The sequence below is a fragment of the Musca autumnalis genome, unplaced genomic scaffold (assembly GCF_047663935.1).
Source record: "Musca autumnalis isolate F117 unplaced genomic scaffold, ASM4766393v1 scaffold_4, whole genome shotgun sequence".
NCBI classification, from domain to species: Eukaryota; Metazoa; Arthropoda; class Insecta; order Diptera; family Muscidae; genus Musca; species Musca autumnalis.
This window is the reverse complement of record NW_027411977.1, coordinates 39847924-40136281: the sequence shown is the minus strand read 5'-3', so window position 1 is coordinate 40136281 and position 288358 is coordinate 39847924. Positions and strand designations below refer to the sequence as shown.

Below are 288358 nucleotides of genomic sequence, written 5' to 3'. Positions count from 1 at the left end.
AAAATATAAAATATAAAATATAAAATATAAAATATAAAATATAAAATATAAAATATAAAATATAAAATATAAAATATAAAATATAAAATATAAAATATAAAATATAAAATATAAAATATAAAATATAAAATATAAAATATAAAATATAAAATATAAAATATAAAATATAAAATATAAAATATAAAATATAAAATATAAAATATAAAATATAAAATATAAAATATAAAATATAAAATATAAAATATAAAATATAAAATATAAAATATAAAATATAAAATATAAAATATAAAATATAAAATATAAAATATAAAATATAAAATATAAAATATAAAATATAAAATATAAAATATAAAATATAAAATATAAAATATAAAATATAAAATATAAAATATAAAATATAAAATATAAAATATAAAATATAAAATATAAAATATAAAATATAAAATATAAAATATAAAATATAAAATATAAAATATAAAATATAAAATATAAAATATAAAATATAAAATATAAAATATAAAATATAAAATATAAAATATAAAATATAAAATATAAAATATAAAATATAAAATATAAAATATAAAATATAAAATATAAAATATAAAATATAAAATATAAAATATAAAATATAAAATATAAAATATAAAATATAAAATATAAAATATAAAATATAAAATATAAAATATAAAATATAAAATATAAAATATAAAATATAAAATATAAAATATAAAATATAAAATATAAAATATAAAATATAAAATATAAAATATAAAATATAAAATATAAAATATAAAATATAAAATATAAAATATAAAATATAAAATATAAAATATAAAATATAAAATATAAAATATAAAATATAAAATATAAAATATAAAATATAAAATATAAAATATAAAATATAAAATATAAAATATAAAATATAAAATATAAAATATAAAATATAAAATATAAAATATAAAATATAAAATATAAAATATAAAATATAAAATATAAAATATAAAATATAAAATATAAAATATAAAATATAAAATATAAAATATAAAATATAAAATATAAAATATAAAATATAAAATATAAAATATAAAATATAAAATATAAAATATAAAATATAAAATATAAAATATAAAATATAAAATATAAAATATAAAATATAAAATATAAAATATAAAATATAAAATATAAAATATAAAATATAAAATATAAAATATAAAATATAAAATATAAAATATAAAATATAAAATATAAAATATAAAATATAAAATATAAAATATAAAATATAAAATATAAAATATAAAATATAAAATATAAAATATAAAATATAAAATATAAAATATAAAATATAAAATATAAAATATAAAATATAAAATATAAAATATAAAATATAAAATATAAAATATAAAATATAAAATATAAAATATAAAATATAAAATATAAAATATAAAATATAAAATATAAAATATAAAATATAAAATATAAAATATAAAATATAAAATATAAAATATAAAATATAAAATATAAAATATAAAATATAAAATATAAAATATAAAATATAAAATATAAAATATAAAATATAAAATATAAAATATAAAATATAAAATATAAAATATAAAATATAAAATATAAAATATAAAATATATAATATATAATATAAAATATAAAATATATAATATATAAAATATATAAAATATATATTCCCGCGGCTCTGGGAGCAAACGCTTCTTCACAATTATCGACGTGCATGTGTTTGTGAAAACCCAAACTATCGTGTTAGCGAAAGGCTAAGCAATCTATATTTGCTGTTAAGCCATATTTTAACAGCTTCCTCATGCTTCGCATTAGATAAAAGAAAGAAACACAAGGCATGGCAACGAAAGGCAATCTAAGCAAAAGAACCAACAAATAGAACTAAATCACTCTGTTATCTTGACAACAAATACTGACTTTTAAATCATTTGGCAATTTATCACATCACTCTGGAGCAGCTAAACAAAGCTCTGCCATAGGACCTCAAATAGGAAGAAAAAGCATCCTAGATAGACACAAAAGTGCAGGCGGCAAAATCACACACACACAGATTCTCACAAGACTGCATTTTTCTTTTTAATTTTTTTTATTTTCACACCATAACCCTACTTGTATCCTCTATTAAAGCGTTAGCTTCACAAGGACTAAGGATATGTTGCATTTTCAATGTGATAACTTCTCTCTTTGTGTGTGTGTGCGATTGTTTTATTTTCTTATATTTTTTGTTGTTGTAGCTGGTGCCAAAAGTACGCCCTAGTTAGTGTTACTTACTATCGTCAACAATACTAGCAATGGCAAAAAGATCCAACAACACCATGACCAGAGAAATGAGAAAAAAATCTATGGGGTAGTGTGAAATGTTGAAAAAGACCAACAAGAAAATAAACGGGACACGCTAAATGGCAGCTGTCATTTAAAATGCTTGTTAAAACTTCATTAATGTTAGGGACGACATATACACAAACTCAGGCACTCCTACTATGCCAACACATGTGATACTGATTGAATAGAAGAAGATGATTGAATAGAGGTCGAAGCAAAAGGAACTAGTTTGGAAACAAAAATTATAAAATTTCTATGAATAAATATTATGTACCCAGATTAAGACTCCGGTAAAAAAATGGACAAAGACTTCAAAATCTCTTTATTAATATACAAATCATCCGACATACTCTACAGACTTTTGAAAACGGAAACTAAAGGTTTGAGATAGTCATCGCTCTGGTTTAACGCGAAACCTCCACAACAGCAGTATTTTAATATAAAAATAAAAATATTTGGAAAATATTTATATAATAAAAACATCGATATAATGGTTTGTTAAATCAATGTAACGAAACATGCCGTAGGGTGTCATCCTGCCTTTGATAAATAAAAAATAAAAAAGACAGCACTAACATTGGATTGTGGCATGTTTTATTTTAGATTTTTTCTAGCAATTTGTTAGCGCCAACTGCATACCAGCAGCTTGAGGGTGTTAAAGAATCCCTAAAGCTGTGGAGTTCACATTTCCTTTCATTTGTTGTTGTTTTTTTTTTCATTTTCTCTATTCAGTTCTACAGTTTCCCATTCATTGACTGGCTAGAAGACACTTTAACACATTTAGAAATTTTTGTAAAAAAGTTCAAAAAAGTCATGTGCTGTTACTGTTACATACCATGTGTCGAGTTGTTTTCTTTTTTTTCATTTTGTTTTTTTGTTCAGAGCGTTAACTAAAATGCCACTCCCTGTTGTTTTTAGACAATATATAAATCATCTGCCAACATATTTTCTTCAGAAGAAAATTAAAAAAAATATTGAACTTGAAAAGATCTACAATTTGTGCAAAGAACAGTTAGTGGAACTTTAATTTATGATGTAAAATGGATAGATACTAAATGAACGGAAATATTACCAGTAGATTCTTATAAATCTTCCATTATTGTTGTTGTAGTAGCTACTAAATATATACCGATCCAAAAACCTAACATAATAAATTTTATGGCGATCGGATAACGTTAACCCATGCCTCCCAAGCGAAATTTCATGAAAATTTTCTAAAGGCTGCAATTATGGTCCAATCGACGAATAACTTTACCAGTTCGTTGTTGTTTGTTCCAAACAAACATTTTTTGGCCGGTGTAACATATACGTTTAAGTCTTTAAGTAGAAAACATAGGTTCGGCCAGCCGAAAATTTTATAACCTCCACCATAAAATATTTTGAATTAAAATGGAATAATAAGTTCCCTGTTAGGTGAAAAAATTGTTCGACCACGGATACCCCAAGTGCCTAAATTTGGTCAAAAAATTTATCTAAAAATGTTTTCAATCTGCCGGTACCTTAATATGGGGGATATAACAAAACATGGACCTATGTTGACGATTTTTGGTGGAGAAGTTTCGTGACCGCTGAGAACCTCAAGTGTCAAATTACAGCAAGTTCGGTTCTAAATTTCAGCTAAAATCGTCAAAATACCGAAAATCGGGATTCCGTTATATGGGGGCTATAACAAAACATGGACCTATGTTAACGATTTTTGGTGGATAAGTTTCGTGACCACTGAGAACCTTAAATGTCGAATTACAGCTAGTTCGGTCAAAAAATTTAGCTTAAATCTCCAAAATATCTTAAATGGGGTGGTACCATTATATCGGGGCTATACCAAAACGTGGATTAACCTTGATGATTTTTGTAGAAAAGTTTTCTGGTCGTTGGGAACATCAAATGTCCAATCTCAGCTAATTCGGTCAGAAAATGTAGCTAAAAGCCTTAAAATACCTAAAATCGGGAGGTTCCGTTATGTGGGGGCTATACCAAAACGTGGACCTATCTTGACAAGTTTTAGTGGAGAAATTTCCTGGCCATTGGAAACCTCAAAAGTCAATTTTCATCTAGTTCGGTCAAAAAATTTAGCTAAAATCCTCAAAGTACCTGAAATCGGGTGTTACCGTTATATGGGGGCTATACCAAAACGTGGACCTATATAGCCCATCTTCGAACTTGAGCTGCCTATGCAAAAAATACACTCGGGTGCAAAATTTTAGCATTCTATCTCAATTATTGAAGGTCGGGGGTTCGATTCCCCGGCCAGGCAAAATCAAACATTTTTCAACGGTGGCAAAATACACCTCAGTAATGTTGGCGACATTTTCTGAGTATTTCAGCCTTGAAAAACTTCTCCATAAGTGGTGTCTTAAGACACGCCGTTCGGACTCGGCGATAAACAGTAGGTCCCATATCATTGAGCTAAATATGAATCGGGGTGCACTCATTGATATGAGAGAAGTCTCCCTTGTCCCGTATGGGATGTTGTGGAATAATGTTTTGTTTTTATCTCAATTATTGCGGACGCTAGCGTGATTACACCAGACGGCTAAATATACTCGACTTCTGGTTCATCCTGCCCATTTTCAGGCTTCGGGAACTAATAAGGTGGCTAACGGCAGGTTGAGGACCTTGCTCAGATACTCGACTGCAACATCACCCATCGTAAATTGTGAGGAACCACTATCTTGGCTATATGAGATCGCAAACGACCTAAAACACTTCTATTCGCCCGGCCGCTATCGGGAGGTTGGACGAATTGTCGACTAAAAGACCCTCACACCTGACAGATGTCCGATGTCTCGGAAATTTCTCTCTGCTACTCGAACATCAAAGGGATTGGGCAGTTCTCTTAAGCTTAAGTTGGTGAATTATTTGAATCCTTGCCAATAGATTTTCCCATGGTTAAGGAAAATACGGAGTTCAGAATTTATGAAACCGGGAGGTCTATTGATGCAGATTAGGATAGCGCGATGATCCGACCCAAGCGAAATGACGGGTTGCCAAGACACGTCAGGCGAACTATGGCAGTCCCCTCTAATCCTGGAGGATGTGTCCTCACTCACGGTGTAAAATGTGGAGCTCTATATTTGCTCAGCCAGCGCTATGCCTCTATGATCATTTCCTAGGATTGAATACCATAATTTATGACGCGCAATAAAATCTCCTAGGACCATCTTTCCACTGTGTCCTGATGTCAAGCGAACAACACGGCATGGCATCTTTTGCATTGGTTCAAACGAAGTCGTGAAAGATCCGATCTTTTTATTAGCATTTGAACCAATGCAAAGGAAGTCGCGAATGATCCGATGTTTTCATAAGCATTTGAACTCATGCAAAGGAAGTCATGAAAGATCCGATCTTTTCATCAGCATTTGAACCCATTCCATCGATCCAATGAGAAGAATTTTGTTTTTTTATTTATACACATTTTTCTAAATATATAAGATTAATTATTTACAATAGGCTTGATGTTGTCGGAGACTCTAAATCACAACCAACGTTGTTAAAACTCTCGTCATAATGACAATGTCATTGCAAAGGGTTGGTGAAAATGAAATACCAAAGCTTTGGTGGAAATGGCATGGCAAAAATTAATAGCATCTTTTGGGGTCCACGCTCATATAAAATTCATCTATGAAGATGCTAAAAAGATGGCATGCCAGATCACTTGCACCCATGATTGAATGTTAACTTTGGCCCTTCTCTCGAATCGTTTTTATTTTTCTTGCAACAGTTGCAAGTTTTCAGTGTCAAGTCCATACTTCTTGAGAAACTGACCCGAAAACTGTAACAAAATCCTACGGCCAGCAAATGTAGTGGCTGGTGTGAGCGACAACTCCCGAACAAAATAATGTGTAGGTACACACTTTGCATATCGTAAAATTTCTTATTCGAAGATGGTGGGAGGGAGTGGAGCTATACTCCCTCTGGTACCACCCCCAGAAAAGTTCGAAAATATTCGCTAAAATGGTAAGCGCCATATCTCATAAACGGAGCAACCGATTTGGTAAATATTTTGGATCTCGAAATATTTTGTCTAAACTTAGTTTATGTTCAACCACCCACACAAATTATCAAAATTGTTGTTTAAGTGCCGTCAAGAGTGTGCGAGAATCCTTTGGAAATTTTACCGAAGGTACTCCTAGTAGCCCTGTTTATAGCGATATGATGCGATGTTTTTCGTGGGCAAGTCCATGTTTCCTGATATAATGGTTCTATGGAGAGGAATGACTCCTAAAATAAGACACACTTCCATTCCATTAGGAACTTATACTAATCCATTATCTTTGTTGGCAAGTTCATATGCCCAAAATTCTGAAGACCCCCTAAATACATACGGTTTTTGGGAAAAAGGTGCTTCAATTCATACATGCTGAGGGTATACCTCTGTCGGTAAAGCGAACTGATACTTTTTACCTGTTTGAAATAAATTTCTCTTCAACTTATGATAACTATGGCTATTTGCATTGGTCTTAACTATCGATCATTTGATGTAAAATTTAAATTTTCAAATGTAAAATTTTAAATTTTATTTTATATATGTATGTATATTTATATACATACATACATGCTTATAATGTAATGTATATACTGGCGAAATTTTCAATTATAATTGCTCGATGATGCACATTCTAGATATCGAATTACATTTTTAATTTTGTAAAATAAAATGCGCGAGCTACGCAATTGAAATTTATATCATCAGATAAAATACATAAATTTACAGCGAAATAATGAAATATATTTTGCAGACAAATGTATAAATAAAGTTTGAAGAGGATGTGGAATGTATTTGGAACTATAAATATGAAAGCAATGCACTGTGGTTCCGCCCGTGAACAAAAATCGAAAAATTTATGGCGACAAATTTGATTCCGATTGAAATAAATATTCTCTAAGCACATCAATTTTTTATTATCCAATATTATTTTCGCCAATTTACAGCTGTAATATGCAAAGTCAAGTCGAAGAAGTTGAGATTTGTATGTGGTACCTTAAAACCGATAAAAGATCCGCAAAGCATTCGTAGCTTATGAATAAAATTATAAAAACATTGAAGAGGTAAATGTTCAATTTCCAAAAGGAAACTTATATTGACATGTATGACCATATTCTTACGAAAAAACAAATTAATAATTCGTTTTCTAACTTCCTTAAAAATTATTTATTATGGTTTTTATTGTTGACCTTTGATATCTAAGTTTTTCTTTTTATCTTTGTTCGGCTTCAGGTCCTTGTAATAAAACAAACATTTATTTTGTTTTATAATTGCATTTATTTCCGATATTTCGATTGTCTTCGACAATCATCATCAGGGAGATTTTTATTGTTACAAATCAATCGACGACCACTTCAACCTTCTTTCTTAACAACTGACTTCTAACTGAGAAAATAAATGTTTGTTTTATTACAAGGACCTGAAGCCGAACAAAGATAAAAAGAAAAACTTCCTTAAAAATAAAATCTTTGTAAATGACTTTTTGTCCTATTTTTTTATTACCATAAATGTATGTTTGTTGAGTTTTACTAATGTAGGCCCCGTAAGGGCAAGTCCATATTTTTGTAAAATACAGGCAAAAGTCTCTAGTTTACGATAAAAAAAAAATCCAGCTGCCCCCATCTGCCAACCTGCAAGTTATTCCCCTTATACCATGCTTGTAAAATCTATAAAATTTCGAAAATCGGGAGGTACGTTTTGTATGGGAGCTATACCTAAACCTATATTGAACATTTTTTGCAAGGGGTATATTGTGCCCTCAGAACTCAAAATTTCAGCCAAATCGGTTGGAAAATTTGGCTTAAATCGTCAAAATATAAAAAAACGGGCGGTATCTTTAGATGGGGGATACACCAAAAGGTGGACCTACATCCAATAAATTTGTTTTCTCTCTTTTGGGCTCGTTATAAAACAATGTTTACGAGTGGGACCACTGTGCAATGATGTGTTCGTATTTGTACACTACCACAAATACACACATTTTGTTTGCACTATTTTTAACTCGTGACGCAAGCTAGCTAAGACCACGACATAGTTGAAAGACTAATTCGGCCCATTTCTTCAGGTACACCTACACAAATGTTCAACCCTTTTGCCCCTAATGATTGTCTCATGGTATAAGGGTTGCTTCTCCATGCTCCTCAAAAGAACGCCTACACTCTTTCATGTAATTTAAAACCTCATAAAAACCCAACAAAGGGCATTCTCCTAACTTAACTGATAATAAAAATCTCCTCTTATCATTTTATAACTTAATTTTAAATAAAACAGCAATTTTAAATTTGAATTGCAAAATATGTTTTCTATAATTTATGTGTTGTTCTCTACTTATTCTTCTTTTTCATACTTGGCTGTTGTCTACGTGTTTTATTTGTCGCTTCTACTTCGTCGTTTGCTATCTCTGTTTTTGACTTAATTAGTATTCTTCTTCTTATCATTATTATGCAACGGGCAATTGCAGCTATACCAACGACTTTCTTTCGTTCTATTTTTATTGGTATCTTTTGGTTTTTATATTCTTATTTTTGTGCCAATGGCGTCGTGGTCTTAATTTCCACTCCCATTCTTCTGGGTAACCAACTCGCTTTCTTTCTAAATTTTCCTGCTGCTTTTGCTGTCGCTGCTGCAGGGAATAAACTATTTAAAATTAATTGCTTTCGGTGAGTTGTTGGGCGGTGTCAGACTTAACGTAACGGCCATAAAGTAATGGTTAAGACAGAATTGGCAAAACAAAAAAAAAAAAACATAAAAGTGTTGCAAACAAAACTTTTAAATTGGCTGTAGGACTTAAGAACGTGCACTAGAAAATATGTATAATTAATTATTTATTAATTAAATTAAAAACTTAAAAACAGAAATAAAGTACAAAAAACAAAAAGTTGTTGTTTTTGGAATAAATTAGCAGTTTTTCTTAGATAATATTTTTTTATTAAAAAGCCAAAATAACCTAACCCATTTCCTCCCGAGATAAATTTTTTACTTATTTTTTTTAAAAAACTTAATACTTTTTTTAAGGTGATTAGGACCCACTCAAAAAAGTTTCCGAATTTTCGTTTTCCAGGAAAATGGTGTTCGAAATTTCGAATATGTATAGAACTAAAAAAAAGTAATCAATTTTAACTACATCCCACTTTAAACTTGTTGTTTTTAAATTTAAAAACAGCAAATATGAGATTAAGCTTGACTTACCTATAAATAGTGAGTAAAAAACACATCTCAAAAAAAATTCCAAAGTGAATCTAAAAATAGACACACAAAGCACCGTGGACGATTAGTTGTTGTTATTTTTCGACAACTATCAAAATAGTTATGTGCATTCTCTGCAATGTGGAGACACATGACAGTGGGAGTAATTAATTTGGTTTACATGTGCGGCTACGAGAGTTTTTAGGTGCTTCGGTTGAATTCGCATTTAAACGAATTCATCAGTCACACTTATTTTTGGGCTCGAGTCGTCATAAAATTGGGGAAGGGTTCATTGTTTCAATACAAAGAACTAAGAGAACTGATGAGTCCAAGTAGCGTTGGACGAAACTAGTCTTCTCTGCCATCCCTATGAAATTATGCTTGACTTACCTACAAATAGTAAGTATAACACACATCTCAACAAAACTGCCAAAGTGAATCTAAAAAAAAGATTTATTTGCCGTTTTATTGATTTATTTCATAATTTTTGTATGAAAAAATGGTTGAAAATTGGTTTGGAGCATTGCCGCCCAAGACGAGCGAGCTCTCAAATTGTGGGTACAATTGCACTGACAGAACCGGTGGATGATTTTTATATTGAGAGTGAAATGAAGAAAAATATTGTTGACATGTACGTTTTAAATGAAAAAATATAACTTCATAATTTTAAGAGCCTTTTTCTTCATTTGTTAAGGTGAAATAGAAGAATATGTACATATATTTTATAATAATATACATATATTAATGTTTGCACTCTTCCAGACGTAGGGGATAGAAGATACCAAGGAACGGTCCTGACCGGTTTTAACATGGCAAAGCCCAGGTCCCTCTTTCATCTCAAGTGGACACTGATCTCCCCGTGGTGTCACCTGGGGAACTGCCTTTAACATCCGTTAAAGGTAGTGAGCTAACATGTGCCGCGCGTTCACCCATAAGAACGTTAAAAACTTGGGTTTGGGCGTCGGGTTAGTAACCCTCCCCTAGAAAAAACAGCCTACTATGAAAAAACGAAAGAAAAAAAAACAAACCCCTCAAAAGTTGACGAACCCCGCAAACGTTTTAAGGACCATGATCTGCGAATCTGCACCTGGAATGTTCGCACTCTTTATAGAGAAGGTGCAGTCTTCGCATGGGCAGACGTACTTGAAAAGTACAAGGCCGATATTACTGCCATACAGGAAATACGATGGATTGGGAAAGGCGTCACAACAACACCTAAAGGTGACGCACTGTATTATAGCTGCCATGGTAAAGCATGAGTTTGGTTGCGGATTCGTAGTTAGTCGGAGACTAAAACATCTCGTATCCAGCTTCATCCCAGTGAATGAAAGACTTGCTGCAATTCGAATAAAAGCTAAATTCTTCAACATCAGCTTTATTTGCGCTCATTCTCCCACTGAAGAAAAGGACGAACAGACCAAAGATATATTTTACGAGCGCTTAGAAGAAACATATGACCGTTGCCCTGCCCATGACATTAAAATCATTCTAGGCGATTGTAATGCCAAAATTGGAAAGGAGAATATCTTTGGCCCAACAGTCGGGAAATTCAGTCTCCACAGTGAAACATCTGACAATGGTATGAGGCTGATAGACTTTGCAGCTGCAAAAAACATGGTAGTTAGCAGTACCAGATTTAATCATCTCGATATTCATAAGGGCGCCTGATTGTCTCCAGATCAAAGAACAAGTAATCAAATTGATCATGTTGTGATAGATGGAAGACATTCATCCAGCGTGTTGGATGTACGATCGTTCCGAGGCGCAAACATTGATTCGGACCACTATCTTGTTGCAGCAAATGTAAGTAACCGTCTAAACGTTGCAAATAAAGCACGAACAGACACAACGCGGAAGTTGGACACCGATAGGCTGCAAACACAACAGATAGCCACAGCATATTCCACTCAACTAGCCCAATTGCTTAATGCGAGCACTCCTTGTCCCGATAACATAACAACACAATGGCTAAATATTGCCCACTCCATGCAAACAGCCGCAAAATCCATACTTGGATTCCAGAGACCTCCACAAAGGAATTCATGGTATGACCAGGAGTGTCGTGCTGCTACCGAAGAGAAAAATGCGGCATATAGAGCTACTTTACAATCAGTAGCAACGCGTAGCGCGCGAGAGAGGTATCGGGAAAAAAGAGAGAGGAGAAACGTCTTTCCGCAGGAAAAAGAGAGAGATGGAATAGAGGGAGTGTGAACAAATAGAGATGTACAGGAGACAGAACGAAGTCCGAAAATTCTACCAACGAGTGAAGCATCAAACTGATGGCTTTGGTACAGGCATATCCTCCTGTAGAGACCAACAAGGTAATTTGGTAACTGATACAGATAGTGTGCTCAGGATATGGAATGAACATTTTTCCAAACTGTTGGTATCCGATAGCAGTGATGACGGCGAAGATACCATAGATCCAATCCCAGAAGATGGTATTGAATGTATACCGTCCAGTCAAGATGAGGTAAGGACAGCAATAAACCGGCTAAAGAATAATAAGACGGCAGGAGCAGATGGCCTACCAGCCGAGCTGTTCAAAACCGGAGGCGACACGCTGATAAGGTGTATGCATCAGCTAGTTGGCACCATCTAACAGGAAGAACGCGTACCCGACGATTGGAACGTGAGCATCCTATGTCCAGTCCACAAGAAGGGTGATAAGACTATGTGCTCCAATTACAGGGGCATAAGTCTGTTCCCTATTGCATATAAGATAGTATCTGGCATATTGTGCGAGAGACTAAAGCCTATGGTCAATGAAATTATTGGACCCTATCAGTGCGGCTTTAGACCTGGCAAATCCACCATTGACCAGATATTTACCTTGAGACAAATCCTGGAAAAGACCCAAGAAATGCAGATCGACACCTTCCATCTTTTCGTCGGTTATAAAGCAGTATTCGACAGCCCTATACGTTTAAAGGTATTCCAAGCCATGTCTGATTTTGGTATTCCTGCAAAGTTCATTCGGCTTTGTAGAATGACATTAACTGAGACGAGATCCTTAGTTAAAATAGGAAAGAACCTCTCCGAAGAGGCCATATGTTACTGGCTTATACCGACGACATTGACATCATGGGTCGATCGGTAAAGGAAGTAACTGACACCTTTGCAAAAGTCGAAAGAGAATCTGCTAAAGTTGGTCTGGCAGTAAACGGCGAAAAAACCAAGTTGATGGTATCGACGCGTAATATGTCCACAAACCCCGCACCATCTGTGAATGTTGGTACCTACAATTTTGAGGTCTACCTCGGCACCGCCATAAACACAACAAATAACATCAGTTGTGAAATACGAAGAAGAATAGTGTTGGCTAACAGATGCTACTTCGGGCTGAGTAAGCAACTTAGGAATAAAGCCACCTCTCGTCAAACAAAAGTAACACTTTACAAAACACTGATACTACCCGAGCTAATGTATGGTTCCGAAGCATGGGTACTTGCTCAAGCAGATAAGGCAGTGCTTGGTGTGTTCGAGAGAAAAATTCTTAGAAAGATCTACGGGCCAATCTGTGTTGACGGCGAATATCGGCGTCGTATGAACAACGAGCTGTATCAACTATACAATGACATCAATGTAGTTGAACAAATCGAGATACAACGATTGCGATGGCTAGGCCATGTTATAAAAGGCGTATACATACGCATGGAGGTTCTCGCAGATCTGGAAGGCCAAAGCTTCGTTGGAGCGAGGGCAGTTCGGAAACTTCGTAGCCTAGCACAAAAAGCGCGGTATAAACAGAAAAAAGTTAAGTGTTTTGGTAACTTCCATCTCTGTTATGAACACATGTTAAATTTTGTTTCGATCTGGCAACTCCTTCATATAGAAACAGGTGTTCAAAAAAGACGCATCCGCAATTTTTTTACAATGGAAAAATTAGAAATGCGTGCTGTCATTAAATATTTACATAAAAAAGGTTTATCGGGACAAGAAATTCATAATGATATGGTGAATGTGTTAGGTAAAAGTGCTCCTTCATATGCAACAGTAAAAAATTGGGTTGCTGAATTTAAACGTGGTCGTACAAGCATTGAAGATGAACCACGTAGTGGACGTCCAAAAACAGCAACAACAACAGAAATTGTAGCCAAAGTGCATGATATGGTATTAAATGATCGACGAATAAAAGTGCGTGAAAGATCGAGTCCATTTAATTTTGCATGAAGAACTACAGATGGAAAAGCTTTCTGCAAGATGGGTGCAGCATTTGTTAACAGTCGTTCAAAAACGTATAAGAATGAACATTTCTCAAGCTTGTTTGGATCGTTTTAAGCGAAATAAAATGGATTTTAAGCGTCGTTTCATAACTGTTGATGAGACATGGATCCACCACTATACTCCAGAGACAAAAGAACAATCCAAACAATGGACTGAAGCTGGAGGAAGTGCCCCAAAGAAGGCAAAAACAATTCAATAGGCTGGTAAGGTTATGGCAAAGGTTTTTTGGGACTTCAAAGGTATTTTATTGATTGACTATCTGCAAAAGGGTAAAACAATAAATTCAGAGTACTATTGCAACCTTTTGGATCAATTAAATGTACAAATTCGAGAAAAACGTCCTTACAACACAAAAAAAATAATTTTTCATCAAGACAACGCCCAGCGCACAAGAGTGTTTTAACAATGGCTAAAATCAACGAATTAAAGTACGAGTTGCTTGACCACCCACCTTATTCTCCTGATTTAGCTCCCAGTGACTTTTACTTGTTCCCAAATCTTAAAAAATTCCTTGCTGGCAAGCGTTTTACCTCAAATGAAGATGCAATTACAGTTGTAAACCACTATTTTGAAGACCTTGAGGAAAACTATTTTAATCAAGGGATAGAATTGCTAGAAAAGCGTTGGACTAAGTGTATTGAAGTTTCAGGAGATTATATTAAAAAACAAAAATATTTTTGAAAAACTAACTATTCTCTTTCATTGATAGGCTAAGAAGTTTCCGAACCGCCCTCTTAGAAGGATGTCGAAAAGATCACACGAAAGGCTGTATCCTTGCCTGAAACCTCTTTTGGTACAAAACTCTTCGGAGAGGTTCTTTCCTATTTTAACTAAAGATCTTGTGTCAGAGTCATTTTACAAAGCCGAATGAGCTTTGCGGGGATACCAAATTCAGACTTAGTATAATATAACGTTTGCTTAATTGTTTTCTTATATGATTAGGAGTATACCCTACACCACACTGTGGTAAGAAGTATTATGTCTTTGTGCATTTGTATGTAACATGCATAAGGAAACGAGAAAGACCCATAGTTGTTTACGGGGATATACATAGAATCACTTTCTGAGTCGATTTATGCATGTCCGTTCGTCCGTCTGTCCATGTATTTTTGTGATCAGAGTCCAGGTCGCATGTATTATCCGATTCAGCTGAAAATTGTTTAAATTTGAATGTAGCTCCCATATATATTTTCGTCAGATTTCACATATTTGCTGCACCACATATATGCTGAAATATATGTCCGATTTCGATTAAATTTGGAATATCTGACTGAATTCTGTCTAGAAAAACATATGCCAAATTATAATGAAATCGGTCCAGATTTAGATATAGCTCACACATATAATTTCGGCCGATTTCTCGTATTTGCTGAACCAAACACGCTATATATATCCGATTTCGATAAAATTTGGAATGTGTTACTCAATTCGACAAAGAAATAATATTTTGTCCAAACTTAGTTTAAGTTCAAAGATGGGTTATATCGGTCCACTCCTTCCGGTACCTCCCCCACAAAAGTTCGAAAATGTTCGGAAAATTTGTGCGCACGATAACTCTTGAAGGGAGTAACCAATTTGGTCCATACTTTGCACATCGTGACATTTCTACCAAACATAAATGAGGATCCAACATGGACTCAATCGGTCGGAAAAGTTCAGTTTAGGACCTGCTCTCGAATCATTTTGATTTTTGTTGGAACAACTTGTATTCACGGACCCCCAACGGCGATACAAGTTTCAACAGGGGCAAAACCATACTTCCTGACAAAATAGCTTGCAAGTTTCAAAAACCCCCTATGACGCCGTGTGTAGTGGTTGGAGCGCATGATAACTCTCGAACGGATCTACCGAATTCGATCCAAAATTTGGCCTTCATAATATTTTGTCCAAACTTAGTTTAAGTTCGAAGATAAGCCATATCGGTTCACTCCTTCAGGTACCTCTCCAAAAAGTTTCAAAAATGTTCGGAATGTGCGCACGATAAATCTTGAAGGCAAGGACCGATTTGGTCCATACTTTACGCATCCTAATATATCTACCAGATATAGATCAGGTTTGAATATGGACTATATTTGTCCATTTCTTCGGGTACCTGTCACACAAAATTTCGGATAAGTTCACTTTAAGACCTCCTCTTGAATAACTTTGATTTCTGTTGAAGCAACTTGTAATCGCTGTCTCAATTACGATGGTAAAAGTTTTTTCGGTGGGAAATCCATATATCTTGGGAAAAGAGCCCGAAACTTGTAAAAAACTCCCTATGGCACCATATGTAGTAGCTGGAGAGTACAATAACTCTGGAACTGATAAACCTTAGTTTAAGTTCTAAAATGGCCCATATCGGTCCTCTCCTTAGGATACCTCCCCCACAAACGTTCAACATTTGTGTCCAAGTGCAGTTTAGGATCTGTTCGGAGATCCTTTGGAAATGTATACCGATGATGTTCTTTGTGGTCCTGTTTACAGCCAAATTTCGTGGACAAGTCCATGCTTCAAGGCACACTGTCCAACAGGTGTACGATAACCCACTGAAATGACTAGAGGGCGCGATATCTATCGAAAAGATATGACTCTCATAATATGATCCACTTCCGTAATGCACTATGTCGGTCCATTCCCTCCTCCGCAAAACATTTGAACTTTAATCCTAATCCACATTTTTGTCGGCAAGTTCAAATGTCCAAAAAGTGCAAAAAATTTGAAAAGACCCTAAATACATTCGTTCTGTCCGTAGATGAAAGTTCAAATTCACATAGGCTGAGGGTATATCTCTGTCGGCAAAGCCGACTGATAATATTTTACTTGTTTGTTGCATATTTTTATACCCTACACCACTACGTGGGAAGGGCATTATTTTTCTATTAAAACGATACTTTTCTGGCACAAAGAGCATAATGTGGTCACCAAAGAGGGTTTTTCGAATTGTTGATGTGTCAAAATTATTATTTATGTCGTTTTTTATTTTTAAAGATGTTGTAACAGGATCTTTTTTACTCATCGAATAACTCGTCTTATTATTACAGGTGTAATATTTGGGTTTCTACCACGAGTTCCGTTTTTGGAGTAATTTGTAATTTTTCTATACGAAACCTTAAAAGAAAGAAACCTTAAAATTATCGGTAGATTTAACATTTAATGAATATACATAAATTCATCTAAAATTTTTACTTATAGGAAGGAATTACAAAAAACTATTATTATTTTATTTTCACTAAAACGAAAAACGGTCCTTATTATTTTTCGGATCATATTCAGGAGTCGGAATAGCAAAAAGCTAATGTGGAGAAAAGTCAACGTTTTTTCTTATGCGAATATCTCCGCTTCTGGTAGGAGTATTCCAAAAAGAAAGTCCGTCAATGGAAGAAGAAAATATCTCCTTTATATTGGTGCAAAGTATGTTGGCGTAAATGGGCAAACAACCGAGATATCGCAAAACTCAGTAACATATCCAATTTTTCCATTTTTTGTAATCACGCTACAGGTTGGAATTTTGATCGGATAGTCACGACATTTTGGGGGTTGATGGGGGCTCCACAGAGGAAGAAGCCTATTGATTTTGCTGATAGATAAAATGTGGGGATCGGAATGGGGAAAAACTTTGTGAATATATCGGCTTCTACATAGTATGGGTATTCCAACGGCAAAGCCTGTCAATGGAACAAGAAAATATTACCTTTACATTGCACGATGGGGCCAATGGCAGGTTTTTGAGGCAAAAGTAATTTTTTCAAGTTAGTGTCTGAAATCAAATAATAACGGAATTATATGCTTAACACTTTCAAACCTCCAAAACCAAAAAATGACAATCTGGCAACGGCCAAGCTGCCAAAGATGTCATAATTTTCATTCCGTTTATTTCTGACATTCAGTCGAAATTAAACAATTTAAGTATTTTGGCGCCGAAACCTGATCTGTTGATACTATATATTTTTTAAAAATGGAAAATACGGGTAATGCTATGTAAATTATGATTATTATTAAAAATGTAAATGTAATATTAGATGTGTTCAATAATTTGTTGTGTCAGTAAGTGATGTTTTTTGATGTAGTCTGTGGTATCGTCCATGTGTTCTTTGGAGTAGAACTTTCGGTATCGAAGTGTATTCTTGTAAAAATATGTATCTGGTAAAAGGTGACAATGCCGGCTAACAGATTTTGAAAAGAAATTTTGCATATACTTGCGAATAAAAAAATTATCAATTTCCAGATTTCGAAAAACTTAAAAATTTCGATATTTTTAACCTTTGGTTGCAATATCAGCGAAAAACTAAACACGTTATAGACTGGATTTCTGCGAAATTTAATCGAGGTGTCAAAGACAACTTCGTGACGGGAGTTAAAAAACAAGTTTATAACATTTGTGCACGCCTTAACCAAAAATGGATACAACATTGGAGGTCAAACAAGTAAGAAAAGCGTTAAGTTCGGTCGGGCCGAACTTTTTATACCCTCCACCACAAATTTCAGCCACTTCGTTGGATTAATGTGCCCACAACCTTCAAAATACCGAAATTCGGAAGGTACCGTTCTATGGGGGCTATATGATGGCGTGGACCTATACCTACACATTTCTGGGGGAAAGTTTTATACGTCTAAATAAGACTAAATACCAAATTTCAGCCATCTCGGTGTGATAATGAGGCTAAAACGTTCAAAATATCGAAAATCGGGAGATATTGTATTATGGGGGCTATATCAACACGTGGACCTATATAAACATTTTATGGTAGAAATGTTTCTTAGCCTCTGGAAACACAAAATACAAAGTTACAACCGATTCTTTGGTCAAATGGGTCTGATACATTCAAAATATATTAAAATGACGCGTACTTTATATTGGGCCTTATATGGGGGCTATACCAAAACGTGGACCTATATAACCCAACTTTGGTAGGAATGTTTTCTGGCCTCTGAAGACACAAAATACTAAATTACAACCACTTCTGTGGTCAAATGGGTCTAATACATTTAAAATATATTAAAATGACGCGGGCCTTATATGGGGGCTATACCAAAACGTGGACCTATATAATCCAACTTTGGTAGGAATATTTGATGGCCTCTGGAGACACAAAGTACCAAATTACAACCAATTCGGTGGTAAAATGGGCCAAATATCTTAAAAATTCCTTAAAACGACGACGCGTCACGCGTCATTTTGTATGGGGGCTATACGAAAGCGTGGACCTACATAGCCCGCTTTCAATACCAAAAGTCCTACGTAAATATAACATATCGACGCCTCCAAACAATAGTATGCTAAGTCGACTTAGCATGTTTTGAAGTTCTTTACATTTTTATATTTAACGTCCTTTAACATAAATTCTGTAAAATTTTGGTAATGATCGGTCAATCCGAACAGAAGTTATAAACAAATATTTACTTAGCATAGTACTGAAGGTCAAAGAAATTTCCAAACTTTTAAAGCTTGTTCTGCAAAACTCGCTTTTCAGAATTAGCAAACTATTATTTGGAGGTGCCGAACGTCCTTTAACTTAAATTCTGTCAAATTTTGGTAATGATCGGTCAATCCGAACAGAAGTTATAAACAAATATTGACTTAGCATAGTACTGAAGTTAAAAAAAAAAATTCCACACTTTGAGAGATTCTCCTGCAAAACTCACTTTTTAGACTTAGCATACTATTATTTGGAGGTGTCGATATTTTCCCAACATTTCATCAACCTACGTCAATCCGTTCGGACGCTAGAGTGATTTCCACTGACGGACAGACGGACGAACATGGCTATATCGATGTAGAATTGCACGCTGATCAAGAATATAGTTTGTGGGGTCTACAATGATTATTTCGAGTAGTTACAAAGGTAGTGACAAACTTAATATACCCCCATCCTATGGTGGAGGGTATAAAAATCGTGTATTACAATTTGAAAGCTTATGGTTAGCTAGCCACACAGTATTTACGCTGGAACAAGGTAATGATACAAAGAAGAGAGGGTGCCCTAATGTGGATTATAGTGAAGGAAGAAAACTTGCTTCGGAAGTCTCCTATGAACACGGCAATAATACCAAGCTCTTGATTCATGCCGCCTCCGTTTCAGCCAATTTGTCAAAGAAAAAATATTTAAACTATGTTCGGTGTCAACCAACTAAAATGAGAAAACAATTAACTTCGACAGAGAAAATTTATGAACGATATATCCAAATCTGAACCGATTTCAATATAATGTCTGAATAATGTTTTCTAGACCAAATTCCGTCAGACAATTTAAATTTCATCACAATTGGACATATATAGCATATATTGCGGCACGAAATACCTAAAATCGGGTGAAAATATATATGGGAGCTATATCCAAATCTGAACCGATTTCGATATTATTTGGCATACTTTTTTCTAGACCTAATTCCGTCACACATTTGCAGAATTTGCGTGTTTGTTGCACCAAATATCTCAAATCGGGGGAAAATATACATATATGGGAGCTATATCCAAATCTGAACCGATTTCAATATAATTTGGCAAACATATTTCTAAACCGAATCCTGCCACATGTTTCAAATTTCATCGAAATTGGACAGAAATTGCGTGTTTGTGGCACCAAATACCTCAAATCGGGTAAAATATATATGGGAGCTATATCCAAATCTGAACCGATTTCAAAATAACTTGGCAAACTTATTTCCAGTCCGAATTCCGCGACATATTCCAAATATCATCATAATTGGACAGAATTTTCGTGTTTGGTCCATCAATTACTCGAAATCGGGCGAACATATATATGAGAGCTATATCTACATATATATGAACCGATATCAACCAAATTTGGCAGATTAGTTTCTAGGCCGATTATAAACATCTGCACGAAATTTTGAAGGTCTAGCTTGCCCCAGTGATTTATTGCCTCAAAAACCTGTCATCGGCCCCATCGCATTGTAGTTCCGCCCGTGGACAAAAATCGAAAAATTGATGGCGACAAATCTGATTGCGATTGAAATAAATATTCTCTAAACATATCAAATTTTTAACATCCAGCATTATTTATGTAAATTTACATCGGTTATACGCCAAGTTAAGTCGAAGAAACTGTGATTTGTATGTGAGGCCTTAAAAACGAAAAATACATCCGCAAAGCATTCGTAGGTTATGAGTAAGATTATAAAAAATTGGAGAGGTAAATGTGTAATTTTCAAAATGAAACTTATAGGTGATGTCATTGACAATGTTTTTATGAAAAAAAAATCATAATTCGTTTTCTAACTTCATTAAAAATAAATTCTTTATAAATGACTTTTTCTGCTATTTTTAATATAATTACTGTTAATTTATGTTGAGTTTAACTAATGTTGTGAGCATTTGTGAGTCTCGAAATTTTTTTTAAAATGCAGGGGAAAGTGTCTGTTTTACGATTAAAGAAAGTCCAGCTGCCCCCATCTGCCACCCGCTAAGTTACTCCTCTTATACCTCCCCTGTAAACTCGTCAAAATTCGGAAAATCGGGAGGTACGTTTATATGGGAGCTATACCTAAACTTGGACCTATACTGAACATTTTTTGCAAGGAGATATGTTGCTCACTCAGAAATCAAAATGCAAAATTACAGCCAAATCGGTTGGAAAATGTGGGTAAAATCGTCAAAATTTCGAAAACCGGGAGGTACGTTTATATGGGGGCTATACCTAAACGTAGACCGATATTGACCATTTTTTGCACGGAGGTATTTGGTACACTCAGAACTAAAAATGTCAAATTACAGCCAAATCAGTTGGAAAATTTCGCTAAAATTGTCAAAATACCGAAAATCTGAGGGTACATTTATATGGTGGCTATACCTAAACGTAGACCTATATTGAATATTTTTTCCAGGGAGTTAGTTTATTCACTCAGAACTCAAAATACAAAATGACATGCAAATCGGTTGGTAAATTTGGACAAAATCGTCAAAATACCAAAAATGGGGCGGTACCTTTCTATGGAAGCTGTACCCAAATATGGACCTACATCCACTAAAAATGGTTTTCTATCTTTTTGGCTTGTTATAAACCTACGTTTAAAATTTGGAGGCGGTAGCTCGACTAGAACTATTTTTGGCACTTTTTCCATACAAGTTGGACCACTGTGCAATGTGGAGACACATGACAGTGGGAGTAGTTCATTTGGTTTACATATGCGGCTACGAGAGTTTTTGGGTGCTTCGGTTGAATTCGCATTTAAACGAATTCATCAGTCATAAAATTGGGGAAGGGTTCTTTGTTTCAATACAAAGAACTAAGAGAACTGATGAGTTCAAGTGGAGTTGGACGAAACTAGTCTTCTCTGCCATCCCTATGAGATTAAGCTAGACTTACCTACAAATAGTAAGTATAACACACATCTCAACAAAACTGCCAAAGTGAATCTAAAAAAAAAAGATTTATTTGCCGTTTTATTGATTTATTTCATAATTTTTGTATGAAAAAATGGTTGAAAATTGGTTTTGAGCATTGCCGACCAAGAAGAGCGAACCCCTAAAATTGCTTATGTGTGGGTAAAATTGCACTGACAGAACCGGTGGATGATTTTTATATTGAGAGTGAAATGAAGAAAAATATTGTTGACATGTACGTTTTAAATGAAAAAATATAACTTCATAATTTTAAGAGTATTTTTCTTCATTTGTTAAGGTGAAATAGAAGAATATGTACATATATTAATGTTTGCACTCTTCCAGACGTAGGGGACGGAAGATACCAAGGAACGGTCCTGACCGGTTTTAACATGGCAAAGCCCAGGATTTATCTTGGTCCCTCTTTCATCTCAAGTGGACACTGACCACCCCGTGGTGTCACCTGGGGAACTGCCTTTAACACCCGTTAAAGGTAGTGAGCTAACATGTGCCGCGCGTTCGCCCATAAGAACGTTAAAAACTTGGGTTTAGGCGTCGGGTTAGTAACCCTCCCCTAGAAAAAAACATCCTACTATGAAAAAACGAAAGAAAATAAAAATAAACCACTCTAAAGTTGACGAACCCCGCAAACGTTTTAAGGACCATGATCTGCGAATCTGCACCTGGAATGTTCGCACTCTTTATAGAGAAGGTGCAGTCTTCGCATGGGCAGACGTACTTGAAAAGTACAAGGCCGATATTACTGCCATACAGGAAATACGATGGATTGGGAAAGGCGTCACAACAACACCTAAAGGTGACGCACTGTATTATAGCTGCCATGGTAAAGCATGAGTTTGGTTGCGGATTCGTAGTTAGTCGGAGACTAAAACATCTCGTATCCAGCTTCATCCCAGTGAATGAAAGACTTGCTGCAATTCGAATAAAAGCTAAATTCTTCAACATCAGCTTTATTTGCGCTCATTCTCCCACTGAAGAAAAGGACGAACAGACCAAAGATATATTTTACGAGCGCTTAGAAGAAACATATGACCGTTGCCCTGCCCATGACATTAAAATCATTCTAGGCGATTGTAATGCCAAAATTGGAAAGGAGAATATCTTTGGCCCAACAGTCGGGAAATTCAGTCTCCACAGTGAAACATCTGACAATGGTATGAGGCTGATAGACTTTGCAGCTGCAAAAAACATGGTAGTTAGCAGTACCAGATTTAATCATCTCGATATTCATAAGGGCGCCTGATTGTCTCCAGATCAAAGAACAAGTAATCAAATTGATCATGTTGTGATAGATGGAAGACATTCATCGAGCGTGTTGGATTTACGATCGTTCCGAGGCGCAAACATTGATTCGGACTACTACCTTTTTGCAGCAAAGGTAAGTAACCGTCTAAACGTTGCAAATAAAGCACGAACAGACACAACGCGGAAGTTGGACATCGATAGGCTGCAAACACAACAGATAGCCACAGCATATTCCACTCAACTAGCCCAATTGCTTAATGCGAGCACTCCTTGTCCCGATAACATAACAACACAATGGCTAAATATTGCCCACTCCATGCAAACAGCCGCAAAATCCATACTTGGATTCCAGAGACCTCCACAAAGGAATTCATGGTATGACCAGGAGTGTCGTGCTGCTACCGAAGAGAAAAATGCGGCATATAGAGCTACTTTACAATCAGTAGCAACGCGTAGCGCACGAGAGAGATATCGGGAGAAAAGGAGAGAAGAAAAACGCCTTTTCCGCAAGTAAAAGAGAGAAATGGAAAAACGGGAGTGTGAAAAAATCGAGATGTACAGGAGCCAGAATGAAGTCGAAAATTCTACCAACGAGTGAAACATCAAAAAGATGGCTTTGGTACAGGCACATCCTCCTGTAGAGACCAGCAAAGTAATCTGGTAACAGATACAGATAGCGTGCTCAGGATATGGAAGGAACATTTCTCCAATAGTAGCGAAGACGATGATACCACAGATCCAATCAAAGAAGATGGTATAGAATGTATACCGCCCGGCCAAGATGAGGTAAAAGCAGCAATCAACCGGCTGAAGAATAATAAAGCAACAGGAGCCGATGGCTTACCAGCCGAGCTGTTTAAAACCGGAGGCGACGCGCTGATAAGGTGTATGCATCAGCTAGTTAGCACCATCTGGCAGGAAGAACGCGTACCCGACGCTTGGAACATGAGCATCCTGTGTCCCGTCCACAAGAAAGGAGATAAGACTGTATGCTCCAACTAAAGGGGCATAAGTCTTCTCCCTATTGCGTATAAGATAGTGTCAGGGATATTGTGAGAACGACTAAAGCCAATGGTCAACGAAATAATTGGATCATACCAATGTGGCTTTAGACCTGGCAAGTCCACCATTGACCAGATATTTCCCCGTGGCAAATCCTGGAGAAGACCTAAGAGATGAAGATCGACACATATCACTTTTTTGTCGATTATAAAGCAGCATTCGACAGTCCCCTCCGATCAAAGGTATTCCATGCAATGTCTGAATTTTTTATCCCCGCAAAGCTCACCCGGCTTTGTAAGATGACTTTAACTGATACTAGGTCCTCAGTTAAAATTGAAAAGAACCTCTCCGAACAGTTCAGTACCAAAAGAGGTTTCAGACAAGGAGACAGCCTTTCGTGTGACCTATTCATCATTTTGCTGGAGAAGGTAATACGAGATGCAAATGTCAAAAGAAATGGCACAAAATTTACACCAATAGCCACATGTAACTTGCTTATGCTGATGACATAGACATCATGGGACGATCAGTAAAGGAAGTAACTGATACCTTTAGGAAGGTCGAAGCAGAATCTGCGAAAGTGGGTCTGGCGGTGAACGGCGAAAAGACCAAATTGATGGTGTCGACGCGCAAAGCGTCCATAAGTAGAGTTGTGTACTTCCGGAACGAACTAGTTCCAAGGAACTATTCCGGACAAAGAACTATTGGAACTATATCCGGCTCTTTCATTTATATAGTTCCTTTCATTTATATAGTTCATTTTCTTCCTTTAATTCTGCACTCACTTCGATCTTTCTCGCTCGGTTCATTCATCATTCAGTAGTGGGATTCTCTAACGCTTTTTTTAGTTACCAGCAAAAATAGTTAGAAATGAAATGCTTATAATTTCGGTAAATAACGAAATTTGTCGGTAAGCTAGCAACCAAAATAAAGTTGTCGCTAAGCCCTACCGATGGCAACAGTGTTGCCAACTTTTATTCATACTTTTCATTCATAATTTTGGGTTTTAATTTTACCGATTTTTGTCGGTAACCAAAAAGGGCGTTAGAGAATCCCACTACAGATGCGGTCACATTGAAAAATAAATGTAAATTACATTCTCGTTAAATCGCTACTATTTATTTATTTGCATGTCAATTCATCCTCCATAAGATGAAAACAAAGAGAAAGATTCGTTAAACTACTTCACTCTCGGAACTATTTGGAACGAAGGAACTAAGAAGGACGACGGAAGAGAAAGATCCATTGAACTATATCGATCTCGGAACTATTTGGAACGAAGGAAACAGAAAAAACGATGAAAGAGGAAGATTCATTCAACTATATCGCTCTCGGAACTATTGGGAACTATGGAACTATATTGAGGAACTAGTTCCTTTTGGGAAAAGAAACTAGAAAGATCGAACCGTTCCAGGAACTAGATTGCCCAACTCTAAGCACAAGACTGAAGTAAAAAATCAAAACAGTTGCTCTCTTTTTTTTGTGCTCTTTGTTTGCGTTCGGGTCGTGTGTGTGAATTTGCCGAAAAACTTCGTAACCAGCGGTCAATGGATGTTCGGGACTGGTTTTGAGTCTTCTTTGGGCCTACAAAACTTTCCCTCGAAATGTGTCAGCTCTGGTCCACGTTTTGGATTGCCCCCCATAACACGGTTCCAACCGATTTTCGGGGGTTTTCAGGGATTTAGCTGCATTATCCTAGAGAGATGGGTGCCACCGTGGTGCAATGGTATGCACACCCGCGTTGCACACATAGGGTCGTGGCTTCGATTCCCCGGCCAGGCAACATCAAAACACTTTTCAACGGTGGCAAAATACCCCTCAGTAATGTTGGCGACATTTCCTGAGTATTTCAGCCATGTAAAACTTCTCTACAAAAGTGGTGTCTTAGACAAGCCGTTCGGACTCGTCCCACAAAACTTCATTCTAGATAGAAGACGCCAAAGACAAAAATAATCTCCATCAAATTTCAATATAAGTCGCCGAATAAATGAAATATGTGTTTGCAATATATATCAAGACAATATATACATACATTAAATTTGCCATCAAAACACCCAAATATTTTTTGAATAAATATGTTTTGTTCTTTTTTCGAGTTGATGCATGAAAGTAGCTTACTTATTTACTTAGCTGGCCCATTACAGAACATTTGTTCAATAGACCGAACTAAGAAAAGATCTCCAATTCTCTCTGTTTTTCGCTTCGCTTTCTGGAATACCGCGCCTTTTCATTTCTAAATCCACTTGTATGCTCCATCGAAGCTTAGGCCTGCCGATTCTGCGTCTTTAACTACCTCAAAATTATAGCCAACTTCCACAGTTGGACCGAGCTCTATGGACGCTTTGCGCGTCGACACCATCAATTTGGTCTTTTCGCCGTTTACCGCCAGACCCACTTTCGCAGATTCTGCTTCGACCTTCCTAAAGGTATCGGTTACTTCTTTAACTGATCGTCCCATGATGTCTATATCATCAGCATAAGCAAATAACATGTGGCTATTGGTGTAGGTTGTGCCACTTCTTTTGACGTTTGCCTCTCGTATAACCTTTTCTAGCAGTATGTTGAAAAGGTCACACGAAAGGCTGTCCCCTTGTCTGAAACCTCTTTTGGTACTGATTTGTTCGGAGAGGTTCTTTCCAATTTTAACTGAGGACCTAGTTTCAAATAAAATCATCTTACAAAGCCGGATGAGCTTTGCGGGGATGTCAAACTCAGACATTGCATGGAATACATTTGATCGAAGGGGACTGTCGAATGCTGCCTTATAATCGACAAAAAGTTAATATGTGTCGATCTGCATCTCTTGGGTCTTCTCCAGGATTTGCGGCAGGGTAAATATCTGGTCAATGGTGGACTTGTCAGGTCTAAAGCCACATTGGTATGGCCCAATTATTTCATAGACCATTGGCTTTACTCGTTCGCACAATATCCCTGATACTATCTTATAGGCAATAGGGAGAAGACTTATGCCCCTATAGTTGGAGCATACGGTCTTATCTCCTTTCATGTGGACGGGACACAGGATGCTCAATTTCCAATCATCGGGTACACGTTCTTCCTGCCAGATGGTGCTAACTAGCTGATGCATACACCTTATCAGCGCGTCGCCTCCGGTTTTAAACAGCTCGGCTGGTAAGCCATCGGCTCCTGCTGCTTTATTATTCTTCAGCCGGTTGATTGCTGTTTTTACCTCACCTTGGCCGGGTGGTATACAGTCTATACCATCTTCTGGGATTGGATCTGTGGTCTTCGCTACTATTGGATACCAACAGATTGGAAAAATGTTCCTTCCATATCCTGAGTACGCTATCTGTATCTGTTACCAGATTACCTTGCTGGTCTCTACAGGAGGATGTGCCTGTACCAAAGCCATCTTTTTGATGTTTCACTCTTTGGTAGAATTTTCGGACTTCATTCTGGATCCTGTACATCTCGATTTTTTCACACTCCCGCTTTTCCATTTCTCTCTTTTTCTTGCGGAAAAGACGTTTCTCTTCTCTCCTTTTCTCCCGATATCTCTCTCGTGCGCTACGCGTTGCTACTGATTGTAAAGTAGCTCTATATGCCGCATTTTTCTCTTCGGTAGCAGCACGACACTCCTGGTCATACCATGAATTCCTTTGTGGAGGTCTCTGGAATCCAAGTATGGATTTTGCGGCTGTTTGCATGGAGTGGGCAATATTTTGCCATTGTGTTGTTATGTTATCGGGACAAGGAGTGCTCGCATTAAGCAATTGGGCTAGTTGAGTGGAATATGTTGTGGCTATCTGTTGCGTTTGCAGCCTATTGATGTCCAACTTCCGCGTTGTGTCTGTTCGTGCTTTATTTGCAACGTTTACGTACGTACCTTTGCTGCAACAATGTAGTGATCCGAATCAATGTTTGCGCCTCGGAACGATCGTACATCCAACACGCTACATGAATGTCTTCCATCTATGACAACATGATCTGGAGACAGCCAGTTGCCCTTATGAATATCGAGATGATTAAATCTGGTACTGCTAACTACCATGTTTTTTGCAGCTGCAAAGTCTATCAGCCTCTTACCATTGTCCGATGTTTCACTGTGGAGACTGAATTTCCCGACTGTTGGGCCAAAGATATTCTCCTTTCCAATTTTGGCATTAAAATCGCCTAGAACGATTTTAATTTCATGGGTAGGGCAACGGTCATATGTTTCTTCGAAGCGCTCGTAAAATATATCTTTGGTCTGTTCGTCCTTTTCTTCAGTGGGAGCATGAGCGCAAATAAAGCTGATGTTGAAGAATTTAGCTTTTATTCGAATTGAAGCAAGTCTTTCATTCACTGGGGTCAAGCTGGATACCAGATGTTTTAGTCTCCGACTAACTACGAATCCGCAACCAAACTCATGCTTTACGTCATGGCAGCTATGATACAGTGCCTCACCTTTAGGTGTTGTTGTGACGCCTTTCCCAATCCATCGTATTTCCTTGTACTTTTCAAGTACGTTTGCAAATGCGAAGACTGCACCTTCTCTATAAAGAGTGCAAACATTCCAGGTGCAGATTCGCAAATCATGGTCCTTAAAACGTTTGCGGGGTTCGTCAACTTTAGAGGGGTTTGTTTTTCTTTTCTTTCGTTTTTTCATAGTAGACTGTTTTTTCTAGGGGAGGGTTACTAACCCGACGCCCAAACCCAAGTTTTTAACGTTCTTATGGGTGAACGCGCGGCACATGTTAGCTCACTACCTTTAACGGGTGTTAAAGGCAGTTCCCCAGGTGACACCACGGGAAGGTCAGTGTCCACTTGAGATGAAAGAGGGACAAAGATAAATCCTGGGCTTTGCGATGTTAAAACCGGTCAGGACCGTTCCTTGGTATCTTCCATCCCCTACGTCACCCATTGGCTGTGAGGTTATCTAGTTAAATTGTACGAATTAGCTGATATATACTTCATTTCAACATGTCTTTCTTTAGCTGCTTTAAACAGTTCTCCTAGCACTCCATCAATTGCTGTTGCCTTATTATGGAATTTTATACTAAAATATATAGTAGCAACATGCACTTGATAACTAACACTTACATTTAATCATTTTGTATTGTCGACACTTTAGTTTAATCAAATTTTGACATGTATTTGACAATGATGTCTCTCAAAGTAATTATAAATTTATTGTATTAAAATTGCATTAAAGACATTAATGCATAATACTGAACGTACATAACTAAAGAAGATTGAACGAAAGAAACCATAAATACCATAAGAGGAATACTTAACTAATTATGTTAATCAAATTCAAGAGTGTGACAATGTCACAACACTCTCAGTAATTTATGAGAGTATGCAATGACACAGTGAAGAGCGTTGTTAAAGGAATTTCGAACACATATTTTTACTGACTAGCCATAAAATAAATAAAACTGAGTCAATATTCCATAAAGTTTTCATATCTTTTAAGATGTAACTATTTTAGGTAGCACATTATAGAGTTACTTCCTGCGAATATCCACCGTGAACAGGGAGAGATTTCAATCATATATGAGAAATTCTTCCGTTCCCACATTTTTTATGTGGTCGCAGATAATGCTACATCAAAATTTTCAAATATTGTTAAATCTCTCAGCGTAATCTCTATAAGTGGCGTCCTAAATAATAAATTAATTCATTGATATTACCTCTTATCAATAGTAAAATGTTTGTGAGAAATATTTTTAGTTACCACTCTTCCATTACTTTTACTCGCTCATTTCGATGATTTTGTAGTTTAACCTAAATATGAAACACACGCACACACACACACAAATGGCAAAAAATCACGTTCCAAATAATAATTGCCATTAACTAAACGCTAATTGACACTTTGACATTAATGTGTATGAATATAAGTTTCTTTATAACTCTGACAGATACATGTACACTATTCAAATAGACAATTACTTACCATGTTTGAATCCAAATTAACAACAACAATGTCATTAACTAATTATAAATAACTAAATTATAGTTTATGGAAATTGTTGTTGATATATGAATATTTTTGTTAATTACATTTATAAGGCATTTATGTGATTTGATTTACCGCAATGTGTTTTGCTAGGGCATTAAAGGGATGTGATGAGTAAATGTACTCCTTCTTCTTGTCTCATTTACATGTCTTTGTTTGTGTGTGTGAGTTCGTGTTTACTTTATGCAAATTTAAATTGAAATTTAATGTCACCCATTTATTTTGTTGTTATTATGAAATTTATTACAACAACCTCTTCTGGCAAATACTGTCTTTACATGAATTTGGCTCAGCCTTCTCTTGAACTTTGTTTGTGACAGAAAAATACGCTTTATATCTTTGCCACAACCAAAAACACATTTACTTACCCTCAAATAAATAGAGCCTAATTTTTCGTCTTAGCCAAGTATTGTTAGAAATTAGACAGTGGGATAATGTGTGTTAGTTGAAATGGAATATTTTCAGGTTTAAAATGTATTTCTTGTTGCAAGGCGTTGGATGGTTTTTGTAATGAAAAGATAATATTGTTATTGGCCACCTATGCGTATGGCGGTTGTAGAAAAACATATACGCCCTCATGTCTCTTAACTTCAATAATCCCTAAGATTAAATTGAGAATAAGGAGGCGATACAGTCAATGTATTGCCCCAATTTTAACTTCAATATCTCAATAACGGCAAAACCTACGAAATTATCATAAATGTCAACCATATAGAGAATTTTCACAGCTACAACATTTTCGTTAGTCCCATTTCGATAGGACTTGCGGTTTCCAACCAAAATCGTGAAAATCTAAAAACCCTAAAAATGTCAACTTGAATCGCAATTCATTTAAAAAGCGCTCCGCTTCCCTTCCATTTGAAGTTGCTTCAAGAGCACCGTGACAAAATATTGCAAAGGCCAAATTTTGGACCGAGTCGGCTGATCCGTTAGAGAGATATCGTACGCATGGTGCCATAGGGGTTTTTACAGCTTTCGGGCTATTTTCTCAGGAAGTATTGACTTGCCCCTGCTCCACTGCGAATGGTCCATGCTCATTTTGGCGATTTACTCCGCGAAACCACTTAAAATGCACTTAAAGTTGCAGTTTTGTTTCATATTTTTTTTCTAAGAAATATATTTTCGATTCATTGAAAAAAATGGAGTGGTAGGGATAAATGGTAAGTCAGTATGCCATGATTTTTTTCTTAATATTATACAAAACAATTATGATATTTTACTTTTCAAAATTATGTTTTTTCAAAATAGTCTGCCTTAATCCCATTGTTGTTGTTTTAATATTTTAAAACAACTATTTTATTAGTGGAAAAGATTTGGCATTGTTCGCCAAGGGGTAAAGGCAGGGAATACTATAGTTTCGATCCACGCCACTGGATCTCATCAGTTCTCTTGTTTCTTGTTTGTGGATATTCTCCACCGAAGTTATTTTTCAATAACTTCTTCAACAAGAAACTTTTTATACCCAGACATCAATCGTCAGCTCGAAGTATAAAGGTAAGCAAAGAAAAAAGTTCAATGAGAAGTTTTTCCTTGGCAACCTCATACAACTCCGACGAAAGTGTCTGCGAAAACAATTCAAACCTCTTCCACTTGTATGTGTCGTCGAATTTTGACGAACGCACACACCAAAATTTGGTTGGTTTGCTTTACAGCAAAAACACACAAAATTATTTTTTTATTTTCCGTGGACATTTCAAAAGTGAGTCCCGTACATTCCCGTATTAAGATATATATAATCTGAAAGATAAGGGTCGCCAAACTATAAAACAGATACAACAAGTAAGTACGTATCAGTCAGCTGTGCTGACGGAGAAATACCCTCAGTCACTGACCAAGAAAAAAACAACAAAACCAAACCAAACACAATTATGCCGTGTATAAAATATATTGATTTTATATCACGAAGCAAAAATCTGTAGGTACCGTAACGTGGGCTTATACCAAATCATTGACATATACCAAACATTTTTGGCAACCAAACCTCCTCATAAAGGACTCAAAAGATTAAATTATTTTAAAATACATTTGAAAGAAATTTTTGAAAAAGTTTTGGAGTTATCTTGCACAATATCCGACAGGGTTTTGAAGCCTTTGGGCTATTATCTTAGGAAGTACTGACTTACTCCGGAACAAAATGTACCATTGTAAATGAGGCCGCTCCAACAATCTACTGAAAAAAAATCAAAACGATGCGAGAGGAGCTCCTAAACTTCACTTTATCCGAATTTTGTGTAGGAGTGGACCGATATAGTCTATATTTCAATCCCATACTGGACTGGATGAAATAATACGATGTGCAAAGCCTGCATTAATCAAAAACTCCCTGCGAGGATTATCTTGCGGATTTGCCATTTTGGTTGGTGCCGTCAGGGTTTCTTGGAGCTCTTAGGCCAATATCTCAGGAATTATTGACTTACTCCTGCAAAAAATTGTACCGTCGTAAAGTGAGCCACAAAAAAAAACTTACTGAAAAAAATTTCAAAACGAACCGTGAGTAGCTCTTAAACTTCACTTTATCCGAATTTTGGGTGGGAGGTACTCGAAAGAGTAGACCGATACAATCCATATTCCAACCTGATACATGACTGGATGAAATAATACGATGTGCAAAGCCTGCACCAATCAGAAATTCCCTGCGAGGATTATCTTGCGGATTTGCCATTTTGTTGGTGCCGTCAGGGTTTCTTGGAGCTTTTAGGCCAATATCTCAGGAAGTATGGACTTCCGCAAGAAAAAAATTGTACCGTCATAAAGGGAGACGAAAGGAAAACTTACTGAAAAAAATTGCAAAAACATCCGAGAGGAGCCCTTAAACTTCACTTTGTCCGAATTTTGTGTGGGAGGTACCCGAAGGAGTGGACAGATATAGTTCATATTCGAACCAGATCTATATCTGGAAGGAATAATACGAAGGGCTCATTAAGGTTTTTCTCCTTCCACACAAATCGCCCCACCCTAGTATATACCCTTCTAGCCTAAAGGCTGAGGGAATAATTAATTGAGTTATATGACCTGAGTAGTTTTTATTGACGTAGGGGATGAAAGGTTACAAGCAACGGCCCTGACCGGGACTTTAACACGGCAAATCCCTGAACTTATCTTGTTCCCTCGTTCATCACAAGTGGACACTGACCTCCCAGTGGTATAACTTTAACAGATGTTAAATGTAGTGAGCTAACATGTACCTATGAGAACCTTAAAAACTTGGTTGAGCGTTGGGCTAGTGACCCACCCACCAAAAAGCAACATACTATGAAACAAGTAACAAGTAAAAAAGTATCAGTCGGCTTTGCCGACAGAGATATACCCTCAGCCTGTGTGGATTGAAATACTTTTTTCCCCAAAAAAACGTATGGATTTAGGGGGTTTTCAAAATTTTGGGCGTATGAACCGACAAAAGTATGGATAGGATTAAAACTCAAAAAATTGCGGGGATATCGATAGATAGGGCTTTTTTATCACACTACCCTCCGAAAAACTTAATATCGCTGTAAACAGGACCTCTATGAAAACATTCGGTAAAAATGTCCAAAGGATCCTCGAACAGACCCTTAACCACACAAAAATGTTGAAAATTTGTGTGGGTGGTACCACAAGGTTTGGACAGATAGAACCCAAATTTGAACATAAACTAAGTTTCGACAATATTTAAAGATCCGAAGTTTTAACCAAATCGTCCATGAGAAATCGCGCGTACCATTTTAGCGAATATTTTCGAATTTTTGTGGGGGAGGTGCCGGAAGGAGTGGACCTATAAGCACCACCTTCGAATTTCATCCAATATTCGAAGAAATATTATAATACCCAAAGTGTGGACGAACGCAGTATTCGGTTCTAGCTTTCCAGCCACTACATAGGGGTTTTTTTTACAACTTTCGGGCTGTTTTTTCAAGAAGTATGGACTTGCCCCTAAAAAAAACCTTTACTGTCGTAATTGAGGCAGCGAATGCAAATTGCTTCAACAAAAATCAAAGTGATTTGAGAGCAGGTCTTAAAGTGAATTTATCCAAAATTGTATGTGGTAGGTACCCGAAGGAGTGGAAAAATATAGTCCATATTCGAACCTGAAATATATCTGGTAGATATATTAGGATGTGTAAAGTATGGACCAAATCGGTCACTCCCTTCAAGAGTTATCGTGCGCTCAATTTTTACGAACATTTTTGAACTTTTGTAGGGGAGGTACCTGAAGGAGTGGACCGATAGGGCTTATCTTCGAAATTAAACTAAGTTTGCACAAAATATAACGAAGGCCACATTTTGGACCGAATCGGCAAATCCGTTCGTGAGTTATCTTGCGCTCCAACCACTACACACAGTGCCATAGAGGTTTTTTGTACCTTTCAGGCTATTTTCTCAGGAAGTATGGACTTTCCCCTGATGAAACTTATACCGTCGTATGAAGGGCAGTGAATACAAGTTGCTACAACAAAAATCAAAGCGATTCGAGAGCAGGTCCTAAACTGAACTTATCCGAAATTATGTGTGGGAGGTACCAGAAGGAGTGGACCGATTGAGTCTATATTGGAACTTCATCTAAGTCTGGCAGAAATTTAACGATGTGCAAACTATGGACCAATTCAGTTACTTCTTTCGAGAGGTATCGTGCACACAAATTTTCCGAACATTTTTGAACTTTTGTGGGGAAAATACCGGAAGGAGTGGACCGATATAACCTATCTTCATACTTCAACTAAGTTTGACACAATATTACGAAGCCCAACATTTGGACCAGATCGGTTCCTCCGTTCAATAGTTATCGGGCGCTCCAGCCAGCCAGACAGACAGACGGACGGACATGGCTAAATTGTTTGAAACGGATTTCGTCCAAACATACTTGGGGTCTAAAACCATTATTTCGATGAGGCACATTCTGCCGTATCAATGAGTATATACCCTCGTTAGCATAAATGCTGAGGATATAAAACAAAGCCGTGGTCAGGTCTTTAGGCCCCAAAGAAGTACTACATTGTAGAATAATCCGTAAATTTTTAAACCGGTACATGCCAAATTTTTGCAAATATAGTGTTTTTTTAATTTTTTTAATTCTTGAATTCAATAAAGTATGTGGCCTGTTTTCAGGGGGCCATCCCTATACATTCCTTGATAATTTTAGGAAAATCGGTTTAGTATTTTTTGGGAAAAACTTTAAATTGAAATGAAAATAAAAAAATAGGCGCGGTAAAATTTTCTTTCCATAAAAACCTAAGTTGGCTTATGACGGCATTTGATTTTTATTTATAAAGATATGGCTTTTTTAATTATGGCAAGGGGAAGTACCCCGCCCCCTTCGAAATTCAAGAAAATATGCGTCCTATTTCCACCAAGGGCCATCCCTGTACATTCCCTAAAAATTTCAGGAAAACTGCTGAACGTTTTGTAGATGTAACATATTTTGAAAAGTGGGCGTGGTCAAGTCTTTGGATCCAAAAAACGTAGGGAAGGTCGGAGGCACAACCACAATTGTCTCGCAAATTAATTTCCAAACCGATACATTCGTAATTATTTTAAATATAGTATTTTTAAAAAATAGGGTACAGGAAAGTACCCTGCCCCCTCCGATTTTCACCGGGGGTCATCCCTGTACATTCCCTGACAATTTCAGAAAAATCGGAGCAGTTGTTTTGTAGAAAAGAGCGTAAAAGTGGGCATGGTCAAATTTTCTTTGTATAAAAACCTAAGTTGGGTAATGACGAACATTTATTATCCAAATCGGTCCAGCCGTTCTCAACTGATGCCATTTGATTTTTATACCCTCCACCATAATATGGAGGATATAATTAAATTTGTCGTTCCGTTTGTAACACATGGAAATATACACCTATAAAGTATATATATTCTTGATCAGGGTAAAATTTTAAGTCGATATGACCATGTCCGTCTGTCCGTCCATCCGTCTGATGAAATCAAGATACAGTTTTAAAGATAGAGTTTTGTAATTTGGTGTAGAAGTTTATATGCGCTATATCGGTCCACGTTTTGATATAGCTCCTGTAAAGGCGCCGAAATTGCGTTTCGAAAAATAAATAGAAATAAAAACACAAACGTTTTAGTTTCTGATTCGATAAAAAGCAGAAGCTTTATTGAGTAAATAATAAATAAATTAAAAAAAGGGAAAATAGGAAGAACAGATTACCTGTGTTACGAGTGGCGATCGAAAACGAAGTGTCAATAATAATGCCGAAAGGTCGCGTAGGCGCAAAAACAACACTCGTTAGAAAACTCCTAGATGACATATCAATGTTGTAACAAAAAGGGAGTAGGCCGTTTTCTAACGAGTATGCAAATTAAACACAATGAAAATAGTGCGAAAAGCGTGCATTTCCAAACAATGCAAATTTAAACCAAATATTAATTCTTACTTAAACATTGGCGCCGACCTTGCAACATTATCAATGTTGTAACACAGACCGATAAAGATGTACAATAACAATAAATTATATATAATAGAATAGGTGGTGCAGTGTTTGTGAGCAATTCAATTGGTTCCGACATACCCGACAAATATACTTATGAGGCGTGTACGAATCGTCCGCAGTAACGGACGTACGCTCTCTTCCTACCATACGAACATGGTGTGAATTGCCCGAAGACGCCAAGGTCGCATTGGAACCCACAGTTATGGATTCCGACCTGAAAGGTACGAAATTCGAGTTCGATGCCGATAACGAAGAACCCGCAGTTACGGATTCAGATGTCAACTATTTTTTTTTTTTTTTTTTAATACGCAGTGACGGATTTCGACAGATCTCCATTTTCTAGCAGAACCCGCAGTGACGGATTCATATGGAGCGCTCATTCTACTACGATGACGTTAATATTCTACTCCGAATTGGAAGATTGTTCTGTCAACACGACTTATTTAGACATGAGCCGCTTCACAACGCGCTTACCGTACTAACATCCGGTACACGAATATAAATGTACTTGAGCTTGAACATTACGGAACCGATTCACAAGCGATAACGGTTCGTCAATTACGACAGGTTCAGGATGAGCGATCAATGAGCACCTATAAAACAAATAAACTGGTGTTAAAGCTACCAGCTCATCTATCCGAGATAGGCGCAGAAGACGCGATTTCCAACATGCCTCTATTCTAACTAATACGGTGGCCAGTTCTTCAAATGTAAGCCGAACGTTTCGAACCTGTTTTCGAAAGTGTTGCTTAAAACTTTTCAATCCAGCCTCCAGAGTCCACCCATATGTGGAACACATGCTGAAATGAAATGCCAAGTAAGGCCCTGAGCTGCGAATGTAGAGGAGCCACAATCTTTACTATCCCGAACGAAATGATGAACATTTTGACTTAGATCACGAGAAGCACCCACAAAATTCGTACCGATTGTCCGAAAATATCGAGTGGGGGCAACCACGACGTGCTTTCCTGAGTGACGAAACTTTTCCATCACCTCTTCTAAGTCAGTCGAAAAGTACGATAAGTGACAACGAACCGGACATATTTATATTTCAGTCCCAAGTGGAGCCAGATCTAGAATAGACCAATCCAACTTGTTTAGACTGAGCCATCCCATGCCGACAAAGAGACTCTCCACGAATATAGGCCAAGAGAAGGGGGTTTTGAATGCTCTCAACAAAGAAATTATAAGACGATTTCCATAACAATGACTTTCAAAAGTTTAGACGCTAAAACTGCGCCGCAAAGCGGCGGAAATCAATTTTAAGGGAGCGAAAATACGACAACAAATGCACGAACGCATGTAGAGACTCAATTCTTATAAGAGTCTGCGAAATTACGCCACTCCGAATAAGTAGCGGACAAGAGAGGATCGTCCCTAGCAATTTAATAAATCCACAGCTAATTTCGATTTTCCGGCCAAGGAAGCGGTCCAGTGACAAGCCATCCAAACACAGAATTTTGGGCAATCAAAGTTCCCGACAAAATTGACTTACAACCATCTAACATGATTTTTGGATACAAGTCTGCACCCAACAAAAGATCCACAGGACGTGAATCGAACAAATTAGCATCTGCCAGACGAATACTTGGCATTAGAGCTCTGAAATCAGATGAAACAGTAAACGATGGCAAGTTACTAGAAATTGACGGCAATACCAAAGCACGAGTTTCTAATAACACTGAAGGATCACAAGGGCTTCCAATTTTTATGGGACAAACTTTTTGTGAATTTGCCGAAATTGCACAATTCACACCCGAAATAACCGCATTTGTTGAACATACCGGAAGTTTCAACCTATTCTGCAATCGCTCTGTTAGAAAAGAGGATTCAGAGGCGGGGTCTATTAAAGCCCTAGCTGAATACGAAATGCCACAATGCATTATGTTGACCATCGCTGTTCCCAACAGAACCGACTTATTCTGTGAGGTATGAAAGACCTGACGAGCTACAGATGCCGAGGATGTGGATGGACGAGAAGGGTCGAGAGTTGGAGGGTTGGAAGGACGAGCTACAAATGCCGAAGTTGTGGATGGACGAGGAAGTTCGACGGGTTGAGTGTAGGAAGGAGTAGAGGCGTTCCTACTGGCAGAGGAAACACTTGAGGTCGAACTATTTGCAGACGAGTCGCTACGATGTAGCAAGGTGTGATGACTTCGATTACATTTCGAACACCGACGATGACTACTGCAAGTTTTTACTTCATGCCCCGTACGCAAACAATTCACACACAATCTACGACGTTTCACAGTGGAAAACCTAGCCGAGACAGACATATTTTTGAATCGAGGACATTCAAAAAGCAAGTGGAACTGCTGGGGACAAAGAATGCAATCATTTTTCTGCGAAACCTTTGGAGAACGAGAAGAATTCGTATTAGTCATGTACGAGTGAAGTTTATTCACGTTAGACCTTTTAACCGAATCATTTCCTCTCATATCGTGAAGACACATGAGCGTCTGAATTCGCTCAGTTAGAAAATTATCGAAATCTTTCCACAACGAAATAGAAGCTTTGTCTTTAACACTTTGCTCCCACAAAGTTTGTGTTAATTTTGGGAGCCTTTGAAGACAAATAAAGACCAAGAACGGATCCCAATTTTCCGTACTAACGTCGTAAATGGACATTGCAGACAAACAACCATTAACACCACGCTGGATTTGCTTGAGACCCGAACACGTCTCGATTTCAAGTACCGGGAGCGAAAATAATACTTTGAACTGACTATGAATTAACAAACGAGGATTATCATAAGTCGATTTCAAAGCATTCCAAGCAAGACTAAAGCTACGGTGAGTCAAAGGGAATTTAGAAACAATTTCACGAGCTTCCCCACTAGTTTTTTGCGTCAAATGACAAAGACGCTCAATATCCGACAATCTAGAATTTGTAATATAGACCGTGCTAAATAAGTCTCTAAAAGTAGGCCACGAGAGAAAATCACCTTCGAAAACGGGAATATCGCATGGAGGCAAAGCTAAATTATGGACAATGTCTAAATTTGGCGAGTCAATAGCAAAATTCGAGCTATCCCTAGAATTCCCAATACCTGATATTGGGGAGCTAGAAGCCTGAATACCCACACTTCGAACAGTGTGAGTAGACGAATTCGTGTTATTTAAACCGGGATCGTTTCTCGGAGCTTCCCTTGGAGTGGCAGACGAACCCTGTCCATCCTTAGGAATATCGGAATGATCCTGGTTTAACGAAACCACTGAACTGCTGTAAGAGCTCACGGACGATTTTCGAGACCGCCGAAATTTGTTCAAATATTTATTTATTATGGCCTGACATTCCATAAAAAGTTCATAAACAACCGCGTACTTACCATCGACAACACCAATGTCTTCCGCAGTTGTATCCCCAGCCGATTTCAAATATTCTAGACAGTTATCAAAAGAAATTTCGACCTTGGACCAATTTTTAACCAATTCGGTACTTTTAACTTCTAAGAGAAAGAAATCTAAATCTTCTTCCTTCGCGTCTTTAATTTTAACACAAAATATTTCAAAATTATCCGAAACTCGGGTAAAATCATTGAGAGGAGTGAAAGCCATCTTACAAAGATTTTCTTTAAGATCACGCGAAAACTTCAAAATTTACGAAAAAATAAAAAACCAAGCTTTTCAAGCAGAAAATGCGACAAACAAAACGATAAAAGCGAAAAATTCCAACTCAAATAATCGAAAAAGTTTAAATTCTTGCGAAAAGATCAAATTTCTTTCCAAATCCAACAAGAATTTCCAAGATTTTTCACCAAAAAATCAACCAAAATAGCAAAATTTACGAAAAATTAAGTAAAATCAACAAAAATCGCCGAAAATGTTCGATAACAAACGAAAAAACTAACTTTTTCCCTTTAATAATTTCGAAAAATGTTCCAAAAAAGAATACAAAATATCGACAAAAAGCAAAAAGATTTCGAAAAAGCAAAAAATAGTATATAAATATGTAATATTTCTGTTAAAATATTCAATAAATAGGATTGAAATATTTTTTACGATACCAAAAATTATTAAAAACGGCAAAAAATTACTATTTTTATGTCCAATTACAATAAAATAATAATTTTTTCCAAACCGATTAATATTATCGTAAATGCGGACTGTATGGTGCACGATAAACGAAAATGTCCAAAAATGTATTTATTTTTATATATACACACACTGCAATTTAGTATGCAAGCAATTTTCTCTTTTGTACCCAACGTGTAAACCAGCCCCAATCGACCGACCCGATGTGTGTAGCGTACACGCAAACAAAAGAGAAACGAAAAAAATTATTTTGGCTAGCAGTCGCTGCCTAAAGCAATGGTATGTATGTAAGTGATGTGTGTGTATATAACAAGCAAGAGACCGACGACGACGTACGTATGTCACTAGCGTATGTATGTTTATATTATTGTGTATTATTGAACAGGGATTAATGCGAGAATAGAAGGAATAATTTTGTGTATTTTTCGGTGGTTTATTTCTTTTGTTAGGCACAACAAGACAGTGGTAACCCGATGGAAATAATAAAGTAATTAATTTTCAATAAATAAATGAATTATTTTATTAATAAATTATCGAAATTTAACACGACTGTTAATTAAATTTTATTAATAATTACACCACCATTCACTAATGAAAAATACACTGTTTTTGACAATTTTTTTTTGCACTTTTTCACAATAAATTTTTGCAACAAAAATTATTTTATATTGGTTTTCACTGTTCAATAATAACACCGAAAAAATCAGAAAAGACAAAAAGGAATACGCGACGCGTTGCAAAGCGGCCGTATGTATTGTTGTTGCAATGGGAACGAAAAGAATTTTTGGACGATGGATATTTATTTGTTTGTTTATATTATTTTTTTTCCACAACGCGAGCTCACAATAAAAAAGGAACACTGCACTCACCTGTTGGTTTGTTGATGTTTTTAATGATAATGATGTTAATGACGATGAGGATGATTATGATTGTTGATGCTGCTGCGAGAATAAAAACGAAACCCAAAACAATCCAAATGCTCGTATCCGGCTCGATTGGACCAAAATGTAAAGGCGCCGAAATTGCGTTTCGAAAAATAAATAGAAATAAAAACACAAACGTTTTAGTTTCTGATTCGATAAAAAGCAGAAGCTTTATTGAGTAAATAATAAATAAATTAAAAAAAGGGAAAATAGGAAGAACAGATTACCTGTGTTACGAGTGGCGATCGAAAACGAAGTGTCAATAATAATGCCGAAAGGTCGCGTAGGCGCAAAAACAACACTCGTTAGAAAACTCCTAGATGACATATCAATGTTGTAACAAAAAGGGAGTAGGCCGTTTTCTAACGAGTATGCAAATTAAACACAATGAAAATAGTGCGAAAAGCGTGCATTTCCAAACAATGCAAATTTAAACCAAATATTAATTCTTACTTAAACAGCTCCCATAGAACGGAACAACCCTATTTTCGGTATTTTGAAGGTTGTGGCCACCATATTCCTAAGTCTTCTTGGGGATACTTTCCCTCAGAAACTTGTCGGTACAGGTCCACAACTTAGTATAGCCCCCACCTCCCCACGGTGCTCTTGAATCAAATTTAAATGGAAGGTGCTTACACCTGGGAAGTTTTTGCGGATTCTGAAACTACAATGTTTATAGATGAGAAAAATCAAAAACAAAAAAAATCGCCGGAGCGCTTTTAAAAAACATCGCGATTCAAGTTGACATTTTTAGAGGTTGTTAAGGTTTTCACGATTTTGCTTAGAAATCACAAGTCCTATCAAAATGGGAATAAAGAAAATGTTGAAGCTATGAAAATTCTCTACAAGATTGACCTTTACGTTATTTTCGTAGGTTTTACCATTTTTGAGATATAGAAGTTCAAATTGGGACAATGCACTGACTGTATCGCCCCCTTCTAAAACAATGTCAATAAGGGTGCGCCTTAACTAACTTTTAATAAAAACCGCTTACTCAGGGAAAGGTTTTGTGAATTCTGAAACAATGTTTGTAGATGAGAAAAATCCAAAAACAAGAAAAAATCGCTGTAGCGATTTTTAAATAAATCGCGGCCAAAATTCACATTTTTAGGTGTTTTTTAGGTTTTCACGATTTTGCTTGGAAACCGAAAGTCCAATCGAAATGGAGCTAAAGAAAATGTTATAGCTGTGAAAATTCTCTACAGGATTGACGTTTCTGATTTGTTCTCAGGCTGTACCAATTTTGAGATAAAGAAGCTCAGTTTACATTTTTAGGGTTTTTTGTTAGGGTTTCGCGATTTTGCTTGAATACGGCAAGTCTTATCGGCATGGGACCTGAGAAAATCTTATAGCTGTGAAAATTGTCTACAGGACTGGCTTATGTAATTTTTCCTAGGTTGTACCATTTTTTAGAAATATAAATTTAATTTGGGAAATTGTAGTCATGACATTGTTTTATAAGGAGACGATACAGAATTGAATTGAATTTGAATTGTCCCAATTTCAACTTCTATATCTCAAAATTTGTAAAACCTACGAAAATATCATTAAGGTCAATCTTGTAGAGAATTTTGATAGCTACAACATTTTCCTTATTCCCATTTTGATAGGACTTGCGGTTTCCAAGTAAAATCACAAAAACCTAAAGAACCCCTAAAAATTTCAACTTTAATCGCGATTTATTTAAAAAGCGCTCCGGCACCGTGTCCCTATTTCCGGTATTTGGCATCAATACTGTGGCATCAATATTAAACAGAAATGACTGACATTTGGTATTTGAAATTTGTCAATATAGGTCAACGCCTTCGTATAGCTCCCTTACCGAAACGCCTTACCGAAATAGCTGAAATTTGGTACTTAGTCTTCGTTGGGGGCATAAAACTTTCTCCCAGAAATTTGTCGGTATAGGTCCACGCCTTGATATGGTAACTCCCGATTTTCGGTATTTTGAAGGTTGTGGCCACAGCAACCCACCGACATGGCGGAAATTTGGTATTTAGTCTTTCTTGGAGGTAAAAGCCTTTGTGAAATTCGTCGGTATAGGACCACGCCTTCATATAGCCCCCATAGAACGGTACCTCCCGATTTTCGGTATTTTAAAGGTTGTGACCTCAATATCCAAGCGAAAGACTGAAATTTATTATTTAGTCTTCCATGGGGTTATAAAATATTCCAGAAGATAATTATCAGTATAGGTCCGCTGGTTTCTGTATCCCCCATAGAAGCGTAGCTCTTGATTATTGGTATTTTGATGGTTTTATCGAAATATCGGAAATTTGGTATTCAGTCTTCTCTGTTGCTAAAATGGAACGGTGTCTCCCGAATTTCATTATTTTGAAGGTTAGCCACATTGTTTTACCGAACGTGCTGAAATTTGGTATTTGGTGTTCTTCATAAGCGAAAGGAAACTAATTGTTCCATTTTTCTTCAATACAACACGTGTTGGAGGTTATAACAAGTTCGGCCTGGCCGAACTTAACTCCGTTCTCACATCTTTTTTAATATATTAACTCCCTGGGGAGCATAGGTCCATTACAAAGTTTTTCCAAGCTATTCTGTCACTGGGAATCCGTTTTATTCCATTCCAGCTAATACCTCTGCTCTGTACTCCTTTCATCAGACTTCTTTTCCAAGTGGCCTTTGGCCGACCCCTCCTTCTGTACCCTTGGAGATTCTATTCTAGGGCCCGGCGGCATATCTCATCCATTTCCACATTGAATACTGTTTATTTGTCTGTTATATCCTTTCCGCATGCGAAGTAGAGGGCACTTTGCTAGTTGTAAATAATTGCGTATGATATTTGGAAGTACTCATACGCACCATTGAATCAACGCTACGCTTCGAAGTTCGAACAAATTATGCATCTGCTACTAATTCTGGTTAGTCCCACAGTCTACAATTATATTCTTTAGCATATGTTTTCGTGACATACATCAGAAAAATGTTGGCACAGTTTTGGCAAGCAATTTAAAATAATTAAAATGTATTTCAATCCAAATGTTCTATTCCTTGCTACTACAGCAGACTCCCGCACTTTTCATTTGGCGGGGATTTGCCTGCCTACGACAATTTGGCTTGGCATGGAAACAATTCAGTAGCAATGATAATAAGAGAAATTATGTTAAGTTCGTTTCGTGTACATATTCAAATGATATGTGTTTGTGTGGGTGTATGCATTTCACATTTTCCAGGTCCCTGCTTCTATCCTTCCGTTGCTCAAGCTTAGGATAAGGATTTTGATTATATTTTACATTTAGAAAATTGTTCTCATTTTATTTCATTTTTTTGTGTATTTTCTTCTTTACAGATTTGATTTTTTTGGCGTTAACCACAAACAAAAAATAGTTATAAACTACGATTAGAGGCAACATCATCGCATCGCATCGTAGGAGCATAGTTGAAGAGGAAAAGTGACACAGACAGTGCTCAACTGCACATTATCTGGCAAAACAAAATAACAACCACAAACAATAGTTCTCTTTAGCATTGCAACAAAACCTCAGAGCCAAATAACAGCAGCAGCATCATCATTACATTGTGGAAGAAGCGAAGCACAAAATAACTTTTACCCTCGACAAGAACAAAACTAACAGCACAAGTTGCTAACCCACAATTTACTAAGCCATTACTACTAACTAACCAAGCAGCAACCTTCCAGCCAAGCGACCAGCATCATCACCACTGTTGTCATTGTACTTCTCTGTCCCTGTATTTCGTTAAACGTTTTTTTGTGTGTTTGTATTCTCGGCCGCGCACAGAAGAAGATTTAACTCATTTTCCAAAATGAATCTCTTAATGGCATCCATGCTTTTGTTAGCCATGTTGGCATTTCAGCCGACATTGATTTATGGCACAAAGGACTTGGTGGCATCATCTGCCAAGAGCAACAGCAATCCGGTCAACGTTAATAGAGGACATAAAATAAAATCTTCAAAGCATGGCAAACGGCATTCAAGCGAGCCATTCCAGCCATTGTATTCGCCCGCATTGTCGGCATCATCTAAATTGGTTTTGTCCCTTGAATCGGGTGATGTTTTGGTGCGTGCAGCACGTGGTGCCACCGCCGATCTAGATAAACAAAATCCCACTCCTGTAGTGGCCGCAGAAAATAGCAGCAGCAACAACAATAACAATGGTGGCAACAAACGTCACAAGAGTGGCAATAGTAAAAAATCCAATAAAAATTTAGCAGTTACACGTGAAAATGGCCAAACCTCAGGAGTAGCAGCATCAGCAGGCGCATCATCAGCCTCATTATCCAATGGAGGTCGCAAACATTTGGATAAGAAATTTTCCGCCACATCAGGATTAGCCAACGGCTCGGCACAGCAAGCGACCCTCGGTGGCAAGGGAAGACAACGTCAAATGTTGAAATCGCAAAATCATCAGGGAAAACGTTCCGGAAACAAAGCCATACGAGATGATGCTGCAGCAGGTGAAAGTGGACGAACACGTAAGTATCATTGGTATGCAATACATTTTACATAGAAGAAGGGAAAAATAATTGCAGAAAGAACTAACCCAAACACCCTTGCTTACCCAAGTGGTATAAATATAGAATAGTCTTTTAATTCTAGCGTGGTTTTGTCGTCGACTGGGGTAAGTTCATTCGCATCCAGGGTCTCTACAAGGACCCACTAAACCTTACGGAATGAAAGACTTGTATTCACCATTTACGTGGGGATAAATCCTTTATTTATATACTCTACACCACCCTGTGGTAAGGGGTATTATGTCTTTGTGCATTTGTATGTAACATGCAAAAGGAAGCGAGATAGACCCATAGTTCCTTTTTGGCATATACATAGAATCACTTTCTGAGTCGATTTATGCATATCCGTCAATTTGGCCATGTATTTTTGTAATCAAAGTACAGGTCGCATTTATTGTCCACTTTATATAAAAATTGTGGAATTAATTTTTTTTCCAAAGGACGAGAGCTATTTATTTTGTAAAAAATCGGTTCAGATTTGGGTATAGCTCGCATATATGTATATTTTCACTCAATTTGAGGTATTAGTGCACAAATCACGCTACGTAAGTCCGATTTAAATAAAATTTTAAACATATTTGAAATATAAGAAATAAGTTTGCCAAATTATATTCAAATCGGTTCAGATTTGGATATAGCTCCAATATATATTTCCACCTGATTTGAGATATTTGATGCACAAAACACCCTATATCTATCCAATTTTGATGAATTTTGCAATATGTGTCAATTATATGTGCAATATGTTTTGGTGCATATCAGGAGTTAGAAGACGGGTTGTCAAAGCCCTCATAAATTGGTACGATGAAAAATATCAAGTATATTCACTGTTTTATATGCATTTCTTATTTAGACAATCTAAAATTGTTCAATAAACTAATATATTGTGAAAATTTAAAAGTTATATCAATGCTTTAATGTGGCTCTCATATGAGGGTATCTCCCGATTTTGTGTATTTTGAGGGTCTTGAACTCATTTATTGTTCTAAGTGCCTATAAATTCATCTTGCAAAAAAAATGTCCATATAGGTCAATGTTTTGGAATAGTCCCCATATAGAGGTGCAGTCAAATAAGGGGGTTTTCGTTTCCTTATATGTATCTATACACCCAAAAAAATTTCAAAGTGTGTGAAAAGCATTTTTGCCACTCCACCAGTGTTGCCGAATTTGACGATTTATCGTCATTTTGACGATTTTTTGGCCCAAAATTGAAAAATGACGATTTGACGTTTTTATGGTCCAAAATGACGATTTTTCACCTAAGCCAGAAATGCATGAAATAAAAGACGATAACTACATTTTGACCAAAGTTTCACGAAAGATTTTAAGGAAAGCAATGTTCCAAACTCGATTTTTGAGCTGTTTTAATGTTTTGTAGCAATTTCTAGACGGATTAGCTATATTTAGGCACATATCTGGTGTTGAAGCGAGTTCAACAACAATGATAGATTTAACAACTATCCATGAGATTTGTTCATACTTTTCATCTGGTAACCTTTTATACAAAGAGCTTTCACTCAACGTATAAAAGGTTACCACTTCCATTTCGTTTCTGTACAAAACAAGCTAGAAATATGACTGCAACCATCTGCAGCCACTAGTTATAACTTCACTTGTACCAAGACCGCCAACATAACAAGAAGAAATAAAACTCGGCCGCTACAACAACATCTTTACAAAATGTCTTTTTATTTTGAACATTTCCGCCTAACATCTTTATAAAGCTGAGGAAGTTGCCACCGCTCAATTTGTAACCGCTACAGTCCACTCAGGCCAACTCCCCCAGATTTATACATCTGGAATACAGGTATTTTTATAGCTTTTGCCTTAAAAAGTTTACGTGATAAAATATTAATTATATATATTTTGTTGTAAAAAATATGAATCTAGCTTTATTAACTTCCTACTAATGTCCTCTTTAAGCTGTCAGCCAGTTTTGAATGAAAATTTTTATCGATTTACGACTGCCCAACAACTAAAATGTACGTATACAGACAAACATGGACGGTCACACTGTCAAGCAAGCGATATTTTAGCTAAGCTGTCATTCAAAATGACAATATGCCTGTTCGATAACTTTGCAAGTAAAAAGTTTTTGCAAGTTCTTGCAACTACTTGCAAGACTTCTCAATTCTCTTTTACTGAACAAGTTTGTAAAAGTTTGTGCAAATTTGTGCAAACTTTTGGGTTATCGTACAGACCTAATGTGTACCCAGCTTTACCATGCTGCATTACTGCAAACTCGATAACCATAGGAATACCATCATCTCCTGAGAGCTGTTCTTTTAGCGGTATTTAAGTGATATTGGGGTAGATTTATTGCTGGGTGTTGTATATCTTATGTTGTCAGTCTCATTCACAAAAATATCAGCGAAAAATTGCATTAAACGGTAGCCAAACCGAGTTTTGGACCATGTTGACGATTTTTTGACGATTTTTCAAATTTTGTTGACGATTTGACGATTTTTTTGACGATTTCCGATCAAAAACTGTCGGCAAAGCTGCACTCCACTCGGAGACCTTGTGGTCCATTGTGATCATACTGGGTGTTGAAAGTGTTGACAATTTTTTCTGTGTTTATTGGTTGTAGTTGAAGAATTTGTGTAAGATAGTTACGGATCCGGTTGTGGTGATAATGAGTGCTGGTGATGGAAAGAAGAGATGCTATGGAGATGGAAATTAGTTATGGTTAGGAGACAGTACATGGAAGGTAAGGAGACAGGGGAGAGTAGAGAGATGATAAGAGAGTGAAGGAGAGGAAACAGATAATATTTAGAAGGTAGATTAACTAGTATATTTAGGTTAACCCGCCCCATAGCCATTTAAGGCCTCTGCAGTATGCTAGCAAGACTGTGGGTCGGAAGAGGAGAAGTCAGACAGGGATTCCGTCGTGTGAACGCCAAAAAGCCTGTGTCTTTTGGCCCTCAGTCTGGGACACAGACAGAGAAGATGTTCAATTGTCTCCGTCTCCTCCACGTCCTCACACAGCCTACAATAGTCACTGCTGCTGTTATCCCATTTGAAAGTCATAGATCTGATGTTGCAGTGACCAGTAATGATCCCGACAACAACTCTGATCTCCGACTTGCACAACGAGAGAAGGGAAACAGTTCTACGCGCCGAGATTACCGGCCAGATTGACTTAGCAACCCGACATCCAGGAGCATCTAGCCAAATTCTTTTGGTTTTCTCAACGTAGAACCTGGTGAATTTATCCATGAAGCAACAAAGCGGAGGTTTCACACCAACCTCCACTTGCATGTTGTTTGATTGTGAGCCCCGCCTAGCCAGTTCATCCATTAGCCTCAACACCACACCACAGGTACCCAACAAAATCTTACTGACATACCATAGGTTTCCAAGATAGACCTACAATCTCGAACGATCCTAGACTTAATAGTGAAAGACCCTAATGCTTTTAGCGCTGCCTGGCTGTCTACGTAAATAGTGACTGCCCTGTTTGCTAAGTCCGTTCTTCCCACTATTGCCTCTAAGGCCTTCAATATTGCAAAGACCTCTGCCTGGAAAACACTACAGTTGTTATTAAGTTTAAACGAGTACCTAATGTTCAGTTCATCAGAGTACACACCCGTGCCATCTTCCATCTTCAACCCATCAGTGAAGATAGATAGGCTATCAGGAATTGGTCTGCACAGAACCCATTCATCCCTATCGGGTATTAAAACGTCAGGTATAGTGAAGTCAAGAGTTGGTGAAATGTAATCGGTCTCACCCCCTCTGTTTCCAAACACTAGCTGACTACTCAACCGCTGTAGAACGTTTGCATGACCAAGTAGTGAGCGACGCCACACAGGTAGGATATTTAAAACAGCATTCAGCGCCGCCTGAGGTGTGCTTTTAATAGCTCCAGTAATAAGAATTGACGCGGCACGTTGCACACTACTTAGCTTAGAAAGATTTGATTTATTGCTGAGTGCGTGCCACCAAACAAGACAACCGTAGGTTAGGATAAGACAAACCGCAGTCCTATACAGCCAGTGTATGACATGTGGTTTTATACCCCAGCTCTTACCTATGGTGTTCTTGCAAGAATATAATGCAATTAAGCCTCTCTTTGTTCGCTCCTCGGTATTCCTCTTCCAACAAAGCTTGTGGTCGAGGACCACACCAAGATATTTTGCTTCCTTGGAGTGGCTTAGTTGCACACCATCTAGAGTTGGTGGAACGCAAGCAGCAAGTTTTCTCTTCCTGGTGAAAAGTACCAGCTCTGTCTTCGCCGGATTCACCCTAAGTCCATTATGTTGGGCCCAACGTAAGAGCTGCACTAAAGCACCCTGCATAAGTTGAGACAGCGTAGATAAAAATTTTCCGCTGATTAGAATGACTACGTCATCCGCATACGCGACCTCCTTGGTTTTTAGCTTATCAGTACCAGAACCCACAACAGGGGTGATAAAACTCCACCCTGTGGCGTTCCTCTGGTGACCGACTTCTTTATAGAACTCTCTCCTAAGCTTGAATTGATTAGCCTACTGTCAAGCATTCTATCTATCCAGTTTATTATAATTGAGGGGACACCTAGTGTTTCTAGAGCAGAGTGAATTGATTCAAGTTTCACGTTATTAAACGCGGCCTCTATGTCAAAGAAGGCAGCTAAGATGAAACTTGAATCATCCATATTCTTCTCTATAGAGCCCACAACCTATATGATCTGATTTCCAAATCTAGTAGCCTTTCTAAAGTCTTTAGAAGAAAGTAGGAAATACTTATCGGCCTATAGTCTTTCGGCAGTGTGTGTCTTGGTTTCCCAGCTTTGAGAATGTAGGTCACAGTTACCTCCTTCCATAGCGCCGGTATGAGCGATAGCAGAATGCATGCCCTAAAGATCTTCCTTAGCGTTGATTTCAAAACATGCGACGCGTTTTGAAGCATCGCTGGAATGATACCGTCAGGTCCGGGTGATTTGTAGGGCTGAAAAGTGCTGATCGCTCAAGTTCGCTCTCCGCTGTGGAGTAGCTTCTGCTCGCATCTCTCATAGATTGACACGAGCTAGCGTCCTTGCAGCCTGGAAAGTTTGTGCTTGCCAGCAGGTTTAGGGTCTCCAGAGCTGAGTTAGTCCAGGTGCCCTCATTCCTCTTGATGCTCCTATGGTTTTCGGATCCTTGGAGATCACCCTGCGGAATCTTGCAGCTGCGCTGACTCCCTCTATAGTCTCACTGAAACTTATCCAAGAATTCCTCTTGGCCTTCCTAACCTCACTCTTATACTTATTGAAGGTATCCCTATAGATATTCCAATCAGTATATAGTTTGGTCCTACTAGCTTTGTTGTAAGCCTTCCTACTGGTTTTCCTTAGATTGGCTAAATCCTTATTCCACCAGACCGGCTGAGATCTCCTACCAGGATACGTTAATGGGCAGGTCTTCTCATAGCAATCTTTAAGAACCTTTGTGACCGTTGGGTTGGGGGGTGGAGTCGTTGCAGGAGTCGGAATCCGATCAACCAGAATGGAGATCTTCTCCATATGAGGGTACTTGCGCTCAAGTCTCCTCGTAATTCGAAGCCTCACACCGATTAATCGGAGTTCATCTTGACTCACATCGTTTGGGGCTTTGTCAACGAATTTGTTGCAATATTTGGCAACTCTTTTGTATTCGTGCCGGTCCTTCTTTTCCTTGGCCTTACTGCCCATTTTGGTTGAGGTCATTGTGGAGGGTGTCACTTCCTCCAGTATGGCTTCTTCCTCCATGGGGTCTTGCCTCGGAAGGGAAGGTCTATCGGATTCGACCGATGGATTATCCCCCAGGGGAGTTGGACTCACTAAGGTGAGATTAGAGATCCCCCCTTGGACTGAAGAGAGCGCTTCCTGGGATGTCCGAGATGGGATAACTGTAACATCCATCTCTTCGGCCGACATAAGGGATTCGTCTTCCCAGTTCCAGGGGGGGCTCTCCTGACTCAATCTGCGTTGTCCATTGTCGTAGCTAGGGTCGATTCGAGGGTGAAGTTGTTTTTTGTTGTTGTGGGTTTTTTAGTTTATTTTTCGTATCATCCATGAGAAAATATGTTTATTGGGGGAATTGAGGACAGCCATGGCATAGCCCTCCTTACCATGACTAGGGCACTAATTACTCGTGGAGGTGCCCAGGTATCCACGAGGCTCCGTTCAAATACAGTTGGAACCCTAACTGCAAACCGAAGAACACCGATGGGTACGAGGTCGCTTGACACCCCGGTGTTAGGGGATCTCCTTTGAGGTAGGAGATCGAAACCTGGGATAACCTTTGGTCGTACGCAACCTTCTATTTTCCAGGTAGTACACTTGAAGTGCAGAGTATGCACTTGAAGTACACTGCTTGGTCAAGAAGAAAGTTGCGAACTTAAGCCCCCACATCGCTTTAAGGTTGTTATCCCCCCGGGGCATAATTACCACTATTTTCACCATTTCTTCAATAAAAAAAATAACGGCAAAAAACGGCACGAGTTATGAGTTAATTTTGAAATAAAATACTCTACACTAAAATACAAAATCTTTTTTTCTAAAATGTTAATAAGTAACCGTATTTCACTATTCCATTTTAAAATTTTTACTTTTGATCCGCAAAACCAAAAATTTTTCACTTTAAAAGCACCAAATTTTATTTTTTTGTAGCTACTTTTGAAAATGGGAATAAAAGTTCAACTTTAGCACAGCGTAACTGTGAAAGTAAACAACATATGACCTTTATATTTCTTGTACATACGTAGAATTTTGCACCCTATAATCATATAAAAATAGTTGTTCCAAAAACCTAATTTCAATTCTTTAATTAATCTGCGTGTTTTGCGATCACAACCATCTGTGCGACGGTACAAGTTTCATCAGGGACAAGTCCATACTTGATGAGAAAATAGCCTGAAAGTTGCAAAAAAAAAACCTATCATACCGTGGTTGGAGCTCAAGATAACTCTCGAACGATTCGGTGCAACATTTGGCCTTCGTAATATTTTGTTTTAAACTTAGTTTAAGTTCGAAGATAAGCCATATCGGTCCACTACTGCATATACCTAAACTTCAAAAATTGTGCGCTCGATAACTCTAAATCCCTCCGTTGGACACCAGAGTCTGGTCAAGCCTTTTTCATTATTTTTTTTTTTTTGCATTTTATACTGTGTTGCGATTAAGCTATGAACCTGAGATTCCAGGTAGCTTCATGGAATTTTCCTACCTTTCAAATGAAGGAAACATGAAGTCAAAAGGATCACCAGAAAAGGAGCTAAAATGATTTTTTGACATACATATCACATGAGTCTGGCCAGACCCCACCCATTTTTATACCCTCAGCATTTATGCTAACGAGGGTATATACACTTTCATACGGGCAAAATGTGCCTCATCGAAATAATGGTTTTAGACCCCAAGTATGTTTGGACGAAATGTGTTTCAGACAATTTGGAGTCGATTGAGCAATGTCCGTCCGTCTGTCTGTCTGTCTGTCTGCCTGTCTGGCTGGCTGGAGCGCACGATAACTCTCGAACGGATAAACCGATTCGGTTCAGTTTAGGCTTTCGTAATATTTTACCCAAACTTAGTTTAAGTTCGAAGATGGGCTATATCGGTCCACTCCTTCCGGTACCTCCCCCACAAAACTTCGAAAATGTTCGGAAAATTTGTGCGCACGATAACTCTTGAAGGGAGTAACCGATTTGGTCCATACTTTGCCCATCGTGACATGTGTACCAGACTTAGACAAGGTTTCAATATGGACTCAATCTGTCCACACCTTCGGGTACCTCCCACACAAAATTTCGGAAAAATTCAGTTTAGGGCCATCTCTCGAATCGCTTTGATTTTTGTTTTAGAAACTTGTATTCACTGCCCTCCATACGACGGTACAAGTTTCATCAGGGGCAAGTCCACACTTCCTGAGAAAATAGCCTGAAAGTTGCAAAGAAACCCCTATAACACCGGGTGTAGTGGTTGGAGCACAAGATAACTCTCGAACGGATCTGCCGATTCGGTCCAAAATTTGGCCTTAGTAATATTTTGTCCAAACATAGTTTAAGTTTGAAGATAAATCATATCGGTCCACTCCTTCAGGTACCTCCCCCACAAAAGTTCAAAAATGTTCGGAAAAATTGTTCGTACGGTAACTCTTGAAGGGAGTGGCCGAATTGGTGTATACTTTACACATTCTAATATATCTACCAGATATAGATCATGTTTAAATATGGACTATATTTGCCCACTCCATCCGGTACCTCCCACACAAAATTTCGGATAAGTTCACTTTAAGACCTGATATCAAATCACTTTGATTTTTGTTGAAGCAACTTGCATTCGCTGCCTCAATTACGAAGGTAAACGATTTTTTAGGGGCAAGTCTATACTTCTTGAGCAAACAGCCCGAAGAGTGTAAAAAACCCCTATGGCACCATATGTTGTGGCTGGAGATCCTCTTCCATAACGGTCAATGTCAATCCATTCCTTTTAGGATCTCCTTCGCAAAACTTTTGATCTTTAATCCTAATCAACATTTTTGTCGGTTCAAACGCTCAAAAATTTTAATACCCCCTAAATATATACGTATTTTGGGAAAAATTGTTTCAATATAAACAGGCTGAGGGTATATCTTTGTCGGCAAAGCCGACTGAAGCTTTTTTACTTGTTTATTGAAAAAATTCCAAAATTGTTTTTAAAATTTGATTTTTTCCTACATTATTTGACAAAATGAATACCCTTTTATGAAATTTGTCGCATTTCACCCTACAATGTCTTCAAAATTGCACATTGCACAAAAGCAGGATATGGATTTGAAATCAGTGAAGGTACCACAACCTAAAAAATTTCCTTGCAAATAGGGTTACACTTTAATTCTAGACAAATATACACATAACTGGACTAATAAAACCCATTACTTAGCTTTTCTGCTCTTTTTGTCGGGTGGATTGGTCCAAATATAGGATTCTCCATATGAATTATAAGAAAATCCTTAGGATATGTGCCTTTATTTACCTCTTGATATCATCGTTATTGCACTGCAATAAAATGTAAAGTTATAAAATAGTGCTTCAAAATGAAATATAAATGGGATTTTCGAGCATAGAGACAAGAAAACTACGAATTTTTTACTTCATGGGCATATGTCCGGTTTTACTAATTTGATAATATCATTTAAATTTATAGTTTTTTTTTGACAAATAAGGATAATTTATTAAAGATAAGGGTCCTTTAAACATATTAAACAACTTTTTATATAAAAATGTTAATTTAGTTTACTAAAAAAATATAAATTATTATATGGGTCTGGCCAGACTCATGTGTTACGAATGTGACAAACAATATGGGTGTCCAACGAAGGGTTAAGGGAGTGACCGATTTGGTCCATACTTTACACATCCTAATATATCTACCAGATATAAATCAGATTCGAATATGACATATATTTGGCTACTCCTTCGAGTACCTCCTGGACAGCACGATAACTCCCGAACTGATCAAGCGAATCGGTCCAAAATTTAGCCTTTGTCATATTGTGTCCAAATTTGGTTTCAGTTGGAAGATGGGCAATACTTCCGGTACTTCCCCCCAATGTTTAAAAAAATTAACTAAAGTGGTATGCACGATATCTTTTGAACGGGGCAACCAATTTCGATGATCACGTTTCAATCATTGGGTATGCGTTCCTCCTGCCAAATGGTGCTAACTACGGGGTGCATATATCATACCAGTGTGCCGCCTCCAGTCTTGAACAGTTTGTTGTAACAGTTGTATCAATGCACATATGTTCGCTCATATTATTATTCAGTTATCTTGTTCTGCTTCCTCTGTATCCAGACTCAAAAATTCTGCAACCTTAACTGGCTACATCCATAACGAATCAAGAGTCAGGTGAGTGGGGCAGCTAAATAAATTCAACGAGTCGTGCGCTCCCAATTCAAATGCAGGGCATGTGCCATAAATTCGAGTTCAATATGAATAGTGGCGGCTGCATCGTCCGGATCCGGATCTTAACTCGGCTAAAACCATTTGTGTTTACCTAGACAGCTGGCGTTCTTCTGCTGCGATGGATAGGACATGCATATTGTACCTTTGTAATGCATGCGTAGCAGTATCAGTTTGAATGTTATTCTAATCTGTCTGATAGGCTCGTTGATCTAGAAGTTCTCGCTTATATTTTTAGATCTCTCTCTCCATATCATGAAGATCCCTCCTGACATACCTGGGTGGGGTACTCATGCCGGTAACGCCCAAGCAATTACTGCATCGACAACATCTTGTTGTGCTGATGTACGGGTAAAATGTTCATCTCCTCATGGAAGTGGTCCACTATTGCAGTCCTCAGAACGCCATTCTGGCAGGTTTGAATATTCATACACTGCGTACACACACACCGGCGGATTGCATTATAAGAGGTCAACAAGGTTTCTTTGTCTAATGGTCTGCCATCGACCATTCTGTTCAGGGGTAGCTTTATTTTAGCCGTTCAGGTGGTGAATAGTGTGGCAGTGGATTTAGCAGCGGATATTTTCATATTCCTCAAATATAAGAAGTGCACTAAGTAAACTATGTAGACATTTAACTTATCGCATATGTTATTCGCATTTGTTACGATCTCTATTCCCTCTGGAGGGTGTGAAATTTCAAAAGGGCCGCTTGATGGAACTCCCTGTTTCATTTTACGGGTGTTGGACTTCTTACTTCTGAATTCTACAAACGACTGGATTCCGCACTTGTATATATCCTTGAACAGCTTGGATCAGTGCGCAATATGTGATAAGTGTAGATATGGCGAGATTCTTATCGAGGAACCTTAATTCCCTGAAACTTTAACTTCTTGCGTAGGCGGCGCAATGCTTCCAAAATCAGCCTTTTCTTCGTCTCCTAACTACAATTTTTAGCCACTTCCACAGATGAAACATTTTAGCCCTCAAAATAACAAAGATATACAAAATCTAAATATATTAAAAAATATCTCGCTATAACCCATTTTCAACACCAATGGTCCTAGCAATAAAATAAATTATGTATCAAGTTTAAAAAATTATCAGGACTGTTGCGTTCTTTCTGTCATGCCCTTAATCAGTCAGGATAATGTTGGTCTGATGTAATTTTTTCTTTTAGTTCTTTAGACTTGTACCTTATGTATTTTACGTAGAAAGTTTTGGTTTGTAACGACGGGTTTTTCGCCTGTTGCTGGAGTAGCTAGTCGGGGTCCAAGGATCCTTACAGAAAATTTTTTGATTGGAGGCAAAAAGGAGAAGACAGCGGTTATAGTTCTACGCACTTTTTATTTTTCTTTTTGTAAATGGTAAATTACTTTTTACAGTTCACTTAATCTACTTAGCCTAAGGAAACAGGTATTTTAGTCTTCGGTCCGCACTAGAATTTTAAGTCAAAAAGGTTCTTCACTTCGAGACCTGGATAAGTACTCGATAAGCTGAATCAAACTGTTTTGACCTTTATCAAAGAAATTAAATCCTGACATAAAGTAATGAACAAACACACACACATGTACATACATGTATGAATTTTTTAGGGAAATCTGCTTTTAAATCCCCCAAGGTTATGTATGGAAAAATACACAAACATAAGCTACTAATATATCTACTCATGATTGAAACCACAAAACAAATGATCTTGTGCCCTCTTTTTATGTGTGTATGTTTTTTATTTTCTTATCGATACAAATTTTTTATTTGAAAGGCTTTAAAAACCCATCGCAACAGCATCAAGTTAATTTTGGGGGGTTGGCATATGAAAAAAGAGGATTTTCTCGTTAAACAAATAAAGGATTTTTTGTTCATTGTAGCAATATAAAAAGTAAAACTCATCATGATAAACATTCCCGCTGTTCAATATGTTACATAAAAAGGGGACTTTTTTAATTTTTTGTAACAACAAATTTATTAATCCTGTCGTTTGCATATCAACAATCAATAATGAAATTTAAAACAACGTATGTGTTTGATTTTGGTATGGAACACAGAAAAATTTTTTTCTTTTATAATGCTTTAACGTAGATATAGAATTACATGGCAAAAACGATTGTTAGTGTGCGAGTAACTTGTCCCACATTTTTTGTAACCCATATTCTTTTATAATTTCACAAAATATTATGTGCCAAAGTAAGTCTTTGTTAACAGTTTCGTTTTTTGTCCTTATCTCCCCTTATCATAACACATAATATCCTTGCGACTTCCTTCCTTAACCAAAAATGAATTTTAGTTATTAAAAATATGTTTTATAATGACAGTGACGTGGAATATGAGGAGGTGGGACTAATTACGCTGTATTTTAGGATGCCGTGATACTCCAACTAATGATACCAAGTAATACATAAATAAAATAAAATAAAATAAAATAAAATAAAATAAAATAAAATAAAATAAAATAAAATAAAATAAAATAAAATAAAATAAAATAAAATAAAATAAAATAAAATAAAATAAAATAAAATAAAATAAAATAAAATAAAATAAAATAAAATAAAATAAAAAAGTATCAGTCGGCTTGGCCGACAGAGATACACCCTCAGCCTCTGACCTAAAGAAAAGAAGTAATACACAATACTTTTGACGTCTATGTAATACGATATACAATGTTTGGACCAAATTGGTTTCTCCCTTCGAGGGTTATCTTACGTACTACATACTTTAGTTGATGCCGACAGACTTTTTTTGAGCTTTTAGACCAAGAAGTAAGGACTTGCCCCTGAAAAAACCTGTACTGTAGTAATGGGGAAAGCGTATAGAAGTTGTTACAACAAAAACCATAGGGATTCGAAGTCAAAATTTTGCACCGATTCGGCTGATCCGTTCGAGAGTTATCGTACGATCAAGCCACTACTCATGGTGCCATAGGGGTAGTTTAACAATTTCGGACTATTTTATCAGGAGGTATGGACTTCCCCCTGAAAAAAACGTATACTGTCGTAATGAAGACAGCGAATACAATATGTTACAAAAAGAAGCAAAACGATTTGAGAGCAGGACTTAAACTGCACTGTTCACAAATTTTGTGTGGGAAGTACTCGAATTAATGGACCCATATTCTAACCTGATCTATGTCCCGTTGAGATATTACGATACGAAAAGTATGGGCCAAATCGGTTACTCCCTTCAAGAATTATCGTGCGCACAATTTTTCCGAACATTTTCAAACTTTTGTTTGGGGGAGGTACCTGAAGGAGTGGACCGATATTGTCTACATTCGAACTTAGACCAAATCGGCTGATCCGTTTGGGAGTTATCGTACACTCCAGCCACTGCACACGGTGCCATAGGGGTATTTTAAAACTTTCGGACTATTAAAAAAAATCGCCGGAGCGCTTTTTAAATAAAACGCGATTCAAGTTGGCACTTTTAAGGGTATTTTAGGTTTTCAAGATATTGCTTGGAAACCACAACTCCTATCAAAATGGGACTAACGAAAATGTTGTAGCTATAAAAATTCTCTACAAGATTGACTTTTATAATATCTTCGTATTGTAGTTTCTACCGTTATTGAGATATAGAAGTTCAAATTAGGACAATGGATTGACTGTATCGTCTCCTCATTAAACAATATCATGACTGCAATTTCCCAACTTAAATGTATATATCTCAAAAATGGTACAACCGGGACAGGGCCGACTATGTGATACCCAACACCATTACCCATGTGCACAGTATTTTCACTGGTAAACATTTATTTTAGGGAATGTAACTTGACTATCACCAAACTCAATATGTTCATTCCTCTCTGGGAGCCCCATTAGACCCGATCAAAATTGCGACCTTATTTTTTCATTTTTTCTAATCAAACTACAGATTACAAGAAATGGAAAAATTGGATACATTACCGACTATTGTGATACCTCCCTTGCTATCTCAAAATTTCGTGACGATCCGATCAAAATTGCGACCTGTTTACAAAAAATGGAAAAAATGATGCATAATTGACTATTGCGATATCTCCATTGTTTGACCCCCTACTCGAACCTACCTTGCATCGTTGTAAATGTGTGATTTTCTACTTTCATAGCAAGGCTTTGCATTTGGAAGGTCCCCAAACAAAGCTGAGATATTCGTCATTGTAATTCAAATCGCAAAAATGAAAACTTGTGTTGGATTAGCGACTATTGCGATATCTCCATTGTTTGACCTTCTACGAAAACCTACTTCACATCGTTGTAAATGTGATGTTTTCTTCTTTTATTGTCAGGTTTTGCTTTTGGCATACCCTTTATAGAAGCTGAGATATTCGGTTTGGAAAAAACGTAGACTTTTTCTCCAAATAAGTTTTTTGCCCATTCCGACCCCTGAATATTATCTCGACATCACCAAAATCAGTAGTATCCTTCCCCTCCCGGTCTCCATTAACCCCCAAAATTTCGTAACGATCCGATAAAAAATTACGACCTGTAGCGTGATTTCCTGAAAAGTGGAAAAATGGGATGTATTACCGACTATTGCGTTATCTCCGTTATTTGGCCACCTACTACTTTCATAGTCAGACTTTGGTTTTGGAAGCTCCCCATTTAAAGCTGTGATATTCGACATTATAATTAAAATCGCAAAAATGAAAAGTTGAGTTCTATTAGCGACTATGGCGATATCTTCGTTGTTTGACCACCTACGACAACCTATTGGTACTTACTTACTTACTTACTTACTTACTTACTTACTTACTTACTTACTTACTTACTTACTTACTTACTTACTTACTTACTTACTTACTTACTTACTTACTTACTTACTTACTTACTTACTTACTTACTTACTTACTTACTTACTTACTTACTTACTTACTTACTTACTTACTTACTTACTTACTTACTTACTTACTTACTTACTTACTTACTTACTTACTTACTTACTTACTTACTACTTACTTACTTACTTACTTACTTACTTATTTACTTAATTATCTGGCCCATTACAGAACATTTGTTCCATAGACCGAACTAAGAAAAGATCTCCAATTCTCTGTTTTTCGCTTCACTTTCATTTCATTTCTTCAGACACTTGTATGCTCCTCGAAGCTTAGGCCTGCCGATCTTGCGTGCACCGCCATGTGGCATGTATTCATACGCCTTTTTAGCGGTTTTATCATCGCTCATTCTTATGATATTGCCTAGCCAACGCAATCGTTGCATCTCGATACGTTTAACTATATTCATTTCTTTGTATAGCTGATATAGCTCGTGGTTCATACGACGTCGATATTCACCGTCAACGCAAATCGGCCCGTAGGTCTTTCGAAGAAATTTCCTCTCAAACACACCAAGCACTGCCTTATCTGCTTGCGCAAGTACCCATGCTTCGGATCCATACATTAGCACGGGTAGTATCAGCGTTTTGTATAGTGTTATTTTTGTTTGACGAGATGTGGCTTTGTTTTTAAATTGCTTACTTAAACCATAGTACCATCTGTTGGCCAATACAATTCTTCTTCTTATTTGACAACTGATGTTGTTTTTGTGTTTATGGCAGTGCCGAGGTAGACGAAGTATTTAACTACCTCAAAATTATAGGTACCAACTTCCACAGTTGGTCCGAGCTCAATGGACGCTTGCGCGTCGACACCATCAATTTGGCCTTTGGCCGTTTACCGCCAGACCCACTTTCGCAGATTCTGCTTCGACCTTCCTAAAGGTATCAGTTGCTTCCTTTACTGATCGTCCCATGATGTCTATGTAATCAGCATAAGCAAGTAACATGCAGGCAAGCCATTTCTTTTGACATTTGCATCTCGTATTACCTTTTCCAGCAAAATGTTGAATAGGTCACACGAAAGGTTGTCTCCTCTTTTGGTACTGAACTGTTCGGAGAGATTCTTTCCAATTTTAACTGATGACATAGTATCAGTTAAAGTCATATTACAAAGCCGAATGAGCTTTGCAGAGATACCAAATTCAGACATTGCATGGAATACATTTGATCGGAGGGGACTGTCGAATGCTGCTTTATAATCGACAAAAAGGTGATATGTGTTGATCTGCATCTCTTGGGTCTTCTCCAGGATTGTCGCAGAGTAAATATCTGGTCAATGGTGGACTTGCCAGGTCCAAAGCCACATTGGTATGGTCCAATTATTTCGTTGGCCATTGGCTTTAGTCGTTCGCACAATATCCCTGACACTATCTTATAGGCAATAGGGAGAAGACTTATGCCTCTATAGTTGGAGCATACAGTCTTGTCTCCTTTCTTGTGGACGGGACATAGGATGCTCAGGTTCCAATCGTCGGGTACACGTTCTTCCTGCCAGATGGTGCTAACTAGCTGATGCATACACCTTATCAGCGCGTCCCCTCCGGTTTTAAACAGCTCGGCTGGTAAGCCATCAGCTCCTGCAGCTTTATTATTCTTCAGCCGATTTATTGCTGTCTTTACCTCATCTTGGCCGGGCGGTATACATTCAATACCATCTTCTGGGATTGGGACTGCGGTATCTTCGTCGTCTTCGCTGCTATTGGATACCAGCAGATTGGAGAAATGTTCCTTCCATATCCTCAGCACGCTATCTGTATCTGTTACCAGATTACAGTGCTGGTCTCTACAAAAGGATGTGCCTGTACCAAAGCCATCTGTTTGATGTTTCACTCTTTGGTAGAATTTTCGGACTTCATTCTGGCTCTTGTACATCTCGATTTTTTCACACTCCCGCTTTCCCATTTCTCTCTTTTTCTTGCGGAAAATACGTTTCTCTTCTCTCCTTTTCTCACGATATCTCTCTCGTGCGCTACGCGTTTCTACTGATTGTAAAGTAGCTCTATATGCCGCATTTTTCTCTTCGTAGCAGCACGACACTCCTGGTCATACCATGAATTCCTTTGTGCATGTCTCTGGTATCCAAGTATGGATTGTGCGGCTGTTTGCATGGAGTGGGCATTATTTTGCCATTGTGTTAAGTTATCAGGACAAGAAGTGCTCTCATTATGCAATTGGGCTAGTTGAGTGGAATATGCTGTGGCTATCTGTTGTGTTTGCAGCCTATTATAAAATATAAAATATACCAAAATATAATATATATAATATAAATTATAAAATATAAAGTTTATAATATATTCTGTATATATAAAATAGAAAAATGTTCGTTTGTGCCTTATAGACTCAAAAACCGCTGAACAGATCTTCCTGAAAATTTCAGAGTATATTACAGCATCCGCTGAAATAAAAATAGGCTATATTAATTTTTTGAAATCCCACGTTGATCTGGAGATATAGAATCGGAGGTACCTCCAAAAAATTTAGATTTTGTACGCGAATATCTATAGAATGACAACAGATATAGTCTCAAAATTTTGTCACAATAGTTGGGAAGTCATGTCTTACAAAATAAGCGGCATGGGATCAAGGGGAGCAGTTTTCACCTTTGAGCTACTAATATCAAACATCACCTATTTTAATTTTTTTTATGCCAATGTCTAAAGAATAATAACAGATATACCCCCATTATTATAAGTATTCTTTTGTTATAGTTTGGTTTTACCGAACAGATTTATTTTAAAGTTATAAGTGATGATTGAATTTCAAGGAGGAGCTTTTTGGAATTAACTTTCAATGTAACAAGTAAAATAGTATCAGGTCGGCTTTGTCGACAGAGATTTACCCTCAGCCTATGTGAATTGAAACTTTCATCTATGGATAGATCGAATGTATTTAAGATCTTTTCAGAATTTTGAGGCCTTTTCTTGAACATTTGAACTTACAGGCAAAAATGTGGATTAGGATTAAAGTTCAATCTCAAAATCTTTTCGATAGATATCGCGCCCACTATTCATTTCAGTGGGTCATCGTATAACATTTGGACCAGTATGCCGGGAAGCATGGACTTGTCCACGGAAAACATAATATCGCTGTAAACAGGACCACAACGAATAGCATCGGTATACATTTCCAAAGGATCGTCGAACAGACCCTAAACTGCACTTAAACAAAAATATTGAACTTTTGCAGGGAAGGTACCTTAAGGAGAGGACCAAGATGGGCCATTTTTGGAAGTTAAACTAAATTTGGACAAAATATTAGAAGATCCAAAGTTTGGACCAAATAGGTTACCCCGTTCAAAAAGGTGTATCGTGCATACCATATTAGTGACATTTTTTAAAATTTGGGGAGAAGTACTGGAATTGGTGCACCGGTATGATTTATCTTCGAACTGAAACTAAGTTTGGACAAAATATATCGAAGGCAACCAAATTGGTTGACCAGTGCGAGTGCTATAGTGCGCTCCAGACACTACACATGGTGCCATATGGATTTTTAAAGCTTTCGGGCTATTTTCTCAGAGAGTATTTTCTTGCCCCTGAAAAAACATGTACCATCGAAAAGGGGGTCCGTGAATGCAAGTTACTTCAACAAAAATCAAAGTGATTCGAGAGCAGGTCTTAAAGTGAACTTATGCGAAATTTTGTGTAGGTGGTACTTGAAGGGGTGGAAAAATATAGTCCACCTGATCTATACCTGGTAGATATATTAGGATTTGTAAAGTATGGACCAAATCGGTCACTACCTTCAAGAATTATCGCGAGCACAATTTTTCCGAACATTTTTGAACTTTTGTGGGAGATGTACCTGAAGGAGTGGACCGATATGGCTTATTTTCGAACATAAACTATGTTTGGACAAAATATTACGAAGACCAAATTTTGGACCGAATCGGCAGATCCGTTCGAGATTTATCATGCATTCCAACTAACAACACACTGTATCATAGGGGTTTTTTTTGCACCTTTCATTCAGGCTATTTTCTCAGGAAGTATGGACTTGCCCTTGATAAAACTTGTACCGTCGTATGGGGGGCAGTGAATACAAGTTCTTGCAACAAAAATCAAAGCGATTCGAGAGCTGGTTCTAAACTGAACTTTTCCGAAATTTTGTGTTGGAGGTACACGAAGGAGTGGACGGATTGGGTCCATATTGGAACCTCATCTAAGTCCAGTAGAAATTTCACGATGTGCAAAGTAGGGACCAAATCGGTTACTCCGTTCAAGAGTTATGGTGTATACAAATTTTCCGAACATTTTCGAACTTTTGTGGGGGAGGTACCGGAAGGAGTGGATCGATATAACCCATCTTCGAACATAAACTAAGCTTGGACAAAATATTACGAAAGCCAAATTTTGGGCCGAATCGGTTGATCCGTTCGAGAGTTATCGTGCGCTCCAACCAGACAGACAGACGGACATGGCTAAATCAACTCCAAACTGTCTGAAACACATTTCGTCCAAACATACTTGGGGTCTAAAACCATTATTTCGATGAGGCACATCATGCCGGTATGAAAGTGTATATAACCTCGTTAGCTTAAATGCTGAGGGTATAAAAATGTACCCATATTGGTTTTGGTTTCATATTCATGTATTATCATCCAAATCTGAAAAGTGTGGTCAACTGCAACTGTGTGGAAAATGATTTACTAGATTTGAACCAAACAGACACCAAAGCAAGTTAAATAAAACACTGTAAAAATATAAAATATAAGTAAATATAGCTACATCACTGCTTTAAGTTATCACCACTTGCGACAAACAAATTGTAGAAGAAAACAAAATTTCGAGGGGAAGGAAAATTAAAAAACAACAAGAAAAAATATATGTATTGAATATAAGGACGGAAAAAATAGAAAAAGGGAAAACAGCTGCATAAAAACGCTGAAAATAATGGGTAAACTTAATTACAATTTTTTTTCCTTACTCTACTTTTTATAAGAGTTTGTTTTAAAGACAATTAAATGGAACTTGGAAAACTGGAGGCATGTGAGCCGCTCAGTGCACACTTCGACTAACTCCACTTTTTGAAAAATTTGAGATTTCAGTGTCAAAGCCTTTGATATCGCCATATCTATTTATGATTATAATATCTTTCCTGAATAATAAAGATGAGCACCTTTAAATAAGAAGTTTTTATTGACCACTGAATAATATGCAATTTTTTTCAGTGCACACTTCGATTAACTCCACATTCAAATGTAGCTCTGCTCGCAACGTGTACATGCAATACTCTTTCGGCTTTTGTTGAAACCATAGATGGCCTTTAGAAAATTATGACGTATATAACCTACATTTTTGACGTATATTACATACGTCGAAAACGTCGTAAACCTAGCCATGAAGAATGACGCTAACATAAAGCTAACATGAATTAATTACAAATATTGTTTTATAACCGAACTGCCAACATTAATTTTTATGTGAAACCTGTAATATATGTGTATAAAACTAAGTTTTTCGTTAATAAAAAAATTCAAAACCTAACTTTATTACTTTTTTCAGTGCACACTTCGATTAACTCCACCATTACCACAACATTACTAACGATTGTTTGTTGACTATTGTTTTTATTTTATTTTATATACCGTTAGATGAAAGCTATACCTGCTATTATGCATTCTACATTATATATTTGAATCCATATTATCAGGGGAATTTTGAAAAACAATATACATTTCATCATTGCTTTTCTCAACTTTTTGTTTTATGGAGTTAGTCGAAGTGTGCTCTGAACGCTTCATGTAAGAAAGCACTAGCAGTGACAAGAAATACAATGGAGACAAGACAATGAAAGCAAACGAACGGAGGGGGCAAAGGGTAAAAAGGAATGATTTTTTTATGCAATCAAGATAACATTATTTTGAAGAGGTGTAAGAAATGGAACACCACTTCTTTTCATTGACAGGATTTGAGATGTTTTAAAGAGGGGAAGTGGTGTTTTTAGTTATCTAAAAACAGCAGGGAACAACATGATAATAATGTGTTCATAGACGTTGCTATTGTCTACTGTATGTATGTGCTATTATCACTAAAAACATTTATTTTTATTCCTGGTAGCCTAGCTAAATATGTCAATAGTTGCTACTCTATTTCCACAAGGACCAGGAAAGTTGTTGGTTATCACATGTTTAAAAAACACGTAACTCGAGTGAGCCAGCCCTGTTACTTATTATGGTTGAAAATATTAATGTAATTTCGTACTCCAATCTCAAATTAAATTTTATTCTATTAATTTAATGACCAAATTAAAATAGCATTATTAAATAATTATCACTTTCTTTGTCCCCTTTTTTGTTATTTACAGCCAGTTGCCGTTATGCCAAGAGTGATTGGAGTGAATGTGATGCCAAGACCAATACACGTTCCCGTACATTACATTTGAAAAAGGGTGATGCCAGCTGTCAACCAACACGGACAATGGAAAAGAAATGTAAAAAATGTAAGGACAACAACAAAAAAGACAAATACCCAAAAAAGCTAAGGGCAACCAAATGAGTAAGAGAAAAAAGAATTCAACTAGAACTTCAAAAACTTCAACTTAAACAGCAACTTGGTTAACAAAAGTTAACCGAGAAAAAAAATAAAGAATAAAACAAGTTTCAAACTCAAATAACAATGAAACCATAACCCAAGGCAATAGCAAATAAGACAAGCAAAAATGAGTTAAAAGAGAGGTTTTAGTTAGTATGTTAGACTACAGGAAACCCTATAAAAAGTTGATATGGGATTTTTTCGAAAGGAAATTAATCTTACAAAATCAGTTAACTCAAAACGGTCCCCACCCTATATAGTCCCTGGTTACTTTTTCCTGCCAAAATTAGTTTTTTTTTACTAAAATCTATATAAATAGAAAACAAAGGTAGTTCGTTGGTAAAGGCATCAATAGAGAACGGCTGTACCGTTTATGCAAAAAAGCTTGACCGCACCCACTTTTACGCCCACTTTTTCAATTTTGCATTTTATTATTTTCCATAAAAACTACTGAACTGATTTTCCTAAAATTGTCAGGGAATATACAGGGATGGCCCCGGTGAAAGTAGGCTACATATTTTGTTGAATTTCGGAAGGGGCGGAGTACTTCCCCTATAGCTTATTTCTTTAAAAATGCTATATTTACAAAAATTATGAATGTATCGGTTTGGAAATTAATTTGCGAGACAATTGTGGTTTTGTCTCCGACCTTTATTCAATTTTCAATTTTCAATTTAATTTTTTTTTTTTTTTTTTTGCAAAAAGTACTGAACCAATTTTCCTGAAATTGCCAGGGAACGTACAGGGATGGCCCCCCAAAACAGGATACATATTTTATTGTATTGCAGATGGTCCTGAGTACCTCCCCTACGCGATATTTAAAAAAAAAACGTCATATTTACAAAAATTACGCATGTATCGGTTTCAAAATTTACGGATTAATCTACAATCTAGGTACTTCTTTGGGGCCTAAACACCCGACCACGCTTATTTTTATACCCTCAGCATTTATGCAAACGAGAGTATATACACTTTCATACGGGCAAAATGTGCCTCATCGAAATAATGGTTTTAGACCCCATGTATGTTTGGACGAAATGTGTTTCAGACAATTTGGAGTTGATTTAGCCATGTCCGTCCATCTGTCTGTCTGGCTGGCTGGAGCGCGCGATAACTGTCAAACGGATCAACCGATTTGGTTCAAAATTTGGATATTTCGTAATATCTTATCCAAACTTAGTTTTTTTTTATACCAGACTTAGATGAGGTTCCAATATGGACTCAATCGGTCCACTCCTTCGGGTACCACCCACAAAATTTTGAAAAAGTCCAGTATGGGGCCTGCTTTCGAATCGCTTTGATTTTTGTTGTAGCAACTTTTAGTCCTAGCCCCACATACGACGCTATAAGTTTCATGGAGGGCAAGTCCATACTTCCTGAGAAAATAGCCTGAAAGTTACAAAAAGCCTCTATGACACCGTGTGTAGTGGTTGGAGCGCAAGATAACTTCCGAACGAATCTTCCGATTCGGCACAAAATTTGGCTTTCGTAATATTTTGCCCAAACTTAGTTTAAGTTCGAAGTTGGATTATATCGGTCCACTCCTTCCGGTACCTAACCCACAAAAGTTCGCAAATGTTCGGAAGATTTGTGCCCAGGATAACTCTTGAATGGAGTAACCGATTTGGTCCATACTTTGCACATCGTAAAACTTCTACCAGACTTAGATGAGGTTCCAATATGGACTCAATCGGTAAACTCCTTCGGGTACCTCCCACACAAAATTTCGGAAATTTTCAGTTTAGGCCCTGCTCTCGAATCGCCTTGGTTTTTGTTGTAGCAACTTGTATTCACTGTCCCCCATACGAAGGTACAAGTTTCATCAGGGGCAAGTCCATACTTCCTGAGAAAATAGCCTGAAAGTTCAAAAAACCCCACACAAAATTTCGGATAAGTTCACTTTAAGACCTGCTATCGAATGACTTTGATTTTTGTTGAAGCAACTTACGTTCGCTGCCTCAATTACGATGGTAAACTTTTTTTCAGGGGCAAGTCCATACTTCTTGAGAGAACAGCCCGAAGGTTGTAAAAACCCCCTACGGCGCCCCCATGGTCTATGTAGGACCATTCCTTTAAGTACCTCCCCCGCAATATTTTTGAACTTTAATCCTAATCAACATTTTTCTCGATTCATACGCCCAAAATTTTTAAACCCCCTAAATACATACATCAGTTTTTTTTTTTGGGAAAAATTGTTTCAATTTACACAGGCAAAGCCACTGATACTTTTTTAAAGCTCAATGTTTGCCGTTGTTATGTATATTTTATTAATTTCGGAATAGGTGGTGTACCTTCCTCACTCTTTTCAATACATTATTATTACAAAACTACTGAACCTAATTTCATGGAATTTTTAGAAAATTTTCAGGAATGTCCCGTGATCCAAAACGCCGTGGGGGCCTATTGTTTTATAATCGCAATATTTGCTAAACTTATGAGTGTATCGGCGTGCAAATTAATTTTCGAGACAACGGTGATTGCGGTGGTCACCTTAAATGGTGAGGTTCAACAGTCCATTAGCCATGAAAACCTAAAACATATAAGTCTCAATAAGCGGGGGAATTCGACTTAACCAATTTTTTTTAACTTTTATAATTAGATCGTTTTAGGATAAAGAAAGGGGACATGGACGATAATAAATCCTAAACAGCATCAATGGGCGAAAAAATCCGACAAAGTCCGTAAGAGAAAATAAAGGTTACAGACAAAATCTGTTGATAAATTTAAAATCCTGTTCGGTTTGACAATGGACCAAAGAAATGAGGTAGAAAATACCTATTTTTGAATTGTCAAGGATAAAGTATATGGACTTTTTATTACGACGGGCCAACAACACGGTCCGGGGTATGCTAGTAGAAATAACATCGATTTGCGCGGGATCCAATGCTGTCGCCAATTCGTCTACCAATGCCGATAGATGCAAAATAAACATCGATTCGTGTCGCAACTTATGACAGAAGCACATTCTCTTGACCATCCTGAAGAAAACTCTCCAAGGCCCAAAATTTGAATGAACTGTGACAATGTAATGTAGGGTACACAGCAAAAATTTTGCGCCAAGTCATTTACAGCGAAAGCTTGAAACATTTGTTCACAGTTATTCATCATTGTCAACGTACACACAGCTAGCTTTTCCTAAAATCCGTATAGACGACAATAGTTAGTCCGTTGGCTTGGTTTGGGTATTGTTGATGACGGTGATTCTTTAGAGTCCATCCAGGTCATAGTATTCCATTATCCTTCCAATCATAATATGTCGTCCCCTATCATATTCATTGTTGTTGTCTGACGTTCATTTACCCAGCACTTTTCCGTTTTAGTTCTTTTGCTTTTTGCTTCATTGTTGTGAAAGTGAAGCAAAATTAAATGGGGGATTTAATTATTTCCTCTGGGTGTTTGGATATAAACAGGAAAATGAAGAATGAGAAATGGATTTGTTACCTTTTACCTAAAAAAATGAAGAAATATCCAGAAATACAATGAGATGATAAAAGGACATAGAGGAGTTTTAGATTCGCTCTCTAAACTCTAATCCGCTTTTTTCTTTGAATTTTCTGTCATTTCATATTTTACATGACATGTATGAATGAAGTAAGTCCATCATCATATCGTCTTCCTCCTCTCATGGTGATATAGTAGTTTTGTCAGTTGTTTCGTTACTCATATTCCAGACAGGTGGCAGTTATGTTGACATCGTTAATAAGTCGGGAAATTTATGATGTTCCATGGAAGAAAAAATTAATGGTGTCTACTACGATGTGAAATTTAATATTGACATTAGTTTGAAGAACAGCATAAGTTTCTTAGCTATGTTCGTAAAAAGGAGTGGTCGGGCGTAGCCTTTTTGAATTGACATTTAAGTTCGGCTTAAAATCCAAAGTATCAAATTACAAAACACTGAACGGTCTTTCGGACGTTATACAAAAGTTGTGACATATAATAAGATGAGTGAAGGAAAACTGGCTTCCTAATTTTTTTCTTCTTTTGGGATGAAACAAATATTTTTCCAAGTCCACATAAAAATTGTGTCACATTTGCTCCTATGGAATACGGCCAAAATCAAAGATTTACCTTCAAAGATAACACCTTCTTGAGTGTTTCGCCCATGGCTATTTTCCAAATTTGGCTATGGATCGACCCATGGAGGGTTGACGTTCTCCTCGTAATCCTGGGAGGGGGGGAATAATCAAGTACTGATACTGAATAACACCCACACCTGGAGAATACTGTCCATTTTCCATAGATATCACACCTCCTTTGTGAACACCATTCGACTTCCTCATACCAATTTCACAACACTCTGTCCATTTTTCGGATATTGGGGACAATGTGGTTGACTCTAAGTGGATTGACCATTCGAGGATTATGGTTGTTGTTGTAATAGTATTTGATGTTAATTTGTCTGCTTAATCTGGCTCTGGGTATATCTCAACTTCTAGGAATGTGGCGGGGATATAACCAATTTATTGGAGTTAGTTAAGTAGGTTTAGCAGGGCGGTTGAAAAGATGCAGTGTGTTGTGCGGACCTGTGTCTCATGCTGGGTAGATTTTGTGCTCGGTGTCATCGATCTTTGCGCTATAGGAGTTCAGACGGCTGTACCATCCCGAGTTGAGCCAAAACTACTCTGGTTGGTCGTGGCAGCTGGCGCTTCTCAGTGGCGATAAATAGGGGATGTTCTGCGCTGTATCTATGTGAATGTTATTTAAACCAGCTTAGTATGTTTATTGATCAAGGGGTTTTCTCTTGTGACGTTGAACTTCTCTTTATAGAACATAAAGATCCCTCATGAGATGCCTGGTAAGGGCGGTTCTATCCACCATATGGTGATTAGGATGGCTCTCACGGTAATACTGCAACGACAGCACGCCATTAGCTTTCTGTACTGGAAGACTCGTTGTCTCCTCATGTATATTGTTTACTGACGACATGAGACGGCACCCTGTTGCAGTTCTAAGTCCGACATTCTGATAGGTTCGAATATTTTTCCATCTCGTTGGACTTACATTCACGGCGCCGCATAGCTTACCACAGAGCGACCTTCAACGTTATATGTGGTCAACAAGGTTTTTTATCTGCACCCCAAGCGCGGCCTACTGGGAACTTAAGGACCTTGTTTCTACATCACAGCTTGTCTCAGCGCTTTGGCATGAGCGGACGACGTGAACATGCTGTCGAATGTTGCCCCTGTCATCTTGAGTTCATTGGTGACCAGTGCTCACCTCTGCAGTTTAGTTAGTGAACGGGGTGGCCGCTGATTTAGTGCAAATATTTGCATATTCCTCGCGTCGAAAAAGTTGGTAAGATCAGTCAAATAGGAGTTCAGTCTTTCACAAATGACATCAGGGAAGGTACCTAACGTCAAGATCGTACAATCCTCTGCATACGCTACGATCTCAATGCCATCTGGAGGGGTGGAATACAGGAGAGAATACAGGAGAGGTTAAACAGTTCCGGTGATATCACCCCACCTTCCTGAATACCACGTACAACTGGCGTCCGCACATATAATAAATTATCCAACGTTTTAACCTTAGTAGTCTGCTCGATGTCCTCAAACAGCGTGGAGTGCTGGACAGTATCAAAGACCGCTGATAAGTCAAGCGCCACCATCACTGTTCTGTCACACGGATTGCTCTGGTTGAATCCTCGACCAATATGTGTGGAGATGGAACAACCCTTGCTGATGATCAGCAACAAAAGCAAAACCGGTCTGTACGATTCACCTTTGCTGGCATCCTTGCCTGGCTTCAGTAGCGGGACCACCCTGACCATTTTCCAGGCTTCGGGAACAATGTGGGTGGCTAGTGACAGGTTGAGAACTTTAGCGGGATATTCTTCTACCGGTTCATCCAGCTGTTTCGGAAGTATCATGGAGATTTCATCAGGGCCTAACGCTTTGGATGACATTTCGTTCCTGTTGACATCATCGCAAATTGTGGTGGATCATCCTCGACAGGAAGAGATATGATGCGACGTAATACTCTTCTCTTCGCCCTGCCACTCCCAGAGAGTTAGACAAACTGTCGATTGAAATAACTTGTGCACCTCTTCGAATCAGTCAACGTAGCGTCACCAAAAGTGTCAGAGGTCACATCTTCCCTCTTGCCAGATCATTCACTTATTCCGGCTCCAATGTTGCAACTCTTCAGATGATTTAACCACTTGTTCCACTTATGTTCACTGATCGACCAATCTATTCCAACTTCAAGTGTCAGCTCGCTTACTCTTGGGTCACTGGGGTTGGAAAGACGAAGCTCGTTACGCTCGTTTGCTAATCCCGTCCCCTCTGCTGGGAATGTTGGCCTCACTTCGAGTATTCGACCAGCAGGTATATGGCGAGCGGCTGGAGCAGTGATGATGCCTCGAAGCGTCCTTTCTGGTACCCTAACATCAAAGGGCAGATCTTTGAGGCGGTGATTTGTGAAATCTCTAAAACTAAGCCAATTAGCTTTCCCATGATTGATGAAAGTACGGCGTTCAGAGGTGATTAAAATCGGCGATCTGTTGATGGAGGCAATTATGGGGAGATAATCTGACCCAAGAGAAACGACGGATTGCCAGGTAACGTGATTTGTCAGACCAGGTGACACGATGTTTATGTCTGGCGATCTGTTACATCTCCGCTAATTCTGGTAGCGGCGTCCTCATTGAACGTAAAAACGTAGAGCTATCAATCTGCTCAGCCAGCACTATATCCATCTGGTCATTGCCGAGAACTGACTGCACAACTCATGATGAGCATTATAGTCCCCCCAAGTCCAGTCGGTTATGAGCCTCCAAAAGCGTGATAATGTTTGGCCTTTAACCTGGAGTACAGCTATTTATCGGTGGGATGTATACGAGTTGCTTAACGTATATACCACGGCAATCTCACACCTGACTGCTACCACCATACAGGCCTATCTCACTTGAGCCTGGCTCGAATGGCCTGTATTGACCGCAGGTAACCGTCACAACTCTGTAAGCTGCAAATGTTGTAACAGGTTGGCTGTGCCGTCCGTTTGATTTTCTCAGGAATCCATAAAGGTATGACATTGGATATTGAATGTATTAATTGTCGATCTTGGTTAGCGTGGGATTGTAGGATTAATTTGGATGGTTATGGTGATATTTGGAAGTTTGCTTCTTCAATTGGTCGATTCCACAGATCAATTGGGCTCAAGTCTGAGGGATTAGCCGAGCATGGAAACAAATGTACTGTCTTGGGTGGTTCTTGCCTGCACAATATCCTCGACGCCTTGCACAACTCTGGACTGGTATGAGTTAACGATGGTAAACCAGCCAGATCTCCATTGTGAGAGGGTTCATCGCTGGAGGTTGTTGTTGTAGGACCCATCTACAGCTTGCTGGGTATGAAGTGTCTTCAGCGATCTAGTCCAATGACGTTCGGTCGATGTCTGTAACCTTGCCTCCTGAAGCAGATGATACACACTAATCATCTGGACACATCCGGTAACGGTGGAAATAGCATAATTTTGAAAAGATTGCAACAATCTGTACTACGGGACTGTGTAATTCAGGACGTACCGACCGGATAAAGCCATACGTTGCCAGAATTAACTTTGTTCTTGCCCCACGATGTGCCTGAGATGGCTTTCAGCCCTCTATTTTACTTTTGGACATTTGGTTCGAGTGTAGCGGCATGCTTGGAAAATGTGTGGAGGTTATCGAAAGGGACACCCAGGATCTTCGCGTTTTGGACGATTGGAATCGTCATGTTTAATGTCCCCCTTACTTCTGTGAAGATTGTTGCGGTGGTCTTTGGTGGTGATCTTTTAACTTCCGGCCCTGTATGTATAATGACACCGTTGCTAGGTAATTGTTTAGCTTATCCTCTAGTTCTGGGATGTTCACTCCGATCGCATATGGTCTACATATGGACCAGTTTAAAGCCATCTGCGGGCACAAGTCTTATCTGGTTTAAACCAGTTGCTATATTGTTGACGACAGCTATGAGGTGCTGCAGTTGTAGATGACGACGACTCAATGAGGGTCGTGTTCACGCAGCATGCAGCAACATAGTCCCTGCCGAAGACCCTCATATGGACTAGTCCAAAAAAAACAAATTGTCCTTAAAAAATCCACGTTTGTGGCTCTGAAATTTAATGAAAAAAATATTCTTTAAAAAAATCCAGTTTGAGGCTCTGAAATTTTATGAAAAAATATTCTTTAACAAATCCACGTTAGTGGCTCTGAAATTTTATGAAAAAATATTCTTTAACAAATCCACGTTAGTGGCTCTGAAATTTAATGAAAAAAATATTCTTTAAAAAATCCACGTTTGTGGCTCTGAAATTTAATGAAAAAAATATTCTTTAAAAAATCCACGTTTGTGGGTCTGAAATTTAATGAAAAAAATATTCTTTAAAAAATCCACGTTTGTGGGTCTGAAATTTAATGAAAAAAATATTCTTTAAAAAATCCACGTTTGTGGGTCTGAAATTTAATGAAAAAAATTTTCTTTAAAAAATCCACGTTTGTGGGTCTGAAATTTAATGAAAAAAATATTCTTAAAAAATCCACGTTTGTGGGTCTGAAATTTAATGAAAAAAATATTCTTTAAAACATCCACGTTTGTGGTTCTGACATTTAATGAAAAAAAATTTCTTTAAAAAATCCACGTTTGTGGGTCTGAAATTTAATGAAAAAAATATTCGTTAAAAAATCCACGTTTGTGGCTCTGAAATTTAATGAAAAAATATTCTTTAAAAAATCCACGTTTGTGGCTCTGAATGAAAAAATGAAAAAAATATTCTTTAAAAAATCCACGTTTGTGGCTCTGAATGAAAAAATGAAAAAAATATTCTTTAAAAAATCCACGTTTGTGGCTCTGAAATTTTATGAAAAAAATATTCTTTAAAAAATCCACGTTTGTGGCTCTGAAATTTTATGAAAAAAATATTCTTTAAAAAATCCACGTTTGTGGCTCTGAAATTTAATGAAAAAAATATTCTTTAAAAAATCCACGTTTGTGGCTCTGAAATTTAATGAAAAAAATATTCTTTAAAAAATCCACGTTTGTGGCTCTGAAATTTAATGAAAAAAATATTCTTTAAAAAATCCACGTTTGTGGCTCTGAAATTTTATGAAAAAATATTCTTTAAAAAATCCACGTTTGTGGCTCAGAAATTTTATGAAAAAATATTCTTTAAAAAATCCACGTTTGTGGGTCTGAAATTTATTTAAAAAATTTCCTTTAAAATATCCACGTTTGTGGGTCTGAAATTTAATGAAAAAAATATTTTTTAAAAAATCCACGTTTGTGGGTCTGAAATTTAATGAAAAACATATTTTTTAAAAAATCCACGTTTGTGGCTCTGAAATTTAATGAAAAAAATATTTTTTAAAAAATCCACGTTTGTGGCTCTGAAATTTAATGAAAAAAATATTCTATAAAAAATCCACATTTGTGGCTCTGAAATTTAATGAAAAAAATATTCTTTAAAAAATCCACGTTTGTGGCTCTGAAATTTAATGAAAAAAATATTCTTTAAAAAATCCACATTTGTGGCTCTGAAATTTAATGAAAAAAATATTCTTTAAAAAATCCACGTTTGTGGCTCTGAAATTTATTTAAAAAATTTCCTTTAAAAAATCCACGTTTGTGGGTCTGAAATTTATTTAAAAAATTTCCTTTAAAAAATCCACGTTTGTGGGTCTGAAATTTAATGAAAAAAATATTTTTTAAAAAATCCACGTTTGTGGGTCTGAAATTTAATGAAAAACATATTTTTTAAAAAATCCACGTTTGTGGTTCTGAAATTTAATGAAAAAATATTCTATAAAAAATCCACATTTGTGGCTCTGAAATTTAATGAAAAAATATTCTTTAAAAAATCCACGTTTGTGGGTCTGAAATTTAATGAAAAAAATATTCTTTAAAAAATCCACGTTTGTGGGTCTGAAATTTATTTAAAAAATTTCCTTTAAAAAATCCACGTTTGTGGGTCTGAAATTTAATGAAAAAATATTCTTTAAAAAATCCACGTTTGTGGGTCTGAAATTTATTTAAAAAATTTCCTTTAAAAAATCCACGTTTGTGGGTCTGAAATTTATTTAAAAAATTTCCTTTAAAAAATCCACGTTTGTGGGTCTGAAATTTATTTAAAAAATTTCCTTTAAAAAATCCACGTTTGTGGCTCTGAAATTTAATGAAAAAAAATATTCTTTAAAAAATCCACGTTTGTGGCTCTGAAATTTAATGAAAAAAAATATTCTTTAAAAAATCCACGTTTGTGGCTCTGAAATTTAATGAAAAAAATATTCTTTAAAAAATCACGTTTGTGGCTCTGAAATTTAATGAAAAAAATATTCTTTAAAAAATCCACGTTTGTGGTTCTGAAATTAAATGAAAAAATATTCTTTAAAAAATCGACGTTTGTGGCTCTGAAATTTAATGAAAAAAATATTCTTTAAAAAATCCACGTTTGTGGCTCTGAAATTTAATGAGAAAAATATTCTTTAAAAAATCCACGTTTGTGGCTCTGAAATTTAATGAAAAAAATATTCTTTAAAAAATCCACGTTTGTGGCTCTGAAATTTAATGAAAAAAATATTCTTTAAAAAATCCACGTTAGTGGCTCTGAAATTTAAGGAAAAAAATATTCTTTAAAAAATCCACGTTTGTGGCTCTGAAATTTAATGAAAAAAATATTCTTTAAAAAATCCACGTTTGTGGCTCTGAAATTTAATGAAAAAAATATTCTTTAAAAAATCCACGTTTGTGGCTCTGAAATTTAATGAAAAAAATATTCTTTAAAAAATCCACGTTTGTGGTTCTGAAATTTAATGAAAAAATATTCTTTAAAACATCCACGTTTGTGGCTCTGAAATTTAATGAAAAAAATATTCTTTAAAAAATCCACGTTTGTGGTTCTGAAATTTAATAAAAAAAATATTCTTTAAAAAATCCACGTTTGTGGCTCAGAAATTTAATGAAAAAAATATTCTTTAAAAAATCCACGTTTGTGGTTCTGAAATTTAATGAAAAAAATATTCTTTAAAAAATCCACGTTTGTGGCTCAGAAATTTTATGAAAAAATATTCTTTAAAAAAATCCACGTTTGTGGCTCAGAAATTTAATGAAAAAAATATTCTTTAAAAAATCCACGTTTGTGGCTCTGAAATTTTATGAAAAAATATTCTTTATAAAATCCACGTTTGTGGCTCTGAAATTTTATGAAACAATATTCTTTAAAAAATCCACGTTTGTGGCTCTGAAATTTTATGAAAAAAATATTCTTTAAAAAAATCCACGTTTGTGGCTCTGAAATTTTATGAAAAAATATTCTTTAAAAAATCTACGTTTGGGGCTCTGAAATTTTATGAAAAAATATTCTTTAAAAAATGCACGTTGTGGTTCTGAAATTTTATGAAAAAATATTCTTCAAAAAATCCACGTTGTGGTTCTGAAATTTTATGAAAAAATATTCTTTAAAAAATCCACGTTTTTAGATCTGAAATTTTATGAAAAAATATTCTTTAAAAATTCACGTTTGTGGCTCTGAAATTTTATGAAAAAATTTTGGTTTTAAAATAGATCCAATTCAACCAATCTTGCCAAAAAAATATGTGCATTGGTAAACGCTGTAGTATAACCCCTTCGAATTGTGGTATATTTGACATTTAGGGAATATTGTGCGACAGATATGGAACACAACAACGAAGAAACAAAATTTATGGGAACCTAAAGACTTCCTTCTGTATTGGAAAAAATTAGGATGTGATAAGAACGGCAATTTTTGTGTAAGTCAACATGTTTTTGAAATTCTCTATAAAACACAAAATCTTTTCCAAAATTATTTACCCCACAATCATTTGGAAACTGTCCTTTTAAATTCTTTTCCTTTTGCCCGAAAAGAGTTGCTTTTACACACCCCAACTTTTGTTACAATGTGTCATTGACAGAATACCCGAATATGCTTACCTCCACACTTTCCTCGCTTAGATTTTCAATGAATGGACAGTAGAAAAAAATATACCAAAAATAAAATCTTTGATGTGGAATTTCCAGAGGCATTGTTATAGCCACTCACGCAACACTACCCACAATTATAGCCAGCGAATGTTACTTGGCAACGCTGAAAGGCTCTAAAAAATGTTGTGGTCTTGAAAATGAAAACTGTTATTTTCTGCACTAATTAAAGTGAAAAACAGAAACGAATTGGAAAGCACTTTATAATTGGTAGGATAGCGGTTATTTTAGCAGCAGCAGCAATGGAAAGTGTCGGTGAAAATAACTGTCACACCCCTGTTATACCAAAAAAATTTAATTTTTTTTTCTCATCTTTCTTTGGCATATTTTTAAGTGACACAAATACGAAAAGTTGTTAGGAATGATGGTGTTGGTGATGATCAACTCAATTATCAACCACCACAAGAATTTTTCGCCCACTCTCCAGCAGCTTCACTACATGGAATAATGTCATTTTTTCCCAGCTATGATGGATGACGTGGCCCACTAAAAGCAAAAAAAGGTTATATCTTTTTTTCTTACAAATAGAAACTCGGAAAAATACACAGACAAACTGCAGCAGCAATTCGTGCCTTTTTTGTGGTATACGGAAAGGTGTTCCCTTTGAAATATACCCTGTGCACAGTTTAAGCTCAGCAAGTGCACAATCTCTTTTTGTTTTTTAATGAGCAAAATATACTATGCACATATGCGAACATTGCAGATGATGTGGTTGATGGTGGTAGTGGTGTTGTTGCTCTTTTTTTCAGTTTCATATTGTTTTTTACTATTATTTTTTATTTTGCGCTTCGTTTCTATTCATCTGAAATACCAGAGAGCTTCTAATGACAGCCCCTTCTATGCCGCAGCATATAGGAAATGCGCCAGAGTTGACTTTACTTTGCACGGAATTTTATCCTTAACGGATGCTAACTAAGTTATGATTGTTTCATTGTTAATATATGCGTTCGTGGAGAAATGTTTGCCTTTGTGAAACTGTGGGGCAAAATTAAAGTAAAAATTCATAGATGGGAAGAAGTTTTTCTTATAGGTCAGGAAGATAAGAAGACTACCTGACCTATAAGAAAAAAGAAAAGAAGTTCCAAATGCTTGCTTGGTATAAAGGGCCCAAAGCCCTCTTTATGGAAGGCCCTAAGATATTTTTATTGAATACCTGAAAGCCTTGCCAAAAGGTATTTTTATAGCAAGTGCAGGAACCTTCTTATATAAGACGCAAAAGGTCTTCTTACTGAAGGCCATAAAGCCCTCATATAAAATGAAAAAACGGCTTCTAATAGTAGGCACAAAGGTATTCTTTTAGAAGGTCAACAATCTTGCTAAACAACCCAAAGCCCTCCTTATAGAAGGCCCTAAGACTTCTTATAGAATACCAGAAAGCAGAATACGTAAAAGGTCCTTTTGTAGAATGTTCGAGGATCTTCTTATAGATGGCCCACAGGTCCTCTTATTGAAGACCAGAAAGCCGTCATATAAAATGTTAAAAACCCTTTCTTATAGTAGGCGCAAGGTTCTTTTTATTATGAGCCGTCTAATGAAGCTGAAAAATCTTGCTAAACGGCCCCAAGGCATCCCTATAGAAGGCCCTAAGACCTTCATATAAAATATCTGAAAGCAGAAGACGTAAAAGCCTTGCCAAAAGGTCTTTTATAGAAGGTACAAGGTCCTTCTTATAAAAGAGGCAAATGTCCTCTTATTGCATGCCAGAAAGTGGCCATATAAAATGCAAAAACCCCTTGTGCCTGGTGTAAGCAAATTACCTTTTTTATTGTTGGTGTAAAGGCCGTCTTATAGAAGGTGAAAAATCTTGCTAACATATGAACTTATTTTACAATGCCAGAAGCTCTTCTTACAGAATATCTTCTTATAGACGGCTAAGAATTATTTTTATTGAAAGCCTAAAGGTATTCTTATTATAGAAGCCCAAAAGCCTTTCCTATCTTAAAGAAAGTAAGAAGGGATTTTTATAGAAGCTCAGAAGCACATCTTCTTCATATAGAAGACCACTAAGTCTTCTTAAAGAAGACCATATAGTTCTTCTTAGAACCATTAAGTCTTCTTATATGAAGCCAGAATGCCTTCTTATAGAAATATTAAAAACCATGACTTAAAAACTATGTCTCATTATAGAATTTTAATCTTCTTATAGAAGAGCAGAGCAGGTCTCGTTATAGAAGACTAGGAGGTCCCAAAGGCCTTCTTAGACCAGAATGTCTTCTCATGGAAGACCAGTTTGTTTTCTTATTGTAGACCAGAATTTTTTCAAAGATCCAGATGTACTTATTGAAGCCCAGAAGACCTGCTTGTAGAAGGACCGAAGGTCTTCCTATGGAAGGCAGGAATGTCTTCTTATAGATGAACAGAAAGTTTTCTTATAAATGGCCAGAAGGCCTTCCTATTGACGGGCCGATCAATATGTATTCCTATAGAAGAGCGGGTGGTCTCGTTATAGACAACCAGGAGGAGACCAGTATAGGAATTCTGTAACTTTTATCAATTGAAAAGTTGTTAAAATTTCTTTTGTTTTTGTAACAACTACAAAACAAACAAATGAAATTGTTGTAAAATAAGCAATGAGTAAAGTTGTTAAAAAGTTACAGAATAGGCCCCCTGGGTGTTGTTACAAAAACAAAAGAAATTTTAACAACTTTTGAATCGATAAAAGTTACAGAATTCCTATACAGGATGTCTTTTTGTAGGAGGTCAGAACATCTCATTTTAGAAGGCCTGAAGGTCTTCTAATAGAATACCTTCTTATTGAAGACCAGAATGTCTGATTATAGAAGGCCTGAGGGTCTTCCTACTAAAGGCCAGAAGGTCTTCCTTTAAGACCAGTTTGACTTCTCATAGTAAACCAGGATGTCTTTTTATAGGATGCCAGAACATATCCTTATAGAAGGTCTGAAGGTTTTATTATAGAAGGCCAGAAGGTCTTCTTACAAAAGGCCAGAAAGTCTTCCTATAGAAGGTCAGAATGTCTTCTTTTAGAATGTCTTCTTATGGAAGACCAGTTTGTCTTCTTATAGTAGACCAGGATGTCTTTTTATAGGAAGCCGGAACATCTCCTTATAGAAGGCCTGAAGGTCTTATTATAGAAGGACTGAAGGTCCTCTTATAAAAGGCCAGAAAGTCTTCCTATAGAAGGCCAGAATGTCTTCTTTAAGAATGTCTTCTTATCAGAACATCTCATTTTAGAAGGCCTGAAGGTCTTCTTATAGAATGCCTTCTTATTGAAGACCAGAATGTCTGATTATATATTGCCAAAAGGCCTTCTTATAGAAGGCCTGAGGGTCTTCCTACTAAAAGCCAGAAGGTCTTCCTATAGAAGACGAGAAAGTCTTCTTTTAGAATTCTTTCTTATAGAAGACCAGAATGTCCTTTTATTGAAGACCAGTTTGTCTTCTTATAGTAAACCAGGATGTATTTTTATAGGATGCCAGAACATCTCCTTATAGAAGGTCTGAAGGTTTTATTATAGAAGGCCAGAAGGTCTTCTTACAAAAGGCCAGAAAGTCTTCCTATAGAAGGTCAGAATGTCTTCTTTTAGTATGTCTTCTTATGGAAGACCAGTTTGTCTTCTTATAGTAGACGAGGATGTCTTTTTATAGGATGCCAGAACATCTCCTTATAGAAGGCCTTAAGGTCTTCTTATAGAATGCCTTCTTATTGAAGGCCAGAATGTCTGCCTATAGATGGTCATAACGCATTTTTATAGAAGGCCAGAAGGTCTTCCTATTGAAGGCCAGAGGGTCTTCTTTTAGAAATCTTTCTTCTAGAAGACCAGAATGTCTTTTTATTGAATACCAGTTTGTCTTCTTATTGTAGACCAGGATGTATTTTTATAGGATGCCAGAACATCTCCTTATAGAAGGTCTGAAGGTTTTATTATAGAAGGCCAAAAGGTCTTCTTTTACAACGTCTTCTTAGGGAAGACCAGTTTGTCTTCTTATTGTAGACCAGAATGTCTTTTTATAGGATGCCAGAACATCTCCTTATAGAAGGCCTGAAGGTCTTATTATAGAAGGACTGAAGGTCCTCTTATAAAAGGCCAGAATGTCTTCTTTTAGAATACCTTCTTATAGAAGGCCAGAATGTATTCATATGGAAGACCAGTTTGTCTGCCTATAGTAGAGCAGGGTGTCTTTTTATATAATGCCAAAACATCTCCTTATAGAAGGTCTGAAGGTTTTAATATAGAAGGCCAGAAGGTCTTCTTACAAAAGGCCAGAAAGTCTTCCTATAGAAGGCCAGAATGTCTTCTTATGGAAGACCAGTTTGTCTTCTTATAGTAGACCAGGATGTCTTTTTATAGGATGCCAGAACATCTCCTTATACAAGGACTTAAGGTCTTCTTACCAAAGGCCAGAAAATCTTCCTATAGAAGGCCAGAATGTCTTCTTATGGAAGACCAGTTTGTCTTCTTATAGTAGACCAGAATGTCTTTTTATAGGATGCCACAACATCTCCTTATAGAAAGCCTGAAGGTCTTCTTACAAAAGGCCAGAATGTCTTCTTTTAGAATGTCTTCTTATGGAAGACAAGTTTGTCTTCTTATAGTAGACCAGGATGTGTTTTTATAGAATACCAGAACATCTCCTTATACAAGGCCGGAAGGTCTTCTTACAAAAGGCCAGAAAGTCTTCCTATAGAAGGCCAGAACGTCTTCTTTTAGAATGCCTTGTTATAGATGACCAGAATGTCTTCTTATGGAAGACCAGTTTGTCTTCCTACAGTAGACCAGAATGTCTTTTTATAGGAGGCCGGAAGATGTCCTTATAAAAGGCCTGGATATCTTCCTATCGAAGGCCAGAAGTTCTTCTTATAGATGGTCATAAGGTATTCTTATAAAAGGCCTGACTGAAATCCAAAAGGTCTTCCTATAGTTGGCCACAATGTTTTCTTATAATTGGCCAGAAGGTTTTGTAATTGAAGGCTGAAAGGTCTATTATAGGACCCGCTTATCGTCATATAGAAGTTCCAAAGGTATTCTTAGGTCTTCTCATAAGGCAAGATGACTTTCTTATAGAAATCCGAAAAGGGTTCTTGAAGAAAGTCCAAATGCACTTCAATAGAAGGTCCAAAGGCATTTTATATAATGTCCAAACCCCTTCTTATAGAAGGCCCGAAGTTCTTCTTATAGAAGTTGCGAAGGCTATAGAAGGCTAGAAGGTATTCTCATAGAAACCCAAAAACCCCTTTAACATCCAGAATGTCATTTTATAGAAGTTCCGATGGCCCTCTTAGGCCATCTTATTAGAGGCTAGAAGATACTCTTCTTGTAACATTTCAGAAAGTTTTCTTCTTTTTGAAGTTCAGAATGTCTTATAAGTGGAAGGTCTAGAAGGTCGCCTCATAGAGGAAGTCCTTCTTATAGAAGACCAGAATGTCTTCTTGGGGAAGAACATCTCGTTTTCTATAGAAGTCCAAATGGTCTTCATATATAAAACCAGAAAGTCGTCTTATAGAAGACTAGAATGTCAGAAGATCTTCTCCTAGAATACCCAAAAATCTTCATATAAAATTTCTTCTTATTGGAGTTCAGAAGGTCTTATAAGAGATTAGAATGTATTCTTTTAGAAAGCTAGATGATCCTCTTGTCGAAGGTACAAAGGCCTTATTAGAGAAGTTCAGATTGACTTATTGAAGTTCCGAAGGTCTTATAAGGGGCAAAAAGGCATTCTGATGGAAAGCTAGAAGGTCGTCTTATAGAGGAAGCCTTCTTAAATCTTCATATAACATTTCAGGTATTCTTCTTATATGATTCTCTTATATAAGGTCCAAATGCCTTCTTATAGAAGTTCAGAGTGACTTATTGAAGTTCCGAAGGTCATCTTATAGAGGAGGCCTTCTTATGTTTTCTCATAGAAGATCTGAAATTTAAAATTTCTTCTCATAAAAAACCACAGAAGGCCTTCTTATAGAACACAAAAAAACATTCGTATAAAATCCAGAAAGTTCTTATGGAAGGTCCAGGATCTTCTTATAGAATGTTCAATAATTGTTACAGAAGGTCCAAGTTCCTTCTTATAGAAGTTTAAAAGTTCATAGAGAAGGTCAATAGGTTCTTTAATAGAAGGCCAGAAGGTCCTCTTATAAAAGATTTTTTATAGAAAGTTTGCTTGAAGAGGAACGCAGAATGTCTTCTTATAGAACTTCCAAATGTCTTTCTAGCCCCTCTAATAAGTCTCATTTCGACTCTCATCTATAAGAACTTCCTCATTTCGTCTATCCCGGTCTTATCTATGAAGATTTCATTCAGCGGGTCTATAATGACTTCCCTTAGGTTCGTGTATAAAGGCTCCGCTCCGCTGAACTATGAAGCCCCACTTCAGCGCGTCTATAAAGACTCCCTTCAACTCGTCTAAAAACAATACTCATCTATAAAGATCAGTTGACTTCATTACAGAAGATCCGAAAGGCTGCTTGTAGATGGTTTTTTTTATAGGAAGTACTCTTAGCTTTTCGACTTCTTATTGAATGTACGAAGGTTGTTTATAGAAGGTCAGGTATTCTGATGAATTCTCATAAAAGTCCCAGGGGCCCACTTACATAGGGTCCAAATGCCTTCTTATAGAAGGTTCGGGAGTTCTTGTAGAAAAACAAAAGTTGTCCTCATAGAAGGCCAAAACTTCTTATAAGGCCAGAAGGTCATCATATAGAAGGCAACAATGTCTCCTTGGAGATGGCACATATTTTCTAATATAGAATCCTCTTTTATGTGAATCTCAGGTCTTTTATAGAAGGCCAGAAGTAATTTTTATAGATGGTTCGAATGTCTGATCTACAAAGACTTCCTACAGTTGGTCTGTAAAGGTTCCTTTATATAATGACTTCTTTCAGCTCATATATGAATACACCGTTCAGTCCAGTTTTAAGACTCCCTTTAGTTGGCCTGTAAAGGCTCCCTTCAGCTTGTATATAAAGACTCTCATAAGTTCGTCTATACAAATTCCCTTCAACATGTCTGCAAATACCCCCTTCAGCTCATTTGCAAACACTCCTTGCAGATCGTCTGCAAATATTCCCTTCAGCTCGTCTTCAAAGACATATCCAACTTCTAGACGTCATCAGACCCACTGTAAACCTTATTAAGCCTCATTATCATTGCGTTGGCATAGCGTTTACCCAGCGTTCGGTGGTTCGGTTTCACTGAAAATCGTTTAATGGGCGCGAAAAATAGCATCGCAGACAACAAACAGTGTAATTAAAATATAGTTAAAAGTTAGTGAGTGTGCCAACGACGAATGATGGCGCTAAAAGTGAATACGAACGGCACACAACTGCAGGTTGCAGTTGAGCATTATTAGTTGGGTTGTTTTTCTGTGTTTTTCTTTTTTTTGTACGTTAGCGATTTTGTTCCTTCTCTGTTTATTTGTTATTGTTCAGTCGCATGAAAGCAATTAAGGTTCCTGCTTTAGTATTTTTGTTTGCACTTATTTTTCTATCAGCAATGCTGCTGTTACCATTGTCCTGCTGTAAATCATTGTAGTGGAATAACGACATATTATGAGCAAAAAAACTATCATCTGTATGCATACATTTACGCATATGAGTGAGTGTGTGTGTGTGTGTGTGTTTGCGTGTATGTGGGAAGGAAAAAAAACAAATTCAACTATGGTAAAAATTGAAAGTTTTGTACTTGTAAGTATGTATTACCTTTTTTTCGGTTATTGTTCTGACGCTACCAAGCGAAAGGTGTGGTTCTACAAAGGTACTTAAAAACTCATTAAAGAACAAAATAAAATCCTTTGTTGTTGAATTTGAAATCATTTTTAATGCAATTCTAGTGTTGCAGTGGTAAAGGGAAATATTTACATTGTTTTGAATTTAATAGGGAGATATATATGTAGATCTTGTATAACGCGATAGGTCATGGACCTTCATTTAGAGAATCTTCATATAGAAGACCGGAATGTTTTCACATAAAAGGTACCTACAGAGATATACCCAGAACCTCGGACCTATAGGAGTTTTTGAGTTTTTGGGCCAATTTCTCAGGAAGTATGGACTTGTTCTAACTAGGGCCGCATACACAATATGTTGTAAACAAATTAAAAACGATCCCTTAATCTGCACTCTTTCCAAACTTTCCGTCGGAAGTACCAGAAAGTGTGGTCCTATTTAGTCAATATTCTGACCTAATCTGAGTCTGTAAGTAATTATACGATGTACAACGTTTGAACCAAATATCTTTCTCCCTTCAAGAGTTATCTTACGTTCTACCTAGTTTAGTTGGAACCTAGTTTTTTTGGAGCCATTATCTCAGGAAGTATGAACTTGCCCCCGAAAAAATTGTGCTGTCGTAACAGGGCAAGCAAGAAGAATTTGTTGCAAAAAATTTAAAAACGGTACGAAACAAGTTGTTAAGCTGTTCTTTTTGCCAAATTTTGTGTGGGGCAGGTACCGGGAGGAGCCGAACTTAAACTAAGTTGGGACAAAATATACTCAAAGTTTGAACCAAATCGGTTGACACGTTCGAGAGTTATAGTGCACACCAGCCATCCAGACAGACGGACATGGCTAAACTAAATCCAAATTGTCTGACAAGGATTTGGAGTCTAAAACCATTATTTCGATAAGTCACAATTTCGGCCGTATCAAAGTGGATATACCCTATTTAGCCTAAAGGCTGGGGGTATTAAAAGGCCTTCTTATAAAAGCGCAGATAGGGAGTTTTTTTAAAAGAGGCCAAAAGGAAGACAAATGGTCTCCTTATAGAAAAAAAAGAACGTCTTCTTATAAAAGGCCAGAGGGTATTTTTATAGAAGACCCGAAGCAATCCGTATAGAGGAGCAGAAGGTCTTCGTATACGAAGACTAGAACTTTTTTTATAGAAGACCAGAATGTCTTCCTAGAGAAGGCCAGAAGGTCTTCTTATAGAAGACCAAAATATCTTCTCATAGAAGGCCAGAAGGTTTTCTTATAGAAAATCCGACGATTTTCTTATAGAAGGCCAGAATGCTTGCTTAGAAAAGGCCAGAAGATCTTCATACAGGAATCCACAAGTTTTTCTTGCAGAAGGCCAGCAGATCTTCTTATAGAAGGCCCGAAGATCTTCATACAGAAGGGCAGAAAGATTTATTATCAAAGAAGGCAAGAAGGTATTTTTATAGTAGGACAGGATGTTTTTCTATAGAAGGTCACCAAAAGGTTTTCTTATAAAAGGCCAGAAGGTATTCTTACAGAAGGCAACAAGTTTTCTTACAGAAGGGCAGACGTTCTGCTTATAGAAGGCCTTTCTATAGAATACCAAAAGGATTTCTTATGGAAAACCAGAAAGTCTTCTTTTAGAAGACCAGAAGGTATTCTTATATAAGGCAGAAGCTATTCTTATAGAAGGCCTGAAGGTCTTCCTATAGAATTTCAGAAGGTCTTCTTATAGAAGTCTAGAAGGTATTCTTATAGAATTCCAAAACGTCTTCTTATGGAAGGCCAAAAAATCATCTTATGGAAGACCAAGATGTCTTCTTATAGAACGTCAGAAGGTTTTCATATGGAAGGTTGGTGATGTTCTGTCAGAGGTTCTTCTTATAGAAGGGCAGAAGGTCTTCTTATAGAAGGCCAGATGTCTTCTCATAGAAGGGCAGAAGGTCTTATTATAGAAGGCCAAAAACCTTCGGCCTTCTATATAGCAGGACAGAAGGTCTTATTACAGATGGCCAGAAAAACTTTTTAGAAAGACAAAATGTCTTCTCATAGAAGGGCAGAAGGTCTTATTACAGAAGGTCTTCATATAGAAGGCCGGAAGGTCTTCTTATAGCAGGCCGGAAGATCTTCTTAATCTTGTCCAGTAAGTGTTTTTAGGAAATCCAGGTTTTATTAAAGAAGGTCAGAAGTTCTTCTTATAGCAGACAAGAAGGTCTTCTTCTAGAAAGCCTGAAGGTCTTCTTATAGATGTCCAGAAGTTCTTCTTATTAAGTTTATAAGGCCTTCTTATAGCAGTCCGGAAATCCTTCATATAAGAGACAGTTAAATCTTCATATATAAGACCGGAAAGCCTTCTGATAGAAGGTGTTCTTATAAAGGGCCATAACGTCTTCATATAGAAGGCCGAAATGTTTTCATATAGAATGTCTGTCAGAGGTTCTTCTTATGGAAGGCCAGAAGTCAGAAGGTCTTATTATAGATGGTCAAGAGGTCTTCATATAAAAGGACGGAAGGTAATCTTATAGAAGGTCAGAAGGTCTTTCCATAAAAGTCCACTCGTTCTTCTTATGAAATTCTTCAGATAGAAGATCATAAGATCATCATATAAATGGTCAGACTTTTTTAGAAGGCCAGAAGGTCTTCTTATAGAAGACCAGATGTTCTTCATACAGAAACCCAGAAAGTCTTCATATAGAAAGCCAAAAGTTCGGAAGGTTTTCATATGAAAGGCCAGAAGGTAATCTTATAGAAGGCGAGAGAAGGTCTTTCTGTAAAATTCCAGTAGTTCTTCTTATGAATGGCCAGAAATTCTTCAGATAGAAGGTCATAAGATCATATTATAAAAGGCCAGAAAGACTTTTTCAGAAGGCCAGAAGGTCTTCTCATAGAAGGCCAGAAGATCTCCTTATATAAGGTCAGAAGGTATTCTTATAGTAGGGCAGGATATCTTACTATAGAACGCCAGAAGATATTATTTAGAAGGGCAGAAGGTCTTCTCGTAGAAGGCCACAAAATCTTCTTATAGAAGGCCAAAGTCTATTCTCATAGAACGTCAGAAGATCTTCATACAGGAATCCGGAAGGTTTTTTTGCAGAAGGCCAGAAGGTATTCTTATAGAAAGCCAGAAAATCTTTAAACAGAAGGCCACAAGAAGAAGGCCAGAAGGTCTTCTCATAGAAGGCCAGAAGATCTCCTTATATAAGGTCAGAAGGTATTCTTATAGTAGGGCAGGATATCTTACTATAGAAGGCCAGAAAATATATATTTAGAAGGGCAGAAGGTCTTCTCGTAGAAGGCCACAAAATATGCTTATAGAAGGCCAAAGTCTATTCTCATAGAAGGCCAGAAGATCTTCATACAGGAATCCGGATGATTTTTTTTTGCAGAAGGCCAGAAGGTATTCTTATAGAAAGCCAGAAAATCTTTATACAGAAGGCCACAAGGTTTTTTTATGGAAGGCCAGAATATTCTCTTCTAGATTAGAGTAAGGCAGAGAACATTTTTCGGTCTCTCTTGTGCTCTCAATGAGTGTAAATTTGTTGTTGTTCACAACGTGTTAGCATCAGGGATGCCAAAAGTTCCGAGTTAAAAATCGCTACAGCCACATACGCACCATAGGTCTGTAGCGATTTTTACCTTATAACAGTTGAAATTCCTTCTTAAACAGTGGTTTTTGTACGTCAAAAATCACCACAAGTAGCGGGAAAACCACCAAGTTGGCACCCCTGGTTAGCATCTACACAGGCTGTGAGCGATAACAAATTTACGCTCACTTAGAGCACATGGGCTTTCTTGTGAGTCACAATGCCTTCCCCTGTTCTAGATGACCAGAAGGTCTCCTTATAGAAGGACAGAACATTTTTTTAAGGCCAAAAGGTATTCTTATAGGAGGCCAAAATGGCTTCTTTTAGAAGGCTAGAACCTCTTCTTATGGAAGACCAGAAGGTCTTCTTATAGAAGGCCAGAATGTTTGCGAAAAGAAGGCCAGAGGATTTTCATATGGAAGGCCAGAATATTATCTTCTAGATGGCCTGAGGGTTTTCTTATAGAAGGCCAGAATATTATCTTCTATTTTCTTATAGAAGGCCAGAAAATCTTCTGAGAAGGTCTTCTTATAGAAGACCAAAAAACATTTTTTATAGAAGAGCAGGACGTGTTCTTATGTGAGACCAGAAGATCTTCTCATAGAAGGCCAGGAGGTCTTCTTTTAGAGGCCAGAAGTCCCCCTTATAGAGGACCAGAAAGTCTTCTTGGAAGGCTGGAAATCTTTTTATAGTAGTTTAGAAGGATTCTTTTGGTCCGTGCCGGGATTGAAAGTAACGCCGGGACATGGTTTTGCACCGCTTTTCAACGTCTCATCCACCATAGGTCGGTGTCAAAGAGACGGGTGCCAAGGATGGGTGCATTTCAGGAACTGTTCAGGCCTGACCTTCCTGAGGGAGTACTACGACAGGGTTTATATTGCTTCGTGCTGCACCAACATGAACCCCAGTGAGTCTTCATCATCAACATCATCGGATTATGAAACTCCCCCGCAATCTCCCCGACAGCAGTATCAGCCGCAGCCATTTACACCGCGTATTGCTGTCCCAGTTCCTGAAGATGTGGCATTCCTGCAGTTTAACTGCGATGGTCTTCGAACCAAGATCAATGAGATCGTGAACTTTATAAGTCGGAGAAATATTATGGTCGCGGCGATCCAGGAAACGAAGCTGAGCAACAACAGCAGTCTTCGGAGTTGTGATGGATACAACGTTCTTCGGCAGGATCGTACGAGTAGTGGGGGTGGAGGGCTTGCATTCCTACTGCACCAGTCTATCCAGTACAGACCTATCTAGCCTTAGCTAGACCCATACTTGGAGTGTATGGGGGTAGCGGTAAGGTGTGGAACCGCTGAGATAGAACTGCTGAATGTGTATATCCCGCCGGTCAATTGCTGTGCCCCGCGTTATTTGACTAACATCAGATCTCTGTTGTGAGGTGATAACCATCTGGTTCTAAGGGACTTCAATGCGCATCATGAGTTATGGCATTCAGCCCTAGGGAATGACCAGAGAGGTACAGATCTGACTGAGCAAATAGATAGCTCTACATTCTGCACTGCGAACGAGGACGCACCCACCAGGATTAGAGGAGACTGCCACAGTTCGCCTGACATATCCATCGTGTCCCCCGGTCTGACGAATGACGTGACATGACAACCCGGACCATCTCATAATCCTCATCTCCATAAACAGACCACCAGACTTCATAACCTCTGAACGCCGCACTTTCAATAATCATAGGAAAGCGGATTGGCAAGGTTGCAGAGAGTTCACTAATCAACGCTTCAGAGAACTGTCCAATCCCTCTGATGTTCGGGTAGCAGAGAGGAAATTCCGAGACATCATCACTGCTGCAGCCGCTCGCTTTATTCCTGCTGGTCGAATACCTGAAATAAGACCCAATTTCCCAGCAGATGTGACGGGATTAGCTAATGAGCGTGATGAGCTTCGCCGCACGAACCCTAACGACCCCAGAGTCAGGGAACGGACAATGGAAGTCAATAGATTAGTCGGTGAACACATGCGGAAAAAGGGGCTAGCACATCTGAAATGCTGCAACAATGGAGCCGGCTGTAACGATTAAGGCGCTATCGAACCCTGGTAGGAGAGACAATCTGACTTCTGTCATGTTTAACGGCGTGGCTGTGACAGATCCGGAGAGGTGCGCTGGCTATTTCTGCCGACAATTTATCGAGCACCCCGATAGCGACCAGGCGAAAATAAGTGTTTTGCGTCGTTTGCGATCTCTTCCAGCCGAAGAAGAACCGCCACAATTTACGATGGATGATGTTGCAGATGTCATCCGAGGCACAAAGTCATACAAAGCGCTTGGACCTGACGGAATTTCTATGGTGATGCTAAAACAGCTGGATGACCCAGGAGTCGAGTATTTAAGCAAGGTCCTCAACTTATCGCTAGCCACCCTAATAGTTCCCGATGCCTGAAGATGGGCAGAGTGGTCCCGCTGCTAAAACCTGGCAAAGATGCCAGTAGAGTGAGTCATACAGGCCGATTTCACTTCTATAGCCAGTAGTAAAGATACTCGAGGCATTACTCCTCCCCAGCATCAGAACGTGTTATCCAGCTGCGGATCATCAACACGGATTCCGGAAGCAGCATAGTACCACAACAGCAATGCACGTCATTTCCACATATATTGAATGAGGACTCAACCAGGACAAACCATGTAACAGAACAGCGACGGTAGCATTGGATCTGACCAAAGCGTTTAATACGGTCAGCCATGCTAGGCTGTTCGAGGATATCGAGAATACTACTGGTCGCCAGTCATGCGTGGAATTCAGAGACAGGAAGTCCAAACCCCGTAGAGTGAAGCAGGGAGTTCCCCAAGGAGGGGTGATATCTCCGGAACTGTTTAACCTCTACCTCTCTGCAATTCCACGCCCTCCCGACGACACTGTGTTAATACGTACGCGGATGATTGTACACTCATGGCGTTAGGTCCCAACATCGGTAACTTTTTTGACAGGCTAAGTCAAAAGCCACACTGTTCACCACATGGACGGCGCAACGATGCGAGATGAGCTCTTAAACTTCACTTGTTCCTAATTTTGTGTGGGAGGTACCTGAAGGAGTGGACCGATATAGTCCATATTCTAACCTGATACATGACTGGATAAAATAACACGATGTGCAAAGTCTGTACCAATCAGTCAGGGTTTCTTGGGTTTTTCGGCCAATATCTCAGGAAGAATCCACTTGCAAAAGAAAAAAAATTGTACCGTCGTAAAGGGTGCCGCAAGGACAACCTACTGAAAATTTTTGAAAACGATCCGAGAGGAGCTCTTAAAATTCACTTTATCAGAATTTTGTGTGGAAGATACCCATACTCGAACCCGATATTTATCTGGAAGGAATAATACGATGTGCAAAGTTTGGACCAAATCAATTACTCTCTTCGATAGTTACCGTTCACAGTATTTTACAGAAAATTTTTGAACTATTGTGGCGGAGGTACCCGAAGGAGTGGACCGATATGGCCCATCTTCGAATTTATACTAAGTCTGGATAAAATATTACGATACCCAAAAGTTGGTTCGAATCGGTTGATCCATTCGAGAGTTATTGTGCGGACTATCCAGTCAGACAGACAGATATGCCGTGATTAACGTGGGTACCTGCCTTCGGGTCTAACCCCACGGTGTTCTGCACACCGGATGGAATAATGCGTCCATCGGCGCCCTCAACACAAATGTGAGTACCAATTCGATTCCACGCATTTGGACGTGTTCACCCCCTTGGTTTGGGGCGGAGCCTATCTAACTCTCCTACCTTGCTATGGGTCAGGCACCCGGTTGATAATGCAACTCCACATTTGAGTCGAAACTCTACCCGCGATTTGGGTATAAACCATAGCCACCGCGATGCTCCCAATAGGGGCCTGCACTAAACTGCCAGGCTAGATCTTTTTGGACCTAGGGGCTCCTGACACCCGAGGTACCAGAGTATAGCCTCCGGTCAGGCTTCGTAGTATACAAACTATACTACTACCAGTTGAACTCTAAACAGTTCGAGACTGGTTACCCACAGAGAAAAGTCTCTGCCCACTTCATAGCCAAAGACTACTACCAGTTGGACTCAAGAGTCCGGGACTGGTAACCCACAGAATATAGCCTCTGCCCAGCTTCGTAGCCAAAGACTATTACCAGTTGGACTCAGGAGTCCGGAACTGTAACTCACAGAATATAGCCTCTGCCCAGCTTCGTAGCCAAAGACTACTACCAGTAGGACTCAAGAGTCCGGGACTGGTAACCCACAGAGAAAAGCCTCTGCCAACTTCGTAGCCAGAGACTACTACCAGTTAGACTAGAAAGTCCGGGACTGGTGACCCACAGAGAAAAGCCTCTGCCGACTTCGTAGCCAAAGACTACTACCAGTTGGACTCAAGAGTCCGGGACTGGTAACCCGTTACTTCGGTCGTATCAATTCTAACCTAAAGGCTGAAGGTTTTAAAAAGTTCTTTCAATGTAACTTGTAAAATTAAACCACATCCTTCACTCGCAGTCTCTTATCCTTACTGCTATGTACACATACCATTGCAATCTTATTATAAAATCCAAAACCATTATATTGTTTATGTAAATGTACATTAACAATATTGTATATATTTTTTTTTTGCTCATCATCATCTTTATTATTCTCGTTATTATACTTTTTGTTGTTGTTTCTTATTATTTCTATATTTCTTTATCACAGCTTGCCGTTATGAAAAGGGTGCCTGGTCGGAATGTATTAATGGTCAAATGACGCGTGAGGATAAATTGAAATCAACAGGCGGCGGCAGTGAGTCATCCAGCTGTGAGGCTATACGTAGCATCAATAAAAAATGTAATCCCAATAATAATGGCGCCGCCGGCAAACAAGCTAATGGTGGCAAAAAGGAACGTAAAAATAAGGACAAAGGTATGTGCGAAGTATAGTATATGGTCATGATAGAAATTCCCTATCCAAAGACCACAATATGCAATATAATAACAATTAGCTGGGATTTAAATTTTTTCCATTGCTTTTCTTTTTCCATTATAGGTTCCCGTCGTAATCAGGCCCAGCGACAACAACAGGAGCATCAACAACAACAATCATAAATAAAGAGGAAAATTGTTCGAGCGAAAATAAAGCCCCTTGTTGGGGGCTGTTCTTCCCAAAACAAATTAGAATATCCCACAATACCAATAAAGAAGAAAAGTTTATATTTTTAATGTGGGTCTTATAAAAATAAGTTTAAATGTAAATGAGAAACAACAAAAATATTATTTTTTTTATTCTAAATTAGTTTAAATAAACCAATGGATAACTTAACTATTCATCAGCAAGTAGTGAACTTCATACAAAATTTAATTAGTATTATATTGTAGGTTTAACAAAATACAGTTGAACAGGATTCTGGCAAATGACTAGGGATAGAAAGGTCCTAGAATGACAGTTAACATTTGTTAACTTAAAGCCAAATAATTTTATTTGGATGTTTAATCACAATGATCAATGATGATGATGATTATCCTCTATATTTGAAAACTGATAAAACTCAATCACCAACAAAACACTTTTTGTAATAGCGGTCATATAATCCATAGTTTGATAATAGGTCTGTCTGGATACTTTCCCAGCAAGAATTGTCCAGCAAGAACCTTCTCAGAGAGTAAGGAGTTTTTATTCTCTTTTGCAAGAAAATTGTAAAAAATAAACAGACACCTTCCCAGCAGAAACCAGCAAGCAATCAGCTGGCTTGCCAAAACAAAACAATTTGTCCGCCAATAAAGGAAGCAAAAATGTTGTATTTTATTTAAAATAGAAAAGAAAATGACCCAAACAAGTAATTTTTCAACTTTGTTCTTCAATACAATTAGGCTTGCTATTTCCACAATAAAATTGTTTTTAATTTTCACAAACAGAAATCTCCGAACAATTAAAACAGCTGATTGTTTTCAGGAAGAAGAAGAAGAGTTTGCAAGTGTTTGCTAGAAGAAATTTGTCCAGGAAGAATTTGCAAACTCTCACTAAAAGAACTGTCAAAATGTCTCTCTCGATTCGCTCTCTTTTGCTGGTTTTTTGTGTTAACAGACGACTTCCAGCAACAATTGGTACAAATTGTACCAAATTGGCTTGTTTTAGCGTAACCAGACAGACCTAATAACATAAAAGATACGCATAAATACATACATATTTATGTACGTAAACTCTTAATGCAAACAGTAATTCACAAAAAAAATATTTTCATTTTAACCCTGTTCAACAGCATTTTCAAACCCTTCTCTTAGTTTATATTCATTGAAAACTATAAATTGTTTTTATTTGTATTTTAGTGCACAATGTTTATACCCACCATACCATTGCTATCGAAAACGATATCGTTTTCGAATGTTTTTCGATGGTTTTGCGGATATTTTGTTTGAGAACGACACACGAGAATGATATCGTTTTCGAACTTTTGACGAACAAAATAACAGCGTGCTTGTGTACACAAGAAAAACATTTGCCAAACATTCGACAGTGATAGTCGTTTTCGAAAGTTGTGCCGAACATTCAAATAATAGGCCTGTACGATAACTTCGCAAGTAAAAAGTATTTGCAAGTGCTTGCAACTACTTGCAACCGCTTTTCATTTCTCTTTTACTGAACAAGTTTGTTATCGAACAGCATTTTGTAAAAGTTTGTACAAATTTGTACAAACTTTTGAGTTATCGTACAGACCTAATATCAGCAACTGGTATGGGGAGTAATTTTATTCAATAACTTTTAATTTCCTTCACATCAGTAGAAATAAGACAATTGGAAACGGGATCAAATAAAATCCATGTTTCGCATCTTATATAATTATATTTTTTAAAAAAAATTTTAACAATAAAGTGGTTTAGTAATTATAGAACTATAGCTTGTTTTATTTTTAAACATCAAAATTTTAGTGGTGGAAAAATAAGAAAGGGGAAATACTAAATAACAGTTCTGAAAACAAATTGAATACCTAAATATTCAAATATTTGCCCCAAAGACCGGCAGTGTGCGCTTACTGAGATCAAGTGAGCGTAAATAAAACATTGAAATGTATGTTCATTTGCTATTAGTAAGCGCACACTGCCGGTCACTGGAGCAAATATTTACCTAATGTGATCTTACCTTAAGAGACCAATTGTTATCAGGTGTGTCAGTAAAAATTACTCGGTAACTTCTATTGTGACATTACTCACTCAAAAAAAAAGGAAAAAAGCGTTAGGTTCGGCCTGGTCGAACTTTTTATAACCTCCACCATAAAATGTTCTGAACTAAAACGAATAATTATTTTCTTTCTTGTCACAACTTTAGGCGGATATATGTTGTGATCACTGATACCTAAATAAGGTAAAAAAGTACCAATCGGTCGGAAACTTTATATGGGGCTATATCAAAGTGTGGACCTATGTTTTTGGTGGAGAAGTTTTGTGACCACTGGGAACCTCAAATGTCGAATTGCAGATACTTAGGTCAAAAATTGTACCTAAAATCCAAAAAACCGAAAATCGGGAGGTACCGTTATATGGGGCCTATACCAAAATATGGACCTATGTTTACAGTTTTTAGTGGAGATGTTTTGTGATCACTAGAAACCTCAACTGTCAAATTACAGATACTCCGGTCAACAATTTTAGTAAAAATTCTAAAACACCGAAAATCGGGAGGTACCGTTATATGGAGGCTATACAAAAACATAGACCTATGTTCACGCTTTTTAGTGGAGATATTTTGTAACCACTGGGAATCCCAAACGTGAAATTTCAGGTAGTTCGGTCAAAAAATTTAGCTAAAATCCCCAAAATACCGAAAATCGGGAGGTACCGTTATATGGGGGCTATACCAAAAAGTGGTCCGATATAGCCCGTCCTCAAACTTGACCTGCATATGGAAAAAAGGACACTCGGGTGCAAAGCTCAACTATTGCACAACAGACGGACATGGCTAGATCGTCTTAGAATTTTATCCTGATCAAGAATGTATATCGTCTGCTCCGTCGGAAAAGGTCGTAAGTCCCTCTCAATAAATTTTTCAGGAGGAAGAAAAAACATTCCAGCGCTTTCTGTATTAAAGATTGTATTATGGTGGTAAATGCAGTATTCTTCGTTTATTTATTCCGCATCAATACATATACTTTGTTTGATAAAATTCCGTCGCGTTTGGGAGATAATTAGATATATTTGGACTTACGACCTTTTCCTTGTACAGTTTGGTATTTTTGTAGGGATATCGACCTTTTCCTACAATTTATACGGCGTTTATATTATAGTTTTTTGCAGGGTTAACCTTCTTTATGAGGATTTATTTGAAGTATACACAATGGAAATGGCATTTGAAACCCAGACCCACTGGGTTAACCCGGTTATATGTAAACGGCCTATTACGGACGTTTTTAAATAAAATAGTTATACTTTACAAAACAATGTAGAAAGGGTATTATAAGTTTGTTTTGTCCAATATTCGTGTAACATCGCGAAGTTTTCGTCGTAGACCCCCTCCCCTTGCTGTTTTTTCATATCTTGACGAGCTAAAGCGATCTAGCTATGTGTGTCCGTCCATCCATTTACAATTGTAATAAAACTCCAGGCCTCAATTTTGGACCGATCGTCACGAAATTTTGTGGAGAGGTCGGGTTCCGACCAGAAGTGGACCCATTAGATGTTGGTTATGATCGACAGGTGTGAAATGGACCAAACCCACAATTTTTACCCGACTTTTTAGCTGTCCTGTAGATCGCAGTAATATTCCGATCGGAGAGAAATTTTATGAATGATTTGAGTTTAAGACAAAGAATAAGCTTGCAATTTAATATGGTGATGAGATAATTATTAGCGGTTTTAATGGACCAAAACTTTTGGGTGAAATCTTATATATAAAAGACAATGTGTGTATGTATGTTTGTATGTTCCGCATAGACACAAAAACGACTGAACCGCTTTTTTTAAAAATTGCAGAGAATATACAAGGAACAACGGAGGTGAAAATAGGCTTTATATTTTTTTGAATTTCGGAGGGGGCGTGGCATGCGCTATATATATAAAACTTACGAACGATTCCGTTTCCCCAATCCTGGGTACATATTTTAGCAATAAGACCCAACCACTCCCACTTTCTTAAATATGCTACAAATCAATGGAAATACCAGATGTTATGCATTACGAAGCTTTGCTCTTATTGGAAAGCAAGTGTTCAGATTAGAAGGCAATATATCGATAGCTATAGTTTCATCAGGTATATAAAATACATTATAAGAAGGTGGGCACAGTCGGTATGCCTCAAGTCATCAGTTATTTGGCGGTATGTTAAAATTGCATTCGACACCAACAATTCTGAAGATTTTTATACCCTCCACCATAATATGGAGGGTATAATTAAATTTGTCATTCAGCTTGTAACATAGCGGAGACCCTATTAATTATATATATTCTTGATCAGAGTAAAATTCTATGTCGGTATAATAATGACCGTATGTCCGTCTTTTGAAATTAAGATACAGCTCGCAATTTTTAAGATAGATCTTCGCGATATGGTATAGAAGTTTCTATTACTTCTAGGATGTTTGGTATTGATGCCTTCATATAGCCCCCACAACGGTACCTCCCGATTTCCGGTATTTTGAATATTCCTCCGAAATGGCTGAAATTTGGTATTTATTTTTCGTTTGGGGTATAAAACTGTCTCCCATAAATCTGTCTATATAGGTCCACGCCTTCATATAGCCCCCAGAGCGGTACCTCCCGATTTCCGGTATTTTGAAGGTGTGGCCTTAATATTCCTCCGAAATTGTTGAAATTTGGTATTTAGTCTACTTCATAAACGAAAGGTAACTAATTGAAGTAAAATTCAATACAACTCATGGTGGAGGAGGGTATAACAAGTTCGGCCTGGCCGAATTTAACAAAGTTCTTACTTGTTATTGATAGTCACTTGCATATTCCAATTAATATGCGATGCAAAATATATAATTGACATAAGAAAATGTAACAAAAACTGTTTCAAGGGCCAGCAACGTGGACTGGTTGGGCTAATATTTAATATAAGACATGACACGTTGTACTTACGACCTTGTATTTTTGCCTTACGACCTTTTCCTTCATTAAAACTTCATGATTAATTCCGTTAATGTACGTGGTTTCTTAGCTACATTGTAATCCCAAATAGTTTCCTTTTTTGTCTTCCCAAGTATTTCTACCCCAACTCCCTGCATCTTTTGTTTTTGTCTGCAAACCATGTAGAACCTTCAGCATGTAATGTCTTCCTGCGTTTAGAAAGTTTATCATCAGAGCTTTCAGAATCACCGTGAAAACCATAGGGAACTAGACCTATGACACCATCGTCTAATTCCATTCCAAATTCATACTGCTCTTTGTTAACAAAAACCATGATGTCTTCTTAGTTTAATAACATTTCAATCAATTAATATTTTAGAATCATTAAATAAGATAAAAATTTAACTTGCCCGTCCATTAGAAGGAATTGCTTTATTGAATTCAGAATACAAACAAATCTCGTTATGTGAACAAATGTCCCTAGAGAAACTACAAATTACCAGTTGATAAATTTAAGTAAAATATACGACAGTAAAAACCGTAAAAACTTTTTTTACAAATTTTTCAATATAATAGGTATTTAAACACATACAGCATCCCAATTTGTATCAATGAAAAGGCCAGAAGTTCATCTTTCATAATCAGTTCGCTTATAGGGGAAAATAGATTTCAAATGTAAATTTTCGTTGCAATATAAAAATTATCACATTTTTGTTCAAAAGTTTGGTCCACAGGCTCCGCCAAATATCATCCGATTATCATCCAAAGGTGTATGATAGTTCTTTACATTGTACCCCAACCATGGATGACGCTAAACATTATTTCTGAACTACATTAGCTGTAGTGTTCGTTTGAAGTATACATTTTCCTGTGGACTTACGACCTTTTCGTACTCCAATTTGTACGTTTTGTGGACTTACGACCTTTACCGACAGGGGCAAAACATATAGAAAAACGCGACATAATGCCATTTTCTTTGTATCATACGACGTATTTTGACTTGTACTATCATCCTGTAACAAAAACGCGATTTCCCAAAAAAGTGGACTTACGACCTTTTCCGACGGAGCTGACGATATATACTTTATATGGTCACAAATGATTAGTTCGACGTGTTACAAACAGAAAAACAAACTTAATATACACTCCATACTATGGTGGAGGGTATAAAAAATAGCAGAAACTTCTGGCCTTCTATAAGAAAATCTTCTGTAAGAAGACCTTGTGGCCTTCCCTTAGAAGTCATTCTGGTCTTCTATAAGAAGACTTTCTGGCCTTTTATAAAAAGATCTTCTGGCCCTCTATAAGAATACCTTCCAACCTTCTATAAAAACGCCTTTTGCCTTCTACCTTCTGATATTCTATTCTATAACATGACCTTCTGGCCCTCTATAAGAAGACATTGTGGCCTTCTAAAAAACCTTCTGGCTTTCTGAAAGAAGAACTTCTGTTCTTCTATAAGAAGACCTTGTCTTCTATAAGAAGACCTTGTCTTCTATAAGAAGACCTTGTCTTCTACAAGAAAACCCTCTCGCCTTCTATGTTAAGACTTCCTGGGCTTCTATATGAAAACCTATAAGAAAACCTTCTCGTGTTCTATATGAAGATCTTCTGGCCTTCTATAAAAGGAACATCCGCCAGTCTAAAAGAAAACCTTCTGGACGTCAATAAGAAGATCCTCTTTCAAAAGACCTGGCCTTCCAAAAGACGACCTTCGGACTTCTAAGACATTTTGGCGTTCTCCGAGAAGCCTTTCTGGCCTTCTATAAGAAGACTTTCTGCCCTTGTATAAGAAGACTTTCTGGCCTCCTATAAGAAGACCTTCTAGCCTTCTCATAGAAGATCTTCTAGTCTTCTATAGGAACACCGTCTGGCCTTCTACAAGAAGTCCACTTTCCGGACTTCTATAAGAAAATATTTCGGACTTCTATAAGATTTTCCGGCCATCTATCAGAAGATCTTCTGGCCTTATATAAAAAGACTTCCTGGCATATAATAAGAATATCTTCTGGACTTCCATAAGAAGACTTTCCAGACTTCTATGAGAAGACCTATTGGACTTCTATCAGAAGACCTTCCGGATTTCTATGAGAAGACTTTCTGGCCTTATATATGTAGATCTTCTGGTCTGCAATAAAAACAACTACTGCCCTACTATAAGAATACCTTCTGGACCGCATTAAGGAGATCTTCTGACCTTCTATAAAAATATGTTCTGGACTTCTATAAGAAAACTTTCTGGACTGCTATAAAAAGTTCTTATGACCTGCTATACGGATACTTCTATAAGAAGACTTCCTGCCCTTCTGTAAGAATGTCTTCGTGTTCTTTAGTAAGAAGGGACATATATACTCATATATAAGGATATTCTGGGCTTCTATAGAAATACCTTCCGTAATAATATAAGAAGACCTGCTGGCCTTCTATAAGAAGGCCATTTAACCTGCTTTACAAATATCTGTATTCTGTATTCTGGCCTACTGTAACAGAACCTTCTGGCTTTCTTTTAGAAAACTTTCTGTCCTTCTATAAACATAAACAAGCAGACCGATGGTGCCGGATGAGTTGCGAGCAGCGGTCATCGATAAATCTGACCCTGATTGGGTAATCAGAGAGGATCGATGGCTACTTATCGAAACTCGTCTGCGTGACATCGTGTTCGCAGGAGAAGGGGAACCTCCTAAACACACCCAATTTGGCAGTGCCGCTCCATACAGAGGCGTTAGGGTCATCTGTTGTGAAAATAGGGAATCTCTGGATTTCCTCACTTCCACGATAGAGGGTCTTGGCGAACTCTGGGAGGGATGTCAATTGGCAGTCGTTGGGGTCAACGAGGTCCCTTTCAGAAGAGTGTTGTCAGCTTGGGTGCCACCTCCATCTGTGGATCCCGCGCGCATACTGACCATACTCGGCAGACAAAACCCCAATCTCCGGACCAGCACATGGAATCTGGTCAGCCACAATCCGGAAAATGGAGGTGTTGCCATCAGGGTGTCAATAGACACTCAGGGGCAAGAATACTTAAGGACTCGTGAGGGCAAACTACATTTTGGTCTAGGATGGATCAGATTCCGACTAGGACGAAAGTAGTGGAGGAACGGAGGCAGCAGCCGCTTCGCATAATGCAGATTAATCTGCATCACTGCAAAGCGGCTGCTGCTGAACTTCTTCTAGCCCTCAAGAAGTCTGAAGTTGACATCGTCTTAATCCAGGAGCCTTACTTATACAAGAATAAGGTTGCTGGGTTAAACGATAGCAACTACACCACCTTCGCCACATCCAACGGGGACAAGGTTAGAACCTGTGTAGTTGCTAAGAAGAGTCTTAAACTAATATTCCTCTCTAATTTCAGCGGAGGTGATATTACGGCTGTAAGGATGGAATGCAGCTCCCATGGAGCCACCATATTCTCGTCCATTTACATGCCATTCGAGAGCCCTGACCCACCGGGTAATGACGTGGAGAAGCTTGTCAAAGAGATGGGTAGCACTTGCCTCATCATCCTAGGATGTGATGCCAATGCTCACCATTTCCACTGGGGCAGCAGAGACACAAATGCCAGAGGTGAGTCCGTATTCGATTTTATCTTAAAATATAATCTCAGAATATGCAACAGGGGAAATGAATACACTTTTCAAAATAGAATCAGGGGGGAGGTAATAGACATAACCCTCACTAATAAAGACGAATCTATTATCAGTGACTGGAGGGTATCGGAAGAATGCTCCTTTTCGGATCATCGGAAGATATTCTTCCAAGTCTCTGTTAATGGCATTCGACAGCCACCATTTAGAAATCCACGGAAAACCGACTGGAACAAATTCAATGAACTAGTAAGCTCCAAGCTGGGAGTGTCACGATACCCCCAAACAGCCACAGAGGTTAATAGTGCAGTGAATCACGTGACAGAGGTTTTGGTGGACAGCTATGAGACCGCCTGCCCACTCACTTACCCAGGCAGAAGATGTCAACCGGTCTGGTGGTCGAAAGATCTGGCTAATCTCAGGAAGATTAGCAGAAGGCTCTACAATAAAGCCAACAAAACGAAGTTGTCCACAGATTGGGAGAACTACAAGGTATCTTTCAATAAGTACAACAGCGAAATAAAGAAGGCTAAACGCAGATCTTGGGTCTGCTTTAGCGAGTCTATAGAGGGAGTAAAGGATGTAGCCAGGTTTCGTAGAGTACTGTCGAAGGACCCTAAATCCATCGGCAGTATCAAGCGGGATGATGGCACATGGACTAACTCCGGTCTAGAAACTCTGGATCTCCTGGCCAAAACCCACTTTCCCAACTGCATGGATGCACCAGATCGCTCAGCCGATCCACCAATGTGTAACCAAGCCACAGGGGAAGTGAGTGTCATCGAGGAGATCATAAGTCACACAAAGATAGCTTGGGCGATAAACACTTTTAAGCCCTTTAAATCACCTGGTCCAGATAGTATCTTCCCTGCTATGCTACAAAATGCATTGGAGGTGTTGATACCACACCTGGATCATATTTATAGGGCCTGTCTACGTCTATCGTTCACACCGGTTCTGTGGAGGGAGGTCACGGTGACATACATCCCCAAAGCGGGGAAGTCAAGTCACACGCTTCCCAAAGACTACAGACCAATCAGCCTATCTTCCTTTCTATTGAAAACGTTAGAAAGATTGCTTGACCTAGGAATAAGGTCCAAACTTGGAAACAGTGTTATTAGTCCTGCCCAACACGCCTACATCAAAGGCAGATCCGTGGAGACTGCACTTAATGAAGTCGTTGGTTTAATCGAGAGGAATATGATGGGCTCAAACTATACGTTAGCAGCGTTTCTAGATATAGAAGGCGCCTTTAATAACGTCAAACTCGAATCCATCCACAATTCACTCTTGAACTTAGGTGTTTCCACTACACTGATCAATTGGATCGATGGAATGCTTAGCGGCAGGATAATCAATTCAAATATCGGTGAGACCTCCATTCGGAAGTCTGTCACCAGGGGCACACCACAAGGAGGTGTATTATCACCACTGCTGTGGCTCCTGGTGATTAACGAAATACTTAAGGAATTTGACCAACTACGTATAAAGACTGTAGCTTATGCTGATGACGTGGTCATAATGATCACCGGGAAGTTCCCACAAACGCTATCGGAACTCATGAAAGGAGCTCTGGACAAACTATCAAGATGGGCACACAACAATGGACTTGGGGTGAACCCATCTAAGACAGAGCTGGTTCTATTTACGAACAAGAGAAAAGTCAAACCATTCCCCCTACCAACGCTGGATGGAGTGGCCCTAAAGCTCTCCCTAGAGGCCAAGTACCTTGGCATTATCCTGGACCACCAACTAACGTGGAAAAGGAATGTCGAGGAACGTGCCAAGAGAGGACTTATAGCCCTTTATTCTTGCAAGAACTCTATTGGTAAGAGTTGGGGTTTGAAACCACAGGTCATACACTGGATTTTTACGGCCATAGTTCGCCCCATTCTAACTTATGGTTCATTGGTATGGTGGAATGCTTTGAATAAGACATCCCTTCTCCGCAAGATTAATGTCGTTCAAAGAGCGGCATCTCTTCTAATTACCGGTGCCATGAAAAGCACTCCACAGGCTGCTCTCAATGTATTACTGGATCTTCATCCGATGAATCTCGTAGTACAGGAGTTGGCAGCAAAGAGTGCTCTCCGACTCAAATTCATGGCGTAACTTCGACTACGGCCATGCTGCTATCTTACGACAATCTGGACTATCGGTGGGTTTGGAGGTAATCAGTGACTATATATCACCACAATTACACTTCGACGACATTGAAGTTCGGATACCTGACAGAGAAGCCTGGACCCACAACTCCCTACCTCTACCCGGTATAGAGATTTATACCGACGGATCCAAGATGGAAAAGGGAACAGGAGCGGGCGTATACAGCGATACCCTCAACTTACGGATCTCGTACAAGCTAAGCGAAAATTGTAGCGTCTTCCAAGCCGAAATCTTTGCGGTCACGAAAGCAGCAGAATTGATTAAAAACATGGAAGGGGATATAGCCGGACCGGTGACTATCTATGTGGATAGCCAAGCGGCCCTAAAATCACTTAGATCCCATTCTATCAAATCTGCTGCGGTCTTGCACTGCAGGAAAGCTTTGGAGGCCCTACGATCAATCGTTACCTTGTGCTGGGTCCCGGGGCATTGCGACATCGAGGGAAATGAAAAGGCGGATGAACTGGCACGTCGCGGATCTGAGTCAAGCGACATCGAAATCGATAACTCAATCAGGCCACCCCTGTGTCACTTCATGCGGCTCCTAGAACAAACATACAGGGAGAAGGCTGGTCAGATCTGGAATAACGAACCTGGCTGCAAGGTATCAAAGGCAATCTGGCCCAACCTCTCTAAAAGGAAGACCACTTCCCTACTCTCTATGAGAAAACCCGATCTAAAACTAATGATTGGAGTTATCACGGGACACTGCAGGATAAGATCAATGACCTGCAAATGGGATAGAGATGACCCCACGGACTACTGCAGATTATGCGAAGACGAAGAAGAAACAGAGACGATTGAGCACTTATTATGCCGTTGTCCAATGCTCAGGACCAGGAGAGTTCAAACAATGGGTGAACACACATTATCATCTCTGACAACACTCTGCCAAGCCGAGCCGACAACACTGCTTCTTCTCGCCAAGGGTCTGAAGTGGCTTCAAAACGAGCAAATTACAACTTTTTAATACTGCTAACCTCCTTACTCGCTCTCTCTCTCTCTCTCCTTACAAATAATCTTTCAATCCATAGCACTTACTTAATCATTCTCAACTATCCTATAACTTACTTAATTATTCCTTTTTCCTATTTCTAAACTCGATATGCTATTATTTCTTTTCTTTTCCCCTACCCTTACTTTAGGATGAACACAATGGACCATAAGGTCTCCGAGTGGAGTGGCTGTCCAACACGACAGCTGCGCGTCCTTTAACCTAACCTAACCTAACCTAACCTTCTATAAACATATGTTGTGGTCTTATATAAGAAGACCTAATGTTCTTCCTTAGTTTAGGTTACAAGAAGACCTTCTGACCCGCTTTAAGAAAAATTTATATAAGAAGACTTGCTGTTCTTCTCTAAGAAGGACCTTTTATAAGGAGCTCTATGAATACCTCCTATAAAAATACCTTCCGAACTTCTATAAAACGACATTCCACGTTTTTTTATAGAAGTGGATTTTTCTTGTTTCTCTCAGGTACAGACGTCCATACAATAGAAAATATTTATCTTTATGCCCTGTTTTGAATTATTGTTATTTAACAATTCTTGCCTTTTAAGATTGGTCCTGTTCAACAAAATTTGAATTTGAATTCGTTCTTTCCGACTCATTAAAAGAGGAAGGTCAATACCTTAATGAAAAACTCAGAAACATTATGTCTATTGGAGTAGTCCAAAATATCAAGGTGCTTAGAAGTTTTCCCTGAGTTCAGCTTCATTAACAAATGATATGTACATCTGCCTATATAAGTTTCCTGGTTACTAATCTGAAGTCTCATCCTTCTTATTGTACGAATATTTATTTATAAAGTAAATCAAGCATAACCTCAGATTTATTTATTAAATACAAAATGCTTTAATGGGGTGTAGGATGAAATTAATTACTTCCGAGAAAAGTAGGGAAGGCTTACAATCCGATTATTAATGTCACTCTCCCCTTTCGACTTATTGTAAACAACATTTATATACAATGAGTTTTTTTCACCTCTCCCTTTTCCCAATATCGCGAATGAACAAATGAACACCAAAAGTGAGAATACAAGCGTTTTGAAAAAAAAAAAGTTTTTTTAAATAACAAGTAAAAAAGTATCAGTCGACTTTGCCGACAAAAACATACCCGCAGCTTGTGTGAAGGTGCAATAAAGAGAACACCGATATGGACCATTTTCGAAGTTAAACTACATTTGGATAATATATAAGGTGATCTTTGGACCAAGTCGGCATGCCCCTTTAAGAGATATAGTGCGTACCATTTTAGTGACATTATTTTAAACTTTTATGGGGGAGGTACCCGAAGGAGTGGACCGATATGGCTCACCGTCGAACTTAAACTAAGAGGTTGTTTACACTATCTATCAATGTCATATGACACGAAATTAAAACATTCCATATATACCCGCACAGGCAATATGGAGACGTAACTTTTCTGCATTTTTGCTGGTGTGGACGCACAAAGTAAATGGCGTAAGGAAAATCCTCAATATTGCACACATTAGCGACTATATAACGATGGAAAATTTCATGTCATATGACATTGATATATAGTGTAAACTACCTCTAAGTTTGGATAAAAATTACGATGGCCAAATTTTGGACTAAATCGGTTCATCTGTTCGAGAGTTATCGAGAGCCCGGCCAGACAGACGGACATTGCTAAATCGACTCCAAATTGTCTAAAACGGATTTCGTCCAAACATACTTAGGGTCTAAAACCATTAATTAGATAAGGCACATTTTGGCCATATGAAAGTGTATATACCCTCGTTAGCATAAATGCAGAGGGTATAAAAAGGAGAGGGATATGTTGACGATTCTTTTGCGTTGAGAAAGTTCACCATATTGAAAAACATATTCAGACCGATCATGAACGTAAACTCCCCGTGAGTTTTGTCTTTCTGTCGTTGCAACTTAAAGGAGAGAGTGAAAAAACTCACGCGGAGTTGATATTCCTGATAGGACTGATGAAAATCTTTGAGTTTGTGTTAAGACATTGGTGTCCAAAATAAATGAGAGAGAATTGATGGGAGAGTAATGTCCCTTTGTTAAACAACGGCTGGCATAGCTCTCATTTGAATTGGATTTGGATGCCCAAAACTGTGATGAAAAGACCAAGTTGAAGATGATATCACAACAATAAATGGAGTCCAAAATTGGGGAAAGTAGAATAACTGTGCATTTGGAAATTTAGTTTTAGTTCGGTTATGCTTAAAATAAAAGCTATCTGAGAAATCTTTATAAATAAAAATCAAATGTCGTTCGTTGGTAATAACATCAGTTGAGAACGGCTGGACCAATTTGGATAATTATTTTTGCGAAATGTTCCCAAATAACCCGACTTTTTACGTACTTTTACTCCCACTTCTTTTAAATTTTCAATTTTTATCTTTTAAACTAAACCTACTGAACCGATTTTTCTGAAATTGTCAGAGAATGTACAAAGATGGCCCCGACTACAAATTTAGTTTCGGAGTGGGCGGGGTACTTCCCTTTGCCATATTAAAAAAACGCCATAACTTTTGATTAAACATCAAATGTCGTCATAAATCAAATTAGGTTTTTGATGGAAAGAAAATTTTACCACGCTCACTTTTTTCAATTTAAACTTTTTCTGCAAAAACTACTGAACCAATTTTCCTGAAATTGTCAGGGAATGTACAGAGATGGCCCCGAAAACAGGCTAAATATTTGATTGAATTCGAGAGTACCCTATGCGATATTTAAAAAAGCTATATTTGCTAACATTTCGCATATATCGGTTTATAAAATTTCGGATTAATCACCCTTATTACGGTTGGCGTTGTCGTATCCAAAATTGCAAGCTGACGTGTCGTAACGTCTAATTGGTATTATGTATCTTTTTGTACAAAAAAGCAAAAATTTCAATTTTTAAATAATTCTTTTGGTAACTAACATTATTAGAATTATTAGTAGATCATTTTTAAACTTTTAATTCAGAAGAAAAACTAACCCTACAGTTTTTACAATCAAAATAAGTGTTTGGCGTAGACGTTTTTGTGGTCGTTGGCGTAGTCGTTGTCGTAGGGATATTTTTTGGTACCACGTAACATTTACGACAACGACAATTTGTTTCTCATACAAAATTTAAAAAATATATATTTTTTTAATTGTAAAACAATTCGTTTGAAATCATCTTTTGAGCAAGAACTAAGAAATTTACATTGCATCAATCGTTATATGAGGACTCTAACAGATTTTCAATAGAAAGTTTGTCATCTGATAAAGACACGAAATTTATCTTATGAAAATGAATCAAAGTAGTAAAATTTGTATTTATTATAGTTATTTTCCAATATATTTTAAAAACCATTGCCAAAAAATTCTTTTGAAATTAATTTGTTTTTATTTTTATATGCTGTCGTTTACAAAATCGGTCACGACTCTTTCCTCGTATTTCAACGCCATGCGTAATACCAATTTGTCGTGATACGCCAAACGTAATACCGATTTGTCGTATCAAAAAAAAAAAAATGTTGTATTTAAACCAAGAAATTCGTTTTTGGAATTACAAATGTATTTCTTTCGATTTTTTTAGGATATAAAATGCTATAAAAGACAAAAAATTTCGTTGTATATAATTTTTCATCATATAAAAATGTATCTTACGACTACGCCTACGTCTACGCCTACGACAACGTCTACGTCACTTGAACGTCTACGACTACGCCAACCGTAATAAGGGTGAATATACAATTTAGGTACTTCTTTGGGACACCCGACCACGCATGTTTTTTAAATATGTTATATCTCCAATACTACTGAATCGATTTCCATCAAATTTATGAATTTCGGAGATGGTGGGGCACCTTTCCAGCGTCTTTGTTTTAAACGCTATCCTTATGATTATATCGGGTTCAGCATAAATTATGAGAGGCAATGGGCTATGCAATTTTCAGAAAATGTTCAGGAATGCCCCGTGGTCCAAAATGCTATATATTTGTAGACGAATTTTCGGGGGCCTATTGTTTTATATTCGCTATATTTGCTAAACTTATGAGTGCATCGGCTTGCAAATTAATTTTCGATACAACGGTGGAGGCGCATCCGATCAAGAAAAACGTTATATTTTTTCAAATTGTCTTTAAATGGTGAGGTTCAACGGTCCATCAGCCTTGAAAAACTAAAACACATAAGCGGGAGAATTCGACTTACCATTTTTTGAAATTTTATTATTAGATAGCTTTAGGATAATAAATCCTAAGCAACATCAATGGGCGAAAAATCCAGAAAAGTCGGTAAGAGAAAAGAAATGTTACAGACAAAATCTATTGATAAATTTAAAATCCTCCTCGCTTCGACAATAAACCGAAGACATGAGGTAGAAAATACCTATTTTTGAATTGTCAAGCAAAAAGTACATAAAAAGCTGTCATTAAAACACATTACGACGGGCCAGCAACGCGAACCGGGGTCTGCTAGTAAGTAATACAAATATTTAAAAAAACAAAACGGTTTGAAACGCCAGATTATATAAGGACATTAAAAATGCTTGTTCATTTTTATATACCTGCAATATGCAATGTTTGGTTTTTTATTAATATTATTTTTTGTAATGTAGGAAAGAAATAATAAAATTTAAAATTAATGGAATTGGGTATATTTGTTTGGATTTCGAAAACACCGAAAATAAATATAAAGAAAATTAATACAAACATTCATTGTGTGTGTGAGGAATCAATTGTTTGATAATAATTGGTTATGATAATAATAACTACAAAACTATTTGAGATAATTTTTGTTTGTTTTGTTTTAATTTAATGTCTAGAATTGGAGAAATTTCCACGAGATCCAACACGATTGGCACCGCCACCGCGATTGTTGCCAAAACTATTTTGATTGTTGTTGTTGAAATTTTGTCCAGGTCGTCCTCCAGCTGGACCGCGATTAGGACCGCCACGATTGGGACCAGCTCCGCCGCCACCACCTCCGCGATTTCCAGAACCGCCACGACCTCCACCTCCGCCGCCTCCCTGTTTATTGCCGCCATAGCCAGATTTTCTTAGAAGTTTATCCTTGTTAATGATGTCATCAGCATTATTGGCCATATATTGAAGATCGGGATTGATGTTCTGATTGGCCTCGCGTAGTACATCAATCAATGCCTTGGCACAGCGGGCATTTTTACGTGTGAAAAATGCATATGAAGTACCAGTGGAATGTTTGCGACCAGTACGACCAATACGATGAATATAATCTTCCGAGGATTGGGGGAAATCAAAATTAATGACATATTTAATGCCATCAACATCTAAGCCACGAGCAGCCACATCGGTGGCCACCAATATATTAGTTCTGCCCACACGAAAATCAGCCAAAACATTATCACGATCCGTTTGAGATTTGTCACCGTGTATGGAACCAACTCGTACACCAAATCCATTAATAAAACGTGACAATTCGTCAACTTTCTTTTTGGTTGCTACAAAAATGATAATTTTACCCGGCTGTGGCTGATCATAGATTTGCGATAGTAAGCTCTTTAAACGTGTTCCCTTTTCGGACTCATTGCAAACATCCACGTATTGACGAATATTATGATTTGCAGCCAATTCCAGTGATCCTATATTGATCTGAAGTAGAAACAAAAAAGTGAGATATGGAAAATGGAATCATATACAGTTGGAGGGTTTAGATGTACATGTTATATTCCCACACAACTCAATTGTAAAGAAAACAAACATGTTAGGTTTGGGAAGCAGACGAGCCTACGGGGTCGCCATTTTCAAGTTAATTACACCACTCTGTGATGTAATGTGTGCAATAATTGGTGTCACCTGAGGACATACTCAGGATTCACTTCACACGAAGGCTGTTCACAAAACATCAGCTTCGTTCCAGAACTAAAAAGTTTTTACACATTTAACACATTTTTGCCCAAAATGCGTTCCCGTACACCAAAAAAGTTGCAAAATGTTCACTTCTCTTTGAACACAAATGGCGCTGAATAGCTTTCTCTTTAGAAACTTTTTACACGACAAATTTGGGCCACCAAAAATGTGCAACATGTTTGCCGGTTTCGGATTGGCTGACACGTCGACTTTTACATTTGTTCCATTTTTTATGACGTATCTGCCAATTTTTTCGTTCCCGTACATTTTGGAAAAATGTGTATGTGGAACACATTTTCAACGGTTTTCTATTTTGACACTTTTATCATTAAAAAAGTACTGGAACGAAGCTCATAACATTCACCAATTTGTCTCCTACAAAGCTTTGTTCAAAATTTATCGATAGTGTTCAGGATGTTTCGGATGATTCGAAATTAAATCGTAAAAAACAGAAATTTGGTAGTAGTTCGAACGAATTTGAATTCGAATCGTCTTAGAGAGGCAGGCCATTAAGCAGCAAACAAAACATGACAAATCTTTGGAGCATCTAATCAAGATAAATTCGCCACCTATTTCTTAATATTTAAAAAATATTTAATATTTAAAATAGCGTTGTGTGGAAATATAAAAACATTTTAGCCAGCTCTTTTTTAATCACAAATAACAACTTACTTGTATATAATTATTTCCCAAGAAATCTTCAGCCAATTGTCGAACTTCTTTCGGCCATGTTGCACTCCACATAAGAATTTGACGATCTGGCCTTATCTGACCCATTATTTTACGTATTTGAGGCTCAAACCCCATATCCAACATACGATCAGCTTCATCCAATACCAAATAAGTGCAACGTCTCATATTTGTTGTGCCGCTCGACAAGAAATCCAAAAGACGACCCGGAGTGGCTATAACCATTTCTACACCATTTTGTAAATCCTGCATTTGTCTCGTTTTCGATGATCCACCATAGACACAGGTATTGCGTACATGAACAGTTGAACCGAAATCATTTGCTACTGTCTGAATTTGTTGTGCCAACTCACGGGTTGGTGCCAAGACCAAAGCAATTGGACCGTCACCGCGTTGTATTGGCGGTTGATGGTTAATGTGTACAATTGCTGGTAGAATAAATGCCAAAGTTTTACCCGAGCCGGTCATAGCAATACCAACTAGATTTTTGCCACTCATAGCAATGGGCCAGGCTTGAGCCTGTATAGGTGTTGGTTGGTTATAACGCTGACGTTGTATCTCCTCCATGCAATAATCCGGAAAACATGCTTCATCAAAGTAAATAATTGGATTTGGTGCTGGTCCACGCACTGTTATTTCATTTTCTCCTCTATAGCGTTGAACTTCTTGTGGTGACCGGCCTCTTGTTATGGGATGTTCCTTATAGAAATCCTTTTGAAATGGGGGTAAATTATATTGACCCCAATTAACGTCTGTTAAACCTGTGATACAAATTGTTTAGCCAACTAATTGCTGATATTTCAAGACGTGTCAACTTACTTGCAAAATCGCTTTCGTATTTACCCCCGCCGCCTCCACCATTATTTCCGAAACGATCGCGTCCACCGCGAGTAGGTCCTCCTCCTCCTGGTCCTCCTACATTGCGTCCTCTACGCTCAACACGGCCGGCACGTATATTTCTGCCACCGCCACCGCCTCCTCCACCACCATTTCCTTGACCACGTCCAAATCTTCCAGCACCACCGCCGCCACCACGATTTCCACCACCGCCTTTTGAATTGTGGTTTCTTGGTGGTGTCATTTTGCAATTCTCTGAAATTGCCGACTTACTGTTTTATTTACTTCGTATTTGGACACTAACACTTTGTAGAAAAACTTTAATGTGAATATTTTACTTATTTTACTTTACGTTTGTAGCCAGATACAATTTCTCGTTGAAATATCACAAAACACAAAATTAAAAGTATCCAATCAAAGTTTTGCAAAATATAGGCCCAAAAAAGAAGCAATCGAAAACAGTTTGACAATGTATAAAATCTATACGAAAGCAGAGGACTATGAAAGTGATGTATAACAAAGTAATGCTTTGTTTACATTTACGAAATCCACTCGATTTCAACTGTCAATTCCTTTGCGTATACGTCAAAAGAAAACTCCTCCGTAATCGATTGGATTTCATTTGACGTTTAAGCTATGGATTTGACAGTTGAAATCGAGTGGATTTCGTATATATAAACTTATGCTTGGTTTACATTTACGAAATCCACACGATTTCAACTGTCAAATCCATAGGTTAAACGTCAAACGAAATCCAGATGAGATTTCATTTGACGTTTGAGCTATGGAATTGACAGTTGAAATCGAGTGGATTTCGTAAATGTAAACTTATGCTTGGTTTACATTTACGAAATCCACTCGATTTCAACTGTCAAATCCATAGGTTAAACGTCAAATGAAATCCAGATGAGATTTCATTTGACGTTTGAGCTGTGGAATCATGGTACAATTAGAAAGGTAGATGCTTCAGCCCAGCTGATCGAATCTAAAACGTCAAAAAACTAGGAATTCGCCGTGAAAAATCAAAACAAAAAACCATATGATTCGGTAAGTAAGAGATAGCATGTGTTCACTTCACTGCACAAACACAAGCGATAAAAAGAGACAACAAGAGACCATTTGGCGAAAATTTTGACAGTTTACATTACAAAAAAAGTTGCTTTGTTGTAGCATTTCGCCGATGCATCTACCTTTCTTATTGTACCATGTATGGAATTGACAGCTGAAATCGAGTGGATTTCGTAAATGTAAACTTACCCTGCGTTTACAAATGACAGGACAGTTGAGTTCATGTATTGATTGTCAAAAACCCAAAGCTTGCCTGTGTGACGTAGGCGTCCAGACAACTGCAAAAACAGTTGTAAAATTATGAATGAAAATCATCGATTTCTTTTCGTTTTCCTTCCACTTATTTTGTTTTTGTACATATTCTTTTGTTTTCAGCACATTTGAATTATCATCTCACTTCTTTTTCACAAAAATGTCAAAAATTTGTTAACCCGACTGTCTTTAAAAAATGATGGACAGCTGTGAGACAAACGACAAATATATGTATGTGTTAGTAAATCAGAGTTGTATTTGAAGACAAACTGTCTGGTGTAAACGCCTAGTTAGCATTAGCATTATAGCAAGTAATGTTCATACCGACGATTGGATTACGTTGTTCGCTCACAAAATTATACCCCGTTTGCACTTAACCAGATTTCATAAACCCACTGGATTTTAAGAGGCCGATAACCACAAACGTAAAGAAGGTGATTGTTTGGTTCACATTTGGCGTCGTTTCGTGATTTCGAGGGCGTTTCGTGATTTCGTGCGAAATCAAGCAAAATTTATCATGATTTCGCATACAAAAATGAAATCCTCTCATTTCGTGATTTCAGCGAAATCAACATCGAAATCACAGTACACATGATATACAACCCTGCTTTTGCCTAAAAAAGTACCAAAAGTTGCAACACTTTTCACGTATCACAATAAACAAGGTAGATGGTCAATTGCTGCAACAAAAAATTTTAGTATCAAAATTTGTAAACAATGTGAAAAAATATTAAATTACTTTGTTACAATGATATTTTTTATTGTGTTCCCGTACTTTTTAATGGTAATGTTATGTTTGGTTTACATTCGGCGTCTTTTCGTGATTTCGAAGGCGTTTCGTGATTTCGCGCGGAATCATGCAAAATTTATCATGATTTCGCATACAAAAATGAAATCATCTCATTTCGTGATTTCAGCGAAATCAACATCGAAATCACAGTACACATGATATACAACCTTGCTTTTGCCTAAACAAGTACCAAAAGTTGCAACACTTTTCACGTATCACAATAAACAAGGTAGATGTGCGAATTGCTGAAACAACAAATTTTAGTATCAAAATTTGTAAACAACGTGAAAAATATTAAATAACTTTCTTACAATGCTATTTTTCATTGTGTTCCCGTACTTTTTAATGGTAATTTTAGAAAATAGATCTAATTGTAAAAAAATTTCTCCCCCATACAAATTTCCTAAAAATACGGAAACGGGAAATTACGGAAATTGCAAAAACTCCAGCAAAAATGTCAAAATCAACGTATCAGCTATAATATTAGATACCAATGAACATATGAACATGCTTGCTGCTAGTTTCTAATAGGCCAAAATTGTATGGCAGAAAACAGGAGAAGAGGGTGTTATTCGGCGCTATTTTTGTTTAAAGAGAAGTGCATGTCTTGCTAGATTTCGGAGTACGGGAACGCATTTTTAGCACTAAACGGGACAACTACTGCATTACTAATATTTTGTAGGTTCTGAGCACAACTTTTATCTATCAAAATTTATTATTATGATGTCTCAACTATAAAATCATTATTTATTTCTTTTTTATTTTTTGGTACTATACACAATTGATATGATATATAGATAATTTTACGATAATTTTTTAAATAAAGTTGTAAAGTTCTGAATTGTCGAATATTTTTGATGTTTAATTCAATTTACAACAACTTGTTTTGAAAATTCATGTTCAATCAGCTGCGCATATGCATCTACCTTGATCATTGTGATATGTTTGAAATCAACAAAAAATAAGTGTAAACACCGGGGTGTATTTCAGGATTTCGTGAAATCCAATGGATTTTGGAGCGTAAGTGTAAACTTGGCATTAGAAAAAAGAGAGAATTGTCAAAACTTGCTTCCCCATACAAATTTCATAAAAAATAAGGGAACGGAAAAATGACGGAAATTGCAAAAACTCCAGCATAAATATCAAAATCAACGTATCGGCTATAATATTAGATGCCAATGAACATGCTTGCTGCTAGTTTTCTACTAGGCCAAAATTGTATGGCAGAAAACAGAAGAAGAGGGTGTTATTCGGCGCTATTTTTGTTTAAAGAGAAGTGCAAGTCTTGCTAGATTTCGGAATATGGGAACGCATTTTTAGCACTAAACGGGAAAACTACTGCAAGTACTAATTTTGTGCAGGTTCTGAGCACAATTTTTATTTATCGAATGGCCTGTTCCCGTACTTTATAAAGTGGTAAAAGTTGTAACAGTCGTAAACGATTTTCGATATACATTTTGTGTAAGGGGACGAAAATGTGTAAAAGTGGTAAAAATTGTAAAAACTTTTTAGTTCTGGAACAGAGCTAAAATTTATTATAACGAAGTCTCAACGATAGTTAGTACTATACGCAATTAATACGATATATAGGTCATTTTACGATAATTTTCAATATAAAGTTTTAATGTTCTATATAGTCGTATATTTTTGATGCTTAATTCAATTTACAACAACTTGTTTTGAAAATTCATGTTCGATCAGCTGCGCATATGCATCCACCTTGATCATTGTGATATGTTTGAAATCAACAAAAAAATAAGTGTAAACACCGGGGTGTATTTCAGGATTTCGTGAAATCCAGTGGATTTTGGAGCGCAAGTATAAACTTGGCATAAGCCGGCAAAAACCTCTAATGCAAACCCCGTTTTACTACATGGTACATGCTTCATACCAACACGGTTCATACCCAGCAAAATGTTCGATGCCATTCAATCATGGGTGCAAGTGATCTGGCATGTAATCTTTTTAGCATCTTCATCGATGAATTTTATATAAGCGTGGACCCCAAAAGATGCTATTCATTTTTGGATCCAAAGCATGTCATTTACAGCAATGCTTTGACATATCATTTACACCAATGCGTTGGCATGTCATTTACACCAATGCTTTGGCATGTCATTTCCACCAATGCTTTGGCATGTCATTATCATTACGACGAGAGTTTTAACAACGTTGGTTGTGATTTCGAGTCTCCGACAACATCAAGCCTATTGTAAATAATTAATCTTTTATATTTAGGAAAATGTGTATAAATAAAACCACAAAATCATCTCTATTGGATCGATGGAATGGGTTCAAATGCTGATGAAAAGATCGGATCTTTCACGAGTTCCTTTGCATTGGTTCAAATGCTAATGAAAAGATCGTATCTTTCACTACTTTGTTTGAACCAATGCAAAAGATGCCATGAAATCACGTCATCGCATGGAACCCCTTCCTTCAAATTTTGCTGGGCTACCTTGATTATTGTGATATTTTTGAAATCAACAAAAAATAAGTGTGAACAACGGCGGCTGAATGTGTGCTGAAACACGATTTTCGTATGCTTTGACTTTTGACTTAAAGCCAGAAGAACATGCAACTTATGCCCATAATTTCTAGATAACCAGGTAGGTAACTACCTAATAGTTATCTTTACCTACGCGTTTGGTAATTTCTACGTGCCATTTACCGAGGCGGGTAAATTTTGAAAACATGTGGTAACATTGGAGATTTTCATTCATGATTTCGTAAAAACATTGCCACATATAAGTGTTTTTACAATTTGTAACACATTGGCAACGATCAACCAGGCAAAATCCTTGCTGTAAGTAAGACGGTCGATATCTATGAACTCATATATAAATACGCGTAGAAATTACGGGCATTAATGAATTAAGCCAGAAATCCTCTTAGTCGCGGTCCACACAAGACTGAATTTAATTTAAAAAAAACGCCAACCCTCCTAAAAAATTTCATAAAATTATGCATTTCTAGATCGAGTTCCATAGTCCCGGTTCACACTAGCGTGAATTTCATTAGACAATTTTATGAAATTAGGCGTTTTAGATTGAATTCCCCACTACAGCAATTTCATGATTTTACTCTACAATGGAACTCGATCTAGAAACGAATAATTTCATGAAATTCAAGCTAGTGTGGACCGGGACATAGTAGAGCAAAGTCATGAAATTGCTGTAGTGGGGAATTCGATCTAAGAACGCCTAATTTAATGAAATTTTATAATGAAATTCATGCTAGTGTGGACCGGGACATATGTGACGAGGCCTTTAAGGTTAAGTGCCAAACCTATAACTCTGCATGTTGCAAAAACAAAACTCTGCGTGTTGCAAAAACAAAATACATGCTTTTCAATTGGTCTGTTCCTTTACTTCTGAAAATGGTAAAACCGGCAAAAGTATCAAAAGTTGTAAACTGCTCCCATATGAATTGTATGGTTTTTGAAGTAAAGGAACGCTTCCCGAGTAAAAAGCGGTAAAACTTGAAGATTCTTGAACGTAAAGGAACAGAGCTAATCAGCCCAATCATGAATAAAAATTCCATGTGGAATTTCTCTCTTTTCCCTTCTTTGCTATCACAAACAAAAAATCCGCACGGAAAAATATTCCGATTTAGAAAAAGTAGGTATCATGAACGCTCTCAAACATGTGTTTTTCTCCAAAAAATCTCCCTTGCAAAACTGAAGTGAGTTTACAAAAATCTTAGTATTTCCCACAAACTTTGTACAAATCATTCAAAATAAATACTTTTGTTGGGATTTTATGATAAAATCTTTAACTTGTGGTGGAAATTTATTAAAAATTGAACAAATTTTACAAAATAATACTATGTTTACATTTACGAAATCCACTCGATTTCAACTGTCAATTCCATTGCTCAAACGTCATATGAAATCCAATCGATTTCAGATGAGTTTTCATTTGACGTATACACAATGGAACTGACAGATGAAATCGAGTGGATTTCGTAAATGTAAACATAGTATAACATTAGTTTGCAAACTCAGTCACTCTCCACTTTTTGTACCGATCAACGATGGTATGAGAGAATTTTGAACATACAAAATTGCTTCACAACCATTGTTGATAAAGTACTGCATAGATGCATATTTTCGATTACTTTTATTTCAAAATGCATATTTATTTTTTTGTATAAAAGTGTAATTTATTTATTTGATTAAATTTGTTAATTTGTCTAAAAACACAAACACTTAACATTTTCTCTTTGTTTTCACAACAATTAGGGCACACAAGGTATGAAAAAGACCCTTCAGTGCTACCAAATTCAATGATTATTTTTCTCACATTATTCATGATAGGAGGAATGTTCTCTCGAGAAAAATCTATTCCGCGAGAACTGCATTCCGCAAGAATATTCATGAGCTTTGTTCCTTTACTTTTTTAATGGTAAGGGTGGTAAAAGAGAAAAGTGTCAAAATTGCTCTCTAATGAACATTTTTACCAGAAAAGTAAAGGAACGGAAAAATGGTAGATCTGGCAGCAATGTCAAAAAGAAACATTAAAAAAAATCAATTTTCGTCTTTTATTTCACAGTTTTTAATTTAGTTTTGTTTTAGTTTAGTTTTGGGCTGAATTTGAAATACATGTATTTTGTTTTTGTATTTTTGCACGCACACGCAGAGTTATAGGTTTGGCCTTAAAACTATCAACAGTACAATATTTGCATGCAAAAGCTAAACACTGTGAAAACTTACAGAATTATCTTATACGTCAATGTTAAAGTTATAACTTGCCAAACACAAATCAGCTGTTATAAATCAACATGTCTGTGGAAGAATTGAATGGCAGTGAATTGGGTACCAAAGATTACTGGGAAAAGGCATATGAACGTGAAATAAATAATTATAAAAATCATGGTGATGTTGGAGAAATTTGGTTCGATGAAGATTCTCAAATACGTGTTATCAATTGGATTATGAAACAAGATGAAATACCAGATGATGTCCGGGTTATTGATTTGGGATGTGGCAATGGAATGATACTAATCGAATTAGCACGTGAAGGGTATACAAATCTTTTGGGCGTAGATTATTCCCCAAAAGCTGTAGAATTAGCTGAAAACATTGCTAAGGATCAGGAGTTGGCGATTGAATACAAAGTAGCCGATTTAATGAATGTGGAAGCGTGTAAAGCATTGGGAGTATTTGGAATTGTACACGATAAAGGAACATACGATGCGATTAGTTTATGTCCTGAAAACCCAAAAGAGAAACGTGAGCTTTACATTGAATCTGTGGCAAATATGATGGATGAAAATAGTATATTTATTATTACCTCATGTAATTGGACAGAAGAAGAACTAATTACCAGTTTCGATGGAAAATTCATAAAGAAATGTACAATACCAACACCATCGTTTAAGTTTGGTGGCAAAGTTGGAAGTGTTGTAACATCAGTTGTCTTCAGAAAAGTTTAACTAGTACGTATTTTTCCACAATTTTGTACACTTTTAAAATAAAGTTTAAGTAAAATGTAAACCATCATTGCCTTTTTAATATATTTTTTCCCCAAGTGTCGCGATCTTATTTCTTAAACGCATAAATTATACACTAGATTTATGACAATTAATCTTAATCAGAAACAGATTCCTAAATAATTTTACAATAGTTATCTAGGTACATATCTTGATAGGAAACTGTCTAGCATGTAAATAGATCGGAAGTAAATATATAAATTTAGAATGAAGGTTCTGAATATAGTTTTGTTATTGTACTTACTAAATACAATTTCAGTTATGCTTGGTTTACACTTACGAAATCCACTTGATTTCAACTGTCAAATCCATAGGTTAAACGTCAAATGAAATCCAGATGAGATTTCATTTGACGTTTGAGCTATGGAATTGACAGTTGAAATCGAGTGGATTTCGTAAATGTAAACATAGCATTATACAATTTTCAAAATTTGATTAAAGGAACAACCGTGGAAAAATTATTGTATTGTAGTAAAATTTTGTAATAATTATTTCAAATTAGCGAGTACGGGGTCGATTACTTACTTCAAATGGAATTGTATTTTTTTACATTTAAGTGGGCTCCGTCTTATGGCGTACTTCCCGAATAGAAATGTACTAATAAAATTGAAATGGGTCAATGGAAATGAAATGATTCTGTGTAAGTTTTCTCTAAATAGCGGGCTTTCGGCCGGGGATTTAAACCTTTCTCCTATGCTAATATCTTTTAAATTTTAAATCTTTCTCTAAGTAGCCAGACTGAATTTTCGGGAAGTATGGACTTATTCATTGTCGTGATCAGATGATGAGACTTAACTGTAAAAATATTTGATCCCGATCGGAGCTTAGCGACTAAACTCAACTTATGTCAATAATTGAAATTTTGTTGGATCAGTTGCAAACATAAACAACACAAAGTGTAGTTACTGGCTCTGAAAATACTATAAAACATGAATCTATCAGTAAGAATGATTTAGGTTTTTTATAGTTTGGAAAACCTTACCGTATGTTGTTATGTAGATGTAATTAGACAATAGGGCATAGTTTTCCTTAAATTTTTATCTGAGAACATCATTTGTATTTGAAATATTAAGAAGCCTTGGTTAGATATGTTTCAGTCTTTTCATTTATACCTTACAAATAGTTGGTCCCTTCTTTTCAGAAGAGCAGACAAGTCTTCATAGTTTGTCCTTATAGACTAAAATGTGGCGCTTTTTGCGAAACAAGCAGATAAATAAAAATTCTAAACCACATTCAAATTATAGATCTACCCTTTTAATAGAGGAAGGAGTTCGTCTTCGAACGGCTCGGTGAAAAGACGAATAGACGCAAATACTAAGCCCACGGGCTTTAAAATAATAACCTAGAAAACTTTAGTAACTTAAAAAAAAATTAGATTGAACAAGAAGGTGTACATACCTTTTAACAAATTGTTGTGGAAATAGCGCCGCGACCAAGAAGCCGGAAGGATCAAAGCCACATTAAGCATGAAAAAAAAAAAAAAATAATGGAGGAAGACCCGAGAACAAGTTTATTCATTACAATTAACAATCATTGAGGAAGACAAACTTGACGCTGTTCTAATTTCTGTTCTTCCCCCACAGAACACGGTAAATAATGTTTGTAGGAAACGATGAAAATCTGTACGCTGATATTAAATAAAGAATATAGCATAGAGATACGGAACACGATACACGAACTTAAACATTTTTTTGCAAATTACTTCGTTCACATGCAATTAGTTTCAATTGTAAGCCCGAAACCGTTATTGAAGGATGTCAATTGTAAGCTAAAAACTGTGAAAACTTGACTGAAAAATCGAAGGAGCTCAAGCCGTGTTTACATCAAACTATTTTCACTGTATACGATATTTCTGCTCAAAAAGTATGGCATCGGTAATAATCAAGTGCTCTGTAGTGCGATTCTGTAACTTTTTTTAATATCGAACCGACATCGGTAGTTAACGAAAATATTCGGTTGAATTAACGAATGTGTTATTCTGTAACTTTATGTTACCGATTGTAGAAATCGTTAGCACATACCGACGAATATCGATGGAAAGAAAAAATGTCAAATATTATATTTTAACTAGCTGACCCGGTTCCGCGTTGCTGGCCCGTCGTTTTGGATTTCGGTGTAAGGCTTAGTAATCCATCTACAATTTAATATTAATACCTCTAGATATTCGAACCGAATTGACGATAAATCGACGTTTTGGTATGTAAAATATTTTTTGGATATAAAATAGAAAATTACTTTAATTATAGCCTCCACCATAATTTGAAGGGTATAATTAACTTTATGATTCTGCCTGTAACATATCGGAATATTCTTCGGAGAACCTATAAGTGAATATAACGATATCCGTCTATATGTTGAAATTAAGATACAGCTCGCGATATTTTACATAGGGCTTTTTAATTTGGTACAGAAGTTTCTATTTTTTTCGTAGCATGTTTGGTATTGAAAATTGTTTATATCAATCCAAATTTTTATATAGCACCGACTGGCCGCCCCATTTTCGGAATTTTCAAGGTTTTAGCCGCATTATTTTACCGAAACGACAATACTTTAGTATTTAGTCTCCCTTAGAGGCATAACGCACTTTTGCAAAGGATTATCAGCATAGGTCCACCTTTTGATAGAACTGCCCTAAAACGGTACCGTTTTTTTTTTTAATCTCATTATCCCACCGAAATGGCTGCAATTTGGTATTTAGCATTCAGTATGGGTATAAAACATAGAATATTCGGTACAGGTCCAGGTTTCTAAATAGTCTTCATTGAACGGTACCTCTCGATCTTCGGTATTTTCAAGTTTATAGCCACATTATTCATACGAAATGGCTATGATTGGTACTTAGTCTTCCTTGGGAGTATAAAGCATTTCTGCAGAGAATTATAGGCATATAGAACGGTACCTCCCGAGTTTCGATAATTAGTAGGTTTAAGTCTATTTATCCCACCGAAATGGCTATGGCAATTTGGTGTGTTGTCTTCATTGTGGGTATAAAACATTCCCGCATAGAATATTCGGTAGAAGTTTTTGATGTAGCCTTCATTGAACGATACCTTCCGATTTTCAATATTTTCAAGGTTTTAGCGGCGTTATTCAACAGAAATGGCTATAGTTAATATTTAGTCTTTCTTGGAGGTATCAAATATGTAAGCAGAGAATTGTCGGTATAAATCCATGTTTTCATTCATAAAACGATACCTACCGATTTTTTGGGGATTTTGAATGTTTTAGCCACATTATTCAACCGGAATGGCTTAAACCTGATTTCAGTATAAATTATGGTGATGTGCATAAAAGTTGGGCCGGTCGAACTTAACGTCGTTATTACTTTTTGTTAACAGAGATCTGTTTCATTGAACACGTTATTATTTTGCACTCCTAAACACTCCTAAAAATGACTTCAAAATGCTATTGGGTTTATCTAGACTTTACTGTATTAAAAAACGTGGTCTTGATCGAGTTATTCCAAGCACTGAAGTCAATGTTCATGCCATGTTTGCTGTCTTACTTACTAAATTTGTAAATCTAATCAAAAATTGGACGCAATCGCGGTATTCTGCTTCCAAAACATCCATTAATGGCAGAGGGCACAACTGCAATTTTTTTAAGTACCAATACGTCTAATAATCTCTGTTATTTAGCGATTTGTTAAAACCCGTTGTTGGGGAGGTCCCCCACACCCTTCATTTTCGGTATTCTACCACCTTATGAACCTACACACAGTTTCATCCAATTCGGTCCAGCGGATTCGGAAGTTTATTTTAGAAAATCATGTCAGTCTTAAAGAACCCTATATACATTTATGTTTGGTTTACATTCGGCGTCGTTTCGTGATTTCGAAGGCATTTCGTGATTTCGCGCGAAATCAAGCAAAATTTATCATGATTTCGCATACAAAAATGAAATCATCTCATTTCGTGATTTCAGCGAAATCAACATCGAAATCACAGTACACATGATATACAACCCTGTTTTTCCCTAAAAAAGTACCAAAAGTTGCAACACTTTTCACGTATCACAATAAACAAGGTAGATGGTCAATTGCTGCCCAAACAATTTTAGTATCAAAATTTGTAAACAATGTGAAAAAAATATTAAATTACTTTGTTACAATGCTATTTTTCATTGTTCCCGTACTTTTTTAATGGTAATGTTAGAAAAAAGAGCAAATTTTCAAAAATTGCTTCCCCATACAAATTTCTTAAAAAAAATACGGGAACGGAGAAATGAAGGAAATTGCAAAAACTCCAGCATAAATGTCAAAATCAACGTATCAGCTATCATATTAGATGCTAATGAACATGCTTGCTGCTAGTTTCTACTAGGCCAAAATTATATGGCAGAAAACAGGAGAAGAGAGTGTTATTCGGCGCTATATTTGTTTAAAGAGAAGTGCAATTCTTGCTAGATTTCGAAGTACGGGAACGTATTTTTAGCACTAAACGGGAAAACTACTGCAAGTACTAATATTGTGCAGGTTGTGAGCACAACTTTTATCTATCAAAATTTATTATTATGATATCTTAACGATAAAATCATGTTTTTACAGTGTTTTATTTAACTTGCCTTGGTGTGTGTTTAGTTCAAATCTGGTAGCTCATTTTTAACACGGTTGCAGTTGACCAATCGAACTAAAACTTTGCACACTTCTCAGATTTGGATGACAATACACGAATATGAAATCAAAACCAATATTGGTCCATTTTTACACTGTTTTACAGTGTTTTATCTAATTTGCTTTTCAAATCTGGTAACTCACTTTTCACATAGTTGCAGTTTACCAATCGAACTTAAAATTTGCACACTTTTTAGATTTGGATGACAATACATGAATATGAAATCAAAACTAATATTGGTCCATTCTTACAGTGTTTTTACGGTGTCTAACTTTACCCCCTTTTCAAATTTTGTAACTGATTTTTAACACGGTTGCAGTTGACCAGTCGGACTAAAACTTTACACACTTTTTAGATTTAGATGACAATACATGAATATGAAACCAAAACCAATATGGGTCCATTGTTTCCTATAGCCCCCATATAACGGTACAACCCGATTTCCATTATTTTGCTTTTCAAATCTGGTAACTCATTTTTCACGCAGTTGCAGTTGACCAATCATACTGAAACTTTGCACACTTTTCAGATTTGGATGACAATACATGAATATGAAATCAAAACTAATATTGGTCCATTCTTACAGTGTTTTTACAGTGTCTAACTTGACCCCCTTTTAAAATCTGGTAACTGATTTTTAGCACGGTTGCAGTTGTCCAATCGAAATAAAACTTTGCACATTTTTCAGATTTAGATGACAATACATGAATATGAAACCAAAACCAATATGGGTCCATTTTTTCCTATAGCCCCCATATAACGGTACCACCCGACTTCTGGTATTTTGAGGATTTTGTCTTCATTTTTAGCCCGAATTTGCTGTAACTTGGCATTTGGAGTTCTCAATAGTTCAGGAACTTCCCCACTAAAAATTGTGGACGTAGGTCAAGGTTTAATATAGCCTCCATATAACAGTACCACCCAATTTCAAGCATTTTAACCTACATTTTCTGCTCAAATGGACTGTAAATCGGCATTTGGGGATCTCAGTGGTCAAAAAATTTATTTACTAAAAAGTTAAAAATAAAAAATAATTTAAAAAAAAATTAAGTTTCAGTGTTTTATTTAGAAATGCACTTAAAACTAAAAAATAATTTGTCGCTTAGCCTCAATACATATATTCTTTCTCATGATAGAATCTCTCAAATAAAACGCTTGCCGTTTAATTTTGCCACCATTCCTAATTTAAATGCAAGCGTTTTATTTGAGAGATTCCATCATGAGAAAGAATATATTTATTGAGGCTAAGCGACAAATTATTTTTTAGTTTTAAGTGCATTTCTAAATAAAACACTGAAACTTAATTTTTTTAAATTATTTTTTATTTATTTTTTCATTTGTTAGTACTATACACAATTAATACCATATATAGATAATTTTAGGATAATTTTGCAAATAAAGTTGTAAAGTTCTATACTGTCGTATATTTTTTTATGATTAATTCAATTTAAAACAACTTGTTTTGAAAATTCATGTTCGATCAGCTGCGCATATGCATCTACCTTGATCATTGTGATATGTTTGAAATCAACAAAAAATAAGTGTAAACAGCGGGGTGTATTTCAGGATTTCGTGAAATCCAGTGGATTTTGGAGCACAAGTATAAACTTGGCATTAGATAGATTTTAGATACTCCGAATTGCTGGCCCATCGCTTTAGAGACTAATGTACATTTTTTAGACGTTCTTGTTATTTAACCATCTTTGAATTTATGTTTTGCCGGATTTCTCAATCGATTTTTTGGAATTTCGGTCAAGTGACATTTAACGTTATTTGGGTTGTACTGTATTCCAAAATGTGGGGTTGATCACGTTTTCCCAATTCTTGAAGCCAGTGTTTATAGCGTTTTTGTAGTCACGCTTACTAAAATTAAGGATATTACCTATAATTATACATTTTTAAAAAATTGGGCTGACCGCGATATTCCACTTCCGAGATGACCACTCAGGATCAAGACAGTTATTACCATAGTATTGCAAACAATTTTTAAACAATACGTTCAAAATTCTCTTTGATTTCACGTTTTCTTAAAAAATTTTGTGGGGGAGGTACCCTGGTCACTCCACTGACCAGTATAAAAAATAGCTAAAAACCTATTCTCACACCTAAAAACTCCACATACAAAATTTAGTGGAATTCGGTCCAGCCGTTTCGGAGGAGTTTAATTTCGAACAACATGGCATACTCGAAGAATTTTATATATATATAGATATTTATTATTGAATTTTTGAGTTAAAAGGACAATTCATTCGCAACTACTGAATATAAAAAGCATAAATCTGGGAAAAAGGACTGCTGTTTGGAGGAATGTGCCGGAAATAAGTATCCGCAAGTACCCCAGCAATGCGTTACACAAGGGTAAAGCATCAAATGTAGTTGTAACAACATATGCTGTTGCAGCATACAAACCTACGTAGAAGCACAGGTTTGATGCTGGTTTGGCAGCCGCTAACTATAGTGTCGGGTCGATCCGGTACGAAAGAACCCGCTGCCGTGGGATTGAAAGCATCAAATGTTTATGTGAGTAAATTTAGGAGGAAAATGAACAATACATGATTGACATAGATTTTGGTGGTTTTATTCCAGGATATGAATAACATTTATGTAATAGCTCGGCAAGCCAAAAATGCAGAATATCTCTATTTTATGGATTTAAAGTGGACCAATAGATTTGCATCTATACACCGTGTGTGGTGATTTATGTTTAATAGATGTTATGTTTAATAGATGTAATGTGTGTGTGTGATATAGAAATATAAATGTGGTAGATCCTATATGTATGTATGTATTTAAGTCGCTGTTTTATTTTGTCTAATTACAAAGGTAGGATCATATTTTCGGTTTTGACGCTTTGTAAGGAAATTCTGAATAGCGCAATTAAAATAACTAGAGGAAGATTGAGGTTTAAAATTTGAAATGAGATCGTGGATCCACGATACCTCCCGACTGTATTTTGGTATTTTGAGGATTTTAGCTACAGTTTTTAACCGAACTAGCTGTGATTTGCAACACTTCTCCACTAAATATTTTCAATATAGTATTTTGAGAATTTGAACTACTTTTTGAACCAACCACCTGTTATTTTCATTTGAGGTTGTGGTCGCGAAATTTATCCACCGAAAGTTGTCAACATAGGTCAATAATGCGGAATTTGTATATCCACCTCATTAACATACATATGTTCAAATAAAAACGCCTTTTTTAAGAGAAATCAGCTAAATATTGCAATAATGTACTGTCGTTAAGACCTAACGACTACTTTTTTTTGGTTGTTAACTTAACAATAATTTTCGGTAATTAACGACAAAATTTACCGACAAAAATCGTTAAAATTGGTTACAGAATAGCACTTACCGAAAATTATCGTTAACTACCGACAATCGTAGTTAATTCTATCGTTAAGGAGTTACAGAATCGCACTACTGTTCCAGAACCTGCAAGAAGCTACTATTTTTTACTACGATAGCATTTTTCCCTTTATGTTATCGGAAAATATATTAAAAATTAGTAGATTCTTGCAGTTCTGGAACAGACCAAAGATTTTTGAGAATCAAACAAATTGCTACTAGCTTTGCTCGACCAAATTGTCGAATTCAAAAATAATAGAAGAAAATGGAATTTTATTTTCACTCATTTAAATGTGGGTATGTCCATATTGGAATTATTATTATACTTCTGCACGGCAAAATTTTATTTTTCATTCGTTCTTTTTTTTTGTTGCTCTGGAGCCACACGCTGAAACTTTCATACGAAACTTTCTCATTATTTTGGCGTTCTTAGGTCGAGTTTCCCAATACAGTAATTTCATAAAATTGCTTAAGGCCATGTTTATATTATAGCCTTTTGCAGGGTTAACCTTCTTCATGAGGATTTGTTTGACGTGTTTGTAATGGAATTGACACTTACAACCCAGTGGGTTTGTTTAATCCGGTTATATATAAACGTACTATTAGTATGGAACTCGATATATAAACACCAAAATAATGGGAAATGTTTCGTATGCCAGTTTCAGCTTGCGGCTTTGTCCCAGTCCACACTAGAGTGATTTCATTGAAAAATTTCATGAAATTATGCGTCTCTAGATCGAGTTACATTTGTCTATGGTCAGACTAGTAAGGTTTCTTTAAACCAATTTCGTTAAAGATTCTTTTCAAGTTTCGTTAGTGTCCACCATGGTGGAATAAGAAGGTGTTACATCAAATCATGTCAAACGTTAAATTTTCTCACAATAATGCATTACTGTGAATTGCTTGTTTACATTTTGTATATGATTTTATTAACAATAACGCATTTTGACAACTGGTATGAAGATCAGCTGTTTTTGGCGTTACACCCCAGCAAAAAGTTTGCATCCGCAGATGCAGTTAAATCACTAGAACAATTGCCGCTGGAGTACATCTTTTCCTATGAATTCACCTATGAATTTTACAAGAGAGCGCGAAGCTAGGATGCACTCCATTTTGCTCCCACGGCACACAGCTAGGATGCACTCCATTTTCGACCCAAACCACAGCCTTTGATGTAGTGTTTTGGATTGAATTTAAATGCAGTCTAAAGATGCTATAAAATGCAAGCCATTGCAAATATTCCAAAATAAATAAAATACATTGCTTATTCGTGTAAACAAGAATATTAACTTTATTACACAAATACAAATTATAAAAACTCTCCATTAAATTTGATCATAACTAAGTTTACTTCCTCTGCTCTGCTTTTTGTGACACCGCAACTGATATTGCTTCATCATCCAAATGGTTTTTCATCTTTCCTCCAACTCCAGTTCAGATTTCCAAAAAAACTAACTCCACTTCAAAAATAATTTGCGTCTCGTGAATTACAGCAATGTTCGTATCTTTAGTTTGTATTTCTTTATTTTTTTTAACAAATTCTTATAATTTTATACCCCGGTTACACTATTGAAGGTTAACCCACTGGGTTTAATAGATCCAGTGGGTTAATCTTTGCTGGTTACACTTAGCTTTTCGAGGATATAAACTGTCAGCTGATGTTTGTTTACGTATACATACAAAATAACTAATAAAGTCGTGTGTTACACTTTTACGATTTCTCGTATGAGATATCGTCCCCTCTTTGCTCATATTGATATATTTTACATAGGGATACATTTTTGTATCATCCCAGCAAACCAAATGTCGGATGTCCGACAAGTCTGAACAATTTCGGAAGCAACGTCGTTCAGATTTCGTTCCGATTTCTAAACGATTTTTCGGAGCGGAAATAGTTCAGATTTCGTACCGATTTCGGAACGAATGTCGCAAAGAAATTTCCTTTCCGAATTTCCCAACGATTTTCTTCAGATTTCGTTACGAAATCGGATCGAAATCGATACGATGTCGCTCCGACATTTCGTTCCGAAATTATGTCAACCACTTCATACAACTTTCGTTAAGATATCGTTACGATTTCGGATCAGACATCGGACGTATCGTCCGAATTTTGTTCCGATTTCGTTAAGATGTCGGTACGATTGGTTTGCTGGGATGGTATCAAGCGTACTTTTTGTTAAAAAAGTGTCTAATGAAAAAAAAAAAAATAATTTTATGATTTTCAAATAACTTTAGATTTACTAACTCCATAAAATCTCATACGACCAATCGTAAACGCGTAAAACACGACAAACTCTGTTGCAAAAACAGTTGCAACTTTTGGTACTTTTTGAGTAGAGTTGGATTTTTTTGCACAAATACCGAATACAACACTGTATTTTTGGTGGATTTGTGCCGGATTTAAAATAAACCCAGTCGTGAGAGGATTTAATTTTTGTATGGCAAATCTGGTCAGATTTAACCAGATTAAGTAATAAATCCTCATAATGTGGGTTAACCCGGCAAAAAACTGTAGTGTAACCGCACTATTAGACACTCTTTCTTGTGTTCAGAAAAAGAGACTGCGACTGTAGGGATCAAAAAATTGGCTTGCTTGGCTAGGGATGTATAAGCGAGTGCTTCTAAAATGTATCGAGGGAAGTGAATTTTTCATAACTCCGTGTGGACTGCATCGAAATATGTATTGAAATCATAACTCTGCATTGCACTACTTCCAATTTGTTTTGCTGGGACCTTATTATTCCACCATGGTGTCCACACACGTTAACGTGAAAATTAAGATTTTTGCGTGTCCTCTTTATTTTACCATTCGCATTTGTTGTGTTTGTCATATCAATAAAAACAAAACAAACATAAATAAACCAAAAAACAACACAAAATAATTAACATTAATAATTAAATTAATATTAATAGTTAAATTTTCACTATTTCATTAATTAAATGTCTTTTTTAAATCTTTTTATGCTTGTTTTGTTGTTAATGTTCGCTTGAGAAAATAAAAAATGAAAGAAAATGGAAGAAAAAATCTTTCAACGAATAACAAGAAGAGGCAACACAACAAACACAGAAAACCACATACATACCCAGCAAAAAATTTTGGAAGTCTTTCGATGTAGTCCAAAAGAGTTACAGAACAAGTAAGAACGGCGTTAAGTTCGGCCGGGCCGAACTTGTTATACCCTCCACCACAAGTTGTATTGAAGTAAAATGGAATAATTAGTTTCCTTTCGTGTATGAAGAAGACTTAATACTAAATTTCAGCAATTTCGGTAAAACAATGTGAGGCACCATTCTATGGGGGCTATTTCAAAACGTCGATCTATACCGAAAAATTTCTGAGGGAAAGTTTTTGGGCTCAAAGAAGACTAAATACCAAATTTCCTATATTTCGGTAAGAGAATGTGGCTAAAACTTAAAAACTACCTAAAATCAAGAAGTACGCTTCTATGGGGATACAGGAAGACGTGGACCTATACTGATAATACTCTTCTGGAATATTTTATAACTCTTGGAAGACGAAATAACGAATTTCAGCCATTTCGGTTGGATATTGACGTCACAATCTTCAGTATTACGAAAATCGGGAGGTACCGTTCTATGGGGGCTATATCGAAACATGGACCTATACCGACGAATTTTAATCAGAAATGTGCAGACATATTTCTGGCGAACAGTTTTATATCACATTGAAGACTAAATACCAAATTTCAGCCATTTTGGTGGAATATTGAAAACACAACCTTCAAACTACGAAAAATCGGAGATACCTTTCCATAGGGGCTATACAAAGGAGTGGACCTATACCGACAAATTTAAAGGGGAAGTTTAAGTACCCCAACGAAGTCTAAATTCCAAATTTAAGCCATTTCGGTGGAATATTGAGGCCACAACGTTCAAAATACCGAAAATCGGGAGGTACCGTTCTATTGGGGGCTATATGAAGACTTGGACCGATACCGACAAAGTTCTGGGGGAAACTTTTATACCACCAACGTAGACTAAGTACCAAATTTCAGCCATTTCGGTGTGATAATGAATCTAAAACCTTCAAAATACCGAACATCGGGAGGTACCGTTCTATGGACCGATACCGACAAAGTTCTGGGGGAAAGTTTTATACCACCAACGTAGACTAAGTACCAAATTTCAGCCATTTCGGTGTGATAATGAATCTTAAACCTTCAAAATACCGAAAATCGGGAGGTACCGTTCTATGGGGCTATGTGAAGGTGTGGACCGATACCGACAAAATTCTGGGGGAAAGTTTTATACCCCTAAAGAAGACTACGTACCAAATTTCAGCCATTTTGGTAGGATAATGAAGCTAAAACCTTAAAAATACCGAAAATCGGGAGGTACCGTTCTATGGGGTCTATATGAAAGTGTGGACCGATACCGACAAAATTCTGGGGGAAAGTTTTATACCCCTAAAGAAGACTACGTACCAAATTTCAGCCATTTTGGTAGGATAATGAAGCTAAAACCTTAAAAATACCGAAAATCGAGAAATACGCTTCTATGGGGATATAGGAAGACGTGGACCTATACTGATGGTAATCTTCTGGAATATTTTATAACTCTTGGAAGACGAAATAACGAATTTCAGCCATTCAGTCACAATCTTCAGTATTACGAAAATCGGGAGGTACCGTTCTATGGGAGCTATATCGAAACGTGGACCTATACCGACGAATTTTAGTCAGAAGTGGGGCAATATGAAATCGTGGACCTGTACAGACATATTTCTGGCGAACAGTTTTATATCACATTGAAGGCTAAATACCAAATTTTAGCCATTTTGGTGGAATATTGAAGGCACAACCTTCAAAATACGAAAAATCGGGAGGTACCTTTCCATGGGGGCTATATGAAAGCGTGGACCTATACCGACAAATTTAAAGGGGACTTTTGAGTACCCCCAACGAAGTCTAAATACCAAATTTCAGCCATTTCGGTGGAATATTGAGGCCACAACGTTCAAAATACCGAAAATCGGGAGATACCGTTCTATGGCGGCTATATGAAGGCGTGGACCGATTCCGACAAAGTTCTGGGGGAAAATTTTATACCACCAACGTAGACTAAGTACCAAATTTCAGCCATTTCGGTGTGATAATGAATCTAAAACCTTCAAAATACCGAAAATCGAGAGGTACCGTTCTATGGGGGCTATATGAAAGTGTGGACCGATACCGACAAAATTCTGGGGGAAAGTTTTATTCCCCTAAAGAAGACTACGTACCAAATTTTAGCCATTTTGGTAGGATAAAGAAGCTAAAACCCTAAAAATACCGAAAATCGGGAGGTACCGTTCTATGGGGGCTATATGAAGGTGTGGCCCGATATCGACAAAATGCTGGGGAAAGTTTTATACCCCTAAAGAAGACTACGTATCAAATTTCAGCCATTTTGGTAGGATAATGAAGCTAAAACCTTAAAAATACCGAAAATCGGGAGGTACCGTTCTATGGGGCCTATATCAAAACGTGGACCGATATATCCCATTTTCAATACCAACCATCCTGCAAGTAATAAAAACTTCTGTACCAAATTTTGACTCTCTATCTTTAAAATTGCGAGCTGTATCTTGATTTCAACAGACAGACAGACGGACGGACTGACGGACGGACGGACGGACGGACAGACGGGCATGGTCAAATCGACATAGAATTTTATGCTGATCAATAATATATATACTTTATAGGGTCTCAGACGAATATTTCGATGTGTTACAAACGGAATGACAAATTTAATTATACCCTCCATATGGTGGAGGGTATAAAAAAAAAACAGTTGGTTGATCCCTACACATTTCTTCAAAAGATAAACAAGGTCCGTGTTTAGACACACGGGAAAGTAAATTCAATTTTTTGGGCAATAGGGGGTAGCAGGGCTGTCAGATTTTTTCTGACCCAAATCGCCAAATCGAGTATCGAAAATCGCCAAACCGAAAATACTTCAATTTTATTAAAAGTTATACTTCATTTAGCCTTTAATACATATTATATTAATTTGTTTTTTTTTTTTCGTTTGTAACGACGTATTTGTAATAATAACACTGTTCAACACAAAAATTAGCCATATTCTGACACTGCATCGTGATAAAAGGCTTAAAAAGAGAATATACGTATTTTGACAGGCTCATATCTTTCAAACCGCTAAGAATATTTGATTTACTCTCAAAGGCAAAAATGTACTGTGTTATCATTAGCCCTGTTCCTTTACGTGCAAGAATCTTCAAGTTTTGCCACTTTTTACTCGAAAAGCGTTCCTTTACTTCTGACACCACACAATTCATATGAGAGCAGTTCAAAACTTTTGCTACTTTTGCCGGTTTTACCATTTTCAAAAGTAAAGGAACAGACCAATTGTTGTGTAAATATTTACAAACACGTTAAAATTAGTGAACATTATTTTTTAGGCATATATTACAAATTGAATTAAGTATTTAACATTACATAAAAAAACATAAGAATACAAACAATTTTTTAATTAATAAAAAAGAGGACATATCCCAAAATTAGCCAACGAAGTCGCCAACTATTCTATAATCCGCCAAAAAAACGCCATTGTCGCCAAGTCAAAAATTAAGTCGCCAAACGTGTTGAAAAATCGCCACGTTTGGCGAGAAATCGCCATATCTGACAACCCTGGGGGGTAGGAAACAGTATTGAGGAGCTCTTTCCTCTCCGCTCTCTCCCAAAAACTCAATTTACTTTCCCGAGAAATTTGTGTGTCTAAACACAGACAAGAGTGAATACATTTCGAATAATTTGTTATAAAATAAAGTCCTTGGTCACACTAGATGGTTTCATTGAAACAATTTCATGAAATCCAGGGTTCCTAGGTCGATGTCCATACTAGAGTAAAATCATGAAGTTGCTGTATTGGGGAAATCGATTTAAGCATCCCTAAAAGTTTCAATGAAACCACTCTAGTGTGACCTTCGACAAAGAAATAACAACAACATTTTTGCGGTAATTCACGAGACGGAAATTTTTAATGGAGTGGAGTTGGAGTCCATGTCGAAAGCTGAACTAGTGATGGGAAGGCAACATAAAACAACTTTAGGATGATGAAGGAAAATCAGACGCGCTTAGATTAAATCAAGAACGGAGGAAGTAAGCTCAAATGTGATTGAATTTAATGGAAACTTTTTTTTTTATTTTGTGTTCATATAATAAAGTTCTTTGTGTTCTTGTTTTACACAATTAATAAATACATTTTATTTATTTTGGGATATTTCGCAATGGCTTGCATTTTAATTGCATCTTAGACTGATTAAAAATGCAATCCGAAGAATGCATATAAATTCAATCCAAAACACTACATCCAAAGCTGTGATTTGGATCGAAAATGGAGTGCATCCTAGCTGTGTGCTGTGGAAGCAAAATGGAGTGCATCCTAGCTGCGTTCTCTCTTGTAAAATTCATAAGTGAATTCATACGAAAAGATGTACTCCAACGGCAAATGTACCGCACACATGTAGTGATTCAACTGCATCCGCGGATGCAAACTTTTTGCTGGGTAGGTTTCACTACTTCATACCCCTCGCCTATAAGCTTGACGTCGCCATGTTGAAATTGTGCTAGTCTGACCATTGACTATTAAAAGAATATCATGAAATTTCTGTAGTGAGAAACTCGATCTAACAACGCCTAATTTCATGATATTTTTTCAATGAAATCGATTTAGTGTGGACCGGGACTTTAGAGTTGGTTTCGTTATTTATATTGCGAACAAAAAAGCACCTGTAGGCCTATTCTGTAACTTTTAAAAACTATCGATACTGTTTAAATGTCTTTTGTTTTTGTAACAACAATAAAACAAATGAAATTGTTGTAAAAAAAAAAAACAACAATGAGTAAAGTTGTTAAAATGTTACAGAATATACCTAATTTTTTACCTTTTTTGTAGAGACGAGAATAGAGCGCGTTCTATTCACGAATAGTACATGTTTATTACCATATCATGTCTACGTTTCAGACTACATGTACAACTTTATGATCTGTAAAAAAAACAGTCGTTCAGTCCAAGTCCACACTAAAGTGAATTTCATTAAAAAATTTCATGAAATTAGGTGTTAGTAGGTTGAATTCCCCACTACAGCAATTTCATGATTTTACTCTTCTATGGAGCTCGATCTATAGACGCATGATTTAATGTCAAAATTTCAATGAAATTACTCTAGTGTGGCCCGGGACTATGAAAAATACAGCCTGTGTAAAAAAACAGCTTTATGCTGACTTCCTAAACGTCATAAAACTGCTTAGTTGCAAATACTTGCTCGTGCATTGTAAAAGTATTTTAAAAACACATCGTTGTAAAATCTGCCTAATGTATAAAGGCCCGCGTACATAAGCTGCCTTGCCTGCTTACCTTGCTTACTTCTGATAAAAGAATAAAAAAGAAAAGGGCAACCCAGTTCGAAATTTCATCGGCCTTCTTTATTCTTTTATTTTTATTATGTCAAAAATGAAGCAGGAAAGCAAGGCAATCATGCAGAGCAGCTTATGTACGCAGGCCTTTACCCTGCGTTTACAAATGACAGGACAGTTGACTTCACGTATTGATTGTCAAAATCCCACAACTTGTGTGACGTAGGCGTCCCGACAACTGCAAAAACAGTTGTAAAATTTTGAATGAAAATCATCGACATCTTTTTGTTTTCCATTCACATATTTTGTTTTTGTTCATGTTTTTTTGATTTCAACTCATTTCAATTATTATGCCTGTTCGATAACTTTGCAAGTAAAAAGTTTTTGCAAGCTCTTGCAACTACTTGCAAGACTTCCCAATTCTCCTTTACTGAACAAGTTTGTTATCGAACAGCATTTTGTAAAAGTTTGTGCAAATTTGTACAAACTTTTGGGTTATCGTACAGACCCATTATCTCACTTATTTTTACAAAAATGCCAAACATTTGTCTTCCTTACTGTCTGCGAAAAAATGATGGACAGCTGGGAGACAAACGACAAATGTATGTATGTGTTAGTAAATCAGAGATGTATTTGAAGACAAACTGTCTGGTGTAAACGCCTAGTTAGTTTTCTACCTAATGCTTATTTTGTGTGTTTTGTGCATCAGTGACGTTTTGTATTGAATACTTCGCATTAAAGGCCGCTGCACATACGGCACGTTGAGCGTTGCGTTACAACAACCACATGAAAACTTCAAGAACAAACTTGGCATCATCATCATTAGACAATGTATTTGACCCGTATGTATTTGACCCATAATTCTATATCACAGCGAGGTAATTCGTAGCGGGTTAATTCGTATACGTAATTATGAGAGCGAACAACGTGATTAAAATGCTGGTATGAACATGGCATAAGTAACTATTGTTGTCTCACTCTCTTTTTATTTTCAACATCACAGTCATCAGCTTTCGTATATGTCAATCAAATGTCATATACGTTTTCCACGAATGTCGATGTCGTGTGTCTGCGTCAAACCGAAATTAAACTTCTTGTCGGGCGGAACACAAGTTTGACTCTGGTAGGATAGTTGAAGATATTTTTTAAATTTCATTTATGAAAACGGGTTTCTTTTTTAATTAGTTTTCTTGAAAGAAAGACACTCGGACGTCTAGTGTTTATTTGTTTGCTTTGAGCAATAAATAACACAAAATAAATTCCATATCGTAAGGAAAACAGTGTTTCTGACACAAGAAAAGTGAAGTGCACCCCGCCTCTTGTCATTTAATTCACACCAGAGATATTCATTGTCACCTACTTCAACAGAACAGAAAAAAAAGAAAATGAGTACAACAAATACAGCATCTGCTCCAGCCACAGTAACCACTGCTCCTGCAATGAAACTGAAGGGTGTTGTTAAACAGGTAAGTTCTTGCAAAAAAAGATGCAGTCAGTCATTTGATGAGTGATTAAAATTATGCCTACAAATTCGCAAAAGAAGAAAAAACTTAAAATTCCAACACACCAGTCTGTCAAATTTAGTCACTAAAAAACGGGCAGACAATAAAAGGCCGACGACGAGACAATGCACACGCACACACATACGTCAGCAGAGAAGATATGGTCAAGAGAAGAAGTCGGCTGCTGCGCTCCAAAGAAAAGAATAAGCACTATACTGGGGCATGGGCGAGTAAAAAGCTAAACCATATAGCAATTGAATGAAAGTTCGTTTCATACAGTGCCAACCTGGCAGATTTTGTTGAGGAAAACGAATGTTGACTTTGCAGTCGCTGTTAACGTTTATCAAATAGTGTCGTTTGCCGGGCTGCCTGCGTATTGTAGCTATTAACCTCACTTTTTCCGTTTTCGTTTTATGCTTATTTCGTGTATGGTGCATATGTGTGTTTGTTTTATTCCTCCCAATCTCATTCCTCTCTCTCTCCAAAAAAAGTAAATTGTCATTCTTTGGTGAAAAAAAAATTCTGTGGAGAAAAAAACTGCTTTGCGGCATTATGAAATCTTTGGATTTTTTAAAGAGTGATGTAAAATCAACTTGCTAAAGGAATATTGTCTTTTATTCAATGATTACTACAACTTTTTTTGGTATATATTTTGGGAATCTAAATAAACTTTCACTTTTTACCAATTTATTGTTTATGCCCCGCAGCCAGGCAAACAGAGAGAGAGAGAGAGAGACAGAGAGGCAAACGGATTTCAAGAGTGTGTTTGTTGTAGGTAATTTTGGATCATGCTATCTTTTTATCAGTTACGACTATTACTATTGAAAAAACATAACTCGTGGCACTTTATATTCCAACCAAACAAAAATAAAGATAGAATACTTATTAATATTTTTTTCCATTTTATACATGTAGATTTGTGAGGCCATAAGAGGAAGTATAGCATATGTTTAGCGGTTTAGTTTCCTAAACGCAACTTGTGATGAAATTCAAGGGAACTGTTCAATAGGGAGTGGTTTATCCGACAGATACCATTATTAGGTCACCAACAATTGAAGCTTGTTATTTTGTTTGCTCGGTATTAAACATGAATGGAATTATCATGGTACAAATACACAGGTAGCCGCATCGGCAATTGTTGGTAACATAAGGTGTCAAAATTTGACATCAATTGAATGCAGTTGACACATTATGTTACCATCAGCTGGCATGATAATGCTACCTGTATTATTGTACCATGGGAATTATGTTGGCCCAAAATGTAATATTCTATTCAGTTCATCTTTCAAAATATACAGAAATGTTCATAATTGAAAGGTGAAATGGGAAGAAGGTTCTTAACATACCCTTATCTACCATACCATCAGTTGTATTTATACATATGTACTCAAATGTCAGATTTTAAAAACAAAAAAGAAAAATTCAGCTACAGTAGAGTAGAAACAGTCCCCTATACTAATATATAGATATTGCAGGTATAGCTGGATCGTTTGTAATTTATATCACGATTGTATTGTTCTCGCTAGTTTTTTATTATATCTGGAAAGCCCATGTTTCCATGACTGAAGAATTTATAAATTGCAGAAGTCCGTACTTGAGGCTTCAACGTTCTTCAATTACTCTTACTTGCATTGATCTCGTGTGAGTAAAGATTACCTGGTGTTGTTAAAAAGTTTCGTATTTTATTTAAAGTGCCCGAGATTAGCATCTGTGCAATTTTTAGCAGTACTAAAGGGCCCATGTCTAAGCTTCAGTTGCACATACCCGTAGAGTTTGTGAATATGAAACAAGTTTATTCCATCATCTTATTAAGCATTCACTGTATTAATGTGAATAAGTACTACAATGGCCACACTAATAATGCATAAAACTTGCCTGGATAGGATTTGCGAAATGTTTCAATCAAATGTGACCTCAGCACTTAACGTCAAGGTTTGTTCATTGTATCAAATATTGACAGTTTTATTTGCAAGAAAACACCGCACTTCTCTCATCTTCACGCCATTTAACCCCAAACAAATCGCTTAATATAAGAGCTGATTTTTAAGAACCATGTTGTTCAAACATCGAAATAAGTAAGCTTCCACCAAAGTTGCAATCATTTCGGCTCATAAAGCACTAAAGTTCCTTGGTAACATACTTTTCCTTTGCCAATTTTAGTTATATTTGACACTGTCAAAGCCAGTTTAGGTGTAGTTCTTGTCCAGCTGAGTTTTGTACCTGTAAATCTCTCGTAAGAGGACAATAAGGACGATCTTTAGAAAAATTGTCAAATAATTTGATTTCGCCTGATAACAAGTAAAAAAGTATCAGTCGGCTATGCCGACAGAGATATACCTTCAGCTTGTGTATATTGAAACAATTTTTTCCCAAAAAGAGTATGTATTTAGGGAGTTTTAAAAATGTTGGGCGTTTGAACCGACATAAATGTTGATTAGGATTAAAGATCAAAAGTTTTGCGGAACAGATACTAAAAAGAATGGATCTCTAGTCACTATATGTAGTGCCATAGGGGGTTTTTACACCCTCTGAGCTGTTTGCTCAAGAAGTATGGACTTGCCCCTGAAAAAACTTTTACCATCGTAATTGAGGCAGCGAATGCAAGTTGCTTCAACAAAAACCAAAGTGAGTCGAGAGCAGGTCTTAAAGTGAACTTATCCGAAATTTTGTGTGAGAAGTACCGGATGGAGTGAACAAATATAGTCCACATTTGAACCTGACATATACCTGGTAGATATATTAGGGTGTGTAAAGTATGGACCAACTCGGTCACTTCCTATAAGATTTATAGTGCGCACAATTTTTTAACTTTTGTGGGGGAGGAACCTGAAGGAGTGGACCGATATGGCTTATCTTCGAACTTAAACTATGCTTGGACAAAATATTACTAAGGCCAAATTTTGGACCGAATCGGCAGATCCGTTCGAGAGTTATCTTGCGCTCCAACCACCTCACACGGTGTCATAGGAGTTTTTTGCAAACTTCAGGCTATTTTCTCAGGAAGTATGGACTTGCCCCTGATGAAACTTGTACCGTCGTATGGGGGGCAGTGAACACAAGTTGCTAAAACAAAAATCAAAGCGATTCGAGAGATGGCTCTAAACTGAACTTTTCCGAAATTTTGTGTGGGAGGTACCCGAAGGAGTAGACCGATTGAGTCCATATTGAAACCTTATCTAAGTCTTGTACAGTGTACACATTTCACGTCTAGTGTTTATTTGTTTGCTTTGAGCAATAAATAACACAAAATAAATTCCATATCGTAAGGAAAACAGTGTTTCTGACACAGACCTGGTAGATATATTAGGGTGTGTAAAGTATGGACCAATTCGGTCACTTCCTATAAAATTTATAGTGCGCACAATTTTTTAACTTTTGTGGGGGAGAAACCTGAAGGAGTGGACCGATATGGCTTATCTTCGAACTTAAACTATGCTTGGACAAAATATTACTAAGGCCAAATTTTGGACCGAATCGGCAGATACGTTCGAGAGTTATCTTGCGCTCCAACCACCTCACACGGTGTCATAGGAGTTTTTTGCAAACTTTAGGCTATTTTCTCAGGAAGTATGGACTTGCCCCTGATGAAACTTGTACCGTCGTATGGGGGGCAGTGAACACAAGTTGCTAAAACAAAAATCAAAGCGATTCGAGAGATGGCTCTAAACTGAACTTTTCCGAAGTTTTGTGTGGGAGGTACCCGAAGGAGTAGACCGATTGAGTCCATATTGAAACCTTATCTAGGTTAGGTTAGGTTAGGTTTTAGGATGCGCAGCTGCTGTAGAAGGCAGCCACTCCACTCGGAGACCTTATGGTCCATTGTGATCATCCTTATCTAAGTCTTGTACACATTTCACGATGGGCAAAGTATGGGCCAAATCGGTTACTCCCTTCAAGAGTTATCGTGCGCACCGGAAGGAGTGGACCGGAAGGAGTAGACCGATATAGCCCATCTTCGAACTTAAACTAAGTTTGGACAAAATATTACGAAAGCCAAAATTTGAACAGAATCGGTTCATCCTTTCGAGAGTTATCGTGCGCTACAGCCAGCCAGACAGACGGACGGACATTGCTCAATCGACTCCAAATTGTCTGAAACACATTTCGTCCAAACATTCTTGGGGTCCAAAAACCATTATTTCGATGAGGCACATTTTGCCCGTATGAAAGTGTATATACCCTCGTTAGCATAAATGCTGAGGGTATAAAAAGGGGTTCGTAGTCTTTAGTGGTAAGAATTTCGTATCAAGTGGAGACCCAAGATAAGACTTACTTTTAAGCTCAAATGCATTTTGGTAGCAATTTTAGAATCACAGAAAAAATTCCTTTATGAAGTAATTTTTAAAACTAGATCAGCTTCTACTGAAGCAAGAGGTCTCTTAGTGGTAAGAATTATGTATCGATTAGAGTGGAAACTTTTTTCAACCTGCAAAGAATTTTGGTAGAATGCAAAGAATTTCGGTAGAATTTCGAACCGACACTTATAGTCGATTTAGGTATTTTTAGAGACCCATAACTCGGGAATATGGGCTTCCCTTAAGCTATTTTGTGGTGGTCAGTACCAAGCAAAATGTTTGTAGCTAAAGTAGTAGATGAATCATGAGAGCAAATGATTTCGGACTACATCTTTTTATGTGAAAGAAGTTATACTTTTTTACCAGGGCATGGTGCTTTTTCGCTTTCACATCACACGTCTAGGATGCACACCATTTTCGATCCACGGCACGTCTTTTGATTGAGTGCTTTGGATTGAATTTAGATACATTCTTTGGAATGTGTTTTTAATCAGTTTAAATATTCAATAAAAATGCAAGCCATTAATAATATCACAGAATAAATAAAACGCATTTATTATTTGTTTAAAAAATAGTAGTAAAAAAAAATTTTAAATTAACACAAATTATAAAAGTATGCATAAAATTCAGTCGATATTGTGTTTACTGTCTGTGCTCTCCGTCATCATGTTCCGCTCACCCCTGTATTTTTTTAATTTATAACAAAATATTAGAAATGTAGACACTCTTTTTTGTCTTTGAAGAATTAAACTTGTAGGGATCTACAAACTGGTTTCTTGTAGGGATCTACAAACTGGCTTTCTTGTAGCGATCTACAAACTGGCTTTCTTGTAGGCAAACTACTTCTAAATGTAATAAAGTGCATTTTCCACGACACTGCATGTACTGCTTCAAAAAACTATGCAATCACTACTTCGAGTGGAGTCTCATGAATGGGGTTACCCCAGCGATCGGAACAAAATTGACGGGTCTACGTGCGTTGCATTGAGGTCTGAACCAGTATGAAAACATCAAATTGTGAAATAGAAAAAAACTCTAGCCCCGATCTTCTTAAAATTATTTTTACCTAGTTGTCTTTGTCTATATTAAATAGAAATGATTGGAGTTGTGTACTTTATCTGATCTTGTTTACAATCAAAGTAATGATAAAAGTTTTGGTAGTATTGTTCACATCAAGAAACAGATCCTCATATTTTTATAATATACTTGTGTGGTTTCGATTATCACTTGACTTGTTCCCCAAGACCTTACGAAAGAAGGCCATTTTATTTATTTATTTATTTATTTATTTTGATTTTTTGATTTTTTATTTATTTTGATTTTCATTTTCTAACATTAAACATATTTCTACAGATTCTTTACCAATATGCTTATTATTACAAAATAAATACAAAGTTTTGAGTTGGAATAATCTTTAGTCCAATATTATTCTCTATTGATAACATATTCTCTCTGATTTCATGGGTGTCAATATAGTTGCATGGTAATAATAAGGTTTATATATTTAATTTTAAATACCGATAACACCAAATTGCCAGATCATCAATTTTCCTGCCATGCACTGCAATCAAAACCAATTCAAAAAAAGATGAACGTGTACATTTTGGTTTGTTGTTTTTTATTTCTTCTTCATTTTCCAAATCTATTGACTGATAGCTCTTATCATTCATACATAAATAAATACATAACTTTACCAATCCCTACCTGCTGCCTTACTTGACGGCATATGCCAACATGTCTATTCCATATTACTCTATGCAGTGTTAAGTTATTGAAATGAAAGACCAATCACCATCTGATGGCAAAAGTTGTTTGACTGCTATTAAAACATTTACTTTGATTTTCTTCAGGTTGATTTTTTCATTTGTAGGTTACTGTATGTTCCTCATTCACTTGTTGAAAGTAACAACAACCTAACAACTGCAACGATAACAATAATACGGGTATAGTCTTTGTTTTTTTAACATCCAATATGGTTCAGATTAATATGTGTGTTAATTCAGATTTTTTTTATCTATAAATATGTGCATGTGTACGTAAGTACGCACGCATACATCGATTATAGACTTTTTTCGAGTCAACGACTTGTGTTTGGGCTTTTACACTACGTGATGCCTCGAAATGGTGCTAAAACATTTTGTAGTACATATTAAAAAATAATACTATACAGTTATAATACAATAATTGTTAATTGTTTCAACCATTTGTCATGGAAATGTGCTGAAAAAAAAAAACAATGTTATTATATTTGTAATATGTACTAGCGGCTAGTGCAATACTAATGTGGACTTAAATCTGAAACATGCAATAGGTATAACATAGTTATCTTTCTCCACAGCTTATTTTATTTTTTATTTTGTCCTTCCATATTTTTAATATGTAAGAAACATCTTCATAAAACTACCTTTCTTTAGTGTAAATGAATTTAGCTTATTTTAGACTGGCCATATATGGGCAATTTATGCTAACATATTTTCTTTCTTTCCTTTTTCCGCTTGGCTTTTCACCTGCAGGCTCTTTATATTTTGCCTTTTTGTACGTTAACTGTTTATCATAACACAATTTCGTTTTGAATGAAAACAGAACTATGAAAGAACTCTTGTATTTTTATTAGAGCAAATAATTTTGCTAACCAACCTAGTTCGTATTGTGTGAGAGTAGAAACGTAAAGAATATAAGGATGTCTAGTACACAAAAAAGTAAAATGCATTGTATTTATTCGTTCTTCATCTTTCTGATTTTGAAAATAATAAAATTATTAATTAGATTTTTCGAACAGATCTATAGAGTTTCGGTTAACTTAAAGACAAAATCTGATAGTAAAAGCAAAGATATAAAGGCCCTAAGTCTCTCTTATGCTTCAGTGTGTCCAGCATTCAACTATATTTAAACAGCTATAACTATAATTTAGACCTTTGTATTTGCGGCAGATAGAAAAACTTCCAGTAAGAATTTATCAGTGTAGATGGATGGTTTGGTGGAACCATCACGTGTAATAGGTAGTTGAGTCACATACTTACTTATCTGGCCCATTACAGAATATTTGTTCTACAGGCCGAACTAAAAAAACATCTCCATTTCTCTCTGTCTATTGCTTCTCTTTCTGGAATACCGCGTCTTGTCATCTCTTCATCCACTTGTTTGCGCCATCTATTCTTTGGCCTGCCAATTCTGCGTGCACCGCCAAGTGGCTCATATTTATACGCCTTTTTAGCGGGTTCATCATCGCTCATTCTTATGATATGGCCTATCCAACGCAATCGTTGCATCTCAATACGTTTAACTATATTAATGTCGTTGTATAGCAGATATAGCTCGTGGTTCATGCGACGTCGATATTCACCGTCAACGCAGATTGGTCCGTAGATCTTTCGAAGAATTTTCTCTCAAACACACCAAGCACTGCCTTATCTGCTTGCGCAAGTACCCAGGATTCTTAACCATACATCAGCACGGGTAGTATCAGTGTTTTGTAAAGCGTTATTTTTATACCCTCAGCATTTATGCTAACGAGGGTATATACACTTTCATACGGGCAAAATGTGCCTCATCGAAATAATGGTATGTTTGGACGAAATGTGTTTCAGACAATTTGGAGTCGATTGAGCAATGTCCGTCCGTCTGTCTGTCTGTCTGGCTGGTTGGAGCGCACGATAACTCTCCAACGGATCAACCGATTCGATCCAAAATTTGGTTTTCGTAATATTTTGTCCAAACTTAGTTTAAGTTCGAAGATGGGCTATATCGGTCCACTCCTTCCGGTACCTCTCCCACAAAAGTTCGAAAATGTTCGGAAAATTTGAGCGCACTATAACTCTTGAAGGAAGTAACCGATTGGATCCATACATATAACATCGTGAAATTTCTACTGAACTTAGATAAGGTTCCAAAATGGACATAATCGGTCCACTCCTTCGGGTACCTCCCACACAAATTTTCGGATAAGTTCAGATTAGGACCTGCTCTCGAATCGCTTTGATTTTTGTTGCAACAACTAGTATTCAGTGCCCCCCATACGACGGCACAAGTTTCATCAGGGGCAAGTCCATACTTCCTGAGAAAATAGCCTGAAAGTTGCAAAAAGTCCCTATACCACCGTATGTAGTGGATGGAGCGCAAGATAACTCTCGAACGGATCTGCCGATTCGGTCCAAAATTTGTCCCTCGTAATATTTTGTCAAAACATAGTTTAAATTCAAAGATAAGCCATATCGGTCCACTCCTTCGGGTACCTCCCCCACAAAAGTTAAAAAATGTTCGGAAAAATTGTGCGCACGATAACTCTTGAAGGGAGTGACCGATGTAATCCATACTTTGCACATCCTAATATATCTACCAGATATAGATCAGGTTCGAATATGGACTAAATTTGTCTACTCCTTCGGTAAAAGTTTTTTCAGGGGCAAGTCCATATTTCTTAGGAAAGCAGTCCGAAAGGTGTAAAAAATCCATATGTCACGAAATGTGGCTGTCGGAGAGCACAATAACTCTCGAACTATTCAGCCGATTTGGTCCAACATTTGGTCTTCGTCATGTTATATCCAAACTTAGTTTCTTGGGGCAATACCGGTCCACAACTTCCGGTACTTCTCCCCAATATTTAAAAAATGTCACTAAAATGCTAGGACGATATCACTTGAATGGGGCAACCAATTTGGTCCAAACTTTGGATTTCCTAATATTTTGTCAAAATTTAGTTTAACTTCTAAAATGACCTAAAATGACCTCCCTAAAGGTACATCCCCCACAAACGTTCAACATTTGTGTCTTAGTCCAGTTAATTCCTAATCCACATTTTTGGCGGCAAGTTCAAATGTCCAAACAGGGCCACAAAATTCTTAAGATACCTTAAATACATTCGATCTGTCCGTAGGTGAAAGTTTCACTTCACATTGGCTAAGGGGATAAATCTGTCGGCAAAGCCGATTGACTCTTTTTTACTTGTTGTTTGACGAGTTGTGGCTTTGTGTTTGAAGTGCTTATTTAAACCAAAGTAGCATCTGTTGGCCAATACAATTCTTCTTTTTATTTCACAACTGATGTCGTTAGTTGTGTTTACGGTGGTGCAGAGGTAGACGAAGTCTTTTACTACCTCAAAATTATAGAAACCAACGTCAACAGTTGGCCCGACCATCAAATTAGTCTTCCCGCCGTTTACCGCCAGACCCACTTTAGCAGATTCTCCTTCGACATTCATAAAGGTATCTGCTACTTCTTTTACTGATCGTCCCATGATGTCTATATCATCAGCATAAGCAAGTAACATGTGGCTATTGGTGTAGATTGTGCCACTTCTTTTGACATTTGCCTCTCGAATAACCTTTTCCAGCAGGATGTTGAAGAGATCACACGAGAGGCTATCTCCTTGCCTGAAACCTCTTTTTGTACAAAATTCTTCGGAGAGGTTCTTTTCTATTTTAACTGAGGATCTCGTGTCAGTTAAAGTCATTTTACAAAGCCGAATGAGCTTTGCGGGGATACCAAATTCAGACATGGGCTTTCGAAGGCTGCTTTATAATCCACAAAAAGATGGTAGATGTCAATCTGCATCTGGGTCTTCTCCAGGATTTGCCGCAGGGTAAATATGGGGTCAATGGTAGACTTGCCAGGTCTAAAGCTGCATTGGTATGGCCCAATTATTTCGTTGACCACAGGCTTTAGTCGTTCGCACAATATCCCTGACACGAACTTGTAGGCAATCGGGAGTAGACTTATGCCCCTATAGTTAGAGCATACAGTCTTATCTCCTTTCTTATGGACGGGGCACAGGATACTCAGGTTCCAATCGTCGGGTACTCGTCCTTCCTGCCAGTTGGCTCTTGCTGCCTTATCATTCTTCACCCGGTTTATTGCTGTCTTTACCTCATCCTGGCTGGGCGGTATACATTCAATACCATCTTCAGGGATTGGATCTGTGGTATCTTCGTTGTCTTCGCTGGATACCAACAGGTTTGAAAAATGTTCTTTCCATATCCTGAGTACACTATCTGTATCAGTTACCAAATTACCTTGCTGGTCTCTACAGGAGGATGTGCCTGTACCAAAGCCATCAGTTTGATGCTTGACTCTTGGATAGAATTTTCGGACTTCATTTTGGCTCCTGTACATCTCGATTTATTCACACTCCCGCTTTTCCATCTCTCTCTTTTTCCTGCGGAAAAGACGTTTCTCCTCTCCCCTTTTCTCCCTGTATCTCTCTCGTGCGCTGCGCGTTGCTACGGATTGTAAAGTAGCCCTATATGCCGCATTTTTCTCTTCGGTGGCAGCACGACACTCCTGATCATACCATGGATTCCTTGGTGGAGGCCTCTGGTATCCAAGTATGGATTTTGCGGCTGTTTGCATGGAGTGGGCAATGATTTGCCATTGCGCTGATATGTTATCGGGATGAGGAGTGCTTTGATTAAGCAATTGGGCTAGTTGATTGGAATATGCTGTGGCTATCTGTTGTGATTGCAGCTTACCGATGTCTAACTTTCGTGTTGTGTCAGTTCGTACTTTGTTTGCTACGTTTAACCGGGTGTGTACCTTTGCTGCAACTAGGTAGTTGTCCGAGTCTATGTTTGCTCCTCGGAACGAGCGCACATCCAACACGCTCGATGAGTGTCTTCCATCTATCACAACGTGATCAATTTGATTTCTTGTTTTCCGATCTGGAGTTAAACATCTCGACATCCATAAGGGCACCTGGCTGTCCCTTATGAATATCGAGATGATTAAATCTGGTACTGCTAACTACCATGTTTTTTGCAGCTGCAAAGTCTATCAGCCTCATACCATTGTCAGATGTTTCACTGTGGAGACTGAATTTCCCGACTGTTGGGCCAAAGATATTCTCCTTTCCAATTTTGGCATTAAAATCGCCTAGAATGATTTTAATATCATGGGCGGGGCAACGGCCATATGTTTCTTCTAAGCGCTCGTAAAATATATCTTTGGTCTGTTCGTCCTTGTCTTCAGTGGGAGCATGAGCGCAAATAAAGCTAATGTTGAAGAATTTAGCTTTTATTCGAATTGCAGCAAGTCTTTCATTCACTGGGGTGAAGCTGGATACCAGATGTTTTAGTCTCCGACTAACTACGAATCCACAACCAAACTCATTCTTTACGTCATGGCAGCTATAATACAGTGCGTCACCTTTAGGTGTTGTTGTGACGCCTTTCCCAATCCATCGTATTTCCTTTATGGCAGTAATATCGGCCTTGTACTTTTCAAGTACATCTGCCAATGCGTAAACTGCACCTTCTCTATAAAGAGTGGGAACATTCCAGGTGCAGATTCGCAGATCATGGTCCTTAAAACGTTTGCGGGGTTCGTCAACTTTAGAGGGGTTTGTTTTTCTTTTCTTTCGTTTTTTCATAGTAGGCTGTTTTTTTAGAGAAAAAAACCGACGCCCAAACCCAAGTTTTTAACGTTCTTATGGGTGAACGCGCGGCACATGTTAGCTCACTACCTTTAATGGGTGTCACCTGGGGAACTGCCTTTAACCCCAGGTGACACCACGGGGAGGTCAGTGTCCACTTGAGATAAGAGAGGGACCAAGATAAATCCTGGGCTTTGCCATGTTAAAACCGGTCAGGACCGTTGCTTGGTGTCTTCCAATCCCTACGTCACCCGTAATTTGGTCAAAGACGGTTCAGGGAATATAAATTGTGATTGGCTAGAGGTAACTTTGTTTTTTTATTTGGATCAATAAAGGTTCTACAGGCCAAAATTATTGTAACAACATAAAATTAATGTTGCTTTTTAATTATGAAAACCTTAATATTGTCCAAGCTCACAAGAACGTTGTAGTCAATATTTCCCGACAAGCGATGACTGATACAACAAAACTAGTTTCTAACTTCTATTTAGATTCCGGAAGTATGTTTGTCAAGTTAGTAAATTAGCTGTTTTATTTTCACCAACCAAGACTGTTTGAGTGTGCCAAAGTGTGAAAAACTCTTCACCATAGCTTGACCAATTTTTAAATCGAGTCAATTTTTCCAATGCGGCAATAAGTTTTATGCAACAAGACGCGTAATGAAAGCCTGCGAAAACGTTCTTTAGAAATTACCATTAAATATTTCTTATCTCGCCCTTAATACCTTAATAATATTTCTTATCTCGCAGTTAATACCTTCTTTCACCATGATACCTTTAATTTAAATTTGAAATGTGTAACGCATTTTGTTCTATAACAAACATATGTTTTGTGCCACAAAATCAACTCTGTGTTTTTCTCAACAACACATAAAATGCAACCAACTTCAGTAGTTCTCAGCAGCCAAGCAACCCTGTAAAAAACATGACACACAATTGGGTTCCATTTCCTTTGTAACGTTATACAGTGAGCACGTGTTTTTCTCTTTCAACCGAATATCTTCTATGTAGGTGGTGTGTTTGTAAAGCTGTATACCTTTAAGAAATATTTATTTAAAAGTAGATAAACTCAATATTATTATTTTTTTATTTGCAGGTTCTTTCCGGCGATACAGTTGTCATTCGTGCCAACAAAGGAGCACCACCACCAGAGAAACAAATCACCTTCTCCTATGTGCTTGCTCCCAAGTTAGCCCGCCGTCCAGGTGCCGGTGGTGATGAAACCAAGGATGAACCTTGGGCTTGGGATTCCCGCGAATTTTTACGCCAAAAATTGATTGGCAAGGAAGTAACCTTCTCCTTCGAAAAACCACCAAACTCAAATCGTGAATATGGTTTCGTTTGGTTGGGCGATGAGAGTGGTGAAAATGTTGTCCAAACTATGGTTAAAGAAGGTTTGGTAACTGTACGCCGTGACAGCCGTCCACCTGAGCCACAGAAACAAGAAGATTTACAAAAATTGATTGAATTGGAAGATCAAGCCAAACATGCTGGTCGTGGTAAATGGTCAACAACTGCCAATCCCAATGATCATGTGCGTCAAATCAAATGGACTCAGGATAATCCCTCGCAAATTGTTGAATTGTTCGGTGGCAAACCTGTTAAAGCTATCATCGAGCATGTACGTGATGGTTCAACAGTACGTGCCTTCTTGTTGCCCGATTTCTATTATGTTACCTTGATGATTTCGGGTATTCGTTGTCCTGGTGTTAAACTAGATGCTGAGGGTAAACCCGATTTGAAGATTAAGGTTCCTTTCGTCGATGAAGCCCGTTTCTTTGTCGAAACCAGATTGTTGCAACGTGAAGTCCAAATTCTTTTGGAATCTGTTAACAATGCCAATTTCATTGGTACCATCCTGCATCCTAAGGGCAACATTGCTGAATCTTTGCTGCGTGAAGGTTTGGCCAAGTGTGTTGACTGGTCAATGGCCCTAATGAAAGGAGGTGAGTTATTCTATTGTAATTTTTGTTATTTCTATCATTTAATATATCGTTTGCAATGTTCATTGTAGAACGTGTGCGGTAAACCTTTGAAAAAAAATGCAAACTGTCCATAAAGGAAATTTGTTCCATTATTGAGGAAATTTTTCAACTTCCTGTATCATATTTTTTCATCATTAAAAATGTGTTTTGGATTTGAACTTCTCTGTAGAAAAACGTTGGTTTTCAAAGGTTGTACCTCATTCGGTTTGTTGCATTGTTGTTACCAAAGTTTTTTTTTTTGCAAATGGCGTCTTGATCTCGAGTATAAGATTGATCCCATTTTTATATTCGGAAACCGTGATGCCAGATTAATGTAGGCAATATCAAGGTGTTTTTGCGGTACATTCCCATTGCTTAAACATTAGTTAATTTGTCTACACTGCAATACATTCATAAGTAATCTGCCTTCCATATCGGTAAATGTGCATCATTTGGTGCTACTTAAAGTCTTTTGAGTCATTACTTATAACAACTTTAAGTTAACACCAAATGGTGCTATAAAAATATAGACGGACTCCAAGATTTCTAGATCTCTTATCCATGATCTTTAAATCATTTCACCCCGGCTACAAATGCGATTTGTTTTTGGATTGCTGAAAATTAATTCTTATTGCCTTGCCCCTCCTAATAAATTCGTTTGTTTACATTTTTAGGTGCCGACAAACTTCGTGCTGCCGAACGTATTGCCAAGGAGAAACGTTTACGTTTGTGGCAAGACTACAAATCCAATGCCCCAACATTCAATACCAAGGAAAAGGATTTCACCGGTGTTGTTGTTGAAGTTTTCAATGGTGATGCCATCAATGTCAAGTTGCCAAATGGTCAAATTAAAAAGGTGTTCTTCTCTTCGATTCGTCCACCACGTGATACACGCGCTGTTGTCGGAGCCGATGGCGAAGAAATCAAGGCTCCACCACGCCCTAAGAATTTTAGACCTCTCTATGAAATTCCCTTCATGTTCGATGCCCGTGAATTCTTGCGTAAGAAGTTGATCAACAAGAAGGTACAATGCGTTTTGGACTACATTTCCCCCGCCCGTGACAACTTCCCCGAGAAGTACTGTTACACCGTTCTTATTAGTGGCCAAAATGTTGCCGAAGCTATGGTTGCCAAAGGTTTGGCTTCCGTTGTCCGCTACCGCCAAGATGACGATCAACGCTCTTCATGCTATGACCAATTGTTTGCTGCCGAAAATCAAGCCATTAAGGGCCAAAAGGGTATGCACGGCAAGAAGGATGCTGCCACCATGCGTGTTAACGATCTTACTGTTGACCATTCCCGCATTAAGATTCAATATTTGCCCTCATGGCAACGTGCTTTGAGGACGGAGGGTATTGTTGAATTTGTTGCCAGCGGTTCCCGTATTCGTTTGTACATCCCCAAGGATAGCTGTTTGGTCACATTCTTGTTGGCTGGTATCTCCTGCCCACGTTCTTCACGTCCTGCCCTCAACGGCGTTCCCGCCCAAGAAGGTGAGCCCTTCGGTGATGAAGCTTTGACATTTACCCGCGATCGCATTTTACAACGTGACGTTTCTGTGCATATTGATACCACCGATAAGAACGGCACTTCTGTTATTGGTTGGCTCTGGACCGACAATAACACCAACTTGTCTGTCGCCTTGGTAGAAGAAGGTTTGGCTGAAGTTCACTTCAGTGCTGAAAAATCTGAATATTATCGCCAATTGAAGAGCGCTGAGGATCGTGCCAAGGCCGCCAAGAAGAATATCTGGGCCAACTATGTTGAACAAGTTGTGGAAGAGGCTCCCGTCGTTGAAGAGAAGGAAGAAAAGGGTCCCGTCGAACGTAAAGTTAACTTGGAAGACGTTATTGTTACTGAAATCACTGAAAGCTTGTCATTCTACGCTCAATCCTGCGCCAGCGGTTCCAAATTGGACGCCTTGATGGCTAAATTGCATTCTGATTTCCAGTCCAATCCTCCAATTGCCGGTGCCTACACACCCAAGCGTGGTGATTTGTGTGCCGCCCAATTTTCTGCCGACAATCAATGGTATCGTGCCAAGGTCGAGCGTGTCCAAGACAACAAGGCCCATGTTTTGTACATTGATTACGGTAATAAGGAGGTAAGTCTTCAAATTGTCTCTAACTTTATTTTATTATATATGGCACGCTCCTTAGATCCGTTTCCGTCTCAAAGAGAAACGCTTGAGTCATAAGCTTGCTAGAACAAATTATGACAAAATATTCTTACCCACAATCTTAACGACATCATGATGCTTGGCTAAAATTTGTAATGAATTTAAACCTGGTTGTCGCCAATGATTGTTAGTAGAGGCACATAAATGTCATTCCATGTGGTGGTGGAAGATTAAACTTTAATATTTTTTTAAAGTTATACAATTGGAAACTGCTGCTGTGTTTGACATTTCGCCTTGAAAGCAATTGACAGTCAGGGGTCATCGTATTTATGATGTTAAAGGTATTTTGTCACAATACCATCACCAAACTGTTACAGGATTTGTGTTTAATTGAAGCTTTATATAACTAATTTTGTTTATCCTTTTTGCAGGTTGTTCCCTTCACTCGTTTGGCTTCATTACCATCTGGCTTCTCCAGCGAAAAACCATTTGCTACCGAATATGCTTTAGCATTGGTACAACTGCCTCAGGACAACGAAGACAAAGAGGAAGCATTGCGTGCCTTCGCCGAAGATGTACTAAACCGTAAAGTACAGATCAATATTGAATTGAAACCATCTTCCGGTCCTGCCCTTGCTACCATTCACGATCCCACTACCAACATTGATATTGGTAAACAATTGGTATCTGACGGTTTGGTTATGGTGGAAAAACGTGGCGAACGCAAGTTGCGCGAATTGATCGATCAATACAAAGCTGCCCAACAAGCTGCCTTGAATGCTCATTTGGCCATCTGGAAATACGGTGACATTACTCAGGATGATGCGCCCGAATTCAGCCGCTAAATATGCAAACACCAGCTCAACGCTCTAGTGTTCTGGTGTGCATTTAGCAAAAGTTGAATGTTTGTCTGCCACATACCCGCCCTTTAAAACAATAACAACAACAACAGTACACGAAAAACAAACAATATAAAACTTCAGTTATATATTCATTCAAAACATCCCGTTCAACTCAGACGAAGCAAAACTATATAATAAAAAAGAATATAAATTAAAGAAAAAATATGGTAGAGGTCTATACAAAAACACAACAACAACAGTAATAAGAATATTATTATGGCAAGCTATTATATTTAATCGTGTTTAAATAAAATAAATAACAAGCTTCCAATACAAAATAAGAAAATCTAACAACAACAACAAACATGAACACCAACAAGAAAGTAAACTCAGCAATCAATCAACAAAAACAACAACATTTAAACGATAAATTCCTTTTTTTATACATAAAAAATTATTAAACAAAGAAAAAAACATATTCTAATGGTAGAAATATTACAAGGAACTAAACAATTTTTTCAATTTATAAACAACAACAAAATATATTAATAATATATACCGCTTTTCTCAAGTTAACTATTATTAAAATATAAATGAAAAAAAAAAAAACAAAAACATGAAAAACAGAACGACTTAATTTTTCAGCTTCAATTTTACTTTTGAGCCTTTTGTGAAATACTACTTGTTATGTATTTTTCATTCACTGCACTTCTGCTCCCCCTCCTCTTCCCCCTCTCTGAAAAACAACAAAGCAAACAAAATCACTGTTTACTGTTTTTATATAAATCGCCTTGCGTTTTTCATTTATTTTTTCTTTATTTTAGAGGATTATGATGATGTTTGATAAACATTTTTTATTAAGAAGAATTATAAATATTTCATATATATATTTTGTCATTTTTTAAACGAAAAAATTTATTTCCAGAAAAAAAATACACGATGTAATTAAAATAATGAAAGAATTGTTTGCATTTTTATTTTGGTCACCTGCAGTGGCTAGGGTTTGTTACTTGGAAAGTCATTAATGGGCCGATTCCGTACAGCGAGGCGAGTCATGTCGCGTCGTCTATCGTCTCTGTGACAAAATTTAAAAAATGCACTACGTACAGCGATAGAAAATAATCGTCGATAACAAGTTATTTTTATTTTTTTTATTTTATTTTTATTCGTTAGTAAAAATGTATGGCGACAGCTAATTTGTTGTCGCCGGAAAATGAACATTTCGGCGACAAAATTTGACGACGTCAGGCGATATTGCCATACGGAATCGAAAAATTGCATTTGACAACGCGACACGACTCGCCTCGCTGTACGGAATCGGCCCATAAATCTGTTTAAGAAAAAGTTTCCTGCGGATTTCTCTACTTAACGGGTGGCAGGCATAGCCAAATTAAGAAGTCAAAAAACTTCGCTGTGATTTTAGGTGAATTTTCCAAAAATAATTTCCATGAACTATTTCAAATGGTTGTGGTCTTTTTCAGTAGGCCATAGGTCCGACAATACGTTACCAAGTACAAGTATGTGTGAGTTAAATTTAGAATTTTTTCATTGAAACGTGTTTCCAGCCCTAATATTTCTCCAGAAGACCAGTGGGTTAATTTGTTGAACCGGATGGAAAGCGAACTTGTGTAATCATTTGCCCGTAATATTGACAAAGGCCGTTCAAACCAATTCTATACTGTATTATCACCCGTATATTAAAAATTCGAGGTAATACGATTGAAGAGACATTGCAACTGATAAAATATTGGATGGTGGTATATAACAATTAATCCTCACTTTATTGGCTTATCATTCCTTTACCGGCAGTATGTAGAGAATTATGAAAATTTTACCACAGATAGTGCTTTTCGTCTTGATTCTAACGACGTATAACACTTTCTAGGAAAATTTATACTTCCCGAGATATGGGCCTTTGAAGTTCCGAAAATTCACTTGTTTAATGACCGGCTACTTAGAGAAAAAATATAAATTAAAAAAAGTTGTGTTCCCGTTCCCGAGAGTTATATAGAAGAAAGTCTCAAAATCAATCAAATCAATTGATTTGAAGGTCGGCTATTAAAGAAATTTACGATTAAAAAAAAATCGAACTGTAGGTAAAGGAAATTTGTTCCAACCATTGTAATTAATTTCTGTGTTCAACAACAACACTGGACACCATATCCTCACGTATCGGTCAAAGAATTAATCAGAAAGGTCCTTTTGAAAAAAACAGTGTTGATGGTGATTCACCTATTAGAAGAACCTTTACCAACATAGAAGTCCACATGGCAGCTGGTTCTTAGTACCGGATTGACCAGAAACCAAAACTTTTTCGGCCAGCTGCTTTCAAAACAGCGTCAGACCTATGCTGCTACAACAACAACCAAATGGATGAGCATGGCTCCAGATTCAGATGGTTGGAAGACATTTGTGAATGGTTGTAACAGTGTTTTTGTTATGTTTATTTGTCCGTTCCTCTGTTCAATCTGGCTCTGGGTCTATCTCCAGTTCAAGAAAAGTGGCTGCTTCGATGGGATGTAGCCATAGATCCACTGGAGTTAGATGTGTAGGTTTGGCGGGGCAGTTAAAAAGGTGTTGTGTGTCGTGCGGGCCCATGCCGCATACTGGGCAGATGTCTTGCACGGCGCGATCGATTTCCGCCCAATAAGAATTTAGGCGACTGCAATATCCCGAGCGTAGTTGAGCCAAAACTACTCTAGTTTGTCGTGGCAGCTGACGCTCCTCAGCTGCGATAGATGGAGGATGTACTCCGAGTACTTTATTCACACTATAATTGCTTAAGGCCTTGGCAACTGCGTCCGTGTGAATGCTATTCAATCCTGCTTGATATGCTTGTTGATCTAGGGGTTCTCTCCTGTATCGTTGGACCTCTCCCTCTAGAGCATGGATATCCTTCTTGATCTCCCTGAATGGGCCGGGCCTACCCACAAGATGGTGATTGGGATGGCTCACACGATAACATCCAAGCAGGTACTGCAACGAAAGCATCTCATTGTGTTGCTTTACAGGAAGAATTTTTGCCTCCTCATGTAGATGGTCCACTGAAGATTTGAGGAGGCACCCTGTCGCTGTTCTCAGGGCGGCATTCTGGCAAGTTTGAATCTTTTTCCAGTTCGAATCACACAATCCCGGGGACCAGACTGGAGCCGCATAGCTTACCACAGACCGACCTATCGCGTTATATGTGGTCAACAAGGTTTCTTTATCTGCACCCCAAGTGCTGCCGGCCAGGGACTGAAATTTTAAAGTTGAAACTTACATTTCGGCTGTGCATAAAGTGGTGGGTGTTGTACTATTCACAAATTCTTGTGAAATTCCAATCATTCAGTTTAAAGTAGAACCTCCCCTTGTGCCTTTAGTATACGCAAGTGAATAGCACAATAGGTCATTGCACCATATTCTCCAATTAGTTTTAATTCAATTCCTTTGAGCAGAACTAGGTATAGATTTAGAAAAATAACTTGTATTCAATAGATTATACTTAGAAATTTTATTATAAGCTGTAAAAATGTAAATTATTTACTGATGCGTATTTAAAATAACAGTATAAATTTGTGCTTGTAATCTGGCTTATCGGCTTGCAATCGAATAGTTTACTTCTCCTTAGTTTTATCTTTACTCAATAGATGAACTTTTTTGATTAATTCATCAATATTGAAGTCTTCCGGTAAATTTAGTGCTTCCTAGAAAATAAAAGAAAAATTATAAAATTTGTATTATACAAGAAGTAAAAGTTAACTATTTACCAAACGATCTTGTAGACTTTTCATATTGGCTTCAATATCCATTTTAGCAGTTTGCATTTGTGCCTCCGACACCAAACGTTTATTAATGGAGGTAGTAAATCTGCAAAAAAAAAAAAACAAAAGTAGTATTAAAAGATTCAGTCTCAAAAAAAGGATCATGGTAAACGTAACCACAAAGACTAGTACCGGACACTTAGTCCTTATGCAACAGTTTGTAAGAACGTTTCATACTTCTCCAAAAGATTACATTCCGCTTGTTCTTTATCTATTTCCTCTTGTTGTTTTTTCAATTCGTTCTTTAATTTTGAAATGATCACTTCGTTTTCAATATGCTCCTTTTTCTTCTTGTAGTAAAATGATTTAAGGTTTAGTAGAGTTAAATCTTGTACATTGGTAACACGTTGCAGTTCAACACAATCATCCAACAGCAGATGAAGATTATCATCGAGATCACACATTTCCAGACCCAACAATTTCAATTGGTATTCATAGTGTTCACCTGAAAATAATTTGACTTATTTAATATTAGAAATATACATATTACCAAAGAACTTACGTAGTTTCTTCAACTGGTTTATTTCCTCCGATAGTAGTAAAGAATCTTGAATAGAGTTTAAAAATATTGTTTATATAGAAGCCAGAAGGTGTAATATAAAAAATTACCCATTTTATTATTAAAAATTTAATTTTCTGCCAAGAAATTAGTTTGTTTTTATTTTGCAAAGGCGGGTTCTGAGAGAGATGGTTGCTATTTTCAAATAATTTCAGTGTCATAATAATTATTGAAGACGTAGAGTTGTAACGTAAAGTGTGAATTATTATACTTTACGCATTCTTAGCGATACGCAACACTTAAACTCTTTTTACACTTACACCTAAAATAAGTATTTTACCCGGTTTACATTTATGCTCCGAAATCCTGAAATACATCCTGTTGTTTACACTTATTTTTTGTTGATTTCAAACATATCACAATAATCAAGGTAGATGCATATGTCCAGCTGATCGAACATGAATTTTCAAAACAAATTTTTGTGAATTTAACTTTTCATTAAAAATATACGACAATATAGAATTTTACTAGTTTATTTCGAAAATCATCGTAAAATTGTGCATATAATAGTAATTACTGTGTACAATACAAACAAATGAACAAATAAAAAAGTGCTGTTCCCGCACTCTTTGAACAAATTTCACTCATTTGCTAAATTTACTAAACTTTACTCATTGTTTATTTTACAACAATTTCATTTGTTTGTTTTGTAGTTGTTAAAAAAAGGAGATTTTAACAACTTTTCAATCGATAAAATTTACGGAATAGGCCAGCAGGAATTTAATTTAATTTTTTTTATTTGGTTAAAATTTTTGATATTACAACTTGTTGTTGCAGCAATTCGCCATCTACCTTGTTTAGTCCCGGTCCACACTAGCGTGAATTTTATTAAAAAAATTCATAAAATTAGCCGTTCTTAAATCGAATTCCCCACTACAGCAATTTTATGATTTTACTCTACTACGGAAATTTATCTAGAGACTCAAAATTTCATGCAATTTTTCACTGAAATAACTCTAGTGTGGACCTTGACTTATCGTGATACGTGAAAAGTGTTGCAACTTTTGGTACTTTTTAGGCAAAAACTGTTGGTCTGTTCCACTACTGCAAGAATCTACTAATTTTTACTATTTTTTCGGTTACATAAAGGAAAAAATGTTATCGTAGTAAAAAATTGTAGCTTCTGCAGGTTCTGGAAAAGAGCAAAAGTTCTCGGGTATGTTCTGAGAAACACTTCACCTCTCACTTCACTTTTGTGCACCACATTTACTTCTATTTATTTCTTGGGCTAAAATTCATTAGGGTATTTAAAAAGAAGAGTACACCCTAGTCCGTCCATAAATACTCGAAAAATAAGCGGAAACGGGGTGAACAAAATGCTTGATGTGTGAAGTGAGAGGTGAAGTGTGTCTCAGAACATACCCATATACCCGTCTATATCATGAGTACTGTGATTTCTATGATGATTTCGCTGAAATCACGAAATGAGATGATTTCATTTTTGTATTCAAAATCATGGTAAATTTTGCTTGATTTCGCGCGAAATCACGAAACACCTGTGACATCACGAAACGATGCCGAAAGTGAACCAAGCATTATGTTCATTGCTTGTACAGATTGTAATGTAAAGCAAGTTTACATTTACGAAATCCACTCGATTTCAACTGTCAACGACCGTCGGTATGAACATGGCATAAATTTAAAAAAATTGACAAAAACATTAGGTGTGTACGATAACTTCGCAAGTGAAAAGTACTTGCAAGCACTCAGCAAGTTCTCAGTAACCTCTCTCGACCAATTTTACTCTCTCGAAGCAAAAAATTTGCAGATTGTTATCGAACAGCAATTTGTAAAAACTTGCAAGAAGTCAGCTGATTTGACAAACAAAAAGAAGTTGGTGGAAAAGATTAAATTTAACAGTTGAAGGTGTCTGCCATTTTTTTATTTTCCATTTTTTATACCCTCAGCCTTTAGGCTAAAGAGGGTATTTACACTTTGATACGACCAAAAATGTGCCTCATCGAAATAATGGTTTTAGACCCCAAGTATGTTTGTACGATATCCGTTTCAGACAATTTTGAGTCGATCTAGCAATGTCCGTCCGTCCGTCTGTCTGCTGGCTGGTGCGCACGATAACTCTCGAACGGATCAATCGATTCGGTTCAAATTTTGGGTATCGAAATATTTTCTCCAGATTTGATTTAAGTTGGAAGATGGGCCATATCGGTCCTCTCCTTCAGGTACCTCCCCCACAAAAGTTCAAAAATGTTCGGAAAAATTGTCCGCACGATAACTCTTGAAGGGAGTAACCGAATTAGTCCATACTTTGCACATCGTGACATTTCTACCAGACATAGATGATGTTCCAATATGGACCCTATTGGTTCACTCTTTCGGGTACCTCCCACACAAAATGTTGCTTATGTGCAGTTAAAGGCCTGCTTTCGAATCGCTTTGATTTTTGTTGCATCCACTTGTATTCACTACCCCCCTTTACGACGATATAATTTTTTTTAGGAGCAAGTCCATACTTCCTCAGAAATCAGCACAAAAATTGCAAACAACGCATATAATACCATGTGTCGTAGTTGGAGCGCACGATAACTCTCGAACGGATCAACATATTTGGTTCAAATTTTGGGTCTTTCAATATTTTGTCCAAACTTAGTTTAAGTTCGAAGATAGACCATATCGGTCCACTCCTTCCGGTACCTCCCCCACAAAGGTTCAAAATGTTTCGCCAAGATTGTGGGCATGATAACTCTAGGAGGGAGTAACCGAATTGAGTCAAACTTTGCTATTGGTAATATTACTTTCAGGCATAGATCGGGTTCTAATATGGACTATATCGGTCCACTCATTTGGGTACCTCCCACACAAAATTTGAAAAAAGTATAGTTTAACAACTCTCTGATCTTATTAATTTGTGATGCAGCAGGTTGCACTTGCGGCCCCTGTTACGACGTTGTATTTTTTTCGTGGGCAAGTCCATACTTCCTGAGATAATGCCCCAAAAAGGTCCAGAAAATCCTACCGGCACCAACTAAACTGGCTAATGTGTAAATAACCCTTTAAGAGAGAAATCGATTTAGCTCAAACTTTGTTAATTGAAAAGTAAAATTGTAATATATTTAAATACAGAAAATTAAGTACAACATTTTTAATTATATAGTCTGTAAGGAAAATATCCATAGACTAATAAAGAAAAAAATTATTTCCAACAGATTTGTATTAGGTCCGAATATATACTACATCGGATCACTCCTACGGGTACACCCTACCCAAAGTTTGGAAAAAATGGATCATTCTGAATTTTGTTGCAACATGTAGTTTTTTGCGGCTCTTTCCATTCTGGAAAATTTTCCCAACAGCTAAAAAACCTACAGAAGTATTGTGTTAACTTTTTTTCTTCGGGTACGTGGCTGAGGGTATATCTCTGTCGGCTCAGCTGACTGATACTTTCTTACTTGTTTATTTTCCATTTCCTTCAGGTACCTTCCCCAACTTCAGGTTCGAATATGAACCATATTTGTCCACTCCTTCGGGTACCTCCCACACAAAATTTCGGATAAGTTCACTTTAAGACCTGCTCTCGAATCACTTTGATATTTTTTGAAGCAACTTGCATTCGCTGCCTCAATTACGATGGTAAAATTTTTTCAGGGGCAAGTCCATTCTTCTTGAGAAAACAGCCCCAAAGTTGTAAAAACCTCTATGGCACCATACGTAGTGGCTGCAGAGCACGACAACTCTCGAACTGATCAACCGATTTGGTATAAAATTTGGTCTTCGTCATATTTTGTCCAAATTTAGTTTTTAGTTCGAAGATGGGCAATACCGGTCCACCAATATTTAAAAAATGTCACTAAAATGTTACGCACAATATCTCTTGAACGGGGCAACCAATTTGGTCCACACTTTTGATCTCCTAATATTTTGTCCAAATTTCGTTTAACTTCTAAAAGGGCCCATATCGGTCCATTAGGGTACCTCCGCCACAAAAGCTCAACATTCGGGATCCTTGGGAAATGTATACTGATGCTGTTCGTTGTGGTCCTGGCCTCGGTACATAAGGCTGAAATCATCTGTGCCTGTGGATGCACCGCTTTTTGCTGGGATTTGATACCTTTAAAATAAAAAAATAGTCACCACAAACTACAAAATAAGTTATTTTACTTACATTATCGTTTTCCATAATTTATTTAATAATTTTTTTCTCCTTTTTATATCTTTTAATTTTAATAGCCAAACGTTTGTTTATGTTTTTGCCAAGAAGTCCGCCACAAAACATTCGAATTTAAATCAGCTGATCAAACTTGCAAATTCTTACAAGAAAAATTTTCCTTGCAAAAACTTGTAAACAAAAGTCTCCAAAACTCTCCAATATTCTCTCACAATTGTCTCCAAATTCTCTCTCTTGTACTTTGCAAGTTTGTTATCGAACAGCATTTTGTAAAAGTTTGTGCAAATTTGCACAAACTTTTGGGTTATCGTACAGACCTATTATTTGCGTGTCTTAACTGCAAAGAAATTGAGAAGAAAATTTACGTTTCCAGTTTGAACATATAAACACGGACTATTAAGAAATTCGTAAAAAGACTCAAAAATAGATGCTCTGTTCCAGAACCTGCAAGAAGCTATATTTTTTAATACGATAACATTTTTTCCTTAAAGGGCTGTTTACACCATCTATCAATGTCGTATGAGATGTCAAATTTTCTACCTGCGAATGTTGTACACATAAGCTCTGTTCCTTTACGTGCAAGAATCTTCAAGTTTTACCACTTTTTACTCGAAAAGCGTTCCTTTACTTCAGACACCATACAATTCATATGGGAACAGTTTACAACTTTTGCTACTTTTGCCGGTTTAACCGCTTTCAAAAGTAAAGGAACAGACCAATAGTGTGACCACTATGAAAATTTTCATCTATCAAAATGATTTGGCAACTCATATGTATATTTTTCAATTAGGGGGCGCTCTATTTGATACGGCATTCTCGTATGTAAACATAAATTAATCAGCTGTTTTCTGGCATTCTCAAAAAAATTGAAAAACATAATCTTTTAAAAAAGAAAATGGAGAGTTATGTATATTTAAATATTTAGAAAAGTAAATAAATGTTGTTTATAACGTTATTTTCAGATCGATTGGTCGAAAGAAGCAGTATTGGAAATGATTGCTTTGTGCCAAAAACATGAATGCCTCTATAACCCCAAAAGCCTATTATACCACATTTTCCTTCAACCAAAATTAAAATTTGCGCAAATTTGCAACTCAACAATAAATGTAAACAATGACAAAAACAGCTGTTTTTATATTTATAGGTTATGTCATACGAACATAACACTTGTAGGTATGAACGCACAAATTGAATCTTGTATGTATGACGTCAATTTTGACAAACATAGAGAATGTCGAGTGGGTGAAAGAAATGACAGCTCATATGACATTGATAGATGGTGTAAACAGCCTTTAAGGGCCAAACCTATAGCTGTGCGTGTTGCGTGTGCGTTCAAAAATACAAATAAAAATACATGTATTTCAATTTGTTATCGGAAAGAATAGTAAAAATTAGTAGATTCTTGCAGTTCTATAACAGACCAAGAATTTTATATAAAATTGGAATTTTTCTCGCAAAAAATTCTCGGCGCTGAGTGGGTTAATAAATTATCTTCTTCTTTTAGTAAATGTGCTATCACTCAACTTTAAGTTAAAGTCAGCTGTTCGTGCTTTTATTTTTATATTGTTGTTGTTTTCATTAGATAACAAAACGAACGATAACAAACATATTTTAATTGGCAGAGATAATTAATTTTGCAAAATTAATATGAGAAGAGTGGCCAGAATTTGCTTCACTCATGTGAAAAGGATTAATGATGGAAGATTAACGTCCTCTCGTCACCTTGGTAGCACCACGTCGCTGAGAACATTACCCAGACTACAGTTGGATTGGGAACAATTAACAAGTTCCTCTTCCAGTGTATCCAATCAACAAAAACGTGGATATGTTCCAGACAACAATGTGGCAACAGCAAATCAATGTTGGAACTGTAAAAAGGATACGGTGGACAAAATGTTGTGTCAACATTGTAATCATTTGCAAGATGTCGATGCGGAAGTGGTAATAAAGACATTAGCAAGATGTCTTTTCATTACATTTTATACAAAAATTTGATTTTTTAGAATTATTTTGAGTTAATGGAGTTTCCACAGACATTTTCTCTTGAAGCCCCGTTGTTGACGAAACGTTTTCGCCAACTTCAATCTTTGGTTCATCCTGATAAATTTAGCAACAAGTAAGATTACATTTACGTTTATATTGTATTTAAAGTAATTATTATTTCCTTTCAGATCATCACGTGAACAATCCAATTCAGCAGACTGGAGCTCTCTAATAAACAAGGCGTACAAAACCCTGCTGGTACCCATTGAACGTGGTCAATATCTTTTAAAATTACATGGGCGTCAAATTCCTCAGGATAATAGTGCTTTAAATAAGGAATTTCTTATGGAAATGATGGAACGTAATGAAGAGGTAGATGATGCAGAAACCAAACAGGAATTAGAAGATATTCATGAACGTTTAGCACAAGAATTGGAGGAAAAAATAACAGATTTAAGTAAACACTTTGCAGACAAGAATTTGGAAGGTGCCACCGCATTAATGGTCGAAATGAAATATTTACTGAGCATACAGAATACAATTAAAAATAAGCTGCAATCATTGATGGGTAGCTGAATAGTATTAAGTGAAGTATGATACATTTGTGTACAGAAATATCCCTTTTACTTATTGACATAACTTTAATAGCTTTATTCAAATATGAATATTCCTATTAAGACAAATTAACAATATAGAAACTTGCGAGAGAGATATTTTAAATTATAATTGTGTTTTTTCACCTTGATGCTAATGTGACAAGGATGTTCATGGAAAAACCCAAAAAAGCTATAATTAGTTCTTTTGTACAATACTGATGAACTTCTCTATAATACATTTCCTTTTCATCGATTTTTAAAACACAAAATTCTCACACAACACTTTAAAGCGAATATTTTGAATATCACATTAAATCGTCGTTAGTCGCCCCAGACCTACCCTATTTTTTATCTCTCCTCTATCACGAAAATTGTGGCCTACAATCAAAAAGTGTTACCGGCCTGAAAATAAAATCCCTACTGGGAGATGAGCTCATGGGAGTGTTTACAGACGATCTGAAGGGAGTCTTTATAGACGATCTGAAGTGAGTCTTTATAGACGAGCTGAAGGGAGTCTTTATAGACGAGCTGAAGGGAGTCTTTATAGACGAGCTGAAGGGAGTCCTTATAGACGAGCTGAAGAGAGTCTTTATAGACGAGCTGAAGGAAGTCTTTATAGACGAGCTGAAGGGAGTCTTTATAGACGAGCTGAAGGGAGTCTTTATAGACGAGCTGAAGGGAGTCTTTATAGACGAGCTGAAGGGAGTCTTTATAGACGAGCTGAAGGGAGTCTTTATAGACGAGCTGAAGTAAGTCTTTATAGACGAGCTGAAGGGAGTCTTTATAGACGAGCTGAAGGGAGTCTTTATAGACGAGCTGAAGGGAGTCTTTATAGACGAGCTGAAGGGAGTCTTTATAGACCAGCTGAAGTAAGTCTTTATAGACTAGCTGAAGGGAGTCTTTATAGACGAGCTGATGGAAGTCTTTATAGCCGAGCTGAAGGGAGTCTTTGTAGATGAGCTGAAGAAAGTTTTTACAGACGAGCTGAATGGATGTTATATATACAACCAGAGAGGGTGTCTCTGTAGAAAACCAATTCAACATGAAATTTTGAAGAATGTGATGGAAAATTCTCTACAGGCAGTCTCCGAAAAAATCTACTCTGTTTTGCCAATTTCTTTTAACGATAGCGGTTTCTTCCATGGAAGATAATTCGTTAATAGCACAACGAAGGTGCGGTTACAATATCATTCTCAACTCCTACAGGGAAACCATTATTGCCGGAAGACTGTTACAGCGATAAAAACAATGAAGGTAGAGTCTTCAAACAACATCCTCCAGAGATAGCAGATCCTACAGGGAGACCATTATTCTCGCCATTTTAAACGGGAGACTTTTCTGTCATCAAGTAAGTAAGTAAGTAGCGTCTTTAAACAACATCCTCCAGAGATGCGGAAAATTAACAGGATCGACAATGTTTACAATTGCAAATTGAATAGCCTTTAAGTTCAGACTAACCCATGGTGAACAAAAAGGGAGCATTTGTATGGTGAATCGTACGAAAACGTAAAGGCGAGTGCTCATTTTGTTCATCTATGGACTAAACTCAGTAACTCAATCGCAGATACCAACAACTCAATTACAAACCACTCATAAACTTGTTGAAACAATAAAGGAGGTCCATTTAAATTTATTCTCTGTTTCAAAACTTGCAAACATATCTACATATACCAAAGCACTACCCTTTAATATTAAAAACTTCGTCGTAATGCTAACAATTTGACCCCGAAATTTACCGGTTCCCAGGCGATATAATATTATTGTGGTGGGGAATATGACTTGTCATAATAAACCAAATTCCAATAACTGGGCAAAGTTTATTATCAATCACGAAAAATCAACTGTTTGTGTCTCTTGCTCTTCTCCAAGGCATTTGATTTTGCCATGCTCTTCTCCCATAAATTAGTTGTTTTTTTGTTTGTTGTTTAATATTTGCATTGTATCATTGAGCGTCTCTTTATTTTGCTTTTCTGTACTTCTAATCAGTTGCTGCAAAGAATTGTTTTATTTGTTTTAACTCATGTGTACAATTTTACAATTGTGTTCCATTCAAAAATACATTCTCGAGGGGAATTTTTTAGATAAATAAAATTCCGTTACAAGGCACCAGTTGTAAGTTGCAAGTAAGTACGAAAATAAAGTATTGTTCGGCATTTAATTATATACCTGTTATTATTTTTTGTTATTGTTGCTGTTATTACTATTATGTATGTCATTTTCAATGTCAGTTGCTGTGCGCTGCCATTGCACTCTTATTTTTAGTGTATTTTATTTTAATGATAACAACAGCAACAAAAAATGGAGGGAGTTTGAAGAAAGTATATGCACAACGAATGAGAATAGAGAATTTCAAATTTCGTAGTGTATTGTTACCATAACAACAAAAAACGAAGCATATACAGCGACAATCAGAAAAATTATAGGGAAATACATACATATTTCTTATTGTCCTATAAAATCCGTTACAGATAAAATTTTAAATGGAATTCGATTCGGTTTCGATGCGTAAAGTAATGCCATTCATTTAATAAATGCAACAAAAATCTATACTACTGATGCGATATTTTGAAAAAAGATAAAAAGTGTTCCACGATTTTTTCAAAGACATTGGGCATTTTTTTGTCCAAATTACAGCCAACGCAGTTGGAAAATATGCCAAAAATCATATATAGCTATAGCTATTTTGGCTACAAACATCTGGGATAGGTATGATTATATAGGCGCTTAAACTAAAACATGGGCCAAAAACAACAATATTTTTAGAAGAAATTTTCTGACCACTCGAAAAACCGAACTATGGAGATTCGGCTGGAAATTTGTCTAAATACCTCAAAATATTTCAAATCAAAAGGTAATGTTATATGGGGGTCACACCAGAATATTGTCTAAGTCAAACAATTCTGTGCAGATATTTCCTTTCTCTATAAAACCTGAAATACGAATTTACAGATGGATAATTCGGTTAAAAAAATTAAGCTAAAACCATCAAAATTCTGAAATCGGTAGATACCGTTTATGAGAGATAAGGACATTTCCGGGTAAGACTATTTAAATGATTAAATTACTGCAAATTCAGTTGCAAAATGTAATTTAAACCGTCAAAATACGTGAAATCAAGCCTATCCTCAAAAGTAGATCAAACTTAAACTAGTCGGAGACACAATATTTGGACCAAATCTGTTACCACGTTTGAGATTAAACGTAAGCTCCAACCAGCCATAAAAATAGACCGATGTATATGACTAAATGGGATCCAAAATGTCTGAAATGGTGTATAAAGTATAGCCAAAGGGCTGGGGGTAAAAAAAACCACTAAACTTGCTAAATTGCATAATGAAAGCACTACTTGTTCCGATAACATAATAGCCCATTGGCAAAATATTAACCCACTCCTACCAAACAGCCGCAAAATCCGTACTTGGTTACCTAGGCCTAGGATTGTCGTGCTGCTACTTTAGATAATATTGTGGTATATATGGCAGAACTGCTATCAATAGCAATATATAGCATACGAGAGGAGATATCGGGGGAAATGAGGGAAGAGAAACGTCTTATCCGCAGGAAAAATTAAGAAATGAAAAAACCAAGAGTGGAGCATCCGACTTATGGGCTTCTTGAAGGCCCATCATCATCTGGGAACGAGAAATATAATATAACAAATTAATATAATAGGGTGATATGGTTATGAAAAGTGCACATCCTCCTACAGGGATGAAGGTAATTTGGTAACAGATACATATAGGGTGCTTTAATTATCGAAAGAATACTTTTAGAAGCTGTTATTATCCTGTTGTAGTGATGGAAATGCCGCAGAAGAAATATGGTATTGTATGAATGAAGTATTGTACGTGTTTTTCCCTGTCATAATGAAGTCCAGATAGCAATAAGTCCGCCTGAAGCAGGAGTCTTTGGTTTTCAGCCGAGTTGTTAAAAGAAGAAGACGCGCTGATATGGTTTATGCATCAGCAAGTTAGCACAATAGTTGTCCGTCATACTCCGCGAAACCAAGGTCAATTAAATAATTGGGTTATATCAATGCACTTTTGGATCTTTCAGATCCACTTTTGATCGGATTTTCACCTTGGGGTAAAGTCAAGAGAAGGCCCAGGAGGAGGTGCAAATCGACTCTTACTTGACGAATATATAACTGCCTTCGACAGCCCTACACGTTTCTTGCCATGACTGAATTTGGTATTCCCGCTAGGGTCATTGGGTTTTGTAAGACGACATTTACTGGTATGCAATCCTAAGTTGAAATAGAAAGGAACCTCACCAAACTATTTCCATTCCACGGCCAGATAACATCACATTTTCAACGTTTGCCAAAAATTCCCCTCAGCGTAATGTAGTGGTCATTTCCTGGGTATTTCAGGCATGTTGTTGTAACAGTATTTGATATGTTCATTTTTCTGTTTAATCTGAATTTGGAAGAATATCGAGTTGTAGGATTGTAGGTGCTTCGATGGGATGTAACCACAAAGCTACTGGGGTTAGTTGAGTAAGTTTGTCAGGGCAGTTGAATAGTTGCCGTGTGTCGTGCGGACCTGTGCCGCATGCTGGACAGATTTTTTGCACGGTGTCATCGATCCTTGTCTGTACCATCAGGAGCTTAGCTGAGTCAAAACTACTCTGGTTTGTCGTGGCAGCTAACGGTCCTCATCTGCGATAGATGGGGGGATGTTCTCAGATGACCGCATTCGCACTATGGTTGTTTATGGCATCTGCGACTGCATCTACGTGAAAGCTATTTAAACCTCCTATGGTCATGGATTTATTCTGAACGAGTCAGGTATCATAGTGAACCAACGTGGAAACCTAAGCGCCTATATATCACCAGTCCTAAGATTTGATGATGTAGATGTCGTTATACCTAGTAGAGACGACTGGAGCCATAGTAACCCTCCTCTGGACGGTCTGGCTTTTTATACAGACGGTTCGAAAATGGAAGAAAGTACTGGGGCTGGCGTTTACTGTGAAAGGCTAGGTCTTGAGTACACTTACAGGTTAGATAGCTACTGTAGTGTATTCCAGGCTGAAATCTTCGCGATTTGGAAGGCAGAGGAATTGATAAAAAGTCTGGATGCAGAGATCTTTGAACCGGTGACTATCTTTGTGGATAGTCAAGCGGCTCTTAAAACCATCAAATCCTGTAGCTTCAAGTCTAAGGTCGGCCTTGAGTGTAGAACAGCTTTGAAAACACTAACAACTATCGACTATGCTGGGTACCAGGACACTGCGATTTTATGGGAAATGAAAAAGCAGACGAATTAGCTACACGAGGATCGCAATCTATAGATATAGCAATCACTGACTCAATCAAATCACTAATTTGTCAACTTTTTCGAAATATTGAGACGTTCTTCTACGAAAGAGCCAGTGAATTATGACATAACGAACCTAGGTGCAATGTGTCAAGATCCATCTGGCCAACTCTGTCGGACAAAAGAACAAACTCACTGTTGAACCTGAGCAAAGCTGAAATGGGACGATAACGTTACTACTGCAGACTTTGTGAGGACGTGGAGGAGACGATCGAGCATCTCCTGTGTCCCTGTCCAGTTCTGGCCTGCAGATGGCATAATACTTTCCACCATGTCTGACCCTCTAGTCAACTATGAAACCTGCTTTAATCAACAACATCATCAGAAATCTCAAGTGGCTGGGACAGCGCAAACTGAACACGTAAACCGTTTATAAAATTTTTTTCCAACCATCTTTTCCTTTATCTTATAGGTTTCCTTTACAGCACTTTCCAAATTTTTCCTTGGATGATCACAATGGACCGGAAAGTATCCGAGTGACGCAATCACAGTTAGTGACTGCACATCCCCAAACCTAACCTAAGGTTGTAGTACTCTTCTCTTCGCCCTGTTACAAAGGGTTGCTCGATAAACTGTCAATTGAAATATTGTCGTAACTCTTCAGATGATTTAACCACTTATTCCGCTTATAATCACCTACCAGGGAGTGTTGGCTCCCTGGCTCTGGGCTCACTGGGGTTAGCACTACGAAGCTCATCACGCTTATTTGCTAATCCAGTCCAGTGATGACGAACTGTTGTAATTTTGTTGTTGTTATTCGTTGCTTCGCACTCTGGAATACCGCGCCTTTTCATCTCTTCATCCCCCATCTATTCCTTGGCCTGGTAATTCTGCGTGCACCGCCAAGCGGTCCGTATTTATACGCCTTTTTAGCGGGTTCATCATCACTCATTCTTATAATATGGCCTAGCCAACGCAATCGTTGCATTTCAATACGTTTAACTATATTGATGTCGTTGCATAGCAGATACAGCTCGTGGTTCATGCGACGTCGATATTCACCGTCCTTAGATCTTTCGAAGAATTTTTCTCTCAAACACACCAAGCACTGCCATGTCTTGTGCAAGTACCCAGGCTTCGGAGCCATACATCAGCACGGGTAGTATCAGTGTTTTGTAGAGCGTTATTTTTGTTTGACGAGATGTGGCTTTGCTTTTAAACTGCTTACTTAAGCCAAAGTAGCATCTGTTGGCCAATACAATTCTTCTTTTTAGTTCACAACTGATGTCGTTTGTTGTGTTTACGGAGGTGCCGAGGTAGACGAAGTCTTTTACTACCTCAAAATTAGTACCATGTTTTTTGCATTGTCAGATGTTTCACTGTGGAGACTGAATTTCCCGACTCTCGGGCCAAAGATATTCTCCTTTCCAACTTTGGCATTAAAATCGCCTAGTATAATTTTTTATGTCATGGGCAGGGCAACGGTCATAAGTTTCTTCTAAGCGCTCGTAAAATGTATATTTGGTCTGTTCGTCATTGTCTTCAGTTAGAGCATGAGCGCAAATAAAGCTGATGCTGAAGAATTTTGCTTTTAATCGAGTTGCAGCGAGTCTTTCATTCACTGAGATGAAGCTGGAGACCAGATGTTTTAACCTCCGACCAACTACAAATCCGCCACCAAACTCATGCTTTGTGTCATGGCAGCTATAATACAGTGCGTCACCTTTAGGTGTTGTTGTGACGCCTTTCCCGTTCCATCGTATTTCCTGTATGGCAGTAATGTCGGCCTTGTACTTTTCAAGTACATCTGCCAATGCGTAAACTGCATCATCTCTGCACCATCATCTCCAGGTGCAGATTCGCAGATCATGGTCCTTAAAACGTTTGCGAGGTTCGTCAACTTTAGAGGGGTTTGTTTTTCTTTTCTTTTGTGTTTTCATAGTAGGCTGTTTTTTCTAGGGGAGGGTTACTAACCCGGCGCCCAAACCCAAGTTTTTAACGTTCTTATGGGTGAACGCGCGGCACATGTTAGCTCACTACCTTTAACGGGTGTTAAAGGCAGTTCCCCAGGTGACACCACGGGGAGGTCAGTGTCCACTTGAGATGAAAGAGGGACCAAGATAAATCCTGGGCTTTGCCATGTTAAAGCCGGCCAGGACCGTTCCTTGGTATCTTCCATCCCCTACGTCACCTCGGGTACCTCCAACACAAAATTTCGGATAAGTTCACTTTAAGACCTGCACTCGAATCACTTTGATTTTTGTTGAAGCAACATGCATTCGCTGCCTCAATTACGACGGCATTTTTTTTCTGGGGCAAGTCCATACTTCTCGAGAAAACAGCCCGAAAGTTGTAAAAATCCCTATGGCACCATATTTAGTCACTGGAGAGGACTATAACTCCCGAACTGATCAACCTATTTGGTCCAAAATTTTGGTCATTTTTTGTCCAAACTTAGTTTCAGTTCGAAGATAGACAACAACTTCCCGTACTTCCCCTTAATATTTAAAAATGTCACTGAATGGGGCAACAAATTTGGTCCAAACTTTGGATCTCCTAATATTTGTCCAAATTTAAATTAGCTTCTTAAATGACCGATATCGATCTTCTGCTTAGGGTACCTCTACCACAAAAGATCAACATTTGTGTCAGTTCGAAAATCGTGGTAGTGGGCGCGATATCTATTAAACAGATATGACTCTAAAATAAGATCCACTTCGGTCCTTTTTCTCCCCAACACCTTTGAACTTTCAAACCCAATTCACATTTTTGTCGGCAGGTTCAAATGTCCAAAAATTGCCATAAAATTCTGAAAAGACCCTTAATACAATACATAATAGGCTGAGGGCATATTTCTGTAGGCAAAGCCGACTGATACTTTTTTACTTGTTTTACGTTGAACGAAGACTCTCCTACGAGAATAAGAGATGATTGCCACAGTTTGCCATACATCACCACGCGGTCTGATTTTCCCATGCCTCACAAAGCTGTCCATTTCCCTCACATCTTCGGCCAGCTGAGAGAATTTTCCGGGACATCATCACGGCTGCAGTTGCTGGTCGAATACGCGAAATATGACAAAATTCCCCAGCAGAGGCGCCGGCTATGGCAAATGAATTTCGTCGCGGGAACCATTAAGACCTAAGAGTTAGGGAAAAAAGTGGCTGAATTGTGGGCAACTGTTAAATCACTCTCGAATCCGGGAAAACAGAATGATAGAACAACTGTGACTTTCAAAGGCGTAATACTTAGAGATCCGAAGAGGTGCGCGTGAAATTTTAACCGGCAATGCATAGAGTACCCCGATAGTGATAGAACGAAAAGGAGAGTGCTACGCCGTGTGAAAGGTACCACCACAATTTAGAATAAGCTATGTTGCAGCTATCATTCGTAACGCAAAATAATTCTAAGCTATGGGCCCACACTGATTCTTAAAGGAAATGCCTAAGCAACTGAAAGAACCGGGAGTTGAGTATTTGAAAAGTATCCTCAATCTCTCGTTAGCTAAACATATTATACCAGAAGACTGGAAGGTTGTCTGAAGATCTAGAGGCACAACTACTCCCTATGATGAGAAGCAGTTTCCAGGTTGTCCAACATCAGCATGTATTCCGGAAAATGCACAGTTCCACAATAGCATTGGGCGCCATGTTCATACATATAAGTCAAAGACTGAACCAGAACAGTTCATGGTGGCTCTTAACCTATCAAAGGCCTTTGATACGGTCAACCATGTCAAGCTGTTTGAGGACATAGAGAAGATTTCTATCTAGTCGTATTTGAAAAGTTGGATTATCAACTATAAGTGTGGACGCCAGCCGTTTGTGGAATTCAGAAACAATTCCACGCAGGGAAATATCCCCGGAACTGTTTAACCTCTCCCTTTCTGAAATTCCACTCCCTCTAGACAGCATAGCGATCTTATGTATCCATCAGGGGAATATGATAATATCCGTCGCTACATTTACTGGAGCCACCGTGGTGCAGTGGTAAGTACGTCCGCCTAGCACGCAGAAGGTCGTCGGTTCAATCCCTCACGAGAGCATCAAAATTTTCAACGGTGGCAAATCCCCTTAGTGTAATTAATGCTGCCTTACATTTGCTGAGTATTTCAGCCATGAAAAGCTACTCTACATGTGGTACGGTAAGACACGCCGTTTGGATTCGGGAATAAAAGGTAGGACCCATATCATTGACCTAATATGAATCTGCATGCACTCATTGATATGAGAGAAGTCTCACTTGTCCCTTCGGGGATGTTGTAGAAACATGTATATGTATATAAATGTAGTGCTCCCCTTGAAGATTCTGGTTTATGGTGTCCTGATTCCGACCTCAAACTACCCTAAAATATAGGGTATCATGTTTAAGTCCTCCGCGCAAATCACAGCTATTTGCGAAAATATCAGAATTAGGAACAAGGTTCTCAGGTCGCTGGTCAGAAGTATATGCGACGCAGATAAGGAAGTCTTTCTGCCCTCTTACAAACCAATAGGCTGGTCTGTGGTAAGCTATTTGGCGGCAGTGTGGTATGCAACAATTAGCGAAACGCAGTGGAAGAATATTTAAACCTGCCACAAATACTGCCCTGAGGATGTAACAGGATGTCTCCTCATGACACCAATGGACCATCTTCATGGAGAGACGAAGATTTTACCAGTGCATCAACACAATATGATCTTGGGTGTTACAGTCATGATCAAGTGGACAGGCTTCCCCGACCCAGGCACGTCAGCAGAAATTGTCATGAGAGGTCTAAAGTTACATACGAAAGCCCATAAATCTACGAGCCTATCAAGCAGGTCTGGATAGCATTCACACTAATGCAGTTGCGCAGACAGTACAAAGGTAAAGTGCGCATGTCGTACTCGGAGACCACCCCCAGCACAGCAGAAGATCGCCAGGTGTCAAGGCAAACACGAGTGGTTTAAGCAAAGTTAATATCCAAACGATGCAGCCGCCATAGTTCATATAGGGGTCGAATTGATGGCACCATAACCAAAATATGTTTGCATTCATCGGTGTGAAGGGCATAACAGGTTCGGTTCAACGACATTTAACACATCTGTTCTCGCCTCTATGAACTTTGTTATTTCATTTCAAACATCTCAACATGTATTATTTTTCTTTATCGAAGTTCATTTATATGGAATCAATATTACTGCAATGGTTTCATTCATTTTTTCATGGCTAACGTTAGGGAAATTAGTAAAAAAAATAACATAAGACGCTCCACTCCTCCATAGGCCTAGATTGATTCAATAAAAATGTTAATCTTACATTGACCAAAAAAATCAAATTATTGATTAGAATCAAATTACAAGGCGTAACATATCAAATTATTTACACACACGCAAATCAGCCAAAAAGCCCATTAAAACCCGCTATAGTGTAAAATAGCAACAAGCACAACCTTCATCAATTAAAGTAAAATATAATTACCAAAAAAAGACTAACCCAAACCCATTTTTTCATTTACTTCAATTAAAATTACGAACTTCAACAGTTGGTCCGAGCTCAATTTACGCATTGCGAGTCGACACCATTAACTTGATCTTCTCACCGTTTACCGCCAGACCCACTTCAGCAGATTCTCCTTCGACCTTCATAAAGGTATCAGTTACTTCTTTTAATGATGTCTATATCATCAGCATAGACAAGTAACATGTGTCCATTGGTGTAGATTGTGCCACTTCTTTTGACGTTTGCCTCTCGAATAACCTTTTCCAGCAGGATGTTGAAGAGATCACACGAGAGGCTGTCTCCTTGCTGAAACCCCTTTTGGTACAAAATTCTTCGGAGAGGTTCTTTCCTATTTTAACTGAGGATCTCGTGTCAGTTAAAGTCATTTTACAAAGCCGAATGAGCTTTGCGGGGATACAAAATTCAGGCATGGCCTGGAATACCTTTGAACGTAGTGGGCTGTCGAAGGCTGCTTTATAATCTACAAAAATGTGGTAGGTGTCGATCTGCATCTCTTGGGTCTTCTTCAGGATTTGCCGCAGGGTAAATATCTGGTCAATGGTGGACTTGCCAGGTCTAAAGCCGCATTGGTATGGTCCAATTATATCGTTGACCATAGGCTTTAGTTGTTCGCACAATATCCCTGACACGATCTTGTAGGCAATAGGGAGTAGACTTATGCCCCTATAGTTAGAGCATACAGTCTTATATCCCTTCTTGTGGACTGGGCACAGGATACTCAGGTTCCAATCGTCGGGTACTCGTTCTTCCTGCCAGATGGTGCTAACTAGCTGATGAATATACCTTATCAGCGTGTCGCCTCCGGTTTTGAACAGCTCGGCTGGTAAGCCATCGGCTCCTGCTGCCTTATTATTCTTCAGCCGATTTATTGCTGTCTTTACCAGCTCGGCTGGTAAGCCATCGGCTCCTGCTGCCTTATTATTCTTCAGCCGATTTATTGCTGTCTTTACCTCATCTTGGCTGGGCGGTATACATTCAGTACCATCTTCTGGGATTGGGTATGTGGTATCTTCGTCGTCTTCGCTGCTATTGGATACCAACAGTTTCCAACTATCAGTTACCAAATTACCTTGCTGGTCTCTACAGGAGAATGTGCCTGTACCAAAGCCATCAGTTTGATGCATGACTCTTTGGTAGAATTTTCGGACTTCATTCTGGTTCCTGTACATCTCGATTTTTTCACACTCCCGCTTTTCCATCTCTCTCTTTTTCCTGCAGAAAAGACGTTTCTCCTCTCTCCTTTTCTCCCGATATCTCTCTCGTGCGCTACGCGTCGCTACGGATTGTAAAGTAGCCCTATATGCCGCATTTTTCTCTTCGGTAACAGCACGACACTCCTGATCATACCATGGACTCCTTGGTGGAGATTTCTGGTATCCAAGTATGGATTTTGCGGCTGTTTGCATGGAGTGGGCAATACTTTGCCATTGCGCTGATATTTTATCGGGATGAGGAGCGCTTTGATTAAGCAATTGGGCTAGTTGGGTGGAATATGATGTGGCTATCTGTTGTGATTGCAGCTTATTGATGTCTAACTTTCGTGTTGTGTCTGTTCGTACTTTGTTTGCTACGTTTAACCGGGTGCGTACCTTTGCTGTAACAAGATAGTGGTCCGAATCAATGTTTGCTCCTCGGAACGAACGCACATCCAACACGCTCGATGAATGTCTTCCATCAATCACAACGTGATTAATTTGATTTCTTGTTTTCTGATCTGGAGACAGCCAGGTGCCCTTATGGATGTCGAGATGATGAAATCTGTAGCTGCTAACTACCATGTTTTTTGCAGCTGCGAAGTCTATCAGCCTCATACCATTGTCAGATGTTTCACTGTGGAGGCTGAATTTCCCGACTGTTTTGCCAAAGATATTCTCCTTTCCAATTTTGGCATTAAAATCGCCTAGAATGATTTTAATGTCTTGGGCAGGGCAACTGTCATATGTTTCTTCTAAGCGCTCGTAAAATATATCTTTGGTCTGTTCGTCCTTTTCTTCAGTGGGAGCATGAGCGCAAATAAAGCTGATGTTGAAGAATTTAGCTTTTATTCGAGTTGCAGCAAGTCTTTCATTCACTGGTGTGAAGCTGGAGACCAGGTGTTTTAACCTCCGACCAACTACAAATCCGCAACCAAACTCATGCTTTATGTCATGGCAGCTATAATACTGTGCGTCACCTTTAGGTGTTGTTGTGACGCATTTCCCATTCCATCGTATTTCCTTTATGGCAGTAATGTCGGCCTTGTACTTTTCCAGTACATCTGCCAATGCGTAAACTGCACCTTCTCTATAAAGAGTGCGAACATTCCATGTGCAGATTCGCAGATCATGGTCCTTAAAACGTTTGCGGGGGTCGTCAACTTTAGAGGGATTTGTTTTTCTTTTCTTTTGTTTTTTCATAGTAGACTGCATTTTCTAGGGGAGGGTTACTATCCCTGTGCCCAAACCCAAGTTTTTAACGTTGATGGGTGAACGTGTGTCGAAGGCAGCTCCCCAGGTGACTCCAAGGGGAGGTCAGTGTCCACTTGATATGAAAGAGGGACCAAGATAAATCCTGGACTTTGCCATGTTAAAGCCGGTCAGGACCGTTCCTTGGTATCTTTCATCCCCTACGTCACCCAGACCCCATAGCACGGGAATTTTTGCAGTTTTTGGTAATTTTGGTCGATATATCGTTAGAATTTCTGCTTTTACACATATATTATAAATAATGATAAATTTCAATATAAAATGGACGCTGAAATATTTTTGGCCAAAAAAAAAATCGATTTGAGACCATAGTGCAATGGGTCAATTGACGGTCAGTGAGATCAACAAGAGTAATATCAAAATTGAAAAAAAAAAACAGAGATGAGTGGGAATCTATTTTTAGTTCAGTTTATGGGACAAATATTCTGTATTGTTCCAAACAATCAAAAGCAAAAGAGAAGAGAAAAAAACTATGTTGCCCTTTGGTGTTTTTAATAATGCAAATATCATTTTATTAGTTTTGGTCTGGATCATGAACTAAATAACAAACATATTTTTATAATTTTTTTCTTTTTATAAGAAACTAAACTAAAATTACATAACCTTTGTTTGTTTCTTTAGTAAACATTGTTAATAATACTGTCACAACAAAATAACGGATGGATGCGCATAGATAGAGAAATAGTCATGTATTAAGGCTTTACTTAGGCATGTGGAGATTTAAGTCGTTGAGTTATGTATGTGAAGCTTTTCGATAGTGGTATAGCAGTTAGCTCACCACCATGATCACCAAGACGTATAGCTTCTAATTGAGGTAAAGTGTTCAACACGGTTGGAGGTGGTATAACGACAGTATAATGGGTATCGGGAGTATCAACTGTGTAATATGTGGTATCAATGTTTGCTGTATTTGGTATATTGAAGGGTTCATCTAAGGCCGCCAGCGAGTGAAGAATACCATTATCTCCATTATCTAAGACATTGTTAAGGCCAATATTGTTACCATTCAAAATTGAATGACCATTGATATTCAAAGAGTGGCCGCCATTTCCGTTGCCATTGGTTTTACTATTTCCATTGCTTCCATTGCTGTGACCATTTCCATTACTAGCATGGCCGCCATTTCCATTGCTGTGACCATTTCCGTTGCCATTATTGTGAGCATTTCCGTTTCCATGACCATTTCCTCCATTGCTAATGCCACGTCCATTTCCGTTTCCATGACCGCCATTTCCATTTTCTTTTCCATGACCATTTGCTTTTCCATTGCCGTTGCCCTTTCCATTGCTTTGACCATTTCCGTTGCCATTATTGTGAGCATTTCCGTTTCCATGACCATTTCCTCCATTGCTAATGCCACGTCCATTTCCGTTCCCATGGCCGCCATTTCCATTTTCTTTTCCATTACCATTTCGTCCCTGTCCATTATCACTGCTCAACAAATCACCTGCGTTTCCCGAGCCCAAGGCATGAGCCTCAGCTTTGGCAGTTAAAATGTATGTTGTTATCAATTGCTGCTGTTGCTGGTGACCAATCTCTTGACCTACTCTTTCCAGCTCCGAAGAGGAAGAAGAACGTCTAGGTGCTGTTGATAACTGTTTACGCTGCTTCTGCTTGTTAAGCAACAATTCACGCGTGTTCTGTTGCAGCTCATTCAATTGCAGAGAATTCAAATCATTTTCCGATGAACCATTTCCATTGGTCTCATCGTTGTCGGGAGCCAAAGCTGCCATTAAGGCTGCCTCACGGTATGCCTCAAAATGAGCCTGTCGTGCCAGCTCCACTTCGGGCGTATCGGTTACTGGTTCAGGTGCACGATTTAAATCGATCATAGTTTCCATAGTACTCGTTTCCGTTTGTTCACCGCCATCACTACTGCCATTTGCTGGTGAATCTTGTTGTTCCAAACCATTTGCCGAACCTTCGTCAGTCATTGGACTTTCGACAGCTGGCAAATTTTCACTGTTATGTATAATTGTATAAAATCCATTAATTGGCTGATCACCAGCTGCATGTCCTGCCTGAGATATATCCGTGTTTAGGGAAATCAAGTGAGATGGAAAATGATTTCGCGATGCCGTCACTATTGTAATGATTACACAAACGATTATGATTTTCATGATTTTCTTTAGATGGTCCGTTCTTTAATTGCTACTGAAGATGCTGTGGCTTTGTTCGTTGTTAGAATGTTTCTGATGTCGAATAGCTCTGGGCACCTAGAATTTATAGTTACTTGCAATTGTTTACACCTAAAAATGCATTTGTTTTTAAGAATGGCCCAGAATTGCCTCTCAAGTGTGGCCAGTGACCAGTTTTATTGTTGGTTATTGTTTTCTCATATATCATAACTTAAGTTAAAAGATTTCTTGCTTGACCTCGAGACTGGCGCCTGCCCTTCTGTATGACTGTCAAAATGTAAACGATATCAAAAAGTACCAGTAGTGCGTTGGTTAGGATTGATGGATGGATGGATAGACGGGATGGTGTCACTGTTGTCTTCATGGTATGTGTACCATCATAATGAAGGTGAGAAAAATCTTCGCTGTAAAGACAGCTCTAAATATTTGATTACAACTTATTGTTTATCGTAAAGTATGTCAGTAATAAAAAACAAAATTCGTATTTCTTTGGATGAATGGAGCATGAATGCGATTTCCTTGAAATAAATTCAACTGAGGAATTTTTTTGGGGAATAGTACCCATATTTATCCTGACGTAGGGGATGAGAGATAGCAAGGAACGGTCCCGCCTGGCTAAAACATGGCAAAGCCCAGTATTTATCTTGATCCCTCTTTCATCTCAAGTGGACACTGACCTCCCCGTGGTGTCACCTGGAAGCTGCCTTTAACACCCGTTAGTGAGCTGGGTGCCACCGTGGTGCAATGGTATGCACACCCGCCTTGCACACATAAGGTCGTGGGTTCAATTCCCCGGCAAGGCAACATCAAGACACTTTTCAACGGTGGCAAAATACCCCTCAGTAATGTTGGCGACATTTCCTGAGTATTTCAGCCATGTAAAACTTCTCTATAAAATTGGTGTCTTAGACACGCCGTTCGGACTCGGCGATAAACTGTAGGTCCCATATTATTGAGCTAATGTGAATCGGGGTGCACTCATGGATATGAGAGAAGTCTCCCTTGTCCCGTATGGGGTGTTTGTGGAACAATTATTATAAAGGTAGTGAGCTAACATGTGCCGCGCGTTCACCCATAAGAACGTTAAGAACTTGGGTTTGGGCGCCGGGTTAGTAATCCTCCCCTAGAAAAAGCAGCCTACTATGAAAAAACAAAAGAAAAACAAATCCCTCTAAAGTTGACGACCCCCGCAAACGTTTTGTTAAAACACCTGGTCTCCAGCTTCAGACCCGTGAATGAAAGACTTGCTACAATTCGAATAAAAGCAAAATTCTTCAACATCAGAAGACAAGGACGAACAGAACAAAGATATATTTTATGATCTTACTTACTTACTTACTTAGCTGGCCCATTACAGAACATTTGTTCTATAGGCCGAACTAAGAAGAGATCTCCATTCCTCTCTATTTGTTGCTTTGCTCTCTGGAATACCGCGCCTTTTCATCTCAACATCCACTTGTTTGCGCCATCTATTCCTTGGCCTGCCAATTCTGCGTGCACCGCCATGTGGCATGTATTCATACGCCTTTTTAGCGGGTTCATCATCGCTCATTCTTATGATATGGCCTAGCCAACGCAATCGCTGCATCTCGATACGTTTAACAATATTCATGTCGTTGTATAGCAGATACAGCTCGTGGTTCATGCGACGTCGATATTCACCGTCAACGCAGATTGGTCCGTAGATCTTTCGAAGAATTTTTCTCTCAAACACACCAAGCACTGCCATGTCTGCTTGCGCAAGTACCCAGGCTTCGGAGCCATACATCAGCACGGGTAGTATCAGTGTTTTGTAGAGCGTTATTTTTGTTTGACGAGATGTGGCTTTGTTTTTAAACTGCTTACTTAATCCAAAGTAGCATCTGTTGGCCAATACAATTCTTCTTTTTATTTCACAACTGATGTCGTTTGTTGTGTTGACGGAGGTGCCGAGGTAGACGAAGTCTTTTACTACCTCAATATTATAGGAACCAACATCCACAGTCGGTCCGAGCTCAATGGACGCATTGCGCGTCGACACCATCAACTTGGTCTTCTCACCGTTTACCGCCAGACCCACTTTAGCAGATTCTCCTTCGACCTTTATAAAGGTATCAGTTACTTCTTTTACTGATCGACCCATGATGTCTATATCATCAGCATAAGCAAGTAACATGTGACTATTGGTGTAGATTGTGCCACTTCTTTTGACGTTTGCCTCTCGTATAACCTTTTCTAGCAGGATGTTGAAGAGGTCACACGAAAGGCTGTCTCCTTGTCTGAAACCTCTTTTGGTACCAAACTCTTCGGAGAGGTTCTTTCCTATTTTAACTGAGGACCTCGTGTCAGTTAAAGTCATTTTACAAAGCCGGATGAGCTTTGCGGGAATACCAAATTCAGACATGGCTTGGAATACCTTTGAGCGCAGCGGACTGTCGAAGGCTGCTTTATAATCGACAAAAAGGTGGTAGGTGTCGATCTGCATCTCTTGGGTCTTCTCCAGGATTTGCCGCAGGGTAAATATCTGGTCAATGGTGGACTTGCCAGGTCTAAAGCCGCATTGGTATGGTCCAATAATCTCGTTGACCATTGGCTTTAGTCGTTCGCACAATATCCCTGACACGATCTTGTAGGCAATAGGGAGTAGACTTATGCCCCTATAGTTAGAGCATACAGTCTTATCTCCCTTCTTGTGGACGGGGCACAGGATACTCAGGTTCCAATCGTCGGGTACTCGTTCTTCCTGCCAGATGGTGCTAACTAGCTGATGAATACACCTTATCAGCGTGTCGCCTCCGGTTTTGAACAGCTCGGCTGGTAAGCCATCGGCCCCTGCTGCCTTATTATTCTTCAGCCGATTTATTGCTGTCTTTACCTCATCTTGGCTGAGCAGTATACATTCAATACCATCTTCTGGGATTGGGACTGTGGTATCTTCGTCTTCTTCGCTGCTATTGGATACCAACAGATTTGAAAAATGTTCTTTCCATATCCTGAGTATACTATCTGTATCAGTTACCAAATTACCTTGCTGGTCTCTACAGGAGGATGTGCCTGTACCAAAGCCATCAGTTTGATGCTTGACTCTTTGGTAGAATTTTCGGACTTCATTCTGGCTCCTGTACATCTCGATTTTTTCACACTCCCGCTTTTCCATCTCTCTCTTTTTCCTGCGGAAAAGACGTTTCTCCTCTCTCCTTTTCTCCCTGTATCTCTCTCGTGCGCTACGCGTTGCTACGGATTGTAAAGTAGCCTTATATGCCGCATTTTTCTCTTCGGTGGCAGCACGACACTCCTCATCATACCATGGATTCCTTGGTGGAGGTCTCTGGTATCCAAGTATGGATTTTGCGGCTGTTTGCATGGAGTGGGCAATGCTTTGCCATTGCGCTGATATGTTATCGGGATGAGGAGGGCTTTGATTAAGCAATTGGGCTAGTTGAGTGGAATATGCTGTGGCTATCTGTTGTGATTGCAGCTTACCGATGTCTAACTTTCGTGTTGTGTCTGCTCGTACTTTGTTTGCTACGTTTAAGCGGGTGCGTACCTTTGCTGCAACAAGGTAGTGGTCCGAATCAATGTTTGCGCCTCGGAACGATCGTACATCCAACACGCTCGATGAATGTCTTCCATCTATCACAACATGATCAATTTGGTTTCTTGTTTTCTGATCTGGAGACAGCCAGGTGCCCTTATGAATATCGAGATGATTAAATCTGGTACTGCTAACTACCATGTTTTTTGCAGCTGCAAAGTCTATCAGTCTCATACCATTGTCAGATGTTTCACTGTGGAGACTGAATATTTTATGATCGCTTAGGAGAAACATATGACCGTTGTCCTGCCCATGACATTAAAATTATTCTAGGCGAAAATTGGAAAGGAAAATATCTTTGTCCCAACAGTCGGAAAATTCAGTCTCCACAATGAAACTTCGGACAATGGCATGAGGCTGATAGACTTCGCAGCGGCAAAAACATGGTAGTTAGCAGTACCAGATTTAAACATCTTGACATCCATAAGGGCGCCTGGCTGACGCCGAATCAAAGAACAAAAAGATCACGTTGTGATAGATGGAAGACATTCATCGAGCGTGTTGGATGTGCGCTCGTTCCGAGGAGCAAACATAGGCTCGGACCACTACCTAGTTGCAGTAAAGGTACGCACCCGGTTAAACGTAGCAAACTAAGTACGAACTGACACAACACGAAAGTCAGACATCGGTAAGCTGCAATCACAACAGATAGCCACAGCATATTCCGCTCAACTAGCCCAATTGCTTAATCAAAGCACTCCTCATCCCAATAATATATCAGCGCAATGGCAAAGTATTGCCCAATCCACGCAAGCAGCCGCAAAATCCATACTTGGATACCAGAGACTTCCACCAAGGAGTCAATGGTATGATCAGAGAGAGATACAGGGAGAAAAGGAGAGAGGAGAAACGTCTTTTCCGCAGGAAAAAGAGAGAGATGGAAAAGCGGGAGTGTGAAAAAATCGAGATATACAGGAGCCAGAATGAAGTCTGAAAATTCTACCAAAATGTGAAGCATCAAACTGATGGCTTTGGTACAGGCACCTCCTCCTGTAGAGACCAGCAAGGTAATTTCGTAACTGATACAGATAGTGTGCTCAGGATATGGAAAGGAGAATTTTTCAAACCTGTTGGTATCCAGCGAAGATGACGAAGATACCACAGATCCAATCCCAGAAGATGGTATTGAATGTATATCGCCCAGCTAGATGAGGTAAAAACAGCAATAAACCGGCTGAAGAATAATAAGGCAGCAGGAGCCGATGGCTTACCAGCCGAGCTGTTCAAATCCGGAGGCCACACGCTGATAAGGTATATTCATCAGCTAGTTAGCACCATCTGGCTGGAAGAACGAGTACCCGACGATTGGAACCTGAGTATCCTGTGTCCCGCCCATAAGAAAGGAAATAAGACTGTATGCTCTAACTATAGGGACATAAGTCTACTCCCGCTTGCCTACAAGATCGTGTCAGGGATATTGTGCGAACGACTAAAGCCTATGGTCAACGAGATAATTGGACCATACCAATGTGCCTTTAGACCTGGCAAGTCCACCATTGACCAGCTATTTACCCTGCGGCAAATCCTGGAGAAGACCCAAGAGATGCAGATCGACACCTACCACATTTTTGTCGATTATAAAGCAGCCTTCGACAGCCCACTACGTTAAAGGGTATTCCAGGCCATGTCTGAATTTGGTATCCCCACAAAGCTCATTCGGCTTTGTTAAATGATTTTAACTGACACGAGGTCCTCAGTTAAAATAGGAAAGAACCTCTCCGAAGAGTTTGGTGCCAAAAGAGGTTTCAGACAAGGAGACAGCCTTAAGTGTGATCTCTTCAACATCCTGCTGGAAAAGGTTATACAAGAGGCAAGCGTCAAAAGAAGTGGCACAATCTACACCAATAGCCACATGTTACTTGCTTATGCGGATGATATAGACATCATGGGACGATCAGTAAAAGAAGTAACCGATACCTTTATGTAGGTCGAAGGAGAATCTGCTAAAGTGGGTCTGGCGGTAAACGTCGAGAAGACAAAGTTGATGGTGTCGACGCGCAATGCGTCCATAGAGATCGGTTGTCGTGTTGACGTTGGTTCCTATAATTTTGAGGTAGTAAAAGACTTCGTCTTCCTCGGCAGCGCCGTAAACACAACTAACTACATCAGTTGTGAAATAAAATGAAGAATTGTGTTGGCTAACAGATGCTACTTTGGCCTAAGTAAGCAGTTTAAAAACAAAGCCACATTCCGTCAAACAAAAATCACGCTTTACATAACACTGATACTACCCGTGCTGATGTATGATGCCTGGGTACTTGCGCAAGCAGATAAGGTGAATGACGATGACGGTGAATATCGACGTCGCATGAACCACGAGCTGTATCTGCTATACAACGACTTAAATATAATTAAACGTATTGAGATGCAACGATAGCGCTGGCTAGGTCATATCATAAGAATGAGCGATGATGAGCCCGCTAAAAAGGCGTATAAATATGAGCCGCTTGGCGGTGCACGCAGAATTGGCAGGCCAAAGAATAGATGGCGCAAACAAGTGGATGAAGAGATGACAAGGAGCGATATTCCAGAAAGAGAAGCAATAGACAGAGAGAAATGGAGATATTTTGTTAGTTTGGCCTATAGAACAAATGTTCTGTAATGGGCCAGCTAAGTAAGCTAAGTACCCATATTTATCCTAGTGGACGAATGGTGGTTCTTTGATATGTATGAAAATGCGTCTCATTGAAATTTTCTAAGATGAATTTCAATATTGTGGAGCCTAATATTTTTTTACAACTTAAATCTAGTTCAGACCACTCTTTCTGGCAACTCCCCACAAATGTTACAATTTTTTTTTGGCTGGAGACAAAAGTATCTGTCTTCCATCTTCGGTTACTTCCCTCATAAAAGTAAACAAATTCTAAATGATGCATAAGAGCGGTTTCGGATCGTATGGAAGTCCGTACGCCTGAAACAATGACCCTGGACCTCATAAAATTCTTGAAAGGATCTTTATGAAATTTTTAACGAAGATTCTTCCTAATAAGACTTGCGATGGCCAACTCAAATGCATCTGAGCACACAATCCCCCGACGGCCGGTTCTGTGTAACGGACTGACTCGAGGAAATATCGCCTTGACCAGGGGGCGTCACCCCAGCAACTACTTGTTCGTCTTTTTTTATACCCTCCACCATAGTATGGAGGGCATGTATATTAAGTTGACAACAATGGCATTAAGGTCGAAGCTACAGTCATTTACAAATCGATGTCTTCGATACATATTAAAAATTTGGTGGCCAAATGTCATAACCAATTCCGATCTCTACCAAAGGTGCAGTATCGATCCATTAACAACCATCATACCTCCTTTGTATGGAAGTGAATGAAATGGAAGTGGATAGGGCACACGTTGAGGAAAAATAACGAAAAACTATGCCGGCAAGCCCTAGATTGGAATCCCCAAGGAAGCAGAAAAAGAGGAAGACCTAAAAACTCCTGGAAAAGAAGTCTTATGAAGGAGTTAGAAAGCACCGGAAAATCATGGAGCGAAATAAAAGCACTAGCAAATGACAGAACATCCTGGAGGTTGTTTGTAGAGGCCCTATGCTCATCAAGGAGTTAAACGGAAAAGAAGAAGAAGAAGTATATTAAGTTTGTTTTTCCGTTTGTAATACATTGAAATAATCATCTGCGACCCTATAAAGTATATACATATATTCTTCATCAGGATAAATTTTGATTCGATTTGTGCATGTCTGTTCTTCCGTTTGTGGTAATACTTCCAGCATACACTAAAATCGAGATAGGACGCTGAAATTTTGGGAAGATGCATCTTTTGTGTGCAGGCAGGTCAAGTTCGATGATGAACTATATCGGCACACGTCTTGGTATAGCCCCCATGTAAGGGTTACTTACGCTCGATTTGAATTATTTTGACGTTTTAGTCACATTTTCAAACCGAATTATATACAATTAAAAATTTAGGTTTCCCAGTGATCAGAAAGCTTATACTCCAAAAATTAGGAGGATAGGTCCATGCTTTGGTATAGCCCCCATATATCGGCACCGCCGATTTCTGGTATTTTGACGTTTTTAGTCACATTTTCAAACAGAATTATCTATAATTGGACATTTGGGGTTCTCAGTGGTCACAAAACTTCTTCACTAAAAATCGTCAACATAGGTCCGACCATGTTTTGGTATGGCTCCCATAAAACGGTACCCCCCGAAGTTCGGTATTTTGGGTTTTAGCTAATATTTTTAACCGAAATAGCTGTAATTTGACATTTTGGGTTCTCAGTGGTCACGAAAATTTTCCAACAAAAATCTTCAACATAGGTCCATGTTTTGGTATATTTGGTAATTCGGTACCTTCCGAATTTCGGTATTTTGAAAATTCTAGCTACAATTTTTAACCGAACTAGCTGTAATTTGACATTTGAAGTTCTCAGTAGTCACGAAACTTCCTCACTAAAAATCGTCGACCGGTACCTCCCGATTTTCGGTATTTTGAGGGTCTTAGTTACATTGTTTGAAGGAACTACCAGCAATTTGACGTTTGATGTTCCCTGCAGTTATAAAACATTTCCACCAAAAATTGTAAAGATAGGTGCATACTTTCATATATGTAGCTCCGTAGGGGGTACATTTCACCTGGCTGCCACGCATTTATGCTAACAAGGGTATATACACTTTCATACGGGCAAAATGTGCCTCATCGAAATAATGGATTTAGACCCCAAGTATGTTTGGACGAAATGTGTTTCAGACAATTTGGAGTTGATTTAGTCATGTCTGTCCGTCAGTCTGTCTGGCTAACTGGAGCGCACGTTAACTCTCGAACGGATCAACCGATTTGGTCCAAAATGTGGCTTTCGTAATATTTTGTCCAAGCTTAGTTTAAGTTCGAATATGGGTTATATCGGTCCACTCCTTCCGGTACCTCTCCCACATAACTTCGGAAATGTTCGGAAAATTTATGCGCAACTCTTGAAGAGAGTAACCGATTTGGTCCCTACTTGCACATCGTGAAATTTCTACTAGACTTAGATGAGGTTCCAATATGGACCCAATCCGACCACTCCTTTGTTGTAGCAACTTGTATTCACTGGCCCCCATACCACGGTATAAGTTTCATCAGGGGCAAGTCCATACTTCCTGAGAAAACAGCCTGAAAGTTACAAAAAACCCCTACGACACCGTTTGTAGTTGTTGGAGCGCAAGACAACTCTCGAACAGATCTGCCGATTCGGTCCAAAATGTGGCATTCATAATATTTTGTGCAAACTTAGTTTAAGTTCGAAGATAAGCCGTATCGGTCCACTCCTTCAGGTATCTCCCCCACAAAAGTTCAAAAATGTTCGGAAAATTGTGCGCGCAATAACTCTTGATGAGAGTGACCGATTTGGTCCATACTTTACACATCCTAATATATCTATCAGATATAGATCAGGTTCGAATATGGACTATATTTGTCCACTCCTTCAGGTAACTCCCACACAAAATTTTGGATAAATTCACTTTAAGACCTGCTCTCGAATCACTAAGGGTATATCTCTGTCGGCAAAGCAGACTGATACTTTTTTACTTGTTTAGATTAGATTAGATAATTTAGACATTTGGTGTATCCGTGGTCGAAAATATTTTCCACCTAAAATTGTGAAAGGAAACTAATTATTCAATATTAATCAAGACTACTTTATGGCCCGAGGGCCCGTCTGAACTTAACGAATTTTTACTTGTTTATTGTGGGAGCGCTATGTCTCGGAATGCCGGCTCCGGCCATGATTTCGTTCAGTTTGCCGCCGTCACATCCATTATAGGTCGGTGTCGGTGAGATCCAACGGAATGCGTTAAATTTCAGAAATTGTTCAGGCCTGAACTTTCTGAGGGAGTATAGCGATAGGGATTATGTTGCTTCGTGCTGCGCTAAACTGATCCCCAGTGAGTTTTCGTCATCGGATTATGAAATTCCCCCGCAACTTCCTATACAGCAGTTCGAGCCGCAGGCTTTAACTGTTCCAGTTCCGGATAATGTGACATTCCTGCAGTTTAACTGCGATGATCTTCGTGGCAAGATTAATGAGATCGTTAATTTTATGACTCGTGGCGATTCAAGAAACAAAGCTGAACACCTGTTGTCTTAGGAGTTGTGATGACTACAACGTACTGTGCTTGGACCATACGAGTAGTGAAGGTTGCAGATTTGTAATATTATTGTACAAGTCTGTCCAGAACATACCTATCTCACTTGATATTGCCTATATACTTTGAGTGTATAGCGGTCAAGGGCGGAACCGTTGTTAGCTGTATCCCTCGTCAGGGGTGCCAAGTTGGTGGTTTTCCCGCTACTTTGTGGTGATTTTTGTTTTAAGGTAAAAATCGCTACAGACCTATGGTGCGTATGTGACTATAGCGATTTTTACCTCGGAACAAGTGGCATCCCTGTCCCTCGTTATTCGCCTGACATCAGACCAATGTTAGAAGTGTAGCATGAATGCTACAGCCGTTCGTCATATTCCTGCTGATCGAATATCTGAAATAAGGTTAAATTTCCCAGCAGTGGCGACGGGATTAGCGAATGAGCGTGGTGAGTTTCGACGTACGAATCTTTAGCAAAACCAGAGTCAGAGAGCGGATATTGGAAGTCTATCGATTAGGTGAGTACAGACGAAAAAAGTTGCTAAAGCATTTGAAGTGCTGCAATATTGCAATTGGTAGTTGTAAATTGTGGCCAACGGTTAATGCGTTATCGAACCTTGGGAAAAAGCATTATCGGATATTTGTCATGTTTATTGGTATGATTGTGACAGAACCGAAGAGGTGTGCGGATTATTTTAGCCGACAAATTTTTGGGCAACCCCATAGCGACCGGACAAAGAGAAGTGTTTCACGTCGTTTACAATCTCTTCCACCAGAGGATGAACCACTAAAGTTTACGATAGCTGAAGTTATAGATGTTATCCGAGGTGCAAAATCATCCAAAGCGCTTGAGCATAACGGAATTTCAATGGTAATGCTAAAGTAGCTAAATGAACCAGGGGTCGATTAGATATCGTTAGCCATCCTAATAGTTCCCGAAGTCTGGAAAATGGGAAGGGCCGCCCGACCACTAAAGCCTGCCAAGTGTAATTCATGCAGGCCGACTTCACGTTGGCCACCACAAGCAAATATTGTTGAGGCGTTACTCAGAGCGTGCTATCCAGTTGCGAATCATCAACATGGGTTCCGGAAGCAGCATAGTACCACAACGGCACTGCGCTGTATTTCCACACATATTAGTCGAGGTCTCAAGCAGAACAAGCCTTATCATAGAACACTAATGGTAGCATTGAACCTGTGTGGCCGCCAGTCGTACTTGGAAAGCATAAACAAGATATTAAAATCCCGTAGAATGAAATAGGGAGTTTCCCAAGAATAGATATCTCCAAACCTCCACCTTTCTGCTGAGTACAATAAAGCTCAAATTGACTACCTGATTTAATCCATACCTTTCATAAATTTCAATGGACTCCGAGGTAGCATCGAAGAGATAGTCGAATTAATGATTCGGAAGAATGTGTAGGTTACGATGCGGTAGGAATCGAGGAGTTACCTCGAAAAAGACGTGCCACAACAACAACAATTTGGTGTTTTTCTTAGATACCAGCGAACACGTATCACTGTTTGAGAACTTCATGGCTGATTTACAACATTGAAAAATAAGCTTTATGTGTGAATTGGATTTGTACATAGGATTTAGATGTACGAAGCCCAAAGCTCCACAGAGCGAAACAGAAAGATCCATTCTGGTTTTGTTTGGCTTCTACCTTCACAGATTCCACCCGACACAAATGGGAGAACTACTATTAAGTTTAATTATTACTACCAGACATTTGGACTTAAAATCTGGGAGTTCTATTTCGATCTGTCTGATTGGCACCCTTAGAACTGCAGCATGTTGCTTCCTTATGTATCAATGAGGAAACTGGGTGATACCATTATATGGATAGACTCCACTTTAATGAAACCATTGGATAACAGAAATAAATGCCGAGCTTTCCAAAAACTCGAAGTTGACGTATACATATTGTCGTTCTTACAATGCGTATACGTTTCCAAAGTCAAACACAATATTGACCAGTCCAAATGAATGAAATTAGCTAACAAATAATTTTGTTTCTCCTTTATATTTAGAGTGCAGCCCGATTTTAGGTTAGCTCAATGTTGTTAGCTGACCGGCTTTAACATAGCAATGTTTCGGTTTCCGTGAGTGTCGTGCTGCTTACGATGAGAAAAAATGCGGCGTAAAGGCCAAATCAATAATCAGTTAAACACGTATTACACGAAAAAATAGGATGAGAATCTCCACCTCTTCCCGAGTTATACTTACTTACTTAGCTGGTCCATTACAGAACATTTGTTCCATAGACCGATCTAAGAAAAGATCTCCAATTCCCTCTATTTAGTGATTCGCTTTCTGGAATACCGCCCCTTGTCATCTCTTCATCCACTTGTTTGCGCCATCTATTCTTTGGCCTGCCAATTCTGCGTGCACCGCCATGTGGCCCGAATTTATACGCCTTTTTAGCGGGTTCATCATCGCTCATTCTTTTTATATGGCCTAGCCAACGCAATCGCTGCATCTCGATACGTTTAACTATGATATCGTTGTATAGCAGATACAGCTCGTGGTTCGTACGACGTCGATATTCATCGTCAACGCAGATTGGCCCGTATATCTTTCGTAGAATTTTTCTCTCAAACACGCCAAACACTGCCTTATCTGCTTGCGCAAGTACCCAGGCTTCGGAACCATATATCAGCACGAGCATTATCTGTGTTTTGTAAAGCGTTATTTTGGTTTGACGAGTTGTGGCTTTGTTTTTAAAGTGCTTACTTAAGCCAAAGTAGCATCTGTTGACCAATACAATTCTTCTTTTTATTTCACAACTGATGTCGATTGTTGTGTTTACGGCGGTGCCGAGGTATACGAAGTCTTTTACTACCTCAAAATTATAGGGACCAACTTTAACAGTTGGTCCGATCTCAATGGACGCATTGCGCGTCGACACCATCAACTTGGTCTTCTCACCGTTTACCGCCAGACCCACTTTAGCAGATTCTCCTTCGACCTTTATAAAGGTATCAGTTACTTCTTTTACTGATCGGTCCATGATGTCTATATCATCAGCATAAGCAAGTAACATGTGACTATTGGTGTAGATTGTGCCACTTCTTTTGACGTTTGCCTCTCGTATAATCTTTTCTAGCAGGATGTTGAAAAGATCACACGAAAGGCTGTCTCCTTGCCTGAAACCTCTTCTGATACAAAACTCTTCGGAGAGGTTCTTTCCTATTTTAACTGAAGATCTTGTGTCAGTTAGAGTCATTTTACAAAGCCGAATGAGCTTTGCGGGGATACCAAATTCAGACATTGATTGGAATACCTTTGAACGTAGCGGGCTGTCGAAGGCTGCTTTATAATCGATAGAAAGGTGATAGGTATCGATCTGCATCTCTTGGGTCTTCTCTAGGATTTGGCGCAGGGTAAATATCTGGTCAATGGTGGACTTGCTAGGTCTAAAGCCGCATTGGTATGATCCAATTATTTCGTTGACCATGGGCTTTAGTCGTTCGCACAATATCCCTGGCACTCTCTTGTAGGCGATAGGGAGAAGAGGAGGAGATAGGGAGGAGCATAAAGTCTTATCTCCTTTCTTATGGACGGGACACAGAATGCTCAGGTTCCAATCGTCGGGTACGCGTCCTTTCTGTCAGGTGGAGCTAACTAGCTGATGCATACACCTTATCAGCGTATCGCCTCCGGTTTTAAACAGCTCGGCTGGTAGGCCATCATCTCCTGCTGCCTTATTATTCTTCAGCCGATTTATTGCTGTCTTTACCTCATCTTGGCCGGGTGGTATACATTCAATACCATCTTCTGGGATTGGATATGTGGTATCTTCGTCGACTTCGCTGCTATTGGATACCTACAGTTTTGAAAAATGTTCTTTCCATATCCTGAGCACAGTATCTGTATCAGTTACCAGATTACCTTGCTGGTCTCTTTAAGAGGATGTGCCAGTTCCAAAGCCATCAGTTTGATGTTTCACTCTTTGGTAGAATTTCCGGGTCTCATTCTGTCTCCTGTACATCTCGATTTGTTCACACTCACGCTTTTCCATCTCTCTCTTTTTCCTGCGGAAAAGAAGTTTCTCCTTTTCTCCCGATACCTCTCTCGTGCGCTACGCGTTGCTACTGATTGTAAAGTAGCCCTATATGTCGCATTTTTCTCTTCGGTAGCAGCACGACATTCCTGGTCATACCATGGATTCCTTGGTGGAGGTCTCTGGTATCCAAGTACTGATTTTGCGGCTGTTTTCATGGAGTGGGCAATGTTTTGCCATTGTCCGGATATGTTATCGGGACGAGGAGTGCTTTGATTAAGCAGTTGGGACAGTTGAGTGGAATATGCTGTGGCTATCTGTTGTGATTGCAGCTTACCGATGTCCAACTTCCGTGTTGTGTCTGTTCGCACTTTGTTTGCTACGTTTAATCTGGTACGTACCTTTGCTGCAACAAGGTAGTGGTCTGAGTCTATGTTTGCATCTCGGAACGATCGTACAACCAACACGCTTGATACATGTCTTCCATCTATCACAACATGATCAATTTGATTACTTGTTCATTGATCTGGAGGCATCCAGGTGCCCTTATGAATATCGAGATGATTAGGATGGTACTGCTAACTACCATGTTTTTTGCAGGTGCAAAATCTATCAGCCTCATGCCATTGTCAGATGTTTCACTGTGTGTTTCCGACTGTTGGGCCAAAGATATTCTCCTTTCCAATTTTGGCATTAAAATCGCCTAGAATAATTTTAATGTCATGGGCAGGGCAACGGTCAAAAGTTTCTTCTAAGCGCTCGTAAAATATATCTTTGGTCTGTTCGTCCTTGTCTTCAGTGGGAGCATGAGCGCAAATAAAGCTGATGTTAAAGAATTTTGCTTTTAATCGAATTGCAGCGAGTCTTTCATTCACTGCGGTGAAGCTGGAGACCAGATGTTTTAACCTCCGACCAACTACAAATGCGCAACCAAACTCATGCTTTGTGTCATGGCAGCTATAATACAGTGCGCCAGCTTTAGTTGTTGTTGTGACGCCTTTCCCGTTCCATCGCATTTCCTGTATGGCAGTAATATCGGCCTTTTACTTTTCAAGTACATCTGTCTATGCGTAAACTGCACCTTCTCTATAAAGTGTGCGAACATTCCAGGTGCAGATTCGCAGATCATCCTTAAAACGTTTGCGGGATTCGTCAACTTTAGAAGGGTTTCCTTTTCTTTTCTTTCGTTTTTTCATAGTAGGCTGTTTTTTTCTAGGGGAGGGTTACTAACCCGACGCCCAAACCCAAGTTTTTAACGTTCTTATGACTGAACGCGCGGCACATGTTAGCTCACTACCTTTAACGGGTGTTAAAGGCAGTTACCCAGGTGACACCACGGGTAGGTCAGTGTCTACTTGAGATGAAGGAGGGACCAAGATAAATCCTGGGCTTTGCCATGTTAAAGCCGGTCAGGACTGTTCCTTGGTATCCTCCATCCCCTACGTCACCCCTTCCCGAGTTATAAGCGTGGATTTCATTTAAATGTTTTCTCCACCTCTTTCCGAGTTATAAGCGTGGATTTTATTTAAATGTTTTCTCCACCTCTTTCTGAGTTATAAGCGTTGATTTTATTTAAATGTTTTCTCCACCTTTTTCCGAGTCATAAGCGTGACTATTATTTAAATGTTTTCCCCACTTTTTCCGAGTTATAAGCGTGGATTTCATTTAAGTGTTTTCTCCACCTCTTTCCTTGTTATAATCGTGGACTTTATTTAAATGTTTTAGTCGCCTCTTTCCGAGTAATAAGTGTGAATTTTATTTGATAATACAAATTGTGATTTAGGGTATAAAAAATCCCCATTCCTTTATTGAAATAAATTCGTTAATACCAGTGTTTTCTCCACCTCTTTCCTTGTTATAATCGTGGACTTTATTTAAATGTTTTAGTCGCCTCTTTCCGAGTAATAAGTGTGAATTTTATTTGATAATACAAATTGTGATTTAGGGTATAAAAAATCCCCATTCCTTTATTGAAATAAATTCGTTAATACCAGAATCAATAAAAATAAAAAATGTTATATATAAAGTGTGTGTGTGTATATCACGGTGTTCTTGAATCAAATTTAAATGGAAGGCGCTTACACCTGGGAAGTTTTTGCGGATTCTGAAACTACAATGTTCATAGATAAGAAAAATCAAAAAAACAAAAAAAAAAAAAAATCGCCGGAGCGCTTTTTAAATAAATCGCGATTCAAGTTGTCATTTTTAGGGGTGGTTTAGGTTTTTGCGATTTTGCTTGGAAACCGCAAGTCCTATCAAAATGGGAATAAAGAAAATTTTGTTGCTTTTAAAATTCCCTACAAGATTGACCTTAATGATATTTTCGTAGGTTTTACAAATTTTGAGATAAAGAAGTTGAAATTGGGACAATTCAATTTCAATTCAATTCTGTATCGTCTCCTTATAAAACAATGTCATGACTGCAATTTCCCAACTTAAACTCATATATCTAAAAAAATGGTTCAACCTAGGAAAAATAACATAAGCCAGTCTTGTAGAGAATTTTCACAGCTATAAGATTTTCTCAGGTCCCATGCCGATTAGTCTTGCCGTATTCAAGCAAAATCGCGAAACCCTAACAAAAAAACCTAAAAATGTAAACTGAGCTCCTTTATCTCAAAAATGGAACAGCCTGAGAACAAATCATAAACGTCAATCCTGTAGGGAATTTTCACAGCTACAACATTTTCTTTAGCTCCATTTCCATTGGACTTGCGGTTTCCAAGCAAAATCGTGAAAACCTAAAAAACACCTAAAAATGTGAATTTTGGCTTCGATTTATTTAAAAATCCCTACAGCGATTTTTTTCTTGTTTTTAGATTTTTCTCATCTATGAACATTGCTGTTTCAGAATTCACAAAAACTTCCCCTGTTTTCATTAAAAGTTAGTTAATGCGCACCCTTCATGACATTGTTTTATAATTTGAACTTCAATATCTCAAAAATGATAAATCCTAGGAAAAAGTCATGAAGGTCAATCTTGTAGAGAATTTTCGCTGCTGCAACATTTTCTTTAGTTCCATTACGATACGGCTCGTGGTTTCTAAGCAAAATCTTGAAAACCTAAACAACCCCTAAAAATTTCTACTTGAATCGCGATTTATTCAAAAAGCGCTCCGCCGATTTTTTTTGTTTTTTGATTTTTCCCATCTATGAACATTTTAGTTTCAGAATCCGCAAAAACTTCCCAGGTATAAGCACCTTCCATTTAAATTTGATTCAAGAGCACCGTGATATATAATCAGTTTTCAAGTGATTTCCAATTGAAGGGAGGCACATTTAAAACAGATTTTAAATTTTCATATCACTTCTGTATTGTTTGCCATTGTTTGCTGTTGTTGTTGTTGCATTTAATCGGTAAAGTACCAGTCACAAAAAGCAGCTGCATATTGAAATAAAAACTTCCAAATTTTGTATTCATAAATAATGAGGCATATATTTATGAATACAAAATTTGGAAGTTTTTATTTCAATATGCAGCTGCTTTTTGTGACTGGTACTTTACCGATTAAATGCAACAACAACAACAGCAAACAATGGGTGCAATGTTCCATTAGACGCACAACGTTTTAGCAAAACAAGAATGAAATGCAAAATTTTTGAATTTTAATAAAGAGACAGACAGACAAAAACAAACAACGTCTTTGACAACAAATAAACACAAACAATTTTATTCATTAACCTGCACCACCAGCAGTGCCTTGTAGTAATTTAAGTATTTTAGTTGAGTATAGATTGCACTGCTGGACGACAGCACTTCTTAACGTGTCTGCTATCTGTTGAGTTGTTTTGTTTTTGTGTGTTTATTTTATTTTTCAGAGCGAGCATTGGGTAAAATTGCTGCTGGCTTTAGTAGTTGTTTAGATTGCCACCTGACCACATAATTTTCCGCTTGCTGATCACTGCGACGACTGCGACAATGGACAACTGCAGCAACAACAGCAGAACGCTTATGGCAATATGCTATTTTGGGCTTTTCTTTGCATGCGTAACACTAATGCCGACCTTGGCTACTGGTCGTCTGATAAAATACACCACATCAACCAGAGATATAAATGACAGTCCAGTGGTAAATTTAGATGGGCAAAATCCCACACCGATTGTTGGAATTTTGTCACAGGAAGTTTCCCAATTGATTTTACGCAAATATCCCAACAGTACATTTTCCAGTTATATTGCGGCGTCTTATGTTAAATTTGTTGAAGGTGCTGGTGGTCGTGTTGTACCCATATGGTAAGTAGTTAGTTAATGACAACAGCAGTAGCAAAACGAGCCACAAAAACGTGCTAATGTTTGAATTGGAATATACAGTTGCGAAAACAATAATAGCACCACTGTGAACAATTTGTTTGCCACTACAAAAACAATCAAGATTGCTGTTGTTTCCACTAATGTTGTTGTTAGGTGCATATCCTAAGGTGTCTCCTTTTATAAAAAATAAAATTTACATTCACATTATTATAAATATTTGTTTTTGGCAGCTTTAACCAAAAAAATATCAAAAGAGAGGCGAAAAAATAATAGCATTACTTACATATTCTATAGAAAATATTTTACTTTTGGCACATTTTCTTGTTTGACTTATTGAACACTAATCTCCATTTTTGACATTCCATCTTCAAAAAATACGATGTTTTAAGATAAAATAGGTCGTAAAAGGGCCTACAGTGCAGACAAGCCCAAAATAATGAACAACACTTCTGTTGATAGCAAAGTTTTACAGATAATTTAGCAGATTTGTTTGAAAATTTGCACATGTAAATAAAAATGCTTCCAAACCATTTTTTAAGGAGGTGGTGCTATTATTTTCTTCGCAGTTGTATGTAAATATTTTTTTAATATAATCAATTCTGAATAATTGCCGTTGGGTTCATACAATAGGGAATTTTTTTAATAAAATATTTTTCATGAAGCTTTTTTTTTAAGAAAATATTTTGGGTAGCGTAAATTGTTTAAGAAAATATTTTTTATAGCTAGGATTTTTTAAAGCGTAGATTTTTTAGAAAATATTTTAGCTTGAAGAATGTTTTAAGAAAATATTTTTCGTAGCGTGGATTTTTTAACAAAATATTTTACAAGGGATTTTTTAGAAAATATTTCTCAAGGCGTGGGATTTTTAGAAAATATTTTTTAAAATAGGTTTCATTTTTCATAGCCTGGATTTTTTAAGAAAATATTTTTGATAGCGTGGTTTTTAAGAAAAATTTTTTCATAGCGTGGATTTTTCAAGGAAATATTTTTCATAAGAAAATATTTTTATAGCATAGATTTTTATGAAATATTTTTCATTGGGTGGATTTTTTTAAGAAACTACTTTTCACGATGTAGTTTTTTTAGGAAAATATTTTTTATGACGTAGAGTTGTTAAGAAAATATTTCTCATAGCGTGGAATTTTTTAAGAAAATATTTTTCGCGGCGTGGATTTATTAAGAAAATATTTCACATAACGTGGATTTTTTAATTAAATATTTTCTCAATTTTTATTTAAATTTTCATGGCGTGAATTTTATTAAGAAACTACTTTTTAAAGAAAATATTTCGCATAGCGTGAATTTTTTTAAAAAATATTTCGCATAGCTTGAATTTTTTAAAGACAATATTTTTAATATAATGTTTTTCTTAGGAAAATATTTTTCATGAAAAAATAGCGTGGATTTGTAAAAAAAAAAATATTTTTCAATGCGTTGATTTTTTTAAGAAAATATTTTTCAAGACGTAGATTTCAAAAAAAAAGATAGTTTTCATAGGTTGGATATTTTTAAGAATTTTTTTCATAGAGCGTGTCTTTTAGGAAAATATTTTTCATGGCCTGAATTTTTTAAAAAAATATTTTTCATGGCTTGGATATTTTAAGAAAATATTTTTCATGGCATGGATTTTTTGAGAAAATATTTTTCAAGCCATGGATTTTTTAAGAAAATATTTTTTATGGCGTTGATTTTTTTTCATTGCATTAATTTTTTAGAAAATATTTTTCATGGCATGGTTTGTTTTAAAAAAATATTTTTCATGGCACGGATTTTTTAAGAAAATATTTTTCATGGCATGTATTTTTTAAGAGAATATTTTTTAGGAAAATATTTTTCATGGCGTTAATTTTGAAAAAATTACCTTTTAGCCCATTAGGACAAACTCTTAAACATAGAAATTAAAATATTTTCTTAAGAAATCTACGCTATGAAAAAAATTTTCTTAAAAAATACACGCAATGAAAAATATTTTTTTTTTAAAAATCCAGGGTATGAAAAATATTTCCTTAAAACACCCAAGCTATAAAAAACATTTTTTGTTTAAACCACTCTATGAAAAATATTATTTTTAAGAAATCCACGCTATAGTAAATATATGCTTAAAAAATCCACGTCATGAATGTATTTTCTTAAAAATATCAATGCGATGAAAAATATTTTTTAAAAAAATCACGCCATGAAAAGTATTTTCTTAAAAAATCCATTATATTAAAAATATTTTTGTTTAAATCATTCAATGAAAAATATTATTTTTAAAAAATCTACGCCATGAGAAATATTTTCTTAAAAAATCCACACCATGAAAAATATTTTTCATCTTTGTGTTTATTTCAGCTTGAGTCCATATTTTGTTGTATTCAAGTATTTGAATAACAACAAAATGTTTTACAGTGGATATGAAATTGATTAGTTGCGGGCGGAGGGTAGGGAATACTATAGTTTCAGTTGTCACCAAACAACTTCATCAGTTCCCTTTTCCGCCGACTCTGTATCGATAAACAGGTCAATAAGCCCATCCAGGAAATTAAACAAAATGAGAAATTTGCTATATGGCCCTAAAACTGATTACCCTACAATTTGAGTCGAACTAAAGAATTTCATATCCACCACTGTTTTTATGTCGTCTTTGCTTTGCAAAGAATACGAACATAGAAATGTTGCTTCAATAAGCGGGGGTAAAACAAAGAGAAAGTTGTTGTTTTTGCATTACGCATTGATCACTGTAAAACATTTTGTTGTTATTCAAATACTTGAATACAACAAAATATGGACTCAAGCTGAAATAAACACAAAGATGTAAAATTCTGCAGGCCAACAATAAAAAACGCCAACAAAAATATTTTTTTTTTTTAAATTCACGCTATGAGAAATGTTTTCTTAAAAAATGTACGCCATGAAAAATATTTTCCTAAAAAATCTACATCATGAAAAGTGGTTTCTAAACTACTGAACCTAATTTCATGCAATTTTCAGAAACTGTTCAGGAATGTCCCGTGGTCCAAAACGCTATATATTTTTAGACGAATTTCGGGGCCCTATTGTTTTATAATCGCTATATTTGCTAAACTTATGAGTGCATCGACTTGCAAATTAATTTTCGAGACAACGTTGGTTGCACCTATGATCAAGAAAAACGATATATTTACAAATTTCCTTAAATGGTAAAGTTCAACGGTCCATCAGCCATGAAAAACATCAAACATATAAGTCTCAATGAGCGGGAGAATTCGACTTAATAATTTTTTTTAAATTTTATAATTAGATCGCTTTAGAATAAAGACAAGGGACATGGACGATAATAAATCCTAAAAAGCATCAATGGGAGAAAAAAATCCGACAAAGTCCGTAAGAGACAAAATCTGTTGATGAGTTTAAAATCGTCCTCGCTTTGACAATGAACCGAAGAACTGAGGTAGAAAATACCTATTTTTGAATTGTCAAGCATAAAGTCCATAAAAAGTTATCATTAAAACACATTCCGACGGGCCAGCAACGCGGACCGGGGTCTGCTAGTAATACAATAAACGTCCCTTATTATACTTATGTCATATCGATCTTTTTTTTTTTGTTTTGCATTGAATTAATATATATTTACTTTTTTTTATTATGCAAGGCGATCATGCTAACCATTGCCCCACGGTCATGGTGTCACCCTATATCTAAACTCACATTGTCTCCAAGTTCATTACAGTTTTTTTAATCAAATGTTTTTCATTACTTGATTAATTATATTAATATATTTTTAATACATTTTTTATTTTTTGTAGATATTTTTTGTTGCCCTGTGTTAAAATGTAATAATACACACTTCAATAATTATACAAAAATTTTAACGCTTTTGTATTATTTAATACAATTTGCAAACGTAATGGAAATCTTGTTTTGTAGCGCAATAAAATTGTCAATTCTGGAATCAAGATCCGTTATCTAAACGCAAAAATTGCTGTTGGTTTGTTGTGTCAATCGTGCCGAATAATTGTGTTGTTAGATCGCTTCTTTTATAAATAATATTAGATATTTATTTGTGCTTGTATATATGTATGTACATAGCAAGTTATTGGCTTTTGTTTGTAATTTAATGTTAAAATGTATACTATCGATTCTGAATAACTTCGAAATCTATGAGATCCAGAGAATATAGAAAGTAGGTAGGTAAGATTTGCAACTGGCTTAATGTAAGGACAAAATTCATTTCACACTATTAACACACTTGCTTGAAGGAAGGAGCATTCTTTCTCATGTTAGGACTAATTGTAGATGTTCTAAAACAAATCCTGCAGTACACCAATTTCAGTTTTTTATTTTACTTTTGTTTTGAGGTAGTAAACGTTTTGATTAAAGCCTTCGGAACCGGAACAAAAAAAAAAACATGATCAGTTTGAGATAAAAGGAAGAATAATACTTATCAAGCACAACAAATTCCAAACAAACTGTGCTCTTATACATCGAGACTGTATCTGAAGATTTTCCCAGAAACACTTGTATAAGAGCTGTATGCCGAGCTACATGCCAACAGTAAAATATTTTTGTGTATGTATGAAATTACAACGTTAATGCAGACTAAGTCATATTGTCAAATTTATGAAGAGGAGTCTTTATAAAAACTCATTTGAATATAAATCTCCCGACGGGAAGTCCAATATATTAATGAAAAAATAAAATACAAGAATATACACTTTACTTTAGCCACCGTTTGTTTGTAAATCCCCTATATTTTGATTTGCTTTATACAAGCCTTTCTTTCTAGTGAGGCAATTCATAGCTACGTTTACAGTTACATACGCATCGTAGTTTTCAGGGGGCCCACGCTTATAACTCTGAAAGACCTTTACAGAATAATCTTAAAAGATCCACGTTTATAGTTGTAAAATACGGTAAGTCAATATCTGTTCATAAACATTCCAAGATTATACCTATAAAAGACGTTGAGAACATATTCTTAAACAATCCACGCTTTAAACGCTTAAATATTCTTAAAAAATTCAAGCTCATACTTCAGAGAAGTGTTATGAAACTATTACTAATATTTTCTAATATTCCTTTAAGGAAATATTTTTTATGCAAATATTTTGCATGGCGTAAATTTTTTAGAAAATATTTTTCTTAGCGTGGCTTTTTAAAAAACATATATTTAAAGCCGTGAATTTTTTATGAAATATATTTTTCATGGTGTGGATTTTTTTATAACGTAGATTTTTAAAAAAAAATATTTTTAAAATTGTGGTTTTTTAAGAAAATATTTTTCATGGCATGGGTTGTTTAAAGAAATATTATTCCTAGCGTGGGTTTATAAAAAATATATATTTCATAAAAAATCCATGCCATGAAAAATATTTTCGTAAAGCCTTCACGCCATAACAAATATTTTCTTAAAAAATCCATGCCATGTAAAATATTTTCTTAACAAATTCACGCTATGCATGATATCTTTTTAAATCTACGCTATGACAAATATTTTCTTAAAAAATTAAGGCCATGAAAAATATGTTCCTAAAAAATTCATAACGTAAAAAATTTTAAACACATTTGAGCTATGACATTTTTTTATTAAAAAGTCCACGCCATGAAAAATTTTATCTTAAAAAATCCATGCCATGAAAAATAATATAATAATATAATAATAATTGTTCCACAAACATCCCAGATGGGACAAGGGAGACTTCTCTCATATCAATGAGTGCACGCCGATTCATATTGGCTCAATGATATGGGACCTACTTTTTATTGCCGAGTCCGAACGGCGTGTCTTACGACACCACTTGTAGAGAAGTTTTTCATGGCTTAAATACTCAGGAAATGTCGCCAGCATTACTGAGGGGGAATTTTGCCACCGTTGAAAATTTGATGTTGCTTGGCCTGGGATTCGAACCGCAGACCGTCTGAGTGCAAGGCGAACGTGCTAACCATTGCACCACGGTGGCCCCCGGAGGCCATGAAAAATACTTTCGTAAAAAATTCACAACGTGAAAAACATTTTCATAAACATTTTGGCCATGACAATTTTTTGTTAAAAAAATCCAAGGCATAAAAGTTTTTCCTTTAAAAAGCATGGCTTTGTTTTTTAAGAAACAATTTTTCATGACGTACATTTTTAAAGGAAAAACTTTTATGCCTTGGATTTTTTAAGAAAACGTTTTTCATGGCGTAGATTTTTTTTAACAAAAAATTTTCATGGCCGAAATGTTTATGAAAATGTTTTTTCGTTGTGAATTTTTTAGGAAAGTATTTTTCATGGCGTGGATTTTTTAAGATAAAATATTTCATGGCTTAGATTTTTTTAAGAAAAAAATTTCATAGTTCAAATGTTTTTAAAATTTTTTTACGTTATGAATTTTTTAGGAACATATTTTTCATGGCGTTGATTTTTTAAGAAAATATTTGTCATAGCGTAGATTTAAAAAAGATATCATGCATAGCGTGGATTTGTTAGAAAATATTTTTCATGGCATGGATTTTTTAAGAAAATATTTGTTATGGCGTGAAGGTTTTACGAAAATATTTTTCATGGCATGGATTTTTTATGAAATATATATTTTTTATAAACCCACGCTAGGAATAATATTTCTTTAAACAACCCATGGAATGAAAAATATTTTCTTAAACACCCTTTTAAAAATATTTTTTAAAAAATCTACGGTATAAAAATATTTTTTTAAAAAACCCACACCATGAAAAATATATTTCTTAAAAAATTCACGGCGTGAAATATATGTTTTTAAATAAGCCACGCTAAGAAAATTTTTTTCTAAAAAATTTACGCCTTGCAAAATATTTGCATGAAAAATATTTCCTCAAAGGCATTTTAATGGAATTTTTTATATCGTGTGTTTTTATGGAAATATTAATAATAGTTTCATAACACTTCTCTGAAGTATGAGCTTGAATATTTAAGAATATTTAAGCGTTTAAAGCGTGGATTGTTTAAGAATACGCTCTCAAGGTCTTTTATGCGTATAATCTTGAAATGTTTATAGATATTTATTTATCGTATTTTACGTCTACAAACGTGGATCTTTTAAGATTATTCTGTAAAGGTCTTTCAGAGTTATAAGCGTGGGCCCCCTGAAAACTACCCTGCGTACGTAGCTGTAAAAGTAGCTATGAATTGCCTGACTACTGTAGAATGGCTTTTATAAAGCCAATCAATATATAGGGGATTTACAAACAAACGGTGGTTAAAGCAGAGCGTATATTCTTGTATCTGATTTTTTCATTGAAATATTGGACTTCCCCTTTTGTGTAAACCTTCGGGAGATTTAAATTCAAATGATTTTTTATAAAGACTCCTCTTCATAAATTTGACAATGTGGTCTGCGTTAACTTTGTAATTTCGTACATACACAAAAATATGTTACTGTTGGCATGTAGCTCGGCATACAGCTCTTATACAAGTGTTTCCGGGAAAATCGTCAGATACTGCCTTGACGTATAAGAGCACATTTTGTTTGGAATATGATGTTTTATCAAACACAACCAATTCCAAATTCTTCCTTTTATTTCAAACAGATCTTTGTTTTTTTTTTTGTTCCGGTTCCGAAGGGTGTAATCAAAACGTTTACTACCACAAAACAAAACCAAAAAAACTGAAATCGGTGTTATGCAGGATCGTTCTTTTGTTTTAGAAAATCTAAAATTAGTCCTAACATGAGAAAGAGTGGTTCGTTCCTTCAAGCAAATGTGTTTTAATAATGTAAAATCAACTTACATTAAGCCTATTGAAAATCTTGCCTACCTACGAAATTCATATTCTCTGGATCTCATAGATTTCGGAGTTATTCAGAATCGATAGTATACATTTTAACATTAAATTACAAACAAAAGCCAAATGACTTGCTATGTATATACAAGCACAAATAAATATCGCATATTATTTATAAAAGAAGCGATCTAACTACACAATTATTCGGCACGAATGACACAACAAAACAACAACAATGGTTGCGTTTAGATAACGGATCTTGATTCCGGAATTGACAATTTTATTACGCTAACCAAACAAGAGTGTTTGAAAACAAGATTTCCATTACGTTTGCGAATTGTATTAAATAAGACAAAAGCGTTAAAAGTATAATTTATATATTTATAATTATTGAAGTGAGTTTTAATACATTTTAACACAGGGCAACAAAAATACATATCTACAAAAAATAAATAATGTATTAAAAATAAATTAATATAATAAATCAAGTAATGAAAAAACATTTGATTCGAAAAAATCGCCATATTTGATGTTGTACTGAAAGTGGACACAATGTAGGTTTAGATTTAGGGTGACACCATGACCGCCACTGAGGTGCAATGATTAGCATAATCGCCTTGCATAAAAAATAAAATAAATATATGTATATTAATTCAAAGCAAAGCAAAACAAAACAAAAACAAAAGATGGATATGACCTAAGTAGAAAAGGGACGTTTATTGTATTACTAGCAGACCCCGGTGCGCGTTGCTGGCCCGTCGTAATGAGTTTTAATGACAACTTTTTATGTACTTTTTGCTTGACAATTCAAAAATAGGTATTTTCTACCTCACTTCTTCGGTTCATTGTCAAAGCGAGGAGGATTTTAAATTCATCATCAGATTTTGTCTGTAACCTTTCTGTTCTCTTACGGACTTTGTCGGATTTTTTCGCCCATTGATGCTGTTTAGGATTTATTATCGTCCATGTCCCCTGACTTTATCCTACATCTATCTAATTATAAAATTAACAAGTAAAAAGTGTCAGTCGGCTTTGCCGACTGATATATACCCTCAGCCAATGTGAAGCGAAACTTTCACCTTCGGACAGATCGAATGTATTTAAGGTCTCTTCAGAATTTTGTGGCCCTTTTTGAACATTTGAATTTGCCGACAAAAATGTGGATTAGGAATAACCTGCAGGGCAGGTACCCTTAGGGAGGACCGATATGGGCCATTTTAGAAGTTAAACTAAATTTTGATAAAATATTAGGAGATCCAAAGTTTGGACTAAGTTGGTTGCCCCATTCAAGTGATATCGTCCTAGCATTTTAGTGAAAGTTTTTAAATATTGGGGAGATGTACCGAAAATTGTGGAGTGGTATTGCCCATGAAACTAAGTTTGGAAATAATATGACGAAGACTAAATGTTGGACCAAATCGGTTGAACAATTCGAGAGTGCTCTCTTTTCGGGCTGTTTTCCCAAGAAATATGGACTTGCCCCTGAAAAAACTTTAACCGTCGTAATGGAGGTAGCGAATGCAAATCACTTTATCAAAAATCAAAGTGATTCGAGAGCAGGTCTTAAAGTGAACTTATCCGAAATTTTGTGTGAGAGGTACCAGAAGGAGTAGACAAATATAGTCCATATTCGAACGTGATCTATATCTGGTAGATATATTAGGATGTGCAAAGTAGAGATTACACCGGTCACTCCCTTCTAGAGCAAAATTTTTCCGAACATTTTTGAAGTTTTGTTGGGGAGGTACCTAAACGAGTGGACCGATATAGCCCATCTTCGAATTTAAACTATGTTTTGATAAAATATCACAAAGAACAAATTTTGGACCGAATCGACAGATCCGTTCGAGAGTTATCTTGCGCTCCAACCACTACGCAAGGTGTCATAGGGGCTTTTTGCACCTTTCCGGCCATTTTCTCAGGAAGTATGGACTTGCCCCTGATGAAACTTAAACCGTCGTATGGGGGGAAGTGAATACAAGTTGTTGCAACAAAAATCAAAGCGATTCGATAGCAGGTCCTTATCTGAACTTATCCGAAATTTTGTGTGGGAGGTAGCAGAAGGAGTGGGCCGATTGGGGCCATATTGGAACCTCATCTAAGTCTGGTAGAAATTTCACGATGTGCAAATATGGACCAAATCGGTTACTCCCTTCAAGAGTTATCATGCCCACAAATTTTCGGAACATTTTGGAACTTTTGTGGGGGAGGTAACGGAAGGAGTGGAGCGATATAGCTCATCTTCGAACTTAAACTAAGTTTGGACAAAATATTACGAAAGCCAAAATTTTAAGCGAATCGGTTCATTCGTTCGAGAGTTATCTTGCGCACAAGCCAGACAGACGGACAGACAGACAGACAGACGGACGGACATTGCTAAATGAAATCCAAATTGTCTGAAACACATTTCGTCCAAACATACTTGGGGTCTAAAACCATTATTTCGACGAGGCACATTTTGCCCGTATGAAAGTGTATATACCCTTTCTAGCCTAAAGGCTGAGGGAATAAAAAAAGATTAAGTTGAATTCGCCCGTTTATTGAGACTACTATGTTTTAGTTTTTCATGGCTGATGGACCGTTGAACCTCACCATTTAAGGAAATTTGTAAATATATCGTTTTTCTTGACCATTGTCTCGAAATTTAATTTGCAAGCCGATGCACTCATAAATTTAGAAAATATAGCGACTATAAAGCAATAGGCCCACGAAATTCGTCTTCGACCACGGGTCATTCCTGAACAGTTTCTGAAAATTGCATGAAATAAGGTTCAGTACTTTTGGAAAAATAATGTATTGAAAAGAGTGGTCGTGATCATCAGTTTTCAAGATGTAACATATTTAAAAAAGTGGGCGTTGTCCAGTATTTTGCTTCCAAATATGTACCTAGGGTACACACAACCCCATTGCCATCCAAAATTTATGCTGAAACCGATATAATCATAAGTTTGGCTTATACATATAACGTTTAAAAGAAAGGTGGGGAAGTGGGGAAGGTACCCCACCTCCTGCGAAATTCATAAAAAGATTTCTCATGGCTTGAATTTTGTAAGAACATATTTTTCATGGTGTGGATTTGTTAAGAAAATATTTTTCATTGCGTGGATTTTTTAAGAAACAATTTTTCACGATGTGGATTTTTTAGAAAAATATTTTTCATGGCGTAAATTTTTTAAGAAAATATTTCTCATAGCGTGAATTGTTGAAAGAAAATATTTTTCATGATGTACATTTTTTAGGAAAATATTTTTCATGGCTTAGATATTTTAACAAAATATTTGTCAATGCGTGGATTTTTTAAAGAAAATATTTTTCATGACGTGGATTTTTTAAGAAAATATTTCTCATACCGTGGATATTTTTAATGTCGTAGATTTTTTAAAGAAAATATTTGTAATATAATGTATTTTTTAAGAAAATACTTTTCATGGTGTGATTTTTTTTAGAAAATATTTTCATCTCATTGATTTTTTTAGAAAATATTTTTCACGGCATAGATTTTTTAAGAAAATATTTACTATAGCGTGGATTTTTTAAGAAAATACCTTTCATGATTTGGAATTTCTTTATAGCGTGTATTTCTCAAAAATAATATTTTTCATAGAGAGGTTTAAACAAAAAATATTTTTGATAGCGTGGGTGTTTTTTAAAAACAATATTTTTCATTGCGTAGATTTTTTAAGAAAATATTTTTCCTGGCGTAAACTTTTTAAGAACAAATTTTTCATGGTGTGGATTTTTTAAGAAAACATTTTTCATGGCGTAGATTTTGTAAGAAAAAATTTTTCATGGCGTAGATTCTAAAAAAAAATGTTTAAGAAAAAAATTTCAGGGCGTAGATTTTTTTATGAAAAAAAATTTTCATGGCGTAGATTTTTTAAGAAAACATTTTTCATGGCGTAGATTTAAAAAAAAAACGTTTAAGAAAAAAATTTCATGGCGTAGATTTTTTTTAAAAAAATTCCTTGGCGTAGATTTATTTTATTAAAAAAAAATTTCATGGCGTAGATTTTTTAAGAATACATTTTTCATGGCGCAGATTTAAAAAAAAACATGTTTAAGAAAAAAATTTCATGGCGTAGATTTTTTTATGAAAAAAATTTCATGGCGTAGATTTTTTTATTGAAAAACTATTCATGGCGTAGATTTTTAAAAAAAAATTGTCATATCTGAAATTTTTTTTCAAGTTGTGGATTTTTTAGGATAACATTTTTCATGGCATGGAATTATTAATAATAATCACGGTGCTCTTGAATCAAATTTAAATGGAAGGTGCTTACACCTGTGAAGTTTTTGCGGATTCTGAAACTACAATGTTCATAGATGAGAAAAGTCAAAAAACAAAAAAATCGCCGGAGCGATTTTTAAATAAATCGCGATTCAAGTTTACATTTTTAGGAGTTGTTTAGGTTTTTGCGATTTTGCTTGGATACCGAAAGTCCTATAAAAATGAGAATAAAGAAAATGTTGTAGCTCTCAAAATTCTCTACAAGATTGACCTTAATGATATTTTCGTAGGTTTTACAACTTTTGAGATATAGAAGTTGAAATTGGGACAATTCAATTCTGTATCGTCTCCTTATAAAACAATGTCATGACTGCACTTTCCCAACTTAAACTTATATATCTAAAAAGATGGTACAACCTAGGAAAAATTACATAAACCAGTCTTGTAGAGAATTTTCACAGCTATAAGATTTTCTCAGGTCCTATGCCGATAAAACTTGCCGTATTCAAGCAAAATCGCGAAACCCTAACAAAAAATCCTAAAAATGTAAACTGAGCTTCTTTATCTCAAAAATGGTACCGCCTGAGATCAAATCATAAACGTCAATCCTATAGAGAATTTTCACAGCTAAAACATTTTCCTTAGCTGCATTTCGATTGGACTTGCGGACTTGAAAACCTAAAAACCACGTGAACATTTGAATTTTGACCGCGATTTATTTAAAAATCCTTACAGCGATTTTTTCTTGTTTTTGGATTTTTCTCATCTATGAACATTGCTGTTTCAGAATTCACAAAAACTTACACTGCGTAAACGGTTTTCATTAAAAGTAAGTTAAGGCGCACCCTTCATAACATTGTTTTATAAGGGGGCGATACAGTCAGTACATTGTCCCAATTTGAACTTCAATATCTCAAAAATGGTAAAACCTACGAAAATACCGTAAAGGTCAATCTTGTAAAGGTCATAGCTGCAACATTTTCTTCAGTCTCATTTTGATAGGACTTGCGGTTTCTAAGCAAAATCGTGAAAACCTAATCAACCGCTAAAAATGTCAACTTGAATCTCGATTTATTTAAAAAGCGCTCCGGGAATTTTTTATACCCTCAGCCTTTAGGCTAAGGAGGGTATATACACTTTGATACGATGAAAATGTGCCTCATCGAAATAATGGTTTTAGACCCCAAGTATGTTTGGACGAAATGTGTTTCAGACAATTTGGAGTCGATCTAGCCATGTCCGTCCGTCTGTCTGTCTGTCTGTCCTGCTGGCTGGAGCGCACGATAACTCTCGAACGGATGAACCGATTCGGTTCAAATTTTGGCTTTCGTAATATCTTGCCCAAACTTAGTTTAAGTTCGAAGATGAGCTACATCGGTCCACTCCTTCCGGTACCTCCCCCACAAAAGTTCGAAAATGTTCGGAAAGTTTGTGCGCACGATAACTGTTGAAGGGAGTGACCGATTTGGTCCATACTTTGTATAGCGTAAACTTTCTAGCAGGGGAATATGAGGTTTTAATATGGTCTCAATAGGTCCACTCCTTCGGGTACCTCCCACACAAAATTTCGGAAAAGTTCAGTTTAGGGCCATCTCTCGAATAGCTTTGATTTTTGTTTTAGCAACTTGTATTCACTGCCCTCCATACGACGGTACAAGTTTCATCAGGGGCAGGTCCATACTTCCTGAGAAAATAGCATGAAAGTTACAAAAACCCCTATGACACCGTGTGAGGTGGTTGGAGCGCAAGAGAACTCCCGAACGGATCTGCCGATTCGGTCCAAAATATGGCCTTAGTAATATTTTGTCTAAACATAGTTTAAGTTTGAAGATAAGCCATATCGGTCCACTCCTTCAGGTACCTCCCCCACTAAAGTTCAAAAATTTTCGGAAAAATTGTTCATACGGTAACTCTTGAAGGGAGTGACCGAATTGGTCTATACTTTACACATCCTAATATATATACCAGATATAGATCAGGTTCAAATGTGGACTATACTTGTCCACTCCATCCGATACGTCCCACACAAAATTTCGGATAAGTTCACTTTAAGACCTGCTATCGAATCACTTTGATTTTTGTTGAAGCAACTTGTATTCGCTGCCTCATTTACGATGGTAAAAGTTTTTTTAGGGGCAAGTCCATACTTCTTGAGCAAACAGCCCGAAGAGTGTAAAAACCCCCTATGGCACCATATGTTGTGGCTGGAGATCCACTTCCATAACGGTCAATGTCGATCCATTCCTTTAAGTATCTCCTCCGCAAAACTATTGAATTTTAATCCTAATCAACATTTTTGTCGGTTTATACATCCAACATTTTTAAAACCCCCTAAATACATACATACGTTTTTTTTTGGGAAAAATTGTTTCAATATAGGTACACAGGCTGAGGGTATATCTCTGTCAGCAAAGCTGACTGATACATTTTTACTTGTTTTTTTTGTTTTTTGATTTTTCTCATCCATGAACATTGTAGTTTCAGAATCCGCAAAAATTTCCCAGGTGTAAGCACCTTCCATTTAAATTTGATTCAAGAGCACCGTGTACTTTCATTACATTTCTCTAAAGTATGAGTATTGTAAAGAGTGATCGAGGTCGTCGGTTTTCAAGATGTAACATATTTAAAAAAGTGGGCGTGTATTTTGGCTCCAAATATGTACCTAGGGTACACACAACCCCTATTGCCTCCCCAAATTTATGCTGAAACCGATATAATCACAAGTTTGGCTTATACCTATAGCGTTTAAAAGAAAGTGGTGGGGAAGGTACCCCACCTCCTCCAAAATTCATAAAATATAAATAACAAAAGCAAACATTGAGATTTTGCTGCAAATTAGATGGAAATCGGTTCAATAGTATTGGAGATATAATATACTTAAAAAACAGGCGTTATCGGATGACCTTCAAGAAGTACCTAAATTGTAGATTAATCCGTAAATTTTTAAACCGATACATGCGTAATTTTTGCAAATATAGCGTTTTTTAAAAATATCCCTTTGGATTTCAATAAAAGATGTAACCTGTTTTCGGGGGCCATCCCTGCACATTCCCTGACAATTTCAGTAAAATCGGTTGAGTAGTTTTTGCAGAAAAAAATTTAAATTGAAAATTAAAAAAAAATGGGAGTGTCTTTCCATAAAAACTTGTATTTCCATAAAAACCTAAGTTGGGTTATGATGGCATTTGATTCCGTCGTGGAAGTTCCCCGCCCCCTTCGAAATTCAAGAAAATATGCATCCTATTTTCGCGGGGGCCATCCCTGTACATTCGGTATAGCCGTTCTCAACTGATGTCATTAGCAACGAACGACATTTGATTTTTATTTATATTGAATATAGCATTTTTAAAGAAATATATGGGAAGTGCCCCACCCCTTCCGAAATTCAACAAAATTTTTAGCCTATTTTCACCTGGGGTCATCGCTGTACATTTTCTGACAATTTCAGGAAAATCAGTTCAGTAGTCTTTGTAGAAAAGATTAAAAATGGAAATTAAAAAAGTATGCGTTAAAGTGGGGGTGGTCAAATTTTTTTAATCCGTTAATTTTTTTAACTTATACTTGCGTAATTTTTGCAAATGTAGCGTTTTTTTTTTAAATATCGCATAGGAGAGGTACCCCACCCCCTTTGGAATTCAATAAACTATGTAACCTGTTTTCGGCGGCTTACCCTGTACATTCCCTGATAATTTCAGCAAAATAGGTTCAGTACTTTTTGCAGAAAAACAAATTAAATTGAAAATTGAAAAAAGTGAGAGTAGCAAAATTGTTTTTCCTACGTTGGGTTATGACGGTATTTGATTTTTATTCATAATGATATGGAATTTGTTCTTAATATGGCAAAGGGAAGTACCCCGCCCCCTTCGAAATTCAAGAAAAATTCCCTGGAAATTTCGGGAAAATCTGTTCAGTAGTTTTGTAGATGTAACATATTTTAAAAAAGTGGGCGTGGTCAAGTCTTTGGGTCCTAAAAAACCACAATTGTCTCGCAAATTAATTTCAAAACCGATACTTTCGTAATTATTGTAAATATAGCATTTTTAAAAAATAGGCTATAGGGGCAGTTCCCAGCCCCTTCCGACATTCAACAAAATATAAAGCCTATTTTTACCGGGGGCCATCCCTGTACATTCCCAATTTCAGGAAAATCAGTTCAGTAGTTATTGTAGAAAAGCATGGTAGAACAATATAAGGTAACATCATTACCCAGCTGACTGAACTGGGATGTAATGTTGGTGTCAAATTCCGTACATATATATTTGTTTCTATTTGCTTTGAATATTAGGGATATTTTCTTTTTTGAGGAAAAAATATATCATTCCGAAGAAAACTATTTCCCCTAAAGACTTCTTCACATCGAGGACATATAACCTTATCCAAGTCCGAACGACGTGCCGCACACTAAAACACCACTTACAGAGGCGGTACAACATTTGTTAATATGTGTGATATTTTGTTAAGTTAAAAAAATAAAGCACTAATAACCATTACCACTTGATTTCAAAGACAAAAGACTGAAACAGCTTCTCCTTTTTCAATGAATTTCCAGCGATCCCAAACATTTTATTAGAATGATCACGGTGCTCTTGAAGCAACTTTAAATGGAAGGTGCATACAGCTGAGCAGTTTTTGCAGATTCTGAAACTACAATAGATGAGAAAAATCAAAAAACAAAAAAAATCGCCCCAGCGCTTTTTAAAAAAACCGCGATTCAAGTTGACCTTTTTAGGGGTTTTCTAGAAATCGCAAGTTCTATCGAAATGGCACTAAAGAAAACGTTGTAGCTATGAAAATTCTCTACAAGATTGACCTTTATGATAGTTTCGTAGGTTCTACCGTTACTGAGATATAGAAGTTCAAATTGGGACAATGCATTGACTGTATCGCTACCTTATAAAACAATGTCATACATGGTGTGCCTTAACTAACTTCAAGTTGAAACCGCTTACACTTGGACATTTTTTGCGGATTTCGAAACAGCAATGTTTAAAGATGAGAAAAAACCAAAAACAAGAAAAAGTCGCTGGAGGGATTTTTTAAAAAAATCACTATCAAAATTCAATTTTTTAGGTTTATTTTAGGGTTTTGCGATTTTGCTTTGAAACCGCAAGTTCTATCGAAATAGAGCTAAAGAAAATGTTGTAGCTGTGAAAAGTCTCTAGAGGATTGACCGTTATGATTTGTTCCTAGGTTTTACTATTTTTGAGATATATAGATTTTCGGGTCACTATTTTAGATTTTTTGTTAGGTTTTCACGATTTTCCTGAAAACGGTAGGTCTTATCGAAATTAGACTAGAGAGAATCTTTTAGCTGTGAAAATTCTCTACAAGATTGGCTTTCGTAATTTTTTCCTAGGTTGTACCATTTTCGAGATATATAAGTTTAAGTTGGGAAATTGCAGTCATGAAATTGTTTTATAAGGAGACAATATAGTCAATGCATTGTCCAAATTTGAACTTCTATATCTCAATAACGGTAAAACCTACGAAATTGTTATACAGGTCAATCTTGTAGAGAATTTTCATAGCTACAACATTTTCTTTAGTGCCGTTTCGATAAGACTTGCAGTTTCCAAGCAAAATCGTGTAAATCTAAAAAACCCCTCAAAAGGTCAACTTGAATCGCGATTTATTTAAAAAGCGCTCCGGGAATTTTTTTTTGTTTTTTGATTTTTCTCATCTATGAATGTTGTAGTTTCAGAATCTGCAAAAACTTCCCAGGTGTAAGTAAGCATCTTCCATTTAAAGTTGCTTCAAGCGAGCCGTGTGATAATGAAATGTGAAAAATATTAGTTTTTTAAATTCCAGTAATTTATAGACATTTTCTTCTTTTGTTTACATATACATGTGACACTAACATTACAAACAACAACATTTTTCTATGTGGTTGTTGTTGAGTTGTATTTGTTGTAGTAGAAAAGATTATGATTGAAAATTAAAAAAGTGGGCGTGGTCAAATTTTCTTTGCATAAAAACCTAAGATGGGTTATGACGAACATTTCAAAAAAAAAAAAAATAAATAAAAATATAAAAAAATAATAATAAAAAAAAATAATTATCCAAATCGGTCCAGCCATTTTCAACTGATGCTATTAGCAACGAACGACATTTGATTTTTATTTATGTAAAATATAGCATTTTTTTTAAAAATAGGGTATAGGGGAGGGATTCCTCCCCCTCGAAATTCAACAAAATATGTAGCCTATTTTTACTGGGGGCCATCCCTGCACATTCCCTGATAATTTCAGGAAAATTAGTTCAGTAGTTTTTGTAGAAAAGATTAAATTTGAAAAAAGTGGATGTGGTAAAATTTTCTTTTGCATAAAAACCTATGATGGGTTATGACGAACATTTCACAAAAAGAATTATCCAAATCGGTCCAGCCGTTCTTAAATGATGCCATTACCAACGAACTACATTTGTTTTTAATTTAAAACCATTATTTATTTTTATGATTGAATCTTTAAATTATTCAAATAAATCTGTGTGTGTGTTGCCTAGTGTAATTGCAAAAATTTGCCAATTTCTAACACGTGTAGTCGTTCATAACGTAAGTAAATAAAAATAAACAAACGATGTTGTAATACAAAAAAGATTAACAGTTTTAATTCTTCCTTGACGTTGTCGTGTCTCAATTAAAAATAGATTTCGATAGTAGACGAAAAAACATTACGAGCATTAAACTAAGTAAGAACCTGCGGTCATTGGGTATAGGCAAATAAATTATTAAATTAAACGTTGTTGTTGTTAAAAAACAATCATTTTGATAAATATCTTTTGAATGGCATACAATGTTGTTGTTGTTGCAAGTGTTACTGCGTGTGTTTTGAAGAGGCATATTGCCTGCCTTTTGGGGTAGTTATCAATGTCATAAAAAAATCATTAATACTCCAGTTAAAATTGATAGCAGATAGTTCGTTGTTTATTGACTGTACCTTTTCTTTTGTTTAGCTACTTAAGATAACGCTCAAAATCGTTGTTTTGATTTGATTCTTCTTCAATTGCCCAGTAAACATTTGTTGTTGCGAAATGTTATATACTAATCATTTATTTTTTATTTTTGTTGTTTTAGGATTGGAAAGCCCAGAGAATACTATGAAGATATTCTATCAAAAATCAATGGGTAAGTTTGTTGGGTACAATTAAGGGAAATGTAAAATAAATCGACAATGTGATACTAAATATTGCCAAGGCGATATCATCATTGTAGTGTTGTAGTAAAATATACATAGCTATACTAACCCTGTCGGACTTTTACCAACTAGTTGACAAAATGGTTGATTATAAATCGATTATTTTTAAACTGGCTATAAATTGGTTGAAAAGTCATCTAGAGTTCAACCAATTTGCAAAGAGAAAAAGGTCAACAATTGTGATTTTTTTGATTGAGATTTTTGGGTTTTTTTTTTGGGTTTTCACGATATTGCTTGGAAACCGCAAGTCCTATCGACATAAGACTAAAGAAAATGGTATAGCTATGAGAATTCTCTACAAGATTGACCTGTATGATAATTTCTTAGGTTTTACCGTTATAGAGATATAGAAGTTCGAATTGGGACATTGACTGTATCGCTAGCTTATAGAACAATGTCATTAAAGTTTTTGCAGATTTTGAAACAACAATGTTCATAGGTGAGAAAAATCCAAAAACAAGAAAAAATCGCTGAGGGGATTTTTAAATAAATCGCGGTCAAAATTCACATTTTTAGGTATATTTTAGGTTTTCGCGATTTTGCTTGGAAACCGCAAGTCCTATCGAAATCGGGCTAATTAAAGTGTTGTAGCTGTGACAATTCTCTAGAGGATTGACCGTTCCTAGGTTTTACTATTTTTGAGATATATAGATGTTAAGGTGACATTTCTCGCTTTTTTGTTAGGTTTTCAAGATTTGCTTAAAAATGGCAAGTCATATCGAAATTAGGCTAGAGAGAATCTTTTAGCTGTGAAAAATTTCTACAAGATTGGCTTTAGTAATATTTTCCTAGGTTGTACCGTTTTCGAGATATATAAGTTTATGTTGGGAAATAGCAGTAATGACTTGTAAAACAATGTCGATCGAGGCGATCCAGTCAATGCAATTTGAACCTCCATATTTCAATAACGGTAAAACCTATGAAATTATCATAAAGGTCAATCATGTCGAGAATATTCATAGCTACAACAGTTTCTTTAGTCCCATTTCGATAGGACTTGCGGCTTCCAAGAAAAATCGCGAAAACCTAAAAAAAACGCTCCGGCGATTTTTTCTTGTTTTTGGATTTTTCTCACCTATGAACATTGTTGTTTCAAAATCTGCAAACACTTCCCAGGTGTAAGCACCTTTGCTGAACATTTACGTACACGTTGTTTACATTGTTCTGGATTAAAAAAGGAACACGAAACAAATTTACAAATTACCCCCTCCCCTTTAACAAAACATACCAGAGAGAATCAATATGAAAAGTCAAAGTCATTAAAACGAACAAAAAAGTGTTCTTTGTTTCACATTATATTTTATTTTTATAATTATAATTGTTCCACAAACATCCCAGACCGGACAGGTGAGACTTCTCTCATACCAATGAGTACACCCCGATTCATATTAGCTCAATGATATGGGACCTACTGTTTATCGCCGAGTCCGAACGGCTCACAGTGTTGCCGCTTCTATACAAATGTGGACAAAAATAGAAGGCGTTGAACTAGGTTGATGAATTTTTGCACGAGTACTTATGAGGGCACAGGAATGAAAAATATCAACTTGGGTCCATATCGGTTCAGATTTGGATATAGCCCCCATATATATCTTTCCCCGATTTTGCTATAACTCGGCCAATTTTAATCGAATAGCCTTCAAATTTAATATTTTTCATATTTAAAGAGCTATAACTTCATTATGGATGCACATATCGACAAAATTCTTTCAGATTCCTTGTATCGGATGTGTTTACTGTTAGAAAAAAACATAAACATATGTAAAAGTTAACATCACATTTTTTGATTTTTGTCCACGCGGCAACACTGTGCGGCGTGTCTAAGACACCACTTGTAGAGAAGTTGTACAAGGCTGAAATACTCAGAAAATGTCGCCAACATTTGCCACCGTTGAAAAGTGTTTGATGTTGACTGGCCGGGGAATCGAACCCACGACCTTTAGCGTGCAAGGCGGGTGTGCATACCATTGCACCACTGACTATAAATAGGCTTAAAATAGTTAGTGTATAACAAAAACATTGTTCCACAACATCCCAATACGGGACAAGGGAGACTTCTCTCATATCAATGAGTGCACCCCGATTCATATTAGCTCAATGATATGGGTCCTACTGTTTATCGCCGAGTCCGAACGGCGTTTCTAAGACACCACTTGTAGAGAAGTTGTACAAGGCTGAAATATTCAGAAAATGTCGCCAACATTACTGAGGGGTATTTTGCCACCGTTGAAAAGTGTTTGATGTTGACTGGCCGGGGAATCGAACCCACGACCTTTAGCGTGCAAGGCGGGTGTGCATACCATTGCACCACTGACTACAAATAGGCTTTAAATAGTTAGTGTATAATAAGTTAAAAAGTAATCCAGCGATGGACAATACTGACTACTTAGGATCTCATCGCCTTGTAAAAATAGTCAGTTGGCATAGGGGAAAATAGTCGATAAAAAGTCAGTTGTGTTTACAAAATAGCTAGTTTTAAGTTAGCTTTAAACCGATTTCAGTCTCTACAGGGTATGCATCACATAGTTAGCACCATCTGGCTGAAAGAACTCATACGATTTGAACCTGAGCATCATGTGCGCCGTCCACAAGAAACATGATGAGACTGGGTGCTGGGTTATAAGTCTGCTTCCTATTGCTTGTTAAGGTCTTTCAGGGATATTGTGTAAACGACTAAAGTCTATGGTCAAAGAAATAATTGGGCGGCTTTAGACCTGTCAAATTCACAAGCGATCAAATATTTACCATACGGCAAATCTTGGAAAAGACCCAAGAGATGCAGATCGACACTTGCCCTTATATACGCTCAATAGTATTCTAGGCCATGTCTGAATTTGGAATTCCTGAAAAGCTCATTTGGCTTTGTAAGGCAATATGAAATTATAATAATAATAATTGTTCCACAAACATCCCAGACGGGACAGGGGATACTTCTCTCATATCAATGAATGCACCCCGATTCATATTAGCTCAATGTTTATCGCCGAGTCCGAACGGCGTGTCTTACGACACCACTTTGTAGAGAAGTTTTACATGGCTGAAATACTCAGGAAATATCGCCAACATTATTGAGAGGATTTTGCCACTGTTGGAAATTTTGATGTTGCCTGGCCGGGGAGTCGAGCCCACGACATTCTGCGAGCAAAGCGGATGTGCATACCATTGCACCACGGTGGCACCCAATATGAAATTATACCCCAGTTTAAATAGGAAAGAACCTCTTCGAACATTTTAGTACCAAAAAAAGTTTCAGGCAAGGCGACCGCCTTCCATGTGACCTATTCAACATTCTGCTGGAAAATATTATACGAGATGCATACGTTAAAAATGACACAATATACACCATTAGCCACATGTTACCTGCTTATACAGTCGGTACTGACGTCATGGATCAATCAGTAAAAGAAGTAACTGATACCTTTAAAAAAGTGGAAAGAAAATATGCTAAAGTGGGTCTGACCGTAAACAGCGACAAGACCAAGTTGCAGGTATGGCTTAGGTAAGCAGTTTAAAAATAAAGACACGTTGACGAGGAAGCGTGGACTTGACCACGAAAAAACAGGAAAAAATGAGTACTTTCGGTAAAAAAAATTTCAAAACTGTCCTCGAACAGCGAACTTGTTGAACTTTTGTGTGTATTGCTGTTGTTGTGTGTGTCACCGTGGTGCAATGGCATGTACACCTCCTTGCACTCTGAAGGTCGTGGGTTCGATTCCCCGTTTTCCTGTATGGGGTTCTCGCTATATCTCCAGGTCTAGAAATGTGGCTTTTCGATAGGTTATATCCACAAAGCTTCTGGCAGGGCTGTTGAAAAGGTCCAGTGTGTTGGTTGAGCCAAAACTGCTCTGGTTTATCGTGGCAGCTTACGCTCTTCAACTGCGATAGATGATCGCATTCACATGATAGGTTTTTACGTCATCTGCTACTGAATCTCTTTGAATGCTATTCAAATCTGCTAGGTAGGCTTGCAGATCTAGGGCTACGCCACCATCACTGTGTCAATCACACCGCTTGCTTTGGTTGAGTCGTCGACTAATATGTGAGGAGATGGCGGCCAGCGCTGTTGTCGTGCTGTGCTGCTTACGGAACCCATGCTGATGATCGGCAACTGAATAGCTAATGCAGATGCTGGAGAGGAGTAAAGCCTCAAGAGTCTTTGCGATAAAAACTGCAGTCGGTCTGTACGATTAACCTTTGCCGGCATCCTTGCCTGGCTTCAGTAGCAGTACGTTCCTAGTGGAATTTTCGACATCATCCGTTGTTGTTGTTGTTGTTGTTGTAACAACGCAAATGTGGTCGTTCGTGTATTATTTCAGTTATCAGGTTCCTCTGTATGCAGATTCAAGAATTCCTCAACCTGGACTGGTTGCGTCCATAAGGAATCAGGAGACAGGTGAGTGGGGTTAGCTGGGCAGCTAAACAAATGCAGTATGTCGTGTGGTCCCAATCCACATGCTGGGCATGTGTTTGGTATCGTGGCGTCAATTCGGGCCCAATACGAATTGAGGCGACTGCATCGTCCGGATCCACTCGTGTTTGCCTTGGCAGCTGGCGTTCTTCTGCTGCGATGGATGGGGGGTGGTCTCCAAGTACGGCATTCACACTGTATCTCTGTACTGCCTGCGCAACCGTATCAGTGTGAATGCTATCCAAGCCTGCCTGATAGGCTCGTTGGTGAGGTTCTCCTTTGTACCTTTGGACCTCTCTCTCTAGATCATGAAGATCTCTCCTGACGTGCCTGGGTGGTGGAAGCCTGTCCATTAAATCGTGACAGTGATGCTCACTGCGATAACACCCCAAGCAGGTACCGCATCGACAACATCCTATTGTGTAGACGCACCGGTAAAATCTTCGTCTCCTCATGAAGATGATCCACTGGTGTCATGAGGAGGCACTCTGTTGCAGTCCTCAGGGCAGCATTCTGGCAGGTTTGAATCTTCTTCCACTGCGTTGTGCTAACCTTTGCAGACCACGCTGGCGCCGTATAGATTACCACAGACCGGAATATTTCATTGTAGGTGGTGAACAAGGTTTCTTTGTCAGCTCCCCAAGTGCTACCGGCCAGCGATTTGTGCACCTTGTTCCCACTTCTGATCTTATCGCAAATAGCTGTGGCATGTGCGGATGACTTAAACATGCTATCGAACGTTATACCCAGCATTTTGGGGTAGTTAGTGGTCAGAATCAGTACACCATCGACTAATATGTTCAGTGGGAGCCTCATTTTAGCCGTCCATGTGGTGAACAGTAGAGTTGTGTAGTTCCGAAACGAACTAGTTCCAAGGAACTATTCCGGACAAGGAACTATTGGAACTATATCCAGCTCTTGCGTTTATATAGTTCCTTTAGTTCATATAGTCCCCTACGGTTTGATGAAAGAGAAAGATTCGTTGAACTATATCGGTCTCGGAACTATTTGGAACTATGGAACTATATTAAGGAACTAGTTCCTTCTGGGAAAAGGTACTAGAAAGATTGATCCGCTCCGGGAACTAGATTGCCCAACTCTAGTGAACAGTGTGGCAGTGGATTTAGCGGCGGATATTTTCATATTCCTCAGATGGAAGAACTGCACTAGGTCAGCTAAGTAGACATTTAACCTATCACAATGTCATCGCTCAGGAGGATGATGGAGGGACTGTCGTAGTCGCTCACATGGACGAGTTCGGACCAACCCCTGAGATGCATGCACTCCCGGCATCGATTGCATCCTGCCGAAGATTGAGTGTGATAAATGCGGATGAGACAAAACGAACACATTTACATGGGTCCTAGCATGGATCAAACAAATCCGTAGCAGACGTTCCGGTATATGCTGCTATCAACACAGAAAAACGATACAATACAAATACCTGAGATGCCAGACACAGACCGAAACACTGTTCTTGTGTGATTCCGGGTCAATCTGGTATCGAAGTACCCGCTGCCGTGGGATTGTCATTGCTGCTTTAGTACAGTGTGTCGATTTTAGTTGTTTTGCTTTTCCCTTTGCACGTTAAATGTCCAGTTTCGATTCCCGGGCCGGGCAATGTTAAATTTTCAACGGCGGCAAAATACCTCCGTATGTACTCAAAATTAGTATCAAATAGGTGTATGAAACGAATATGGGCTCTATCGGTTCACGTTTTGGTGTAGCCCCTATATAACGGTACCTCCCGTTTTTAGGTATTTTGACTATTTTTTGGCCGAACTACCTATAATTTGATATTTGAGGTTCCCAGTGGTCAAAAAATGTCTTTACCAAAAATTGTCAACTTAGCTGCATGCTTTGGTATATGCCCCATGTAACGATACCTCCCGACTTCAGGTAATTTGAAGATATTATCTTCATTTTTTACCGAACTACCAGTAATTTGAAATTCGGGGTTACCAGTGGTCAGAAAACAATCCTCAAAAAATCGTGAAGGTGGGTCCATGTGTTTGTGCTTTCCGATTTTGGGTATTTTTTGTCCGAAGTAGCAGTAATTTGACAGTTAATGACAGATATTTTTTGTAATTTGACATTTAAGATTCCCAGTGGTCACAGACCTTCTCCAACAAAAATTGTTAACATAGGTTCATGTTTTGGTGTAGCCCCAATATAATTGTACCTCCCCATTTTGGGAAATTTTTAAGACATTAGCTAAATTTTTTACCAGACTACCTGCAAGTTGACATTTGAAGTTCCATGTGGTCAAAAATCTTCTCCACAAAAAAAAAAAAAAAAAGTCAACATAGGTCCATGTTTTGGAGTACTGCTCAAATAACCGCCGGATTTCAGGTACTTTAAATTATACCTAGTGTGCTTAGGTATTTGGGGGTCGCAAAACTTCCTCACCTAAAATTGGTACTTTAAAGAAAGAAAATTATTCCATATAAGTTCAGAATATTTTACTTGTTATCAATAATAATGCATTTTTGTCCCTATTTTTTGCAGAGTCCTACTTCCGGGTGGTGCTACACATTTCAATCAATCGAATGGTTATGCCGATGCTGGACGTCACATTTATGAAATTGCCATGAAAATCAATGATGAAGGTACATATTTTCCAGTATGGGGTACATGTTTGGGTTATGAGTTGTTGGTGTACCTATCGGCAAATGGTACTGAACCAAGAACCTATTGTTCATCGTCAGCCCAACCTTTGCCATTGGAATTTAAAGAAGGTTTGTAAAGTGTTACACAAAATCAAGGGATTTCATTATTAACTGTTATTTTATTTTAGATTTTCAAGAATCAAGAATGTTCCGTAATGCCAGTCCCGAAGTTATTGATATTTTAAAGAATTATCCGGTTACGGCGAACTTTCATATGTACTGTTTTACAGAGGAGGTATGTTGTTGTTATTTGTTGCAATTGGGACAGTGACAAATGTTACATCTTAATTATGTCTACAAAATTTGAGATATTATTCATAAACAGTCACGATCATAGCACTGTTTCACAGTGGCCACGGTGCGCCAGAACTAATTTGAAATGGAAGGTGCTTACACCTGGGAAGTTTTTGCAGATTCTGAAACTACAATGCTCATAGATGAGAAATATCAAGAAACAAAAAAATCGACGGAGGGATTTTCAAATAAATCGCTATTTAAGTTCACATTTTTAGGGGTTCTTTATGTTTTCACGAGATTGCTTGAAACCCGCAAGTTATATCAAAATGGGAATAAAGAAAATGTTGAAGCTGTGAAAATTATCTACACGATTGGATGATCTATTTTTTCCTATGTTGTACCATTTTCAGGATATATACGTTTAATTTGGGAAATTGCAGTAATGACATTGTTTTATACGGAGGCGGTACAGCCAGTGCATTGTCTCAATTTGAACTTCTACGAGTATATCTCAAAAACGGTGAAACCTACGAAAATATAATAAATGCTAATCTTGTGGAGAATTTTCACAGCTACAACATTTTCTTTAGGCCCATTTACATAGGACTCACGGTTTCCAAGCAAAATCGTGAAAACCTAAAGAACCCCTAAAAATGTGAACTTAAATCGCGATCTATTTGAAAATCCCTCCGGCGATTTTTTTGTTTCTTGATATTTCTCATCTATGAACATTGTAATTTCAGAATCTGCAAAAACTTCCCAGGTTTAAGCACCTTCCATTTAAATTTGGTTAAGGCACCCCGTGTGGTATAAAGGGAAAACTTTATAGACAAATTTTTAAAAAATTAGAAAAAAAATAGTAATTATTCGAATCTCACTACCAAATAGGACTCTTAAAATTTTTGTAACTAATCGTATTTAATACAAAACAAGTAAAAAAGTTTCAGTCGGCTTTGCAGATAGAGATATACCCTCAGCCTGTGTATATTGAAACAATTTTTTCCCAAAAAAACGTATGTATTTAGGTGATTTTAAAAATTTTGGGCGTATGAACCGACGAAAATGGTTAAGATTAAAGATCAAAAGTTTTGCGGAGGAATGGATTGTTCATTAAGGAAGTGTGTCTCCAGACACTAAATATGGTGCCATAGGAGGTTTTTGCACCCTGCGGGCTGTTTGCCAAAGATGTATGGACTTGTCCCTGAAAAAAATATTTACCATCGTAATTGAGGCAGCGAATGCAAGTTGCTTCAACAAAAATCAAAGTGATTCGATAGTAGGTCCTAAAGTGAACTTATCCGAAATTTTGTGTGGGAGGTACCGGATGGAGTGGACAAATATAGTCCATATTTTAACCTGATCTATATCTGGTAGATATATTAGGATGTGTGAAGTATGGACCAGTTCGGCCACTCCCTTCAAGAGTTACCGTACGAACAAATTTTCCGAACATTTTTGAACTTTTGTGGGGGAGGTACCTGAAGGAGTAGACCGATATGGCTTATCTTCGAACTTAAACTATGTTTGGACAAAATATTACTAAGGACAAGTTTTGGACCGAATCGGCAGATCCGTTCGAGAGTTATCTTGCGCTTCAACCACCTCAAACGGAGTCATAGAGGTTTGTTTGCAACTTTCAGGCTATTTTCTCAGGATGTATGGACGTGTCCCTTATGAAACTTTTACCGTCGTGTAGAGGGCGGTGAATACAAGTTGCTAAAACAAAAATCAAAGCGATTCGAGAGCAGGTCCTAAACTGAACTTATCCGAAATTTTGTGTGGGAGGTACCAGAACCACATTGGAACCACATCTAAGTCTGGTAGACATTTCATGATTTGCAAAGTATGGACCAAATTGTTTATTCCCTTCAAGAGTTATCGTACGTACAAATTTTCCGAAAAATTTCGAATTTTTGTGGGGGAGGTGCCGTAAGGAGTGGACCAATATAACCCATCTTCGAACTTAAACTAAATTTGGACAAAATATTACGAAAGCCAAATTTTGGACCGAATCGGTTGATCCGTTCGAGAGTTATCGTGCGCTCCAGCCAGGCAGACAGACAGACGGACGGACATTGCTCAATCGACTCCAAATTGTCTGAAACACATTTCGTCCAAACATACTTGGGGTCTTAAACTATTATTTAGATGAGGCACATTTTGCCCGTATGAAAGTGTAAATACCCTCGTTAGCATAAATGCTGAGGGTATAAAAAATCGGTAGGTACAAAAGCAAGTAAGAACGGCGTTAAGTTCGGCCAGACTGAACTTGTTATACCCTCCACTACGAGTTGTATTGAAGTCAAATGGAACAATTAGTTTCTTTTCGTTTATGAAGAAGAAGACTAAATGCCAAATTTCAGCAAGTTCAGTAAAACAATGTGGCTAACCTTCAAAATACCGAAATTCGGGAGGTACGCTTCTATATAGGAATCCGCGCATCTATACTGATAATTCCCTTCTGTAATATTTTATAACCCCATGGAAGACTAAATAAAAAATTTTAGTCTTTCGGTGGGATATTGATGTAACAACCTTCAGAATTACGAAAATCGGGAGGTATCGTTCTATGGGGAAATATGGACCTGTTCGGACGAATTTCAGTCAGAAAGACAGAAATCCAACAAAGACTAAACACCAAATTTCAGCCATGTCGGTGGGATGCTGTGGCCACAACCCTCAAAATACCGAAATCGGGAGGTGGATATATTACGAAAAATTCCATATGGAACGTTTAATACCCCAAATGAAGACTAAATACCAAATTTCAGCCATTTCGGTGGATTATTGAGGCCACAGCCTTCAAAATACCGGAAATAGGCAGGCACCGTTCTTTAGGGGCTATATTAAGACGTGAACCTATACCGAAAAATTTCAGGTGGAAAGTTTTATACCCCCAACGAAGACTAAATACCGAATTTCAGTCATTTCTGAGGAATATTGAGGCCACAACCTTCAAAATACCGAAAATAGGGAGATATGTTCTATGGGGGCTATATGAAGGCGTGGACCTATACCGACAAATTTCATATGGAACGTTTAGTACCCCAAATGAAGACGACATATCAAATTTCCGACATTTCGGTAGAATATTGAGGCCACAACCTTCAAAATACCGGAAATAGGGACGTACCGTTCTATGTGGGGCTATACTAAGGCGTGGGCCTGTACCGACAAGTTTCTGTAGGAAAGTTTTATACCCCCCATCGAAGACTAAATACCAAATTTCTGCCATTTCGATGGAATATTGTGGCCACAACCTTCAAAATACCAAAAATCGGGGCTTATCGTTCTATGGGGGCTACATGAAGGCGTGGACCTATACCGACAAATTTCTGGGGGACAGTTGTATACCCTCAAGGAAGACTTAGTACACAATTTTCTGTCAGTTCGGTGTGATAATGAGGCTAAAACATTCAAAATACCGAAAATCGGGTGGTACCGTTCTATGGGGGCTATATCAAAACGTGGACCGATATAGCCCATTTGCAATACCAAACATCCTAGAAACTTCCATACCGAATTACAAAGCTCTATCTCAAAAATTGCGAGCTATATATTGATTTCAACAGACGGTTATATCGACTTAGAATTTTACCCTGATCAAGAATATATATACTTTATAGGGTCTCCGATGAATATTTCGATGTGTTACAAACGGAATGACAAATTTAATTATACCCTCCATATTATGATGGAGGGTATAAATATTCTATTCGGAGTTAATATTTATGGGTATTTCTTTGTATAAATTGTTACAGAACTCGACTTTTTCAAGACGCGATATCTCTGGAAACGTTAGCCAAAAAAATCTGGAAATATACTGAAATGTTTTGCTGAGGAGCAAAAAATAACGAAAATCAAAAACCACTTTTTGAAAAAGTGTACGGTGGTTTCACTCAGAATTCCCCATACATAACCAGTAATTTGAATTTTTTCATTTGTAATTCGAATTATTTCATATGTAATTCGAATTATTTCATTTGTAATTCGAAGTTTTTCATTTGGGATTTCAAATGAAAAAATTCAAATTACAAATGGAACAATTCGAATTACAATTGAAATGATTCGAATTACTTACTTACTTAGCTGGCCCATTGCAGAAAAATTGTTCCATAGGCCGAACTAAGAAAAGATCTCCATTTCTCTCTATTTGTTGCTTCGCACTCTGGAATACCGCGCCTTTTCATCTCATCATCCACTTGTTTGCGCCATCTATTCCTTGGCTTGCCAATTCTGCGTGCACCGCCAAGCGGTCCGTATTTATACGCCTTTTTAGCGAGTTCATCATCGCTCATTCTTATGATATGGCCTAGCCAACGCAATCGCTGCATCTCGATACGTTTAACAACATTGATGTCGTTGTATAGTAGATACAGCTCGTGGTTCATGCGACGTCGATATTCACCGTCAACGCAGATTGGTCCGTAGATCTTTCGACGAATTTTTCTCTCAAACACACCAAACACTGTCATGTCTGCTTGGGCAAGTACCCAGGCTTCGGAGCCATACATCAGCAGGGGTAGTATCAGTGTTTTGTAGAGCGTTATTTTTGTTTGACGAGATGTAGCTTTGTTTTTAAACTGCTTACTTTAACCAAAGTAGCATCTGTTGGCCAATACAATTCTTCTTTTTATTTCACAACTGATGTCGTTTGTTGTGTTTACGGAGGTGCCGAGGTAGACGAAGTCTTTTACTACCTCAATATTAAAGGAACCAACTTTCACAGTCAGTCCGAGCTCAATGGACGCATTGCGCGTCGACACCATCAACTTGGTCTTCTCACCGTTTACCGCCAGACCCATTTTGGCAGATTCTCCTTCGACCTTCATAAAGGTATCAGTTACTTCTTTTACTGATCGGCCCATGATGTCTATATCATCAGCATAAGCAAGTAACATGTGACTATTGGTCAATGTACACCAACTTCTTTTGACGTTTGCCTCTCGTATAACCTTTTCCAGCAGGATGTTGAAGGGATCACACGAAAGGCTGTCTCCTTGTCTGAAACCTCTTTTGGTACCACACTCTTCGGAGAGGTTCTTTCCTATTTTAACTGAGGACCTCGTGTCAGTTAAAGTCATTGTACAAAGCCGGATGAGCCTTGCGGGGATACCAAATTCAGACATGGCTTGGAATACCTTTGAACGCAGCGGGCTGTCGAAGGCTGCTTTATAATCGACAAAAAGGTGGTAGGTGTCGATCTGAATCTCTTGGGTCTACTCCAATATTAGCCGCAGGGTAAATAAATATCTGGTCAATGGTGGACTTGCCAGGTCTAAAGCCGCATTGGTATTGTCCAATTATCTCGTTGACCATAGGCTTTAGTCGTTCGCACAATATCCCTGACACGATCTTGTAGGCAATAGGGAGTAGACTTATGCCCCTATAGTTAGAGCATACAGTCTTATCTCCCTTCTTGTGGACGGGGCACAGGATACTCAGGTTCCAATCGTCGGGTACTCGTTCTTTCTGCCAGATGGTGCGAACTAGGTGATGAATACACCTTATCAACGTGTCGCTTCCGGATTTGAACAGCTCGGCTGGTAAGCCATCGGCTCCTGCTGCCTTATTATTTTTATTTATTTATTTATTTATTTAAATATTTATTACAATTAAAAATTATAATTAACTTATAGCTAAAAGCACTAGCGACTACGGCTATCGGCTTGCCTTATTATTCTTCAGCCGATTTATTGCTGTCTTTACCTCATCTTGGCTGGGCGGTATATATTCAATACCATCTTCTGGGATTGGGACTGTGTTATCTTCGTCGTCTTCGCTGCTATTGGATACCAACAGTTTTGAAAAATGTTATTTCCATATCCTGAGTACACTATCTGTATCGGTTACCAAATTACCTTGCTGGTCTCTACAGGAGGATGTGCCTGTACCAAAGCCATCAGTTTGATGCTTGACTCTTTGGTAGAATTTTCGGACTTCATTCTGGCTCCTGTACGTCTCGATTTTTTCACACTCCCGCTTTTCCATCTCTCTCTTTTTCCTGCGGAAAAGACGTTTCTCCTCTCTCCTTTTCTCCCTGTATCTCTCTCGTGCGCTACGCGTTGCTACGGATTGTAAAGTAGCCCTATATGCCGCATTTTTCTCTTCGGTGGCAGCACGACACTCCTGATTATACCATGGATTCCTTGTTGGAGGTCTCTAGTATCCAAGTATGGATTTTGCGGTTGTTTGCATGGAGTGGGCAATGTTTTGACATTGCGCTGATATGTTATCGGGATGAGGTGTGCTTTAATTAAGCAATTGGGCTAGTTGAGTGGAATATGCTGTGGCTATCTGTTGTGATTGCAGCTTACCGATGTCTAACTTTCGTGTTGTGTCTGTTCGTACTTTGTTTGCTACGTTTAAGCGGGTGCGTACCTTTGCTGCAACTAGGTAGTGGTCCGAGTCTATGTTTGCTCCTCGGAACGAGCGTACATCCAACACCATCGATGAGTGTTTTCCATCGAACACAACGTGATCAATTTGATTTCTTGTTTTCCGATCTGGAGACAGCCAGGTGCCCTTATGGATGTCGAGATATTTAAATCTGGTGCTGCTAACTACCATGTTTTTGCCGCTGCGAAGTCTTATCAGCCTCATGCCATTGTCAGAAGTTTCATTGTGGAGACTGAATTTTCCGACTGTTGGGCCAAAGATATTTTCCTTTCCAATTTTGGCATTAAAATCGCCTAGAATAATTTTAATGTCATGGGCAGGACATGACCGTTGATGTTTCTCCTAAGCGCTCATAAAATATATCTTTGTTCTGTTCGTCCTTGTCTTCAGTGGGAGCATGAGCGCAAATAAAGCTGATGTTGAAGAATTTTGCTTTTATTCGAATTGCAGCAAGTTTTTCATTCACTGGGGTGAAGCTTGATACCAGATGTTTTAGCCTCTGACTAACTAGGAATCCGCAATCAAACTCATGCTTCACGTCATGGCAGCTATAATGCAGTGTGTCACCTTTAGCTGTTGTTGTGACGCCTTTCCCAATCCATCGTATTTCCTGTATGGCAGTAATATCGGCCTTGTACTTTTCCAGTACGTCTGCCAATGCCAAGACTGCACCGTCTCTATAAAGAGTGCGAACATTCCAGGTGCAGATTCGCAAATCATGGTCCTTAAAACGTCAACTTTAGAGGGGTTTGTTTTTCTTTTCTTTCGATCTGGAGTGTCGTGCTGCCACCGAAGAGAAAAATGCGGCATATAGGGCTACTTTACAATCCATAGTAACGCGTAGCGCACGAGAGAGATACAGGGAGAAAAGGAGAAACGTCTTTTCCGCAGGAAAAAGAGAGAGACGGAAAAGCCGGAGTGTGAAAAAATCGAGATGTGCAGGAGCCAGAATGAAGTCCGAAAATTCTACCAAAGAGTCAAGCATCAAACTGATGGCTTTGGTACAGGCACATCCTCCTGTAGAGACCAGCAAGGTAATTTGGTAACTGATACAGATAGTGTACTCAGGATATGGAAACATGTTTCAAATCTGTTGGTATCCAATAGCTGCGAAGACGACGAAGATACCACAGTCCCAATCCCAGAAGATGGTATTGAATGTATACCGCCCAGCCAAGATGAGGTAAGGACAGCAATAAATCGGCTGAAGAATAATAAGGCAGCAGGGGCCGATGGCCGAGCTGTTCAAAACCGGAGGTGACACGCTGATAAGGTGTATTCATCAGCTAGTTAGCACCATCTGGCAGGAAGAACGAGTACCCAACGATTGGAACCTGAGTATCCTGTGCCCCGTCCACAAGAAGGGAGATAAGACTGTACGCTCTAACTATAGGGGCATAAGTCTACTCCCTATTGCCTACAAGATCGTGTCAGGGATATTGTGCGAACGACTAAAGCCTATGGTCAACGAGATAATTGGACCATACCAATGCGGATTTAGACCTGGCAAGTCCACCATTGACCAGATATTTACCCTGCGGCAAATCCTGGATAAGACCCAAGAGATGCAGATCGACACCTACCACTTTTTAAAGCCGCCTTCGACAGCCCGCTGCGTTCAAAGGTATTCCAAGCCATGTCTGAATTTGGTATGCCCGCAAAGCTCATCCGGCTTTGTAAAATGACTTTGACTGACACGAGGTTCTTAGTTAAAATAGGAAAGAACCTCTTCGAAGAGTTTGGTACCAAAAGAGGTTTCAGACAAGGAGACAGCCTTTCGTGTGATCTCTTCAACATCCTGCTGGAAAAGGTTATACGAGAGGCAAACGTCAAAAGAAGTGGCACAATCTACACCAATAGCCACATGTTACTTGCTTATGCTGATGATATAGACATCATGGGCCGATCAGTAAAAGAAGTAACTGATACCTTTATAAAGGTCGAAGGAGAATCTGCTAAAGTGGGTCTGGCGGTAAAAGGTGAGAAGACCAAGTTGATGCGGTCGACGCGCAATGCGTCTATTGAGCTCGGACCGACTGTGGAAGTTGGTTCCTATAATATTGAGGTAGTAAAAGACTTTGTCTACCTCGCCACCTCCGTAAACACAACAAACGACATCAGTTGTGAAATAAAAAGAAGAATTGCATTGGCTAACAGAGGCTACTTTGGTTTAAGTAAGCAGTTTAAAAACAAAGCCACATCTCGTCAAACAAAAATAACGCTCTACAAAACACTGATACTACCCGTGCTGATGTATGGCTCCGAAGCCTGGGTACTTGCGCAAGCAGACATGGCAGTGCTTGGTGTGTTTGAGAGAAAAATTCATCGAAAGATCTACGGACCAATTTGCGTTGACGGTGAATATCGACGTCGCATGAACCACGAACTGTATCTGCTATACAACGACATCAATATTGTTAAACGTATCGAGATGCAGCGATTGCGTTGGCTAGGCCATATCATAAGAATGAGCGATGATGAACCCGCTACAAAGGCGTATAAATACGGACCGCTTGGCGGTGCACGCAGAATTGGCAGGCCAAGGAATAGATGGCGCAAACAAGTGGATGTTGAGATGAAAAGGCGAGATAAACCAGAGTGCGAAGCAAGAAATAGAGAGGAATGGAGATCTTGTCTTAGTTCGGCCTATGGAACAATTGTTTTGTAATGGGCCAGCTAAGTAAGTAAGTATGCATAGTTTATGATTATTACTTAACACTATGCCATATTTACCCAAAAATATTTTCAAAACCTGCATAAAAACATTGCCTATATTATTCGGGAAAATCGATTATCCGTAATGCCTCCGATCCCGACCATCACGGATAATCGAGGTCCGACTGTACCTCAAATCGGTTGAAAATATATATGGGAATTATATCCAAATCTGAACCGACTTGCACCAAAAACAAAATCGTTCTTAATATGGCCAAAAAATGAATTTCCCCAAAGTTCAGCTGAATCTGTTAGTAAATGCGACCTGTGCGTTGCGAACAAAAATACATGGACAGACGGACGGACAGACATGCATAAATCGACACAGAAAGTGATTCTATGTATGTCCCCAAAAGGAACTAAAATTTTGCATCCCTTACCCCAATGCGGTGTAGGCTATAAATAGCATTTATAGAATTCCATTGTTTCCAACCCCCTTTTCCTTCTTTCACTTTCTTTAAATAATAATTTGCACCTTGGAGTTTAATGGATATACGTACATATCTACTGTTTGATTCCCACTCGATACTCCAAAAATATACCTTCCTAATGGAGGTGCTCATTTTATATTATTTGGAATTCAATTAGATGCAGGACAAAACATCCATTAGAATGGCAGTATGGTATAAGCGTGTCTCTTTTTGAGCACGCATAACTTCTTTAGCATCAGAACTTATTATTAATATTTAATACAAATTACATTATAACTGAATATAAATAAACCTTTGTGCGTATTTGCTTTTAGACATTTGCCACGATGAAATTGGATACAATGTGGAAGGTGATGAGTCTCAATCATGATTGGGATGGTAGTGAATTTATATCCACCATTGAGCACAAAAAGTAAGTGTGCTGATAAATAATTCACATAATTTCTTTATTTTTGTTCTTTATTTTTTGCATAAGATTTTTCTTCGGTAATAATTGTGCGTGTTTTCCACATTTCCTCTTTTTTCTCTTTCCTTAGATATCCGTTTTACGGCGTCCAATTTCATCCAGAAAAAAATCTCTATGAATTCGTACCAGATCGCAATATAACCCATACCACCCTTGCCATCAAGACTTCACAATATTTTGCAGATTTCTTTGTTGGTGAGACACGACGTAATCGTCAATATTTCCAAAATGAAACCGAAGAAATGGAATCGCTAATTTATAATTATGCACCGAAATATACCGGAGCAATAGGATCATCATTTATGCAACAGTATCTGTTTGATGAACAACCCATTGAACGGGTTGGTGGTGGTGCTGACAAGGCTGTTGCTGCCAGCCTCTTAGGTTTAATTAGCATTTTTGTTATTCATCGTTTTTGGTTATGATTGAAAGGGAAGAAAAATGAAAATAGGCTTAATCAAATCAGGAAAAAAATTATGTAAAATTGTGTAATTAATGAAGAACGTGTTTACGGATGAATTAATGTGCTATGTAATACCTCACTAATGTAATTATTGAGATTATTTTCATGTTATTGTTATTTTTACTTACATTACATTTAGGTAGCTGAAATAAAGGTAATAATAATTTCTATGTAATACTTGTTGTGTACATATAACCTACATGTCTATGTGGGAAGGGTATTATAAGCTTTTTTGCCAAAAACGCGTGTATCGCCTTGAAATATTTGTTCTAGCCCCAAATTCTGGTACACCGATATCGGTTATTGTCTAACACCCGACCAACATGAAGTAAAGACAAAACCGCCTGAAGAATAATTGGATCGCAGGAGCTGGTCAAGACCGAAGCTGACACTCTAATAAGGTGTATGCATCGGCTAGTTATTATCATCGGTAGCGGTAACATTATATTTAGAGGAAATGAAGAGGCCCCTGGAACGATGTGCGGTCAAAAAGAGGAGCAGCTGTAGAAAGCAATAACGAACTCGTGGTGGCAAAAATTAAACCAGTAAGGAAAATATGAAAGTAAGGCGGGGACGATTTCAATATAACTGGCGATTTTTTTCTAAAAAAAATTCACACAAATTTCTTCAATATGTCTATTCAATTTAGTGTTTGGTTCATCATGTACAAGAAAACTGTCGAAAATATGTATACATATAGGGGAGCTATATAGCGTTCGTCCTTTATACATAAAAGTGACCATCTTCAATTTTCACTCGGGTTGGATAATAATGCGGACGGACATGAATAAATCAACTCAAAATGCTAATCTATGTACAAGGCACACTTATATCAATCAGCTGTATTTTTACTTTTTTTGTAAATTTTGCTTCAAAATGTAATAGGGTCTACTCATGAAATTAGAAACTTCGAAATTTGCTAATTAGCGATGCATTCACAATCAGCGATTGTATTTTTATTGCATCGCTAATTAGTCGAGATCTGCAAGTGATTATAAATAAAAAATCTTCAGATTTGTTTGTGTCGATATGTAATGTTAACATAACGCCAAAAAGCTGATGACTTGAGGCATGCATTTATTTCATCTGCTGGAATAGTATAACTGAAAGTGTTTGTCTGAAATTTAAAGGTGAATTGCTTCTTAAATTATTATGTGTCATTGTAAATTCGTTCCAGGTGATAACTTATATTTAGTATTGCATATGTGCCCTTCATTCACATGAATGTTCAGTGGCTTAAGGGCCAACTGTATCGTCCTTCCACCTTCTTATAATGTACATCTTATATATCTGATGAAGCTATAGCTATCGATATGTTGCCTTCTAATTTAAATACTTGCTTTCCAATAAGACCAAAACTTCGCTATGCATAACATCTGGCTTGTAACATATTTAAGAAAGTAGTAGTGGTCGGGTCTTATGGTTTGTACATTTTACATATATAGCGCATTTAAAAAAATAGGACGCAGGGTATAACCAGCACCTCCGAAATTTAACAAAATTTATAGCATTTTTCCACCAAGGACCATCCCTGTACATCATCTGAAAATTACATGGAAATCGGTTTAGAAGTTTTGAAGATATAACACACTTAAAAAAGTGGGCGTGGTCTGGTCTTATAGCCACAAATAAGTCCCTCGGGCGTGGTAGGGTCTTAAGGTCCCAAAATGAGTACCTAGGGTCGGAGAATCGAAGGGTGGATGTTCGGAGCAGGGTAGTTCGTTGCAGAGTGGTTCGATAAGTAGAAGTTCGGAGCGGGGTGGATGGGAGGGTGTGGTTCGGATAGTGGAAATTCCAAGCGGGGTGGATCGGAGGGTAGAAGTTCAATGCGGGTTGGTCCCGAGGGTGGAAATCCGCAGCAGGGTGGAAGTTCGGGGCGGGGTGGTTCGGAGGGTGGAAGTTCGGAGCGGGGTGGTTCAGAGGGTGGAAGAATTAATTCCATCACTCGTTTCATTTTTGCTAAAATAGCGGTTTTATTAAATCAGACATAGTGGTGGTACCAAACCCCTCCGAAATTCAACACAACCCAGCAAAATTTGAAGGAAGGGGTGATATGCGATGACGTGATTTCATGGCATATTTTGCATTGGTTCAAAGCAAGTCGTGAAAGATCCGATCTTTTCATTCATTGTCAAAGCATTTGTCAAAATGACATGCTTAGAATCCGACAATGAATGTCATCTTAAGATCCGAAAATGAATGTCATCTTACGGTGGTTACGCTCATATAAAATTCATAAGTGAAAATGCTAAAAAGATGGCATGACAGATCACTTGCACCCATGATTCAATAGCATCCTTGGCATCGAATATTTTGCTGGGAATGTATAGCCTATCTGAACAACGGGTCCTCCCTGTACATTCTCTGAAATTTTCAGGAAAATCGGTTGACTTTGAGTCCCATTTTGTAGCACAGTGTCGTTTATCGATATTTTCCAAAAAATGTGCACCTTCTCGAGGCCATAACTACTTGAAGGAGCGTTCCAATGCTTTATTATTGTCTTGCCTACAATTGTCTTTGTGTTGGATCGAATATCTTAGTGGTTTGGTTGTTATATGCCAAAATATCCAAAAATGCTTGAAAAAACACTTCAAGTCAAAATCCGGGGGCTCGATTTTCACCCTAGACATATGGTCTAGTTGACTTTGTTGCTGAGTAATGGAATCAGAAACTTCAGGCGCCCGTGATGGTGTTCCCAAGAATCAGAAACTCCAGGCGCCCGTGATGGTGTTAAAATCGCCCCACTCTAATATATATATATACATATCTTCCGTTTTATTTACTTTTTTTGAATTTATATCTTATATTTTTTTGTATTTTATATTTTGCTGCATTTTATATAATTGTTTTGTATTTTATATATTTTTCTATATTATATTTTTTGTATTTAATATTTTTTTGTATTTTTTTGTAATTCATTTTTTTTTGTATTTTATAATTTTCGCATTTTAAATAATTTTCTGTATTTTATATTTTTGCATTTATTTATATTTTACGTTGTTTTGTATTTAACATTTTTTTGTATATTTTATTGTTTTGTATTTTATATATTTTTCTATATTATATTTTTTGTATTTAACATTTATTTGTATTTTACTATTTGTATTTCTCTTTTTTTGTATTTTATAATTTTCGCATTTTAAATATTTTTCTGTATTTTATATTTTTGCATTTATTTATATTTTACATTGTTTTGTATTTAATATTTTTTGTATATTTTATTGTTTTGTATTTTATATTTATTTGTATATAATTTTGTGTTTCATATTTTTTGTGTTTTATATTTTCCCATTTTATTTATTTTTGGTTTTTATACCCTCCACCATAGTATGGAGGGTATATTAAGTTTGTCATTCCGTTTGCAACACATCGAACTAATCATTATAAAGTATATATATTCTTGATCAGGATAAAATTCTAAGACGATCTAGCCATGTCCGTCTGTCCGTCTGTTGTAATCACTCTAGCGTCCGCAATAATTGAGATAGAGTGCTGAAATGTTGCACCCGAGGGGCTTTTTTTCATAGGCTGGTCAAGTTAGAAGATGGGATTTTTGGAGACCGAATTAGCTATAATTTGGCACTTAGGGTTCCTAGTGATCAACAAACTTATATCCCAGAGGATATGGGCATAGGTCCATGTTTTGGTATAGTCCCCATATAACGGTACCTCCCGATTTTCCGTTATTTAAAAAATTTTAGCTACAATTTTTTAAACGAACTATCTGCAATTTGACATTTGAGGTTCTCAGTGGTCATGAAACATCTCCACCAAACATCGTCAACATAGGTCCATGTTTTGGGTATAGCCCCCATATAACGGTAACTCCCGATTTTCGGTATTTTGAGAATTTTAGCCACAATTTGTTACCGAACTATCTGCAATTTGACATTTGAGGTTCTCAGTGGTCATGAAACATCTCCACCAAACACCGTCAACATAGTTCCATGTTTTGGTATGGCCCCCCTAAAATCGTACCTCCCGATTTTCGGTATTTTGAGCATTTTAGTTACAATTTCTAACCGAAATAGCTGTGATTTGACATTTGAAGTTCTCAGCGGTCATAAAACATCTCCAACGAAACATCGTCAATATAGGTACATGTTTTGGTATAGCCCCCATATAACGGTATCTCCCGATTTTTGGTATTTTGAGAATTTTAGCTGCAATTTTTAATCGAACTAGCTGTAATGATCGGTATTTCGAGAATTTTAGCTACAATTTTGTCTATTCAAAAATAATCGTCAATATAGGTCCATGTTTTGGTATATCCCCCCATATAACTGTACCTCCCGATTTTCGGGAATTTTCAGTGGTCACGAAATTTCTTCACTAAAATTCGTCAACATGGGTTCTCTTGAGAGGGTCTACATTGTTTTGACGAAACTACCCTCAATTTGACTCTTGAAGTTCCCTGCAGCTATAAAACTTTTCCGCCAAAAAAATTAAAGATAGGTTGACTCTTTGATATAGCCCCGTAGGTGGTACCTTTCACCTAGCTGAACACATTTTTTTAGATTAGATAAAACTGTACAACAAAATGGTGGTGAAAGCCTGGGGCACGAAAAATTCCTCTTGGGGAAGAAAGGCCGTGGTGAGTATATTATGAACCCCGAAGGACAGATCCGCCGTGAGTCGAACTTCCGCGTTATGGCGTGATGACATTTTTGTTAGAGACCCTGTGGGCTATCAGGAATTAGCGTTATATCTTTGTTCACTGTTGCTTAAGTGTTCTACAAAAACAACAAACAAAGATATAATGCTAATTCATGATGGCTTAAGGGTCTCTTGCAAAAACTTCATCACGCCATAACGCGGAAGTTTGACTCACGGCGCATCTGTCCTTCGGGGTTTTTAATATACACACACCAAGGGCTTTCATCTCCAAAACGAATTATCTCTGCCCCAACATTTGTGTTCACAGTGTAATTTAAGCAATAGTGGGAGGCAGTAGGAGTATCCATTGTCGAAAAGTTTTTCCACCTAAAATGTTAAAAGGACCCTAATTATTCCATTTTAATTAAGACTATTTTATGGTTTTTTTACTTGTTTATATTTTTTTGTATTTTATATTTCTTACATTTGTTGTGTTAATATTTTTTTATATTTTAACTTTTTATTTTATATTTTATATTGTTGTATATTGTGTTTTATGTTTTGTTGCATTATATATTTTTTGTTGTTTACATTTTTTGTATTTTATATTTTATTTATTATTTGTGAGGTAATGCAGCTTAATCTCAGCTCTGTTGTTTATGAATTTTTAAACAACAAGGTTTTTAATGTGGGATGTAGTTAAAATTGATTTACTATTACTTTGTTTTTTTTTTTTTTCAAAATAGTCTGGCTTAATCCCATTGTCGTTGTTTTAATATTTTAAAACAACTAATTTATTAGTGGAGAAAGTTTAGCATTGTTCGCCAAGGGGTAAGGCAGGTAAGACTTGTTTCGTGGTTTTGCATTTTATAATTTATATACATATTTATTTTAATTTTATGTTTATTGTATTTCATATTTTTATACCCTCCACCATAGTATGGAGGGTATATTAAGTTTGTTTTTCCGTTTGTAACGCATTGAAATACTCATTTGCGACCCTATAAAGTATACATATTCTTGATCAGGGTAAAATTCTGAGTCGATCTGAGCACGTCCGTCCGTCCGACCGTCTGTGGTAATCACTCTAGCATCCACAAAAATGGAGATAGAACGCTGAAATTTTGGGAAAATGCGTCTTTTGTTTGCAGGCAGTCAAGTTCGATGATGGGCTATATCGGTCCACGTTTTGGTATAGCCCCCATATAACGGTACCCCCCGATTTACGGTATTTTGACGTTTTTACCTACATTTTCAGACCGATTTAGCTATAATTTGACATTTAGGGTTCTTAAGTGTCAATAAACTTATATAACAAAAGTTGTGGACATAGGTCCACGTTTTGGTATAGCCCCCATATAACGGTACCCCCCGATTTACGGTATTTTGCCGTTTTTAGCTACATTTTCAGACCGATTTAGCTATAATTTGACACATAGGGTTCTTAAGTGCCAATAAACTTATATAACAAAAGTTGTGGACATAGGTCCACGTTTTGGTATAGCCCTCATATAACGGTACCCCCCGATTTACGGTATTTTGACGTTTTTAGATACATTTTCAGACCAATGTAGCTATAATTTGACATTTAGGGTTCTTAAGTGTCAATAAGCTAATATAACAAAAGTTGTGGACATAGGTCCACGTTTTGGTATAGCCCCCATATAACGGTACCCCCCGATTTACGGTATTTTGCCGTTTTTAGCTACATTTTCAGACCGATTTAGCTATAATTTGACATATAGGGTTCTTAAGTGTCATTAAACTTATATAACAAAAGTTGTGGACATAGGTCCACGTTTTGGTATAGCCCCCATATAACGGTACCCCCCGATTTACGGTATTTTGGCGTTTTTAGCTACATTTTCAAACCGATGTACCTATAATTTGATATTTAGGGTTCTTAGGTGTCAATAAACTTATATAACAAAATTTGTGGACATAGGTCCACATTTTGGTATAGCCCCCATATAACGGTACCCCCCGATTTACGGTATTTTGACGTTTTTAGCTACATTTTCAGACCGATTTTGCTATAATTTGACATTTAGAGCTCTTAAGCGTCACTAAACTTAAATAACAAAACTTGTGGACAAAGGTCCACGTCTTGGTATGGCCCCCATATAACGGTTCCCCTAGATTTATGGTATTTTCACGTTTTTAGCTACATTTTCAGACAGATTTAGCTATAAATTGACATTTAGGGTTCTTAAGTGTCAATAAACTTATATAACAAAACTAGTGGACGTAGATCAATGTTTTGGAATAGCCCTCATATAACGTTACCGCCCGATTTCAGGTATTTTGACAATTTAAGTCGCATTTCTAGACCGATATAGCTATAATTTGATATTTAGGGTTCTTAGTGACCAGAAAACTTATATTCGAACAAATTATGAACATAGGTACATGTTTTGGTATAGCCCCATATATCGGTACCTCCTGATTTTCGGTATTTTGATGATTTTAGCTACAATATTAAACCGAACTAGCAGTAATTTGACATTTGAAGTTCTTAGTGGTCACAACACCTCTCCATAAAAAATTGTCAACATAGGTCCATGTTCGGATATAGCTCCCATATAACGATACCTCCCAGTTTTCAGTAATTGGCAATTTTAGCTACAATTTTTAACCGAACTAACTGTAATTTGACATTTGAAGGTTGTAGTGGTCACTACACATCTGCATCAACAATTTTCAACATAGCCCCAATATAACGATACTTCCCGATTTTCGGTACTTTGAGGGTTTTACTTAAAATGTTTAACCACGTAGGTCCATGTTTTGGTATAACCTCCCGAACTTCGTACCTTACCTTTATTTTTTGGACGAAGTTTCTGTAATTTGAAATTTAAAAGCCAACAAAAATTCTGCAACAAAAATTGTTCATTTAAGTTCATATTTTCGTATAGCCCACATACCTCCGAACTAGCTGTTAATGACATTTGAAGTTTTCACGTTATGTACCGATTTTCGGTATTTTGAGGATTCTAGCTACAATTTTTAACCGAATTAGGAGTTATTTGACATTAAAGGCTCCCTTCAAAAACTGTCAACATCGGTCCATGTTTTATTATATCCCCTATATAACGGTACCTCTCAATTTCTCTCCCACCAAAAATTGTCAACATACATAGTTAGATATAGGCACCATAAAAAAGGCCTCCCGAATGAAGCATTTTATGTACATTATCTGACATTTTAAGGTACCCACTTAAAGTTGGGGACAGGACAACAACTAATTATTCCATTTTAGTTAAGAATATTTTATGGTGGAGGGTATGAAAAGTTCGGCCCGGCCGAACTTAACACTTTTTTACTTGTTTAAATTTTATATTGTTTGCATTTAATATTTTAAGTTTTTGAGTTCTATATTTTCTATCTTTGTGTTTTTGGTATTTAATATTTTATAATTTTCTCCTTTGCTTTATTTCTAAAACATAATTTAAAGCTTATCGTCCCGATAAATGCCCGAAGACGTAACCCACATGAAAACTGAAATTCGTTTTTTGAAGGAATCCGACCATAAAGCTAAAATACATGCTCTGGCAAAATTTCCAGCTTCTATGTTCAAAAAGTGCTCTGGCAAAATTCCAAGCTTCTACGTTCAAGAAGTAGCCTTTCGGAAAATGGGATAACATTGCAGATTTTGTTGTAATGGAGGATCCCAAAACCAAACCATCGGTTTTGGTTTCACTACTTATTCCCATTCGTACAGGATTGATAATACTCCAAACACTCGCCCTTATATGAGTGAAATCAGACACTTTTTCAAGATGAGGTTTTTGATTTCCTTTATTTTTTGCTGTGGTGATGCTGCTTATTAGCAAAACATTTAAGTATATTTTCAGTTTTGACTAACGGTTCCAGAGATATCGCGCCTTGAAAAAGTCAAATTCTGTAAAAACTACATGCATTGAAATACTAATAACTTCTTTAATATTGGTCCAATTTGAAAAAATCTTTTTTTGTATGTTTTGTTGTTTTATCAGCTATTAAATAAAAAATACCAACAAAATTTGCACAGTGGGCTTGGATGCTATTTTCGTGATTTAATATTTAAAATCAATTTTTAAAGATGTTCGACCCCATCGATTTTCTTTAAATTTTGTATTAAACTACGTTCAAATACAAACATTTTAAGTCCTATGTGGTAATGGGGTTTGGACGATTACTATTTTTTCTGATTTTTTTTTTTTAAATTTGTCAATACAATTTTTCCTTAACACCTTTGTCAAAAATTTGTATTTCCTGTATTTTTGAAGCTAATACCCCGTTTATATATAACCGGATTTAACAAACCGACTGGGTTTTAAATGTCAATTCCATTGCTTATATTTCAAACAATTCCTTATAAAGAAGGTTAACCCTGCAAAAAGCTCTAATATAAACAGCATATTAGATTACATATTTATCATTGTATATTATATGTTTATCATAAAAAGATATAAAAACATGCACAGTGGGCTTTAATGGAATTTTCGCTGATGCATTTTCAAAATCGAAAAATGACGCAGTTTTTAAGAAGTTTGAGATAAATTCATAAGTATAAAATCAAAACAAATATTTATAAATGAAACTTTTAATTTTTTTTAATAAAATAATAAATTTTGCACAAACGTATAAAAGAAAAATTGAATTGAAAATTTTTAAAAAATTAAGCAAAAATAGTAATCGTCCGACTCCATTACCGCATAGGACTTAAAATTTTTGTATTTGAACGTAGTTTAATACAAACAAATTTAAAGAAAATCGAAGGGGTCGAACAAAAAAACAACAAAACATACAAAAAAAGATTTGTTTTCAAATTGGACCAATATTAAAGAAGTTATGAGTATTTCTTTGCATGTAGTTTTTACAGAATTTGACTTTTCAAGGCGCAATATCTGTGGAACCGTTAGTCAAAAAAATCTGAAAATATACTAAAATAATAAGCAGCATCACCACAGCAAAAAATAAAGGAAATCAAAAACCTCATCTTGAAAAAGTGTCCGATTTCACTCAGAAATCCCCATATATAAAATTGAAATTTGTTTGTACGTTTGTTTGTGCCTTATAGACTCGAAAACCGCTGAACAGATCTTACTGAAATTTTTAGGGTACATTACTACATGGCCAGGAATGAAAATAGGCTATATAATTTTTTGAAATTTCGCGTTGATCTGGAGATATAGCATCAAAACCGGAGGTACCTCCAAAAAATGTAGATTTTGCATGCAACTATCTTTAGAACTATTACAGATACAATCTCCAAATTTTGTATGTGTGACGGAATTTGATGTAGAAATAAATTTACCAAATTATATTCAAATCGGTTGAGATTTGGATATAGCTCCCACATACATATATTTTCGGCCGATTTCCTTATTTTATGCACCAAACACGCTATGGTGTAACGGAATGTGTTACAGAACTTGGTCTAGAAATAAATGTGCCAAATTATATCGAAATCGGTTCAGATTTGGATATAGCTCCTGTATATATTTTCGGCCGATTTCCTGTATTTTATGCACCAAACTCGCTATATATGTCCAATTTCGCTGAAATTTGGAATGCGTAACGGGATTTGGTCTAGACATAAATGTGCCATATAATATCGAAATCGGTTCAGATTTGGATATTGCTCCTGTATATATTTTCGGCCGATTTTTTGTATTTGATGCATTAAACACGCTATATGTGTCCAATGTCGCTGAAATTTGGGATGTCTGACAAAATTTGTTCCAAAAATAAATGTGCCAAAATATATCGAGACCGGTTCAGATTTGGGCACAATATATATGTCCAATTTTACTGAAGTTTGGAAAGCGTGGCGGAATTCGTTCTAGAAATAAATGGGACAAATTATATCGAAATCGGTTCAGATTTGAATATGGCTCCTATACATATTTTCGGCTGATTTTCTGTATTTTATGCACAAAACACGCTATGTATGTTCAATTTCAATGAAATTTGGAATGTGATAAGGGATTTGGTCTAAAAATAAATTTGACAAATTATATCAAGATCGGTTCATATAGGAATATAGGCTTCCATATATATTTTCGGTCGATTTCATGTTATTGTTACGTACGTTAAATTTCAATGAAATTTTGAAGACTTAGCAGTCAGTAGAAGTCATCATTATTTACACAAGTACTTATAGTTGGGAAGGAATTGACCAAGGCTACAGCCATTAAGTATCATATCGTTGAGAGACTTCTTAAGATTTATGTTTTATTATGATATATCTAAATCATTAGGAATTCTTATAGGAGGAACTGGGGCTCAATTCGGTTTCTATGAAAATGTGGCCAAGTATCCGCGTTAATGTACAAAAACACATTTGCATTTGAAAAACGATAAGTTCTAGGACAGAGAAGCCATTGCATAGTCGATACGTCCGAAGATTTGCTTTACCACCAATGAAACCAGGTAACGTAATTTGGTGACTATGTGGGTTCGAGTCCTTGGCTTTCCTTTTTCACTTGCAAATAATTTCAGATCATCAAGCTTAACTCTAAACGAGAAAATTAACAAAAAGTGAAATGAAAACTTTTATAAAGGAAAAAGCTGTCAAATGAAAAAAAATATAAAGGAAATATTTTTCATTTCAAATTTTCATAGAACAAGAATCCAGTCCCTGCTTTCGGAGGAGTGTTACATCCTGAAACATACAAAAATACCATAGTAGCTCCATAACGCCTTCATATCTCCTATATTTATGTATTCGTTAAAATATTAAAAAAGCGTTAATGTAATTATGGCATTCCATTATATTTTATCGTAGTCGGGGAAGCAAAGGGTTCAGCACCGGGTTCAGCTAGTATTATATAAAACAGATTTTCATTTTATAAGGTTGTTTGCTTCTCCTGTAAAAATTTGGCTTTGTGAGTTACGTCTTCGGGCATTTATGGTGACGTTTTGCTTCGTGCCACCGTATTTGGATACTATTAATTTTAATATTATTATATGTTCTTATGTTTCATAAAAACAATCTCTACATTGTATTTTATATTTTTTGTATTTTTTATTTGTTTGCATTTGGTATCGAATATGGCTGGCGATGAAGATACCCCAGAACAAATTGTAAATGACAACGTTGAATGTCTACCACCTAGCCAAAGAGAGGTTATGACAGCTATTAATCGGCTGGAAAACAATAAGACAGCAGGAGCTAATGGACTTCCCGCCGAACTGTTCAAGACCGCTGGCGAAATGCTGATAAGGAGTATGCATCAGTCAATTTGCGAAATTTGGCAGGAAGAAAGCATACTGCGTCAAATACTGGAAAAGACCCACGAAAGACAGATCGACACATACCACCTGTTCGTCGACTATAAGGCCGAGTTGCTGTTTCAAGCCATGTCTGAGTTTGGCATCCTTGCAAAACTAATTCGACAATGCAGGATGACATTGACTGACACAATATCAGCAGTTAAAATAGGAAAGAACCTCTCCGAGGCGTTCAAAACAAAACGAGGTTTCAGAGAAGGTGACAGTCGCTCGCAAGATGCGAATCTATGTACGCCCAGAGATACAAACAGCACGATATACAATAATAATGTAATGTTGTTTGCATACACAGATGACATAGACATAATAGGTAGATCAACGCGAGCCGTTACAGCCACATATGCAAAAATTTAAAAAGAGTCTGCCAAAGTGGGTCTGGTTGTCAACGGCAATAAGGCGAATTGGTGTGTTTGAGAGAAAAATTCTTCGACATTTGTATGTACCAATATGCGTTAACGGTGAATACCGACGTCGCATAAACCACGAGTTATACCAGCCGACCGACATCGATATAGTAAAACGTATCGAACTACAATTGCGTTGGCTTGGCCATGTCAGCAGGATGGAAAATTTGCCCCCGCCAGAAAGGCATTTGAATACGAGCCACTTGACGGTATACGCCCCAAGGGAAGGCCAAAACTCCGATAGAAAGACCACATTGAAGAAGATATGACAAAACATGGCATCCAAAATTGGAGAAGTAAATCAAAAGATCGGTGCGTTTGGAAATCTATTCTTAGTTCGGCTTATGGAACAATACGTTCTGTTTAGTATAAAAGCCATCTAAGTAAGTAATACCACGGTGCGCCTTAACTAAATTTAAATGAAAGGTGCTTACACCTAGAAAGTTTTTGTGGTTTCTGAAACTACAATGTTCATAGATGAGAAAAATCTCAAAAAAAAAAAAAAAATCGCCGGAGGGATTTTCAAATAAATCGCGGTCAAGGTTCACATTTTTATAGCTTTTTAGGTTTTCACCATTTTGCTTGGAAACCGCAAGCCTTATCGAAATGGGATTAAAGAAAATGTTGTAGCAGTGGAAATTCTCTACAAGATTGACCTCAATGGTATTTTCGTAGGTTTTACCATTTTTGAGATATAGAAGTTCAAATTGGGACAATGTACTGACTGTATGGCCCCCTATAAAACAAAGTCATGAAGGTTGCACCTTAATTAACTTGGAATGAAAACGGCTTACACCTGGGAAGTTTTCACGGATTCTGAAACAGCAATGTTCATAGATGAGAAAAATCCAAAAACAAGAAAAAATCGCTGGAGGAATTTCTAAATAAATCGAGGTCAAAGTTCACATTTTTAGGTTTATTTTGGGTTTCGCTATTTTGCTTGGAAACTGCATTTCACCGCTACAACACTTTCTTTAATCCCATTTCGATAGGACTTGCGGTTTCAAAGCAAAATCGTGCAATCCTAAAAAAGCCCTAAAAATGTGAACTTTGACAGCGAAATTTAAAAATCCCTCCGGCGATTTTTTTTGTTTTTTTGATTTTTTTCATTGTAGTTTTACATTGTAGTTTCAGAAACCGCAAAAACTTCCCAGGAGTAAGCACCTTTCATTTAAATTTAGTTAAGGCGCACCGTGATACTTTTTTTGTACTTTATATTTTAGTTTTTTATTTACTACCCGTGCTTATGTATGGTTCTGAAGCCTGGGTACTTGCGCAAGCAGACGTGGCAGTGCTTGGTGTGTTTGAGAGAAAAATTCTTCGAAAGATCTACGGACCAATCTGCGTTGACGGTGAATATCGACGTAATATGGACCACGAGCTGTATCTGCTATACAACGACATCAGTATAGATAAACGAGCTGTATCTGCTATACAACGACATCAGTATATATAAACGTATCGAGATTTAACAATTGCGTTGGCTAGGCCATATCGTAAGAATGAGCTATGATGAACCCGCTAAAAAGGCGTATAAATTAGAGCCACATGGCGGTGCACGCAGAATTGCCAGGCCAAAGAACAGATGGCGCAAACAAGTGGATGATGAGATGACAAGGCGCGGTATTCCAGAAAGCGAAGTAATAAACTGAGAGAAATGGGGATATTTTCTTAGTTCGCCCTGTGGAACAAATGTTCTGTAATGGACCAGCTAAGTAAGTATTTTAGTTTCTGTATATATATTTTTTTCTATTTCACATTTTTGTATTTTATTTTTTATTCTATTTTATATTCTTTACATTTTATTTTTTTGTATTTTATATTTTTTCTTTCAACGTTTTTGGTATTTTATATATTTAATAATTTACTCCTTCCACAAATCTACAAATAATTTTATTAATGGCATCCCTAATGCAATTGAAATGAATTTATTTTTAAAGCATAACTTAAGGGATATACTTCTTGTCGTCGAATTTAAATACTATTAAAATTGAATATTATTAAATGTTCTTATCTTTCATACAAACAATCATTATTGTTTGCAAAGTTTGTATTTTGCTAAACCGTTTACTTTGCTTGTTAATCTGTTTATTGTTTCTCCATATAAACCCAAGAGATATACGTTTAATGATTGGATTGACTTATCATTGAACAACAATTAGACTTTCTTTTTATTTTACAAAATACAATATTTTTTCTTTTGTTTGGAAATTATAGCTTAACGAATGCACACTGCAGTTGTTATTTCTGTCTTCCAAATAAATAATTCTGTAAATTGTTATCTCTCCCTGTATTTAGATAATGTGAGTGAGTGATAAAAGCGTTGCATTTGGGTAAGTGGCCTTTATTATTCGTTTTAATCTACACACAAAAATTGAAGTCGTAATTGTAAATGATTACACTATACATGAAAATTTAACTTTTTTTTAAATTACAAGAAACCCTGTACAGATTAAGAAAGAAGCTTGAAAAATAGGAGACATGTGTATCGGCGTTTTGAAAGTTTACGTCGGGAAGTATCCTAAATGCGTGGGGAAAGTTCCCCCTATTTGTACATTTTTGGAAATATGTATTCGAGCTAAGATTCCTTGAAATCTTTGCATTTTAGGCATATATGTACGTAGTGTCGTTGGCAATATTAATGCCAATAATGCGGGAAATCTTTTAATTACAAAAATTAACCCTCAAGCGAATCACTAAATGGGTAGTTTTGGCCCTTTTTCGTTCATTATTATGCATGTATTGGTTTATTGTTAACACCCACACTAAAAGCTTATGTTTATAATGGATAATTATGAACAAAGAAGGTTTATTTAAATCAGCCCTGCTGAGAACGGTGAAGTTTTCCCTGACCATTTCTCCTTCGGTTTTTGTTAAAACACAAATAAGTGAATATTTTTGATTTCTTCTTAATTATACCCTCAGCATTTATGCTAACGAGGGTATATACACTTTCATACGGGCAAAATGTGCCTCATCGAAATAATGGTTTTAGACCCCAAGTATGTTTGGACGAAATGTGTTTCAGACAATTTGGAGTCGATTGAGCAATGTCCGTCCGTCTGTCTGGCTGGAGCGCACGATAACTCTCGAAGGGATGAACCGATTCGGTTCAAATTTTGGCTTTCGTAATATTTTGCCCCAAACTTAGTTGAAGTTTGAAGATGCGCTATATCGGTCCTCTCTTTTCGGTACCTCCCACACAAAAGTTCGAAATTTTTCGGAAAATTTGTGCGCACGATAACTCTTGAAGGGAGTAACCGATTTGGTCCATACTTTACACATCGGGAAATTTGTGCTAGACTTAGATAAGGTTTCAATATGGACTCAATCGGTTCACTCCTTCAGGTACCTCCCACACAAATTTTCGGAAAAGTTCAGGTTAGGGCCACCTCTCGAATCGCTCTGATTTTTGTTTTAGCAACTTGTATTCACTGCCCCCTATACGACGGTACAAGTTTCATCAGGGGCAAGTCAACACTTCCTGAGAAAATAGCCTGAAAGTTTTAAAAAACCTCTATGACACCGAGTGAGGTGGTTGGAGCGCAAGATAACTCTCGAACGGATCTTCCGATTCGGTCCAAAATTTGGCCTTCGTAATATTTTGTCCAAACATAGTTTAAGTTTGAAGATAAGCCATATCGGCCCACTCCTTCAGGTACCTCCCCCACAAAAGTTCAAAAATGTTCGGAAACATTGTTCGTACGGTAACTTTTGAAGGGAGTGGCCGAACTGGTATATACTTTACACATCCTAATATATCTACCAGATATAGATCAGGTTCAAATATGGACTATATTTGTCCACTCCATCCGGTAACTCCCACACAAAATTTCGGATAAGTTCACTTTAAAGAATGATATCGAATCACTTTGATTTGTGTTGAAGCAACTTGCATTCGCTGCCTTAATTACGATGGTAAAGGTTTTTTAGGGGCAAATCCATACTTCTTGAGCAAACAGCCCGAAGAGTGTAAAAACCCCCTATGTCACCATAGGTTGTGGCTGAGGATCCACTTCCATAACGGCCAATGTCGATCCATTTCTTTTAGTATTTCCTCCTCAAAACTTTTGCTCTTTAATCCTAATCAACATTTTTGTCGTTTCATACGCCCAAAATTTTCAAAACTATCTGAATACATAAGCTTTTTTGGGAAAAAAATGTTTCAATATGCACAGGCTGAGGGTATATCTCTGACGGCCAAGCCGACTGATACTTTTTTACTTGTTAAAGGAGTTTTTGAAATATTTTCAAACAAAGGCCCAAAAAGACATTTTTGATGAACCGTACGAGGGTTAAATTATTCAAAAAAATTATTCCCCATATCCTCCTCTGTAATGTTGCCAAAGACACTATATAAAGGGTGTTTTTTTAAGCCCGGTAGAACTTGAAATTATAAAAAATAACACAAAAAATTAAATTGTAATCAAAATTTTTTTTATTCGAAAGATCAATACGTGACATTAACATTTGAAAATGATTTCGGGCATATGGGCACCGCGTCTGTTCTTGACGAAGTGCATTCTGGACGTCCAATTTTTGGCCACTTTTTCGAGCACTGCTGGCCGTATGTCACGAATAACACGAACAATGCTGGCCTCCAAGGCATCAATTGTTGCTGGTTTATCAGCATAAACCAGTGACTTCACGTAGCCCCACAGGAAATAATCGAGAGGTGTCAAATCGCACGACCTTGGAGGCCAATTGACAGGTCCACTTCTCGAAATCAACTTATCGCCAAATTTTGATTTCAATAAGTCGATGGTTGCGTTGGCCGTATGGCACGTAGCGCCATCCTGTTGAAACCACATCTCCTCCGGATCAATGTCATCCATATTATACCTTAAATAGCTCTATAAATAGGGCATTAATAAACTATAACAATCTTAATTGATCCTGCCTTATTGAATTTAGCGCATCAAAAAACACTTTCAAAGAAACTTTAAAAAGATTTTTATTGTAATTCCCTTTCTTATGTATGTATATAACAAGTAAATTATATGTACATTTTATTTTTATTTTTAGTCCTAGTCTGTAAGGAACATTGTTCTATAGACTATTATGAAATAAAGAAATATTTTTAAACAAAAAATCATTGATCATGGTGCGGTAACGATCTCCATTGACCGTAACGCGAGTTCCGGCCTCATTTTTGAAGAAATAAGGTCCGATGATGCCACCAGCATGAAAACCGCACCATACGTTGCATTTTTCTAGATGTAATGAAGTCTGTAGGGTCTCTTGTGGATTGGTCTCACTACAGATGCGGCAATTTTGCTTATTAACAAACCCTTTAAGCCAAAAATGCGCCTCATCGCTGAACACAATTTTGCGATAAAACAACGGGTCATTTGCCAACTGCTTAAATCATTTGGATTTGGATAATTTCGTAGCGTTGTTCAAGCGTGAGTCTATTCATGATGATTTGTCAGAGTATACTGAAACAAATAAAAATTTTCATTAAAATTTAATTGTTTGTGTTACTTTTTACAATTTAAAGTTCTATCTAGCTTAAAAAAACACCCTTTACATAAAATGCATAGATTCCAAGATATTTCAATTCGAATATTTCGAAAAAAACTGGAAATGGGCGGAACTTACCCTGCCTTCTTTGGTTACTTTCCGATGTAAACATCAAAAACGCCGATATACGTGTCTCATATTTTTAGCTCTACTTTCTTAATCTATTCAGTTTCCCATCACTTTGAAAAAAAAATGAATTTTGTTGCACTGTGTAATAACCAAATTAATACTGCAAGGTTAATGAATGGAACTTAAGCCAAAACCAACAAATATTTTCCATGACGTTTGTATTTTATCGACCCTAATATTATGGCTAACAGTTGGTATTTGCCCGCAGATAATTTTAGAAGCTCAGAAGGCATCTTACTAATTTTAAAAAGCCTTTTAAAACAGGGTTATAAAAACTTTTTGTTTGAATATTTTTTGGTTTTATATGAATGGTCATGGTAACTTTTCCAGGTTGAGATTTGAACCCACGTACCTAATAAAGTGGGTTAATCTTTTTTGTAGCATTTACCAGAATATTCCATTTTACTAAATTAAAGAAAACAAGTAAGAAAAGCGTTAAGTTCGGTCGGGCCGAACTTTTTATACCCTCCACCACAAATTTCAGCCATTTCGGCGGATTAATGTGGCCACAACCTTCAAAATACCGAAATTCGGAAGGTACCGTTCTATGGGGGCTGTATGATGGCGTGAACCTATACCTACAAATTTCTGGGGGAAAGTTTTATACGCCTAAAGAAGACTAAATACCAAATTTCAGTCATATCGGTGTGATAATGAGGCTAAAACGTTCAAAATATCGAAAATCGGGATATATTGTATTATGGGAGCTATATCAACACGTGGGCCTATATAAACATTTTATGGTAGAAATGTTTCTTAGCCTCTGGAAACACAAAATACAAAGTTACAACCAATTCTGTGGTCAAATGGGTCTAATACATTCAAAATATATAAAAATGACGCGTACTTTATATGTGGCCTTATATGGGGGCTATACCAAAACGTGGACCTATATAACCTAACTTTGGTAGGAATGTTTTCTGGCCTCTGAAGACACAAAGTACCAAATTACAACCAATTCTGTGGTCAAATGGGCCAAATATCTTAAAAATTCCTTAAAACGACGACGCGTCACGCGTCATTTTGTATGGGGGCTATACGAAAGCGTGGACCTACATAGCCCTCTTTCAATACCAAAAATCCTACGTAAATATAACATATTTTCCCAAAATTTCATCAACCTACGTCAATCCGTTCGGACGCTAGAGTGATTTCCACAGACGGACAGACGGACTGACATGGCTATATCGATGTAGAATTGCACGTTGATTAAGAATATATATAGTTTGTGGGGTCTACAATGATTATTTCGAGTAGTTACAAACGTAGTGACAAACTTAATATACCCCCATCCTATGGTGGAGGGTATAAAAACTGGGCAAAATTTGCATAGGTAGCATGGTACAATAAGGAAGGTAGAACAGGTTCGAAAAAACTATGGAAAATCAACCCTACACGTATGCCCGCTTCCTTTCAAAATTGTCTATGGTGACAAACGGCATGTTTTGTTTTTCTTAATGTTTGTTTTGTTTCATATTTTATTAAATTTTTAAAATTAATGAAATGTGTAAAAAAATGAATGGTACGATATTTTCAGTTTTCGAAATTGCCTTTAAAATTTCATAAAGATTAATTTACAGGACAAGACAATAACTTTTATGCGGATCTACAGATCGTAACTGTTGACTAATACGAAGAAAAGAAAAAGTATCAATAAAGTCAGCAGAAGTCCTCGTTTTATGAAGTGAAAGATTGGATTCTGTTAATTATCAATCTGTAAATTCGAGTCCTTGTAAGAATACAGAACATTAGCAAGAAAAATTTCAAGAAAAGCAGCTTTCATATTTCCACAACCTACATATGCGCACATGTATGTATGTATATTTACCACAAAAACTCCGGAAGTGACAAGGAGACTTCTCTCAAATCTTTTTTATCCACGAGTCTAATCCACGACCCCTCAGCGACCCCTCAGAAATGTAGCCTACAGGCGTGCTTACCATTTTAAGGCGGCAAGGACTACTTAAATCCTCAAAAGTACGCCAGAGAATGGAGAAAGTGAAATTCTTCTTATTGGAGGTTAAGATCACATTGTAATAATAAATCCGAACAAAAATATATTGGGGATTTAGCGAAAGATTCACCTTTTTTCTTTATTTTATATTCAACTAGCAGACCCCGGTCCGCGTTGCTGGCCCGTCGTAATGAGTTTTAATGACAACTTTTTATCGACTTTATGCTTGAAAATTCAAAAATAGGTATTTTCTACCTCACTTCTTCGGTCCATTGTCGAACCGAGAAGGATTTTTTGTCTGTAACCTTTCTTTTCTCTTACGGACTTTGTCGGCCAATTTATGCTTTTTAGGATTTATTATCGTCCATGTCCCTGTCTTTATCCTAAATCGATCTAAGTTTAAAGGTTAAAAAGTGGTTAAATCGAATTCTTCCGCTTATTGAGACTTTTCATGGCTGATGGACCGTTGAACCTCACCATTCAAGTAAATTTGTAAATATATAGTTTTTCTTGATCGGGGGCGCAACCACCGTTGTCTCGAAAACTAATTTGCAACCCGATGCACTCATAAGTTTAGCAAATATAGCGATTATAAAATAATAGGCCCCGAAATTCGTCTACAAATATATAGCATTTTGGGCCACGGGACATTCTTAAACATTTTCTGAATATTAAGTTCAGTAGTTTTGGAAAAATAATGTTTTGAAAAGAGTGGGCGGGCGTGGTCATCAGTTTTCAAGATATAACATATTAAAAAATAGTAGCTCCAAATATGTACCTAGGGTGCACACAACTTCATTGCGTACCAAAATGTATGCTGAAACCGATATAATCATACATTTATTTGGCTTATATATAGCGTTTAACAGAAAGGCATGGGAAGGTACCCCACCTCTTCCGAAATTCATAATATATACATAACAACGGCAAACATTGAGCTTTTGTCGCAAATTTTATGGAAATCCCTTCAGTAGTATTGGAGTTATGACATATTAATAAAAACAGGCGTGGTCGGACCAATAGGCCCTAAAGAAGTACCTAGATTGTAGATTAATCCGTAAATTTTTAATCCGGTACATGCATAATTTTTGCAAATATAACGTTTTTTAGGGAGGTAGCCCGCTCCCTCTGGAATTCAATAAAATATGTAACCTGTTTTCGGTGGGCGTGGTAAACTTTTCTTTCCAAAAAACCTAAGTTGGGTTATGACAGAATTTGATTTTTATTCATAAAGGTAAGGCGTTTTTTTCAAATATGCCCCCTTCAAAATTCAAGAAAATATGCCCGTACATTCCCTGACATTTTCAGGAAAATCGGATCAGTAGTTTTGTAGATGTAACTTATTTTAAAAAGTGGGTGTGGTCAAGTCATTGCATCCTAAAAAAGTGGGTAAGGTCTTCCGAAATAGATACATTCGTAATTATTGTAAATATAACATTTTTAAAAAAGTAGGGTATAGGGGAAGTACCCCGCCCCTTCCGAAATTCAACTGAATTTGTAGCCTATTTTAAGCGGGGGCCATCCTTGTACATTCCCCTGCAATTTCAGGAAAATCGGTTCAGTAGTTTTTGTAGAAATGATAAAAATTAAAAATTGAAAAAAGTGGGCGTACATTTTCTTTGCATAAAAAATATCGAAATCGGTCCAACCGTTCTCAACTGATGCCATGACCAATGAACGACATTTGATTTTTATTTTTAAAGATTTAAAAGTTTAGACAAATCGCGATTTCCTTGAAAATCCCTTCAGTAGTTTTGTAGATATAACCTAATTAGAAAGTGAGCGTGGTCGAATCTTAAGTCCCAAAATAAGTACGTAAGGTTGGAGACACAATCGCCATTGACTCGGAAATTAATTTTCCAAGCGATACATTTGTAATTGTTGCAAATATTGCATTTTTACAAAAATAGGGCATAGGGGAGGTACCCCGCCCGATCCGAAAGTCAAAAAATATGTAGCCTATTTTTATCGGGGACCAACCCTGTACATTCGCTGAAAGTTTCAGGAAAATCGATTCAGTAGTTTCGTAGATATAACATATTTAAAAAAGTGGGCGTTGTCCAGTCTTAATGCCCCAAATAAGCACGTAAGGTCGGAGACACAATCGCCATTGACTCGGAAATTAATTTTCCAAGCGATACATTTGTAATTGTTGCAAATATTGCATTTTTACAAAAATAGGGCATAGGGGAGGTACCCCGCCCGATCCGAAATTCAACCAAATGTGTAGCCTATTTCAACAGGGGACCATCACTCTACGTTCCCTGAAATTTTCAGGAAAATCTGTTGAGTAGTTTCGTAGTATAAAAGTGGGCGGAAAAGTGGGCGTGGCCAATTTTTCTTTGCATAAAAACCTAAACTGGGCTATGACTAACATTTCCACAAAAAATTATCCAAATCGCTCCAGCCGTTTTCAACTGATTCAATTACCAACAAACGACAATTGAGTTTTATATATAAAGATAAGAAGTTACATTGTTAAATAGAAGTTAATATCGTGACATAACTTTGTTTACTTGGGAGACCAGCGGAGACTTGCCCATATCAATCAATTTCTCCGTGAATTTACGTAATGTTTCCGTTACATCTTCATGTTCATTGGATTTGCAATGTTCAATCTGATTGTTACTGTATTTCGATTTATTGTGTGTCCTTGTAAGCACTGGACTTCACATTTGAAGACATTGAATTTAAATTTAATATCACATCCAGCAGACCACTCAGAGCCACGGTTATTGTCCCCAGGAATTTAAAAAAAATGTCATTTGAGCTCCCAATCAGTTTTTGATACGTTGCATCTTCTCATTGTTATTGTTTCTGTGTTTTTTACGACTACAATCCTTTTTTTCAATTAAAATTCAGTTGTGTGTGTATGTATTTTTAGGAATTTGTCAAAATTGGAATATTCAAAAAAAACGTAACAAAATGACGTTGACACAAGTTGGTCACCAAAAGAAAAAAATTATAATCAGCTGTGAGCTCTGTCATACCTTTCTTATTATACCATGATAGGTAGTACCTTTTTACAGTGTTTTTTCAATTTTACTTTATTCAAACATATTCAGATGAGCAACATCGTTATGATTGTTCTTCTGAATGTTAGCATAGTATAGGACTCTCAAAAAGTATATGGTATGGACCTCTGTAATCCAAACACATCTTAATAGACCTTAAGATATGCAAAGAAAAAATTGCAAACCAATTCAGATGAGCGGGAGTGTATACACGTTATCCTAATTGTCGAGATTATAAACAGGTTGTTAGTAGTATTTCCAACGAAGGCCGCAGGGATCCCTAGGTCTAAAAAACTTTGCCCGTTTGAATTAAACACAGTTTTTTACTCGTAAATTATGTAACATGTAAGTTTGTTGCATTTATTGAACGTTATTGATTCTGATGTTTTCATTTATTTTTTAATTTTTTTTCTTTACTCGTCAATCAATGTTTTTTTTTCACTTTTGTAAAACAAAGAACAATTGTAGCGCGTTCATTCATTAACAACCCACTGGCCGTGAATATCTTATAAATGGCATACAAAAAAAAAATTACGTTTACTTTCTCTTTCCCTTCTTTCTACACCTACAAGTATAGGTACTCATTTATTATTGTTTTTGTTGCTATTGTGTTTTATCCAACTCACTGCAATTTCTATTCAGTGTGCATCAAGTTGTTGAACAATAAACACCATCCAACCATCTGTCCACAAATTAAAAGACATTCGCCAAACGGCTGACAATTAACTGATTTGCATGTTTCGTATAGGCATTTGTTTGTTTGCGAACTAGCGTGAAATTATAGTGTACTGGCGGCGGGTTCGATGGACCCAGAGTAAATTTCAGCATTATGGCAAATTCGTATCATCATCATCATGATGGCGGTAGTTGTAATGAAAATGTAACACCTGTCATTGGTATTTTATGCATTGATATTGCGAAACCCCTCCAAGAGACCTATGGCAAACAATATCACAGTTATTTGGCTGCCTCATATGTGAAATTTTTGGAAACAGCCGGAGCAAAAATTATACCAATATGGTAAGTTTTTCAAAATATATATATTTCACATTTTTTCCGCAGAAAAGAAAATATTTGCAATTTTGTTTTGTAAACAAAACGGTGAACGCATATACTTAGCTACAAAATAATTGCATAAACAAACCAAAGAATTCAGAGCGCGCATGAGATGAAAAACTAAGAGTTGAATATTTGGGGAAAAAAGAGAGAAAATGGCGAGAACAAGTAAGACAAGAAAAACAAATGTTTCTCTGTTGTGAAAAATCAATCAACAGTCTGTGTGTACAACACACATGCATACACATGTGAAAAGTGTTTTGTATATGTATGTGTGGATGATACAATAGTGTTGCCAATGATATTATTTGAAATTTTCTCATACATATATATGTATGTATATATTACCGTTATAATAAAAATTTGAATGTATTTATTTATTTAAGCTTCGTTCCAGTACTTTTTTAATGGTAAAAGTGTCAAAAGAGCAAACCGTCGAAAATGAGTTCCACATTCACATTTTTCCAAATTGTACGGGAACGGAAAAATCGCAGAAACGCAACAAAAAAACTGGAACAAATGTCAAACCAGAAGCCGGCAAACATGTTGCACATTTTTGCTCGCCCAAAATTGTTGGGTAAAAAGTTTCTAAAGAGAAAGCTATTCAGAGCCATTTTTGTTCAAGAGAAGTGAACATTTTGCAACTTTTTTGGTGTACCGGAACGCATTTTGGGAAAAATGTGTTAAATGTGTAAAAACGTTTTGGTTCTGGAACGAAGCTTAGTTGGCCTTCTACAGAATTTTTTTCCTATATGCCGCACTAAGAAAAAATTTCCATTCCCATCTATTTGTTGTTTTATATCTCCAATTTTGAATACCGCGTTTTCGATTTCGTCTTCCACTTGCTTACTCCATGGAATCTTGGCCTTCCAGTTCTGTATGTACCGCCATGCGGCCCGTATTTAAATGTCTTTTTACCTGGTTCATCATGGCTTATTCTTATGACATGGTCTAGCTTAGACATCTCGATACGTTTAACTACTATACTGAGGTTGGGTCATGCGACATCGATATTCACCAAGCACTGCCTTATCTGCTTTCTTAACCAAAGTAGCATCTGTTGGCCAATACTAGTCTTTTTTTACCCTGCATTATAATATGAAGGTTATAATTAAATTTGTCATTCCGTTAACACATCGAAATATTCGTCAAGGGACCCTGATCAAGAATAAAATATACTTTATTTTATTCTTGATCAGCATAAAATTCTAAGTCGAAGTAGCCACGACCGTCGGTCTGTCTGTTGAAATACAGATACAGGCCGTAATGTTTAAGGTAGAGCTTTCCTAAGATTTTGGTGTTTAAAATGGACTATATCGGTCCACGATATATATGTCCCCCCGATTTTCGGTATTTTGAAAGTTTTAGCCTCATTATAACACCGAAATGGCTGAAATTTTGGTTGAAACTTTTCCTCTGAAAATTGTTGGTATTGGCCCGAGTTTTCATATAGATCCCATAGGATGGTACCTCCGGATTTTCGGTATTTTGAAGTTTGTGGCACTTATATACTACCGAAATGGCTGACATTTTGGTATTAGTCTTCTTTGGGGGCATTAAACTTTCCTCTTGCAATTTGTCGGTATAGGTCCACGTCTTCATATAGCGACCATAGAACGATTCCTCCCGATGTTAGGTGTTTTTAAGTTTGGGGCCTCAATATCCTACCGAAATGGCTGAAGTTTGGTATTTAGTCTTCTTAAGGGATATTAAACTTTCCAGCTGAAACTTGTCGGTATAGGTCAACGTCTTTATTTAGCCCCCGAAGAGCAGTACCTTGCGAGTTTCGGTATTTTTAAAGTATTAAGTCTTCGTTGGCGGTATAGAATTGTCAACCGGTCATTTTTCGGTATAGGTCCATAAAGGTTTCATAGACTTTCCAGATTTTAGGTGTTTTCAGGATTATACCTCAATATCGCAGCGAAATAGCTAAAATTTTTATTTAGTGCTCATTGGGGGTATACAACTTTCCACTTGCAATTTGTCGGTATAGGTCCACGCCTTCAGAAAGATTCCTCCCGATTTACGGTATTTTTAAGTTTGGGGCCTCAATATTCTACCGAAATGACTGAAATTTGCTATTTAGTCTTCGTTAGGGATATTAAACTAGCCCCCATGGAAGGGTACTTCGCGATGTTCGGTATTTTGAAGGTAGTCGCCCCAGTATCCCACCGAAATGGCTGAAATTTGGCATTTAGTCTTCGTTGGAGGAATATAATTACACGGTGCGCCTTAACTAACTTTAAATGGAAGATGCTTACACCATGGAAGTTTTTGCAGATTCTGAAACTACAATGCTTATAGCTGAAATATATCAAGAAACAAAAAAAAAATCGCCGGAGGGATTTTCAAATAAATCGCGATTTAAGTTCACATTTTTAGGGGTTTCTTTAAGTTTTCAAGATTTTGCTTGGAAACCGCGAGTCCTATGTAAATGAGAAAATGTTGTAGCTGTGAAAATTCTCCACAAGATTAACTTTTATGACATTTTGAAGTTCAAATTGAGACAATGCACTGGCTGTATCGCCTCCTTAATTGAAGATTTGGGCCGCCACCGTGGTGCAGTGATTTGCACCAGGCAGCCAAAATCAACAGTTTTCAACGGTGGCAAAATACCTCTCAGAAATGTTTGCTTTCCTGAGTATTTCAGTCATGTAAAACTTCTCTACAAGTGGTATCTTGACTCATCGATAAACAGTAGGTCCCATATCATCGGGGTGCACTCATTAAGAGAGAGAAGTCTCCCTTGTCTCATCTGGGATGTTTGTAGGACATTTATTTTATTAGGATACCGGTGGAATATATTTCGGTTAGTGTCCGTTAGCCATAAGCGACAAACCGAGCTTGGAGCTTGCTGAGAACGTGGAGCGTGTTTGGAGCTGCTAAATGCTGGGAGATTGGAGTGTGCTAAGTGTATGGAAGTTGCTAGAGCTCGAAGCTTGCTAAGAGCTGGGAGTGCGCTAAACGCAGGATCGAAAACTTGGCTGTCTAGTGCCAGTCACCGAGACTGCGGACGAGCCATAAGTCTATTTTACATTCTACATTGTCGGGTGACTTCGATAACATCGGTGAGAAAAACCAAATATAATTTCGGACAGTAGCACGAACAATGGGACAATGTTGAGTATAGGAAATAATGATGATGTTAGTAAATATGGATCTTAAGGTGGGACTATACACGCAGAGAAAAAAATATGATTGATCCAACAATATTCGAAGAGCAAAATATGTATTGTAAAGATATTGTTAAATTCCAAATGTAGTATTGTGATTCCAACAATTGGGTTTTGTTAAATCCAAAAATAATTTTTGTCAACTGGACAATAGTTCTCTCTTTTCTTCGACAATTTTTTCTCTTTTCTCGCTATTCGATGCCGTGTTGAAAAAAACAATTATGGTGAGTTTTGTTTGTATGACATGATCCCTTTATCTTTGTTTTTGTGTGTATGTATACCAACAATGAGACTCTTGTTTTTATTTGTTTCTGTTTTGTTTCATTCTTCTATCTTCATTGTGCTTTGAGGTTTGGTGTTATACCGGAGTTTGTTATGGTGTTTAATTATTCCTTATGTTGTGGTGGGTGTTGGTGGCTTTTTGTTTGTCTTTGTTGTCAGCCAATGCAGCAAACAATACATGGTTTGTTTCATTAATGATTGCAATATTATACGCGACATTTGTATCCAAGTTATGTGAAAAATGTATATGAGAAGTATATACACTCAAATCAAACATTTCTTGGCTGGTTTTCTGGGTTGACAATACTTTTTGTAAACAAAATTAGATTATGATAGTTTCTACAATCGGTATTGTTAACGATTTTTACAATATTGCTGAAATTCAAAAGCTGTTTTTGTTTTCTATGTTTGGAACAAAAGATGGTATTTTTGGATTTGAATTACAATGTTTGAACAAAACAAATACATTTTTGGAACCAAAACAGATATTTTTGTTCCAACAAAAGCGAAAAATATTTTTTCTCTGCTTGTAACTGAGTGTCAAAGGTGGTGACCTTAAACTGTATTAAAACGAAAATCTGTTAAACTTAAGCGATGATGTCTACTATCCCTTAGGAGGACAATCGGAAGAATGATGCTAATACGAATAATACAATTGTTAACATAGCCAATCCTCATCAAACGTCAACCTCACCCACTGTCTACTTCTGACCTGGTGTCCCATATATCCAAAGAAGAAATCCTGACAAATTTTGCCATCAAAAACATGGAAGAAATTGTCAAAAGAAAGAAATAACCAAATCTCAAAGGAGGTAAAAGGCATATTGCAAATCCTCCCTCAGCAGAAGCAAACTCCACGTGTCTGGGAGGGAGCATTACATGTTTAGACAGTGTTCCAGAAACCTCTATAAGCCCTATGGTCCTCAATGAGTTAAACGGAAAAGAACAAGTACAAAAGTATCAGTCGGCTTTGCTCACAGAGATATACCCTCAGCCTATGTGAATTGAAACAATTGTTGAACTTTTGTGGGGGAGGGAACCATAAGGGGAAGATCGATAACGGCCAAAATATTAGGAGATCCAATTTGGTTGCCTCGTTCAAGGGATATCGTGCATACCAATTTAGTGACATTTTTTTTAAATATTGGAGGGAAGTACATGAAGTTGCAGTAAATCTTCGAACTGAAACAAAGTTTCGACACCTTTTGGGTTATTTAAAGTGAACTTATCCGAAATGTTGTGTGGGAGGTACGCGAAGGAGTGGACAAATAAAGTCCATATTCAAACCTCATATACATATTGTAGAAATATTTGGATGTGTAAAGTATGGACCAATTGGGTCACTCCCATAAAGATTTATCGTGCACACAATTTTTCCGAACATTTTTGAACTTTTGTGGGGGAGGCAACTTTCACGCTATTTGCACGGGAAGTGTGAAATTGTCCCAGATGAAACTTGTACCGTCGTATGGGGGACGGCGAATACAAGTTGTTACAACAAAAACCAAAGCAATTCGAGAGCAGGTCCTAAACTGAACTTTTGTGCAGGAGGTACCCGAGTGAACCGATTGAATCCATATTGGAACCTGATCTAAGAAATTTCGCTATGTGCAAAGTTTGAAGCAAATCGGTTATTCCCTTCAAGAGTTATCGCGCGCACAAATTTTCCGAACATTTTCGAACTTTTGTGGATGAGGTACCGGAAGGAATTGACTGACATAATCTATCGTTGTCTGTTTTTTTTTTTAAATGCGGCAGCCCCCTAAATTGTTTAGTTTTGTTAGATTTTGGGATTGCCAAAGTTTGAGCACAGTCGGAATATGTTAACAAGTGCCACTGGGGCCTCAATGTTTCCATAGTAATTTGCATGGTGCAAAAGATTCATTTTCATGAAATTATTTTAAAGGCCACGTTTATTGTTCAATCGATGTTAAATTTTTACCAGTTCATTTCTGTGACTAAACAAGTAATCCTACAAAGAAATCGGTGCCGATTCTTTTATATTATCAATCTTAAAATCTAACAAAACTAAACAATTTGGGGGGGTGCCGCATAAAAAAATTCAGACATCGCTTTTTTAAAACCACTCTACTGTATGCAAACTTACAAGCCCACTACCAAAAGTTGCCAATACATACATTCGCATTTGTATATGCCGGCGTTGCTTCAGACCTCTCTCTAGATTATGAAGTTCGTTCTTGAGGTGCCTGGGTGGGCGAATCCTGTCCACTAGATCGTGGCAAGGATGCTCACCCTAAAGAGGAGACCGATTTCATTTTCGATCTTCGAACACTTCAAGCACTTAAACAAAAAAGTTAAACTTTTGTGGGGGAGGTAAACGTGCGCTCCAGCCACCTAAACAGACAGACGGACGGACATTGCTAAGTCGACTCCAAATAGTCTGAAACGGATTTCGTCCAAACATACTTAGGGTCTAAAACCATTATTTCGATGATGTGTCTCATCGAGATGATGATCTTAGATCCCATGTATCTTTGAACAAAATCCGTTTTAGACAATTTGGAGTTGATTTAGTCCTTTCCGTCCGTCTGTTTGGCTGCTGTGCACGATAAATCTCCAATTCATCAATCATGCTTAGCACATCGTAATATTTGGTCCATATTTAGATCAAGTTCAAATATGTGTAAGTAATATCAGCAATCTCTTCCGGTTACCTCATCCATAAAATTTTTTGGCTAAAATCGTGGACCCGATAACTTTCGTACGGCTTAAAGAAATTGGACCAAACTTTGTTACGGGATCAGCGGAGTTAGCTGGCGGGAAAGTCAACAGAAAGCAATTGTTTGCACTCGTGAAAGTTCGCATATTTAAACTAACTCGCATTTCTGTGAAATTAACTGATTTCCTCAACAAGAAATTTGTTTCAATCTTTTTCCATTTATTTATTTTTAGGAACAATCGACCTCGCAGCTATTATGAAAAGATAATGAGTAAAATTAATGGGTATGTGTAACGTTCTAAAAATTAACTGAAGCTCAAAAAAAAAAAACAAATAATATATTTACTGTTTTAACAGAATTTTGTTGCCAGGTGGTGCGATTTTCTTTAATTCAAAATATTGTACCAAAGATATGACCAGTCACAGTTATTTGAGTTCAAAACACATTTACGACATTGCACGGCAACTTAATGAGCGTGGTCAATATTTTCCTCTGTGGGGTACCTGTCTGGGTTTCCAATTAATGTTAACACATTCGGCCGGTGTTGAAGATATACGACAGGATTGTCTATTTATGAATACCTCATTGCCTGTGGAATTCGAAGATCAACAAGGTGATTTTTCGGTTTGATTATAAATTGATTATTAAAATGTAAATATGTTTTAATTTTAGTTTTAAAAGAATCCAAATTATTTGCCCAACTTGATGAGTCAGTGAAGAGTCGAATGTCTGCTCAGCCCTTTGGTTATCATTACCATCGATATTGTATAACAAAAGATGATTTGCGAATGTTCAAAATCAGCGAACAATGGCAGGTGTTGGCTAGCAATAAAGATGATAATGGTTTGGAATTTATAACGATAGTGGAACACTCGAAGTAAGTAAAGCAACTACAATAAATAATGAATAGAAACGATGTTACATGTACGATCGAGCGGAACACATACACAGGCACATTTCATTATAACTGCCATGAATACACGAGAAGTATATGTACCCAACAAATCAATCGTATCGACATCGTAACGAAATCGGAACAAAATTCGGACGATACGTCCGATATCTGATCCGAAATCGTAACTATATCTTAACGAAAGTTGTATGAAGTGGTTGACAAAATTTCTGAACGAAATGTCGGAGCGACATCGGATCGATTTCGGTCCGATTTCGTAACGAAATCTGAAGAAAATCCTTGGGAAATTCGGAAAGGAAATTTCTTTCCGGCATTCGTTCCGAAATCGTAATGAAAGCGGTACAAAATCTAAACTAATTCCTCTCCGAAAAATCGTTTAGAAATCGGAACGAAATCGGAACGACTTTGCTTCCGAAATTGTTCAGGCGTGTCGGGCATCAGACATTTGGTTTGCTGGGTAGTTAGCGGGAAGTATTACATCTGTTGTGGAATTCTGTAACTAATTTTTTACGTTAACGACAAAAATAGGCCAAATTAATTCGCAAAAATTAAGAACGAAAAGTTTTGAAGTACACAGCATTAATGAAGTAATTAGTTTTCTTTTCTGTTCAAAATTTTAGGTGGAGATATTTTTTAACCTCAGATACCCCAAATGCCTAAATTAGGTCAGAAAATGTATCTAAAAATTTCTTTAGTCGGGCGGAAAATATATATGGAGGCTATATTAAAGTGTAGGCCTATGTTGAAAATTTTTGGTGGAGAAGTTTCGAGACTACTGGGAACCTCAAGTGTCAAATAACAGAGAGTTCGGCCAAAGAATTAAGCTAAAAACCACATAATTCCGAAATTTAGGAGGTACCGTTATATGGGCGTTATACCTAAACATGAACCTATATTGCGATTTTTGGTGGAAACGTTTTTTGATTACTGGGAACCTTAAATGCCCAACTACATGCAGTTCGGTCAAAAAATGTACCTAAAATCCTCGAAATACCGAAAATCGGAAGGTACCGTTATATGGGGGTTACACCAAAACATAGATATATGTTAACAATATTTGGTGTAGATATTTTGTGACCACTGGCTACCTCAAATGTCAAAGTACATATAGTTCGGTCAAAAACTTACGCTAAAACCCTCAAAATTCCGAAAAAAATCGGGAGGTATTATTATATGGGCGCTATACCAAAACATGGATCAATGTTTACAATTGTATGTGGATATATTTTGAGACCACTGGGAACCTCAAATGTCAAATTACAGGTAGTTCGGTCGGAAAATGAAGCTACAATCCACAAAATACTGGAAATCGGGTGGTATCGTTATATGGGGCCTATACCAAAAAATGAACCTATGTTGACAGTTTTTGGTGGATATTCTTTGTGACCATTGGGAACCTCAAATGTCAAACTACGGTTAGTTTGGTCCAAAAATATAGCTTAAATCCTCAAAATCCCGAAAATCGGGAAGTACCGGAAAATTAAGCTACAATCCTCGAAATGTCGAAAATCGGGTCGTATCGTTATATGGGGCCTATACCAAAACATGAACCAGCATTGACACTTTTTGTTGGATATATTTTGTGAACATTGGGAACCTCAAATGTTAAACTACGGGTAGTTCAGTCAAAAATTTAGCTTAAATCCTTAAAACACCGAAAATCGGGAAGTATCGTTATATGAGGCTACACCAAAAAATGCACCTTTATTGACAATTTTCGGTTGATATATTTTGTGCCCACTGGGAACCTACGGGTAGTTCGGTCCAAAAATATAGCTTAAATCCTCAAAATATCGAAAATCGGGAATCGCCGTTATATGAGACCTTTACCAAAACATGGACCTATGTCGGCAATTTGTGGTGGATATGTTTTGTGACCACAGAGAACCTGAAATGGCAAACTACTGACAGTTAGGTTAAAAATTGTAGCCAACATCCTCAAAATACCGAAAATTGGGAGGTACCGTTAAATGTGGGATATACCAAAACGTGGACCTTTATTGATAATTTTTGTTGGATATATTTTCTAATGATTGGGAACTTCAAATGTCAAACTACAGCTAGTACGGTCAAAAATGTAGCTATAATCTTCAAAATACCGAGAATCGGGAGGTACCGTTATAGGGGGGCTATACCAAAACATGGACCTATATTTAAAATTGTTAGTGGAGAAGAGTTGTGATCACTAGGAACCGCAAATGTCAAATTAAATGTAGTTCGGTCACAAAAAATGTAGCTTAAATCCTCAAAATACCGAAAATCGGGAGTCACCGTTATATGAGCCCTTTACCAAAACATGGACCTATGTCGGCAATTTGTGGTGGATATGTTTTGTGACCACAGATAACCTGAAATGGCAAACTACTGACAGTTAGGTTAAAAATTGTAGCCAACATCCTCAAAATACCGAAAATTGGGAGGTACCATTAAATGTGGGATATACCAAAACGTGGACCTATATTGATTGTTTTTGTTGCATATATTTTCTAACGACTGGGCACTTCAAATGTCAAACTACAGCTAGTTCGGTCAAAAATGTAGCTATAATCCTCCAAATACCAAGAATCGGAGGGTACCGTTACATGGGGCCTATACCAAAATATGGACCCATGTTGACACTTTTTGGTGGATATATTTTGTGACCATTGGGAACCTCAAATGTCAAATTGCAGGTAGTTCGGTCAAAAAACGAAGATATAATTCTCAAAATATGGAGAATCGAAAGGTAGGGTTATATGGACCTATACCAAAACATGGACCTGCATTGACAATTTTTAGTGGAGAGGTGTTATGAACCCTAGGAACCTCAAATGCCAAATCGCAATTAGTTCGGTCACAAAAATGTAGCACAAATCCTTAAAATACCGAAAATCTGGAGGTACCGTTAGATGGGGGCTATACCAAAACATGGACCCATATTGACAATTTTTAGTGGAGAGGTGTTGTGACCGTTAGGAACCTCAAATGGCAAATTACAACTAGTTCGGTCCAAAAATTTGGCTAAAATCCTCAAAATATCGAAAATCGGGAGGTACCGTTATAGGGAGCCTATACCAAAACATTGGCCTATATTGAAATTGAAAAATTTTGGTGGATAAATTTTGTGATCACTGGGAATCTCAAATGTCAAATTTGAGGTAGTTCAGTCAAAAAATTAAGGTAAAATCCGCAAAATTCGGAAAATCGTGAGGTACTCTTTAATGGGGCTTATATGAAAATATTGACCTATATTGAAAATTTTTGGTGGAGAAGTTTTGAGTCCACTGGGAACCTCAAATGCCAAATTACAGTTATTTCGGTCAACATATGTACATAAAATCCTCAAATCATCGAAAATCGGGAGGTACCGATATGTTGGGGGCAATACCAAAACATGGACCTATGTTGACAGTTTTTTGTGGAGATGTTTTGTGACCACTTGGAACCTTAAATGTTAGGTTACAGGTAGTTTGGTCAAGAATGTAGCTAAACTCCTCAAAATGCCGTAAATTGGGAGATTATATAATGGTTATAAGAAAACGTTGACCGATATAGCCCATCTTCGAACTTGAACTGCCCAAGGAAAACTAGACTCGTGTGCAAAAATTTAGCATTCTAGCTCAATTATGGACAGACATGGCTAAATCGGCGCAGAATTTTACCTGATCAAAATATACATATCGTTCATTTACTCAAAGAATGATACATCTCAAAAAAAAAAACTCAGTTTCGAGAAAAACGCTTTTGGAGTTGACGATTGAAATTTGACTTTTCAACTTAAATAGATTATCACACAAAAAATAAAACAACTATTGGGACAATATTTTGCAAAGAGCTAGCCAGATATCAGTGCTAAATTTCTGTGCAAGACAAACATGGTTTGAATTGTGCTAGTGCTTCATAACCTCAAAAAACTGTTTTGTTGATTTATGTTATCCTCACAGTAAATCAGTTGTACCTAGTTGAGTTTTAGAGATATCAACATGAAAATTTTACACAAGATAAAGTAATGGTCGTAGAAGAAATAGAAATTGCTAACTTAGAAAACGCTTTTTTTTGAGTTATGACACTCTTTGAGTAAATGAGCGATATGTATCTAATAGGGTCGCAAAAGATTATTGCATGGCGTTAGAAGCGGATTAACAAACTTAATGTACCCTCCATACAATGGTGGAAAGTATAAAAACATTTAAACTTTTGTGGTGGAAGGTGAAAGATGTCATAGATTCCGCCTAAACAAACTTAACACCGTTTTTGTATATCAGTACCTGCCTTTGTATTAATTATTGTTGATATTGTTATATTTTTCTTTTTTTACAGATTCCCATTCTACGGATCTCAAATTCATCCGGAACGTGTATTCTATGAAAATTTAGGCTCTCAAGATACCTGTCATCACTGCGGCAGTTGTTATGAGTTGAATCAATATTTTGCCAAATTTTTTGTTCAACAATGCAGTCTAAATGAGAATCGTTTAACAGATGAAGAGTTACTAAGCTATAATATCAACAATTTTCCCCTTACTTTTACCGCTCCTGAGAAGATACACTGGCAAATGTGTTATCTCTTCAAAGCATCTACAGATTATCCAAATGTTGTGGTGGAAAAGGCTGACACAAAATGATTTAAAAATCATAGAAGCCGCTGTGGAAAGACAACAAAAAACAAATGTGATAAAATTATAAGATAAGAGAGAATATGAGAAGATGACCAAAGATGTAGCCACAATTTTTGTTTAATATTTGTGTAAACAATTTTTATGTTTATTAGACGAATTTTTGATATTTAAATATTAATATAAATATTTCACTTTTCCATAATTCAATGTTAAATATTTGTAAAAATAATAGATGATGATTTTGCGTTATTTTTTATTTGGGAGTTCATGGTTTATCTGTTATTTTGAAATAGTCAAATGTAAGGGCGTTGAGAGAACTTTTTTTCTATGAGTTACAGTTACAAACTACAGTACGAATCTAATTGTTTTTTTTAGTTGGAGAAGTTGATATCAACAAGGAAAAAAGTATTAATAATTGGTAAACCATTTTCAAAATCGGAAAATGAAGAAGTTTTTAAGGTAAATTAAATTTATTTTATTTAATTTATCTTAAAAACTTCTTCATTTTCCGATTTTGAAAATTTAAGATAAATTCCTACTATATAAAACAACAAAACGAATGTTAAACAAGTAAAAAACATTATGTTCGGCTGAGCCAAAAATATTCTGAACTAAAATGGATTAATTGGTTTCCTGTTAGGTGCAAAAATCTTTCGACCACGGTTATCCTAAAATTAGTCAAAAATGTATCTAAAAATTTCTTCAATCTGTGGATACCTTGTTCTATACCAAAAAAATTGACCTATGTCGACGATTTTTAGGGGAGAAGCTTCGAGACCACTCAGAACATCAAATGTCAAATTTCAGCTAGTTCGGTTACAAATTGTAGCTAAAATCCTCAAAATACCGAAAATCGGGGGCTACCGTTATATGGGGGCTATATCAAAACATAGACCCATTACAGAACATTTGTTCCATAGACCGAACTAAGAAAAGATCTCCATTCCTCTCTGTTTTTCCCTTGACTTTTTGGAATACCGCGCCTTTCCATTTCTTCATCCACTTGTTTGCTCCATCGAAGCTTAGGCCTGCCGATTCTGCGTGCACCGCCATGTGGCATGTATTCATACGCCTTTTTAGCGGGTTCATCATCGCTCATTCTCATGATATGGCCTAGCCAACGCAATCGTTGCATCTCGATACGTTTAACTATATTCATGTCTTTGTATAGCTTATATAGCTCGTGGTTCATACGACGTCGATATTCACCGTCAACGCAAATCGGCCCGTAGATCTTTCGAATAATTTTCCTCTCAAACAAACAAAGCACTGCCTTATCTGCTTGCGCAAGTACCCATGCTTCGGAGCCATACATTAGTACGGGTAGTATCAGTGTTTTGTATAGTGTTATTTTTGTTTGACGAGATGTGGCTTTGTTTTTAAATTGCTTACTTAGACCATAGTAGCATCTGTTGGCCAATACAATTCTTCTTCTTATTTCACAACTGATGTTGTTTGTTGTGTTTATGGCAGTGCCGAGATAGACGAAGTCTTTAACTACCTCAAAATTGTAGGTACCAACTTCCACAGTTGGTCCGACCTCTATGGACGCTTTGCGCGTCGACACCATCAATTTGGTCTTTTCGCCGTTTACCGCCAGACCCACTTTCGCAGATTCTGCTTCGACCTTCCTAAAGGTATCAGTTACTTCCTCTACTGATCGTCCCATGATGTCTATGTCATCAGCATAGGCAAGTAACATGTGGCTATTGGTGTAAATTGTGCCACTTCTTTTGACATTTGCATCTCGTATAACCTTTTCCAGCAGGATGTTGAAGAGATCACACGAAAGGCTGTCTCCTTGTCTGAAACCTCTTTTGGTACAAAATTCTTCGGAGAGGTTCTTTCCAATTTTAACTGAGGACCTAGTATCAGTTAAAGTCATCTTACAAAGCCGAATGAGCTTTGCGGGGATACCAAATTCAGACATTGCATGGAATACCTTTGATCGGAGGGGACTGTCGAATGCTGCTTTATAATCGACAAAAAGGTGAAATGTGTCGATCTGCATCTCTTGGGTCTTCTCTAGGATTTGCCGCAGGGTAAATATCTGGTCAATGGTGGACTTGCCAGGTCTAAAGCCACATTGGTAGGGTTCAATTATTTCGTTGACCATTGGCTTTAGTCGTTCGCACAATATCCCTGACACTATCTTATAGGCAATAGGGAGAAGACTTATGCCCCTATAGTTTGAGCATACAGTCTTATCTCCTTTCTTGTGGACGGGAATTAGGATGCTCAGGTTCCAATCGTCGGGTACGCGTTCTTCCTGCCAGATGGTGCTAACTAGCTGATGCATACACCTTATCAGCGCGTCGCCTCCGGTTTTAAACAGCTCGGCTGGTAAGCCATCGGCTCCTGCTGCTTTATTATTCTTCAGCCGGTTGATTGCTGTTTTTACCTCATCTTGGCCGGGCGGTATACATTCTATACCATCTTCTGGGATTGGATCTGTGGTATCATCGTCTTCGCTATTATTGGATACCAGCAGATTGGAGAAATGTTCCTTCCTGAGCACGCTATCTGTATCTGTTACCAGATTACCTTGCTGGTCTCTACAGGAGGATGTGCCTGTACCAAAGCCATCTGTTTGATGTTTCACTCTTTGGTACAATTTTCGGACTTCATTCTGGCTCATGTACATCTCGATTTTTTCACACTCCCGCTTTTCCATTTCTCTCTTTTTCTTGCGGAAAAGACGTTTCTCTTCTCTCCTTTTTCTCGATATCTCTCCCGTGCGCTACGCTTTGCTACTGATTGTAAAGTAGCTCCATATGCCGCATTTTTCCCTTCGGTAGCAGCACGACACTCCTGGTCATACCATGAATTCCTTTGTGGAGGTCTCTGGAATCCCAGTATGGATTTTGCGGCTGTTTGCATGGAGTGGGCAATATGTTGCCATTGTGTTGTTATGTTATCGGGACAAGGAGTGCTCGCGTTAAGCAATTGGGCTAGTTGAGTGGAATATGCTGTGGCTATCTGTTGTGTTTGCAGCCTATCAATGTCCAACTTCCGCGTTGTGTCTGTTCGTGCTTTATTTGCAACGTTTAGATGGGTACGTACCTTTGCTGCAACAATGTAGTGGTCCGAATCAATGTTTGCGCCTCGGAACGATCGTACATCCAACACGCCGGATGAATGTCTTCCATTACAACATGATCAATTTGATTACTTGTTCTTTGATCTAGAGACAGCCAGGTGCCCTTATGAATATCGAGATGATTAAATCTGGTACTGCTAACTACCATGTTTTTTGCAGCTGCTAAGTCTATCAGCCTCATACCATTGTCAGATGTTTCACTGTGGAGACTAAATTTCCCGACTGTTGGGCCAAAGATATTCTCCTTTCCAATTTTGGCATTAAAATCGCCTAGAATGATTTTAATGTCATAGGCAGGGTCATATGTTTCTTCTAAGCGCTCGTAAAATATATCTTTGGTCTGTTCGTCCTTTTCTTCAGTGGGAGCATGAGCGCAAATAAAGCTGATGTTGAAGAATTTAGCTTTTATTCGAATTGCAGCAAGTCTTTCATTCACTGGGGTGAAGCTGGATACCAGATGTTTTAGTCTCCGACTAACTACGAATCCGCAACCAAACTCATGCTTTACGTCATGGCAGCTATAATACAGTGCGTCACCTTTAGGTGTTGTTGTGACGCCTTTCCCAATCCATCGTATTTCCTGTATGGCAGTAATATCGGCCTTGTACTTTTCAAGTACGTCTGCTAATGCGAAGACTGCACCTTCTCTATAAAGAGTGCGAACATTCCAGGTGCGGATTCGCAGATCATGGTCCTTAAAACGTTTGCGGGGTTCGTCAACTTTAGAGGGGGTTGTTTTTCTTTTCTTTCGTTTTTTCATAGTAGGATGTTTTTTGTAGGGGAGGGTAACTAACCCGACGCCCAAACCCAAGTTTTTAACGTTCTTATGGGTGAACGCGCGGCACATGTTAGCTCACTACCTTTAACGGGTGTTAAAGGCAGTTCCCCAGGTGACACCACGGGGAGGTCAGTGTCCACTTGAGATGAAAGAGGGACCAAGATAAATCCTGGGCTTTGCCATGTTAAAGCCGGTCAAGACCGTTGCTTGGTATCATTCATCCCCTACGTCACCCACCCAAATGCCTTCACCAAAATCAATATTTGAAAAAAAAAACTTTAGCGGTAGCGACACCGAGTACATTTTGAAAAGAAAAAAAACGTGACGAAGCGACCCCCTGCTGCAATATATCGCACCTGTTCAACAAAAAGGTAGTAACTCAAACTTTTCTATTTTTCAGTAGAGACAAAAACTGTTGGTACATAAGTAGTAGTACGAAAAGTGAAATACCGGTATTTTTGACGAAAGAATAGACAAAGAAATGACAGATTTTTACAGTGGGTAGGGTAATTTTTTTTCTTAATAAAAAGTTAAAATTTTTAGTTACTGTTGAACAGGGGCGATATGTGTAAAAAATGCAATTGGACAATTAATACGCCCTGGCTCCACGTAATTCCCAATAATGCACAAACTAGGAATTTCTCTGTCATGATAGGGACAATTATAGCATGGGAGAAAAATGTGGTTCTCCACAGAAAACCCACTTTATATTAGTCAGTAGCCCCTTTATCTAGCAAACTCATTATTGCAATTTGTATCAGTGGAAAGGTCAGCGGTTCTTTTCTCATATGTAGGCTACTTTGGCGTTATATGCCCTCCAGAAATTAAAATATGGACCAAAAATAAACAGTTTATATTTTTCATACGGTGTGCCACCGTGGTGCAATGGTATGCACACCCACCTTGCACGCTGAAGGTCGTGTGTTCGATTCCCCGGCCAGTCAACATCAAAATTTGCAACGGTGTCAAAATACCCCTCAGTAATGTTGACGATATTTCCTGAGTATTTCATCAATGTAAAACTTCTCTACAAAGTGGTGTCTTAAGACACGCCGTTCGGATACGACGATAAACAGTAGGTCCCATATCATTGAGCTAATATGAATCGGGGTGCACTCATTGATATGAGAGAAGTCTCCCATGTCCCTTATGGGATGTTTGTGGAAAAATTATATATAATATATTTTTCATACAAAAGTAATGGTCCATTTCACCCGCTAAATAATATCAGATCATCATACAAAATTGTAGGCACCTTCTTCGACCTAAAGTCTTACCTCGTGCAAAATTTCGTGACTATTGAGTTATAATTGCGACTTATAGCGTGTTTATTATTAAACTACAAACAAATAATTGGATATATAAAGCTGTAACTCTGTTATCTTATAATGTACACCAACACAATTGACATCAATAGAAAGGTCAAAAGTTTATTTTCCAAGCCATATTTACCCGGAATATGTCTTCCAAGAATAAAGATATAAGCTGTATATTAAAAATGTTCACAATTTGCACACAAAAGTTGTGGTCCATTTAACCCTCTAAATATTAAAAAAAAAATCGCGTTGATCGGACTATTATTGAGACCTACAGAGCCGCTAGAAAATTGGATAAATATTATGCTTTTGGTCCATTTCAACCGCTAAATATTTCACGATCATCACCAATAAAAATAGGGATCTATTTTGGTATGAACCCGACCTCCATACAAAATTTCGTGATGATCGGTCCATAATTTCGGCCTGGAGTTTGATTACAATTCATAATGGGCAGACGGACGGACGGAAGGACGGACGGACACACATCTCAAAATCGCTTTATCTCGTCGAGATATGAAGATTGGTATACCACATTGGGGGTCTCCGACGAAAATTTCGTTTTTCATTTTTACCAAAACAAACTTAAAATACCCTTTCCACATAGTGGTGTAGAGTATAAAAATTTAAAACATTTTTTGCGAGCACATCCGGGTAATAAAAAAAATTGTGATTTCAAATCTGTTCGCGTTCACAAGATTGGATGCTGCGCTCAGTTATGGGGGGTTTTATTACCTTAATTTTGCTATAGCACTTACACAATGACACCCCCTAAAGTATGCAATAGAAAAATATGTTGCTTACCATTAGATACAGGGAGTCCAAGTCTATCAATATGCATGGATTTTCCCATGTTTCATTTAGCGGTCAAAGTGTGCCATCAGTTGCATCTTACTATTCAAAAAACCTTCAAGTGGGAAAAATTACGCAATGTGCATATGATGATAAGGTGCATCAGATTTCAATGACCACCTATTAAAAATACGTCAATATAAATTATTTTAGACAGATTCGTCAAGAACTGCGGATGTGCCACCAAATTCTATTTTTTGAATCCTTGTAATTTGTGACAAAGCTTTTTGATAAATATTATAATCGCGTATAAAGGATTACATTTATGTAAAAATAATCAATGAAAATCGCGTTTCAATTCGCGGAATTGTTAAAATATATTTTTGCAGATTTTCCTATTTTCAAGGTAGTATGTATCTACGAGTATGTAGCAAAAATCGTTTATGTAGCGCGAAAAGAAAAATATCAATTTGTTGGAAATGGAATAGTATGAAATAATTGGCAACATAAAAACGCATTAAAAATAGGAAAAAGCTATTCCTCGTGCTCAAGGCTGCTTAGAAGATACCAAACAGTATCATTTATTTCTTCTATTATAATATTTAATTGATTACACTGTGCAACAAAATGGAACTCGATGTGAGAGCCCTTGATGAGAATATACAGAACCCCAAAGGGCAGATCCGCCGTGAGTCGAACTTTTGAGTTATGGCGTACTGAATTTTTCCCTGGAGACCCTATAAGCCATCAGAAATTAGCGTTATATCTTTGTTCGCTGTTGTTTTGGCTTATTATACCCTACACCACTATGTGGGGAGGGTATTATAAGTTGGTTTTGGCCAAAAAGTTTGTAACGCATCGAAATAATGGTCGTAGACCCATACTTATATATACCAAAATGAATGTCTCGACGAGCTGAGTCGATCTGGCTATGTGTGTCCGTCCGTCCGTCCGTCTGTCCGTCTGTCCATCTAAACCTTGTAATCACGCTACAGGCCGCATTTTTGATCGGATCATCACCAAATTTTGGGTATTGATGAGGGTCCCGGAGGGGAAGAAGCCTATTGATTTTGGTGATGGTCGGATAATATTCAGGGGTCGGAATGGGCAAAAAACTTATTTGGGAAAAAATCAACGTTCTATTTCAAAGCGAATATCTCCGCATCTATTAGGGGTATATCAAAACCTGCTAATGAAAGTAGAACATATCACCTTTACAACAATGTATAGTAGGTTGTCGTAGGTGGTCAAACAACGAAGAAATCGCAATAGTCGCAAATACAACCCAACTTTTTATTTTTGCGATTTGAGTTATAATGACGAATATCACAGCTTTGGTTAGGAATCTTCCAAAAGCAAAGCCTGACTATGAAAGAAGAATATTTCACCTTTACAATGATTCAAAGCAGGTTGGCGTAGGTGGCCAAATAACGGAGATATAGCAATAGTCGGTAATACATACCATTTTTCAATTTTTTTCAAAATCGGGCTGCAGGTCGCAATTTCGATCGGATCGTCACGAAATTTTGTGGTTTCCACAGAGGAAGAAGCCTATTGATTTTGATTATGGTCGGATAATATTCAGGGGTCGGAATGGGCAAAAACTTATTTGGTGAAAATGTCAACGTTTTATTTCAAAGCCAATAGCTCTGTTTCTTTAAGAGGTATATCAAAAGCAAAACCTGGTAAGGAAAGTAGAAAATATCACCTTTACAACAATGTACAGTAGACTGTCGTAGGTGGTCAAACAACAGAGATATCGCAATAGTCGGTAATGCATCCCATTTTCCGATTTTTTTGTAATCACGCTACAGGTCGCAATTTTGATCGGATCGTCACGAATTTTTTGGTGGGCAAACAACCGAGATATCGCAGAAGTCAGTAATATATCCAATTTTTTAATTTTTTGTAATCACGCTACCGGTTGGAATTTTGATCGGATAGTCACGAGATTTTGGGGGTAGATGCGGGCCCCACAGAGGAAGAAGCCTATTGATTGTGGTGATAGTCGGATAATATTTAGGGACAAATTCAAAGTTTTATTCTTTGTGAATATATCGGCTTCTAGTAGGGGTATTCCAACGCAAAGCCTGTCAATAGAAGAAGAAAATACTACCTTTAAATCGGTGTAAAGTAGGTTAGAGAAGGTGGCCAAACAAGGGAGATACCACAATGCATCCAATTCTTCCATTTTTTGCAGGTCGCAATTTTGATCGGATGGCCACGAAATTTTGGTTGCTTACGGGGGTCCCGAGAGAAAAAGGCATATTATGTTTGATGGTATTCGCATTATATTCCCTAAAGAAAATGTTTACCAGTGAAAAGCTTATGCACAGGGGTAGTGATGTAGGGTAACGCATGGTCGGCCCCGTCCCGACTATAGCCTTTGCTCACTTGTTTTAATTTAATTGATATGACATGTCTTTAATTGATATGACATGTCTTCAGTCAATCGACTGAGGATTTTTTTCGTAGAACAGATAGACCTTCTAACTCTCTTCCTTCAATGTTTTTTCGTCCTTTATTTCAAGAACCACAATAAAAGTACTGCAAGATGACATTTTTCAGCTTCGGCATGTTCTGCAAAAATGTCGCTCTGAAAATTTTAGGTACGGCTCTCATCTCATCACTAATCGATATTGTCGGTTTTTTTCTTTATTATTATTTATTTCAAAGGTATAAAATTTTATATATATATTAATGCCCCAGCGCCTCGTGGACATTATTGGGGCAAGACTAAATCTAACATTTTCAATCATATATGTATATATACAATAAAATTGAGTAAATGTGAAAAAATTGATTCATAAAAATACTTGATCACATTAGAAGCATTTCGATATTATTTAAGAGATATAATTTTATTTGGTTTTTAAAATGTGAAATTCTTGGAAAATTGTTACTATTTCTAGTGATGATATTTGTTTGGTTTTGAGAAAATGGTATTACGTGATAACCAATGTTGTTAACGGCTTTATACATGTACATTAGTAGTTGCATTTTGTGAAGTCCGTGTATTGGTAAAATAGTTTTAGATACGTTTTTGAATAGCAATGATGTGGAAAATCTTTGTGGAAGATTGTAAACTGTTTTGCGATCTTCGCAATGACTTGAAATCTGTATTCTTTTTGTAACAATATATCATTGGTAAATAATTGTAGTGGCTATGTATAAGAGCATTATATAATAATAACTTAGTTTTTTCATCGAACTTGTTTTTGAATTTATAAAGTAAACCTATTGCCGGGGCTACTTTTGCTTTAACATATTGCAAATGATTATTCCATGCCATGTTACTCTGAAAATTTGAACCTAAACATTAAAAACATCGCCACCATTGCAATGAGGGCGAAATCGAATGATTTTAGTTTTTTCCGAGTATACACAATCCATTTATTCTTGCATACTCATAAATTGCCAATGCGTCATGCTCAATCTGGGCTTTCAAGATAACTGCATGCGAATACGGATCCTTTTTTCATTTACCCTGTTTTTGTTCAGAAAAAATATGTTTTGTGTGTTTTGTATATTCCAACAATCAATAAAAAACGAATATACAGAAAAACAAAATATATTTCGCTTGTTTCGCAATATATTCTCTAAAATAGTGTGAACGATAACTCTCAAAAGGAGCAATCGGTTTGGTCCAAAATTTGCAGTATTATTTCATCCAGTCATGTATCAAGTTGGAAAGTTGTACCTCCCATTCAAAATTTGGGAAATGTGTAGCTTAGGGGATCTGTTTGATTTTTTTTTTCAAAAAGTTGTTTTCAAGGCCCCTTTTACAATGGTAAGATTTTTTCCGGACCAAACCAAACCACCAATAAACCCTGCAGAGACATTATAAATTAGGTAGTATACAAGATAACTCTCAATATATTTAGTTCAATTTAATTTAATATTTCGAGTTCTCTGTGAATCAGAACATTGTTTACTGAACATTTTTAGACTATATGTCAATGATTTAGTATAGCTCAACGGTAAGATTCCACATATTTTGAAAAAAACTCGTGATCAATATATTTTGTATATGGCATAATTATTGATTTTGTTTCTTTTTGCACAGATACTTGACTTCTTGTTCATATAGATGCTTTAGCATCACCATTGAAATTCCGCTTGGATAACATCTGCAACATTACCAATCTTAAACTGTGGTCTTCCAATTAATTGTCGGCTAAAATAATCCGAGCACCTTGCCCTTAACCATGACAGAAGTACGATGATCCTTCTCCCTAGGATCCGTTTTCCAATTTACTACAACCGGTTCCAATGTTGGACTTCAAATGCTCTATCCACTTTTTTCCAATGTCAGCTCTCCGAATCTGTGGTCGCTAGGCTTGGTACGACAAAGCTCATCACGATCATTTGCAAATCTCGTCGCCTCTGCTGGGAAACTGGGTATTATTATTACACTAGTTAGTATTACAGTAGTGATGATGTCTCGGGAGTTACTCTCTGATACCCGAGTTTTCTGAAGCTTACATGTTTATCTGCAATTTATCAGAAATAATGGACCGACAGAGATTTCCGAATGCGATTTTGTGAAATATTAGGACTAAATCGTTTAATAAATTCTTGTGTTATCGTTTTAGCCAACCATGTATACTGATATTCGGACAGATATGGCAAGATTGACTCCAAATTGTCTGAAGTTGATTTGGTCTTAATACCATTATTTCAATGACCATGACATGCTACGTCGGTGTAAAAAGTTAATCACATTCGGATAAGAACTCGATCTTATCTATGCCCATGCAGCAACAGAAGATAGAAATGACCAGACTAAAGTTCTATTTTCCAGCTCGTTTTAATTGGTAAGAATTTAAATTAGAATTTTTTAGTGTTCCCTTTTATTTTCAGACTCACATCAAAAACTTTCCTCTCATTTATAATATCTATCAAATTAAAGATTTTTCCTATTCTTGTTAACTTTAAACAAAACCAAAAAAAAAACTCGTCCGACAAAAAGTCTGAAACAGCGGTAGTAACAAACCATCCGCTTTGAGTGAATTGCAGGAATTTTCCATAGTCTGTTGAAGTAATGACCATTAATAATAATAATGAGGAAAACACATACATATTTTTCCATTGTAAGGACCTCATAAAAATTTTGTATCAGCGAATAAGAGGAGGATACATTTCTCTGAAGGATACTTGAAAATTCAGTAGTTTTCCTATAATTCAAATAAAGCATCAACAGATGTTTCCAAATGTTTCTTTTGATTTCTTTTCCCATTGTGTGTTTTTCCTATTTTTCCTCTGTGTTTTTTTGGCAATATGGAAATTTCCACGAATAAGTTAAGGAAATTATACGGTTGGTTGATGTTGGTGTCTTCTCTGTGTACTCCGTTCTGTTGTGTTGACGGATAAGACATAACATTTCATCAGACTTAATGCTCATTTAGAGGGCACAAAGGGGAAAAACAATGACATTCGTTAAAGATACAGACAGAGTGTCTGTCTGAGAGCGGAAAAATACTAATAATTATTATTACATCTAGAATTGGGTCGAAATGGAAAGGTTTCTGTTTGTTGTTTGATGAAGATATGTATGTTTTTTAAAACTTTATTATTAAATGGAGAAGAGTATATTAATTTTGTTATTATGTTTCTAATATCTTGAAATATGAGTTCCCATAAAGCAGCATCAGTCATAGTAAACATACTCTTGAGTGGTAGTGCTGTTGATCCTCACGTGGCACATTGATCTACTTGAACGTTCATACCCTTTTGAACATTAAAAAATAAATAATAAATTATTCATATATAATAAATAATTAATAATTCAAAATAAATGATAAATAATAAACAATAAATAATAAGTAATAGATAATAAATAAAGAATAAATAATAAATAATAGATGATAAATAACTAAAAAATAAATAATAAATAATAGATAATGAATAATAAAGAATAAATAATAAATAACAAATAATAATTAATAATTAAAAAATAATATATAATAAATAATATATAAAAAATAATGAACAATAATAAATGATAAATAAAAATAGTAAATAATACATGATAAGTTATAAATAATAAATGATAAATAATAAATGATAAATAATAAATAATATATAATATATAAAACATGAATAATAATAAATGATAAATGGGTGACGTAGGGGATGGAAGATACCAAGGAACAGTCCTGACCGGTTTTAACATGGCAAAGCCCAGAATTTATCGTGGTCCCTCTTTCATCTCAAGTGGGCACTGACCTCCCCGTGGTGTCACCTCGGGAACTACCTTTAACACCCGTTAAAGGTAGTGAGGTAACATGTGCTGCACGTTCACACATAAGAAGGCTAAAAAATTGGGCTTGGGCGTCCCAACAAACAGCCTAATATGAAAAACGAAAGAAAAGAAAAACAAACCCATCTAAAGTTGACGAACCCCGCAAACGTTTTAAGGACGCGAATCTGCACCTGGAATGTTCGCACACTTCATAGAGATGGTGCTGTCTTCGAATTGGCAGATGTTCTTGAAAAGTACAAGGCCGACATTACTGCCATACAGGAAATACTATGGAATGGGAAAGGCGTCACACCAACACATATAGGTGACACACTGTATTATAGCTGCCATGACATAAATCATGAGTTTGGTGGCGGAATTGTAGTTGGTCGGAGGTTAAAACACCTGGTCTCCAGCTTCATACCCGTGAATGAAAGACTTGCTACAATTCGAATAAAAGCAAAATTCTTCAACATCAGCTTTATTTGCGCTCAAGGTCCCACTGAAGAAAAGGACAAACAGAAGAAACATATGACCGTTGCCCTGCCCATGACATCAGAATTATTCTAGGCGATTTTAATGGCAAAATTGGAAAGGAGAATATATTTGGCCCAACAGTCAGGAATTTCAGATCAAAGAACAAGTTATCAAACTGATCATGTTGTGATAAATGGAAGACATTCAACGAGTGTGTTGGATGTACGATCGTTCCGAGGCGCAAACATTGATTCGGACCACTACCTTGTTGCAGCAAAGGTACGTACCCGTATAAACGTTGCAAATAAAGCACGAACAGACACAACGCGGAAGTTGGACATTGATAGGCTGCAAACACAACAGACAGCCACAGCATATTCCACTTAACTAGCCCAACTGCTTAATGAGAGTACTCCTTGTCCCGATAACATAACAACACAATAGCAAAATATTGCCCACTCCATGCAAACAGCCGCAAAATCCATACTTGGATACTAGAGACCTCCACCAAGGAATCCATGGTATGATCAGGAGTGTCGTGCTGCTACCGAAGAGAAAAATGCGGCTACTTTACAATCAGTAGCAACGCGTAGAGCCCGATAGAGTAATCGGGAGAAAAGGAGAGAGGAGAAACGTCTTTTCCGCAGGAAAAAGAGAGAGAGAGATGGAAAAGCGGTAGTGTGAAAAAATCGAGATGTACAGGAGCCAGAATAAAGTCCGAAAATTCTACCAAAGAGTGAAACATCAAACAGATGGCTTTGGTACAGGCACATCCTCCTGTAGAGACCAGTTAGGTAATCTGGTAACAGATACAGATAGCGTGCTCAGGATATGGAAGGAACATTTCTCCAATCTGCTGGTATCCAATAGTAGCGAAGACGATGATACCACAGATCCAATCCCAGAAGATGGTATAGAATGTATACCGCCCGGCCAAGATGAGGTAAAAACAGCAATCAACCGGCTGAAGAATAATAAAGCAGCAGGAGCCGATGGCTTACCAGCCGGAGGCGACGAACTGATAAGGTGTATGCATCAGCTAGTTAGCACCATCTGGCAGGAAGAACGCGTACCCGACGATTGGAATCTGAGTATCCTCTGCCCCGTCCACAAGAAGGGAGATAAGACTGTATGCTCTAACTATAACGGCATAAGTCTTCTCCCTATTGCCTACAAGATCCTGTCAGGGATATTGTGCGAACGTCTAAAGCCCATGGTCAACGAAATAATTGGACCATACCAATGCTTTAGACCTGGCAAGTCCACCATTGACCAGATATTTACCCTGCAGCAAATCCTGGAGAAGACCCAAGAGACACATATCACCTTTTTGTCGATTATAAAGCAGTATCCGACAGTCCCCTCCCATCAAAGGTATTCCATGCAATGTCTGAATTTGGTATCCCCGCAAAGCTCATCCGGCTTTGTAAGATGACTTTAACTAATACTAGGTCCTCAGTTAAAATTGGAAAGAACCTCTCCGAACAGTTCAGTACCAAAAGAGGTTTCAAACAAGGAGATAGCCTTCCGTGTGACCTATTTAACATTTTGCTGGAAAAGGTAATACGAGATGCAAATGTCAACAGAAATCACACAATTTACACCAATAGCCACATGTTGCTTGCCTATGCTGATGACATAGACATCGTGGGACGATCAGTAAAGGAAGTAACTGATACCTTTAGGAAGGTCGAAGCATAATCTGCGAAAGTGGGTCTGGCGGTAAACGGCGAAAAGACCAAATTGATGGTGTCGACGTGCAAAGCGTCCATAGAGCTCGGACCAACTGTGGAAGTTGGTACCTACAATTTTGAGGTAGTTAAAGACTTCGTCTACCTCGGCACTGCCATAAACACAACAAACAACATCAGTTGTGAAATAAGAAGAAGAATTGTATTGGCCAACAGATGCTACTATGGTCTAAGTAAGCAATTTAAAAACAAAGCCACATCTCGTCAAACAAAAATAACACTATACAAAACGCTGATACTACCCGTGCTAATGTATGGCTCCGAAGCATGGGTACTCGCGCAAGCAGATAA

General features: G+C 37.1%; 9 protein-coding genes across 16 annotated transcripts in view; 6 read left to right on the top strand and 3 right to left on the bottom strand.

Moving 5' to 3' along the window:
* The window catches only part of LOC141400824 (uncharacterized), a 531740-nt gene extending 434286 nt beyond the window's left edge, over positions 1-97454 (top strand). For both annotated transcript variants that reach the window (XM_073980393.1, XM_073980392.1), the window contains exons 4-7: positions 44990-46135; positions 67178-67312; positions 95285-95491; positions 95615-97454. In XM_073980393.1, coding sequence (XP_073836494.1) covers positions 45466-46135; positions 67178-67312; positions 95285-95491; positions 95615-95673 — 1071 coding nt within the window. In that variant the 5' untranslated portion in view covers positions 44990-45465 and the 3' untranslated portion in view covers positions 95674-97454. The remainder of the gene's footprint in view (positions 1-44989; positions 46136-67177; positions 67313-95284; positions 95492-95614) is intronic.
* Positions 97455-111888: 14434 nt separating this feature from the next.
* On the bottom strand, positions 111889-115311 carry LOC141400906 (ATP-dependent RNA helicase p62-like). Its single transcript, XM_073980588.1, has 3 exons — positions 114730-115311; positions 113893-114671; positions 111889-112962 (listed from the first exon to the last, which is right to left on the bottom strand). The coding sequence occupies exons 1-3, from the start codon at positions 114989-114991 to the stop codon at positions 112147-112149; spliced, it is 1857 nt and encodes a 618-aa protein (XP_073836689.1). The 5' UTR covers positions 114992-115311; the 3' UTR covers positions 111889-112146.
* Positions 115312-121605: 6294 nt separating this feature from the next.
* LOC141400905 (EEF1A lysine methyltransferase 2) lies at positions 121606-122354 on the top strand. The gene has a single exon (XM_073980587.1). The coding sequence runs from the start codon at positions 121640-121642 to the stop codon at positions 122291-122293; it is 654 nt and encodes a 217-aa protein (XP_073836688.1). The 5' UTR covers positions 121606-121639; the 3' UTR covers positions 122294-122354.
* A 17333-nt stretch (positions 122355-139687) lies between these two features.
* Positions 139688-157118, top strand: Tudor-SN (Staphylococcal nuclease domain-containing protein 1). 2 transcript variants are annotated; one of them, XM_073982451.1, is made up of 5 exons: positions 139688-139811; positions 139874-140154; positions 152944-153793; positions 154486-155915; positions 156362-157118. In XM_073982451.1, the coding sequence occupies exons 2-5, from the start codon at positions 140074-140076 to the stop codon at positions 156773-156775; spliced, it is 2775 nt and encodes a 924-aa protein (XP_073838552.1). In that variant the 5' UTR covers positions 139688-139811; positions 139874-140073; the 3' UTR covers positions 156776-157118. The 2 variants fall into 2 exon arrangements, with proteins under 2 accessions (XP_073838552.1, XP_073838553.1); XM_073982452.1 differs by lacking the exons at positions 139688-139811; positions 139874-140154 and adding an exon at positions 152598-152854.
* A 3123-nt stretch (positions 157119-160241) lies between these two features.
* Positions 160242-170126, bottom strand: wac (wee Augmin). 2 transcript variants are annotated; one of them, XM_073986472.1, is made up of 5 exons: positions 161185-161322; positions 161078-161122; positions 160753-161020; positions 160522-160621; positions 160242-160458 (listed from the first exon to the last, which is right to left on the bottom strand). In XM_073986472.1, the coding sequence occupies exons 1-5, from the start codon at positions 161186-161188 to the stop codon at positions 160369-160371; spliced, it is 507 nt and encodes a 168-aa protein (XP_073842573.1). In that variant the 5' UTR covers positions 161189-161322; the 3' UTR covers positions 160242-160368. The 2 variants fall into 2 exon arrangements, with proteins under 2 accessions (XP_073842573.1, XP_073842574.1); XM_073986473.1 differs by lacking the exons at positions 161078-161122; positions 161185-161322 and adding an exon at positions 170003-170126.
* On the top strand, positions 166801-168125 carry Hsc20 (iron-sulfur cluster co-chaperone protein HscB-like protein, mitochondrial). The gene is made up of 3 exons (XM_073986471.1): positions 166801-167198; positions 167261-167373; positions 167429-168125. The coding sequence occupies exons 1-3, from the start codon at positions 166905-166907 to the stop codon at positions 167814-167816; spliced, it is 795 nt and encodes a 264-aa protein (XP_073842572.1). The 5' UTR covers positions 166801-166904; the 3' UTR covers positions 167817-168125.
* Positions 169746-238184, top strand: l(3)72Dp (gamma-glutamyl hydrolase). Of its 3 annotated transcripts, none has more exons than XM_073986466.1 (7): positions 169746-169959; positions 200670-201083; positions 220101-220151; positions 227138-227367; positions 227427-227533; positions 237395-237492; positions 237617-238184. In XM_073986466.1, exons 2-7 carry the CDS (start codon positions 200770-200772, stop codon positions 237969-237971), a joined length of 1155 nt encoding a protein of 384 aa, XP_073842567.1. In that variant the 5' UTR covers positions 169746-169959; positions 200670-200769; the 3' UTR covers positions 237972-238184. The 3 variants fall into 3 exon arrangements, with proteins under 3 accessions (XP_073842567.1, XP_073842566.1, XP_073842568.1); XM_073986467.1 differs by lacking the exon at positions 169746-169959 and adding an exon at positions 200554-200573; XM_073986465.1 differs by lacking the exon at positions 169746-169959 and having other exon boundaries at positions 200464-201083.
* LOC141402246 (uncharacterized) lies at positions 181698-183225 on the bottom strand. The gene has a single exon (XM_073983138.1). The coding sequence runs from the start codon at positions 183164-183166 to the stop codon at positions 181751-181753; it is 1416 nt and encodes a 471-aa protein (XP_073839239.1). The 5' UTR covers positions 183167-183225; the 3' UTR covers positions 181698-181750.
* Positions 238185-243351: 5167 nt separating the features above from the next.
* l(3)72Dr (lethal (3) 72Dr) lies at positions 243352-273840 on the top strand. Of its 3 annotated transcripts, none has more exons than XM_073986470.1 (7): positions 243352-243445; positions 249660-250670; positions 251511-252002; positions 268332-268382; positions 268456-268712; positions 268772-268976; positions 273312-273840. In XM_073986470.1, the coding sequence occupies exons 3-7, from the start codon at positions 251980-251982 to the stop codon at positions 273613-273615; spliced, it is 840 nt and encodes a 279-aa protein (XP_073842571.1). In that variant the 5' UTR covers positions 243352-243445; positions 249660-250670; positions 251511-251979; the 3' UTR covers positions 273616-273840. The 3 variants fall into 3 exon arrangements, with proteins under 3 accessions (XP_073842571.1, XP_073842569.1, XP_073842570.1); XM_073986468.1 differs by lacking the exons at positions 243352-243445; positions 249660-250670; positions 251511-252002 and adding exons at positions 260943-261252; positions 261365-261484; positions 261550-261927; XM_073986469.1 differs by lacking the exons at positions 243352-243445; positions 249660-250670; positions 251511-252002 and adding an exon at positions 261544-261927.
* The last annotated feature ends 14518 nt before the right edge of the window (positions 273841-288358 follow it).

Excerpts from the sequence above, each read along its gene's own strand:
- LOC141400906 (XM_073980588.1), bottom strand. The coding sequence starts at position 114,991 with ATGACACCACCAAGAAACCACAATTCAAAAGGCGGTGGTGGAAATCGT. Across the intron at positions 114,672-114,729 it reads ATACGAAAGCGATTTTGCAA|GTTTAACAGACGTTAATTGG; the intron begins GTAAGTTGACAC and ends TTTGTATCACAG. Across the intron at positions 112,963-113,892 it reads TGGGAAATAATTATATACAA|ATCAATATAGGATCACTGGA; the intron begins GTAAGTTGTTAT and ends TTTCTACTTCAG.
- LOC141400905 (XM_073980587.1), top strand. The coding sequence starts at position 121,640 with ATGTCTGTGGAAGAATTGAATGGCAGTGAATTGGGTACCAAAGATTAC.
- Tudor-SN (XM_073982451.1), top strand. The coding sequence starts at position 140,074 with ATGAGTACAACAAATACAGCATCTGCTCCAGCCACAGTAACCACTGCT. Across the intron at positions 153,794-154,485 it reads AATGGCCCTAATGAAAGGAG|GTGCCGACAAACTTCGTGCT; the intron begins GTGAGTTATTCT and ends TTACATTTTTAG. Across the intron at positions 155,916-156,361 it reads TTGATTACGGTAATAAGGAG|GTTGTTCCCTTCACTCGTTT; the intron begins GTAAGTCTTCAA and ends TCCTTTTTGCAG.
- wac (XM_073986472.1), bottom strand. Across the intron at positions 160,622-160,752 it reads GAATGTAATCTTTTGGAGAA|ATTTACTACCTCCATTAATA; the intron begins GTATGAAACGTT and ends TTTTTTTTGCAG. Across the intron at positions 160,459-160,521 it reads AAAGTCTACAAGATCGTTTG|GAAGCACTAAATTTACCGGA; the intron begins GTAAATAGTTAA and ends TTTATTTTCTAG.
- Hsc20 (XM_073986471.1), top strand. The coding sequence starts at position 166,905 with ATGAGAAGAGTGGCCAGAATTTGCTTCACTCATGTGAAAAGGATTAAT. Across the intron at positions 167,199-167,260 it reads AAGATGTCGATGCGGAAGTG|AATTATTTTGAGTTAATGGA; the intron begins GTAATAAAGACA and ends TTGATTTTTTAG. Across the intron at positions 167,374-167,428 it reads CCTGATAAATTTAGCAACAA|ATCATCACGTGAACAATCCA; the intron begins GTAAGATTACAT and ends ATTTCCTTTCAG.
- LOC141402246 (XM_073983138.1), bottom strand. The coding sequence starts at position 183,166 with ATGAAAATCATAATCGTTTGTGTAATCATTACAATAGTGACGGCATCG.